Below are 288,358 nucleotides of genomic sequence, written 5' to 3' on the forward strand. Positions count from 1 at the left end.
GATGAAAAGGAAAAACATCTTGAAAAACTAGAAGGTGAAATTGTTGGTCTCAGAAAAGAAATAGAGAAAACAAAAGCTATTAATCTTAAGTTTGTCAAAGGATCTGAAACTTTGGATGAGATTATCAATGTGCAGCGGTCTCCTCTAAACAAGACAGGTTTGGGCTATAATGGAGAAACCTCTCAAGCATCCACCTCAAAAAGTTATCTTGATGCAGCAAGAAGAAATGAGCAGAAGAACAATGAAGATAATCAGGTAAAGCAGGGACGAATTACAAACAGAAACTATCAGGGACAATCCATCTTAAGGGTGAACAAAAGCTACAACCAGCCACAGGTAAAATCTTCTCAGTTTGGTTCAAGAATAGATGAAAATAGAAATTACAATCAGTTGGCTGGTAGATTCAATAACCGCAAAAGCTTCTTCAATGGACAATGCTTTTCTTGCCATAACTTTGGTCACAAAGCAGCTCAATGTGTTGCATATAAAACAATCATGACTAGGGAAGCTCAAAAACAAAGAAGTATGACAGGGATTACAAAAAGGACCTATAACAACTTTTCGGTTCTTGAAAATGAAGTTGAATGTTCTATTTGCAATAATTTTGGTCATGAAGACTCTGAATGTAGGAGCAGGTTTCAGGAGAAAAAGGAACAAGCCACAAGCACCAAAACATGGAGAATAAAGGAACCTCAAACAGAAAGATGTGGGATAGCATTTTATGCAGAAGGACAGGAAAATCTATGGTACATTGACAGTGGATGTTCGAAACATATGACAGGTGATAAAGAAAAACTTGAATCTTATTCTACTTTAGAAAAGGGAAAGAAAGTTTCTTTTGGAAATGATACTCCTGCAACTATAAAAGGAAAAGGTATTGCTCCTTTAAAAGAAAAGGTCAAGGCTGGAAATGTTTTGTATGTTGATGGATTGAAGCATAATCTACTAAGTGTCAGCCAGATGTGTGATCAAAAAACCGAGGTTATTTTCAGATCGAATGGATGTCTTGTTCGTGATCTTGATACAGGTAAAACAGTACTCAAAGGCAAAAGAACTCCAAATAATCTGTACATATTTGAAGAAGGACAACAACAATGCTATCTTAGCAAGGATGAAGAGCACTGGTTATGGCATCGAAGGTTGGGACATCTAAGCTTCTCACAAATAAGGAAAGCATGCAAATATCAGGCAGTTCGCGATCTTCCAGATATCAAAATTCCTGACAACACCATATGCAGATCATGTCAGTTTGGAAAACAAACCAGGACTAACTTTCCAGAGAAAGAGGGATCAGCTAGCATGCCTCTTGAGCTAGTACATACAGATACATGTGGCCCATTCAGGAAAAGAACACCTAGAGGAGAGGAATACTTGATATTATTTATTGACGATTTCTCCAGGTTTGTCTGGTTAGGACTTATGAAGCACAAAGATGAAGCATTCGAAAAATTCAAGACCTTCAAAGCCTTGGTTGAAAATGAATCAGGTCACAAAATTAAGTGCCTCAGATCCGACAGAGGTGGGGAATTTACTTCAAATGAATTTTTCGATTTCTGTGATGAACATGGGATAAGGAGAGAATTCTCTACAGCTAGAACTCCTCAGCAAAATGGAGTTGTTGAAAGAATGAACAGAACAATCCAACAAATGGCTCGTGCTATGCTTGATGAATCAGGAACTCCCGCAACTTTCTGGGGTGAAGCTGCACATGCTGCGATTATTATTCTCAACAAGACAAATGTCCGGGTGAACAGCACTCAAACTCCTCATGAGCTCTGGAGTGGTAAAACTCCTTCGGTAAAGCACTTCAAAATCTTTGGGAGCAAATGCTATATCAAGAATACTGATGAGCAGCTTGGCAAACTTGAACCTAGAGCAGATGAAGGCATTCTTCTTGGCTATTCTCCACACAGCAAAGCATACAAATGCTACAATAAAAGACTTGGAAGAATTGTTGACAGCATTGATGTAGTGGTTGATGAGAAGGGATATATTCCTAGGCAAGTACATCATGAAGATATAGAAGAAGATGAAGGCTACCCTCAAAGACAAAATAATGAAGAAGAAGAACCCCAAGGAGAACTTCAAGAAGAACCAGAGGAGCAGACAAGAATAGAAGAGAAAACTCCATCCAGATATGTTCAGAAGAATCATCCAGAATCTCAGATTGTGGGGCAGAAAGAAGCAGGTGTACAAACAAGAAGAACAGCTGCAGAAGCCTCAAGCTATTTGGCATTACTCTCCTCTACTGAACCACAAAATGTGAAAGAAGCATGCAAAGATGAATGTTGGGTGAAAGCAATGGATGAAGAACTTGAGCAAATCGAAAAGAACAACACTTGGGAGCTGGTTCCTAGACCAAAGGATAAGAATGTTATCGGAACAAAATGGGTCTTCAAAAATAAATTGAATGAAAATGGAGAAGTAATTAGAAACAAAGCCAGACTTGTTTGTAAAGGGTATGCGCAGCAAGAAGGAATAGACTTTGAAGAAACTTTTGCTCCTGTTGCAAGACTTGAGGCCATCCGAATGTTTCTTGCTCTCTCAAGTTTTCAAAACTTCAAAGTATTTCAAATGGACGTGAAATCAACCTTTCTGAATGGAGACTTGGAAGAAGAAGTGTACATTGAACAGCCAGATGGGTTCATTCTTGGAAATGATCCAAATCTTGTATGCCGATTGAAAAAGGCTCTCTATGGTCTCAAACAAGCTCCAAGGGCTTGGTACTACCGGTTGGACAAATATCTTCATCAACAAGGTTTCTCAAAAGGTTCAGCAGATAGCAATCTGTATATAAAAGTTGAAAATGACAAATTGCTAATACTTGTTGTGTATGTAGATGACATTATTTTTGGCAGCAATGAAGAAGCTATGAGTCAAAGCTTTGCCTCGGTCATGCAGAAAGAATTTGAAATGTCCTTGCTAGGAGAACTGACATATTTCCTTGGTTTGCAAATCCAACAAAAGGAAGGAGGAATCTTTTTATCTCAAACCAAGTATCTCAAGCAGATTTTGAAGAAATATGGCATGGAAGATGCAAAACCTGTATGTACACCCATGGTCACAGGATGTAGTCTCAGTGCAAATGATGAATTTGCAGCAGTACATCAACCAACCTACAGATCTATGATTGGAAGTTTACTATATTTGACAGGTACCCGACCAGACATCATGCATGCAGTTGGAATAGTTGGAAGATTTCAGGCAAATCCGAAGGAGACTCATCTTCAGGCAGTAAAGAGAATTTTCAAATATCTTCAAGGGACTCAAAATTATGGCTTATGGTATCCTAGAGATACAGATCTTACTCTTCATGCTTATACAGATGCAGATTGGGCCGGAAGCGTGGATGACAGGAAAAGCACAAGTGGTGGTGCGTTCTTTATGGGTTCCAGACTGGTCTCTTGGTTCAGCAAGAAACAGAGTTCAATTGCCTTGTCTACAACTGAAGCGGAATATGTTGCTGCTGCATCGTGTTGCACTCAACTCCTTTGGATGATGCAGAATTTGCAGGATTTTCAAATCACTTGTACACCACCTATCCCCATCTTATGTGATAACACAAGTGCAATCAGCATCTCAAAGAATCCGGTCATGCATTCAAAAACCAAGCACATACCAATCAAGTACCATTTTCTCCGGGAACAAGTGCTTGAACAGAAAGTCAAGTTGGAGTATGTTCCTTCCAAGGAACAAGTTGCTGATATTCTTACCAAACCATTACCCAGGGACACGTTTCAATACCTCAGGCAAAAGCTGGGGGTTGTTGATGCATCATCTTGTTGAACCTCTTCCTATTGGTGGTACAGGCTCAGGGGGAGCACATAATGCATTGTTGGCATTATGGAGAAGGAGACCTTGGAAATAGCTGCAATATGTCTCTATCTCTTTCATGGTGGTGCGATGCTGCAGATCTGGTTCATATTCAGGGGGAGCATGTGCTTAGGGGGAGCATACCCTTTGCTCTTGATGTCAAAGGGGGAGAATGAAGCTGAAGTTTGTGAGGTTGCCATCAAGTCCAAAGGGGGAGATTGTTGGCATTATGTTTCTGGTATGACTGTATGTTACAGATGTTGTACTTGATGGCAACTCCAGTGGTAAGGCTCTCAGTTTGATGAAAATTAAGAAGGACGCAGGCAATCGGTTCAGAAAGTGCGCCCCCGCAGGTATACCATGCAGAAACCGTGTCCAGGGACGCCAGCCGGCCGTTCAGGGGGTGCGTCCACCCAGTGCACACATTTCAAGGCAGAGAAAAGCACGTGGGGGTTTCTTGTGTGGTATCTAGCCGACGGTTTTGTGTTTCTATGGTGTCGGCTCGTGGTATTGTTCCATGTTTTGGGGAGAAGCTTGCCTATATAAAGCAAAGGAGTTCATTTGGATTGAGCAATTGTCTTGGGTTGAATATCTTATTTGGTGAGATCTAGTCCAGATCTAAAAAGGCGAATCTTCTAATGGAATGTGATCTCTATGGCGCATGAACAGATCGATAGATCTGACTGTTTGGGTTTGTTCTGAAGTCTTCATATCATTTATATCTTAAGGGTTGCAGGTTCAGTGAAGGGAAAGTGCGCCGGGACGCAGGTACTGTAAAGGGCAAGTGCGCCGAGACGCAGTACAGTAGAGAGAGACCTGCGTGGGGACGCAGGGCGTTCAAGGTTCAGGTGCGTCTCTGAAGCAGAAAGACGCGGCGCGATAGTGTTTTCAGGTGCGTCTCTGTAGCGAAAGACGCGGCGCGATAGTATCCTTGGGTGCGTCCCTGAAGCAACAGAACGCAGAGCAGTCAAAGGAACAGTGCGTGGGCACGCAGCGAAGCAGAAGGATATCTGCGGGTGGACGCAGAATAGCAGAAGGTTAACAGCGTCTGGTCGCAGGCCACAGAAAGGAAAACTGTGTCTCTGTTTTAAGATGTTCTGTTGATTAAATTTCTCTATTGATAAGGTGTTCTGGGTTAGTTCTGTTGTTGCTGATCTGATATCTGTAGTGATCTATATCTGTTATGTACTTGTTGTTCATCTGATGCTTTATGAAAAGAAGTAGGGGGTTGTAGCTCCCTTCCAGGAGTAGACTGGAAAACAAGAGAGAGAGAGAGAGTTGCAGCTCTCTGCAGGTTGCAGCCTGCGTACTGGTAAAGGACTGCACCAGTACAAAATCATTGTAAAAGAAGTTTCTAAATTGAAAGAAGATAGAGACATATTGCAGCAGGTGGTTTTCACCCACATTGGGTTTCCACCTTACATCTTGTGTTCTTTGGTGTGACTATCTGTTTTTCATGCTCATTATTTTATGGTACTGACATGCTAAAATAATTCAAAGATCAAATAAGGAAGATTTATTAAATTGCTAGATAATACTGATTCACCCCCCCTCTCAGTATTATTTCCAAGTGTAGAAAAGTGTAGAAAAGTGTGTTACGTGGCTGTGCACAGACAGTATTGAAGAGAACCTTCACAGTGAAGTATAACCGTAAGGTTCTTAAAACCTAAAGGTTTTTGAAGGAAGCGTAAAGGCATGAGTAGAGACTGAGATCAGAAGAAGTGAAGATCGTGAGGCGAAGACAACTACACAGGTAGAAAGCAAACTAATGAGCTATTACACAGTAAGAGACAAAAGAACATAGCAGTGGAGCATAGTCGTTGGATCAATCAGATCAACAAATGAGGTTGTGTGTGATAGGCGGCTAGGGTTAAGTCGCGTAAATTAAAGTGAAGAAGATGAACGACAGAGATTAAGCCAAGTTCTTTAAGTTTCGAATTAAGCACGTGAACAGTTTCCAAAGACGAGAAGTAGTTTCTCGCGTACCCTAAAGGTGTTAAGCGGTCTTGAAAAATTTCACGTGATTAACTTTAGCGGCTGACACGTAGCACACAAAGGAAAAATAAAACCACTTTTCTCACGTGCCTTCATTCTGATATCAGTCGTGCTTAATTTTGCGCTATATTGCGTAATAACCATTGGATCAAGCAGGATTGATCAACGGTGAGGACCAACCAAGTTGGTTGGCGAGCGGGTGACACGACAGCCATTGGATCAGACAAAACAGATCAACGGTGGAGATCATTTGGGATAGTTAATGTCAGGTGATGCAATAACCGTTGGATCGCGGAATGAGATCAACATCGGATATTTAACATGTTAACTAGAGCATCGAAATATGTGCAAAAGGTTGAAGAATGGCAGGAAGGTAAGGTTAAGTGTGTTTATGAGATATTTCTATTATACGAGAATTATAATAGAAAGGAGCAGCATTAATGTTTTATGGGTTAAGTTTGGGTTTTAACCAAAGTCTGAAGACCATGGTATGGTTGACATGTGCAGTTAATAAGAATTAACCAAGGGCTATGAAGGGTTCCATTCAAAGGTTTATTAAAGTCTAAACTTGGGATAGTTAGACAAATATATTTCCACTTAAAGACTTAAACTTTGATAAAGTGGGTTTTCATCAGATGTTGTATTTCCGCATAGAGTTTAATTAAGGAGCCTTAACCTTGATTAATTGAAGGTATTACTAAGTATGGAATATTTGGAATTCCTTGGATACACAGTGTGACATGCAATTTATTTGCATATTGTGGGTATATGCAGCTTAGGCTGCATCATTATGGTGTTTGCAGCTTAGGCTGACATCATTTGGTATCAGAGCAGAATAAGGAAATTCTTGTATAAGAATTCTTTGAGAGAACTTTGTTCTAAGAGTTATGTTTTAAAGATGTGTATGCAGGCAAGAGGAGATCATATTTTTAATCTAATAAACAATAGGCACACAGAGATAAAGTGTAGCATAATTGCAGATGTAAAGGAAACAGAGAACAATCTATTCAAAGTGTAGGTGAATGGTAGAGCAAGATCATGCAGATGTCTTGAATATAACAAGTGAGAAGATTGCAGCAACCTAGAGCAAGGAGTGCTCAATTGGTTCCAGAAGAAAGAACAAGAGAGATGCCAAAAGACTGAGCTCAGAGGAGAGAAGCTTAGTGAGGCATGTGTAGAAAGAAGGAGACTTGTTACTGCAGAGGTTTTGTTGCAACTCACAGAAAGATCATAAAGGCAATTCCACAAGAGGATGTGGGTAGAATTGCTAAGGAATGAAGAAAGCTGGTAAGAATTTCTGAGTGAAAGAAGAGGTGGTCAGAACCTAGTATTTCATTGTGATTGAAATACAAGAGGACAATTGTGTTCTTAAAAGGTGCAAATGAATTGAAGCCTAGAAGGAGCAGAGAGAAGTGCTCAAAGAGGTTCAAGAGAATAGAGAACCAAGTGCTTTCCAAAAGACCAAGTACAGAGGAAAGCTTGGTGAGGTGAGTGGCAGCAGGGAGGACTTGCTATTGCAGAGGCTTTAATGCGGCTCATAGTAAGTGAGTGAGGAACTCATGAAGATAGAGAAGATGACTACTAATAGTCATAACAATGATAACAGAGGTTCTGAGGAAGACCACGGCAGAAGAAAATTGAATGCCAAGGAAAATGGCAAGAGAATGAGTTAAGAGGAGCGTGACAAGGAGATTGCAGAGTTAAAAGAACAACTCAAAGTATTAAGGATGATACTAGAGGAAGACCAAAGACAAGGTTGGGTCTTGAGGAAAAAGCTAGTGAAGTGGTCTAAGTTATAGAGAAGACTACAATAGAGGCAAGTAAAGTGGCTGGTGGAAAAACTCAGAAAAGCTGAGTTGGAAATGGAAGTTTCCATTTGTGAATCAGAACAGGGTGAAGTTCTGGGTGAAGATGAAGACAGGAGATCTGTGGAAGATCTTATGAATCATATGAAGAATTCAAGACAGCAAGAAGATATGATGACTGAAGCATCAAGTGAGACCACAAGGTATTATGTTTTTAAAACTGATAATTTGTCTGTGAATGCAGGTATGGTACTAAATAAGGAATTTGTTGCTATAGAGGCAGCTAATGACCATTTTTATGATCAAGCAGTATTTTGTGAACCTGAAGAAAATTGGGATGATTGTTTTTCATTCCATGAAGTTGAATTTGCAGCTCAATTGGAGAAAGATTCAATGGATGAGTTACTCAATGAGAGAAGACAGTCATTTGAAGTTGTCATAGAGATGGAAGATCGGGATCTTATTCTCATGAAGAATGAAGGAATATTGTCTCAGAGAGGTAATCTAATGAATTTGATTAATGTTATTGATGAAGAACAAATGCAGGAGAATATTAATGCAAATGATGGGGCAAGGATAGCTCTTGAAGAAGGTTTACAGAGAGACAGAAAGACAAAGTGTATTGAAGAAGGAAAGGAAGATTTGTCTCAAGACAAAGAAAAGACAATCACAGAATTGAAGAAAGAAGAAGACTATGCAAAAGATTTAGCAAAGGGAGAAAGGACATCTGATGATTGGTCAATAACAAAAGAAGGTATGGAAAATTTTGTGAAATTTCCAAATTCTACTCCAATTGAAATATTGAGTTATATGGAAAATTAGACTTTCAAGGAAGGAAGTTGGAAAAGCAGAGGATGTATACTCAGAATAAATTGCTGGAAAAGGAAGACAAAGAAATTGTCGTGAAAGACAATCATAAGGAAAAGAGGATGGTAATAAAAGTTCAGAAAATTGACATTACAGAAGAAGGAGTTCATTATTGTGAACGAGAGTAGAGAGATATCATTGAAGCAAATGATATGAAGGAGAGTTTAAATCAACATATTGATGTGTTGACAAAAGAATTGAAGGAAAACTCAGAGCAGCATACTGAGGTGTTGCTAGAGAAGGAAAAGGTAATGAGGCCTTATATTTTTAATTCTGATAATTCTTTTATGATTACAGGATTTGATGAAAATGAGACAGACATGTTTCAAGTTTAAGAGTCAGTTTTAGAACTGAAGAAGACTGGAAGTTGTCAGGCCAGACATACTGATGAGGAAGATGAAAAGCATGAAGATACTATGCTTGAAGAAGTTAAATTGATTGTCAAAATCAGTCAAGAAAGTGAAGGACAATTACTAAGGATTGTCAAGGAAGAAGGAAAATATACTAGAACCAATGAAAAACATAGTGATGTATTTGAGAGGAATCGGGTACAAAGGGAATTGGAGGACAATTTACTTTTTGAAAGTAAATTTACAGATATCGAACAGAGGTTGTTTAGACAGCAACAAGAGGGTAAGGATGAAAGGGCGGCAATAAGGATCCAACAACTTCAAAGAGAAGATAGCAGACAGCAGTTTGAAGATGAGTGGACAGAGTACAACAACAAATGGCAAAGTAATTATCAGTCAAAAGATAAATTGGACATAGAGATTGAAAGAATAATAAGATTGATGATAAAGGTGCCTCGGAAGAAAACAGAAGTAAGAATGTGTTAAGCTATGGTATGTTCTATGCTTATAACAATTTACTTCTTTTTCTTATTATATTCCACTGATTAGAAATCACATATACATAAAGTAAAGTGTAGATAGAACATTAAACGATCGACAGAAAACAAGCCAAGACAAGAGACACAAGATGTGGCGGCTAGCCAGGGACAAACCCCACAATGTGTGGGGAAACCCTTTGATCAAATATTCTTTTATCTTCAATAATTCAGCAGAGAGAAATAGTACAATAAATCTGATTTATATCAGCAGTAGCAAACCCTAGATCAGCAGCATCAGCATTAACAGCTTCCTCATCAAACTACGGCAGACGATATCTCACAAACCGACCGTCGGATCGGCTTGATTCCACCACCAAACGTTGCGGATTTCAGAGGAGGTTCAGATGAACCTATAGCACAGTTCAGATGAGGAGATCTTCTAGTCCACGCAGGTCAAACTTCACTTCTGCAGTTGTAGCTTTAGTTTCAGCAGCTTCCTTCAAACTAGGGCAGTCAATATCTTGCAAACCGTCCATCGGATTGACTTGATTCCACCACCAAAAGTTGCGGCTTCCAGAGAAGGTTCAGATGAACCTACAACACAATTCAGATGAGGAGATCTTCTAGTTCACGCAGGGTAAACTTCACTTCTGCAGTTGCAGCTTCAGTTTCAGCAGCTTCCTTCAAACTAGGGCAGTCGATATCTTGCAAACCGTCTGTCAGATTGACTTGATTCCACCACCAAAAGTTGCGGCTTTCAAAGGAGGTTTAGATGAACCTATAGCACAGTTCAAATGAGGAGATATTCTATTCCACACAGGTCAAACTTTACTTCTGCAGTTGCAGCTTCAGTTTCAGCAGCTTCCGGCTTCACATGTGTGACGGAGAGACCCTTTTCTGCGCAGTATAGAAGGGACTCTTTTCTACGCAGTAGAGAGAGAGAGAGAGAGATGTGATGAGTTGAGTGAGTGAAAATGAGGAAAATTAATCTTGTATTTATACACAAATGATGATGTTTGAATAGATGTGACTGTTGGGCTTCTGAGCCTACATGAGTTGTAGGTCAGCTTGATAATAATTCCATAAATTCATATCTCCATGAATACTTATCGGAATCGGATGATCTTTAAATCAATCCTACACCTCTCAACGAGAGGAATCTAATAAAAATATTATCATCCATGAATAAGATGACCCACATGAATTTTTTCCCTAGTTTCCAATTTTAACACTCCCTCTCAACTAGGGATAACTTCATCTGCAATCTGTCTATCGGTCGTTACTATTCATCCATAAAATGCACTGCCCTGTATAGCCTGACCCTTGTCCTGCTCTCCTCTATTCTGCCTGTTCTACTTTGTCTTGTTCTGCCATATACTGATCTGTAAGGCTCTGCTCTGTTATGCGTTACTCTGCTTTGTTTTGTTCTGCTCTGCTTTTGTCCGAATTATGAATAAGAAGAAATGATCGAGGATGTATCATACTGACTCAAAGTCAGTCTCAGAGTATGTACCACTGGTCGTAGACCAATCTCAACCAACCCGAAGTCAGTTTCATAGTGAGTACAACTCCACTGGTCCCAAACCAGTATCATCCTCCACTGACTCAAAGTCAGTCTCAGAGTGCGTACCATTGGTCCCAAACCAGTCTCAACCGACCCGAATTCAGCGTCATAGTATGTACCACTCTCACTGGTCCCATACCAGTACTGTACTGACACGAAGTTAGTCTTAGAGTATGTACCATTGGTCCCAGACCAGTCTCAACCAACCCAATGTCAGTGTCATAGTATGGTACAACTCCTACCATTGGTCCCAGACCAGTATCATTGATCCCAGATCAATGGAGGTCATCCTAGCGTAGGGAGTACGGTAGATACAACGATGTGTCCATCGGTACTACTATGGTCCCTAACTTCATTTCCCTGCTCATTGATCAGATGAGAGGTACTTCCCATGAGTCCCAGACTGCATGGGTAGGATGCCTCGACAGGAGAACTAATCAATCATGTCCTCACAGGAGAACACATCAATCCTGCTACAATCTCCATGGAGAACACATCAATCCAGGCCGCCATGGAGAAAACATCAGTCCATGCCTCACAGGAGAACACATCAATCCTGCTAGAATTACCATGGAGAACACATCAATCTAGGCCTCACAGGAGAACACATCAATCCTACTACAATCACCATGGAGAACACATCAATCCAAGCCTCACAGAAGAACACATCAATCCTGCTACAATCGCCATGGGGAACACATCAATCCAGGCCTCACAAGAGAACACATCAATCCTGCTGCAATCGCCATGGAGAACACATCAATCCAGGCCTCACAGGAGAACTAATCATCCTGCTACACAAGAGGACAAATCATCCTGTTCCAAAAGAGAGCGAATCATCTTGTCCCACAAGAGAGCGAATCATCTTGTTCCAGTGCGCACCACCAGGGGAAGGTGAGTCACCCTGTGGTCGCATGTTGCTCCAGTAAGAACCGCAAGCCCTCAGAGCTCCCAGAGCTCAATGTATGCAACATGCAAGACCCTTATACAAGGGTTTCTTGACGACTCCAAGTCGTTTGGGAAAATCACAAATTAGATCTTTCCTCGGGGCTTTGACAAGGTGTATCGACCTGCACATCATATTAATGCGATGGAGCCTCCTTGCTCATTGACTTACCATATCCCAGATGATGTCTATCTACTGTATCAATGGATGAATATAGGATTTCTCAGTAATCGAATCCCACCTCTAGTTGTTACAGAGAATTACAGTGGTATGTGTTCAAACAGCTCACTGAAGAGCTTTCCCAACCAGGCAGCTTCATACGAGATCATACTCATAGATATGTATCTGGACTCGGCGATGATTATGGCAACTAACTTTTGCTTCCTTCTCATCCATTATATCGAAGTAGAATCCAAAGAGAAACAGCACTAAAAGTGCTCCAGTGATCCTCCACACTTCCTACCTAATCAGCGTTCAAATAATCATGCAGTTTCATATTTTCGGCAGTGTATCTCAATCCATAAGTGATAGTGCCACGAAGATGTCTCAACAGATTCTTGGCACCAATCCAATGTATGTGGTGAGGTTCAACCATATGTTGACTCAACGTGTTGACTACGAAGCATATATCTGGACGAGAGTTCACTAAGAACATTAATGCTCTGACGAGTTGTCAATACTCGGTAGCATTTCGTAAAACAGGTCCGGCAGCACTACCGCTTAACTTCTTGAAGTCAAGCTCCATCGGGGTAGTTACAGGCTTACAGTCCACCATACCAAATCTTTCCAATATCTTCACCACATATTTTCCTTGAGATAGGAAAGTTTCATCAGGCTTCTGCCACAATTCAAGTCCTAGGAAATAGTGCATCAGTCCTAGGTCCTTCATTTCAAATTCAGAAGCCAACTCCCTCTTACATTTGAGAATGAGAGGGTCTGCAGCTATTAGAAATAGGTCATCCACATACAACACCAGTATGAGAGGTTTATCATCTTCAACCTTAAAGTAAAGGTTAGGATCGGCTTCACTCCTAGTGAATCCCAGCTTCATCAAGTAGTTGTCAATCCTCTCATACCATGCTCATGGTGCTTGCTTCAGCCCATAGAGAGCCTTCTTCAATCTCCATACACGAGATTTTCGATCATAAATCTCAAATCCTTCGGGTTGTTCCACGTAGACCTCTTCTTTGATTGAGCCGTGCAAGAACGCAGTCTTGACATCCATCTGATGTAGGTTCCATCCTTGTGAAGTGGGAAGGGCTATGATTGAGCGAATGGTCGTATATTTGGCAACAGGTGCAAATATATCATCAAAGTCTATACCTTCCTTCTGGGAGAACCACGAGCAACAAAACGAGCCTTATACTTTTCTGTACTTCCATCTGCTGCATGTTTTATCTTGTAAAGCCATTTGGAAGTAACAACTGTCTTGTCCTGGGGTCTGGGAACTACTTCCCAGACATCATTTTTCATAATAGACTCATATTATTTGGTCATAGCATCCTTCCATACTTGATGCTTGACGGCATCTGAGAATGATGAAGGCTCATTTTGTATGATCGTGCTCATGATGGTCAGGTATCCCTAATACCTATTAGGTTTCTTACTTTCACGAATGGTTCCTCGGGGTGCAGCATGTCCTTCAGCATCATCAAGTAGCCCCCTAAGCCATGAAGGCCTCTTCCTAGAAGAGGAAGGATCATGTGGAGGAGGATCAATTGGATCCATGGGTTCTTCTACATCAGGCATTGATTCATCATCCTTTTCTTCCGGTTCCCTGGTGTCAGCTTCTTGAGAGCTCCTCAAAGTCAGAAGTTTGTCCACCTTGCTGAAAGCCATATCTTCGTCAAAGGTGACATCATGACTAATCACGACTTCCCTTTGACTGGCTACATATATTCTATAGCCTTTAGTATTTTCACCATAGCCCATGAAAATTCCCTTGTTTCCAGATGCACCCAATTTATTTCTTTTCTCTTTCGGCACATGAAAAGGGCTTCCAAAAATTCTAAAATGAGAAACATCAGGTTTCTTACCGGTGAACTTTTCTTCAGGGGTCTTGGAACCCAATGCTTGATGAGGGCATCGATTTTGTACATATACGGCGGTGTTTGCAGCTTCAGCCCATAGAAACTTCAGAAGTATTCGATCATGTAGCATGACCTGAACAGCTTCCATAATCATGCGGTTCTTCCTTTCCGCCACACCATTCTGTTCAGGAGTATATGGTGTAGTAGTCTCCCTCTTGATGCCAGCCTCTTTACAAAATTCATGGAACTCGGGCATCCCTGTTACCATCTGTCTTACATCGGGTAGAGCTTTGTAATGAAGGTGGGTAAACCTTCGATGCCAAAGTTCGGACTAAAGAGTTGTGTCACAAGACATGACACCTAGTGGACTTCCACCAACCTAATATAAAGAATCAACTCGAAACCCAAGATTGAAAGCATCTTTAACATTATTTTTCCATATAAGTACCTTGCCATCGCTGAAGGTTACCTTGTAGCCTTTGTCTTCCATAAGATGGACACCAAGTTCTTTCATAGGTCAGGTTCATTTAATACATCCTGGAATTTCTAGCCTTCTTGAATGGTTGTCCTCTTCCTTGATTCCCAACTCTCCTCTTACCATCAGAGGGATTTTTATCATTGTCCCAGTGTGAGTCCTTTCTATCAGGGCACTCCCTTGCATAGTGACCTGCTTTATCGCAGATGTAACATGGTCCTTTTATTCCACCCTCAGGTCCAGCCTTTGTTGGAAATACTGAGAGGGGGGGTGAATCAGTATTTCTTATTTTTTGTTCTAGTGATTGTCAAAAGCATATATAGATATGTATATGTATACATAGAACACATAAATCGACAGCTGGAATAAATGCTTTTATTAAGACTCAAGACAGTGCAATGAAATAAATACAATATAAGTATATCTGACTATGAATAGTTTCCAAGCTCCAACTTGGACTTCAGTGAAGCTCCAACCTCCAGAGCACCAACTCTGTTTTGCCAAGACACCAATCTTGGAATTTAGGAGCACCAACTCCCAAGGACTTCAATCTTGTTCAGTTCTGAGGCTCCAACCTCTTGGGCTCCAACCCAACCTTGATATAAACTGGTTCTGCTACTTCTGCCTCTACTGCTTCTGCTGCCTCTACAGTCTCTGCTGCTTCTGTTGCCTCTGCACCCTCCGCTGGTTCTGTTGCCTCTTCTCTGGTTTTTTTCACCACAACAACAACAACCAATCCTCTGTTTTTGCAGTTTTTATACATTACTGCGCCTCTGTCCATTCATTTCCTCTTTCTCACTGGCTCTTTGGCTTCCTCCTCGCCTCCTTCAGCTTCCTCTGTCTAATCGTTTTCTTCTTCAGCTTCCCACTTTCGGTTTCATCTGTCTATCGAACGTTCCAATATTCACAGGACACGTACAAAAGGAAGAGAGGCCGCATACACCAAGTTGTCATAGCTTAACGGACAACCACGTCCCAATCGCAATCATTATCTCCAGAGTTAGTCTCCTGAACTATCGGGATCATTATCGTATGCATTTTTGCCTCAGAGGCGCGCGCAGGCCAAATATCAAATTACACAGAAAATATATGAAAAAGCAGGCGATAGTGCTAAAGGGCGGACTTCAAGAATCATAGCACCCGTATCTATAATGTATCGGGTCTGTAGCATTCATCGCAATCGGCGATCGGAAAGGGCCGATGGCCGATGGGCCAATCCACTTGTGGATGCGATATTGTATTGAGCACTATTTTATATGCCCGTCGGGTCCGTTCCTTTCATCGCTATCGGCGATCGCAACATAACTACAGTCACCAATGGCCGATGGCCGATGCGATGGACCGGATGCGATATATTATTCAACAAAACTTCGATATGCCATCGGGTCCGCATATAGTGTCGCAATCGGAGGCAGGGCCTTTACCACTCCCGATACCCACTCCGAAATTCCGGATGCGATATATTATAGATTGTTTTTAATAAGTCCATCAAGTCCATGCCTTTATCGCAATCAACAGATTATAGCGCTATCCCTTATGACTTGTGATCACTACGGATGCGATATGATATTAAGGCAGTTTACAATGGAGCCGCGGGTCCGTGTTATTATATCGCATCTATATATATATATATATATATATATATATATATATATATACTCCTTAGTACTCCTAATAGTTCTTTCTTTGGCATTATTGCGCCGATAGTGTATATAGCCCTGTCTATATATAAGTTTTATGAGTTTTGGCCTCCGATATATGAGTTTATGGCATACATGGCTCCCAATAGCTCCCGATAGCTATTATGTGCATGTTTATATGATTTTTGGCCGCCGATAGTGTTAAGGCATATGAAAATGGGTTTTCTCCTCCGATGGCTCCCGATAGTGTTAAACACATATATGCATGGTTTATATGGTTTTTAACCACCGATAACATTAAAGCATGCATTCATGGGTTCTACAAGCCCGATAAACGTAACTAGATATATCTATATGAGTTCTGCTTCCGATGGCTCCTGATATGTTGTGTATGCTCCCGATAGGCTCCCGATAAGCTCCTCTGGCTTGTTGAAATATTAATTTCACCTGCGCATTTATTTTTACAAAACAGCTGAAGAAAAACCACCAAGCTCATCGGACCGCTTTTGCTGTGAAAGTGGTATTCCGTAAATCTCACCCAATGCAATAAAAATTTGCCACGCGTCAACTATACTTTTCACAAAACCACTTTCTATCAGGATGTAACATTCGTTCTATTTGGGCGAGCGATGATCGTTGGATTAGTATGAAGACTGTTCGCCGTCGGATCGAAGTCAAAGCTGGGTACGGTCAGAAAAATTTCCAACATGGCTTGGTCTGTTCCTATGTGGCTCCTCTTGCTCCTCTTGGCTCCGTCTGCTCCTCTGATGGCTCTGTCTCCTCCTCTTGAATATTGCCATATTGACATCAATGACAATCTGTGTCCAACAATCTCCCCCTTTGTTATTGATGGCAATATTCTTCTGCTCTCTCCCCCTTTGACATCAATGGCAAAGGAATGCATACGAACTCCCCCTGTCAAACTGCTCCCCCTGTCCTGCTGCGTCTTTATGAATGAACTTGAGTGATGATAACGAAATAACCCCCATCTTTTGACGCAGATGTTCGAATGCTTCCCGAGGAATAGGTTTTGTGAAAATATCGGCTATCTGCTCCTTAGTACTAATATATTCCAGAGCGATGTTTTGTTCAGCTACTTGCTCACGGAGGAAATGATACTTGATTGGTATGTGTTTGGTTCTCGAGTGCATCACTGGATTTTTGCTGAGACTAATAGCGTTGGTGTTGTCACAATAGACGATAATTGGTTGATCTATACATATGTCGAGATCTATTAGAGCTTCCTTCATCCATAGTATCTGAGAGCAACAGTCTGCTGCGGCAATATACTCAGCTTTGGTTGTGGATAATGATATGGATGACTGTTTTTTGTTGAGCCAGGATACTAAACAGTCTCCTAGGAAGAATGCATTTCCACTAGTACTTTTCCAATCATCTATGCTTCCAGCCCAATCAGCATCGGTGTATGCAGTTACGGTCAGTTTTGAGTCCTTTGGGTACCAAAGACAAAAATCAGAAGTTCCCTTCAAATATCTGAGAATTCTTTTTACAGCTAATAAATGAGATTGTTTGGGAGCAGATTGAAATCTTCCCACCATTCCTACTGCGTGCATTATGTCTGGTCGTGTAGCTGTTAAGTATAGAAGGGCTCCAAACATTGACCTGTAATGAGTTGCATCTACTAGAGGGGAGTCATCATCTTTGCTCAGTTTGCAGTTTGTGGTCATAGGTGTACTCACGGGTGCACAGTCCTCCATTCCATATTTTTTGAGCATGTCTTTTAGATATTTGGCTTGAGATATACACAATCCTTTTCTGGTTTGAGATATTTGAAGTCCAAGGAAGTGGGACAGCTCTCCTATCATTGACATCTCAAACTCTTTTGCCAAGCTTTGAGAGAATTCATGGCTCATTTCATCATTATTACTAGCAAAAATCATATCATCGACATAAACAAGAGCAACTAGTAACTTACCTTGATCTGTCTTTATGTATAGATTGCTTCCAGCCACTCCCTTTTTGAAGCCTTGTTGTTGGAGATAGTTATCCAGTCTTGCATACCAAGCTCTAGGAGCTTGTTTCAACCCATATAAAGCCTTTTTCAATTTACAGACTAAGTCCTTTCCTGCTGTTAGATCAAAACCTTCTGGCTGCTCCATGTAGACTTCCTCCTTGAGTTCCCCATTTAGAAATGTTGATTTCACGTCCATTTGATAGATTTTGAATCCTTTTGAGCAAGCAAATGCTAAGAACATCCTGATAGCTTCCATACGGGCCACTGGTGCAAATGTCTCTTCAAAGTCAACTCCTTCAATTTGTGAATAGCCTTTGCAGACAAGTCTTGCCTTGTTTCTGATAACATGTCCTTCCTCATTCATTTTATTTTTGAACACCCATTTGGTTCCTATTATGTTTTTGTCCTTTGGACGAGGTACCAGCGCCCATGTCTTTTTCTTCTCAATTTGGGACATTTCTTCTTCCATTGCTTTTACCCAATGAGGATCCTTACTTGCTTCTGCAAATGTTTCTGGTTCTATCATAGATAGGAGGGCAATGACTTTTCTCTTGGGTGTGACTGATATTCTTCTTCGGTTCTGCACACCTTCATCTTTATTGCCAATGATCTGCTCTTCTGGATGATGTTTTTGGAAATATTTCAACTTTGAAGGGGTATTAGGTGGTTCTCTTTCCTCTTCTTCTTCTTCTTCTTCTTCTTTCTCATCTATTTCTTCTTTTGTAGGTTCTTCTTCTTCAATGAGAAAGTCATCTTCATGTTCTTCAATTTCCTTTTCTGGAAGATCTTCATCAATGCTTTCCACTATTTTCTTAAGTCGATAATTGTAGCACTTGTAAGCCTTGCTCCGTGTAGAGTATCCAAGAAATATCCCTTCATCAACCCGAGAATCAAACTTTCCAGGTGAGCCATCATTTATTTTTATGAAGCACTTGCTTCCAAAGATCTTGAAGTACTTCACCGAAGCAGGTCTTCCTTTCCATAGCTCATAAGGAGTTTTATCACAATTTGGTCTCAATTGAGTCCGATTCAGTGTATAGACAGTTGTCCCTACTGCTTCTCTCCAGAATCTAGGTTGTAAGTCTGCTGCTAATAGCACGGTTCTTGCCATCTCTTGGACTGTTCGGTTTCGTCTTTCAACTACCCCATTTTTCTGAGGTGTTTTGGCAGCCGAGAATTCCCTTTTAATTCCATGAATATTACAGAATTTACTGAACTCGTTTGAGGTGAATTCTCCTCCTCTGTCTGTTCTGAGGCACTTAATTTTTGAGTCTTTTTCATTTTCTACAAGGGCTTTGAAATTCTTAAAACACTCAAAAGTTTCAGATTTATACTTTATGAAATATATCCACATCATTCTAGTATAATCATTAACAAATAACACAAAGTACCTTTCTCCTTGGAGTGCTTGATTTGTAGTTGGCCCACATACATCAGCATGGATGATCTCCAAGGGCTTCGATGTACAATGTTCCTTTGTCTTGTGGTTGGTTCTGGTCTGCTTTCCATGTTGACATGGACCACATACTGCTTGATTTGGTTTGAACAGTCTTGGGATATCTTGTACAACTTTGATCTTGCTGATATTGATCAGATTTTCGAAGCTTGTATGTCCAAGTCGCTTGTGCCACAACCAACTCTCATCTATCTTACTCAAGTAGCATTTATTTTCCTGAATCTTGTTCAGAATGTAAATATTGTCTGGTGTTCTCACCCCTTTTGCCACAAGTTTCCCTGAGGCAGAGTTCCTCATTTCACAGTATTTGGTGCTGAAAACAACCTTATGTCCTTGATCACAGATTTGGCTGACACTCAGAAGATTGTGTTTGAGTCCGTCAACCAGCAGAGCATCTTGAGCTTTTCCTTTTCCATTTATCAGAGTAACTGTTCCTTTTCCTGCAATTCTTCCATATCTTCTTCCAAAAGACACATTCCCTTCCTTTTTGCTCAGTGAGACAAACTTCCCTCTGTCCCATGTCATGTGTCTGGAGCACCCACTGTCTACAAACCACTGGTTTCCATTATTTTGAGCACATAGAGCCAGGTCGGATTTGTCCATGCTGGAGTTCTTGCTACTCGTCTTTCTTCCTTTGAGTGGGAAGTCTTGTTCATAGTGTCCATTATTGTAGCAAAAAGATCAAATCAGATCAAATTTGGTAAAGAGATCAAATGAATTGAAGGTTTTGATTTGTCCCTGTCTTTTGGGGGCATATGAGTTGACTACTCGGTCCTTTTGCGTTGTCTTTTCACTTCTGTGAGCCATACAGTGTCTAGCTTGGTGACCGAAGTTTTTACAGTGAAAGCAGTGTCCAAGAAAGATGGTTTTGAAGCAACCACGGTTTGAGTCGATTTCCTTCCTGGGAATTACTCCTCCCTCGTTCTTTGGATTTTTGATGGGCCCTTGGTGGAGTACAGGTTTGTATTTGCTGTAGTGTCCATGATTCGACTCCACATTCTTCTTTGGAGTAATTCTTTCTTCATTCTTGGAATCTGGGATGCACTTTTAATAACATACTTTTTCATCTTCTTGATTGCATGAAAGTGCATCGGCATAGCTTTTCGCACTATTCTTAGTGCTTGAGGATTCTCCTTTGAAACCTATTCCAGACTTGTCATGTTGAGGTTTTTTATTTTTCAGAATAGTCTCAAGTATTTGAGAGCTTTTACAGCCCTTTTTAATTTGCTCCAACTCCTTTCTCAGAGACACTATTTCAGCCTCGCGTTCCTCACAAGTCTATTCTTTTTCTTTAAGCTTTGCTACCAAGAGATCTTCTCTCCTTCTTATTTCCTCGTTTTCCACTTTGATAGAAATGATTTTGTTCCGTAGTTTCTCATTTTCTTCAATGGCGCTTATTAACAGTTCATCTACATTTCCTTCCAGTCCTGAGTCATCATCATCTGTGAGTGCCATGAATAATGCTTCTTGGCTTTCATCGTGATCACTTTCCTCATCTGATTTCTTTTTGATGACCATAAACTCATCCTCATCAGACTCATCTTGCTTGGAGAAGAAGTTTTTCTTATTGAACCCTTTCTTTTTATGTGCCATTCTTTTATAATTTCCTTCATCATCACTGTCATGTTTATGAGGACATTTTGCTGCATAATGACCTATTTTACCACATTTAAAACAGATAAGAGGATACTTGCCTTTAAGCTTAGATCCTCTCTTCAGCTTTCGTACATATTGAGCCAATTCGGATTCCACATCTGACTCATCACTACTGTCATTCCTTTCTTTCACTTCCTTTGACTTTGAGGCCTTGAATGCTACATCTTTGGAGCTAGGTCCACCTTTCCTCATTTCATAGGCAGTGAGAATTCCATGGAGTTCATCCATTTTGAGGGTATCTAAATCCTTTGCTTCTTCTATAGCACTTATTTTGGAATCAAATCTGTCTGGAAGAGACCTTAATACCTTTTGAACAATGGTACTTTCTTCCACCTTTTCGTCCAATCCTTTCAGGGAATTTACTACTTCAACTACTCGAAGGAGGTATGCAGCAATATCTTCTTCATCTTCCATCTTCAAACTTTCAAATTGTCTTCAGTGAGTATGAAGCTTTTCCTTTTTTACTTTTGAGTCTCCATCGTACAAACCAACTAACTTCTCCCACATTTCTTTGGCAGAGGTACAATGCATGATTTTTGTAAACTCGGAATCAGTGATTCCACTAGTGATAGAGTTCATGGCCTTTGCATTTGCAATGTAGGCTTTCCTCTCGTCTTGGTCTGTTGGAAGAGTGGAAGTCGCTTGGTATTCAGTTTGACAAAAATGCCAGACTTCAGGTCCAAGGGACATTAAGTAGTAAGTCATCCTTTTCTTCCAGAAACCAAAGTTAGTGCCATCGAACAGAGGAGGTTTTCCTGATGATTCATGATTTCTCATCATGGCTGTGGATCCTTCTTCAAGCTGTTAGGCTAGTATGAAGAACTTGGCTCTGATACCAATTGTTGGAAATACTGAGAGGGGGGGTGAATCAGTATTTCTTATTTTTTTTTCTAGTGATTGTCAAAAGCATATATAGATATGTATATGTATACATAGAACACAGAAATTGACAGCTGGAATAAATGCTTTTATTAAGACTCAAGACAGTGCAATGAAATAAATACAATATAAGTATATTTGACTGTGAATAGTTTCCAAGCTCCAACTTGGACTTCAGTGAAGCTCCAACCTCCAGAGCACCAACTCTATTTTGCCAAGACACCAATCTTGGACTTTAGGAGCACCAACTCCCAAGGACTTCAATCTTGTTCAGTTCTGAGGCTCCAACCCAACCTTGATATAAACTGGTTCTGCTACTTCTTCCTCTGCTGCCTCTACAGTCTCTGCTGCTTCTGCTGCCTCTACAGTCTCTGCTGCTTCTGTTGCCTCTGCACCCTCCGCCGGTTCTGTTGCCTCTTCTCTGGTTTTTTTCACCACAACAACAACAACCAATCCTCTATTTTTGCAATTTTTATACATTCCTGCGCCTCTATCCATTCATTTCCTCTTTCTCGCTGGCTCTTTGGCTTCCTCCTCGCCTCCTTCAGCTTCCTCTGTCTAATCGTTTTCTTCTTCAGCTTCCCACTTTCGGTTTCATCTGTCTATCGAACGTTCCAATATTCACAGGACACGTACAAAAGGAAGAGAGGCTGCATACACCAAGTTGTCATAGATTAACGGATAGCCACGTCCCAATCATAACCATTATCGCCAGAGTCAGTCTCCTGAACTATCGGGAGCATTATCATATGCATTTTTGCCTCAGAGGCACGCGTAGGCCAAATATCAAATTACACAGGAAATATATGAAAAAATAGGCGATAGTGCTAAAGGGCGGACTTCAAGAATCATAGCACCCGTATCTATAATGTATCGGGTCCGCAGCATTCATCGCAATCAGCGATCGCAAAGGGCCGATGGCTGATGGGCCAATCCACTTGTGGATGCGATATTGCATTGAACCCTGTTTTATATGCCCGTCGGGTCCGTTCCTTTCATCACTATCGGCGATCGCAACATAACTGCAGTCACCAATGGCCGATGGCCGATGCGATGGACTGGATGTGATATATTATTCAATCAAACTTTGATATGCCATCTGGTCTGCGTATAGTGTCGCAATCGGAGGCAGGGCCTTTACCACTCCCGATACTCGCTCCGAAATGCCGGATGCGATATATTATAGAATGTTTTTAATAATTCCATCGGGTCCATGCCTCTATCGCAATCGACAGATTATAGCGCTATCCCTCAGTACTCCCGATAGTTCTTTCTTTGGCATTGTTGCGTCGATAGTGTATATAGCCCTGTCTATATATGAGTTTTATGAGTTTTGGCCTCCTATATATGAGTTTATGGCATATATGGCTCCCAATAGCTCCCGATAGCTGTTATGTGCATGTTTATATGATTTCTGGCCGCCGATAGTGTTAAGGCATATGAATATGGGTTTTCTCCTCTGATGGCTCCCGATAGTGTTAAACACATATATGCATAGTTTATATGGTTTTTAACCGTCGATAACGTTAAAGCATGCATTCATGGGTTTTACAAGCCCGATAAACGTAACTGGATATATCTATATGATTTCTGCTTCCGATGGCTCCTGATATGTTGTGTATGCTCCCAATAGGCTCCTCTGGCTTGTTGAAATATTAATTTCACCTGCGCATTTATTTTTACAAAACAGCTGAAGAAAAACCACCAAGCTCATCGGACCGCTTTTGTTGTGAAAGTGGTATTCCGTAAATCTCACCCGATGCAATAAAATTTTGCCATGCGTCAACTATACTTTTCACAAAACTACTTTCTATCGGGATGTAACATTCGTTCTGTTTGGGCAAGCAATGATCGTTGCATTAGTATGAAGACTGTTCGCCGTTGGATCGAAGTCAAAGCTGGGTACGATCAGAAAAATTTCCAACATGGCTTGGTCTGTTCCTATGTGGCTCCTCTTGCTCCTCTTGGCTCTGTCTGCTCCTTTGATGGCTCTGTCTCCTCCTCTTGAATATTGCCATATTGACATCAATGACAATCTGTGTCCAGCAGCCTTTCCTTTTGATTTAGTCCCAAAATTATTTCTTTTCTTAGCATGAGAAGAAAAGGCAGCAGGAGGACCTTTAGGCATGGGCATTTCTTGCTCTTCTACCCTTGTTTCTTCTTGAATGCATCTAGCCATTAATTCCTCAAAACCAGGAATTATATTATTGTTTAGAAGAGTAGTCTTGAACACGTACCATTCAGATGGTAATCCTCCAAGAGTCATGAGTGCCATTTCTCTGTCAGTAATAGTCTCCCCAATAGATAGGAGATCGTTCTTGATCTCGGTGATTCTTAAGAAGTATGCTTGCATACTCTCATTTTTACCCTTCTTGATTTTCCTCAATTTATTTCTAAGAAACAAAACTTGATTTGCATCATTAACTTTAAATAAACTCACTAGTCTATCGTAGATTTCCTTGGAGGTGTCCAGTTCAGAGATGTAGGCCACCAAGTGCTTGTTGATAGAGTCCCGGATGATCTTCTTTGTTTTTCCATTTGTTCTAGGAAGCAGCGGATGCATTTGATGGAGGCTTAACAATATTTCCTCTTACATGGTCCAGGACTCCTTGATCTTCTAGGGTTAGATCGATAAACATCTTCCATCTGTGATATTCAGCTTTCTCACGGAGCTTGTCTTCGGCAAGAAAGAGTGTTGAGGACCCCATAGTTCTTTTAGGATAGCTTTGCCAATCTTCTCTTCGGTGATTGCTCTTGCTCTTGCTCGGGCTTTGTCTTCACCTCAGCTCTGATACCATGTTAAGTTATGGTATGTTATATGCTTATAACAGTTTACTTCTTTTTCTTATCATATTCCACTAATTAGAAATCACATGGACATAAAGTAAAGTGTAGATAGAACATTAAATGATCGACAGAAAACAAGCCAAGACAAGAGACACAAGATGTGGCGGCTAGCCAGGGACAAAACCCACAATGTGTGGGGAAACCCTTTGATCAAATCTTCTTTTATCTTCAATAATTCAGCAGAGAGAAATAGTACAACAAATCTGATTTATATCAGCAGTAGCAAACCCTAGATCAACAGCATCAGCATTAGCGACTTCATCATCAAACTAGGGCAAACGATATCTCACAAACCGAGCGTCGGATCGGCTTGATTCCACCACCAAAAGTTGTGGCTTTCAGAGGAGGTTTAGATGAACCTACAGCACAGTTCAGATGAGGATATCTTCTAGTCCACGCAGGTAAAACTTCACTTCTGCAGTTGTAGCTTCAGTTTTAGCAGCTTCCTTCAAACTAGGGCAGTCGATATCTTGCAAACCGTCTGTCGGATTGACTTGATTCCACCACCAAAAGTTGCGGCTTCCAGAGGAGGTTCAAATGAACCTACAACATAGTTCATATGAGGAGATATTCTAGTCCACGCAGGTCAACTTCACTTCTACAATTGCAGCTTCAGTTTCAGCAGCTTCCTTCAAACTAGGGCAATCGATATCTTGCAAACCGTCCATTGGATTGACTTGATTCCACCACCAAAAGTTGCGGCTTTCAGAGGACGTTTAAATGAACCTACAGTGCATTTCAGATGAGGAGATATTCTAGTCCACACAGGTCAAACTTTACTTCTGCAGTTGCATCTTCAGTTTCAACAGCTTCCGGCTTCACATGTGTGAGGGAGAGACCCTTTTCTGTGCAGTAGAGAAGAGACTCTTTTCTGCGCAGTAGAGAGAGAGAGATGTGATGAGTTGAGTGAGTGCAAATGAGGAAAATTCCTCTTGTATTTATACACAAATGATGATGTTTGAATAGATGCGACTGTTGGGCTTCTGAGCCTACATGAGTTGTAGGTTGGCTTGATAATAATTCCATAAATTCATATCTCCATGAATACTTATCGGAATCCGATGATCTTTATATCAATCCTACACCTCTCAACGAGAGGAATCTAATAAAAATATTATCAGCCATGAATAAGATGACCCACATGAAGTTTTTCCATACTCTCCAATTTTAACAGAAGGCTAAGGAGAAGCAGAAAGAGAAAGACAACAACAGACTATGAAAGCATAGCTAGTGGAGCAAAGAAACATAAAGTGTGGAAACCTAGAGAACAGCAACAAACAACAGCAGCAACCAAAGCCAAATTACAGAACAAAGTATGGGATCCAAGGAGACAAAGGAAAGAAGCACATGATCAAGAGATCATGATAATTTTAACCTTGGGAGTCTGATGCAGAAGCATACAGCTCAGCAATTTCATTATGTTTCAGTTGACTTAGGGGGTCTTGTGTTTTCAAGGAAGTTGGATTCCTATGTATGTAATCATTAATGTTTTGAGTGATTAGAATAGGAATTAATTAGATTTTGTGAGGATATTTTTAAATTCTCTCGAATGTAGGAGAACATGAGTGATTAGTGGGAATTGAGAGAGTTGGAAATCAATTATAACTCTTATTGGTCTCATGATTCGAGGAACTAGAGAGGATTATTAGGGATTAACTGGAGTTAAAAGTGGACTTAAAGAATATTCAAGATTTAGTTCAACAGATTAATGATCTAAACCAGAATTAGTTCAACAAAACCTTTTGTTTAAATGTAAGCCTAAAAGGCATAGAGATTCAGTACTTAGAGAAGTAGTTACTGAGTCGGGTAGTCAGTCAGTCAGATTGTAAGCCTACGGGCAGGAGAAGAAAGGCCATTGATATAAAAGATCAGGCCAAGAAGGAATTCACTTTGTAAATATTTGTTTATTAATACAAATAACTCGATTCTGAGTTCATGTGATGTGTATTGAATAAGTGAATTATAATTGTGTGTGACTAGATTAATTATGCGTAACATAGGTTGCAGGTGTGCAGAACCAGAGAAGAAGTGCAGAAAAGTGTGTTACATGGTTGCACACAGATAGCATTGAAGAGAACCTTCGTATTGAAGTATAAACTTAAGGTTCTTAAAACCTAAAGGTTTATGAAGGAAGTGTAAAGGCACGAGTAGAGATCGAGATCAGAAGAAGTGAAGATCGTGAGGTGAAGACAAATACACAAGTATAAATCGAACGAATGATCTATTACACAGTAAGAGACAAAAGAACGTAGTAGTGGAGCATAGTCATTGGATCAATCAGATCAATGAACGAGGTTGTGTGCGATAGGCGGTTAGGATTAAGTCGCGTAAAGTAAAGTGAATAAGATTAACGGCGGAAATTAAGCCGAGTTCTTTAAGTTTCAAATTAAGCACGTGGGTAGTTTCCAAAGACGAGAAATAGTTTCTCGCGCACCCTAAAGGTGGTAAGCGGTCTTGAAAAAATTCACACCATTACCTTTAGCAGCTAACACGTAGCACATGGAGGAAAGAGAAAACCATTTTTCTCGTGTGCCTTCATTTTGATATCGGTCGTGCTTAATTTTGCGTGAGATTGCATGATAACTGCTAAATCAAGCGGGATTGATCAACGGTGAATATCAGCCAAGCTGGTTGGCGATCGGGTGACGCAACAGCCGTTGGATCGAACAGATCATATCAACAGTGGAGATCGTCCGGGATAGTTAATGTCAGGTGACGCGATAATCATCTGATCGAGGAATGAGATCGACGGTGGAGATTTAACATGTTAAGGAGAGCATCGAAATATGTGCAAAAGGTTGAAGAATGGTGGAAAGGTAAGGTTAAGTGTGTTTATGAGATATTTCTATTATACGAGAATTATAATAGAAATGAGCGGCATTAATTTTTTATGGGTTAAGTTTGGGTTTTAACCAAAGTCTGAAGATCATGGTATGGTTGACATGCACGGTTAATAAGAATTAACCAAGGGTTATGAAGGGTTCTGCTCAAAGGTTTATTAAAGTCTAAACTTGGAATAGTTAGACGAATATATTTCCGCTTCAAGACTTAAAATTTGATAAAGTGGGTTTTCATCAGATATTGTATTTCCACATAGAGTGTAATTAACGAGCCTTAACCTTGATTAATAAGTATGGAATCTTTGGAATTCCTGGGATACACATAGTGTGACATGCAATTTATTTGCATATTGTGGGTATATGCGGCTTAGGATGCATCATTATGGGGTTTGCAGCTTAGGCTAGCATCATTTTTGCAGCAAGCCAATGACCCTCACAAGGCTTTTGCATAAACCTGGAGAGGATTCCAACAACAAATAAAATGTTTGGTCTGGTAGTAGTCAGGTAGTTTAGACTTCCTACGAGTTGTTTATACTTTGTTGCATCCTCAAATTCTTTTCATTCAATGGATGTGAGCTTTAAGTTCTGTTCCATTGGAGTAGTAAAAGGATTGCACTCAGTTATGCCAAACCTACTCAACAGATCTCCAATGTACTTCTTCTGAGAGAGGAGTATAAACTTCAGATGTTGATTTACTTCAATACCAAGATAGTAGTGAACATAGCCCAAATCTCTCATTTCAAAACCCTTTCTCAATTCTTTCTTTATGGATGCAATGTAATTCTCATTGTTCCCTGTGTTGAAAAGTGTGCAACAAGAAATGCGTGTTGAGAATGCAACAAGATGATGGAGCTTAGTGGAAAGGAGTCACCTTCACTAAGTGGGCCGACAGGAAAATTATGGTGCAAAGTCTATTTTTGGATCACAGCAGGAGTGATCAGAGTCTATTTTTAGACTGCTAGTCAAAAATAGAAAAGTCAAATATTATTGTCTCATAATAATATTTAGACTATAAACTTTATCTTATCCTCTTGGAGCACTTCAGTTTGAGCTACAGATGTGGCACATGCAGCTATCAGAAGGAAATACGCTTTCTTTATGAGTAAGTTGAGCTATTGCATGCAGGACATCAGTTAGAACTCATGTGGTTGAGTTCTGTGGAGTTGGATGAGTAGTTAATGGAGTTGTGTTCAGTTTGACTTAGTTGAACTAGTTGTATTTAGTCTAACTGATCAATAGATTAAGTGATGAGTTTTGTGAATTAGTTATTAATTAATTCACTAATTATTAACTCATAATGAAACTAAAGAATACATCAGCTAACTCAGTGCATGTACAGTTCAGTGGAGACAGGTGTTAGAGGTTGAGATTGCTATCAGTTGTGCATGAGATTGTGCACATGCATGGGATTGAGTTATGCCAATGATCTCTGCGTAGTGTGGGCCAATACCAAGTGAAATATAGCTTGTGCTCACGTGATTTACAGTGTGGATGATTTTCACAAGGTAAATAGGAGTTTGGATCAGCGATTCTTATTCATTCTCAGCAGGTATTGTGCAGTGGAGGCAGGCAAGCAGCGGAGGAGATTTGGAGATCAGATCTGAGCTGTATTGTGTGTAACAGGTGGAGATAGTGTTGGATACTTGTGAGGAGTATTGTACTATGTATTGTTACATGTTCTCAATCAATATAATATACAGATAGTTGGGGTTTTTAGCGAGATGCTTTCCCCGGGAAAATACGGTATTGATATGTGTGATTGATGCTTCTATGTGCGCATGTTATTGTTTCTGCTTCTGTAAATTGATGATCAGCGTAGAGGAGGTTATGTATTATGCATGTTTTCCGCAATAGTGTATAATCAGGATAATCTCTGTTGAATAAGTGTCATATTATTCAAAATTTCTACATGGTATCGGAGCTAGTTGATTTGTAGAAAAAGTTCTACAAGATATCAAAGCGGGATTGATCATCAGATCTATTATTCAAAAAGTGTTTACATTTTATTTCTTCAGGCAGAGTCTGTAATCGGGCCAGGTAGCCTCTAGATTCATCCTTCTTTTGGAAGGTGAGATATCCGGTGAATTCCTATACAGTTGATCTCTGTACAAGAAATACTTTGTTCTCATGAATTCTAGATCAGAAGCGGTTGAGTTTGGAGCTGGTGGAATTCGAATTTGCAGCAGTGTTTTCTTGGTATCAACGTGGCAATGTCTTTCAACGGATTGCGATTGGAGTATGCTCTTGAGGGCAGCTCGAACTATACTACATGGAAGGACAGGATGGAGGCGGTGTTAGATGACAATGGGCTGAAGGAGTTCATAGAGAATGATGTCCCAAAGCCTACTGATGTTGCTCAAGTTGATGATTGGCAAAAGAAGACAGCAAAGTGTCGAAGGATTCTGTTGGAGGGCGTGATGGATCACATTGTGTCCAGCCTCCATGGAAAGGCTTCTCCATATTTGATGTGGAAAACGTTGATAGAATTATTCCAAAGCAAGAGCGACCAGAGGAAGTTGGCGCTCAAGGATAAACTCAGAAACATTAGGTGTGAGAATGGAGACAGTATGCCCCAGCATCTCACGAAGTTCACCCAATGCCAGGATGAGCTGGGAAGTGTGGGGGTAACTATTGAGGATGAGGATATGGTGAGTCTAGCACTCCTTGGCCTTCCTAAGAGTTGGCATAGCTACCAGGACCCGGTGAATGGAAGGGAGAAATTGCCAGGATGGGAGAGACTTTGGTCGGATCTTGTGCAAGAGGATATTAGACGGCGCACCAGAGACAGTTCTTCATCTATGCATGATGAGGAGAATTGTGCCTTAGCGAGTAAGGCGAAGAAGGGGAAGGGGAAGGTTTCTCTTTCCGAATCTAGTTCTTCCAATGATGGGAATAAGGTTGACAAGTCAAAGGTGAGATGCTTTCGTTGTCATGAGTTGGGCCATTATGCTACTAATTGCCCAAAGAAGAAGTCCAAGAAGGGATCCGGGGAAGGATCTGAAGGTGAGGCAGCCTCACTTGCTTCACAGTTTGAGTTGGACTTCACACTCTTCGCATGCATGGTTTCATCCATGGTGGGAAGTGGTTGGTTTCTTGACAGTGGAGCTTCTTTCCACATGACCGGTGACAAAAGTTTGTTCAGTACTTTGGAGGAGAAAGATCTCCAAATACTCATAGGGATGGGTAATGATGAGAAGTATAGTGTCTCAGGTGTAGGCACGGTTATTTTTCAGAGGGAGCATGGAGCTCTCCTTACCTTGACCTATGTCAAGTATGTACCAGGACTGAAGAGAAACTTGGTGTCGATCGCGATGCTGGAAGACAGAGGCTATGATGTAGTCTTCTGTAAGGGAAAGGTTTTCCTTAGACACATCATCACTAGACAGGTGAAGCAGATTGGTTCACGGGTCAAGAACCTGTATGCTCTTGAGGTTCAAGATGCATGCAAAGCCTTAAGCAGCGAGGCAACTAATGGAGACTTGGTGGTTGAGAGGGAGCATATATTACCTCTCAACATGCAGAGCCAGAAGAAGTCTCAGACAAATGTGGAGGAGCCACGATTGGTGCAGCAGCTTCAGGAGGTTGTGGAGCAGCTACAACAAGGGAAGTTGAGAGGAGATCGAGTAGAGACATCTACTCATGCAGAGACCTCCAGTAGGGGGAAACTTGGAGCCAGGTGGGCTGAGGGATCGCACGCAGCCATACCTCCAGGTAGGAGGTGGGGTGATGTGGATTGATCGTCCCAAGGAGGAGGGGCGGGATCCTTGAGGTACCCAACCTCTTGGATGAGACCTTGCTACGAGAGCCCCAATGTGTAGTAGCAGGAACTGACTGATTGGGTAGAGACAGATGCGGATGGAGCGGCAGAGAGAGCGACAGTGTAGGGAATCCCAGGACAGCGCATAGCATGCAGGCTACAACAATGCGAGAGGCACAAGTGTTTTTCACAGTGCTAGGTGGCACAGAGAGGTGTGCAATGGTGCGAGATGCATGGAGATGTTGCAGTAGCGCAGATGTCAGAGAGGGAGCACTTGTCAGTAGCAGGTAGAGCTTCAGCATCAGAGTATGTTCCTAGCCCAACAGAGTGGTCAGTTGGGAGTGTTTTTGTTCCAAGTGTTGTTGGAGAAAAGTGGACCAGGCAGATGTGTTGAATGCAGAACATTCCAGAGTTACAGGATCGGGTTTGAGAGGAAGCCTTTCTTGTTGAGAGGGAGTGTTGAAAAGTGTGCAACAAGAAATGCTTGTTGAGAATGCAACAAGATGATGGAGCTTAGTGGAAAGGAGTCGCCTTCACTAAGTGGGCCCATAGGAAAATTATGGCGCAAAGTCTATTTTTGGATCACAGCAGGAATGATCACAGTCTATTTTTAGACTACTAGTCAAAAATAGAAAAGTCAAATATTATTGTCTCATAATAATATTTAGACTATAAACTTTATCTTATCCTCTTGGAGCACTTCAGTTTGAGCTACAGATGTGGCACATGAAGCTGTTAGAAGGAAATACGCTTTCTTTATGAGTCAGTTGAGCTATTGCATGCAGGACATTAGTTAGAACTCATGTGGTTGAGTTCTGTGGAGTTGGATGAGCAGTTAATGGAGTTGTGTTCAATTTGAATTAGTTGAACTATTTGTATTTAGTCTAACTGATCAATAGACTAAGTAATGAGTTGTGTGAATTAGTTATTAATCAATTCACTAATTATTAACTCATAATGCAACTGAAGAATACATCAGTTAACTCAGTGCATGTACAGTTCAGTGGAGGCAGGTGTTAGAGGTTGAGATTGCTATCAGTTGTGCATGAGATTGTGCACATGCATGGGATTGAGTTATGCCAATGATCTCTGCGTAGTGTGGGCCAATACCAAGTGAAATATAGCTTGTGCTCACGTGATTTACAGTGTGGGTGATTTTCACAAGGTAAATAGGAGTTTGGATCAGCCATTCTTATTTGTTCTCAGCAGGTATTGTGCAGTGGAGGCAGGCAAGCAGCGGAGGAGATTTGGAGATCAGATCTGAGCTGTATTGTGTGTAACTGGTGGAGATAGTGCTGGATACTTGTCAGGAGTATTGTACTATGTATTGTTACATGTTCTCAATCAATATAATACACAGATATTTGGGGTTTTTAGCGAGATTCTTTCCCCGGGAAAATACTGTGTTGATATGTGTGATTGATGCTTCTATGTGCGCATGTTATTGTTTCTGCTTCTGTAAATTGATGATCAACGTAGAGGAGGTTATGTATTATGCATGTTTTCCACAATAGTGTATAATCGGGATAATCTCTGTTGAATAAGTGTCATATTATTCAAAATTTCTACACCCTGTTATCAAAAGATCATCTACATATACCAAAAGATACACAACTATTTTTCCAACTTTCATGACAAACAAAGTTGCATCATCAAGATCATAATGTTTGAAATTTAGTTTCAGAAGATGCTCAGTCAATTTCTCATACCAGGCTCGTGGTGCTTGCTTGGGACCAAACAAGTATTTTACAAGCTTCATACTTTGTGTTCCTAACCCTTCACAACAAATCCTTTCGGTTGGGACATAAAAAAATTGTCTTTCAAAAAAAGCAGTTTTTACATCCATTTGATGGACTTTCCAACCATTCTGAGCTACCAAGGCAAAGAGTGTCTGGATGGTAGCCCATTTTTTGTGGGGCAAAAAGTCTCCTCATAATCAACCCCTTCCTTTTGTGCAAAACCTTTTGCCACAAGCCTGACTTTGTGCTTGTCAAGTGAGTCATTTGCTTTATACTTGTTCATGAAGACCCACTTGCAACCTATTGGTTTGGTTCCCAGTTGAGGATCAACTAGCTTCTAGGTGCCATTCTTTATCAAAGCATCATATTATTTCTGCATCACTTCTTTCTATTCATTATGAGAAGTGACTTCTTTGAAGTAATTTTTTTTGAAATATGAAGACAAATTTAGTTCACAATCATAAGAAACATCCATATCAATTGGTGAATCAGGATTGTCTACATCACCTCCATTCTGTCTGGTTGAGCTTCTTGTTCCTTTCTTTCCAACCTCATCAGAATGAACACTTTTAATTGTCTTTGTCAGCCATTTTGGAGGATCTTTCTAAGATGGCCAAGGATACTTAGCTGATTGAGATGGGGTTGAATCAAGATTTAGTCTCCCAATTCTATAAATCACATCACTCAAAGTCTCATCAGTGGCTGGAGCTTCATGTTGAGTAGAGAGTGCTTCAGAAGAAGATTCGACAGATTGATCCAGTATAGGGATCTCCCCTTCAAGATGTGGAATCTCATTATCGAACTCTTGAAAATACTTTGCATGTTCGAATATATCCAAGCGATCAAGCTCCTGATCAACAACATTGCTATTCTTGAACAATTCAAGAAAGATCACATCTCTAGATATTATAAACTTCTTATTCACTTCATTATAGAGACGGTATGCTTTGGAGGTATTTGAATACCCCACGAAGATACATTTTTGACTCCTTGAACCGAGTTTGTTTCCTTGTTCCTTGAGTATCAAGGCATAACAGGTGGAACCAAAAACCCTGATATGCCTCACCAAAGGAATGTGGCCATACCACATTTCATAGGGAGTCTTATTTTTTATAACATTAGATGGACACCTATTATTTTTATACACAGCACATAGAACTACATCGGCCCAAAACATCAGTTTAACATTCTTGAAAAACATCATGGAACGTACCATATTTAAGATTGTCCTATTCAATCTTTCAGCTACTCTATTTTGTTGGGGATTATAGGGCACAATTGTTTGATGTTTGATCCCATGCTAGCAAAGATAGTTTTCAAATTCATTTGAAGTGTATTATTTTCCATTATTAGTACGAATAAAGTCAATATGAGATGTAATCCATGCATGAAAGTTCTTGAATGTTTCAAAATCTTTATATTTGATCTTCAATAAATAAACCCAACACATTCTAGTGTAATCATCAATAAATGTCTTCATATATTTATGAACATTTGCAGAAGGAACAAACATTGGGCCACACAAATCATAATGGATGAGTTCAATCTTTCTATGTGCTCTAGAATGAGAATCATGAAAACACTATTTCTTATGCTTTCCTAATATACAAGCATCACATTGCTTAAGTTTCCTAGGAATTGTAGGCAAACCAGTAACACCATTTTTCTTCAGCAGACGAAGGCTATCATAGTTTAGCTATCCAAATCTAGCATGCCATAAAAGACATGATGGAAGTGTACCTTCATCATAGTGAAAATCGTATGAAACATTTTGTGCACGAACAAAGGTTCCTTGTAGCTTCAGAAGTCTTTCTTCTTCTACCCAGTAATGACAAGTGAGTGACTTGATGCTTTTCTGACCTAAACCTTGCCATCAAATATGTTAATAGAGTGTCCTTGCTTGTGGATGTGGACCAAAGACAACAAGTTTTTCCTCAACTCCAAGAGGTATATAACATCATGTATAATAAAGTCTGGAAGTTTGGGAAATTTGAGCCATAGTTTTAAAAACCGTTTTTAAAAACCGGTTACCGGTCTAACCGGCCGGTTAGCAAACCTGCCGGTCTAAACCGGCCAAAAAACCTAGTTTGAATGCCCATTTCTCCATTTTTTTGCCCTAACCGATGAAAACCGTCCGGTTTAGGACAAAACCGGCCGGTTTGTATCAAACTAGCCGGTTTCGCCCTAAACCGGCTGGTTTTAGGCACGCCCACCGTACAGTTAAAAAAGCATATTTTTTACTGTGTTTTAGGGGTTTTGGGGGGAAACTAAGGGTGTTTCAACCCTAACAATGTTGGCAATTAATGGTAATGTTAAATTCTTAAAGTAAAAGTGACATTTCCTTTCATTTTCATTTTCATCCTTTTACTTAAATTTTTAACATTACCATGAAATGACTCAGGATGTTTGAGAGTGGTTTCGACCTCATTGGATTTCATATGGAGAAACTAGAATTTTAGATTTCACTCAAAATTCAGCAGACTTAATGGTTTTCAGGATTTCATGGTTTGGGGGTAAACAATAAATGCAATCGGAGCTCCAAATGATGAGCAAAACTCCTGATCTAGATCCCATTGTGTTGGACGATATTGATCCAACAGCAGAATGGGTGGAGGAGACTGAAGAACCTGTGTTTGAGGCTGATTTTGATATCGACATGGCTTTAGCGGGGGATGACGCAGATTATGTGGTGGCATTAGAACTAGGATCAGTAGCGGCATCAGGGAAAGGAAAAGAACCAATGGAAGGCACTAGTCATGCAGGTCGACAAACTTGTGCTTCCATTAGGTCCACTTCTATTGTCATCGGTGGCATTGATATTGAGGTTGCAGATCAGGCTGAGGCATCCTCAGACTTTGAACCAGATGATGTCTATGTAGCTCCTGATGATGATCCTGTGTCTAGTAGTGGTGATGAACTTGACGATTGATCATGTGTACATTGTAGACTTGTAGTAGGCCAATGGCCTCATAGCTTGCAGCATTGTTTTGGACTTTATAGGCCATTTAGAGCCTCATTTCTTATGTATTTTGCTATTTTGTCGATGATATGTATTGCACTTGGTGCCATTTTGATATATTCAACTTTACATGGTATATAAATGAGCAAAACTTGCATATTTTGTCTCTATTGGCTTGGAATCATGGTTTTACATCTTAAAAATAATTTTGTTTCATTAAAAAATTAATTATTTAATGTATTTTTTTTAAACCGGTTCGTTTAGACCAAACCAGTCCCGGTTAGACCGGTTCCGATCGGTAAACCAGTTCATTAAGTGGATCGGTCTGGTCACCGGTTCCGGTTTTAAAAACTATAATTTGAGCCTGATGGTGCCAAGCCTTAATGGCTTGAGTTTTGACTTGTCTACAAAGTATATTTCTCTATCCACATTATCATTGAATTCTTCAAAGAAATATCTTCTAAAAGTCATGTGGAAATTTGCTCCTGAATCAAGCAACCAAGAAACTTTCCATGAAGCAAGTGAAGCATTGAATAAGTCTTCAATTACTCCATTGTTGTAATGTGCCACAACAAAATGAGCAGATTCAGGTGCTTTACCTTTCCCTTTGTCCAGTGTTTTACCTTTTCCATCATTTCTTTCTTGCTTGATTATGTCCCAAGGTAGCTTACATGTGGAAAAATCATGTCCATCTCTATTGCATCATATGCAATGAACATCAAACCTTTCTCCATGGAAATGTCTGGCCCCTCTGCCTCTAAAATTATTCCTTCCTCTTCCTCTTCGGCCACCTCTTCCTCTAGAAGAATCTTGTGTATGATTCTTCTCTTTATGTGCAAGGCACACAACTTCTTCAGAAGAATGAGGAGTTTTTTTTTTCCCAAAAGTATTCTCTCTTTCAACAAACTTCTTCTCAAGGGGGTCAAAGGAAATCTCCTTAAGTTTGCCACTTGCTTGCAATGACTCAAGATAATGTGAATAGGTGGGATATAGTGCCTTGACATAGGTTGTGAGAGGAACATCTATTTCAACATCGGTGGCTTTTATGTCATGCATAATGGATCTTATTTAATATGCTAAGGCGAGAGGGTCATTTCAACTCAAGATTGAACAACTTAGTAATCAATTGAACGACTTCAAGTTCAGAATGTGAGTCATATAATTCCTTGAACTTATTTAAGGCTTCAAAATCATTTGAAAATGGAGAAATATGACAACTCACCTATTCATTTAGAGATGATGCAATCAAGGAATAGGCCTTGTTGTCTATTTTTCCCAAATGACAAGCTCCTTGTCTGAAGTGGGCTTTTCCGGTGCATTATCTCTTTCTCCTTCACAAACCCCTTTCCACAAGTCATTGAAAATCAAGGTGTTTTTTATCTTTCGGGACCACTCATGATAGTTATCTTTGCCAATGATAACTACTCCCACAATGGAGATTAGTGAATGCATCATCAAAAAAGATTATACGCTTTTGATTTCCACAATAATTGCAAGCTTACTTTCTGCCTTCTTACGAAACTGATTTAAAAAACTTCACTCTTCACTATACAGAATAATACTTTAATGTAAACCTATAAACCTCCACTCATCAAATATATTATATGGTGGTTCCAACATATGACTTATATGATGGTTATATACCTTCCATACCATATGATATATAACCAAAAAAAAAATCTCAACTAATTTCATATGTCTCAAAAAATACCACCATCCAAAAATCTCATTATATAACCATTATATATCACCATCCAAAAAACAAAAAACAACGAACTTTAAATACACTACCACAGTCTTTAAGGGAACTCAATGCACATGAGTGATGGCTTTAAAAAGGAGTTTCCACATATATATATACCATATGTCTATTATAACCTATATACATGTTGATAAATTTAGGGTATAGAGATTAATTGATTTCTCTTTGATTAGTAACTGCTTGTGAATGCTTTTTACTTTCTTAGATTAGGATCTTCCTTTACTTAGATTATTAGTGTTCTTTTTTTATCAAATAGCTACCAATGCATAAACTAGAAAGAGACAAGAGACACAAAATATTGATTATAAGCCAAGGCCAAAACCTCTCCTTATTGAGAGGAAAACCCGAACAAATTCTTCTTCTTATAGAGATTCCAATTGACGAATACCAAGACCCTTGACCTATTTTCCACTCCAAGACCAAGACACAAATTCCCTTGATGAGATCCTTAGTCAATGATAGTCAACCTTCTGCTCCTTCCTTCCTCTCCGCTCCTCTTCAGCTTCGGCTTCCTTCTGCTTCAGACTTTCAGTCTCCTTGACTTAGGTCTACAGTTGTTGACCCTAATTCAGAAACCCTAACTCATTCATTAGACCTTCCATTTATGACTTGATTCCCTTCACTTTAGAGGGAGTTCCTTTCCTTGGTAACTCGGTTAGAGATACACCCTTGTCTTCTCTTGATTTGTCCTCAAATCTGACTGTTAGACTTCAGCTTCTTTCTACAATTTTGGCAGCAGAGATTCCTTGCTTGTATGGATAATTTCAACCCTCAATATCAGACCGAAAACAATGCTAGTTTACTTCGATCTTTCTTCCCTTCTTTTTATTGATCTTCGCACTACTTACTGACTTCAGAAATTGACCGAAATTTCTACTATGAAATGTGGACGTGCTACCCTATTTATAGTTGTAGCCTCATAATAAGTTGACTTGAAGAAGATACTTTTTCTTGGTCTTAGAGGGCTTTCTAACTTATTTAAGGACTTATATAAATATGTAACATGTCCAAGAAGGGTCCTTCATACATGACATAGACTCAAAATGGCTTTTATGATTAGATGACAAATCCTAAAGGCTCACAATGGGAGCCATCACTAAAATAAAATTCCTTTCTCATGAAACCCATGAGACAAGCATTACAATAATAATTTTATTTTTCTTTTTTTCATCAATTACATAAAATCATAATTACACATGTCATTATGAAGACCGGACCTAGTTACACTTTTCAACACTCCCTCTTAACTAGGGAGGTATTCATAATGGTACTTGGTCATTCTCAATTTGAGGAATTTCTCATAAGAACAATCAGATTGGTAACCCATCTGTATAGGATCATATCAACTAGAATTGTCACATAGCAAGGCCTTGACTAACAAATATATCTCTCCATGAGATCTAAGCACAATACTTACAAGACCAATGATGTATAGACACCCTCATCATTGTCTCTCTCAGAACATACCCCACCCAAGTTCTCAAGGTGTGTTCCACCAGGACTATTCTTATCTTGGATTCCCAGTCCTCAAATAACATCGGTCCTCTACAACTACTCTTATCTTGGATGCCCTAACTCATCCTCAAAGAGCATCGAATGCCAATTGTTTACCCAATCCTCCATTATGTCTTCCCAAGTGAAGACAAGAATGATGCGTCTATCTCTACCTCTTTAATTAGGAGGACATATCTATTCCAATAAAGGAATGTACTCATTCCTATGGAAGGAATGTACCTAAGCTCCCTCTTGGCTTAGAAATTTTTGCTTCCATGTTTCTTCCAAGTAAGAAAAATTGTTTCTAGCCTCCTTAATTAGGGACCTATAGTAGCTCCTCAAGTGGCGATGATGGGACAATCAACTGCTTGAATAAATCCTCCTCACAATTTCATGAAATTATTTTCGTTACTTAGGAGCCTTTGTGTTTTGGGACTTCTTCATAGGGCACAAACCATCCATCACTTTCATCCATGCGTCAATCATGTCATCATCAGAAAGTGATCCATCTTTTCATATATGGTTTTCCTTCATGTCATGTTTCCTAAAGAATCTTTCATCCTACTACAAGGGCATTGGTGGTGGAAGATATCCATAGATCTTCCCTTGGTATCCCTCCATTAACCCATCCAAATATTTGTTAAAAACTAAAGGATGAACATAAAAATCAAAATTATGTTTATGATGTTCTTTCATCATGACATCTTCTAGTTTGTATCAGTGTCCTGCATACATATCGACACATCTCCCAAAGATATATATGTTATCAAGGGTCTCATTTTTTTTTGGATTCCATTAGAATCTTCATATCTTTCATGGAGATATCCTAGTCAGATATTCTTGGTCTATGGATACTGATTTCCTTTTTCCATGGTTTCATATCCACAATCTCTTTCTTCCTTTCTTCACTTATTTCATTCTCAGGAACTTCCAATCAAAGTTCCTCCAATTAATTTCAACCACCTCATACTTCATATGAGCACATATTATTTTCATTTAATCTAGTGAATGTGTGACCATGCATTCCTGCATTCCTTCAAGAGAGGGGATCATTCCTTTTGATTATGATATCAAGATAGAGCATTGATACATGTTACCTGCAACCATATGACATGACTCTTTAATATTTAATATACGCATACATACCTCACTTTCCTTTGGGTCATCCAAACTTCCTATAGCATCTTCCTCTATCTTGGACTTCTTCTTTTCGGCTTCCTCCACTTCTTCGGTGATATGAGCTTCTTCTCTTCCTCTTTTTTTATTCTCCTTATTGATCTTAGGACAATCTCTTTTGTAGTGTCCATATTCTTGACACCCATAGCATTGAATCTTAGACATGTCCCTTTTCTTTTTCCAAGAACCAAACTTTCCAAATTTTCCTTTTTCTTCTTGTCATTGAAGAATAAGCTTGATTTTTCTCGCCTTTTCCCACATCAGATTTGGACTTTAGTCTAGATTCTTCAATCTTGCACAGTAACCATAGATATTGGAATGGAGTAGCTTCTTTCTTCCCATAAATTCTTGAAGTAAAGTTACCCCACTCCCCTGGTAGTGCATTTAGTACAGCTATATTCATTTCTCTGTTAGACATGACTTCTCCCAGATCCTTTAGTCGATCTCAGATTTCATATATCCTCATAAAATATGAGGCTATTCCATCTTCCTTTGACATCTTCAACCTGTAGAGTTCTTTCCTTAATGAGATGACTTCTCCAGCAGTGCTTACAGAATACAACTCTACCAGTTTGTCATAGATTTATTTTGAAGTTTCGAGTTTGGATACATATGGGATGAGGGGATCCTTAATGGATTCTATGAGAATCATTTAAGCCCTAACTTCCCCTTTAATATACTTTGCAAGAGCTTGATCATATTCCTTTCTTGGTTTAGTGATAAATCTTTTGACATGTTCCATAACCTCATCTTCAATGAGATTAAGATATGTACTTTTCTTCCATGCAAGATAGTTTGAAGCCCCAACCAATTTGTTTCTTTCCTTGCAAAAAGACATTTTGATGGATTCAGATGTGGACATAAATATACTACTTGATAAGATGCTCCTTCTTTATGCTTCCTTGATGTTGATGACGATATAGAGGATACAAAACTTCTCCTTTATGAAGGTAATTTTCTTCAAGATATGACGCCGACTTTTGATATAGCTTCCTTTGGATGAATAGTCTTCAAAAGACTTTAACTTGATTCGTAGATTTCTTCAAATTGAGTAGATGTAGGGTTTTGGCCTTCTTTTCTTGAAGATGATCCCAATACTTCTTTGATCTAAGGTTATGATAATTCCCTTGACTTCAAGAAGATACTTTTGCTTGGTCTTGGAGGGCTTTCTAACTTATTTAAGTACTTATATAAATATGTAACATGCCCAAAAAGGGTCCTTCATACATGACATCGACTCAAATTGACTTTTATGACTAGATGACAAATCCTAAAGGCTCACAATGGGAGCCATCACTAAAAAAAAATTCCTTTCTCATAAAACCCATGAAACAAGCATTACAATAATAATTTTATTTTTCTTCTTTTCATCAATTACATAAAATCACAATTACACATGTCATTATGAAGACTGAACCTAGTTAGACTTTTCAATAATAAAACCAACGGAAATATAATTTTTGTACAGTTTCAAGATATAAATAACACCATCAAATGGTTTCCAACAAAAGAAATGCATACCATTTTCAACGAACAACCCCCAGCAGAGGGTTCGGCACCATATGGTATCCCGTCATGCACACGAATCATCAATGAACATCATTCCAACACCATTTTTTGAATACACAATAGCATGCACAATTCGACCAACATTCACCAACAACTCAATATCACAAATCCACTTTCAATGCCCACTTTCAGTCCAGGTTTCGATGGAAATAGTCATTCCACGAACAAATCAAACATGATGGCCTTCAACAACATGTGTATCCTTTCATCATGTCTCCATTCGTCAAAGTATCACCACGCAGAAAAAGTTAATAAAAACAAGGCAATGACTCATCATTGCCAACAGAAAGCAGAAACTCCCTATTTTCACAGTGAGTTACAGCCATTTCAATGTGCAAAGTTTGAATCTTCAACGCATTCAATGCACAAGTTTTAAGAGAGGCTTTGCACGCAAAGATTTAGCGCACCATAATTTTTCACAACATGTCAAAGTAGGTAATCAAAGAGATATTTTTTATCAAGGGAGAGAGGAGTTACAACACAGAAAAGGCTAATTTGGGGGTTGGCTTTGATACCATGTCAAACCAAGAGGGTAACTACACGAATAATTTGTTTATTTCATTAGCAAAATCATGAATATATACATGAGTGGAGAGACTCTTGGGATTCCAATTCCAAGGTCTCTTGGTTTTCTCTAATGCATAACTAAAACTATTTACAATAATATCAATCCTTTCAAATTAGGTGTTAACATCCATGGTCTATAGTTAGAGGCTCCATGAAGCTTGTTCTCAGACTTCATTGATGAGGCCATAGGTGTGATTTTGCTAAAAACTAGATATCTTTGCAACCTTAAATTACCTTTTAAAATGTACTTCTCTTCTCCTTATGATCTTCCTTGAAAACTTCTATTGAAAACTTCCTTGAGATAATGAGAGCTTGTATTGAAATCCTTTAGGGCATCTTACTAGGGTTTTTATCGATTTTATTTCTCTTCCCTTGACACTTTCTTGTGATTTGTTATTACTTCTTCTTATTTGTTATTATATATTCATCATTAAGACAATTACCAAAATTATGAAGATCACAAAGACAACAAAAGAACACAAGATGTAAGCACTCAGCCAAGGAAAACCACTCGTCTAGGGGAAAACCCAAAAACTTTTTCTCTTCTTCAAGAAACAAATCAAGTGAGACAACCTAGACCTTTTACCAAGGCATAGTTCTCCTCCAATCCACCAAGTCAACCTTTATTCAAACTTCATAAATCAACTTCATAAATTCTTTCAGATTAGGTGTTAACATCCATGGTCTATAGTTAGAGGCTCCATGAAGCTTGTTCTCAGACTTCATTGATGAGGCCATAAGTGTATTTTTGCTAAAAACTAGATATCTTTGCAACCTTCAATTACCTTTTAAAATGTACTTCTCTTCTCCTTATGATCTTCCTTGAAAACTTCCTTGAGATGATGAGAGCTTGTAGTGAAATCCTTTAGGGCATCTTACTAGGGTTTTTATCGATTTTATTTCTCTTCCTTTGACACTTTCTTGTGATTTGTTATTACTTCTTCTTATTTGTTATTATATATTCATCATTAAGACAATTACCAAAATTATGAAGATCACAAAGACAACAAAAGAACACAAGATGTAAGCACTCAGCCAAGGAAAACCACTCGTCTAGGGGAAAACCCAAAAACTTTTTCTCTTCTTCAAGAAAAAGATCAAGTGAGACAACCTAGACCTTTTACCAAGGCATAGTTCTCCTCCAATCCACCAAGTCAACCTTTAGTCAAACTTCATAAATCAACTCAGGTCAGATTCTCCAAATGTCAACACAAGGTAGCTCTGAAATTTTGATTTGTACTTCAAGCCCTGCAACATCACACTTCAACTGCAATTCTCCTCGCATGTGTGAAAGCAAGTGAGAAGAATCCGGTTCTTTTCTTCTTTAATTATGCTTCTCTTTCTCACAAGGATGAGGCCTTTTCTTTCACTTCCTTCACACTCCTTTCTTCACTAAGAATTTCATATCTAGTACTTGATGCTCCATCCTCTAATAGGTCGAGTGCCCTTGCTAATGTATATAGTCTTTAAGTGGGACAACATTCCTTCATTGAGACCAACTTTAGTAGGAGGTTAGCCCAACTTGATGGAGGAGGGACAAGACACAATTTTAACATAAAAATACTTTTCTTTTTTGACATAAATAGCCCATGAAGTGTCCAAAATATATTGACTTAGACTTTCACTCAAGACACAAACCCTAGAGCACTCAATGGGTGCTTTTGACCTATATTAAAAATAAATGAAGCATGAAACCCATGCTTATAAATAATTTTTCTTTCACAAAAAATTTTATTTTATCTCTTTTTGACAAATACATTACATTATGACTAAAATACAATTATGAAGACCGATACTAGTTATATTTCTCAACAACTCCTTCCAGTTGTAGCTAGAGAATCTTGAAAGTTAGATTTTTCCATTGATGTAATCATGAAAAGACATGTATTAAGAAGCGTTTGGTGGTTTTTCTCCGGGAAGGGATTCCACCTAAAAATTTGGTGTCTATTGTCTTTGATATTGTGCATTGTTGAATGGTGTTGATTTATGTATTGATCTAGTGCTTATGATAATTAATGCTCTGAAAAGTAAAATTAATTAATTGAAGAAAAATATTGATTCACCCACCTCTCAATATTTCTAAAAATCAATTGTTATTAACCATTGAAGGGGAGGGCCTTCGTTGATGGCTTGGCCACCATAAAGAGTAAAGGACCCCATATCGCATATAATATGAATGAATGAATGAGATCTTAATGTCTACATGGGACCACCTACCTCCATGCATTTCACCTTTCACAATTCAATCCTTTTCTTATTCAAATTGATGATGAGTTGGCTCATCCTTCTAACAATCCCCTCACTGAAAAGATAATGCCAAGAAACCATTGCTAACATATTACCATAATTCTCCTTGATGTCCCTAAAAGCATCACATTCCAAAATGAAATGATTTTACGATTCTACTACCCCAAAAGTGAAAAAAATACACACTCGTTCTTCCTAAGTTTCTTTAGGTATTTTCCATCGCCTCGTTTCACACCGAAGTTGATGCGAGTTAGTTCTTAATTGGGAAATAAGAATATTTTCACTCCACGGAATGTTAGCTCCAATGTACTCTTTTTGTTGTAGATCACAAGTAAGGTTGAACTTGTCAACTTAGTACTTCTTCTTTCTACCAAACTCTTTTCCCCATATATGTTTGTGAAACTTCTTCATAACAAAATTCTTTAACTCCTTGCTATTTGTGGGACATGCATTGAGGTAGATATTCCATTTTTGCATCCATTTTTTGTTTTGTCTCATCCATGTTTTCTTTCTTTCACACATGCCTTCGTTGAAGACAACTTTAGGCCATCTACCTACTCCCATTTGCTCAATTCTTTTAAGATATCTTATGAGACACACTAAAGCAATTGCTTCAATGGGAGTTGCCCCTGTTTCACTCAACATTATCTCATAAGGAACTGAACTTTTTATTTTGAACTTGCTCATGATCAAATGTTTCTGGATTTTCTCAATTTGTTTCCATTTTGAAACAGAGGTGTTGCTAGCCCATAATTCATGCCCAAAGAGCATATAATGCTTTCCACCCTCCCAAAATCCTCTTCTTCTACAGTCCTCCCAATTAAGATTTTTGTTGAAATCAACCTCGAGGTACTTGTACTCATTTACTTCTTAAAGAGTATTTCCTTCGAAGAAGAACATATGTTGACTCTGCTTCCTTTTATTAGAGAAAATCATTATTTTGGTCTTGTTGTTATTGACTTGCATCCCCACTACTCTACAAAAATACTCAAGGGCATACAAGTGCATCTGCAATCTATGGGTCGATTTGCAATCAACACAAGGTCGTCAACATATAAAATAATCATTATCACAAACTCCCCCAAACTGACACCATCTCCACCTTGGAAATTTAGCCACTATTCCAGTTTGTCAATATAAAAAACCAAAAAGAGTAGGAGATAAAGGCCAACCTTGCTTGACTCTAATGTCACTTCTAAAGCTTTCTGAAATGCCTATTGAAGTTCTAATTTTGACTTTCACCTCTTCATAGAGCCTATGGATATAAACTCTTTAATGAAAAGGAATTTCAAGTTCTTCCATGTTAAATTTCCATTGTTCTATGATGTAACAATTACTTTAGCCCAATTCTTTTTTCTCCAGTTCGCAATCTTTTCCAAACAATTTAATCTTCCAATGGTCAAGAGCAATCGTACACAGAAAAGTAAATGTAATGAACAGAAAGAGACAATCAAGAGAAGTAAGAGACATAAGGATTTGGTCAAAGACTAGGTAAAACCCCACAATAGGGAAGACCCTTTCAAATTTTTCTCATTAGATTGTCATAAAAATGTTCAACAAAGAGTACAATGTTCCAAATTCATCAACCAATAGTGAAAGTCAAATCTTTGACTATCCAACAAAGTCAACCAACCAATATCAAATGATGAGCTAATAGTCAAATCTACCCCAAGTCAAATTTGGTCAAAATCAAAGTCTGCAAATCTGTCAAAGTCCATAGCAGTGAAATGTGCCTTAACTAGTCCAACATGTGAAAATTCCACAACTAGAATACCTACTACAACAACTGATAATGTTTCTTCTATTTGTTAAATTAATCAACCAAATTATTTGCAGTTTCCTACGGAAAATATAGAAACATATACACTGCAACCTTCACTTAATTAAATATTATGCAGAGACAAGAGACTGAGCAAGAAATAAAATACAACACAAATGACATCGTTGTTTTTGGACAAATGTCCCCAGAAAAAACCAATGCGAGAAAACCGGTGCAGCAGTTCTGAGGGTTTATTATTATTAAGCAGTAGCAAATTCTGAATACCTTAAGGGTTATTCAGTTACAGAGAGAGAAATATTGGCAGAAAGATTTGTGAGATTACCTCACACAACCACTGAGAAAAATCTTGGCTAATTTGAACACTAGATGACGTGCCTCTGGTAGGCCATGTGTTGCCTCTGTGCAGTCCTCACACAATCCCTACATCAACCCCTTTAGGCAATGCGTCAACCAACTAGATGATCGATTTGTTGCCCAGAGTCACTGCTCTCAGCCTCACGGTCTCACACACTGACTCCCGACTTCTGAAACTGACTCTGCTGGAAAATTTCAGACTCTCTCTCACCCTCTGTGTTGCCTCTACGTGGCCCTGCGTTAGCCTCTGCATGAGAGTTGTTGGATCACTCTCTGCCTCTCTTTGTTGATGATTCTCCTGCTGTGAAAAATCTCTCTCACTCCGGGTGTTATCCCTGCCCCTCAACTGCAAGAAATCTACTCGATCAAAATTTCCTCTGAAGAACTTCTCATTTCATAAATTCAATCTCTTGATCTCTTGGTGTGTCTTTCCAAATGACCCTCAAGCCTCCTTAAATAATCTCCTCGTTAACATTCAACGGCCCAAATTGGAAGCTAATCAATGGCTAAGATCATTTCTGCTTGATCCTCGTCTTCTTCTAGAAGTTACACCAACAGTTAGATTAATACCCATTAATTATTTTACTTTCCTAAGTTTAGACTTAGGGCCCCATTAAAAATTATTAATTATTTTAATAAAATTATTTTTAGGTGGAATTTCCCAAAACGCTTTATGAGTTCTTTGGAATACATGTGCCCAAGACTCCCTACAAAATTTGAGGCCTAGAGCACATCCAAGGCTACCCCAAATCAACACAACAGTCAACGGTCAAACTACCCTCCAAGAGCTCAGTCGACAGTCAATAAACTTGGCCTTTAATGTTGGTCAAATCTCAGTCAAAATAGCTCCAAAAATCTCAGTCAAACCTAGTCAACGGATAGAGCAGATTTGCGGTCAAACCTAGTCAACGGATAGAGCATATTTGCGGTCAAACCTATAGTTAAATTCAATCAACATGCCTAGAAAACCTCAATCTTTGTGCCCAAAAATTTGGCCTCCAAAACAGTCCCAAAAATTCAAGTCAAACAAGGCCCAAACTCCAAAATTCAATGTTGGTCGAAGTGTTAGTCAAAGGCAAATTTTGGCCTCCTGTAATTTACTATCTCTCCTCTTCACACGTGTGTATTTTTAGATGTATCGAACCTCAAGGAGAAGAAGAATGTGTGATGTGATGTGTCCAAATGAGAGTGACTTTACTTGTATTTATAGGTGTTGGAGGAAGGCTAATTTCTATTCTATGTCGACCTTGACTTTTGTGCCACTATGGGTTTTTACTTTAAAAATACATTTTTCCTTAACCAAAATAAATTATTCCAAGGGAAATTTGGGGCTACTCTGGATGAGGAAGAGAGTCAAATGGAGAGAATTCGTCCCTGAGCTACCAAATTAACACCCCCTCTCAGCTAGGGAGAAATTTCTGACTGCAATACATGTCCCATCTCAAATATCTCATAATCGTCAAGTCAATTGTTGTCTCTTCTCATATGTTGAATACTCTCGAACCTAATAGAAGAAGAATTTGACATCAAAGAGGAGCTCAAGCTACCACCCTCCATCCAAGGAAAATAGGCAGGATACGACTTACCATGGTAGGTAAGCATCACAACTATATTACTGTTTGTTGATCTTCCCATCAAGACCCTAAAGAATCAACTGGTAGAACACCTGCATCCACTGCCTTAGGAGGAGATACACATTTACCATGGATGGTAAGGATCAGACACAACCCAAGGCAATTGGGGGAGATACACACTTACCCTGCAAGGTAAGGATCAGACACACCCAAGTCACCTCTCAACCCATTGGCCAAATGGGGAGGAACAATCCCAACAAGCCCAACTTGTGGGTAGGATGCAAGTTGGGGTATACTTGATAGGGGGAGATACACACTTACCATGAGGTAAGGATTAGACACACCTATTGTCCACAAGTTCCCTCAACCCCAGGACCTCTCCGCCTCAATTCCTCACCATAGGAGCTCAGACAGGGGGGAAGAGCATTTCTTAGTGTTCTCGTTCAGCTGGATACCTTACCTAGGAGGGTCACATTTATCAGTCCAAGTTGCTCTCTAAAGACCAAGAACTTCCCTTTTAGCAAAGCCTTGGTGAGTATGTATGTAATTTGCTCATCAATCGAAATATGATGGAGTCTCACAGCTCCTCTCTGCACCATGTCACGTATGTAGTGATATATGATCTCAATATGCTTGGACTTGTCATGAAACACGAGATTCTCTACCAATCAGATCCCACTCTTGTTGTTACAATATATCACTATCATATCTAGGACCTGCTCAAACAACTCTCCAAAGAGGTTCCTCAACCAAACTACCTCACAGTTATCAATGCTAGCAGCAATATACTCTTCCTTTGTCGTACTCAAAGCCACGGACTTTTGTTTCTTTCTCATCAAGGATATCATGGCAGATCCCAAGCTAAATCAGCACCCGGATTTGATGTTCCTGTCAAAAACGTTTACAACCCAATCAGCATCGATGTATCCATACAGTCTCACATCTTTGGCAGTATATCTCAGACCAAGATTAATTGTCCCATGCAAATATCTCAACACATGCTTGACAGCAACCCAGTGTGCATGAGGTGGCTCGGTCATGAATTGACTCAAGGTGTTCACTACAAAATATATGTCTGGATGGGTGTTCACAGGAAATAGCAATGCTCCAATCAATTGACGATACTCGAAAGGGTTAGCCAAGTCGGGTCTAGTCATCTCTACATAACTTCTTCATTAGAGAATTTTGAGGTGTAAAATGGGCCTCTTAAGGAATATTATAAAATAATAGTGGAAATAAAAAAAATAATATTAGATTACCTCATCAAGTTTTGGAGGGAAAAAAAAAAAAAAAACTACTTTTTCAACCTGTATTTTCAATGTATCTCCCCATGATTTTACTCAAATTGTGAGTGGGATCACTATTTGGATTTTGCATTTAATTTTTCATCCAAGGAGTACCCATGTTGCATACTTTTGATGGACCATACTACACGAAAAATGTGAAATACATGAAAAAACATGATTGCAATCACATTTTTCATGTAGTATGGTCCATCGAAAGTATGCAACATGGGTACTCCTTGTATGCAAAATTAAATTTTGCATCCAACTAGTGCTCCTGCTCAAAACCTGAGTAAAATCGTAGGGAGATAAGTTGAAAAAGTAGTTTTTTATTTTTTATCCTTTTTATCTTTTTTATCTTTTTACCTTTTTACTACAAAAATGGTGAATCATCCCCCATGGTTAACATCATCATATTGAATCCTATTGATTCTTATAAAGTTGATTTCTTTTGTAAATTTTTGTTTTGAAGCCCATTTTTTACCTCAAAATTTCTCTAATGGAACTTCATTTCCATCGGGTTGGTTAAGGATTTGCACTCTGTCATTCCAAATCTCTCCAATAGCTTCATGACTATCTTCCTTAAGAAAAGGAAAATCTCTCTAGGTTGTTTCCAAACCTCTCATCCCAGGAAGTAATTCATCACACCAAGATCCTTCATCTCGAACTCAGAGGCTAGCTCCCTCTTACACTCAATCATCAAAGGCTCACTACCTATCAAGAATAGATCGTCAAGATATAAAACCAAAATTAAGGGTATACCTTGTACCACTTTGAAGTAGAGGTTAGAGTCAACATGACTTCTCATTAATCCAAGCTTGAATAAGTAACTATCAATGCGAGCATACCAGGCTCTAGGGCTTGTTTCAAACCATATAATGCCTTCTTCAACCTGCAAAAATAAGTCTTCCCATCTTTTAATTCAAATCCCTAAGGCTACTCAACATATACCTCTTCCAATAGCATGCCATGAAGAAATGTCGTCTTTACATCCATTTGGTGAAGGGTCCATCCTTGACTAGCAGTAAAGGCAACAATCGATCTAATGGTGGTGTAGTGGGCAACTAGTGAAAAGATATCATAACCTTCTCCCTATATCCGAGAGAATCCTCTAGCCAAGAACCTTCCCTTGTACTTCTCAATGCTTCCATCAACTCCATGTTTAATCTTGTACAACCATTTCGAGGTTATGACGGACTTTGCTTTAAGTCCTGGAACAACATCCCATACATCATTCTTTATAATGGATTCATATTATTTGGCCATAACATCCTTCCAAACTTGTTCTTTTACTGTCTCTTCAAATGTTGGAGGTTCAGCCTAAATGATGTTGCTCATAGCTACAACGTACCCTTGGTACCTACATGACTTCTTGCTTTCTCTAAAGGTCCCTTTGACAGGAACATGTCTCTCAGCATCCTATAATGTATCTCAAAGCCACAATGGTCTCTTCCTAGTTGGGGGATCACTTGGAGTAGGATCCAAAGGATCCAAACTCCATGGGATCATCAACAATGTCATTTTCAGATTCCACCAAAAAAGGTCCTTCTAGTAGATCCATATCATCATCCTTCTTCTCAGGAGGAGGTGGTGGAAGGTCCCTTGTTTTTCACCGAGCAGCATCTTTGATGCAGGATCATCTAGACTTAGCTAGAAATGTGATGATTTGTTCACGTGTTGTGGCTAAATGAGTTGAATTTCATTGACCTGAGTGGTCAAAATTCAGTTTTGGTAGAGAGGGTTGGATTTGTCGAAGATGAGCTTTACTTCATTATTGTAATAATTAGGAAATTGTATTATTTTAGACTAAGGGATAAGTTGTTAGCATAAGTGTGTAATAGAGCTTAAGAATAGAGATTTGATTGTTAGATTGATTAAAATAGAGGTCGAGTTGTTAGTGCAGTTAGAATAGGATTTGACTCATAAAAAAGGAAACAAATGTAATGGAAAAGGATTAGTTGATATGATTTAGAATTGAGTGAGAGGCGAGAGTTTGAGTGATAGATATGGGTTTGAGATTGAGACAGAGGTCAAATAAATTGTTGTAATTGAGCCAAGAGGGCCAAGACTCTGTAACCGCTATTATATTGAATAAATTTATTTAGCATGCATCTATGTGTTAATCCTGGTGTAGACTCTTGTTTACCTCTGTGTATCCGCGTTCTGAACATAACCGGGTATTTTCTCTGTTTTCACACTTTAACGGTAAATCTCAGTGTTTATGTGTTTTTCATTAAGTCGCGGTCATTTAGTGTTAATGGGTAATCTTGGAGTTAAACGCTAAAACCATTTATTAGGCGCTAAAACACTTATTAAGCACTTTATTTAAGTTTGCTTTAATGCACATGGTTATATTGGAAAAGCGGGTTTTAAACAGCGAAGGTGGTTATCGGGCGAAGGAAAAGTTGTAAGTGGTAATTCGGGGTGGTCACCCGATTCCATTAACCAAGCGACACGTAGCACTCGGGTGGAGAGAGAAAACCACTTTATCAAGCAGGTAATCCCCGAGCAAGTGGCTCACCCGATATCGTCGTGAACTGTTGGATAAAATGCGCGTTGATCAACGGTGGAGGATCAACGGATTGTTTTGTTGATCGGGGTGAATGATGACCGTTAGATCTGGAGAGAGGAGATCAATGGCGTAGAGTGATCCCGAAGTGTTTTGTTGATCGAGTTGAGTGTTGACCGTTAGATCTGGAGAGAGGAGATCAATGGCGCAGAATGAATCGCTTGTTAAAAAGGGAAAGTAAACATGGGACCGACGTTTTTTAGAAGAAAAGCGGGACCCTCAGTGTAAAGTAAGCCACGAACAGAATCCGCTTGAACGCATCTGATTGGTTATAAAGTAACCAATAGTCTAGTTTTAAGACTACCACCTTGTTTTCATCAGCCTCCTGCGTCATTTTGGTATCAGAGCACAAAGATTGAGTTTGACTACAGTAAACATGCCGCTGAGGAGAGGAGCTGGCATAGGTCAAGGAAGACCTGAAGCAAATGCAATTTTGCTGGAAGAGATCCAGAGTCTGTGTACAAGGATGGACACAATTGAGACTCCTCAGAGGAGAACACCTGATGAAGGAGTTGACAGTGCTGCAGAAGAATCTTCTGAGGAAGAAGAAGAGGAGGAAAATGAAACTACCAAAGTTATCAAGATGTTGTTTAAATTAGGTGGAAATTCCTGCGTATGAAGAGAGTCTCAATGCAGAAAAGCTAATGGGTTGGATCAATTCATTAGACAAATATTTTGACTATGAGGAAGTTGATGACAAAAAGAAGGTGAAATTTGCAGTTACCAGATTGAAGAGTCATGCAGCTATTTGGTGGGATGAACTACAAACATCCAGAACAAGAAAAGGAAAGTCCAAGATCAAGCAATGGGACAAAATGGTGAGTAAAATGAAAGCTAAATTTGTGCCAAAAGATTATCAGTTAAATATTTTCAAACAATTACAGAATTTAAGGCAAAAAGGAATGTTTGTTAAAGAATATACATAAGAGTTTTATAGATTGAGTATTAGAGCAGGACATGCAGAGGATGATATGGAGAAGGTAGCCAGATATATCAATGGCTTAAGATATGACATACAAGATGAGATCATCTTGTTGAGTCTAAAGACCATTGAAGATGCCTATCAAGCAGGTTTGAAGGCAAAAGAGAAAATGTTGAGGAAACAAAATCAGAGGAATAAAGGGAAAAGTTCAGTAAGAGGTAGAGGAACTACCAGACCAAGGGTTCAACAACATCATAATGAAGCAGGAAGTTCAAGTAGTAGACCACCATAGAGGGGATATTTTAATAGAGGAAGATTTGCACCCAGAGGAGGAGGTCGAGGAAGAGATATTCGGTGTTACAGATGTGGAGAATGGGAACATGGATCATGGGACTGTCCTCATAATAGAACAAAAAAATAGAGGAATGTGAATGTGGCTGAGGCAAAGGAAGAAAAACCTCAAATTACAGACAAGGAAGAATCTCGTGAAGTAGGATAATCCTTGTTGTTGAAAAGAGCATTACTTAAGGTAGAGAAAGAGACTAGAGAACCAGCTTAGAGAAAGAGTTTATTCAGAACTACATGCAAATCCAAAGGTAAATGTTTTAAAGTGATAATTGACAGTGGAAGCATTGATAACCTTGTCTCTACAGAGGTGGTGGACAAGCTAGAATTAGTGAAGACATTACACCCTACTCCTTACAAAGTGTTATGGTTGCATAAAGGACATCAGATTATTGTGACATAACAATGCAAGGTAGATATATAGATTGGTACTTATAAAGATGTGATATTTTGTGATGTAATGCCAATGGATGTATACCATATATTGTTGGGAAGACCTTGGCAGTTTGATCGGAAAGCTAATCATGATGGAAGAAAAAATACTTATACTCTGGAGAAGGATGGAAATAAACATACACTACTGCCATTAAAAGATGAAGCTGACAAAGGAGCACCTGGAAACAATGTTACGTTGATGAGTGGAAAGGAGTTGTTACAAGAGGTTGGAAAAGGTGAAGAAATGCATTTTGTTGTCATAGGGAGACCTAAGGTAATTTTGACTTCCACAAACTTAGATGATTTACCTGAAGAAATCAAAACTCTGTAGAATGATTTTGTTGATATTATTGTGGATGAGTTTCCAAATGCATTGCCACCAATTAGGAGTATTAGTCATCATATTGATCTAATACTAGGAGCAAGTTTGCCAAACAAAGAAACATACAGATTAACTCCTCAAGAGAATGTAGAAGTTGGAAGACAAGTGCAAGAACAAATGGATAAGGGTCTAATCAGAGAGAGTTCTAGTCCATGTGTTGTACCAACAGTACTCAATCCAAAGAAAGGAGGTGAATGGCGAATGTGTACAGATTCCAGAGCCATAAACAAGATCACTATCAGGTATAGGTTTCCTTTACCATGCATGGATGATTTGATGGATTGTTTGAGTGGGTCAAAGTATTTTACTAAAATAGATCTGAAGAGTGGATATCATCATATAAGAATTAGAGAAGGAGATGAATGGAAGACTGAATTTAAAACAAACAGTGGGTTGTATGAGTGGTTACTGATGCCTTTTGGACTCACTAATGCACCTAGCACATTCATGAGATTGAAGAATGAAGTATTGAAGGAATATGCAGGAAAGTTTGTTATTGTTTATCTTGATGATATTCTAGTATTTTGTAGAAGTAAATAAGAACATCTAGAGCATCTTAAGTTGGTTTTAAGAACTCTGCAGAAAGAGAAACTATGGATAAATCTGGAGAAATGTAGTTTCATGAAAGAAGAATTAATTTACTTGGGATTTGTAGTTTCTAAAGAAGGGTTGAAAATGGATCCAGAGAAAGTCCAAGCAATTTGTATCTGGCTTATTCTAAGGAATATATTTGAGGTAAGAAGTTTTCATGGTATTGCAAGTTTTTATAGGAAATTATCAGAGGTTTTAGTCAGATTTGTGCACAAATTCTTGAAACAATCAAGGAGACTAATTAGCCATTCAAGTGGAAAAAAGCAGCAGACATAAATTTTAAATTGTTGAAGAGGAAAATCACAGAGAAACCAGTTTTGGCTTTACCTGACTTTGAAAAGGTATTTCAAGTTGAAACAAATACTAGTGGAGTTGCAATTGGAGCAGTTTTGAGTCAGGGACAGAGACGAATAACATACTTCAGTGAGAAATTAAATGAAGCTAAGAAGAAGTATTCTTCTTATGATAAATAATTTTATGCTATTATACAAGCCTTAAAAAATGGAGACGTTATTTGCTACCAAAGGAGTTTATATTGTATTCTGACAATCATGCATTACAATTCATAAACAACTAGCCAAAATTGAACGAGAAACATGCCAAGTGGGTAGAGTTTTTGCAGAGCTTTACTTTTGTGATAAAACGCACAAGTGGTAAGTTGAACAAAGTTGTTGATGCTTTAAGCAGGGTAAGTTTCATTGTGCGAAAATTAAAAGTTGGTGTTATAGGACTTCAAGAAATGGTTGAAATGTACAAAGATGATGTAGATTTCAAAGATATTTATATAGCAGTTCAAAATCCAATAGTTCATAACAGAAGTCAGTGGTTAGATTATCTTATCCAAGGAGGTTTATTCTTTAAAAGAAACAAGTTGTGCATTCCCAAATGTTCTATGAGGGAAAACATAATAAAGGAGAAACATAGTGGAGGATTATCTGGTCACTTTGGACAAGAAAAAACATTTGCTCAGGTAAATTCTTTTTACTATTGGCCAAAGATGAAGATTGATGTTAACAAATTTGTTGAGAAGTGCAGGATATGTCAACATGCTAAAGGGAGAAGCCAGAATACAGGATTGTACCGGCCATTGCCAATACCAGATCAACCATGGGATGCAATTAGCATGGATTTTGTTTTGGGGTTACCTAAAACTCAAAGGGGGAATGATTCTATTTATGTTGTGGTAGATATATTTTCCAAGATGGCACATTTCATTGCATGTAAGAAAACTAGTGATGCAACACATATTGCTAATCTATTTTTTTCAGAAATTGTAAGATTACATGGATTGCCTATAAGTATTGTGTCTGATAGAGATACAAAGTTTGTAGGGCATTTCTGGAGAAATCTTTGCAAGAAACTAGGAGCTAACCTCAATTTCAGTTCAGCATACCATCCTCAAACAGATGGACAGACCGAAGTGGTAAATAGAAGAGAGAAAGAATTTCAAGTGGGATTTAGCACTAGTGTATCAAAATCCTAAGCAGTGGGATTTAGCACTAGCTCAGGCTAAGTTTGCTTATAATGACACTCCAAATCAAAGTACTGGAATGATTCCATTTCAGATTATTTTTGGGATGAGTCCAAGAGGTTTGTATGAGCTCAGAAATTTGGGTAAACAAGAGACAAAAAGTGCAAAAGCTGAAGAGTTTGCAGAGCAGATGCAAAGAATACAAGAAGATGTCAAAGGCAGATTGCAGGAAAGCAGTGGAAAATACAAACAAAGAGCTGATATGAAAAGAAGAGAGAAAGAATTTCAAGTGGGAGATTTAGTGATGGTGTATTTGAGAAAAGAAAGATTTCCTGCTAAGACTTACAATAAACTAAAAATGAAAAAGATATGACCATGTAGAATTGTAAGAAAGTTTTCAACTAATGCTTATGAAATTGAATTGCCAGAAGGAAATGTAATATCACCTATCTTCAATGTTGCAGATTTGTATCCATACAAAGAGACAGAGATAGGGCTATAGGAGGAAACTACATAAGATGAAGTTCAAACATTGAACTGGGAATAAAAAATGCCAAAGACAGTTATGAAAGAGGTGGAAGCTGTTTTGGAGAAAAGAGTATCCAAAAGAACCATAGGACAGGTTTATTTTCAATATCTAGTCAAATGGAAAGGACATCCAGTGGAGGATGCTAGTTGGTTGACAACAGTAGAGTTGCAGAAGTATGGAGTAAACCCTGAAAATATGAGGGATGATTATTTTCTTCCCCGGGAGTCTGATGCAGGAGCATTTGGACTTAGCCAGCAATGTGATGGTCTGTTCACATGTTGTGGCTAAATGAGTTGAATTTCATTGACCTGAGTGGTCAAAAGTCAATTTTGGTAGAGAGGGTTGGATCTCTCGAAAATGAGCTTTACTTCATTATTGTAATAATTAGGAAATTGTATTATTTTAGACTAAGAGATAAGTTGTTAGCATAGGTGTGTAATAGAGCTTAAGAATAGAGATTTTATTGTTAGATTGATTAAAATAGAGATCGAGTTGTTAGTGCAGTTAGAATAGGATTTGACTCATAAAAGAGGAAAAAAAATGTAATGGAAAAGGATTAGCTTAGATGATTGAGAATTGAGTGAGAGGCGAGAGTTTGAGTGATAGATAGGGGTTTGAGATTGAGACAGAGATCAAATAAATCATTGTAATTGAGCTGAGAGAGCCAAGACTCTGTAACCGCTATTATATTGAATAAATTGATTCAGCGTGCATCTGTGTGTTAATCCTGGTGTAGACTCTCATTTACCTCTGTGTATCCACGTTCTGAACATAACAGAGTATTTTCTTTGTTTTCACACTTTAACGGTAAATCTCAGTGTTTATGTTTTTTTCATTAAGTCGCGGTCATTTAGCATTAATGGGCAATCTTGGAGTTAAACACTAAAACCATTTATTAGGTGCTAAAACACTTGTTAAGCACTATTTTCTTTAATGCACGTGGTTATATTGGAAAAGCGGGTTTTAAACAACGAAGGTGGTTATCAGGAGAATGAAAAGATGTAAGTGGTAATTCAGGGTAGTCACCCGATTCCATTAACCAATTGACACGTAGCACTCGGGTGGAGAGAGAAAACCGCTTTATCGGGCGGGTAGTCCCCCAGCAAGTGGCTCACCCAATATCGTCGTGAACCATTGGATCAAATGCGCGTTGATCAATGGTGGAGGATCAACGGATTGTTTTGTTGATCGGGGTGAATGATGACCATTAGATCTGGAGAGAGGAGATCAACAGCATAGAGTGATCCCGAAGTGTTTTGTTGATCGGTTTGACTATTGACCGTTAGATCTGGAGAGAGGAAATCAACGGTGCAGATTGAAGCGCTTGTTAAAAAGGGAAAGTCAACGTGGGACCGACGTTTTGTAGAAGAAAAGCAGGACCCTCAATGTAAAGTAAGCCATGAACATAATCCACTTGAACGCATATGATTGGTTATAAAGTAACCAATAGTCTAGTTTTAAGACTAACACCTTGTTTTCATCAGCCTCCTACGTCAATCTTCTTCAAAGGTTACATCCCTGCTAAACTCGATCTTCCTTTGGTTATATATATATATATATATATATATATATTCTAAATGTAGTGGAATTTTCACAATACCCAACGAACATATTTCTTTCTGGTGGATTCCAGCTTGTTCCTCTTATCCTTCGGCACTTGAAATCATATAAGGAAACCAAATATCTTGAGATGTCCAATGTCGGGCTTCACACCTGTGAACATTTCTTCGGGAGTCTTGTTATCCAAGGCTTGATGAAGAACCTTGTTTTGAACATATACCATTGTATATGTTGCTTCTCTCCAAAGTGTGAAAATTTCTTAATCTAACAATTCAGAAATCCTACCGCATTAAACTGATTTGCATTACCTACTTGTGTTCTTCATTTTAACAAGTTATCTTTAGAATTATTTAGAAAATATTAATGCAAATACACTACAGCGTACACCAATATACAGATCAAGTACTGAAAAACAAATGAGACAACCACACAAAGGACACACTTATTTTTGGACTAAACGTCCTCAGAAAAACCCAATGTGGGAAAATCAATGCAGTAAATATGAGGGTTTTATTATTATGTAGAATTTTGAATACAACTAGGGTGCCAAACCTGGCTCACCCAACAGAGAATAAACCCGACAGAAGTACCTCTCTCCGGAGATAGATATTTTGGCAGATCCAACGACTGGATGAACAAACCCCACAGGTGACTGTGTTGTCCCCAGTGTTGTGCAATGATGGCTGCTCCCAGCGCTGCCTTGGGACTATGTCACCTCCTCTAGGAGCTATTTCACCCTCCTAGTGAGCCTTCCCGACTCATAAATAGATCTGCTGAATTGATGGCCAATCTACCTCACAGAACCCCAGCGCTGCCTCTATGTGACTATATCAACCCTCCAGCCTCTGCATCACCCTCTTGGAGTTGCATTGTCTCTCCCTGGTGATGTGCTACCTCTCTGCTATGTATTCTCGGCCTTAGAGGAAAGTCCCACTATCGAACTACTGCTCTCTGCAATAGAAGCTCACTCTGAAATTCTCAACAAACCACGCCCCAGAATTTTGATCTATCTCAAGTTTTTCTCTCTCTGTGTGTGTTCTCCAACTGACCCTAAGCCTTCCTTTATACTTTCCATGTTGAGAAATCAACGGTCGTGATCTAATCTCTAAACAATGGCTAAGATTATAATCAGACTTGATCCTCATGACTTCGAAGCTTCTCACCCATATTTAAATTAACTCACTTTAATTATTTCAATTTCCTAAGTTTTAACTTAGGCACCATTAAAAATAATTAATTACTTGAATAACATGTACTGCAGGTAGAATTTCTCCAAACGATTTTTGGGTCTTGGATATCTCATGTGTTCTAGCCCCTCCACAAAATTTTGGAGCTAGAGCACATCCGATGCCACCCAAAAATCAGCACTCCATATTAGCAAGGAATGTGCTCTAGAAATACTTCTCAGCAAAAGTATCACATTGATCCACGACATCGGTCCTCCACGCTACTAATGCTCGGTTTGCTGCCCTTCATCCACTACATTGTTGCAATCTGTACTACTACCCATGACACTGGCACTGTCACTACTGCATCTATACTGCAACTCCCTCTCAGTATGTTGCATCATATTGCCCATAGCACTGCCACTGCTAACTGTTGCACTACAACTCAGTGGCTGAGAAGTAAGCAACTGAAAAGCCACCCAAAAGCTAACATGTTGGTCAGTCTGGATGCCTCTTGACGTTGAAGCTACCTATACCGCTAATATGTGCTGACCCTTTGATACTACGTTGTTTTTGTAACTGCTCTATGCCTTCCACACTGTTGCAACACTCCATTGCACTGCTTCAGACTTTGGCGCTCTAGCTCTGCCACAATTTCTCCATCATCCCTTGCACCAACTAACTCTCATCATTCTGCTACTGTCATTAAGGGCTCTTGTAGCCGTATGTGATCCAAGAGTTTGGGCAACTCAAGGATCCTTCCCCAACTCTGTAGCTCCAACTACAGTTCTATATTGCCCCACTTCTTTTCTAGAGGTGCATGAGCACTCATAGAGCAATAATCATCATCCTCTTTGTCAGTTTGCACTAGAGCAGCGTTTGAGTCAGACTTCTCTTCTTTTCCCTTATTCTGCTAAGGGCACTGCGTGGCGAAATGACCCATTTCTCCAGATCTAAAGCGTCTGACTATGGATATGTCCTTCTTCTTTCGTTTATCTTGCCCTTGTTGTCTCGTTGATTGCGAGAGTCGCACCCTCCTCTTCCTCCTTCTTGATTCTAATCCCTTTGTTGTTGCTTCCCGCCTTGGTCCATCGTCTGATCTCTTCCTGTCGAAGAGCAACCCACATCTCCTCCAAACAAGAAGAGAAGCCTTGCCCAAGATGCTTTGGACAAAGGTTTCCCAGTGTTCAATGATTGTATTCAGTGCAGTCCTGACCATAAATTTAGCATCTAGTGTAGCCCCTATGGAAGCCAGCTGGTGACCGATCCTTTGCAACCTGAGAAGGTAGGAATCGATTTCTTTTCCCTTCTGCATCTGAAACTGTCTCAGCTGAATCTCAAGCAACATCTTCCGCTGAACGGAAGTTCCCTCGTACAATGTGGTCAAGGCCTCCCAGATTTCCCTTGCTATGTCCTTCTCAACAATATGTGGGATCACATGATCCTTGACCCCGTCCAAGATCATGCACTTTGCTTTTGCTTGAGCCTCCTTGTACTTTTTGAGAGGATCAGCATCAACCGAAACAACAACTGCCTTCAAGGCATAATCCTTGATGCAATGTTTATCCAACACTTCTAGGATCATGGCCTTCAGTTTGTTAACATCCATCTCTACTCAAATGAATGTCGAACTGGTTCTCTTCTCCCTCTTTCGTTGTTGCCCCAGCAAAACTCGAATATGGATTTCTTTGGCGCTAGAAACCCTCTAAGGAACAAGCTCCCTTTGAATTTCGATTTCCTTCACGGAAATCCTTCTGCGAACCAATGTCGAACCACCCCTCTGATCTCTCTTTGTTGCTACTCAGCACTAGATCTAGATTTCTTGGTAAGAAATCTTCTAAGGAACAGATTCCCTCTACTTTGCTTCTATCCCACTAGGTATCGTTTTGCAACAACAGAATCAACACCCCACCAGGAACTCCAGATAAAATCCGCGCTACACCCCTAGCCACAACAACTGGAAAAACCTAGACTCAACAGTCTCTATGCTGGCCCAGTAACCATTGTAGTGCCCTCTGTAGCAACAACGTCACCCAATTAGGCTTACGCAGGCTCTGCGTGAGCCTTCCTTAATGACTGTGTCACCTCTCCTCTGCTCTCTTGGCCTGAAATTGCGCTATCTATCGAGACAGTTGTCTTCATGCACAGATTTTTCCTCTGTCCTTTCGATGATGGGTTCAGTCCTCCTTGATCTACAATCGTTTTGATACCATGTGAAAAATTCTGAATCTAACAATTCAGAAATTGTTGGGCCTTGAATATACCCATACAAAACCGCCATTTATAACCTAAATTCTGACACCAGTATACTTATTTCACTTCAAAATTCCATCATTTATCGCCAAATCACATCCTATGCCTCGTGGTTGATTATCATTAGTTTTATTAGCTTTTCGATGATTAGAGATGATTTAGTCGTGATTTACTAATGATGGTTTCACCAAGTTCATTTGTTGAAGCATTCTATTGCCAGAAGTCTCCACAAGTAAATTTTAACTAGTTGCTGGGTAGTTGAGTACGAAATTGTTGTAGGTTAAAAAATGAATTTTGTGATCAAATGGGGAAAAATCTTGAAATTCCGAGACACGGGTTTTGTTCAAAGCACCATGTTTCATATAACCCAAAAACTGTTCGGCAAAATTCATCACCAAAAGGAAGTTAAGGTCAAAACAATTCTTAAGTACAGATCTTAAGTAAAGAATCGCTGAACGTGAACGGTTTCCGTTCTGAACTGTTTTTGAACGAGTCAGCCATGTGGAGGACCACGATTTTCCTAATTTAGTTTAGGATACTTCACGAAGATACATGCAGGGGATCCAGTATTGAATTCATGAGCCCGTGATAGCCATTAGTTAATAAATTTGTTATGTTAAGATCTTGGTTAGTTTAGTTTTGTTTCGTCAGATGTCTTCTTAAAGACCCGATGAGCTGAGATTAAGGGAGCCGAGTAATTGAGTAATGATACTACTGTAATTGTTGTAATGCTTCAGAATTGTTGATTACAAACTTATGTTATTCCAGAATTTGTATGCCGTCATTTTGATTTAATACAAGTTCCATCACTCGTTCCACTGTGAGTTATTTATGATTGTGTTTTAGATTTCATTTCATTGAGTTAGTTCACCTTGCTCCAGGTATGGCAAGGGCCCACCACTTCTGGAACCAGGTTCATTGCTAGTTTAGATTCAAATTTAGTTTATTAAGTTGATTTCTCAGAGTATATAGTGTGGTTGATCAATTTAAATGGTTTGTTTTGATTATGTATTTAAATGTTTCATTTCACTCTTGTAGATCAAATTGTTGAGCGAGTTGTTTGATTGGTTTATGTACATTGTGTAATAGCTTTTAACGATTAATTGCGTGTTCCAAAGGAGCCTCATCTTGTAAGAATTGATCCGGTATGAGTATTTTATGAGGATTATGACCTTTACACCTTGGTATGAGTATTTTATGAGGATTATGACCTTTACACCTTGCAATTCTTGAGTTTGACAGTGCACATGAATGATCTAGTAGTATGAGTTTTGATTGGTTAATGAATTCCAAGTTGTTTGAATTAGAGTCATGCACAGGATTGTGATATTTCTTAACTTCGGTGAGAGTCGTGTTTGATTTCTTAAGTCTTGTATCGTGGATTTAATTTGATGAGATCTGCGTGGATAGCTTCTTAGTTCTTTCAAACCTCATTGTTAAGTACAGGACTTATAAAATGTTGCAAAATCTCATAGGAGTTATAGTTATAATCTAAGAGTGTGCGTGCTTGTCTTTATTCTGTTTTAATTAGATTGTCTGTAGAATGTTCTCATAGATAGGAATTCAATTTCCCTTTTTGAATAAGTAGTTCAAGTTTCTATAATAGAGGTTTTAATTCTAAGGATCAACCACTTTAGTTGGTTCGAAACGTCGACCTAATCTTTGCGATGTGATTAATCCAAAGGACTATCTCTCTTAGGTTTTAATTCATTTAAATCATCATTCAAGATTCTTTCCAGTGTTGAATAGGATGGTTAATTTAACAATAGATCTCAGATTCTTTGAGCAGATTGTTTAAGAATTATTTTTAGAAGTTTATATGTTTAAGTAATTCGATTTAATGTCTTTCTTGGGTTGGATTGAATTAGAAACTTCAGATCTTAGTTTAGATTTCATATTCATTAGTTTAAATTAGATTTCATATTTGTGAGCTTAGCATAGATTTAGTGTTCATGTTCTTTGAATAGAATGCTCTGTTTTGATTAGCTTTAGAGTGATTGAATGAATGCTTTCATTGAACATAGGTTGAATTCACAAGATAGCTTATGAGTATTTTGTAGTTAATGCATCAGTGTGGTTTCATTGTAGTTAATTTTTGCTTGCATTGAAATTAAGTTTGATTGATTTAGATTGAGATTAAAATTATTTATTTACATTTTGTACTTAATTCAGAAATAGGAATTTGATATTGATTTAGGTTAGATTCTCTGATCCTACGTTACCTACGGTTGTGCCTCGAAGATTACGAGCCCCGGATTGATAATTAGTTAGAATTGAGGAAATCTTATGTCCTAGTAACTACCCAGTAACTAGTTAAAATTTACTTGTGGAGACTTCTGCCAATAGAATACTTCGACAAATGAACTTGGTGAAACCATCATTAGTAAATCACAACTAAATCATCTCTAATCATTGAAAAGCCTTCTCGGTTCTGAAATCGATCTATGCCCAATCTACCTCACAAAACCCCGGTGCTGCCTCTGTGACTGCGTCAACCCTCCAGCCTCTGTGTCACCTCCTGGAGCTGCGTTGTCTCTCCTTGGTGTTGTGTTGCCTCTCTGTTATGTATTCTCGGCCTTGGACAAAAGTCCTGTGAAAATTTCTGAATCTACACATCAAAAATCCTACTGCAATCACTAGTTTATCATCTCCTACTTGTTTTTACATTCAACAAGTTATTTAATTATTAAATAGAAATGAAAACACTATTGCAGACTACACATACATACAGATCATGAACTGAAAATAGAATGAGACAAATACAGAAGGGACACTGTTATTTTTCGTCAAACATCCCCGAAAAAACCTAATGCGGGAAACTCAGTGCAGCAACTCTGAGGGTTTTCTATTATTAAGTAGTAGTTATGAATACAACTCTAGATGCCATCTCAGCTATCCAGTTATAGAGATAAAAATATACTAACAGAAACCTAGTGAGATTACCTCACTTCACTCAGAAAAATCTCACTGTTCCGACAACTGGACTGACTGTCCCGAGCTACAACTGTGTTTCCCCTTAGCAGTAGTTGCATGGGCCTGGATGGAGCACATTGGGACACTGCGCCATCACTGTGCTGCCTCCTCTACCTCCTGGAGCTCTAACATCAACCTTCTCAGCTGATCCTGCTACTCCCCGGTTAATACTTTTGCTGGAGGGTGGCTCTACCAGAGTGTTGTAAATGTGTGGGCCCTTCATGGCCTAACGTCAGTCTCCCTGGGTCTGCGTTGCCTCCTCTGGCGTCTCTCTGCCTCTCTCTGTTGTGTATTCGAGGTCCTGGAGAAGATCCTCCAACCTCAACTATCCCTGGCCCTTTGCTGCAGCAGATCACCTATTTGGTTTTCTCACAAACCTCGCCCCATAAAAATCAAATTGACTGATCTCTCAAGTGTATCTCCAATTGACCCTCAAGCCTCCTCTTATACTTTTCCTGTTGATGAATCAACGACCGAGATTAAATCCCTAATCAACGGCCAATATTAAAACAAACTTGATCCTTGTCACTTAGAAGTTTCTCACCCATATTCTTATTAGGAGTTATTAAATTAATTAATAACTCCGTTTGAGTCAAACTTCTCTTCTTTTCCCTTATTCTAGCATAGGTGTGTAATAGAGCTTAAGAATAGAGATTTTATTGTTAGATTGATTAAAATAGAGATTGAGTTGTTAGTGCAGTTAGAATAGGATTTGACTCATAAAAGAGGAAAAAAAATGTAATGGAAAAGGATTAGGTTAGATGATTGAGAATTGAGTGAGAGGCGAGAGTTTGAGTGATAGATAGGGGTTTGAGATTGAGACAGAGATCAAATAAATCATTGTAATTGAGCTGAGAGAGCCAAGACTCTGTAACTGCTATTATATTGAATAAATTGATTTAGCGTGCATCTGTGTGTTAATCCTGGTGTAGACTCTCGTTTACCTCTGTGTATCCACGTTCTGAACATAACAGAGTATTTTCTCTGTTTTCACACTTTAACGGTAAATCTCAGTGTTTATGTTTTTTTCATTAAGTCGCGGTCATTTAGCATTAATGGGCAATCTTGGAGTTAAACACTAAAACCATTTATTAGGTGCTAAAACACTTGTTAAGCACTGTTTGCTTTAATGCACGTGGTTATATTGGAAAAGCGGGTTTTAAACAACGAAGGTGGTTATCAGGTGAATGAAAAGATGTAAGTCGTAATTCAGGGTAGTCACCCGATTCCATTAACCAAGTGACACGTAGCACTCGGGTGGAGAGAGAAAACCGCTTTATCGGGCGGGTAGTCCCCCAGCAAGTGGCTCACCCAATATCGTCGTGAACCGTTGGATCAAATGCGCGTTGATCAATGGTGGAGGATCAACGGATTGTTTTGTTGATCAGGGTGAATGATGACCATTAGATCTGGAGAGAGGAGATCAACAGCATAGAGTGATCCCGAAGTGTTTTGTTGATCGGTTTGACTGTTGACCGTTAGGTCTGGAGAGAGGAAATCAACGGTGCAGATTGAAGCGCTTGTTAAAAAGGGAAAGTCAACGTGGGACCGACGTTTTTTAGAAGAAAAGCAGGACCCTCAATGTAAAGTAAGCCATGAACAGAATCCACTTGAACACATATGATTGGTTATAAAGTAACCAATAGTCTAGTTTTAAGACTAACACCTTGTTTTCATCAGCCTCCTACGTCAATCTTCTTCAAAGGTTGCATCCCTGCTAAACTCGATCTTCCATTGGTTATATATATATATATATATATTCTAAATGTAGTGGAATTTTCACAATACCCAACGAACATATTTCTTTCTGGTGGATTCCAGCTTGTTCCTCTTAACCTTCGGCACTTGAAATCATATAAGGAAACCAAATATCTTGAGATTTCCAATGTCGGGCTTCACACCTGTGAACATTTCTTCGGGAGTCTTGTTATCCAAGGCTTGATGAAGAACCTTGTTTTGAACATATACCATTGTATATGTTGCTTCTCTCCAAAGTGTGAAAATTTCTTAATCTAACAATTCAGAAATCCTACCGCGTTAAATTGATTTGCATTACCTACTTGTGTTCTTCATTTTAACAAGTTATCTTTAGAATTATTTAGAAAATATTAATGCAAATACACTACAGCGTACACCAATATACAGATCAAGTACTGAAAAACAAATGAGACAACCACACAAAGGACACACTTATTTTTGGACTAAACGTCCTCAGAAAAACCCAATGTGGGAAAATCAGTGCAGTAAATATGAGGGTTTTATTATTATGCAGATTTTTGAATACAACTAGGGTGCCAAACCTGGCTCACCCAACAGAGAATAAACCCGACAGAAGTACCTCTCTCCGGAGATAGATATTTTGGCAGATCCAACGACTGGATGAACAAACCCCACAGGTGACTGTGTTGTCCCCAGTGTTGTGCAATGATGGCTTCTCCCAGCGCTGCCTTGGGACTATGTCACTTCCTCTAGGAGCTATTTCACCCTCCTAGTGAGCCTTCCCGACTCATAAATAGATCTGCTGAATTGATGGCCAATCTACCTCACAGAAACCCCAGCGCTGCCTCTATGTGACTATGTCAACCCTCCAGCCTCTGCATCACCCTCTTGGAGTTGCATTGTCTCTCCCTGGTGATGTGCTACCTCTCTGCTATGTATTCTCGGCCTTATAGGAAAGTCCCACTATCGAACTACTACTCTCTGCAATAGAAGCTCACTCTGAAATTCTCAACAAACCACGCCCGAGAATTTTGATCTATCTCAAGTTTTTCTCTCTCTGTGTGTGTTCTCCAACTGACCCTAAGCCTTCCTTTATACTTTCCATGTTGAGAAATCAACGGTCGTGATCTAATCTCTAAACAACGGCTAAGATTATAATTAGACTTGATCCTCGTGACTTCGAAGCTTCTCACCCATATTTAAATTAACTCACTTTAATTATTTCAATTTCCTAAGTTTTAACTTAGGCACCATTAAAAATAATTAATTACTTGAATAACATGTACTTCAGGTAGAATTTCTCCAAACGGTTTTTGGGTCTTGGATATCTCATGTGTTCTAGCCCCTCCACAAAATTTTGGAGCTAGAGCACATCCGATGCCACCCAAAAATCAGCACTCCATATTAGCAAGGAATGTGCTCTAGAAATACTTCTCAGCAGAAGTATCACATTGATCCACGACATCGGTCCTCCACGCTACTAATGCTCGGTTTGCTGCCCTTCATCCACTACATTGTTGCAATCTGTACTACTACCCATGACACTGGCACTGTCACTACTGCATCTATACTGCAACTCCCTCTCAATATGTTGCATCATATTGCCCATAGCACTGCCACTGCTAACTGTTGCACTACAACTCAGTGGCTGAGAAGTAAGCAACTGAAAAGCCACCCAAAAGCTAACATGTTGGTCAGTCTGGATGCCTCTTGACGTTGAAGCTACCTATGCCGCTAATATGTGCTGACCCTTTGATACTACGTTGTTTTTGTAACTGCTCTATGCCTTCCACACTGTTGCAACACTCCATTGCACTGCTTCAGACTTTGGCGCTCTAGCTCTGCCACAATTTCTCCATCATCCCTTGCACCAACTAACTCTCGTCATTCTGCTACTGTCATTAAGGGCTCTTGTAGCCGTATGTGATCCAAGAGTTTGGGCAACTCAAGGATCCTTCCCCAACTCTGTAGCTCCAACTACAGTTCTATATTGCCCCACTTCTTTTCTAGAGGTGCATGAGCACTCATAGAGCAATAATCATCATCCTCTTTGTCAGTTTGCACTAGAGCAGCGTTTGAGTCAGACTTCTCTTCTTTTCCCTTATTCTGCTAAGGGCACTGTGTGGCGAAATGACCCATTTCTCCAGATCTAAAGTGTCTGACTTTGGATATGTCCTTCTTCTTTCGTTTATCTTGCCCTTGTTGTCTCGTTGATTGCGAGAGTCGCACCCTCCTCTTCCTCCTTCTTAATTCTAATCCCTTTGTTGTTGCTTCCCGCCTTGGTCCATCGTCTGATCTCTTCCTGTCGAAGAGCAGCCCACATCTCCTCCAAACAAGAAGAGAAGCCCTGCCCAAGATGCTTTGGACAAAGGTTTCCCAGTGTTCAATGATTGTATTCAGTGCAGTCCTGACCATAAATTTAGCATCTGGTGTAGCCCCTATGGAAGCCAGCTGGTGACGGATCCTTTGCAATCTGAGAAGGTAGGAATCGATTTCTTTTCCCTGTAGAAATTTTGAATAATATGACACATATTCAACAGAGATTATCCTGATCATACAATTTAAGCGGAACATGTATAATACATAATCTCCTCTACGTTGATCATCAAATTACAGAAGCAGAAACATCCACAGGCACACATAGAAGCATCAATCAAACTCATAAACACAGTATGTATCCCGGGGAAAGCATCTCGCTAAAAACCCCACACTATCTGTATATTATATTGATTGAATCATGTAACATTACAAAGCATAATACTTCTCACAAGTATCTCCACCTGTTACACACAATACAGCTCAGATTTGATCTCCAAATCTCTCCCGCTGCTTGCCTGCCTCCACTGCTCAAACCTGCTCGAGAACTGATGAGAATAGCTTCCCAAACTCGATTTTACACTGCAAAATAGTCACCCACACTATGTTGGACGTGAGCAACAGCTATAATATCATGAAGATACGTGAGCAAACTCATTGGCATACTCAATCCTTTGATTGTGCAAATCATCATGCACAACTATAGTCACAACTGATAGCAATCTGATCCTCTAACACCTGTCCCTGCTGAACTGAACATGCACTGACATGCAACTGAGTTAACTGATGTATTCTATAGTTGCATTATGAGTTAATAACTTGTGAATTAATTAATAACTAATTCACCCAACTCATCTTTAGTCTATTGATCAGTTAGACTAAATACAACCAGTTTAACAAAGCTAAACTGAACACAACTCCATCAACTGTACCTCCAGTCCACTAAACTCAACTCACTTGAGTTCTAACTGAAGTCATGCATGCAACAACTCAACTGACTCATAAGAAAAACGAATTTCCTTCTGACAGTTGCATGTGCCACTTCCGTAGCTCAAACTGAAGTGCTCCAAGAGAATAAGATTAAGTTTATAGTCCAAATATTATTGTGAGATAATAATATTTGACTTTTCTATTTTTGACTTTGATCACTCACACTGTGATCACTCACACTGTAATCACTCACACTGTGATCACTTACACTTTCATCAAAAATAGAAGTCCATCTATTTTTCCCAACTTGATCAATCATCCATAGACATGATCCATATGTCTAAAAATAGACATAGTCTAAAAATAGACTTGCGCCAAAAATAGCCTGCGGGCCCACTTAGTGAAGGCGACTCTTTTCACTAAGCTCCATCATCTTGTTGCACTCTCAACAAGCATTTCTTGTTGCACACTTTTCAACACTCCCTCTCAACAAGAAAGGCTTCCTCTCAAACCCGATCCTGTAACTCTGGAATGTTCTCCATGCAACACATCTGGCTGGTCCACTTGCTCTGTCATCAAAGTCTCTGACTGCTATTGCCTCTGTCAACTGAAACTCTGCATCTCTGTGCTCTTCAGTATCTGACTACTCTAGCCTCTGTCACTTTGATCTCTGACTGCATCCGTGCTGCTGCTGGTTCTATCTCCCAGCATTGCATCCGCACTGCACCTCCCAACTGACCTCCCTGTTGGGATGGAAACATCCTCTGATGCTGAAGCTCTACCTGCAGCTGACAAGTGCTCCCTCTCTGACATCTGCGCTACTACAACATCTCCATGCATCTCGCACCATTGCACACCTCTCTGTGCCACCTAGCACTATGCAAAACACTTGTGCCTCTCGCATTGCTACAGCCTGCTAGCTATGCGCTGTCCTGGGATTCCCTGCACTGTCGCTCTCTCTGCCGCTCCATCCGCATCTGTCTCTACCCAATCAGTCAGTTCCTGCTACTACACATCGGGGCTCCCGTAGCAAGGTCTCATCCAAGAGGTTGGGTACCTCAAGGATCTTGCCCCTCCTCCTTGGGATGATCAATCCACATCACCCCACCTCCTACCTGGAGGTATCGATGCATGCGATCCCTCAGCCCACCTGGCTTGAAGTTTCCCCCTACTGGAGGTCTCTGGATGAGTAGATGTCTCTACTTGATCTCCTCTCAGCTTCCCCTGTTGTGGCTCCTCCACAATCTCCTGAAGCTGCTGCACCAATCGTGGCTCCTCCACAATCGTCTGAGACTTCTTCTGGCTCTGCATGTTGAGAGGTAATATACGCTCCCTCTCAACCACCAAGTCTCCATCAGTTGCCTCGCTGCTCAAGGCTTTGCATGCATCTTGAACCTCAAGAGCATACAGGTTCTTGACCCGTGAACCCTCCTCATGACAACGAAAGCATCTCACCTTCGACTTGTCAACCTTCTTCCCATCACTGGAAGAACTGGATTCGGAAAGAGAAACCTTCCCCTTCCCCTTCTTCGCCTTACTCGCTAAGGCACAGTTCTCCTCATCCTGCATGGATGAAGAACCGTCTTTGGTGCTCCGTCTAATCTCCTCCTGCATCAAATCCGACCATAGTCGTTCCCAATTTGGCAGTTTCTCCCTTCCATTCACCGAGTCCTGGTAGCTATGCCAACTCTTAGGAAGGTCAAGGAGTCCTAGACTCACCATCCTCATCCTGACAGTCACCCCCACACTTCCCAGCTCATCCCGGCATTGGATGAACTTCGTGAGTTACCTGGGCATACTATCTCCATTCTCGAACTGAATGTTTCTGAGTTTTATCTCTTACTTTGGAATTAAATTCGAATTCCACCAGCTCAAAACTCAACCGCTTCCGATCTAGAATTCGTGACTGAATAGTAGATCTGATGATCAATCCTCGCTTGATATCCTGTAAAAATCTCTTCTACAAATCAAGCAGCTCTGATACCATGTAGAAACTTTTTCTACAATTATCTAGCTCCGATACCATGTAGAAATTTTGAATAATATGACACATATTCAACAGAGATTATCCTGATCATACAATTTAAGCGAAACATGTATAATACATAATCTCCTCTACGTTGATCATCAAATTACAGAAGCAGAAACATCCACAGGCACACATAGAAGCATCAATCAAACTCATAAACACAGTATGTATCCCGGGGAAAGCATCTCGCTAAAAACCCCACACTATCTGTATATTATATTGATTGAATCATGTAACATTACAAAGCATAATACTTCTCACAAGTATCTCCACCTGTTACACACAATACAGCTCAGATTTGATCTCCAAATCTCTCCCGCTGCTTGCCTGCCTCCACTGCTCAAACCTGCTCGAGAACTGGTGAGAATAGCTTCCCAAACTCGATTTTACACTGCAAAATAGTCACCCACACTATGTTGGACGTGAGCAACAACTATAATATCATGAAGATACGTGAGCAAACTCATTGGCATACTCAATCCTTTGATTGTGCAAATCATCATGCACAACTATAGTCACAACTGATAGCAATCTGATCCTCTAACACCTGTCCCTGCTGAACTGAACATGCACTGACATGCAACTGAGTTAACTGATGTATTCTATAGTTGCATTATGAGTTAATAACTTGTGAATTAATTAATAACTAATTCACCCAACTCATCTTTAGTCTATTGATCAGTTAGACTAAATACAACCAGTTTAACAAAGCTAAACTGAACACAACTCCATCAACTGTACCTCCAGTCCACTAAACTCAACTCACTTGAGTTCTAACTGAAGTCATGCATGCAACAACTCAACTGACTCATAAGAAAAACGAATTTCCTTCTGACAGCTGCATGCGCCACTTCCGTAGCTCAAACTGAAGTGCTCCAAGAGAATAAGATTAAGTTTATAGTCCAAATATTATTGTGAGATAATAATATTTGACTTTTCTATTTTTGACTTTGATCACTCACACTGTGATCACTCACACTGTAATCACTCACACTGTGATCACTCACACTTTCATCAAAAATAGAAGTCCATCTATTTTTCCCAACTTGATCAATCATCCATAGACATGATCCATATGTCTAAAAATAGACATAGTCTAAAAATAGACTTGTGCCAAAAATAGCCTGCGGGCCCACTTAGTGAAGGCGACTCTTTTCACTAAGCTCCATCATCTTGTTGCACTCTCAACAAGCATTTCTTGTTGCACACTTTTCAACATTCCCTTCTGCATCTGAAACCGTCTCAGCTGAATCTCAAGCAACATCTTCCGCTGAACGGAAGTTCCCTCGTACAATGTGGTCAAGGCCTCCCAGATTTCCCTTGCTATGTCCTTCTCAACAATATGTGGGATCACATGATCCTTGACCCCGTCCAAGATCATGCACTTTGCTTTTGCTTGAGCCTCCTTGTACTTTTTGAGAGGATCAGCATCAACCGAAACAACAACTGCCTTCAAGGCATAATCCTTGATGCGATGTTTATCCAACACTTCCAGGATCATGGCCTTCAGTTCGTTAACAGCCATCTCTGCTCAAATGAATGTCGAACTGGTTCTCTTCTCCCTCTTTCGTTGTTGCCCCAGCAAAACTCGAGTCTGGATTTCTTTGTGCTAGAAACCCTCTAAGGAACAAGCTCCCTTTGAATTTCGATTTCCTTCACGGAAATCCTTCTGCGAACCAATGTCGAACCACCCCTCTGATCTCTCTTTGTTGCTACTCAGCACTAGATCTAGATTTCTTGGTAAGAAATCTTCTAAGGAACTGATTCCCTCTACTTTGCTTCTATCCCACTAGGTATCGTTTTGCAACAACAGAATCAGCACCCCACCAGGAACTCCAGATAAAATCCGCGCTACACCCCTAGCCACAACAACTGGAAAACCTAGACTCAACAGTCTCTGTGCTGGCCCAGTAACCATTGCAGTGCCCTCTGTAGCAACAACGTCACCCAATTAGGCTTACGCAGGCTCTGCGTGAGCCTTCCTTAATGACTGTGTCACCTCTCCTCTGCTCTCTTGGCCTGAAATTGCGCTATCTATCGAAACAGTTGTCTTCATGCACAGATTTTTCCTCTGTCCTTTCGATGATGGGTTCAGTCCTCCTTGATCTACAATCGTTTTGATACCATGTGAAAAATTCTGAATCTAACAATTCAGAAATTGTTGGGCCTCGAATATGCCCATACAAAACCGCCATTTATAACCTAAATTCTGACACCAGTATACTTATTTCACTTCAAAATTCCATCATTTATCGCCAAATCACATCCTATGCCTCTTGGTTGATTATCATTGGTTTTATTAGCTTTTCGATGATTAGAGATTATTTAGTCGTGATTTACTAATGATGGTTTCACCAAGTTCATTTGTTGAAGCATTCTATTGCCAGAAGTCTCCACAAGTAAATTTTAACTAGTTTCTGGGTAGTTGAGTATGAAATTGTTGTAGGTTAAAAAATGAATTTTGTGATCAAATCGGGGAAAATCTTGAAATTCCGAGACATGGGTTTTGTTCAAAGTGCCATGTTTCATATAACCCAAAAATTGTTCGGCAAAATTCATCACCAAAAGGAAGTTAAGGTCAAAACAATTCTTAAGTACAGGTCTTAAGTAAAGAATCGCTGAACGTGAACGGTTTCGGTTCTGAACTGTTTTTGAACGGGTCAGCCATGTGGAGGACCACGATTTGCCTAATTTAGTTTAGGATACTTCACGAAGATACATGCAGGGGATCCAGTATTGAATTCATGAGCCCGTGATAGCCATTATTTAATCAATTTGTTATGTTAAGATCTTGGTTAGTTTAGCTTTGTTTCGTCAAATGTCTTCTTAAAGACCCGATGAGCTGAGATTAAGGGAGCCGAGTAATTGAGTAATGATACTGCTGTAATTGTTGTAATGCTCCAGAATTGTTGATTACGAACTTATGTTATTCCAGAATTTGTATGCCATCATTTTGATTTAATACAAGTTCCAACACTCGTTCCACTATGAGTTATTTATGATTGTGTTTTAGATTTCATTTCACTGAGTTAGTTCACCTTGCTCCAGGTGTGGCAAGGGCCCACCACTTCTGGAACCAGGTTCATTGCTAGTTTAGATTCAGATTTAGTTTATTGAGTTGATTTCTCAGAGTATATCGTGTGGTTGATCAATTTAAATGGTTTGTTTTGATTCTGTATTTAAATGTTTCATTTCATTCCTGTAGATCAAATTGTTGAGCGAGTTGTTTGATTGGTTTATGTACATTGTGTAATAGTTTTTAACGATTAATTGCATGTTCCAAAGGAGCCTCATCTTGTAAGAATTGATCTGGTATGAGTATTTTATGAGGATTATGATCTTTACATCTTGTAATTCTTGAGTTCGACAGTGCACATGAATGATCTAGTAGTATGAGTTTTGATTGGTTAATGAAATCCAAGTTGTTTGAATTAGATTCATGCACAGGATTGTGATATTTCTTAACTTCTATGACAGTCGTGTTTAGTTTCTTAAGTCTTGTATCGTAGATTTAATTTGATGAGATCTGCGTGGATAGTTTCTTAGTTCTTTCAAACCTCATTGTTAAGTACAGGACTTATAAAATGTTGCAAAATCTCATAGGAGTTATAGTTATAATCTAAGAGTGTGTGTGCTTGTCTTTATTTTGTTTTAATTAGATTGTCTGTAGAATGTTCTCATAGATAGGAATTCAATTTCCCTTTTTGAATAAGTAGTTCAAGTTTCTGTAATAGAGGTTTTAATTCTAAGGATCAACCACTTTAGTTGGTTCGAAACGTCGACCTAATATTTGCGATGTGATTAATCCAAAGGACTATCTCTCTTAGGTTTTAATTCATTTAAATCATCATTCAAGATTCTTTCCAGTGTTGAATAGGATGGTTAATTTAACAATAGATCTCAGATTCTTTGAGCAGATTGTTTAAGAATTATTTTTAGAAGTTTATATGTTTAAGTAATTCGATTTAATGTCTTTCTCGGGTTGGATTGAATTAGAAACTTCAGATCTTAGTTTAGATTTCATATTCATTAGTTTAAATTAGATTTCATATTTGTGAGCTTAGCATAGATTTAGTGTTCATGTTCTTTGAATAGAATGCTCTGTTTTGATTAGCTTTAGAGTGATTGAATGAATGCTTTCATTGAACATAGGTTGAATTCACAAGATAGCTTATGAGTATTTTGTAGTTAATGCATCAGTGTGGTTTCATGGTAGTTAATTTTTGCTTGCATTGAAATTAAGTTTGATTGATTTAAATTGAGATTAAAATTGTTTATTTACATTTTGTACTTAATTCAGAAATAGGAATTTGATATTAATTTAGGTTAGATTCTCTGATCCTACGTTACCTACGCTTGTGCCTCGAAGATTACGAGCCCCGGATTGATAATTAGTTAGAATTGAGGAAAGCTTATGTCCTAGTAACTACCCAGTAACTAGTTAAAATTTACTTGTGGAGACTTCTGCCAATAGAATGCTTCGACAAATGAACTTGGTGAAACCATCATTAGTAAATCACAACTAAATCATCTCTAATCATCGAAAAGCCTTCTCGGTTCTGAAATCGATCTATGCCCAATCTACCTCACAAAACCCCGGTGCTGCCTCTGTGACTGCGTCAACCCTCCAGCCTCTGCATCACCTCCTGGAGCTGCGTTGTCTCTCCTTGGTGTTGTGTTGCCTCTCTGTTATGTATTCTCGGCCTTGGACAGAAGTCCTGTGAAAATTTCTGAATCTACACATCAAAAATCCTACTGCAATCACTAGTTTATCATCTCCTACTTGTTTTTACATTCAACAAGTTATTTAATTATTAAATAGAAATGAAAACACTATTGCAGACTTCACATACATACAGATCATGAACTGAAAATAGAATGAGACAAATACACAAGGGACACTGTTATTTTTCGTCAAACATCCCTGAAAAAACCTAATGCGGGAAACTCGGTGCAGCAACTCTGAGGGTTTTCTATTATTAAGCAGTAGTTATGAATACAACTCTAGATGCCATCTCATCTATCCAGTTACAGAGATAAAAATATACTAGCAGAAACCTAGTGAGATTACCTCACTTCACTCGGAAAAATCTCACCGTTCCGACAACTGGACTGACTGTCCCGAGCTACAACTGCGTTTCCCCTTAGCAGTAGTTGCATGGGCCTGGATGGAGCACATTGGGACACTGCGCCATCACTGTGATGCCTCCTCTACCTCCTGGAGCTCTAACGTCAACCTTCTCAGCTGATCCTGCTACTCCCCGGTTAAATTCGTACTTTTGCTGGAGGGTGGCTCTACCAAAGTGTTGTAAATGTGTGGGCCCTTCATGGCCTAACGTCAGTCTCCCTGGGTATGCGTTGCCTCCTCTGGCGTCTCTCTGCCTCTCTCTGTTGTGTATTCGAGGTCCTGGAGAAGATCCTCCAACCTCAACTATCCCTGGCCCTTTGCTGCAACAGATCACCTATTTGGATTTCTCACAAACCTCGCCCCATAAAAATCAAATTGACTGATCTCTCAAGTGTATCTCCAATTGACCCTCAAGCGTCCTCTTATACTTTTCCTGTTGATGAATCAACGACCGAGATTAAATCCCTAATCAACGGCCAAGATTAAAAAAAACTTGATCCTTGTCACTTAGAAGTTTCTCACCCATATTCTTATTAGGAGTTATTAAATTAATTAATAACTCCGTTTGAGTTAGACTTCTCTTCTTTTCCCTTATTCTAGCATAGGTGTGTAATAGAGCTTAAGAATAGTGATTTTATTGTTAGATTGATTAAAATAGAGATCGAGTTGTTAGTGCAGTTAGAATAGGATTTGACTCATAAAAGAGGAAAAAAAATGTAATGGAAAAGGATTAGCTTAGATGATTGAGAATTGAGTGAGAGGCGAGAGTTTGAGTGATAGATAGGGGTTTGAGATTGAGACAGAGATCAAATAAATCATTGTAATTGAGCTGAGAGAGCCAAGACTCTGTAACCGCTATTATATTGAATAAATTGATTTAGCGTGCATCTGTGTGTTAATCCTGGTGTAGACTCTCGTTTACCTCTGTGTATCCACGTTCTGAACATAACAGAGTATTTTCTCTGTTTTCACACTTTAACGGTAAATCTCAGTGTTTATGTTTTTTTCATTAAGTCGCGGTCATTTAGCATTAATGGGAAATCTTGGAGTTAAACACTAAAACCATTTATTAGGTGCTAAAACACTTGTTAAGCACTGTTTGCTTTAATGCACGTGGTTATATTGGAAAAGCGGGTTTTAAACAACGAAGGTGGTTATCAGGTGAATGAAAAGATGTAAGTGGTAATTCAGGGTAGTCACCCGATTCCATTAACCAAGTGACACGTAGCACTCGGGTGGAGAGAGAAAACCGCTTTATCGGGCGGGTAGTCCCCCAACAAGTGGCTCACCCAATATCGTCGTGAACCGTTGGATCAAATGCGCGTTGATCAATGGTGGAGGATCAACGGATTGTTTTGTTGATCGGGGTGAATGATGACCATTAGATCTGGAGAGAGGAGATCAACAGCATAGAGTGATCCCGAAGTGTTTTGTTGATCGGTTTGACTGTTGACCGTTAGGTCTGGAGAGAGGAAATCGACGGTGCAGATTGAAGCGCTTGTTAAAAAGGGAAGTCAACGTGGGACCGACGTTTTTTAGAAGAAAAGCAGGACCCTCAATGTAAAGTAAGCCATGAACAAAATCCACTTGAACGCATATGATTGGTTATAAAGTAACCAATAGTCTAGTTTTAAGACTAACACCTTGTTTTCATCAGCCTCCTACGTCAATCTTCTTCAAAGGTTACATCCCTACTAAACTCGATCTTCCTTTGGTTATATATATATATATATATATATTCTAAATGTAGTGGAATTTTCACAATACCCAACGAACATATTTCTTTCCGGTGGATTCCAGCTTGTTCCTCTTAACCATCGGCACTTGAAATCATATAAGGAAACCAAATATCTTGAGAATTCCAATGTCGGGCTTCACACCTGTGAACATTTCTTCGGGAGTCTTGTTATCCAAGGCTTGATGAAGAACCTTGTTTTGAACATATACCATTGTATATGTTGCTTCTCTCCAAAGTGTGAAAATTTCTTAATCTAACAATTCAGAAATCCTACCGCATTAAACTGATTTGCATTACCTACTTGTGTTCTTCATTTTAACAAGTTATCTTTAGAATTATTTAGAAAATATTAATGCAAATACACTACAGCGTACACCAATATACAGATCAAGTACTGAAAAACAAATGAGACAACCATACAAAGGACACACTTATTTTTGGACTAAACGTCCTCAGAAAAACCCAATGTGGGAAAATCAGTGCAGTAAATATGAGGGTTTTATTATTATGCAGATTTTTGAATACAACTAGGGTGCCAAACCTGGCTCACCCAACAGAGAATAAACCCGACAGAAGTACCTCTCTCCGGAGATAGATATTTTGGCAGATCCAACGACTGGATGAACAAACCCCACAGGTCACTGTGTTGTCCCCAGTGTTGTGCAATGATGGCTGCTCTCAGCGCTGCCTTGGGACTATGTCACCTCCTCTAGGAGCTATTTCACCCTCCTAGTGAGCCTTCCCGACTCATAAATAGATCTGCTTAATTGATGGCCAATCTACCTCACAGAACCCCAGCGCTGCCTCTATGTGACTATGTCAACCCTCCAGCCTCTGCATCACCCTCTTGGAGTTGCATTGTCTCTCCCTGGTGATGTGCTACCTCTCTGCTATGTATTCTCGGCCTTAGAGGAAAGTCCCACTATCGAACTACTGCTCTCTGCAATAGAAGCTCACTCTGAAATTCTCAACAAACCACGCCCCAGAATTTTGATCTATCTCAAGTTTTTCTCTCTCTGTGTGTGTTCTCCAACTGACCCTAAGCCTTCCTTTATACTTTCCATGTTGAGAAATCAACGATCGTGATCTAATCTCTAAACAACGGCTAAGATTATAATTAGACTTGATCCTCGTGACTTCGAAGCTTCTCACCCATATTTAAATTAACTCACTTTAATTATTTCAATTTCCTAAGTTTTAACTTAGGCACCATTAAAAATAATTAATTACTTGAATAACATGTACTTCAGGTAGAATTTCTCCAAACGATTTTTGGGTCTTGGATATCTCATGTGTTCTAGCCCCTCCACAAAATTTTGGAGCTAGAGCACATCCGATGCCACCCAAAAATCAGCACTCCATATTAGCAAGGAATGTGCTCTAGAAATACTTCTCAGCAGAAGTATCACATTGATCCACGACATCGGTCCTCCACGCTACTAATGCTCGGTTTGCTGCCCTTCATCCACTACATTGTTGCAATCTGTACTACTACCCATGACACTGGCACTGTCACTACTGCATCTATACTGCAACTCCCTCTCAATATGTTGCATCATATTGCCCATAGCACTGCCACTGCTAACTGTTGCACTACAACTCAGTGGCTGAGAAGTAAGCAACTGAAAAGCCACCTAAAAGCTAACATGTTGGTCAGTCTGGATGCCTCTTGACGTTGAAGCTACCTATGCCGCTAATATGTGCTGACCCTTTGATACTACGTTGTTTTTGTAACTGCTCTATGCCTTCCACACGGTTGCAACACTCCATTGCCCTGCTTCAGACTTTGGCACTCTAGCTCTGCCACAATTTCTCCATCATCCCTTGCACCAACTAACTCTCGTCATTTTGCTACTGTCATTAAGGGCTCTTGTAGCCGTATGTGATCCAAGAGTTTGGGCAACTCAAGGATCCTTCCCCAACTCTGTAGCTCCAACTACAGTTCTATATTGCCCCACTTCTTTTCTAGAGGTGCATGAGCACTCATAGAGCAATAATCATCATCCTCTTTGTCAGTTTGCACTAGAGCAGCGTTTGAGTCAGACTTCTCTTCTTTTCCCTTATTCTGCTAAGGGCACTGTGTGGCGAAATGACCCATTTCTCCAGATCTAAAGCGTCTGACTTTGGATATGTCCTTCTTCTTTCGTTTATCTTGCCCTTGTTGTCTCGTTGATTGCGAGAGTCGCACCCTCCTCTTCCTCCTTCTTGATTCTAATCCCTTTGTTGTTGCTTCCCGCCTTGGTCCATCGTCTGATCTCTTCCTGTCGAAGAGCAGCCCACATCTCCTCCAAACAAGAAGAGAAGCCCTACCCAAGATGCTTTGGACAAAGGTTTCCCAGTGTTCAATGATTGTATTCAGTGCAGTCCTGACCATAAATTTAGCATCTGGTGTAGCCCCTATGGAAGCCAGCTGGTGACGGATCCTTTGCAATCTGAGAAGGTAGGAATCGATTTCTTTTCCCTTCTGCATCTGAAACTGTCTCAGCTGAATCTCAAGCAACATCTTCCGCTGAACGGAAGTTCCCTCGTACAATGTGGTCAAGGCCTCCCAGATTTCCCTTGCTATGTCCTTCTCAACAATATGTGGGATCACATGATCCTTGACCCCGTCCAAGATCATGCACTTTGCTTTTGCTTGAGCCTCCTTGTACTTTTTGAGAGGATCAGCATCAACCGAAACAACAACTGCCTTCAAGGCATAATCCTTGATGCGATGTTTATCTAACACTTCCAGGATCTTGGCCTTCAGTTCGTTAACAGCCATCTCTGCTCAAATGAATGTCGAACTGGTTCTTTTCTCCCTCTTTCATTGTTGCCCCAGCAAAACTCGAATCTGGATTTCTTTGGCGCTAGAAACCCTCTAAGGAACAAGCTCCCTTTGAATTTCAATTTCCTTCACGGAAATCCTTCTGCGAACCAATGTCGAACCACCCCTCTGATCTCTCTTTGTTGCTACTCAGCACTAGATCTAGATTTCTTGGTAAGAAATCTTCTAAGGAACTGATTCCCTCTACTTTGCTTCTATCCCACTAGGTATCGTTTTGCAACAACAGAATCAGCACCCCACCAGGAACTCCAGATAAAATCCGCGCTACACCCCTAGCCACAACAACTGGAAAACCTAGACTCAACAGTCTCTGTGTTGGCCCAGTAACCATTGCAGTGCCCTCTGTAGCAACAACGTCACCCAATTAGGCTTACGCAGGCTCTGCGTGAGCCTTCCTTAATGACTGTGTCACCTCTCCTCTGCTCTCTTGGCCTGAAATTGCGCTATCTATCGAGACAGTTGTCTTCATGCACAGATTTTTCCTCTGTCCTTTCGATGATGGGTTCAGTCCTCCTTGATCTACAATCGTTTTGATACCATGTGAAAAATTCTGAATCTAACAATTCAGAAATTGTTGGGCCTCGAATATGCCCATACAAAACCGCCATTTATAACCTAAATTCTGACACCAGTATACTTATTTCACTTCAAAATTCCATCATTTATCGCCAAATCACATCCTATGCCTCTTGTTTGATTATCATTGGTTTTATTAGCTTTTCGATGATTAGAGATGATTTAGTCGTGATTTACTATTGATGGTTTCACCAAGTTCATTTGTTGAAGCATTCTATTGCCAGAAGTCTCCACAAGTAAATTTTAACTAGTTTCTGGGTAGTTGAGTACGAAATTGTTGTAGGTTAAAAAATGAATTTTGTGATCAAATGGGGGAAAATCTTGAAATTCCGAGACACGGGTTTTGTTCAAAGCGCCATGTTTCATATAACTCAAAAACTGTTCGGCAAAATTCATCACCAAAAGGAAGTTAAGGTCAAAACAATTCTTAAGTACATGTCTTAAGTAAAGAATCGCTGAACGTGAACGGTTTCGGTTCTGAACTGTTTTTGAACGGGTCAGCCATGTGGAGGACCACGATTTGCCTAATTTAGTTTAGGATACTTCACGAAGATACATGCAGGGGATCCAGTATTGAATTCATGAGCCCGTGATAGCCATTAGTTAATCAATTTGTTATGTTAAGATCTTGGTTAGTTTAGCTTTGTTTCGTCAGATGTCTTCTTAAAGACCCGATGAGCTGAGATTAAGGGAGCCGAGTAATTGAGTAATGATACTGCTGTAATTGTTGTAATGCTCCATAATTGTTGATTACAAACTTATGTTATTCCAGAATTTGTATGCCATCATTTTGATTTAATACAAGTTCCATCACTCGTTCCACTGTGAGTTATTTATGATTGTGTTTTAGATTTCATTTCACTGAGTTAGTTCACCTTGCTCCAGGTATGGAAAGGGCCCACCACTTCTGGAACCATGTTCATTGCTAGTTTAGATTCAAATTTAGTTTATTAAGTTGATTTCTCAGAGTATATAGTGTGGTTGATCAATTTAAATGGTTTGTTTTGATTATGTATTTAAATGTTTCATTTCACTCTTGTAGATCAAATTGTTGAGCGAGTTGTTTGATTGGTTTATGTACATTGTGTAATAGTTTTTAACGATTAATTGCATGTTCCAAAGGAGCCTCATCTTGTAAGAATTGATCCGGTATGAGTATTTTATGAGGATTCTGATCTTTACATCTTGCAATTCTTGAGTTCGACAGTGCACATGAATGATCTAGTAGTATGAGTTTTGATTGGTTAATGAATTCCAAGTTGTTTGAATTAGAGTCATGCACAGGATTGTGATATTTCTTAACTTCTATGACAGTCATGTTTAGTTTTTTAAGTCTTGTATCGTAGATTTAATTTGATGAGATCTGCGTGCATAGTTTCTTAGTTCTTTCAAACCTCAGTGTTAAGTACAGGACTTATAAAATGTTGCAAAATCTCATAGGAGTTATAGTTATAATCTAAGAGTGTGTGTGCTTGTCTTTATTTTGTTTTAATTAGATTGTCTGTAGAATGTTCTCATAGATAGGAATTCAATTTCCCTTTTTGAATAAGTAGTTCAAGTTTCTATAATAGAGGTTTTAATTCTAAGGATCAACCACTTTAGTTGGTTCGAAACGTCGACCTAATCTTTGCGATGTGATTAATCCAAAGGACTATCTCTCTTAGGTTTTAATTCATTTAAATCATCATTCAAGATTCTTTCCAGTGTTGAATAGGATGGTTAATTTAACAATAGATCTCAGATTCTTTGAGCAGATTGTTTAAGAATTATTTTTAGAAGTTTATATGTTTAAGTAATTCGATTTAATGTCTTTCTCGGGTTGGATTGAATTAGAAACTTCAGATCTTAGTTTAGATTTCATATTCATTAGTTTAAATTAGATTTCATATTTGTGAGCTTAGCATAGATTTAGTGTTCATGTTCTTTGAATAGAATGCTCTGTTTTGATTAGCTTTAGAGTGATTGAATGAATGCTTTCATTGAACATAGGTTGAATTCACTAGATAGCTTATGAGTATTTTGTAGTTAATGCATCAGTGTGGTTTCATTGTAGTTAAATTTTGCTTGCATTGAAATTAAGTTTGATTGATTTAGATTGAGATTAAAATTGTTTATTTACATTTTGTACTTAATTCAGAAATAGGAATTTGATATTAATTTAGGTTAGATTCTCTGATCCTACGTTACCTACGCTTGTGCCTCGAAGATTACGAGCCCCGGATTGATAATTAGTTAGAATTGAGGAAAGCTTATGTCCTAGTAACTACCCAGTAACTAGTTAAAATTTACTTGTGGAGACTTCTGCCAATAGAATGCTTCGACAAATGAACTTGGTGAAACCATCATTAGTAAATCACAACTAAATCATCTCTAATCATCGAAAAGCCTTCTCGGTTCTGAAATCGATCTATGCCCAATCTACCTCACAAAACCCCGGTGCTGCCTTTGTGACTGCGTCAACCCTCCAGCCTCTGCGTCACCTCCTGGAGCTGCGTTGTCTCTCCTTGGTGTTGTGTTGCCTCTCTGTTATGTATTCTCGACCTTGGACAGAAGTCCTGTGAAAATTTCTGAATCTACACATCAAAAATCCTACTGCAATCACTAGTTTATCATCTCCTACTTGTTTTTACATTCAACAAGTTATTTAATTATTAAATAGAAATGAAAACACTATTGCAGACTACACATACATACAGATCATGAACTGAAAATAGAATGAGACAAATACACAAGGGACACTATTATTTTTCGTCAAACATCACCGAAAAAACCTAATGCGGGAAACTCGGTGCAGCAACTCTGAGGGTTTTCTATTATTAAGCAGTAGTTATGAATACAACTCTAGATGCCATCTCAGCTATCCAGTTACATAGATAAAAATATACTAGCAGAAACCTAGTGAGATTACCTCACTTCACTCGGAAAAATATCACTGTTCCGACAACTGGACTGACTGTCCCGAGCTACAACTGCGTTTCCCCTTAGCAGTAGTTGCATGGGCCTGGATGGAGCACATTGGGACACTGCGCCATCACTGTGTTGCCTCCTCTACCTCCTGGAGCTCTAACGTCAACCTTCTCAGCTGATCCTGCTACTCCCCGGTTAAATTCGGACTTTTGCTGGAGGGTGGCTCTACCAGAGTGTTGTAAATGTGTGGGCCCTTCATGGCCTAACGTCAGTCTCCCTGGGTCTGCGTTGCCTCCTCTGGAGTCTCTCTGCCTCTCTTTGTTGTGTATTCGAGGTCCTGGAGAAGATCCGCCAACCTCAACTATCCCTGGCCCTTTGCTGCAACAGATCACCTATTTGGTTTTCTCACAAACCTCGCCCCATAAAAATCAAATTGACTGATCTCTCAAGTGTATCTCCAATTGACCCTCAAGCCTCCTCTTATACTTTTCCTGTTGATGAATCAACGACCGAGATTAAATCCCTAATCAACGGCCAAGATTAAAACAAACTTGATCCTTGTCACTTAGAAGTTTCTCACCCATATTCTTATTAATACCCATTAATATTTTTATTTTCCTAAGTTTAGACTTAGGAACCCCTTAAAAATATTAATTAATTTAATAACTCCTCATCCAAGTGGAATTCCTCCAAACGATTTCTAGGTTCTGGAGATCTCATGTGTTCTAGCCCCTCCACAAAATTTTGGAGCTAAAGCACATTCGATGCTACGCAAAATCAACAAGTCCCACTGTCGAATAGCCCCTCTCTGCCCTAGAAGCTCACTCCAAAATTCTCAGCGAACCACACCCCAGAATTTCGATCTAGCTAAAGTGTTGCTCTGTGTGCGTGTGTTCTCCAAGTAACCCCAAGCCTTCCTTTATCCTTTTCCTGTTGAGAAATCAACAGTCGTGATCTAATCTCTAATCAATGGCTAAGATTAAATTAGACATGATTCTCGTCACTTAGAAGCTTCTCACCCATATTTACATTAATTCACTTTAATTATTTTAATTTCCTAAGTTTTAACTTAGGCACCATTAAAAATAATTAATTATTTGAATAACATGTACTCAAGGTGGAATTTCTCGAAACGATTTATGGGTCTTAGAGATCTTATGTGTTCTAGCCCCTCCACAAAATTTCGGAGCTAGAGCACATCTGGTGCCAGCCAAAAATCAACACTCCCTCTTAGCGAGGAATGTGCTCTAGCAATACTTCCCGGTAGAAGTATCACACTGATCCACGACATCGGTACTCTACACTGCTGATGCTCGGCCTACTACCCTTCATCCACTACATTGTTGTAATCTGTACTCCTACCCATGAAACTACCACTATCACTGTTGCATCTGTACTACAACTCCCTCTCAATATGCTACATCATGTTACCCACAGCACTTCCACTGCTAACCGCTGCACTGCAACTCAGTTGCTGAGAAGTAAGCAAATGAAAAGCCACCCAAAAGCTAACATGTTGGTCAGTTTGGATGCCTCTTGACGCTAAAGCTACCTCTGACACTAATCTGTGTTGACCCTCTGATGCTACTGCGCTGTTGTTGTAACTGCTCTATGCCTTCCACACTGTTGCAACACTCCACTACGCTGCTTCAGACTTTAGCGCTCTAGCTCTGCCACTGTTGCTCCATCATCCCTTGCACCAACTGACTCCCGTCATTCTGCTACTGTCATTAAGGGCTCTCGTAGTCGTATGTGATCCAAGAGTTTGGGCACCTCAAGGATCCTTCCCCAGCTCTGTAGCTCCAACTAGAGTTCTATATCACCCCACTTTTTTTCTAGAGGTGCATGAGCACTCGTGGCGCAATCATCATCGTCCTCTTTGTTAGCTTGCATTGGAGTAGCCTTTGAGTCAGACTTCTCTTCTTTGCCCTTCTTCTGTTGAGGGCACTGCGTGGCGAAATGACCCATTTCTCCACATCTAAAGCATCTGACTTTGGATATGTCCTCCTTTCGTTTATGTTTCCCTTGTTGTCCCGTTGATGCGAGAGCCACATCCTCCTCTTCCTCCTCCTTGATTATGATTCCTTTGTTGTTGCTTCCCGCTTTGGTCCATTGTCTGATCTCTTCCTGTCGAAGTGTTGCCCACATCTCCTCCCAACTGGAAAGAGAAGCCCTGCCAAAAATGTTTGGACAAAGGTTTCCCAGTCTTCAGTGACTATATTCATGGCAGTCCTGACCATAAATTCAGCATCTGGTGTAGCCCCTACAGATGCTAGCTAGTCACATATCCTTTGCAACCTGAGAAGGAAGGGATCAATTTCTTCTCCCTTCTGCATCTAAAACTGTCTCAGCTGACTCTCAAACAATATCTTCCACTGAACGGAAGTTCCCTCATACAATGTGGTCAAGACCTCCCACATTTCCCTTGTTTTGTCCTTCTCAGCAATATGTGGGATCACGTGATCCTTGACCCCTTCCAAGATCATGCACTTTGCTTTTGCCTGAGCCTCCTCGTACTTTTTTAGAGGATCAGCATCAATCGGAACAATAACCATCTTCAAGGCATAATCCTTGATGCGATGTTTATCCAAAATTGCCAAGATCCTGGCCTTCCAGATGACGAAGTTGGATGCTCCATCCAACCTGTCCTGATCCCTCAGTTCGTTAATGACCATCTCTGCTCAAATGAATGTCAAACTGGTTCTCTTCTCCTCCTTTCGATGTTGCCCCTGCAAAACTGAGATCTTGATTTCTTTGGCACTCGAAATCCTCTAAGGAACAAGCTCCCTCTGAATTTCGATTTCCTTCATGAAAATCCTTCTACCAACCACTGTCAAACCACCCCTCTTTGATCTCTCTTTGCTGCTACTCAGCACTGGATCTAGATTTCTTGGCAAGAAATCTTCTGAGGCCTGATTCCCTCTACTATGCTTCTGCCCCACTAGGTATCATTCTACACCAACATAATTAGCACCCCACCAGCAACTCCAAATAAAATCCGCTCTACACCCCTAGCCACAGCAACTGGAAAATCGAGACTCAACGGTCTCTGCGCTGGCTCAGTAACCACTGCGCTGCCCTCTGCAACAAGGTCACCCAATCAGGCTAGTGTAGGCTCTACGTGAGCCTTCCTTGGTGACTGCGTCACCTCTCCTCTGCTCTCTTGGCCTAAAACTGCATTGTCTCTCAGGATAGTTGTCTTCAGGCACAGATTTTTCCTATGTCCTTTCGTTGATGGCTTCAGTCCTCCTTCATCTGCAATTGTTCTGACAACATGTGAAAATTTCTGGATCTAACAATTCAGAAATCCTACTGCAGTAAACTGATTTTCATTTCCTACTTGTGTTCTTCATTTTAACAAGTTATTTTCATAATTATTGAGAAAGTATTAATGCAAATACATTGTAGCCTACACCAATATACAGATCAAGTATTGAAAAATAAATGAGACAACCACACAAAGGACGCACTTATTTTTGGACTAAATGTCCTCGGAAAAACCCAATGTGGGAAAATCGATGCAGCAGATATGACGGTTTTATTATTATGCAGATTTCTGAATACAATTAGGGTGTCAAATCCGGCTCACCCAACAGAAGTACCTTATCCGGAGGCAGATATTTTGGTGGATCCAACAACTGGATGAACAAACCCCACAGGTGATTGTGTTGTCCCCAGTGTTGTGCAGCGATGGCTACTCCCAACTTTGCGCTAGGACTGTGTCACCTCCTCTAGGAGATGCGTCACCCTCCCAATGAGCCTCCCAGGCTCAGAAATCAATTTGTTGAATCCATGCCCAATCTGCCTCACAAAACCCTAGTGTTGCCTCTGTATGACTACATCAGCGCTCCAGCCTCTATGTCACCCTCCTGGAGTTGCGTTGTCTCTCCCTAGTGTTGTGTTGCCTCTCTGCCATGTATTATTGGCCATGGACGAAAGTCCCACTGCCGAATTGCCCCTCTCCGCATTAGAATCTCACTCTGAAATTCTCAGCAAACCACGCCCCAGAAGTTTGATCTAGCTCAAGTGTTGCTCTCTCTGTGTGTTCTCCAACTGACTCCAAGCCTTCATTTATACTTTTCCTATTGAGAAATCAACAATCATGATCTAATCTCTAATCAATGACTAAGATTAAATTAGACTTGATCCTCATCACTTAGAAGCTTCTCACCCATATTTACATACATTCACTTTATTTTAATTTCCTAAGTTTTAACTTAGGCACCATTAAAAATAATTAATTATTTGAATAACATGTAGTCCGGGTGGAATTTCTCCAATCGATTTTTGGGTCTTGGAGATCTCATGTGTTCTAGCCTCTCCACAGAATTTTGGAGCTAGAGCACGTCCGATGCTACCCAAAAATCAACATAAAGAAACTTCAGTAATTTTTTATCATGTAGCATGGCTCGGGCAACTTCCACAATGGACCTATTCTTTCTTTCAGCCACTCCATTTTGCTCGGGATTGTAGGGTACAATAGTTTCCTTCTTGATACCTTCCTTCTTGTAGAAGTCAATGAACTCATTTGAAATGTACTCTCCACCATTGTCAGACCTAAAGACCTTAATTTTCTTCCTTGTTTGATTCTCTATCAGTGCCTTGATGTCCTTGAACATATCAAAAGTCGCATCATTATGCTTTAAATAGTAAATCCATGATTTCCTGGAGAAGTCATCAATGCATATGACACAATAGAGATGGCCACCAAGAGAGTGCACTGGCATGGGTCCACAAAGATCAGAAAGAATGAGTTGAAGAATTCCATCGGTCTTATTCTTGTTGGATGGGAATGGTCGCCTTCTATTCTTTCCACTAGCGCATCCTGGCCATACTCCATCATGTCTAGCTTGTACATCAAGCATCGTAGAGACTAACTTCTTCAATTTCGGTAGGGCTTCATAATGTAGATGTGCCAACCTGCAGTGCCATAGCTCACTTTGATGATTGGTGTCGTGGCCCATTGCCAGCAAAGGTCTCCCATTGACTCTATAGAGTCCTCCAACTCTAGATCCAAAGGTGAAAGCATCTCCCATACAAGATTCGATTGGCTAGGTGAGGACCTTTCCTCTTATGAAGGATACTCTCATCCCTTTGTCTTCCAAGGCAGATATGGATACCAAGTTCTTCTTTAGACCCGGAACATACATTACTTCATGAAAAACAGAATCCCCGAAGTTCAAATCAAATTTGACAGAACCAAAACCCTTCACTGGATATGTAGAGTTGTCCCCAAGAATGATCTTCAGACGTGTATCCCTCTCAACCAGATTTGAGAGTACTTCCTTATACTTGGAGAAGTGTCTAGATGTTAGGATATTCCGACACATAGGAAATAGTTAAGTATAACTTGGTCTAGTGTAGAGTTAGGTAAAGTGTGTTTCTTTACTATGTACATTTGTAACTTACAATCCAACGATCACGATATGTTCTAGACATGAAGTGATCTGACGGTTAATTTTCTCCTCAGTGTTACCGACACTTGATCCGTGGCTTAACACCCGATTGGTCCATGATCTCTATTTAAAAAGCATGGAGGGTCATTTGTAAGGTGGTCGTTCATGAGAGAAGCTTATGTAAATTTTCTTTCTTTTATTAATAGATTGTCTGAAGTGGTCGTGTTGGCTCAAGCCATGGATTGTTTCCCTCTTTGAGGGTTTTAACCACGTCAAGAATATTGGTGTATTGATCTGTGATCTGTTTGTGAGTGGTGTCCTTTGGTGTTCTATCTGAGCAACTTACCCTGTAAATTCTTACACTAGAATCCCCACTAACTACCAACCATCATATGAATCCGAAGGGGAAGAACTAGAAAGAGCAAAAATAAGAATATATTCAGATTGACTAGCAGTTGCAATATTTTCGTACCAAGAATTTCTTACTCTCTTTTGAGGATGATAGTGTTTTTCTCTATCATCGGGGGTATCTCCTCTTCTTCTACCATCACCTCCTCTTCTACCATCGCTTCGTCTTCGATCATTGCTTCTTCTCCTATCATTATACTTGTTGTTGTTGTTGCCTCGATTGGATCTTGGAGCATCTCTCTTTCTCAGACAGTCTCGGGCATAGTGACTAGAGTTGTGGCAGTTGAAGCATTCAACTTGAGGCTTGTCTTTTCTCAATCGTCTCTTGGATTCCTTGGATTCATGAGAAGAATTTCTTGGATTGGATGGCCCGCCTCTACCTTTCTTCTTCTTGTCTTGTGTAGCAAATGCAGAGGGCTCTCCTTCTTCATGCTTTTGAATCCTTCTCAGGGCAATCATTGTGGTTTCCTCTTGAGTGCATTGTTCAACAAGTTCATCAAATGTTGGGAGTTTGTTCTTGCTTATAGTGGTAATGAAGGTTTCCCAAATAGGAGGAAGACCTTGAAGAGTGATCATCACCAACTCTCTATCAGATATAGTCTCATCAGGGGTCTGCAATTGAACCCTTAGTTGGCATACCCTCATGATATAGGATTGCACAGATTCTCCCGTGATCATCTTTGATTCCTTGAGCTTATTCTTCAATGAGAGGATATGATTTAAATTGTTGATTTCATAAATCCCAACCAGCTGATCATAAATGTCCTTAGACTTCTTCAAGTTACCAACATAAACAAGTAAATGATCTTGCAAACCATCAATGAGAATTTTCATAGCTTTGAGGTCGCCTTTCTTGTACTTGGACTTGACAACAACAAAAGCATTCTCTGGAGGCTCGCATACATTTCCTTGCACATATTCCAAGACATCATTGTCATCTAGTATAACTTCCAAGCAACAAAGTTAGATGAATCACCCAACTTCTCATTGTCCTTGAAGAAAGAGGTAGACATCTATCTAAATCAAATAGTCTCCTCCAACTTTTTTCAAAGATGATTACTCGTCTCTTGTCTCCTTGGGCTTTGTTCTTCACCTTAGCTTTGATACCATGTTAAATTTCCATTGTTCTATGTTCTAACAATTACTTTAGCCCAATTATTTTCTTCAATTAGCAATATTTTCAAAACAATTTAATCTTCGAATGACCAATAGCAATTGTAAATAAAACAATAAATGCAATGAACAAAAAGAGGCAATCAAGAGCAATAAGAGACACAAGGATTTGGTCAAAGACCAGGAAAAAACCCACGAGGAAAACACTTTCAAATTTTTCTTATTAGATTGTCATAAAATATTCAGCAGAGAGTGCAATGTTCCAAATTCATCAACCAAGACCCAAAGTCAAATCTTTGACTATCCAACAAAGTCAACCAACCAATATCAAATGATGAGCCAATAGTAAAATCTGCCCCAAGTCAAATCTGGTCAAAGTCAAAATTTGCAAATTTGTCAAACTCAACAGCAGTCAAATGTGCCCTAACTAGTCCAACAATCAACAGTGAAACAGCCCTCCAAGAGCTCTGAAAACAGTCAATAAACTCGGCCTTTAATGTTGGTCAAACCTCAGTCAAAACAGCTCCAAAAATCTCAGTCAAACCTGGTCAACAGAGAGAGAGGGTCTGCAGTCAAAGTCTGAGGCCAACCTCAATCAACATGCTCAGAAAACCTCGGTCTTTGTGCCCACAAATTTGGCCTCCAAAACAGTCCCAAAAAATCAAGTCAAACAAGGCCCAAACTACAAAAGTCAATGCTGGTCAAAGTGCAGATTTCAGCCTCCTGCAATTTACTCTCTCCACTTTACACATGTGGATGAAGACCTGCAATTTTCAGATGTATTGAACCTCAAGAAGAATGTGTGATGTGATGTGTCCAAATGAGAGTGACTTGACTTGTATTTATAGGCATTGGAGGAGGGCTAATTTCTCTTCTAGGCCGACCTTGACTATTGTGCCACTGTGGGTTCTCACTTTAAAAATACATTTTTTCCTTAACCAAATTAAATTTTTCCAAGGGCAATTTGGGCCTACTTAGGATGAGGAAGATAGTCAAATGGAGGGAATTTGTCTCTGTGCTGCAAAATTAACATTCCATTTTAAGCCACAACTTATCTCTAGGGACTGTCAAATGCCTTTTTGAAGTCGACAATGCAACAAAATACTCCTCTTAGTGTGATACCATGATCCACCGTAGAATGTTTTGACCTAAAACCTGCTTGCCTTTTGCCCTCTTTTTTTTTACTTCTGCCCACTTAATATCACATAGCTTTAGAATTGCATCAGTTTGCATCACATTGATACTGTAATTCATCTCTCGAGTGCCAGTTTGTAAGACATCAAACTGGCAATCTTATCCAAAATTCGAAATGCTGAAGATAATGTAACAGCCGTTTGAGCTGCAAGTAAGTATAATCAACATACAGCAGTTTGGATAAGAGTCTCTTGTCTATTAACCTATCGATTTATTTCATTTCTTTCTTTTATAAAATAGCAGAAAAAATAAGATTGTCAATCTCCGATCTGCAACTGAAAAAAATTACTCAGTGGCAATGGTTACTGCATCCATATGCATATAATGCCAATGGAAGTGGTATAAGCATCTCTTATTTTCTGAAATATATAGGTAGAAATAGCTATACTAAAATATTTTAGTAAATAAATTAATAAAACCCACATCGAAGCATTGCGGGAAGATAATATGAACCACGGTTACAATTCCAGTTTAAACAGAAACTGCTAGTCTATTTTATTTATAAATCATTTGTCAGGGGTACAAGCATCCGACTTACACCTAAAAAATCTTCAGCAAATTCATCGTCACCCTTGGACAGCATAGTTTTCAAGTCAACCTGGATTTTGCGATTTTGCAAGATTCGAAATCTACGTTTGATCTTTTTCTCTAAAGAGTAGCTAAAATATCTAGGGTATGTGACTGCTTCTTTTATTGATTTACCCATATCATTGACCAGATATTCTATCTTTGGTCTAAAGACTTCTTCAACGCTGTACCCTAATAGTGGTGGAAAGCCGCATATCATGAATGCCACGTTTTCCTTTGAAAAACCTGCATGCTCCAAATATTCGATTCTGTACAACAAACATAAGTAGATTTGGTTAATATTCAAATTAAAGAAAATTACAAGGAACTAACACTAAACCTAGAAAAGATACAGAATTTAATGTTACCGTGGCTTCAATGTTTGATCCACATCCATTACTAAAAATTCGGGATATTTCTGCAAAACACGTTGGAGACACAGATCGTGAATTCCCAATTCAATGAGGAATTCAACCTTCCTCCTGAGGGTAAACTCAATATTGGATGCATAGATTTCTGGACATCGATCCAAAATTTTCCCCATGCTCTTTGTATTTAACCCCAAATCTTCCATGAAGGATACAACCTGAAATAATCAATTAAAGACAAACAAGACTTGTTTAGTTGCCTTGGTGGTGTTTGTCATATATGTATTCTTAGATAAGATGGATCATATCATTAATGAATTAAAGAATTTAAAAGCATCATTAGAACAACATGATGAAAAGTAATATAGAATTTGTGTTCCCCAATTCATTTAATAGCAAGTTTACACAATTCATGTGGGCAGACAGGAATCAACATAACCATTAAGGGTATGGTAGTCGTCCTAAATTTAGGAATCACTAGTGCCACAAAATACATTTCTATATAAAAAAAAAAAAATTATGCCAAAAAACTCATAAAATTGAAGAACAATTGAATGTAAGTTTAAAATTCTACTTTCTAAACATTTGGATGTGAAATATCATCATATGATATATACGATGTCATGTAAAACCATAAGATCAATTATAAACAGAGCCATCTAATCCTGTACCAAACTTTCCTCAAGTTGATGGAATCTGGAAATATGGGGGTATCATTCTACCATGCACAAGGTGGAACTCTGCTTGTGCAAAATTTCTGCCACATTCTTATTGAATTTGTGACTAAAAACAGGGTCCTGTTGCTCTAAAATTTGCTTACTCCAATTGACTTGTAATTTTACAAAACAACAATGGGAATATGGGAATATAATATTTCAGAATATCAAAATATCAAAATCACAAAACGTCGATGTATTATCAGGAAAGTGTAGAAAAATAGGGTGCACAAATGTTGGAGACAAAACAAAAGAAATATTACATTCATAATGTTGCAAAGTTACATTGGCCATTTGAATATCAATGTTTGTTGCTTCTCATGAGTTTGATGGACCATCTCTCATTTGAATATTGTTGTGGGTTCGTGTTGTTCCTCTTACCCACCAAAATGGGTAACCCTAAAGGAGAAAACTTTAATCCTAACTCGGAGAGCCTGCAAGCCAGCAGCCCTACACATTTCTCAGTGATGATGATATGCCACATTCTTCCATGATTTGCACAGGTCATTCACCTCCCACCATTCAGCATTCCTCTTGAATGAACGTGGGCTACAACTCGGCAGATACTTTAACCATTTTGCAATTAATTTCTTTTACTTAATGTTTAGGGCATTCTAACATGGATAAACGAGTGATCTGGATGATTGACCGACCTTGACTATAAACATGTTCTCTCCGCTTACCACGTGGGTTAGTCTTTAGACCTAGTCCAATGAGACCTCCTCTAAGGCATTACGGTTATAGGAAGGGCACTACTTGGGAACAATGTTGAACGAAGCGAGGACGTTTTTTGGAAGTGAAGAGTCAGAAGCGTCATTTTCCAAAAATCTAGGAAGCAAAGCGTCTTGGAAGCATCTATTATATATATATTTGCATTTATATTCAAAAAAACATCCAAAAAGTCAAATTAATTGTAGAGGATATGAAAATATGCATATTTGTACATAAATCAAGATACATATGGCATCCATTGTACATCAATGATTAGTTATCCAAGCATCAACCATCTAGATTCTAGCAATTACAAACATACATCAAATTTTTAAGCATATCATAAACATAAAACATTTAGAAGATAAAATCATAAAACATTCAAATAACTTATCTAGCAAGTGACCAATTGTCAACATGAGTCATGTCCAAAATTCAAATAATAATATTTACAAAATAGGCCATCTAGCCACCACCGAGTACACATTGAACTAGGAAGTGTAAGACAGAAGTAAACTTTGAATATATCTACTAATCTCTCCTTCCACCATGGACACTATGTGAGCCTCCACGTGGTGGCAGTGAAGAAGATGGTGGCTCAGGCTGTGGAAGTTGTGGAACTAATTGAAGATGAAGCCCCTAATGTTGGTGTTGAAGAATGAGGGAGTTTGGGGTTTGCACTTACCTCTTTAGCTCCTGTAGATGCCAATCCTTCTTCACTCCTCCAAGTTCCTCTTAGCTCCTCCTCCTTCACTCCTCCAAGCCCTCCTCAAGCCTCTCTTCTCAAGGCTCTCCAAAGATGCAAGAATGAGGAAAAGAGAGGGGGAAATGCTTTTTAGCCCCTTCTATCATTTCCCTAACTCACCTTAAACCCACCCCCAATCCAAGTTGAATAAAGGAAAAAATAAAAATAAATAAATAAATAAAAGTGGGCATCCCGTTGAACTGCCCACCACCCTCAGGAATCATTTGGGATCTGCCTGAATCTATGCCCTATCCTCCACAAATCAGAAGTGGATCCCTTTCTAGATCCGCTGATCGGAAATCTGGAACAGTGAATCGGGCTCGCGGGGTTCCATATTTCCAGGAATCACTCCAAATCAACGAAACCACAGATCCAATTTTCAGATCCACGGTTCCGTCGGAGGATCGGTCAAGGACCTGTATGGGGCGCAGTTCCGACCATGGATCCTTGGGAGGGTTGTTGAAAAATGTAACTAGTTTCGGTCTTCATAATTGTTGTACTCATTTCAATATGTATCCTATGTAACAAACAAGAAAAGAAGAAAGAAAATTATTATTATTAAAGCATGGGTTTCATGCTCATTATTGATGGTCTTCTAGGTAAAAGCATGTTCTTCGTGCTTCTAGGGTTTGTTAGGTCTTAGGATTTATTGTCATGAGTCAATGGAGTCAACATCATGTTTATAAGACCCTTCCAGGAAATTTGTAATTGTAAAAAGAATTATTTTTTAGTCTAGAAAGTCCTGGAATCTCCAAGAGTACAAGTCGGCCCTAGGATCATCAAGTCAACCTAAAGGAGGGAATTCGACCCCTTGAGAAGGCTATATAAAAGCGCAGTTTGACTTCATTTGGGGCACACTCACTAGCAAGTTCGATCTACAAGAAAAAGTTCAATCTATAGTTGGGTAGTTGCAAAAAGGAGAGCGAAATTCAAGGAGAAGGAAGAAGGATGAAATTTCTTGGTTTTTGGGCTCTATCTCTCTCACACGTGCGAAATTCTAGGGTTTTTGGGCTGCAAAAAGAAGTCGAAGTTGCAGGACCGAATTGCAGTAGGATGAAAGGCAGCATCTTGTAGCTGGGAGGAAGGAAACTTTGTTTAGACCTTGCTGACCTTAGAAAGAGTTGTATTGCTCTTGGAAGGTCCTAGGAGGAGGCTGATCTAGGGTTTCTTCAGGAGCTACAAGGCCGAAATTATAAGGTCGAAGTTGCAGATTGAATAGCAGTATTGTAGCTGGCAGGTCAAAGTTGCAAGTGTTTAGCAGTTTGGCAGCATCTAGCTCATAATCACTTAAGGACCCATGTCTACACCCACGATCACCAACTGGAAGAAGATAGATGCATCAGATGACAAGGATGTTGACCCCACCTTGTATAAAAAGCTCATCTATTCACTCATGTATCTAGTCAACACTAGGCCAGATATCTACTTCGCAATCAATACCCTCGGTTAGTTTATGGTGGAACCGAAGAGGGTACACTGAACAGCAGTGAGGTACATTTTGAGGTATGTTCATGGCACAATCGAGTATGGGTTCAAAGATACTCAAAGGGATGACATCAGACTATGTGGGTTCACAAATGCAGGTTGGGCAGGTAGTTCGGTAGACAAGAAATGTACCTCGGGTACTACTTCAGCGTTGGATCAATGATGTTTCTTGGTGTAGCAGGAAGCAGAATTCAGTAGCACTGAGCTCTATAGAAGCAGAGTACATGGCAGCTAACACAACTACGTGCAAAGCTATATGGCTTCAAAAGTTGTTGGTAAGCTTGTTCAAGCAGAGGATGGAGGCGACCAGTATCTACTATGATAACCAGTGTTGTATCAAGCTCTCTGAGAATCTATTGTTTCATGATAGGTCGCCATACTCGATTGTGCCACGTACATACCTCAAAATGTGGGTTTAGATATACTCGAAGGGATGACGTCAGACTAAGTGGGTTCACAAATGCAGATTGGGCAAGAAGTTCGGTAGACAGGAAATGTACCTCTGGATACTACTTTAGCATTGCATCAATGATGTTTCTTGGTGTAGCAGGAAACACAAGTCAGTAGCACTGAGCTCTGCAGAAGCAGAGTACATGGCAACTAACACAGCTACGTGCGAATCTATATGGCTTCAGAAGTTGTTGGTAAGCTTGTTCAAGCAGAGGATGGAGGTGTTGTATCAAGCTCTTTGAGAATCTAGTGTTTCATGATAGGTTGAAACACATAGATATTCGGTGTCATTTCATCAGAGGTTGTGTGCAGCGTGGAGCAGTCCAACTACAATATGTTCCCACAGATGAGCAACTTGCAGATATACTCACAAAAGATCTAGGGAGAGTTAAGTTTGTCTACTTCAGAGAATAGATGGGTATGGTGGAGAATCCATTTCAGTGGCAGGGGGAGAATATTTAGGACGCTTCTCAGTTGCAACAAGAACAAATGAGAGGGAGTTGCAGTGCAGATGCAGAGTTGGCAGTAGCGTTGCAGTGTTAGCAGCAGCACAGATGCAGCATCAGACTTGTGCAGTAGTTGTTGGGCAATGGCAGGTTGTCACAGTGGCCAAACATCAGCAGCGTACAAAGGGTGATACAAAGACAACCTGTTGTAGCAGTAGTGCAACACTAGAACACCTTCCTTGCTAAGAGGGAGTGTTAGTATTTGTAGCATCGGAGGTGTTCTAGTCTTGAAACTTTGTGGAGAGGCTAAAACACAGACGTTCACCATAACCTAGAAATCATTTCTGGAAATTCTACCTAGAAGTGTCTCAATTAGCTTATTAGACCATTTTTAAATATTTCGTAAGTCTAAACTTAGGAAAAGTGGTTAATTAGTCAGTATTAATTGAGAAAGGTGTGAATCATCTAGAAACTCACACAGATCGATCCAGATATGATCTCAACCATCGATTATGTTTTAATCTTGGTTGTTGGAGTCCCAATTGGAGATAATAAGAGGAGGTCGATGGGTAGATGGAAAACACACCAGTGCAAATACTCAGTTGCCTAGATATTTCGATTTTCTCTATAGTAGAGATCCAGCAAGAGAAGATTGAACCAAAGAGTGAGTAGTAGGTGGCAAATGACGTCACCAGCATTTCCGAAGGAAGTCTTCCAGTCTCCAAAGAGGTAGTGAGAGGGAGAGCAAAATTCCTAGAGGATCTGCGCAAGGATTTCGCAAGCATACCAACAGAACAGTTCGATTTAGCTAGAAGAACTAGTAATTCAACAGCGGGAGGCCAGGATTTTTGGTCAGATGAACCAGTGAGTCAGTTCCAAAGTCAGGGAGAGACAGAGTTGTTAGTTTTAGAGTTTTCTGGAGGCAGCTACAGCAGAGCCTATGCAAGCTCTGTGTAGAGGTTGACGCAGAAGGGTTCGCGTGTGACTGGGGAGGTAGTTCCAGGGACAAAATTCAACTGTGGGGTGAGGAAAAATCCTCACAATAATTTTGTCAGTATTTCTCCCAAACTGGATTGCCAATAAAGCGTCCAAATTATGGTACTCATATTTTTTTGTTGTTGCATAATAAAATAAACCCTCGTACTGTTGCATCGATTTTCCGACATTAGGTTTTTCTAGGGACTTTTGTGCAAAAATTACAATGTCAATTTCATGTGTGTGCTAGCATATTTCTCAGTTCCTATTTTTGCTTCCGCAATATTTTACTTGGTGAAGAAATTGCAGTGTGAATATTTTGTTATCTTGTCGTAAACAAAATAAACTGCATAATTAATTTTTTCAGTGAGGAGAAATATTTCAAGTTGCTGCATTTCAAGGAATTTTCACACAGAACACATTGTTCATGCAAGACTGAAACGTGGTTGGTGTGTTGGTTAGCCCGAAGGGCATCACCAAGAACTTGAAGTGTCTGTAGTGGTAGCGAAAGGCAGTCTTTGAGATGTCCTTCTCCCTTACCTAGATTTGGTGGCACCCCGAGCGCAAGTCTATCTTAGAGAAGTACTTGGATCTTCTAAGCTCATCCATCAACTCATCAATGCGCGAAATTGGATACCCGTTCTTCAACGTCTTTTTCTTGAGGGCTAAATAATCTATACACATGTTGAAATTTCTAAGTCTATCCGTTAGAAATTTAATCTGTATTCTTCTGGTTTATTTCTTCTACTTGTTGATTCTGAAAAAGTTATTTAAAACATATAATAACGAAATAAACACAATACAGTCTCAACATCTACAGATCAACAGCTGAAAGAAAACAAACACACAAGTGACACCGTTATTTTTGGACAATCGTCCTCAGAAAAACCCAATGCAAGAAAACCGATGCAGTTATTATGAGGGTTTATTATTATGCAGTATTTCCTTGAGTACAACTAGATGCCAAACTGGCTCACTCGACAAAGAAAAACAACCGGCAGTAATACCTCTCTATTCGGAAACAAGTATTCAAAAAACCTGTCCTACGAAACCCTCTCCAGCAACTTTGAAGCACTGCGTTAGCCTCCTATTGCTCTGCATCAGCCTTAGAACCCTCTGTGTCAGCGCTCTGAGGCACTGCGCAGCCTCTAGGACCCTTTGCGTCACTCCTGTTACCCTCTGCGTGGATGACGCAGGCCCTCTGGCCTCTACGCTGTCTCTGTTGGGCTCTTCGTGGCATGCTCTGGTTGCTACTTCTCACTCTCTGCCTTTGCGTTGGTCTCTCGGCACTATCTCTGCCTCTCTGTCCAGTACTCACTGCCCCTCGTTGTTGATCACTAGCTCGACTTTGCTTAGCAACCCCGCTCTAGCAAATCAAATGACTGATCACTCTGGTGTATTCTCCAACTGACCCTCAAGCCTCCTCTTATACTTTTCCTATTGGTCCTTCAACGGCCGAGATTACATCTCTAATCAATGGCTAAAATTAGATTTGGCTTGATCCATATCCTTTAGAACCTTCTAACCCAGTTTTATATTAATACCTATTAATATTTTATTTTTCCGAAGTTTAGACTTAGGAACTCCATTAAAAATATTAATTATTTTAATATCTCCCAAACCGGGTACAATATGTCCAAACCATTTCTGGGTCTTGGAGATCTCATGTGCTTTAGCCTCTCCACCAATTTTCATGGCTAGAGCACATCCGATGCTACCCCAAATCAACACTCCCTCTTAGCGAGGATTGTGCTCTAGTAATACTCCACACTGAGCATTACCTTGATTATATGGCACCGGTACCTGTGTTGATGCTAGGCCTCCCTGCCCAACATCCTCTGCACTACTACATCCTGTACTACTACCCATGGCTCTGCCACTGCCACTGCTGCATCTGTATGGCAGCTCCCTCTGCATCTGTGTTGTTGCTGGTCATTTCTCCCAACACTACATCTACACTGCAACCCCCTCTCATCATGTTGCATCGTGCTACTGCACTGCAACTCAGTTACTATGAAGTAAGTAACTGATCCACCCAACTACTGACATCCCTATCAGGCTAGAAATACTCCTGATGTTGAAGCTCTCTCTGTCGCTAACACGTGCTCCCTCTACTGACCTCTGTGTTGCTGCAACAACTCCCTGCATCTCGCATCATTGCAAACCTCTCTGTGCCATCCTGCACCGTTCAACACTCTCCCTGCCTCTCGCACTGCTGCAGCTTGCTAGTCTCGTGCTACCAAGGGACTTCTGCACTGTAGCACTTTGTCACTTCATCCGCATCCGTCTCTATCGACATCTACCAGTCCTGCTACTCTCTCTTCAAGGCTCCCATAGCAAGGTATAATCCAAGAGGTTAGGTACCTCAAGGATCCTGCCCCTCATCGCCTATAGTCCTCCTGACTACAACTCGATGTCTCCCCACCTCTTCTGTAGAGGTACATGAGCACTCATGGCACAATCGTCATCCTCCTCGACCTCCTTCTCTGCCTTCGTTGGCACTGCCTTAGAGTCAGACGCCTCTCCCTTACTCTTCTTCTTCGAACACTGGTTCGCATAATGCACTAGTTCCCCACAATTGAAGCATTTGACCTTGGAGAGGTCCTTTTTCTTTCTCTTCTCCTGCTTTCCCGCAGAAGCCAGAGTTACATCCTCTTCCTCTTCCTTCTTGATCCGGACTCCTTTGTTGCTACTCCCCATCTTGCTCAGCCATCTAATCTCTTCTTAACGAAGAGCCGCCCACAATTCTTCCCAATTTGGAAGATTCGCCCTGCCTAGTATGCGCTAGACAAATGTCTCCCACTCCTTGGAGACTGCGTTTAGTGCGGTCCTCACCATCAACTCCTGATCTAACGTGGCCCCTATGGAAGTCAGTTGGTCCCAAATCTCCTTCAACCGACCGAGAAAGTGATTTATCTGCTCCCCCTTCTGCATCTCGTATGATCTCAGTTGATTCTCAAGTAACATCTTCCTCTGCACGGAAGTATGCTGGTACAACGTCTTCAAGGTGTCCCACATTTCCTTTGTCGTATCCTTCTCGGCAATATGTTGACTGCATGATCCTTGACCCCATCAAGGATGATGCATTTCGCCTTGGCCATTGCATCCTCGTATTTCTCATTATCAGCCAAATCAACTGGGATCGTCATTGTTCTCAAGGCAAAGGCCTTGATGCGATGTCTATCTAGAATGGACAGGATCCTAGCCTTCCAGACCACAAAGTTGGACGCCCCGTCCAGCCTGTCCTGATCCCTCAGCCCATTCATGGCCATCTCTCTGCTCTTCTGTCGACTCCTCCGAGTCTCTCTACTTCCCTCCAGAAGTTCTCTCTTCGACTCCTGCTGAGTCTCTCTACTTCCCGCCTGGAAGTTCTCTGCTAGACTCCCTCTGAGTCTCGATTTCCCTTCTGGAAATCCTCCTGCCAATCGTCAAGTTGCACCTCTCCGATCTTCTATGCACCTGCAACACTGATCTGGATTCCTTGGCTAGAAATCCGCCTCGTAGCAACTCCCTCTACCTTGGTTTTGCCCTGTTAGGTATTGTTCTGCCCACAGTACCCCACCAGCTTCGCTCCCGCAAACTGCCCACAGCTTCCTATGCCCCAGCAACTGAAGGACTGAGCCTCTAGGCTCTACACAATCCCGGCACTGGCAAAACAGCTCCCTCAGCCAACTGCGTCAACCCTCCTGGTCTCTGTGTGGCTCTACATGAGCCTCTTTCTTCCCTCCTCAGGCTCTGCGTTGGCCTCTCTCTGGCCCGGACTGACGACACAGTTCCTCTGCGTCAACCCTTCTTCTGTCGCTCTCTGCAAGAATCAGCTTTTGTCACTTGGGACAGCTGATTCTGCTGCAAATGCTCTACTTAGTTGATGCCTTCAACTTTCCTGTGATCTGCAACCACACTCTGTTACCATGTTGAAATTTCTAAGTCTATTCGTTAGAAATTTAATCTGTATTCTTCTCGTTTATTTCTTCTATTTGTTGATTCTGAAAAAGTTATTTAAAACATATAAATAACAAAATAAACATAATACGGTCTCAACATCTACAGATCAACAGCTGAAAGAAAACAAACACACAAGTGACGCCATTATTTTTGGACAATCGTCCTCGAAAAAACCCAATCCTGGAAAACCGATGCAGCTATTCTGAGGGTTTATTATTATGCAGTATTTCCTCGAGTACAACTAGGTGCCAAACTGGCTTCACTAGACAGAGAAAAACAACCGGCAGTAATACCTCTCTATTCGGAAACAGGTATTCAGAAAACCTGTCCCACGAAACCCTCTCCAGCAACTCTGAAGCACTGCTTCAACCCCCTGCTACTCTGAGTCAACCTCAGAACCCTCTGAGGCACTGCGCAACCTCTGGGACCCTTTGCGTCACTCCTGTTGCCCTCTGCGTGGATGACGCAGGCCCTCTGGCCTCTACGCTGTCTCTACAGGGCTCTACGTGGCCTACTCTGGCTGTTGCTTCTCGCTCTCTGCCTTTACGCTGGTCTCTCGGCACTAGCTCTGCCTCTCTGTCCAATACTCACTACCCCTTGTTGCTGATCACTGATTCGACTTTGCTTAGCAACCCCGCTCTAGCAAATCGAATCACTGATCACTCTGGTGTATTCTCCAATTGACCCTCAAGCCTCCTCTTATACTTTTCCTGTTGGTCCTTCAACGACCAAGATTACATCTCTAATCAATGGCTAAGATTAGATTTGGCTTGATCCATGTCCTTTAGAAACTTCTAACCCAGTTTTATATTAATACCCATTAATATTTTATTTTTCCTAAGTTTAGACTTAGGAACTCCATTAATATTATTAATTATTTTAATATCTCCCAAATCAGGTACAATCTGTCCAAACCATTTCTGGCTCTTGGAGATCTCATGTGCTTTAGCCTCTCCACCAATTTTCATGGCTAGAGCACATCCGATGCTACCCCAAATCAACAACACATACGAAGGGTCCCATGCTTCTTCTTCACCAGTACAATTGAAGAGGCAAAGAAACTCGAACTGAGCCTAATGTGCCCCAACCTCAGTAGCTCTTGTAGTTCCCTCTCAATTGTATCCCGATATGCCTTGGGATGCCTGTAGGTAGTGGTAATGACTGCATGCACCCCCTCCTCCAGCTCAATAGTGTGCTCAAATCCTCTGTCTGGTGGCTTGCCAGGTGGAATCTCTCCAAATACTTCCTGATGCTTCTCCAAGAGTGCCAATATGCCCGAATGTGTTTACTGCGTTGGTCCCCCTATCTCTGAAATCCTCAACTCTACAGCCCAAGTGATGTCACCATGTCTCAAGTCAACCTCCATCCTATGCATTGACATTGTCTAGGGTGGATATGAGTGCATCCCTCTCAACAATACCATCTTCCCATCTAGACCCATGAACTCCATCTCTAACTTCTTCCAATCGATAGTGACTCGCCCAAGAGAATACAACCACTAAACACCCATCACCACATTCGTGTTGAGAACGTCAACTACAAACAAGTGATCTGTCATAGAGTAGTTCCCCATGGTCACGGTCAAATTGTGAACATATCTGGTGCACTGCATGGTCTGGTCTCCTGGCATCAAAATTGAAAACCCTTCAAAGGACTCTGCCTGAATGGCCCTGCGCTCAACCAACTGCGCAGCTATGAAATTGTGGGTAGCCCCACTGTCCACCAATACTTACACGCATTGCCCTTGGATCGTCCCCCTGATCAATAATGTCAAGTACTTCAGAACTCCCCGAAGTGAAGCAATAACCCTGCCGGTGGGCAAGAATGCCCCTCCACCAGGTCAAGGTGGTGGTCCACCTCCTCCAGTACCCTGATGTCCATAATATCTCGTTTCTGGCTCCTACTCTATCCCCTTCTCCTCTGGCTCACTGTCTAAAAACACCTGTATATAGTGGACCTTGCCCTTGGTACATCGGTGCCCTGGTGCCCATGGCTCTTAGCAAGTGAAGCATAGCTTCCTCCTCATAAGGCCCTTCTAGTCTCATAATCCAATTGTCCGCTCCCTGTCCACTCCTCCTGAGGAGGTCTATTATCCTTCCCTTTTTGAGGGAAAGTGGGTCTAGTAGGTGTGAGGGCCCTCATCTTTGGAACAACGTCTAGCATGTCGCGTGCTCGGTTAATGGCATCCTGCAATGACACCAGCTTGTATGCTTGCACCCATCATCTTAGTGGCTCATCCAGCCCCTCAACAAAAAGCATGATCAATCTAACCTTGGAAATGTCAGAGACCATCACCGCGAGTCTCTGGAACTCAGCTATATAATCCTTTGCGCTACCTGTCTGCTTCAGGTTAGCCAACTCCCTGACATGCAACTCTGGGTCTTTCCTATCAAATCTCTCCACCAACCTATGAGTGAACTCAATATAAGAAGTAATGGATGCATGCCCTAATGTGATCAACGCACGATACCACCACTCTTGGGCATCTCCCTCCAAGGGTAGTGTGGCAAACCTAATGGCATCAGTCTCCCTCATTGGATTTAGATTTAGATAAGTATCTAATTTTTAAACCCAAGCCCTAGTTAAACTCCTGGCGACCCATCAAAAATAGGCAATGTCAACTTCCCTGCCAGCTTCTGGTTATCCCAACTCTGGTACTCTTGCCTTCCTCTGGATGAAGTTCAAGCCCCCCTTGTACTTGTCTTTCAAATGGCAATAATCTGCAAAAGTGAGAGTCCTCCTAACTTGAGGATCCAACACCTCACACTCATCAATCCCATTAGTGAAGGATCTAATCAGCTCAGTGAAGGGATCAACCCCTCTCATGCTCTGGCTCAATGAAGCGTGGCATGATGGGTTTGCTGGTCTGGCCATATGTGTGAGTGGGATGTTGGTTTGTGAATTGATGTATGTGGCTCCCCTCTATTGTGTGAGAGCCTCCTTATCCATCATTGGCTCCTCCTTGTGGCCCTCCATGCATGTTCTAAAGCTGCAAGTCTACCGTCTCATCATCCCCATCAATTGTTGGTTCAACCTCACTAGCTCCCCCTGTTGACCACTAGGATGACACCTGATGAATATATGAAAGACTCCATGCCCAAGGACGATCCAGAGGACACTTGTACCATCAGATATCATCAGTCAACAGAGTTTTTTAACTCTGCTTCTATCTTCTCATCATATTTCTTATACCCAGATTCCACACCCTGCGGGGAATTGTAATAAGTGATACTAGTAATGATGAATTTTTGAGTCTGTAACAAGCCTAGGCTGTTGGGACTTGATCAGCAAACGAGTACACCTTGGTGTGTTTTTTATCTGGTTAATTATCCCTTTTTTCAGAGGCGGATAATTTTCTGGGGTTTTTCACTCACTTTTTACCTCAAAGTCGGGGTGACGGTTTGAAGGTTGAAACCCTAACACATCTTAGTGTCTAGAGTTGATGTATATTACCATACTAAATCACACAGAAAATTTCGTGGAATTTGGTTAGGTCTAGGTGGTCATTTTTTAATTTTTTAGATTTCCTGCAGGTCAAAAATTGCAAATAAAATTGTATTCAAATTGTAATGAGTGTAGTCTAGAAAAGTTGTATGGGGTATGAGTAATCAAAATTACACCTCACCCTCAACTTTCTACTATCACACACTTTGAGGGGTTAATAATGTGTTTGGGACCCTCAAAACCCACATTTCCTAAGTTTAGTGGAAATTGTGGCATTTAATTAGGCTAGAATTAAATAAAATAGAGAAAAGTAAATTATTCCATGTGACAGAATGATGTAGAAATGACTTGGAAATTATCCTAAGTCAAAGAGTTGAGTCAACGGACATGTGGAAGATGATTGAGCACACTGCATCATAAATACACCAATATTTCATAAAATCGAACTTCCCAGAGATAAAGCAGTAGTTGCACATGTGGAAAATCAAATTTATTAGAGGAACTCATGCATTGAAGGAGTATTCTATGGTATATTTAGACTGAAGATTAGGTGGGGCCTCATCTCGCAGGTTCTTCTACTCTTAGCACTCCACTCTTGAGGATTAAGAGTTTCACTTGGCCAGACTACGAGTTGCACATGGAGGAATCACGCAGTTCCTGGGGACCTACGCAGAGCTATCTGGGGATCAACTACATATGTGGCATCACTTTGTTCGAGTTTGCAATTGTTGACTAGAGTTATCACGGTACTTGGATTCACTCATGGATGAGTTTACTATGCCATATATAGAATTCAATTTCCCTTGATGTGCACATATCAAATTCGATTTTGCTCTGATGTTTCTATCTTCTGCACATCGAACTTGACTTATCTTTCCTTGGGATTTGCTCCAGGTTCAGTTTTCACATGCATTCTTCCTTGGGATTTGCTCCCAAATCTCTATATAATGAGGCTATATGCTCTCATATTGTATCATGTAATAAGCTATTGGGCTTAAGGAAACTCTGTCATTTTGTACTTGCATACTTTTTTAATACAATCAAGACTTTAGGGCTATCCGGCTGGTGTTCTCTTGGCATTATGAGGTGATGTCCTTTCAGGGTACTGTTATTGTGTTTAATTTTTTTCACATATTGAATTAATATTAGTTTATACTTGCCATCTTGCTTGGATTGATGTGTGCAAGCTATCTTGCACATATCATTGATTTAGAGTAGTATCCTAAGGATAAGCTTGCCAATTCATTTTAGGAGAAATGTTTGGTATATCTTATTCATTATATTGTTGTAATCTTTGGCAAACTAATACGTGTTCAACTTTGTAGGAAAAGTCTTTTGTATTGTGTGCAAGAATACATCTGGAAGTGGGAGAAATCTCAATTAGATCAACTCACTCTTAGAGTCACAGTGATCCAAGACTCCACTATTTTTTCGCTTCAAGTTTTCCATCCAACAAAGAGCAAAAGGGAGTTTTCTTACTCTATAGATACTTGATCATCCATTTAAAATTTAAAACACTTCTTTGATTCTAGTTCTTTCAAAGTTATATCTCCTATTTAAGAGTCATTTCTAAAGCTATGCAAGTATGGGGGTTCACTCCTATTACTTGAGCTAGTACTTTGTAAATTAAATTCTAAGTTTAGTTTTGGTTTCTTTTTCCTAATTTCACACTAACAATTGGTATTTTTTGTGTTTTGCAGCCCATAGGCTTCAACATTAGGCAGCAAGGAGTTTGAGGAGAAGCTTTGGAAAACTACTCACTCGTGTGTATGCAAGACCCCCTCACACTATCCAAACACTGATTTCTAGGGAGGCCATAAGCACTTGGGAGAGAGTTGCAAACTCAGCTAGGTCGTGGGCCTTTTGAGCCTTGTGAATCTCTTTTGGAAAGTTTTTTCCATCTTCAAGTTTGTTGTTGTTATATTTTTTGGGAGAGAGTCTAGCTTTGTTAAAGTCTCATCTTTGTAAAGATCTCTCTCGTATTGTGGATTGCCCTCTTAGAGGCATTTTTATCCACTTTAAGCGCTAATAAACGATAAAAAAATTGTTGGAGGGAGCTTGGGATTTTTCCCATGGCATCCCCCTTCCTCATTTAGAGGAGGGATTCTAGTGGGTGGCCTAATCTTGCTTCTAGTTTTTTCTTAGCTTTCTAGTTTTTAATTTCATATTGTGCATGCTCAAAATCAACACATTTCACTCCACATGCAAATTTTTACTAATCTTGTATTTAAATTCTCACATGCATACGCTTCCAAATTGTAAACTTGAGAAAATCTCATCTTATGTGTAAACACTTCATACTTTGGCAAGTTTTAATTGTTTCATAATTTCTTCAAGTATATGCTTCACTACTTGGTCAATTTATGCTATATGTCATGAAAACTATTGGAGCACTATCATTTATTTGAAACAATTGTAGCTTAAAGAAATCTATTCCATTTTACTTGCTTATTTTCCATTCAATGGTGCAAACACATATGAGCTTATTTACATTCTAGCCTCTCAAGTTTTGCAAACTATTTCTCTTTGAAGCATTTGCATGAAGCATTAGTTTAATTTGGGGAATTAACACAATTTGCACTTCATCTAGGCATTTTAGTATAGAAAGGCCCCAAGCCTCACTAAAACTTACCTCCAACTTAAATTGGTTGAATAAACTTTTAGGGACCCTCTACCTCTATTGACTCTTCATTGTGAGATCCAAATATTTGGGCGAGGATGAGGTCTGAGGACTAGAGTTCAATTGTAACTTTGTCTTAGCACTAATCAAATAAAATGAACCAAGAACAACATTCCATCACATTTGCTTTGGTTTAAAGTCTCACATGCAAATCTTATTTCAATAGGCACTTTGGATGCAAGCATTGTAATCTCTTTTAATTTTGCAACAAGTTTAATTTTCTTGTACTTGGAAATTGACTCATCTTTTGGTGTAATTGCATATTGTCATGAATGCTTGATTTCACCTTCAAGTACTATTATTTTGGGTTGCAAACTTAATTGCATGTTGTCATTTTGGTCTAGCATTTGAGTTCTTTTTGTATCCTTTTGAACAAGATAGTTTCTATGCTTTGATTTGTAGACTTATTCATCTTGAAAGCATTTATAATATCTTGTGCTAGTAATTTATTGTTTCACTTTTCAAGATTATTTTGGCTTTCCATTTCAAAGCATTTCACTTCATTTTAAGAAAATAAAATTTCATTTCTTAAAGAGCAAAACTTTGAAGGCACTGGTTATTTATGTATTTCATGCTTATCTTATGTATGATGGTTATTGCTCATATCAGTTTTTACTTATAAATCTTAGTGAAATAATATGTTTAACTCTAACAATTCTCCTAGAAACTCGCATCTTTTTAACTTAACTTTTCATTAGGGACCACCCCCCTTAGCAAACCTAGGAGATAGCTCAAACGGAGAGAGTCGGGATTAGTTTGACAGCCCCTTCTGTGAGTTCTCTGCCACCAACCACATCTTGTGGGGTTGAAGGCTTTTCTCACTGACTGGTAGGTAGGTGTAGGCAGCAGGGTCAACACCTCCAATAATGGATCATGTGCCCCTTGTCTTGGTTTCTCATCCATGTTGTTATCCCCCATGAAATCTTTGGTGTTCTCAAACTCTGTGTCTGAAAAGTGCTCGAGCTCGTCCTCTCTACCACTGCCCCTTCCTCTACCTTGTTGAAAGGTGTAACTAGGTTCAGTCTTCATAATGACATGTAATTGTGACTTTTATGAAGTAATAAAGGAAATAAAATTATTTTTGTATGCCTTGCTTCATGGGTTTCATGAGCAAGAGTTTTTATTTGTTAGTGGCTCCCATTGAGAGCTTTAGGATTTATCATTAAGTCAAAGAGTCAATGTCATGTATGAAGAGCTCTTCTTGAGCATGAGTCTATGAATATGTCTAGATAGCCCTCCAACGACAAGCACTTGCCATCCTCTTCAAAGTCGGCCTCCAAACTGTGTGGAAGATCTCATGTCGGCTTACATCAATAGACACATCCATTCGTACTATCATGTCGGCTTAAATATATGGGACAAACTACTATATATACCCAGCTAGGATCTTCGCATAATGACAACACAGAACTCGGATACCTCTACAATTTCGGTGGGTAATCACAGTGAACAGAACTTCGCATATCTGAGATTTTCACATAGCAATTACAGTGAAAAGTTCAGGATATTTTGGTCGGGTAGCAAAAGAACAAAATTCGAATTTTCTCTGAAATTTCAGTGATCAAGTACAAAACAGTTCGATGTATCTCTCTAAGTTTTTCAGTAGACAGAAAGGAGTTCGGATGATGGCACAGAAGGAAGTTCGGATGGGTATCTCTATGATTTCGGAAGAACAGTGGCAACAAGTAGTTTGGACTACCTTCAAGATCTGTGTGACTATTCCAGTGCCCTAAGCACAGTCACAAAGTTTGAGTGAAGGTTACATAAGTGAGTTTTGTTCATCTATGTAATTCAGAGTACAAAGACAATGACAAGTAAAGGAGCGGTAAAGTAGATGAGAAAACTCATAGTGCACCACAATCATATATTTCAGTACTGTGGTGGTCATGACAACAAGAAAGAAGATCTTGAAGACAGTGATAAGAAGATCTTTTTAAGATAGTGATATGAGGACAATGTCTTGATGCAAAGAAGGTCGAACTGAAGGAAGAATCTCGGAGAATAAAAGACAATAAAGAGAAGCAGTGTCTTGGTCTTGGAGTGGCTAATAGGTCAAGGGTCTTAGTCTTGGCATTCGTCAATTGAAATCTCTATAAGAAGAATTTGTGTGGGTTTTCCTCTCAAAAAGTGAGAGGTTTTGGCCCTAGCTTATAGCCTACATGATGTGTCTCTTGTCTATTTCTGTTCATGCATTGGTTATTGTTTGATGAAGAAGAACACAAAGAATCTAACGTAAAGAAGATCCTAATCTAAATAAGTAAAAAAAATTCACAAGCAGTCACTAACGGAAGAGAAATCAACTAAAACTAATGCCCTGGATTTCTCAACATGGTATCAAAGCTAAGGTGTTGAAGTCAAAGGAAGGGCATATAATCAAAGAGACATTCAAGGATCAAGTTTCAAGGAAGGCATCAAAGCAAGTTGAAGGTTATCAAATCAAAAGATCAAGATCTACATTGAAGAATCAAACCCTAGATCAAAGAAGCAGTCTACAACAGCAAGAAGCTTTTGTTTTTATCATCAAAAGGCCACAAAGACCCTCATCAAGTTGTCTACAAGGCAAGATAGCTCGAAGGACTTTAAAGATGAAGATCACATCATCTTGGAGAAAGTCGAAACCCTAGAAGCATTTCTGATCTACACTACAAGAGAAGTCAAAGTATATTGAAGAGAAGGCATTGTCACCATTTTCAAGGTTATAAAGCAAGCAAGGATCCTCTCCTTACCCTAGAAGAAGATCATCCGAGGAAGCAGCAAATCATCCTCATCAAAAGGAGCAACCTTTTCTATTGAAGAAAGGCTTTTTCATTTGGAAGAAGATCATCCAAGAGGGAGCTCTAATACATCTTCTTCAACCATTAACAAAGTGATCAAGGTGAAGATTTCATCTTCACTTGTGAAGTAGGTAACTTTCATTCTTTAATCAATTTGGTAAAATGACTTTGTGTTAGCAAGGAGATCTATAAATTGGATGGGTCAACAAAATTCCTTGCATGAAGGAGGAGGATAGACATAGTCCTCTAAGAGGTTGAAGTCATTGAACATATCAAAAGGTCTCCTCTGAATTCATAGAAAGGGATACTTATGAAAGATCCCCTCATATAGCAATATTGGAGACATCAAATAAATGCATATGATAAAATCATTCTGTGAAGGTACGATAAAGGTGGTCACATGAATTAGATCTGATCTACACAAAAGTAAAGATATCAAAGGATGAAGGATATCTTCATAAGATCTCATCTTTAAGATCTAGGAAAGAAGATAATCATCATTGATCTATAATGCACTAACTGATAATCAAGGTAACAAATATCCATGGGATAAGAAAGTTACCTCATTCAACAACTTGTGATTTCTATGCAAGATAGAAGATGACAAATTGAAGGCAAAAGTGTTGAAGGTTAAGGACTCAAACATTTGCTGGAAGGAAAGGAAGTTTGGAAAATTCTGAAAGAAGAGCATAGCTGAGATTCAATGCTATGAATGAAAAGACTATGAACATTACAAGAAAGATTGTCCTTAGCTTAAGAAGGACAATAGAGAAGAAGTCCATTTCACCAAAGAAATGGAGGAAGCTGAAAGAAGGAAGTCCAAGGAAGAGAAGCATTAGAAGCAAGAACTCGGTAGTCAACTTTGAAGGATATAGCTCTTGGTGGCCTCATTGGAAGATCAAAGGAAGAAGTCATCCAGGACAAGTCTCATCATACATCAGTTTAAAAGGAAAACATTTGCTGAATAATGATATGCGAGATGGAATTCTCATTGGAGGATTCACCGATCTAAAGAGTAAGCAAGTGTTTCATCAGGACCTCCAACTTGTGGAGTTCATGGGATGATGGTATGATGACATGAGAGATGAAGCAGATCAAGGGGTTGAAGATCTTTTCAATCAAGGAAGCTACTGAAAGAAACCTAGATGACCTAAAGGTAAAATGAGGTATGTATGCTTGTATATAATATTATAAAGTCATGTTGTATGATTGTAGGTAACAAGGATCACTACTTCTATTTTGAGAAGCATGATCAAAGGAAAGGAATCTCCTCCTATGAAAGAATGTTGGAAGGCATGAGTCACACTAGATGAAATCAACATAATATGTCCTCATATGAAGTATGAGGTGGTTGACTACGATTGAGGAACTCTGATTGGACGCCCTTGGAAATGAATTATGTGAAAAGGTAGGAAGAAATCGTGATAATATGCAACGAAGGTAGAAGGCATTCAACATCCAAAGTCCAAGAAGATTTGACTAGAAGATCTCCTGGAAGGATGTGAAGACTAATGAAAGTCAGAAAAAGATAGAGACACTTGAAACTAAACATTTGTGGAAGATGTGTCAATCTGCATGCAGGATGCTGATACTTACAGGAAAATGTCATGGTGAAAGATCATCACAAAGGTAAATATGATTTGAAGTGTTCAGTGATTATTTTTTAACTAACATCTGGTTGGGCTTATGTAGGACTGTCAAAGGGAAGATCTATGAATGACTTCCAAGCAGACCATATAGAAGGATGTAATGTCCTTCCGAGAAATATGGCATGAAAGCAAAATGACATGAAGCAAAGCCAGATGGAAAATTTGATGGACCACTTTCTGATGAGTTAGGGACATGACTAACTCATGGATAAAAGTGATGGATGATCTGTGCCCTATATATAGAAGTTCCCAAAAGTTGAAGACTCCTTAAAGAAATTCATGACATCGAAGAAAGGAGCTCTTCATGCAGCTGATTGTTTTAGGATCTCCACATGAAGAGCTACTATAGGTCCCTAGTTAAGAAGGAGCTTGAGAAGAAGTTTCTTACTTGGAAGAAACTCGGAAATTCCTAAGTCGGAAGCTTAGCTACATTCCTCTGTGATAGGAATGAGTACATCACTTTAACAGAGGAGGACCTCCTGTTATAAGGAGCAATAGACATGTTGTTTTGTGCTTCACCTGAGAAGATAGAATGGAGGATTGTGTAATCATTTGCCATCTGATGCTCTTGTGGGATGAGATAGAGCATCATGAAAGAGTGGTCATGGAATATTCCTCATGGAGCATATCCTAAGAGAACCCAGGTGGGGTATGTTTTGAGAGAGACAAGGATGATGAGGGTGTCTATAAATCATCGGGTCTCGCCAGCATTTGGCTCAATATCTTGTGGAGAGATGGAGTTGTTAGTCAAGGCCTTGTTATATAACAATGTTGGTCGGTATGATGCTATACAAATGAATTACAAAACCGAATTCTTCTTATGAGAAATTCTTCAAATTGAGAATGACCAAGTACCATTATGAATACCTCCCTAGTTAAGAGGGAGTGTTGAAAGGTGTAACTAGATTCAGTCTTCATAATGACATGTAATTGTGACTTTTATTATGTAATAAAGGAAATAAAATAAATTTTGTATGCCTTGCTTCATGGGTTTCATGAGCAAGAGTTTTTATTTGTCAGTGGCTCCCATTGAAAGCTTTAGGATTTATCATTAAGTCAAAGATTCAATGTCATGTATGAAGAGCTCTTCTTGAGCATGAATCAATGTATATGAGTCTATGAATATGTCTAGATAGCCCTCCAATGACAAGCACTTGCCATCCTCTTCAAAGTCGGCCTCCAAACTGTGTGGAAGATCTCATGTCAGCTTACATCAATAGACACATCCATTCGTGCTATCATGTCGGCTTAAATATATGGGACAGACTACTATATATACCTAGTTAGGATCTTCGCATAATGACAGCACAAAACTCGGGTACCTCTACAATTTTGGTGGGTAATTATAGTGACTAGAACTTCGCATATCTGAGATTTTCGCATAGCAATTACAGTGAAAAGTTTAGGAGATTTCGGTTGGGTAGCAAAGGAACAAAATTCAAATTTTCTATGAAAGTTCAGTGGTCAAGTATAGAACAATTCGATGTATCTCTCTAAGTTTTTCAGTAGACATAAAGGAGTTCGGATGATGGCACAAAAAGAAGTTCAGATGGGTATCTCTATGATTTCGAAAGAACAGTGTTATGTAAAAATTATTTAATTTTAGGTTAATTAGACGAAAGGGCACGATCATAAGATCATGTCCTTTCCCCAAAGGGTGCCCATGGCGGTATATAAGCCAGGGACCCTCACTGTAAACAATCATCATTCAATTATTAATAATATTATCTAGTTATTTCTGTTTAATACCGAAGTATTCTACTTCATCTGGTATCGGAGCAAGTTCGTTCCTCGGGACTTTGTTGCTGCTCGATCCGCTGCCATCATTTTCCTTTCACTGTCGCTATCCATACACTCTCATGTTAGACCGTCGTGCTCCCTGTCATATTCGTTGCTACCTGTTCCGCTGCCTTTCATCTTCCTCGCACTTACCGCAAACCCCAACTTCTGCTTGACCGCCATACCCCTGCTACACATCACCTGCACGTTGTCATCCATCAACGGACATACTTCGGACCGATTCCTTGCATTCCTCCGCTCTGTCGCTACAGTACCCCGTGTCCCCGCTCCACTGCACCAATCCTGAACCGTCACTCCGCCACCACCGTCCGTTGTTTTCTTCCCTGTCAAGCGTATTCCTTCCTAACCCGTTGCTACCATCGAACTCCACCCACGATACGCCTGTGAATTTCCGCCAACGCTTCCATTCATTATCCCTACACCCACGACCACGCTGCGTCCACACTCATCTGCTGCAACCGGTTGACAGCCAAACCCCGCACTGCTGTAGCCGCACAGTAGTCCTTCCCCCATACTTAAGTGGGTCAAACGTCATGACCATATTGAAGAGCTGTGGAAAACTATATTATATAATTTTAAATATAGTTATATCAACCATATTATTTATTTAGAATATATATATATATATATATATAAATTATAAAGTTAATAACTATAAATTATAATTATTATAATTTATAATTAAATAAATATATATATATATATAAGCTGGCAGATAAATATACGCCCCCACAAACTCGCTCAATGTCGACAATGTCAATGGCCGATTTCAATAAAAGATTGATTGAAGTGGAGAATAAGATGACTAACAACTCCGATGATGTCAATACGAGATTAATCGATCTCGAGGGTAAGTTTAGTAGGCAGTCTGATGATATCAAGAGGCTTCAGGATACGACAAATCGAATAGAACAACAGATGGATCAGAATAAGAGCCAGTCCGAATTGAACCAAAAACAGGCCTTGGCAATGTTGAATCTCTTGTGTAGAAAGCATTATATTACACCCGAACAACTACTCCAAGAAGATGAAGAAAATCAAGAGCACCATTCATCAAACTCAACAAAATCAACAGATTTTCATAAAGCTGAATCTCCAAAAAAATCAGCGACGCCCCACCAAGAAAATAGTAAAGCGACTTTTTCAAATAAGCAACTCAGGGATACATTTACCAATCAACATCCTTTTTTCACTCAACCATTATCGACATATCAAAAAAGGGCAAAAGTCAAGATGCCTAAATTCGATGGAAACGAAAAATACAGTGTTGCATGGATAAATAAAGCAGAAGAATACTTCGAGATTTATGACATCAATGATGATGACGAAAGGCTTAGGCACGCATCCATGAAAATGGAAGGGGAAGCATATAATTGGTATATGTGGTGGAAAAAGACGACACACGCCATTAGTTGGAGGAAATTTAAGGATGCATTCTTTAAAAGATTCCAAGGTGTAAAGGAAGAAGAGTTCTTTTCAACACTCATCAAATTATGACAAAAAGGAAGTGTGGACGAATACACTCAAGAATGGGAGACCTTAGTAACACGAGTACCTAGATTATCAGAGTCTCGTCTAATTCAATCATACGTCTCCGAACTTAAAACCCATTTACAAGTAGAACTTGAGATGCATGACATTACATCAATAGAAGTAGCAAGACAAAAAACAAAAACGGCCGAAAAGAAATTCGAACAGATACTATGGTCAAAACCAGAAAAAGTATATTCAAGACGAAGAATACCCCAGTCCGTGGATTCAAATAATACAAGGTATGTCCCACCACATCGTCGTGAAGGTGAAAAGTCTAATGTGGAAATACAAAGGATAAAAGAAGGCAAATGCAAACGCTGTGGTGAGAAGTGGGACCCCAAACATAGGTGTGCTAAAGGAAAAGAACTAAAAAACCTATATAATTGTGAAGCAACAAATGACTCAAATAGTGAAGATTTTGACATAGAAGAAACAGAAGCTGCCCCAGAATTCTCACCAGAATTAGATGACGGAAGTATTCCACAAGTGTCACTATTAGCTATGACAGGCATATCACAACCTCAGACTTTAAAGTTGAAAGGACATATAAAGAAGAACAACGTAGTGGTTCTCATTGATTCTGGTAGCACACATAATTTTCTAGATGCGACCATAGCAAAGAGACTCAACATCTTTTCATTTCCCTTACCAAACATGAAGGTGATGGTAGCTGATGGTAAGAAGATTGAAAAGGTAGGGAAATGCCATAAGATCAAATTGCATATTCAAGACTTTAATTTAGAATCTTCATTCTTCACTGTACCATTAGGAGGCATAGATGTGGTCTTAGGTATCCAATGGCTACGAACTTTAGGTACTTATGCCGCCAAACATCAAATACAATTCATAAAATTCAAATGGGGAGGTCAAAAGTACAAATTACACGGATTCCAAGCACCAGAAAATCAAATTGTATCATCATCTCAGATGATGAAGATGATTCAAAAAGGAGCACCTGCTTATGTAGTACAATGTCACCAATTGGAAATGTTAGTTGCAAATATGACCAGCGAAGAGTCACCAGAGATACAAGATCTAATTCAGAAGCATGAAAAAGTATTTCAAGACCTACCTATGAAAATGCCTCCTAACAGGGAAATTGAGCACACAATAGAAATCAACGCAGGGTCAAACCTTGTCAACATCAAGCCATACCGATATTAACATCACCAAAAGACGGAAATTGAGAGATTAATCCAAGACCTTTTAAAGTGTGGGATCATCTCGAAAAAGTAAAAGTCCATATGCTGCTCCAGTGGTATTGGTAAGGAAGAAGGATGGCTCATTCAGGCTATGCATTGATTATAGAGGATTAAACAAGATAACAATTAAAAACAAATTCCCAATTCCCTTTATTGACGAAATGTTGGATGAGCTACATGGCGCAAAATACTTCTCAAAACTGGACCTAAGGTCAGGCTATTATCAAATCAGAATCAGGTTGGAAGACATACCAAAAACGACATTCCGAACACACGAAGGTCACTATGAATTTAAAGTAATGTCGTTTGGGTTAACCAATGCACCAGCAACGTTTCAAGCCACTATGAACGAATTATTCCGTCTGTATCTCAGGAAGTTTGTATTAGTATTCTTTGACGATATTTTAATTTTCAGTGAAACTTGGAAGGAACACTTACAACATTTGGATAAAGTTCTTACACTACTAAAAGAGCATCAGTTCTATGCAAAAAAATCCAAATGTACCTTCGGAAAGGAAGAAGTAGAATACCTTGGACACATTATATCCCATGAAGGCGTAAAAGTGGACCGTAATAAAATCAAAGCTATAAAGGAATGGACCAAACCAGCTAATGTATCCAAGATAAGAGGGTTCTTAGGTTTGACTGGGTACTACCGAAGGTTTATTAAAAACTATGCACATATAACTGCACCTCTAACAAACCTTTTAAAGAAGAATTCATTTCTATGGGATGAGGAAGCAGGGAGGTGTTTTGAAAAATTAAAAGAAGTTATGTCTAATGCCCCGGTTTTGGCAACACCAAATTTTTCTAAACCATTTATCATCGAGTGTGATGCTTCCGAATTCAATATAGGTGTAGTATTAATGCAAAAAGGGCATCCAATAGCTTTTGAAAGCAGGAAGCTCAATAAAAGAGAATGCCTCAAGTCCACATATAACAAAGAAATGCTCGCTATCATGCACGCACTAGCTAAGTGGAGGCAAAACCTTTTGGGAAGTAAGTTCTCCATTCGAACAGATCGTAACAGTCTCCAACACCTACTTCAACAAAAAACACTTTCCGAAGAACAACAAAAATGGATTGAAAAAATTGCCACCTTTGACATCGAAATACTACATAAAAAAGGAAAAGATAATGTAGTAGCAGATGCCCTATCCAGGAAAGACGAAGAACCAACACTACTTGCAATCTCGGTTGTTGTTCCTGAATGGCTTAACAAGATTCGAAGTGAGTATGCCAAAGATCCAGAAATGACAGCGATAATCAATAATCTTCCCAACAACTCAAAATTTGAGTGGAAGAATGATATTCTATGGTACAAGGGAAGAATCTATCTAAATGCAAATTCCAAGTTTAAATTTAAGATACTTAACGAGTCACATGATTCACCGTCAGCCGGTCATGTGGGATTCTTTAAGACTTACTACAATGCACGTCAATCCTTCTTTTGGAAAGGAATGAGTCGCGATATTTAGAAGTATGTAGCAGAGTGTGACACATGTCAAAGGAATAAAAGCGAAAATATTACGACACCGGGATTACTTCACCCTTTAAACATTCCAAACCAGAAATGGGAAGATATTTCGATGGACTTTATCGAAGGATTACCAATATCTGAAGGCAAGGACAAGATTTTCGTAGTGGTCGACAGACTCACCAAATATGCTCACTTTATGGCAATAAAGAAATCATACTCAACGAAAGAAATCGCTGAAATATTTTGCAAAAATATATATAAGTTACACGGTTTTCCGAAAGTCATTGTGAGTGATAGAGATGCCAAATTCAAGGGTAATTTCTGGAAGGAGTTGTTCAACCACATAGGAACCTACCTAAATATGAGTTCCGCTTATCATCCTCAAACAGATGGACAAACAGAGGTTGTCAATAAATGTTTGGAGGCCTACCTACGTTGCTACGCTACAGAAAAACAAAATAAGTGGGCTCAATGGTTACATCTCGCTGAGTGGTGGTATAATTCTACTTATCATACGTCAGCAAAAATGACGCCATTTCAAGCTTTGTATGGATATGAACCCCCAAAATGGAAGGATCTAGCTATTGTCTAGACAAATCTACCTACTGTTAAAAATCAACTAGAAGAAACCCAAAAAATCATCCAAATACTGAAAGAAAACTTGAATAATGCGAGGAATCGTATGAAGCAACAAGCAGACCGAAATAGAACCAAAAGAGAGTTTGAAGTCGGAGAATGGGTGTTTTTCAAGCTCCAACCATACAAACAACTGTCCTTAAAACAGAAAGGAAAAAACAAATTGGCACCAAAGTTCTACGGACCTTATCAGATCAACAAAAAGATCAGCCAAGTTGCGTATGGTTTAAGCCTTCCAGAGAAAAGTCGTGTTCACAACGTCTTCCATGTCTCCTGCCTTAAAAGGGCACTAGGCGACAATCAATCAGCGCAAACAACGCTTCCATCCCTGGATGATGAGGGAAGGGTCATTCTAGAACCAGAAGGTATTTTATCTACTAGAGAAAGAAAGCTTCGACATTGTACAATCAAGGAATATTTGATCTAGTGGAAGGACTTAACCAAAGAAGAAGCTTCTTGGGAGAATAAATCATTTTGTCAACAACATCCATCGTTACATATGCTTTGAGGACAAAGCATTCTTTCGAGAGGAAGGCAATGTTATATAAAAATTATTTAATTTTAGGTTTATTATTTAATTTTAGGTTAATTAGACGAAAGGGCACGATCATAAGATCATGCCCTTTCCGCAAAGGGTGCCCATGGCGGTATATAAGCCAGGGACCCTCATTGTAAACAATCATCATTCAATTATTAATAATATTATCTACTTATTTCTGTTTATTACCGAAGTATTCTACTTCAAACAGTAATAGCAAGTAGTTCGGACTACCTTCAAGACCTGTGTGACTATTCCAATGCCCTAAGCATAGTCACAAAGTTTGAGTGAAGGATGCATAGGTGAGTTATGTTCATCTATGTAATTCAGAGGACAGAGACAATGACAAGTAAAGGAGCAGTGAAGTAGATGAGAAAATTCATAGTGCACCATAGTCATATAGTTCAGTAGTATGATGGTCATGACAACAAGAAAGAAGAACGTGAAGACAGTGATAAGAAGATCAGTGATATGAAGACAATGTCTTGATGCAAAGAAGGTCAAAATGAAGGAAGAATCTCGAAGAAGAAAAGACAATCAAGAGAAGCAGTGTCTTGGTCTTGGAGTGGCTAATAGGTTAACGGCTTGGTCTTGGCATTTGTCAATTGGAATCTCTATAAGAAGAATTTGTGCGGGTTTTACTCTAAAAGAGTGAGAAGTTTTGGCCCTGGCTTATAGCCTACATGATGTGTCTCTTGTCTATTTATGTTCATGCATTGGTTATTGTTTGATGAAGAAGAACACTAAGAATCTAACATAAAGAAGATCCTAATCTACATAAGTAAAAAGCATTCACAAGCAGTCACTAATGGAAGAGAAATCAACTAAAACTAATGCCCTAGATTTCTCAACATACCTCTGCCTCTGCCTCTAGGGCGATAAACTACTCCACCAAATGGTCCTGCCATCACCTGCTCTTAAGCCCGCAGTTGGCCAAGAACATGCTCTAATGCCACTGTAATATTCTACTAGAGAAAATACAATGAATATCCAAAACATGAACTAGCTATAGCAAGAAGTGAAGCATACAAATCTGAAACCACGCATGCAATTTAAAATTAAACACCCATAGAGCAGAAACAAGTTAGGTGAGCCATTTTATTAGATTTCAAGGAACAAAGTGAGGTGGAATGAGTGCACCTGGGCTTGATACTGCAAGCACGCAATACCCAGGTGAAAATATGTGGGATTCCCCTTATAAAATTGTTGAATTTGGCTATGTGTTCTGCTCTAGAAGTTTCTACAACTGTTGTTGGAGGCAAAATGTGATTTGTGCCCTCAAAACCAATGTTGCACGAAGCGGAAGCGAAACGGAAGCGTTTTTTGGAAGCGGGGACGCCGAAGCGTCATTTTCCAAAAATCTAGGAAGTGAAGCATCCGCAGAAGCGTCTGCTATATATATATATATATATATATATATATATATATATATATATATATATATATATATATATATATATATATATATTATTTTTTTGCATTTATACTCAAAACAAACATCCCAAATACCAAATTAATTGTAGAAGACATGAAAACATGCATATTTTTGCATAAATCAAGATAGATATAACATCCATTGTACATTAATGATCTAGAATCTAGATTCTTCTCCTCTTGTCTAGCCTTTGCCTCTACCTCGATTGTCTAGGGATATTAGTCAACATTGCCCAATTTTGATCAAACTACCTAATTCAAGACTTAAAATATGGTAGAAAAAGCTTAACATGTTTGATCGATGATTTTGACTTGATTGAAAGGTAATTTTTTGCTAAGGGCGTGCCGCGTGACAAAGGAGTTCAACAATTAACACCACCAACACTAGGGTACATATAGGGCTTGGTGCTCTTGATTAAATGCTAATCGCATACCTTCATACTTGATATAATCTAATGAAATGCCACAATCCCATTGATCCTGAATTCCTGAAAACTGTTAAGTCTGCTGAATTTTGAATAGGATATGAAATTCTATTTTCTCCATATGAAGTCCAATGAGGCTGGAACCACTCTCAAACATCCTGAGTCATTTCATGGTAATGTTAAAAATTTAAGTAAAAGGATGAAAATGAAAAATAAAGGAGAATGTCACTTTTACTTTAAGAATTTAACATTACCATGAGGGAGCATCTGCTATATTTATATTTTTTTTTGCCTTCATTCGTCACCCTAACCCAAGGTGGACCCACCCCCAACAAGCAAACTCACCTAAAATTAAAAAAAAAATTGAAAAAAAAAACGATTTTCTAAACGCTTTTCCGGAAGCTTTTCTGGAAGCGTACGCTTCCTCCTCCGAAGCGCCGTACGAAGCGCGCTTCAGCGCTTCGGAAGCGGTGCTTCCGTACAGCGCTTCCAAATTTCCAGGAAGCGGCTAAAAAAGCCGAAGCGGCGTTTCCGAATTCGGAAGCGCCGCTTCCGGCCAAGCTTCCTAGGCGCTTCCGTACGGGATGCGCTTCGGGGCTTGGAACCGTTGGGGGGGGGGGCGCTTCGTGCAACACTGCTCAAAACACCTCCAAATATTCTGAAAAATTAGGGCTAAGCTCCTCAACACCAGACCAGCAAACCCATAAATATTTTGGGCTAATTCCGGCCTCTGGGAATTACCTAAAATTAGTGTGTTCTCATCCAACAGATGGCCCAACACCCAGATCAAAATCTGCAGAGAAATCTCTGCTCCAAACCCCTCAAACTAGTTGGAAATTCCTGCAATATTTCTTCCAGAAAGGTGGTGATACTCCAGCCCTCAAAATCCCTCCAACACCAAGCGATTTCTCTACTGCAAACCGAGCCCAGAAAATGTTTGCGCAAGCCCTAGGAAGACAAATCCGTCCTACACTGAAGCAAGGGTCTAAAGCCTTGAAAATCACACCAGAACTTAAGCCTCCACAAAATTAATTTGAGCCTCCAAACCTTTTCTCCTAAGTCAATTTTAATAATTATCAAAATTGTGAAATTGAGAATTCACCTTAGCAGAATTTATTTGTTGCGGACATGACACTATTGCTACTGGAGGTGAGCTGTAAAATAACCCCTCAAAACTGCTCCAAAAATTTTGAAAAATTAGGTGAAGGCTCCTCACACCCAGTCCAACAAAACCGAGTTAAATCCACAAGTGACTGGAACCCCAAAACCTTAGTGGAGCTTTTCCCAGTCTGCCAGTGAGCTACAGAATTTGAACCACTGCAAAATATACAAGCTCTCCCAAGCAAAGCTCCTCCAAACACCAGTGAAATTTCTCCCTCCAACTCCCCACAATTCTCAACACCAATAATCCTCATATCACCTATACTCATCCTTTGTGCAGGAACAACCAATAAACCCCAGCAAAGGTCCAAGAAAGAGAAAATTTGGTCGTCCAATCTTCAGTGCTTTCAGCACGTAAAACTCCCAAAAGAAACTTGTCCCCATCCAAGGGAATTTCCTACAAAATTTCTAGCCCGAAGACCACCAAATGCTAGCTCCTCAAAGCACCCCAAATTCTTCAACTAAGTCCTCTAGAAATTCACACTAGCTAAAGATTCTCTGCAAACAACCCACAAAAATGCCAAATCCTGCTCACAATTTCTCTTTTAGAGTGACACTCGAAGTTCACTGAAGAAGAGTTGGAATTCCCACTTGGAAATTCCTTGTGCTAAACAGCACTAGTTGGATTTGCTAAGTAGCTCAAGCAAACTCTCCAAATCTGAAAATGAAATGACAAAAGATGCAAAAATGAGGCTCTTCCCTTCCTTTTATAATTGTTGTTCACCCTTCCCTTGTGGGCTCCACCTATTCTGTTAGCTTTTGTAGCATCAGATGTGTTCTAGTCACAAAACTTTGTGGAGAGGCTAGAATACATGAGATCTCCATAGCCCAAAAATCGTTTCTGGAAATTCCGCCAAGAGATGGCTTAATTAGATTATTAACCTATTATTTAATGTTTCCTAAGTGTAAACTTAGGAAAATTGGTTTATTAATCACAATTAATTAAGCCAAGATAAGAATTCTCTAGAAACTCACACAGATCGACGGGGAATTAATCTGAGTCATTGATTAAGTTATGATATTGGTCGTTGGTGCTCCAACAAAGGATTATAAGAAGAAGTCGATGGGTAGATGGAAAATGCACCAATGTAGATACTCAGTGATCTAGATAGTTCAATTTTCTAGTGCAGGTGATTCAGCAGGAGAAATCGAGTCAAAGGTCAAGTTGCAAGTGGCAGAGGGGCAGAGTAGCAAATTTCTAGAGGAGTCTCGAATTTCGAAAGAGTTAGAAGAGAAGACCAAAAATACTCAGGAGGCAACGCTGGGACTGCGCAGTGCCTCAAGATAGGCAATTCGATTCAGCCAAAAGGAGGCTCAATTCAGTTTCCAGGGGCCGAGAAAATTTCCAGTAAGCCAGAATAATCACTTCCAGTGACAGCAAGAGGCTAGACGTCACATCAGAGGCAGTTTTTGGGCAGTACGTGTAGGGCCTGCGTAGAAACAACGCAGAGGGTTCCAAAACCACATTTGAGGCTCAGTGTGTTGCGGGATTGCGTGAGGAGTGTTGTAACTTTTTCTGACACCCGGAAAGTTACAATATTTTTTTTGAATTTTAGCCAGTTTACCTTTCAGCTAAATCTTTGGGCATATATAAAATTTCATGGCAACATGGTTGCTCGGCTAATTTTGAATATTTTAAATACTTAATTTTATTAAAAATATAAAATTATATTTTTATTAGAATTATTTTTATTTAAAATTAAAAATTATTTGAAAAGGAAAATGTTGGGCTTGTCACCCAATCTTTAAGTTTGACATCAAAGTTAAGCCCATCAAACACCGAAGTCAAGTCCACTACCAACCAAACGCAAGCCAAGAAGTCACGACACTAATCAAAGCACGGGAGGAGCCCACAAGGGCATGTATTTCATTCAACCACGCCTTTACAAATATTGAAATACAATGGTGTATATAAACACCATTTATATTCCTCACCTTGTACATATGGGATAAATATGGAGTAGTTTTTAATGGTTTATAGGCTATAGCTTTATATTAGTGCTTGAAGATCAATGATGTATATTCAATTTCAGACCCTCAGGCTTTTCGACATTTAATGGAGGAGGGGGGTCCGAAATAAGTCGTTTTTCGAAACCACCTGTGATTACGTGGCATCAATGGGTAAATTTCAGTACCCCCTGCAGCAAAACTACTTACCATTATCAACCCCCGCTCCCCTGAAATCCACTTATGGTTTCAGTACAGCAGGGAATATGTTAATTGCTCTCATCTGCTTTTCAACAAGCTGCAGCTCATGGTCTGACTGTTGCTCGTACATTGGTTTTCAACGGTGGAAATACATCTAGAGCATTACAAATTTCTCCTGGTGTCTACAATGAACAAGCCTTTCAGGCCTTCGACTTCGTGGTCTGGAAAGCCAAAAAGCATTGAGTCATACTGAGCTTGGTAAACAACTTCAACGGTTTTGGAGGAAGGCAACAATACGTTCAATGGGGACACAAAGCAGGGTTATGTGCTTTGCCTTGTTCGTGATTGGACAGGTGATGTTCACCATACTGGCAGTCACATATCAGCTGGAGGATCCATTTTCTCCAGCCATCAAAAAGCATAACAGCATACTTGACCTCCACTTCCAATGCCACTTTTACTGAGGATGAATCAGTGGTCCGCACAGGCAATGATTTCATTGTCAAAGCACAGAAGGTTTTCATTGACTGCAGAAGTTTTTGGAGGACTGGAAAGTAAGGTCTGCAAACTAAATGCTTGCTTGTGTTTTCTCAGAGCGGAGAATTAGATCGCCCATTGTTGAATTGCATTTCTCTAAAAACTATTTCTCAGGATTGAAGCCTTTTGTATTATGAAGCAAAATGACATGGACAAATCTTTATTCAGAGGGTATTAATAATTTTTTGCAAAACACAACACAAGCCAGTGCCAGAGCCAAGATTAAGCGCTAAGCCAACCGAAAGAAGGAGCCGGGTTTGTTCTTGGAAATTATTTGGGAAATCATTTGCAGGTGAAGATTTTCATGTACAAATCGCAGGTTTATATGCATGTTCCCAAGTGCCATTGTAAATGTAGAAAATCGAATCTAGTTCTGCGATGAGTTTCATGAATGCCAAATGGAGAGTCCAAAAACTGCCATGGGTTCTGTATACAAACCCTAACTCACAACTGTCAAGTGGAAGGGCCTGTAAATGTGCTCATCCTAAGATGTTAAGTGCAATTAAATACACACCTGTCAAACGCCAAGTGTTCAGAGATTCGACACATTGTTAATTTCCTATACCCAGATGAGTTCAATTGATTGAGCACAAGTATGGATTGAGGACAGCGAAATGGTATGGGTTGAGGCGGAAGTGATTGAAATTGTTAATGGGCAGATTAAAGTTGTCACAGGAAAAGGAAATACGTTATGTACTTCCAGTTTCAAAGTTCACCCTACAGATCCAGATGCAAAGCATGGAGGATGGACGACATGACTAAGCTGGCCTATTTAAATGAACCGGAAGTTTTATACAACCTTGCAAGAAGCCACAGGGGGTTCTGCTGACATTAATGAAGCTGTGCTCTTTAAAATGGTTGCAGCAGACTCTAGGAATGCCACTGATTCACAGAAGTCAGTGGACCAGTTTTTTCATAATGATGCATCCAAAGTATTCAGGCACCCTAGATCAGATACTATCTATAATGCCACAGCACCCTCAAATTTACCAGGCATTAACATCAACACAATCCGTCTCAGAAGTGATAGTTTAAGGAGGTGTGGGATCCTGTATAATGAATTCGAGGTACCTGTAGGCATTGTGGTGAAACCATATGTGAAAAGGCTAGTCATTGTTTATCAGAACTTTATGAATTGGTCTTCTGTTTATTACAACAGGCCAGGGCTTAATTTAATGGCACCAGTTTTTAGGTCTCCTTGCATATGATGCCTCCAATCTTAGTGCCACTAAATTGCAAGAGCTTAGTATTTATATGGCAAATTCAGGGGACCTCATAACTTATTTATCATGCTCAAATCAAGTGCACACAAATTATTTGCTGGAACAAAAAGGTTATGCTTCAAGTCCCAGCATATCTGAATGGAATGGGACAACTCACTCTTCAGAATTTGAAGAAGTTGAATCAAGGGATGATGTTGTTGTGGCTCTATCGGTTGAAGCTGGATCCTTTTCAGCAGAACAAGGATCTAGTCGACAACATCTGAATAGAAAGGAGGATTTGGTCGTAGACTCTAGAGTTTACGAACCTCAGTCATATTTGAAGGCACCTACAAATTTGTTAGCAGAATATAATATGAGTTACAGTCTCTTCAATGTAAATGAAGTTGCCCTTGGACAGTATTCATTCCTTGGATTAGAACAATCAGAACAAAGAAACTTTTCTGAGCATATTGATGAAAGTCAATTGGATATAACTTTTCAAGATATACATGACTACAGCAATGGAGAAAACCTAAACTTAATACACAACCAAAGTTTGTCAGGATGCAACTATTCAGGCATGGAAACCAAGAATGTGGATATTGGGGCCAATGAAGTTGATAATGGGCTATGACTTTTAGCATTTTATAGATTATTCTATTATTGATCTGTGGTCTCAGGTTCTGTTAATCAAATTGGAAGGATGTTAGCGATAACAGTTGGAGCATCTTCAAAATCCAAACACGCGTTTCGTGACAGGCTTGCTATTCTATGTTGCACATTTGGCACCCATAGTGGAACCTTGAAGGATTATTATGATGAAATTATGGGCCATTCATATTCCTTACTACAGCATGAATAGAACTGGAGTGAAAAGATTGAGATTCTGTCATTTGTACAACAAGAAAGTGCAGAGTAAAATATTGTCTAGGAAGGTTTTGCTGCTTTTATGCTTTACATCTAGTTAATCCTGAATATGCTTGGATTGGTTTTAAATCACTATGTTCTGTTCAAATGGATTGACTCCTACAGTTAGAGGCACAGTGTGAGTTAAGATCTAGCTTGACAATGTTGAAATTTCTAAGTCTGGCATGTTAAAATCCCTACTGCATTATTTGGTTTAATTTCTCCTACTTGTTCATTCCATTAACAAGTTATTTATAAATATAAATACTGAAATAAACACAAATGCAGCGTTAACTCATATACAGATCAGCAACTGAAATAACTGAGACAAACACACAAGGGGCACCGTTACTTTTGCACAATTGTCCCCGGAAAAACCCAATGCGGTAAAACCGGTGCAGCAAATATGACGGTTTTATTGTTATGCAGTTTATGAATACAACTAGGGTGCCAAAAATGGCTCACCCAACAGAGAATTCCCTCGGCAGTAGTACCTCTCCTCGGAGACAAATATTTTGGCTGATCAAACACTGGATGAACGATCCCATAGCAACAATGGCAGCTCCTTAGCTAGACAGCGTAAGCTGTTCCAAGCTTCTTTGTTGCTCTACGTCACTCTGCAGGGACTGCGTCACCCTTCCCGGCTCACCAGGACTCAGTCTGCCCCACAAAAATTCTTTTGGCACTGCCTCTTGGCCCTGTGTCGGCTCTGCTAGCCTCCGCATCAGCGCTCAAACCCTCTGCATCACCCACACTGGCCTCTTCTGCCTCTGCGTAGCTCCCAGTTGCCTCTGCATCAACCTCTCCAGGCTCTGCACTGTCTCTCTGGCACTATCTTTGCCTCTTTGCTATGTATTCTAGGCCTCGTGCCGAACTGCCCCTCACTGCAACAAATCACTAGCTCGATTCTCTCAACAAAACCCTGCTCTAGAAAATCGAACTGACCGATCAATATGGTGTATCTCCAACTGACCCTCAAGCGTCCTCTTATACTTTTCCTGTTGAGTCTTCAATGGCCGAGATTAAGTCCCTAATCAATGGCTAAGATTAGATTTGGCTTGATCCATGTCACTTAGAACATTCTCACCCAGTTTTATATTAATACCCATTAATATTTTAATTTTTCTAAGTTTAGACTTAGGAACCCCATTAAAAATATTAATTATTTTAATATCTCTCTAACCGGGTGGAATTTCCCCAAACCATTTATGGGTCTTGGAGATCTTATGTGCCTTAGCCTCTCCACTAATTAATGGCTAGAGCACATCTAATGCTACCACAAATCAACACTCACTCTTAACGAGGAATGTGCTCTAGTAATGTTTCACCATGGAAACATCACATTGATCCTCCGCACCGGTACCTGTGTTGATGCTTAGCCTACTGCCTTACATCATCTGCACTACTGCTTCTTGTATTGTTGCCCATGACACTACCACTGCCACTGCTACATCTGTACTGCATCTCCCTCCCAATATGATGCCCATGCAGCCTCTAGCACTGCCACTGCTAACTGCACCTCAGTTACCGAGAAGTAGGTAACTAACTTCTCCCAAATACTGACATCCCAGTCAGTCTGGAAGCCACGTGAAACTGAAGTTGTCTTTGCTGCTATCCTGTGCTCCCTCTGTTGCCATTGCGTTGCTGTATACAGCTCTATGTCTCTTGCACTGTTGCACCCTCCACTGCGCTGCCTCAGATTTCTGCACCCAAGCACTGCCTTGTTGCTCCACTACACTTTACTCCACCCGACATTTGTCATTCTGCTATTGTCATTAAGGGCTCCCATAGCCAGATATGATCCTAGAGTTTGGGCAACTCAAGGATCCTGCCCCTAGTTTGTAGTCCTCATGACTACAACTCGATATCTCCCCACCTCCTTCTCTAGAGGTGCATGAGCATTCATGGCACAGTCGTCATCAGTCTCGACCTCTTCCTTCACCTTAGCTAGAGTTGCCTTGGATTTGGAAGCCTCTCCCTTGTTTTTCTTCCTTGGACACTAGGATGCATAATGTCCCAGCTCCCGACAATGGAAGCACTTCACCTTGGAGATTTCCTTCTTCTTCCTCTTCTCTTGTTGTCCCCCATATGCTAGAGCCGCATCCTCCTCCTCCTCTTTCTTGATTCGACCTCCCTTGCCACTACTCCTCGCCGTGGTCAACCTCCTGCTCTCTTCTTGGTGAAGAGTTGCCCACATCTCCTCCCATCCTTGAAGAGTAGCTCTGCCCAAAATACCTTGGAAAAATGTCTCCCACTCCTCGGAGACTACATTCAGGGCGGTCCTCACCATGAACTCCGGATCCGGTGTAGACCCTATGGAAGTAAGTTGGTCATGAATCTCCTGCAATCTGAGGAGGAACGGATCTATTTGCTCTCCCTTCTACATCTAATACAACCACAGTTGACTCTCCAATAGTATCTTCCGCTGCACGGAAGTGCCCTGATACAAGGTCGTCAAAGTATCCCACATTTCCTTTGTTGTGTTCTTTTCAGCAATATGTGGTACGACATGATCTTTGACCCTGTCAAGGATCATGCACTTCGCCCTCGCCATTACATCCTCATACTTCTCATTTTCGGCTGGGTCAACCAGGATAGCCATGGTTCTCAAGGCAAAGTCCTTGACGCGATGTCGATCCAGGACTGCCAATATCCTGGCCTCCTAGATGACAAAGTTGGAAGCCCCGTCCAACCTGTCCTAATCCCTCAGTCCGTTCACTGCCATTTCAACTCCTCATCTGGACTCCCTCTGAGTTTCGACTTCCCTTCGAGTTTTGACTTCCCTCCTGGAAATCTCCCTCTAAGTCTTGATTTCCCTACTGGAAATCCTCCCGCCAAATGTTGAACCGCTCCTCTCCAATTCTTCTTGCAACTGCAACTCGGATCAAGATTTCTTGGCTAGAAATCCATTAAGGTAGCGACTCCCTCTACCTTGGTTCTGTCCCCTTACGTATTGTTTTGCACCAAAAAAAACAGCACCCCACCAGCTTCTCAATCACAATTTGCCCACAGCTCCCCAAGCCCCAGCAACTGAAGAAACTGAGCCTTTCAGGCTCTGCGCAATCTCAGCAATGGCAGAATTTGCTCCTCCTGGCCACAGCGTTAATCCTTCTTGGCTAAGAAAGATGATTGGGCACTGCGTATGTCTGATCTGACCCTCTCTACCTCTACACTGACTCTCCTCCTGGCTCGAAATGATGACAGAGGCCCTCCGCGTCACTTCTTCTCTGTTGCTTCTGCTCTGGAACAACGTTGTCTCTCGGTGCAGTTGCTACTGTTGCAAATTCTCCAGATTATTGTTGATGCCTTCAGTTCTCCTGTGATCTACAATTCTCTGATACCATGTTGAAATTTCTAAGTCTGACACGTTAGAAATCCCTATTGCATTATCTAGTTTAATTTCTCTTACTTGCTCATTCCATTAACAAGTTATTTATAAATATAAATACTGAAATAAACACAAATGCAGCCTTAACTCATATACAGATCAACAACCGAAATAACTAAGACAAACACACAAGGGACACCGTTATTTTTGGACCATTGTCCCCAGAAAAACCCAATGCGGGAAAACCGATGCAGCACATATGAGGGTTTTATTATTATGCAGTTTCTAAATACAACTAGGGTGCCAAATATGGCTCACCCAACACAGAATGCCCTCAGCAATAGTACCTCTCCTCGAAGACAGATATTCCAATTGTTCAAACATCGGATGAACGATCCCACAGCAACAATGGCAGCTCCTTAGCTGGACAACAAAAGCTGCTCCAAGCTTCTCTGCTGCTCTGCGTCACTCTGCAGGGATTGCATCACCCTTCCCGGCTCACCAGCACTTAGTCTACCCCACGAAAATTCTTCTGGCACAACCTCTTAGCCCTGCATTAGCTCTGCTAGCCTCTACGCAGCTACTGAAGCCTCTGCATCAACTCTCAGATCCTCTGCGTCACCCACGCTGGCATCTTCAGCCTTTGGGTAGCTCTCAATTGTCTCTGCGTCAGCCTCTCCAGGCTCTGCGTTGTCTCTCTGGCACTATCTCTGCCTCTCTGCTATGTATTCTCGGCCTCGTGCCGAACTGCCTCTCACTGCAACAAATCACTAGCTCACTTCTCTCAGCAAAACCCCACTCCAGAAAATCGAACTGACCGACCAATATGGTGTATCTCCAACTGACCCTCAAACCTCCTCTTATATTTTTCCTATTGAGTCTTCAATGCACGAGATTAAGTCCCTAATCAACAGCTAAGATTAGATTTGGCTTGATCCATGTCACTTAGAACATTCTCACCAGTTTTATATTAATACCCATTAATATTTTAATTTTCCTAAGTTTAGACTTATGAACCCCATTAAAAATATTAATTATTTTAATATCTCTCTAACCGGGTGGAATTTCCCCAAACCATTTCTGGGTCTTGGAGATCTTATGTGCCTTAGCCACTCCACCAATTTTCATGGCTAGAGCACATCCGATGCTACCACAAATCAACAGACAATGCATACAGGTAGGTTGATTCCAACATCAATTGTAAACAGTCTTGCTTGACCAGATTTTTAACATTTCAAGGAACCAATATCAGACCATCAAAACATATTAATGCTTTTAGCAGTTCCTTCATGCATTACTACTAAATGTCTCACTCCTAATATTTTCCAGTGACGGGTATAAAGCATCTGGAATTAAAAGTGCATATGATTGTGACTGGTCCTCAAAAGGATTTTATATAACACCATGGAATGAACAACTTTTCAATTCTTCTCACATGGGTAAAAACAAAATTACGGATATCCTACAATTGAAGATCAAATCCAGATGTTCAAGTAGGATGACAAAGCATCTACATTAGTTTCAAATACCAGAAAAATTTGAACATTCAAGAAATATATCCCAGATTTTTAGAGAAAAGATCAGTGAAAGCAATTTGTTCCAAACTTGCAGAGATTGGATAAGGGTTGCATTTAGTATTTTTAAGCAATACTTGGCAGTAAAAAGGTCAACATATGGCAGCAGTTTAGCATATTCGTGTTGGACACAGATTGTCACTGATGTCAATATGGCAATATTCGAGGAGCAAACGGAGCCACGAGGAGCCAAGAGGAGCCACAAGGAGCAAACGGGGTCAAGAGGAGCATATATCAAACATATGTGTTTTTAACACTATCAGAGGCGCAGATTTATATATATATATATATATATATATATATATATATATGCTATCGGGCCCGTAAAACCCATGAATGCATGTTTATATATATATATATATATATATATATATATATATATAGATAGATATGCTATCGGGCCCGTAAAACCCATGAATGCATGTTTTTACACTATCGGCGGACAGAAAGCTCATATACATAAGCAAATACACTATCGGATCCAGAAAACGGACTTGAAAATATATGCACGGGAGTTTTGGGATCCTATCGGGTCCAGCACCTCATATCGCATCGGCACGTCGGGATTATATATTGCAAGTGGTTAAGGCCCTGCCACACTAAAACCTCTGATTGCGATAAAGTATGTGGACCCGCCACGACAGTGTAATATGACTTAATGCATTATCGCGTCCGTCGCTATATCGCAAGCCATAAAGCCTTGCCACATGAAAGCGCCAATTGCGATAAGGCTGCGGACCCAACGGGCATATTAACTATGGTTTAATACCATATCGCATCCGCCCATCGCAATGCTACATAGAGGGTTGTCCGACTACAAGCGCCGATTGCGATAAAGCATGTGGACCCGATTAAACATTATAACATGGCTTAATATAATATCGCGTCCAGTGGAGGATCGGCCGTCGGCCATCGGTGATGCCATGGTCTTGATGTATAAAGGACCTCCGGAAGTCTAAAGCGCCGATTGCGATATGGACCAGACCCGATACAGGAATAGGTGCAATTGTAATATTTCCTCAAGTCCGCCTTTTAGTCTGTTTGACTGTTTTTCTCATATTCTCTGTGTAATGGAATTTTTGGCTTGCGCAGGGTGTTTTTAAGCCGAAAGGCTTATGATGGCTGTTTCGATGGTTCAGAAGGTTGAACGTCAGTTGAAAGGGGTGAATCATGGCGATTATGATTGCGACCGGGACAAAACATCTCCGTTTAACTGAAAGAACTCTGTGTATGCCCGCAATCATTGCCTAAAGGAGCACTGTTACAGTAAACCGGGAAGATGTGTTCTCTGTGGATCGTTTGGACCTGTATAATGAATTTACGTGTCCCCAGAAAGTCAGTAAACTTGCACAGCGCAGAGGAAGCCGCAGTGACCGAGGAGGAAGCCTAAGAGGCAGTGTAAGCGGAAACGAATGGACAGAGGCATGGGAATGAATAAAACAATAAAAACAAAGAACTGTGGTTGCTATTGTTGTGGTGAAGAACTAGAGTGTGAGGTAGCAGAAGCGAGGCAGTAGAGGCAGCAGAAGCAGCAGAGGCAGGAGAGTAGGAGTGAAGGAGAACCTCAGCTGAACAGAGATTAGCAGCATACCACTTTATACCAAGGTGGGTGATCCAGGTGGATATTGGTGGCCACCCGCTAATTCCACTTGGATCCCCTCTAGTGCTTCTTACAGTTTGTTTCAGTTTCCTTAATTATAGCACAGTTTACTATTTTTAGCAGTTTTTCGGGTCCTAAACTTCCAGAGCCGTTTTGAGGCCCTAAACGACGTTTTTTGGAAAATCTACCACCAGCGATTTTTTTGATAAAAATCGTCTTTTCCGTCGTAGTCCACGGAGAGATCTTTCCAACGGGCTATCATGCACGTCAAACGGAGATAGTACGACCAATTCGCGACCCCGGGAAGTTGATGTACCAACTTACCCAAAAACGGGGCCCATAATTAGCGTTTCATCTTCTAGGGTTAGGTTTTGGAATGTGAAGGGTTTTCCATTGTTTCTCAACAATAAATAGGCCTCCGAGCCTCATTGTAAGACAGTTCAGAGGCATGTAGCCACCACATCTCTTCTCAGAGATAAGCTACCATCGCCCTAGCTGGTTTATTTCCATTTCTGTTTGTACGCATATTTCAATATTTTACAGTAATGAATTGAGGTATTATTTCCGCTGCATATCTGTCTTTATGGTTATCTCTGTATTTTATTGCGTTCCTGTTTAAATCCGGATCAGTGGGTTGGAGCCTTAGAACCGAACAGGACTGAAGTCCTTAGGGGTACGTGCTCCTAAGTGCAGAACCACCGCAAAACAGAGTTAGTGCTCTGGAGGTTGGAGCCTCACTGAAGTCCAAGTTGGAGCTTGACAACTAATCACAATTAGATATATTCTTATATTGTATTTATTTCATTGCATTGTGTTGTGTTTAATAAAAGCATTAATTCCAGTTGTTGATTTCTGTGTTATATATATATATATATGCTTTTGGAAATAACTAGAACAATTAAAAAGAAATACTGATTCACCCCCCCTCTCAGTATTTCCAACAATTCTAGGCATCAAATTCACCAGATCCTAAATTCCAGCATTGGAGGTTCAAAGCCCCTAGCAGCAAAAGATCAGCAGATTGAGGATCATTTTACAGATTTCCAGCAGTCAATGAACCAATTTCATATCACAATGCATAATACTTGCAAACAGTTCAAAGTTTCCAGCAAATAAATTAGAGAGATTGCTTTATTTTAGTATATATTATTCAGGGTTTTATTCCAGAATTATTGTAACAGTTTAGGAGAGATCTAGTCTATATATTGTTTCATTTGTAATGTAAAATGGTTGGTTTTTTATGCCAAAACCTTTCAACTTTCTAAAAATTTGATTACAGAATTCTTAATTGAAGCCTCCCGGTTCCAGTTCATGACATAACTTATGTTTCCTATAGGTTTTTCTAGTGTTTTCATATCTTATTTCTGCACATGTTCAAAGTAACATAGCAGATTCTGGGTAAGAATAGATTCAGTATCAATCTCTCTGAAATCCCCTGCAAAGTTATAATCATTTAAAAGAGATTAGTTTATTCTACAGATTGTCTGAGATAGCTCCTCTACATTTTTAAATTGTTGCTTCTTGTCATCTCTTGAGTGTGTCTTGTTTGGCTGTAGAAGTCTTCTACACGCATCCAAATTTGCCTAGTTGATTAAGTATTCAGTATGATTGCTTAATTATCAGGAATTTCCTTATATTCTTCTGTCAAATTCTTTTAAAAAATCATGTTATTTTGTTAGGCTGGAAGCTGACACTTTGAGCAAGGACTCTGCAAGAGAGGGATTTATTCATGAACCGGGATTGTGCAATCATTAGTGACCACCCAAACTAAATCATAAATCTGGCCCTTGTGCTTCATAAGCTATTGTTTAGTGACAGCGAACAGCGTTAAACAAGGCCTCATTACTATTGAAGAAGCCCCCTCTGGTTCAAGGGCTAGCTTTGTTGATTTTGGGTAGCATTAGATATGCTCTAGCTCCGAAATTTTGTGGAGGGGCTAAAATACATGAGATCTCCAGAACCCAGAAATCGTTTGGAGAAATTCCACCCGAATGAGGAGTTATTAAAATAATTAATATTTTATATGAGTTCCTAGGTCCAAACTTAGGAAAATAGAAATATTAATGGGTATTAATAAGAATATGGGTGAGAAACTTCTAAGTGACGAAGATCAAGTATGTTTTAATCTTAGTCATTGATTAGGGAATTAATCTCGATCGTTGATTCATCAACAGGAAAAGTATAAGAGGAGGCTTGAGGACCAGTTGGAGATACACTTGAGAGATCAGTCAGTTCGATTTTTCTGGGGCGTGGTTTGCTGAGAAAATTGAATAGGTCATCTAAGTTGCAGTGATAGGGGCAATTCGGCAGAGGGACTTCAGTCCAAGGCTGATAATACATAGCAGAGAGGCAGAGCAGCACCAAGAGAGACAGCACAGAAGGAGAGCTCGTACGCAGCGTCACAGTGATGCAGTGACGCAGAGGGAGAGCTCTGACGCAGTGACACAGTGGAGGCTAAGGGGTCTCAGTGACACAGTGACACAACTCCTAGAGGAGGTGACACAGTTCCAGCACAAAGCTTGGAGCAGCCATCGTTGCCCAGCACTGGGAACAGCGCAGTCACCTGTGGGGTTTGTTCATCTCTCTCTGGATAGAGGTACTTTTTTCAAGTTGATTCTCTGTTGGGTGAGTCGGATTTGCCACCCTAGTTGTATTCACAAATCTGCTTAATAATACAAACCCTCTATATGTTGCACCGGTTTTCCCGAATTGGGTTTTTCAGGGGACGATTGTCCAAAAATAACGGTGTCCCTTGTGTATTTGTCTCGTTCTATTTCAGTTCATGATCTGTATGTATGTGTAGTCTGAAATAATGTTTTCATCGCTTATTAAATAATTAAATAACTTGTTGAATGTAAAAACAAGTAGGAGATGATAAACTAGTGATTGCAGTAGGATTTCTAATGTGTAGATTTAAAAATTTTCACAAACTTGAACCTAAAGATTGGTCAAGTTGGTTTCTCAGAGTAGTTTTTGCAGCCAAGAATTGCCTACGAGAAACAGTTACAACAAGGAGGGTGAATTGCCTCAGATATTTTTGTCAGTATTTTTCTCAGATAGAAATGCCAGTTTGGCATTATTTTATTGTACTCAAAATTTTGTTGTTGCATAAATAATAAAACCCTCAACTTCTGCACCAGCATTCCCACATTGGGTTTTTCTAGGGACGTTTGTCCAAAAATAACGGTGTCACAATTTTTATGTGTTAGAATTTCTCAGTTTCCAGTATTTTATTTTCCGCAGTAGTTTTATGGTGAAAATTGTTGTTGTGATTTTATTCATTGTTTGTCGTAGCAAATAAACTACATAATCAAATTTACAATTAGGAGAATAATTTCCAGTTATTGCAATAGATGAAATTTTCACATGGTATCAGAACATTAATGATTAGTCGAGAAGCTCAAACACTGACGAGAGAATTTCGTTGTTCAGAGGGAGCAGCAAGCCGAAATTCTGAGAGGTTCCGCAGTACTCTGACAGGTAGATCGAATTGTTGGGCAGGAGTTCGATTTTTCAGTGCAGGATGGCAGAAAAATTCGACTTTCCAGATTCAATGATTCCAGCGATCAAAGGGAGCAGCAACAACTTGGATTTTTCACTGAGAAGACTTCTGGTTGGACGCAAAAGGTTTTGCAGCAGCAGAATCAACGTAGAGTAAAATAGAAATAACACACAAATTGTCTTTTCTATGACCATGGACAGAATTGACATTCAGGAAGCTTCAAATTTGTCTTCCAGGTTGGAGGACGAATTTTCTTGCTTGTCAGGATCAACTTCACAGGGTGCCTAGTATATAGACAGTGGAGCATCAGCTCATATGAAAGGGGTTAGAGAATATTTCTCTAGCTCCAAGGAGGAGTAGATGGACTTCCAGATTACGATAAGAAACAAAATGAAGTGCACTCCAACAGGGAGAGGTACCATTGACTTTCAGAGGGAGTCAAGAGCAAGCACCAGCGCTATAGATGTATTCCATGTGCCAAGATTGGGTATGAACATGATTTCAGTATCCTAGTTACAAGATAAAGGATATGATATCTACTTCGTAGGGAAAAAAGTGTTTGTTAGACGCTCAAGTTGGAAAAGGGTAAGACAAATTGGAGTTCGAAGCAACAGATTGTACAGGGTGTAGCTCGACTCTCCAATGGCACTAATAGGCAGTGACAGTAGCAGTGGGAAGGAACTGAATGAGTTATGGCATAGGAGAATGGGACATCTACACCATGGAGCACTGAAGATGCTCAGGGAAACAGTAACAGGGGTTCCAGAACTTGGCATGGAACACAATGATGTGTGCAGAGGATGCATACTTGGGAAGTATGTTAAGGCAGCATTTCCGAGAAGCGATAGCAGAGCAAATGGCGTGTTAGGACTTATATACTCAAATATTTGTGGCCCGATGTCCACTAGAGCTCTCAGTGGTGCCGAATAGTTCGTCACCTTTATTGATGACCATTCTAGGAAAACCTGGATCTATTTATTGAAGACAAAAGATGAGGCCTTCAATCATTTCAGAGAGTTTAAGGCCCTCGTGGAAAATGCGATAGGGAAGAAGATCAAGGTGCTTCGCTCAGATAATGGTGGAGAATATATTGATAAAGACTTCATAATTTTTTGTGCGAAGGAAGGTATCATAAGAGAATCTACAGCTCCGTATAATCCACAGCAGAATGGGGTAGCAAAGCAAAAAAATAAAACCATAGTTGAGGCTCCAAAAGCAATATTATATGACCAGGATTTGCCCAAATTTCTATGGGCAAAGGCATGTAACACGACCGTGTATATTCAGAACAGGACTCCTCGTAGAGCATTGGAGATGAAAACGCCAAAAGGGCTCTTCATAGGGAAGAAGCCAGAAGTTAGTCACTTCAAGATCTTTCACAGTATTGCTTATTGCCACGTGCCATATGAGAAGCGCGCCAAATTGGATTAGAGTTTATCTTTGGGTATAGCAAGACCTCCAAGGCATACAAGATCTACATTCCTAGCAATAGAAAGATTGTAGTGACATGGGAGGTAAAGTTCATGGAAGATCGAGCTTTCAAGAGATCTCGTGAGATGCCTGCAGGTGATCACAATCAACCAATTGAAGCTCCATTGGTCCAGCAACAGGGGCATCTAGTGGGGCAGTCACAGGGATCCAGTACAGTAACTAGTACTAGCATTGCCTCAGGAGAAGGGAATCCAGTGAGATCTTAGGAAACAGAGCAGCAGGGGCAGGATGAAGAGGAGCTAATAAAACATCCCACTACTAGTGGTCGAGCCAGCGAAGAGGTTCTTCAGACATTGAGAGATGCAAAGGAGTTTGTTGGAGCTCTTAGGACGAACAAGAGAGAGCAAAGGCAACCTAACAGATATCAAGCATTGGTAGCTCAAGTTGCATAACCTTCCAGCTTTCAGGAAGTTGCACAACATCAGGTGCGAGTAGATGTCGTGGTAGAAGAATACATCTCTATCATGACAAATGATTTTTGGGAGGTGGTGTCGAGGCCTGAGGATAGGTTAGTTGTAGGTTCTCGATGGATCTACAAGATCAAGTATATTGCAGATGGCAACGTGGAAAAGTACAAGGCTAGTTCGTGGCAGAGGGGTATGCAAGGTGAGAAGGGATAGATTATGAGACCTTCGCCCCAGTTGCCAGATACACCTCTATTTGGTCTTATATCCCTAACAACTTAGATGGGATGGCAGATTCACCAGATGGGCGTCTAGACAACATTCTTGAACGAGATGATAGAGGAAGAGGTGTACATTGAACAGCCAGAGGGCTTCGAGACTAATGAGAGGTGCACTCATGTGTGCAGATTGAGGAAAGCTCTATACGAGCTCAAATAGGCTCCCAGGGCATGATATGGTTTGAATGACAGCTACTTGCAGCAGATGGGATTCGTCAAGAGTGGCACAAATCCCAACCTTTACTATTTGATGGTAGAGGATGAGTCACTCATACTAGTATTGTATGTGGATGATCTATTCTTGACAGGATCATCAAGGCTCATAGAGGACTGCAAGAGGAACCTAGCAGCAGAGTTTGATATGAAGGATTTGGGGTTGAAGCACCATTTCCTAGGATTGGAAGTTTGGCAGAAGGATGGGGAGATTTTTCTTGGGCAAGGAAGATACACTACAGATATTCTGAAGAGGTTCAAAATGCATGATTGTAGACCCATGTTTATGCCCATGATCACCAACTTGAAAAAGATAGATGCATCATATGACAAGGATGTTGACCCCACCTTGTATAGACAACTTATCAATTCTCTCATGTATTTGGTTAACACTAGACCAAATATTTGCTTTGCATTCAATACCCTCAGTCAGTTTATGTTAGAACCGAAGAGGGTACATTGGGCATATCTTGAGGTACGTGTGAGGCATATCTTGAGGTACGTGCATGGCATAGTCGAGTATGGGTTGAAATATACCAGAGGGGATGACATCAGACTATGTGGGTTCACAGATGCAAATTGGGCAAGCAGTTTAGTGGACAGGAAAAGTAACTCTGGGTATTGCTTTAGCGTGGGATTAGGGATGGTTTCCTGGTGTAGAAGGATGCAGAAGTCAATAGCACTGAGCTCTGCAGAAGCTAAGTCTATGGCGGCAAGCACAACTACGTGCAAAGCTATATGGCTTCGGAGGGTGCTAGTAAGCTTGTTCAGGCAGAGAATGGAGGTGACCAGTGTCCACGTTGAAACACATAAATATTCGGTGTCATTTGATCAAAGATTGTGTATAGCATGGAGCAGTCCAGGTATAGTATGTTCCCATAGAAAAGCAGGTTGCAGATATACTCACAAAAGCTCTAGGGAGAGATAAGTTTGTCTATTTCAGAGAACAAACGGGTATGGTGGAGAACTCATTTTAGTAGCAAGGACAAATTATTTTGGATGCTTCTCAATTCTAGTAGTTGCAGTTGCAGCAGCCACAGATGAGAGGGAGTTGTAGTGCAGATGCAGTGTTGGCAACAGTATAGCAGGGTCAGCAGTAGAACGAATACAGCATCAAAGTTGTGCAGTGGTTAGCGGACAGTGTGGCCAGACATTAGTGTTGATTTGGGGTAGCATCAGATGTGCTCTAGGCCTCAAATTTTGTAGGAAGGCTTGGGCACATGTATTCCAAAGAACCCAAAAAGCATTTTGGGGAATTCCCCCCCCAGAAACAGTTTTATTAAAATAATTAATTATTTTATATGGGACCCCAAGTCTAAACTTAGGAAAATAAACTAATTAATGGGTATTAATCTAACTGTGGGTGTAACTTCTAGAAGAAGAGGAGGATCAAGCAGAAATGATCTTAGCAATTGATTAGCTTCTAATTTGGGTCACTGAATGTCAACGAGGAGATTATTTAAGGAGGCTTGAGGGTCATTTGGAAAGACACACAGAGAGAGTTCAGAGAACCGATTTTCTGAAGCAAAACAACTGCCGGGAGATTTTCGATAGTGAGCTTTTGCAGTGAGGGGCAAGGATAGTTGGGTTGGAGTATCTGCTCCATGACCCAGGATTAGCAGCAGAGAGGTAGAGAGGCACTAGGAGAAGGCAGTGCAAACCTAGGAGGGGTTGACGCTAGGCCAGAAGGGCCCACGCAGAGCTGAAGCGGAGCTAGAAGGGCTCACGCAGAAGCAGTGCAGTCTTCTAGTGTAGAAATCCGAAATCTATCGGGGAGCTGAGATTTCTTAGTTGGGAGGGCTGCGAACTGCTCCAGAGGGCAAACGTTTCCCAGTTGGGCTAACGCAGAGCCTGTTGAGACTGACGCATGGCCTACGCAGGGCCATCGCAGAGATAGTCGGGGACAATTGGTTCAGCTGCCAGAACAGCGGGAATTGCAGAGTAGAGTGAGGTAATCTCACTAAGTTTTTCTGCCAATTTATTTTCTCTGTAACTGGATTGTCGGAAGGGCAACCAGAGTTGTATTCAGAAACTACTGCATAATAATATAAACCCTCAGAACTGTTGCATCGGTTTTCCCGCATTGGGTTTTTCCGAGGACATTTGTCCAAAAATAACTATGTCATTTATGTTGTATTTTCTTTCTTGCTCAGTCTCTTGCTTCTGCATATAATTTAATTAAGTGAAGGTTACTGTGTATGTATTACAATATTTTCCATAGGAAACTGCAAGTAATTTGTTTAAAGAAATTTAACAAATAGGAGTAATATCATCAATTGTTGCAATAGGGATTCCGGCGTTGGAATTTTCACAATCAGCAGCGTGACAGAGGATGATACAGAGACAGAGTGTTGTAGCAGGGGTGTGCAACACTAGAACACATTCCTCGCTAAGAGGTACTGTTAGTTTTGTAACATTGGATGTGTTCTAGTCACGAAACTTGGTGGAGAGGCGAGAATACATGAGATCTCTATAACCCAGAAATCATTTCTAGAAATTCCAGCTATAGATGGCTTAATTAGATTATTAACCTATTTTTTTGTTTTCTAAGTCTAAATTTAGGAAAATTGGTTAATTAATCATAATTAATTAAGTCAAGGTGAAAATTCTCTAGAAATTCACACAGATCGACAGGGAATTAATCTGGGCCCTTGATTACGTTCTAATCTTGGTTGTTGGTGCTCCAGCAAAGGATTATAAGAAGTCGATAGGTAGATGGAGAATGCACCAGTGTAGATACTTAGAGATCTAGACAATTCGATTTTCTAGTACAAGTGATTCAGCGGGAGAAATCGAGTCAGAGGTTGAGTTGGAGGTGGCAGAGGGTCAGAGTAGCAGATTTCTGGAGGAGTCTCTAGTTCCGGAAGAGTCAGAAGAGAAGGCCGAATATATTCCTCGGGAGGCAGTGTTGGGACTGCGCAGTACCTCATGATAGGCAGTTTAATTCAGCCAGAAGGAGGCTCAATTCAGCTTCCAAAGGCCAGTAATTTTCTAGCAAGCCGGAAGAATCACTTCCGGTGGAAGCAATAGGCTAGACGTCACATCAGAGGCAGTTTCCTGGCAGTATGTGTAGGGCATGCGCAGAAGTAGAGCAAAACGCTGACACAGAGGGTTCCAGAGCCAGTTCTGAGGCTCAATTTGTTGCGGGATTGCATGAGGGCAAATTCCCTCAGATATTTTGGACAATATTTTTCTCATATAGAAACGTCAATTTGGCATTATTTTATTGTACTTAGAATTTCTGACGCTGCATAAATAATAAAACTCTCAACTGTTACACCGGTTTTCCCACATTGGGCTTTTCGGAGGACAATTGTCCAAAAATAACGGTGTCACAATTCTTGTGTGTGCTAGAATTTCTCAGTTTCCAGTATTTTATTTTCCACAGTGTTTTTATGGTGAAAATTGCAGTTGTGATTTTATTCATTGTTTGTCGTAGCAAATAAACTACGTAATTAAATTTACAGTTAGGAGAATAATTTCCAGATACTGCAATAGATGAAATTTTCACAAATTCGACCCCCTTTCGTATTCCTATTTTCCTTGTGGTTTGATTTTCCTAGGGAGTTCGATTTCCCCTTTCTTAAGTGACCCCCACAACTTAATACCACTATTTTTCTTTTCTTTTTTCTAATTTGAGCCTTCCTTTTTCTCCAAAAATTAAATTAAGCCTCCACAAGCCATTTTTCCTAAGTCTCTATGCCAAAATTATTTATTAATCACCAAAATTGCAAAATTGGGTATTTCCCTTAGCAAAATTTTAATTGGGGACATGACAGCTCATATGGCATGGCCAAAAAGTTCTGCAGTAACCCTGCTGAAAGAGGGTTAACACTTCCAAATCATTTTATAGGAGCTGTCTTGGTGGTTCTCCTTTGCATTGACATCATTGTAATTTGTACCTAGCAATCCCATTGACTTATTTTAGTGATCATTTCCTGGATATTAATACAATTATTTTATCTTGTCTTATACCATATTATTTGTAGTTTCTACTATAATTGCATAATATTGCAAAACAGATGTCAAAGATACTAACCTTAATAAAGTCTTGTGACCTTCTCAACAACAATTGAGGACTGAAAGCAGTAATACGAGCCAATGTCTTGCTCTCAATACCAAGACCATTTATCTGGTTCAACACCGATTTTAGTTTGTCAGGTGAATAACCTAACAGTTGGGGACATCTTGTTATTCCTCGAACTACATTTTTCTTTGGCACCTGCTGAAGACAATTAAGAGCTGATAGATATCAGTCAATGAACTCAAAAATCTACCAATCTGTAAAACATTAAAAACAAGCTTCCATATATTACCAGCAGTTGTAGAATTTCTACCAGTTCAAAAAAAGAACACCAATCAACAGAGAAACCAAAAGGGGCAATAAAGGTCGCATTTTAATCAACCAAAACAGATAATGACGTAGTAAAACTAGTTCAATTTCAGTTCGTTATGAAATACAATAATACATTAATAATTGAATGTAGCAAACAGGATGACAGAAAAGATATTAATAAATTGATGATAGTAAAAAGGACCAGAGATACTTAATTGGGCAGTTGATGGACATGGTATACGGAAATTGTTACAAACCAACCCATATTTATACTCAACAGCCAGGGATAATAACAAAGGAGAATCACTATAAATTACATTCATGCACATTGAATAAATACAAACAGAGGAGAAACTCAAAGGTAAATGTTAGAATAGTTCCAGCATCATCTTACCCAGAAACACTTTACACTTAGAACATAAAAAGAAATTTACAATCTTGAAATACAGAGAGGGCTGTGCCAATACAGGTATGGAAATGCAAGTTCTCGCAGAAAAAAAATTCCAAGTCATGACATGCTAGGCAGCAGGTGCATGAAAATTTGGCAGCTATGCTGGGTTTCCAAAGGATGTTCCAATTTTGTAACAAATAGCCATATTTGTGTGCTATATTTTCTATTACAATTAAACTATCTAGTCATCAAAAATCTCTCACAAATTTATAGCTTTTGTGTCACCATACCATACAAATACAGTTAAACGCTGTTTGGAGTGAAAGCAACGTGGGAGCAGCAACTGTTAATTTTCAAAAGTGTAATGTCCCTTCCTAAATATTTTGCTAAGGAAAATCACAATTTTGCCATTTTTGTCAATTTTGGGGCCTAAGGCAATTTTGGGGAAAGAACTTAGGACAAGGGGGTCGAAATTATTTCCTTAGTGGAATGTGGGGGCCACTTCCCCATGAAATACGTGCCCCCTTGATGGAGAAATTCGAATGGCTAAGGAAGGGGCTCGAATTGCTTAGTGAAGTGGCCCACATGAAGGAAGGGAGCAGCAAGTATAAATAAGAGGAAGGCAGCATTATTTGGGGCTTTTGATCATTTGACATCTAATTGTTACTCTAGATGTTTAGTTGAGTTACATAGTGCTGCTGAGCGTTTCCCAAGGAGGAATCTCAACCCCTCTTTGGTGAACTTCGAGTGCCAACCTAGGAAGGCAACTTCATCCATCTTTGGAAGCTTGGGAGAGATACCATGCAGATATCATGAATTTCTGGCTCAGTTGGGACGCAGGGAAGGAGCCACGCAGTTCATGGTGAAGTGTGGTGCTAGAGTGAGAAGCCATACTATTGCTGGGTAATTTCTTGACCAAATTTCAGGTAAAGGGAGAGGATTTTCAGGTGCAGAGGGTGCCTTTCACAACATTACGGATTTTTGTGGTTAGGTATGCATCATCTTACCCCAGGACTGCGCAGTCATGTGCAGAGCTGATTGTGGGGAGGCTTGAGAGAAGGATTGAGGAGCTGAGTTTGTTTGGAATCTAATTGGAGGGAATTTATGGAGATTTCCTAGCCCTTTTGAGTAGCAGCAAACACAATATCTATTACAGGTGACATTTTCTGGCAGTGGAGAAGGGCCAAGCATGTGGGGGTCAATTTTGGAGTATCAAAACTAGGGAGTATCAAAACTAGGGCAAACCCTTTCTAGATTTTTCTGGGTTTGGGGTGAGGAGTTCGGGATTAATTTGGTGGAATTATTTGGGCAGTTTTGGAGGCACAAACAGGGGTTCCATTCAGCCAGCAGTGCACTTCTTCAAGGACCTGTGCAGACTTTTGATGGGAGACCTTCTACATCACTTGGGCAGCTAATATTCACTCACCTAGGGCTTGTAGCTTTCTTTAAGCAAACCCAGGTGCACTCCTTCCAATCTATTCTGTACTCCCATAGTTATTTATAAATAAAATTGACCCATTTGGTGTGTTTTGGAGCAAATCTGGTTATCTGATTTTTGGGTGTGAAATTTTTATGTTGAATGTGTTGTGTTACCGCTCAAACTAGCAGCGGACCTAAGGGGAAATGCTAGGCCAAGGGCAACAAATGGAGTATTAGCCAGTGTTATCAGAACCGAACCGGAACCGGTGAAACTGGCCGGTCCGGCCATTTTTGGCCTGAAACCGGGCCTCCGAACAGGCCGGTTCAGTACCGGTTTTTTCCCTGTGTCCCTTCCCAGGTCAGCGTAAAAAAATTGTCTTTTTTTAATTTATTTTTATTTTTTCAATTGGTTGGTTTAATTCTAATTCTCCCCGAGGCCAGCCTAATATTCAAGCCTATGGTCCTATTATTGCTATGTAAAAGTGACATTCTCCTTAATCTTTAATTTCCATCATTTTATTTAAATTTTTAACATTACCATGAAATGACTCAGGATGTTTGAGAATGGTTCCAACCTCATTGGATTTCATACGGAGAAAGTAGAATTTTAGATTCCACTGAAAATCTAGTAGACTTAACAATTTTTCAGGATATCTGGATTGCGGGGATTGCAACATTTCTATTGGATTTTGTCATGTACGAGGTTAAGGAACTAGTATTTAATAAAGAGCAACAAACCCTCTATGTACTTTGATGTTAGTGGCAATGGTTGTCAAACTCCTCTATCATGGCTACTAAAAATGTACCCATCACTAAAACAAAATCTTGACTTGACATGCTACGCTTTTTCTATCTTATTTTAACGCTTAGAGGTTATATTGACGATAAAGATCCCACTATAGGCAATTATTGCAAACTTGGATGCTACTCATTCTTCAAATGAGGATGAAGAGGATGATCGAGATGATGATTTTGATGATAACATTGACAATTAGCACTTGTAGGTTGTAGTTGTAGTATTGTAGATTGTACTATCATACTATCATATTAATTTGGACTAGAAAGGCCTTTTAGAGCCTGTTGCTTGATGTTTTTTGGTTCAACGATGTTTTGCACTAGGTGTTATTTTGGTTATATGCACTATTACTTGCTATATAAAAGAGAACTTTTGCATATTTGTGTATAAATGGTTTGGATTCATATGGATGCACATGAATATATATGTTTTTCTTTAAAATATAAGTATTTTATGTGTTTTTGGTAAACCTTTTTTTTTTTGGTTTTTTACCGGTTCCAGTCCAGTTCCAACCGGTTCCCGATCCACAAGGTTTTTCGGTTCGATCACTGGTTTGGTTCTGATAACATTGGTCTTAGCCCACTGCCACCTCAGCTAAGGCTCCCTTCTATTTACGGACTTTCAGCGATGGGAGGAGACCTGATATGTGTGGAGTCACTAAATGAAAGATGAGTCAATGGATATGAGTGACCTGAATAACCCTTTCCCAAAATTTGAAGGATAGAGATTGTTTGCTTTGTAAGCAAGGTATTAGGTAATCTAGGGAAAGGAAGAGGGGATTTGAGGGTCAAGTTTATAGGATAAGATGTGTGAAGGAGTTTCCCAATCCCTAAAATCCTTGTTAGATTTGGTATTCCGGATGGTTCTTAAAGAATGGTTTCCCAAAGGAGTGGGACCACACGGGACCAAGTGGACCCAGTTGAGTATGAGGAAGGAATGTAGCAACAAATAATATTCTTACCCTAGACCAGTTTTACAGGGTTCGCTGAACTTGAACCTTGAGGTTCGAAATTCGGCGAAACTCAAAAAAAAATTCAGGTTCGGGTCAAGTTCGATAAATTTCGATTCATGTTCGATTTTTTTGCGTGTCTTATTTGACGTGTTAAGTTCGATAAATTTATGTGCATGTTCGATTTTTTGCTTGCCTTGTTTAGCATTGCAGGGTCCGTCGTATTTCAACTTTGGAGTTCCAATCTCTTCGTGTTACAGGGTTTGCTCGACATATAAGAAAAGGCCAGCCGTCGTTTAGGAAAATCTTGTTTCACTATTTCTAGGGTTTGACGTCATTCATTGTTACTTCAAATTCACGGTTTAAAACCATATAATAAAACGTTGGCCGCCGTTTGGGAATACTGCATTTTATATAAAGTAGTTTTAGGGTTTGACATCATTCATGATTATCTCAAACTCACGGTTTTGATAAGCGGACTTCGATGCATATTGATAGCCTCGCTATATGCAGGCTTGGCCCTGTCACATAACGCATCAATAAAAAATCACTGATATTTAATTGTGTTGTCGTGTCTGGTATGTACACTATCTTGGAATCTTTAAAATATCATATTAATATGATCCATCTGCATAAAAATTATACAGAAACATTATTTATAAAATTATATATATATATATATATATTCGAATTTCATGGCGAACCTCATTCGAACTTTATCTGAAAATTCGAATTCGAATCGAACTTAATCATTGTCGAACTCGAATTCGAACCCGAACTATGTGACATTGCCCTAGACAAGGTGGAGAGAGGATCAAAGAAAATATAATTAGTCAAAGATGTTGGTTTGACCCTGAGAAGTGCTAGCCTTGGGGATGGCAGGGCAATTTTTGGTCTTGGAGCTAGGGCTTGGCTTTTCTGAGTTCTCCCAACTCCATTGTCGGAATGTCTTCAAATTTGGAGGAAGGCTAGAGGAAGGGCTAGCGCAGGAGACCCTAGGAGATCGAAATTTTTTAGTGGCTAGCTTGTCAGGAAATTGATGCCGTAGGCACCCCAATGTGGCTAGACTTGGGAGAAGGTGAAAGAATAAGAGTTTTCGTCACCACCCTTGGCGGATCAGTGCCTTAATCCTTGGGAGAATGGAGTCTATGTTGATTATGTGTAAGATTTCTTGGTTCCCAGTCAAGGAGGCCTCAAAATTACTTCACAAACCCTCTAGGTCAAGTGAAAGCAATCTTGCAACTTTTATACTTCAAATGCACAAGAGGAATGGCTTATCAAGGTCAAATTTTACCCCTAGGAGATTTCGCTCACACTACATGGCCCATACATGGAGAGAACGTTATAATAGAGACAATCCCACAATATTAAGCAATAATTTGCATGCAGCAATTAGCCCTAAAACAACGAAAATCCCAATCCAGCATATATGACAAAAGTAACAAGAATAACATCAAAATTTCGTACCTACAGAGTATATCCAACCATTCACAAATAACAATAGAGAAGCTCCAAGAGAAGATAAACCAATAGCCATACATCAAACTTCATCCATAAATGCTCAAATTCATCCTCCAGAAAAAAGTGTGAAATTCTCTAAAGAAGAGAGAGATCCAATCCAAAGTGATGATGAGAAATGAACTCATCTCACTCCTAGTTATAGTATATACACAACTTAGGAGTTTGAATTAGCCTCCTTGGCCTACATAAGCCCCAAAAATAAAATAATGTCCTAATAATACAACTTTTGGTGATAAGCCCACCAAACTAGCTCATAAATGAAAAAGCAAGCCTCTCAAGAGGTCAAATAATAATCTATGCATGTAATAGGGCCCTCTAAGAGGACTAATGAGGTTCATAGGTGCCACAATGAAGAATAGGACCTTCAAAAGCAATGGGCAAGGGGTTGGCCCCTTGTAATAACTGGTGATGCTCCAAATGGCATGTGGGGGGCACACAAGTGTTCTCTTGGGTATCCAAACAAATCGAAGATGCTTGTAGATCGCCTGCAAGGGCTAGGATGATGGTGTAGGTGATGTCGCATCATCGTGTAAGTCCTAGATCATCTGCCAAGTGTATGGTTTAGATTTGGGGCCAGCGAAGCATAATGAATCAAGTGCATCCTCCTCATCCAATAAGTGAACCACGAGCAATCTCTAAATGGTTGTGGGGATCCATGGAGTGCAATCTACTACTGTGGAGGCCCATGGCTCTCAACGCTCACCATCCATGTGCCAATGTAGCCCTCTGGAGGATTAGGACTCTGTATAGGGAGACCAAACCCCAAATGGAAACCACCTGCAATCCTGCATAAGATCCAATGTGTCCCCTAGCCTTCCAGTACAACAAGTCATTAGAAAATTTGAGTAAATGAGCTTACCTAATCATGGACCATAGGTGGGGACTTCATAATGGCTTGCCCTTCCATAATGGGCTTTGAGATGTGCCAATGTCTCCTAAACTCCAAATGGAGTTAACTAAGCACCCCTATTAGGTGGTTTCTACTTCTAAAGGGGACAATATTTCAAGGTACATCCTTCAAAAGGTGGTGGCATGTGACAGATATGGTGAATGAAATAGGGGATGAAAAGGGGTAGACTTGAGTCACATGTCGGGGTACAAGGGTAGCTAATAAGAGGGAAGCCCACACTTGGGTTTATAATGTATAGGAGGGAGCAATCGTGGTACATGAGGTGTCGTGGCCTTGATTTTTCCTCCCTTCTTTTATGCCTTTTTCCTTTTTATGATTTTCTTTGATTAACTGCTCGGGGCTCAAGGGGTTAGGGGTCCCACTAGCTAGTGACCTCATTGGGATCATTGCATCAAAATCAAAAAAAATCCCTCCTTTGATCCTTTCACCTCCTCAATTAGGTCAAGTAATACCTTTCACTGATCAATTCCATCCCCTTGACCTAATTTTGGGTCCACTTGGTCTCGTGTGGTCCCACTTCTTATCAAAGCCAATTCTTCAAAGACCATTTAGAAACCAAGTCTCTGCAAGGATTCTAAGGTCTAGGAATCTCCTTTACAAGTCATATCTTCAAATCCTAGCCCTTAAAATCCTCCTAGCCCTTCCTAAAGAGTCTTTCACCTTAATTTCTAAGCAAGCAAGCCATATATTTGAGCCTCTCTTGTGAATAGGTTTTTTGGATCGCCTTTCATTATATATCATTGTTACATTCATTATCGTGATGCTTATTATATCAAGTCTCCTCCCATCGGTGAAAGTCCGTAAAGAGCAGGGAGCCTTACTTGAGCTAACAGTGGGCTATCACTCCATTGTTGCCCTCGACCTAGTAGTTGCACTATAGGATCCTCTCTTAGGACCCCTGCTAGTTTGAGCGGTAATAGACCCCGTTGGAATAAATTGGTATGTCAACTTCCCAAAGTTGTAACTTTGGCATACGATCAATGTTTGACGCGTGCAATGCCTCGTTAGAAAGATCTATCTAAGGACTATAACTTTCAACTGCAAATCCTTGTCGCAAGCTACGAGTTTGCCCATTTTCCAAAAAAACGTCGTTTAGGGCCTTAAAACAACTCTAGAATTTTAGGACTCGAAAAACTGCCAAAAATAGTAAATTGTGCTACAATTAAGGAAAATGAAAGAAACAATGGTGGGGGTCTAAAAGGAATAAACGAGTGGCCACCAATATCCACCTGGATCAATCCTCCCCCCTTAGGAAGCAATGGTCCCCATTGTGTTGAGTGCCTCCATGAGATAGGGGAACTTTTGCAAAACTTGGTCCCTAGTGAGCCACTTCCCTTGGTACAGGAGTTGGCCAACTTTAACAACCTAATATAGTTGGATCTTCTGTTGGTGAGTGTTCTTGATCTACGTGTCCATGATCCGATCAATTGTGGCTTGTTCCATGCAGTCTGGGTTTATCTCTGTTGGTGTGAGTTGTTCTACAATGTCTAATGTGTCCAGTAATGGTGGAAAGTATGGCCAAAGGCAGTCCACATTGAACACTGGGTGCAAGCCAAGGAATGGGGTAATGTTGAGCTCAAAAGCATTGTCTCCCATAGCCTTGGTGACAGTGTAAGGCCCATATCAGAGTGGTTTGAGGTTCTGATGAGCCCTAGTAAGGTGTTCTTTCTACAAATGCAACCAAACTTTGTTGCCCACCTAAAACTTGTGTGGCACCCAATGTTGATCATGTTGCAGCTTGTACTTGGCATTGGACTTATCAAAGATGTCATGCACCTGTTGGCGGATGTGTTGGATGCATTCAATAAACCGGGTTGCTTTATCAGCCTCAGACTGTACATGTGTGGATTTTGTCTGTGTAGTCGCATGAGGCATGGCAACATCAATTGAACACAATGGTTGAAACCCCAGACCCACTTGAAAAGGACTTTGGCCAGTCGAGCTATGGAGAGCTATGTTATAATTGTGTTGCACATAAGGAAGGCTCTCATCCCAGGTTCGTGGATGCTTGGAGTTGTACATACGTAGGATGTGCACTACCATCCTGTTGACAACCTCTATCTTGCCATCAGTCTGGGGATGGAATGCAGTCGACTTGGTGAGCTTAGTGGTTAATAATGTCCAGAGGCTCGACCAGAATGTGCTCAAGAACTTGCTATTCCGATCTGATATATTGTTCTGCGGGATTCCAAAATGTACCCATACTCGTTCAAAGAAGAGTTTGGAAGTGTCCTCTGCTGTGATGTTCTTCTTGCAAGCCAACAGTATGGCCATCTTAGAAAAATTGTCCACAACCACAAATACACAGCCATTACCATGCTTGGTAGAAGGGAGGCTCAACAGATAGTCCATGGAGATGGATTCCTAAGGCTATCTAGGAGCAGGCAAAGAATTGTACAGGCCTTGCTTCTTGATGGTTGGCTTGGCGATGGCATAGGTAGTGCAGGATCTGATATATTTTCCAATGTCTTGTCGGAGTTTTGGCCAATAAAAATGCTTTTGTAGTACGGCCATAGTTTTCTCCACATCGAAGTGTCCTGCGACCTGACTGTAGTGCGCCTCCCAAATCAATTTGGCACGTTCACTTGAAGGAACACATAGGTGGCCCAAGTAGCATAATAATGTGTCCTGGAGGTGGAAATATGGAACTGGCTTGCCATCCACTAACATCTGGTAAGTAGTGGCGAACTCTGAATCTTTCTTCTACAATTGTAACCATTCAGAGGTCTTGTGGCCACAAGAGTTGAGAACAGTAACTAATGCTACAACTGGGGGCCGACTGAGGCAATTTGCAACATGATTGGTGCTACCCTTCTTGTACTTAATGTTCAAATGGAATTGTTGCAGATATGTAGACCACTTCTAATGGCGATCATTCTACAACTTCACTTGTTTTTGTATGAACTAAAGAGGTTGGTGATTTGTGTGGATGATTGTTTCCTTCCCTAGAATGTAATGTTTCCATTACCTGCAAGCCTGCACGATAGAATACATTTCTTTATCATAGGTGGGGCACCTCTAAATTGTATAGGAAAGTGTCTCAATGTGATAGACCACTAGACGCCCTTACTAGGTGAGAACTACACCAATAGCATAGTCAAAGGCGTCTGTCTCGATTTCAAATGGTTATCGCAGGTCTGGCAACGTGAGTACAGGCGCAGAGAAGAGGCGGTGCTTCATCTCAACGAATGCCTTCTGTTGGGACTCGGACCAGAAAAAATTTACTTTCGCTCCGCCCTTGGTAACCTAACTCAAAGGCCAAGTGATATGGGAGAATCCCAACACGAACCTCCAATAAAACTTGGCAAGGCCCAAAAAGTTGTGAAGCTCTATGAAAGTGGTCGGGGCTAGCCAATCCTGAATGATTTGGATCTTAGCCGAATCCACATGCACACCTTGCTCATCTATGATGTAACCTCAGATATTGGACCTGGCCCATGCCAAAGGTACATTTCTCTAGGTTGGCACATAGTTTGTGTTGTCGCAAGGTTTGAAGGACCTATCGAATGTGTTTCAAGTGCTCTTCCCAACTCTTGTTGAAGATAAGAATGTCGTCTAGATATACAACCACAAACGAGTTGGTGAAGGGCCATAAGATGTCATCCATCAACCTCATAAAAGTAGCAGGGGCATTTGTCAACTTGAAAGGCATGACCAACCATTCAAAAAGGCCCTCCTTGGATTTGAAGGCAGTCTTCCATACATCTGTGGGCTCTATTGGAACCTGGTAATAGCCAGACTTCATATCGATCTTGTTGAAATACTTGGCCCGCTTAAGCAGGTCAAGAAGGTCAACAACCCACGAGATTGGATACCTGTTCCTAACAGTGATTTTGTTCAGTGAATGATAATCAATGCAAAGCATCCAAGCCCTATCCTTCTTCTATACAAGTATAATCAGGCTCCCACAAGTTGAGGAACTTGGTCGGATGTGCCCTTTTTGCAGCAGCTCTTGGATTTTCCACTCGATCTCTTTATTTTCCAGAATGGAGCAGCGATATATTGGCCCATTGGGTAGAGGTGCTCCAGGGGTCGGATCGATCAAATGTTTGACCTGACAGTGTAAGGGCACCCCTGTGGGTGAGGAGAAAATGTCCCTGTATTCTTCCATGACCTTATCCACCTCCTTCTGCTGCGTGGAGGAACCTTTCCTGGAGGCAATGGATCTGGCCACGATCTTCCCCTTACTCTAAGAGCGAATCAAAAAGAAAACAAATTTCTCGGTCTGGGAGATAATCTTACTGCATTTCTTAGCAAAGATCAAAGAGATGGCGTTAGGTGGGGCTCCTCTGGTATCCTATATAACTTATTGCCCAAAGTAATAATAACAGTGCGAGGCCTAGACTCATACACAGCATGACGCTTCCACAAGTATGGTTGGCCTAATAATACATCACAAACTTTAAGAGGAGTAACATCATATAGTACCTCATTCATGAAGGGCTTGATGTTGTAGGCAAGGCAGCACTGTTGGATGATGCAGATATCTCATCCTTGGTGAGCCCACCAGAAGGTGTACGGTTGCAGGTGTGGTGTGGTCAGTAGGCCCAACTGCGTCACGACCTCTGTTGAAATGAGGTTCTTTTGGCTCTGTTGTTGACAATGAACTCCAACGGCGAACCCTTCACCCACATCTATGAGTGGAAGAGACGCTCCCCCTCCTCTGGATCTTCGAGCTCAATCTTCTAGACCTTGGTGATGGCAACAGTGGCACTGGGTTTGGCGTCAATAATCAGCTTCCCCTTGTCATGTTCCAGCTCAGAATCAGAACATGCATCAAACTCTGAAGCTTTCAACTTGGCCACCAGTACTTGAGCACCAGATGTCGCTCAAAGTCTTTGATACTGTTCCTTGACAGCCTCTCGGAAAGAGTTCCAAGAGGGGGCGGTTGTAAACAAAGAGGGATCCTCTACCCTTTTCTCACAGTAAGTTTCCAACCAATCCTTGATATGGGGGACAGCCTTGAGTAGTGCAAAATTAATTTTCTCCCTATCAGAGAAACTATGGACCTAAAAATAACCTTCTAGGAGATTCAACCATTTATCTACAACATCTGCATCTATTTGACCTTCGAATATAGGGATATCGAAGTTCTCTTGTGTAAGAAAATCAAAAAGGCAGAAAGATTTTCTTATACTTGATAATTACTTGTGATGTTCTTGATTTTTTATTAGGTTTCTTTATAGCTTCTTTCTTTTAGTTCATCAAGCAATTACCAAAGCAATAGAACATAAATCAATGGACACCAGATATAGGCACACAGCTATGGCAAAACCCCTCTCTAGGGGAAAACCTAGACAGTAATTCTTCCTTCAATTGTTTTCCTGATATATTCCAAGACTCTAGACCTTGACTTGGTGCGGAGGCAACACATTTCATTTTTTACTCGATACTAAATCTTTTTACATGATTCAAAAGCCCAAGAAGGGTCTCTTTAAAAGTACAATGATTCTATTAATTCAGAATAAATCCTAGAAGTCTTCAATGGGGACTTTGACCTAAAACATGATGACCCACGCATGAAACCCATGCTTTAATAAGTCATAATAATAATAATAATAATAATTCTTTTCTTTATTCTTTTGACGAGTACATTGCATGATGACTCAAATACATTTAATGAAGACCGAACCTAGTTACATTTTCCAACACTCCCTCTTAACTAGGGAAGTATTCATCATATATAAATACAAGGAAGATCTCAACTATATGAACCATGAAGAACTTTAGACACCGTAATGCCATGGACTAGATTCTTGACCAGGGCAATCTATCCATTGGTCTCTCAATAATTTAGGCACCACAATGCCATGGGTTAGATTCCTAACCAGGGCAATCTATCCAAGTGGGACTAAGATGGACTCAAGCTTTCAGCCTCTCTGGGTACCATCAGGCTTACTTGCTCCAGGGATCCAGGTGTGTGTCAAAGCTCAATGACCAATGCCATCTTACCAACTTCGGGACCTAGACATCAATACAAGGTGTCGGCCAGATGTCCTCCCAGGCAATGCTTCACTCACAAAGCCTCAACTTCGCTTGATCCAGCAGATCAAGAACAACAAATCTCTCCCGATCAAACTGATCAGTATCCAGCATGCTATTGAAACCTTCGAGAGATTTACCTGTACAAACACAATCCCAATCAACAATGTACTTTCACATAATCAAATACAAACCTTCGGGGTCTTTCAGACAACAGATATTGCTTCTCAACATGGTAGGAATATCAACCAAATCTTTGATAGAAGATTCCTCAATGATACACTTTCCTTTCCTACTTCATATGCAGCAACATATCCTTCAAAATTCATTCTCCAATCAATACTATGATATGTTCTCCCTCTTAACCAAAGAGCTTTCCTCTATCCAGGCTCCCTCTCAATCTCAAGGAGATCTCTTCTTCTTTTCAACATTGGAGAATCTTTCATGGCTTCCAACCATCTCATCGGAGTTATCATTACCATCACTATCCACATCATGCTTATCATATCAACGAACCTCTTCACCATCTTGAAGATTGTGTACCTAACAACTTAGATAGAAAGTACAACCAATTCTATGGAAGCATGAAGTTAGCCATATTAGAATCACGGAAGCATTTCAACTTTATATTTATCAGATACTCAAACAAGACACACATCCTCTTCTTCATCTTGCTAGGGACTTCGTTATAAACCCTAGTCTACTTCATCAAGGCTTATATAACAGCGTTCATTACATCTAGGGTTTCAATGTTTCATCCAATGGTATGACATACCATACTACAACATATAGCAAACCCTAGAAACAATTCAAACAAATATAGATCTACAAAGCAACTTTTAGAATTCATATGTTAGACTATCCACTAGGATTTCATGTAAACCCTAGATTTCATGATCTATGATCAAAATCAATTATAGCCTAACAACATGAATAGCTTCTAATAGGGTATGTTGCAAACCCTAGATTTTCTCAATCAAACATCAATCATAACAATCTCATTAAAATCATCAGATTGTCATCATACATCAGAGATTTTTCACTTCTACTAGGGCTTAACTCCAAAACCCTAGAATTCACAAATACCATCATCCTAGAGAAACAAACTTTGACTAGGGCTTAGTTCCAAACCCTAGGACTCATGACCATCGACAATTAGGTTAACTTACTATCTAGGATTCCATCATCATGCACAAACATACAACATGTGTTAGTCAAAGCCAACTACAAATATCAATAAGAGTTAGACATATAACAGACTTGATCATACTAAGGTTTGATCATACAAACACACACATCCCAAGGAAATCATTTCTAAGACTTTATAAGGGTCTTGCTTATACATTCTACCAACCCTAATGATTTAGGGTTTCAACAAAATATAGAAAACCCTAATTTATCAATACTTCAAAGGTTCAAGATTTCAGTTATTACCATTCAACCCTAACAAGTTAGGGTTTCCATGACCATACTAAAGTCTCAAACAAGACATCATCCAAGCATCAGTCAGTTACTTTAGACTTCATCAAAACATCAGACATTTTCTTTCAACAATAACCCCAAGCAGATAAAGATTTCACACAATCATTGACATACCCTTAGGTTAGGGTTTTTCAATGAACTTGTCTAGGGTTCTATAAAATCAATTAAGAATATGAGGGTAGATTTATCAAGTGATGAATCACCCAAAATAAGAATCATTATGTCTCAGAGATGCTTATGTGATTCATGATATAATGATTAAGATCTTCCGGAAAATCACATGAAGGATTATTGGTCGGCGCGTTTCGAACCTCAATCTAGGTTCATCATCAAGACCAAGCTGAGGAGCAAGATCAACAGATTCCTAAAATATATCTTAGAGATGCAACGGTCAGTATCCAACGTTCAAAAGAATAATTAATGACAAGGAGTGTTAAGGGATAAAAATTGATTTAGTCAATAGTTATATTTGACTTTTGGAAATTAATTAATTATTTTATTTTTATTTTTATTAATATCACTATTTGTTTAAATGTGATAAAAAGAATTTCTACAAATAAACTATATTAGTTTTAAATTTAATTTAAAATTAATCTATAATAAAATAAAAAATAATATATATATATATATATATATATATTACCATTTACTTAATTGTGATATGAATTAATCAAAGACTTATTATTTTATTAATGAGTATTATACAATACATCTATTAATGAGTATTAGCCAAAAAAAACACAGGACATAATAACCAACAGAGGTAGGGGCACAGGGTTACGAACAAAGGGAAGGAACCCACGAACTACTTAACTTCCATCCATTGTCCATGTTAAGAGTCTTATTCCTCTTTTCAATTTCAATGGCTTCTCTTAATTTCTGGTGATGGAAATGGTCAACCCTCGCAAGGACCTTAGATTCCTCTAAGCAAATATGTTGCTTCGTTAATTCAGCGTGTTCTGCTAGAGTAGAGGACCAGGTCCTACAGTGCCTAAGGTCCGCTGCGTGCTCTTGAATCCTTTGTGAAATGGAAAGTCATGTCTCTCCAATGTAGGGGGTTCTACAAGAACAAGGAATTAAATAAACACCTTTCATGCATTTTGGATCAATAGGGTCTTTGACAGATCTTAAAGAGCTACGAATGGTTTTTAAAGGTCTAAAGGCAGAGTCAATCAATTGTTTCCTCAAAATCCTAGCAATCTTGTCAATTGTCCCTTGGATAAAGGGACGCTGGACACTAAGGGCTATCTTAACTTCTTTCTTAGTTCTAGGTCCTTGACTAGCTTTTAAAAAGGCCCGGAGACCTTGGAACTTATTATAACCATTCTTCTTGAAGACATTTAAGAGATGGGCCTTTTCATCCATCAAATGTTCTTCATCAGAAACCCTTAAAGCCCTAGTAGATAGAGTGCTGAGAACACCTAGTTTCTGGGTTGGAAAATGATGAGATTTAGCATGAAGATACTACTCACTATGGGTATTCTTACGAAATACCTGGTGGGAGAAAGAACCATCGTGTTTTTTAGAGATAAGAACATCAAGGAAGGGTAAACTACCATTAATCTCACATTCCATGGTAAATTTAATGGAATCAAATTGACTATTAAGATGATCAAAAAAGGAAGCCAATTTCTTCTGACATCTGTGCTACTGTTGGTCCTTCCTCCCAACACTACATCTGCACTGCAACATCATACCCATTTCTGTTACTGAAATGGATTCTTTATCATCCCCATCTTCTCCCTAACATATGCAAACTTTGTTCTTACAAGAGCCTTTGTAAGGATGTTTGCCACCTGTTCTCCTGTAGAAGTGTAGCTCAATTGTCCAGCTCCTCGTTGGACACAGTCTCTGACAAAGTGACACCGAATATCAATGTACTTTGGTCGATCATGAAATACTGGATTCTCAGAGAGCTTGATGCAACTCTGATTATCACACATGATCCTGGTCGCTTCCATCCTTCTTCTGAATAGGTTCACAAGCAGTTTTCTAAGCCATATGGCTTCGCACGAAGCTGTGCTAGCGCCATATATTCTGCTTCAGTTGGGCTCAGAGCCACGGATTTTTGTTTCCTACTGCACCAGGAGGTCATTCCCAATCCAATGTTGAAACAGAACAGGAGGTACTTTTCCGATCCACCGAACTTCCAGCCCAATCTGCATCAGTAAATCCACTCAATTTGATATCCTTACACCTAGTGTACAAGAGGCCATAATCGACTGTTCCCTGTATATATCTGAGAACATGTTTGGTTGCTGCCAAGTGCGCCCTCTTCGGTTCCACCATGAACTGACTGAGGGTGTTGACAGCGTAACAAATGTCTAGCCTGGTATTGACCAGATGCATCAGGGACCCTACGAATTGCCTGTATAAGGTGGGATCAACATCCTTGTCATATGATGCATCAATTTTCTTCCAGTTGGTGATCATTGGAGTAGCCATAGGCCTACAGTCCTGCATCCTAAATCTCTTCAGAATTTTTGTATCATATCTCCCTTGTCCAAGGAAGATCTCCCCATTCAGCTGTCAAACTTCCAACCCCACAAAATAATGCATTTGTCCCAAATCCTTCATGTCGAATTTTGTGGCTAGATTCTTCTTGCAATCCTGGATGAGCCTGGATGATCCTATCAAGAAGAGATCATCCACATAATACTAGGATTAGAGGCTCATTCTCTACAACCAGATAGTAGAGATTTGGATTTGCATCACTCTTGACAAACCCCATCTTCTGCAAGTAACCATCAATTCGCCCATACCACGCTCTAGGTGCCTGTTTGAGCCCATACAAGGCTTTCTTCAATCTGCATACATGAGACTTCTTCTCATGTGTCTCAAAGCTTTTTGGTTGTTCAAGGTATACTTCCTCTTCTATTACCCCGTTCAAGAATGTCGTTTGTCATCCATCTGATGAATCCCATATGTGTTGCAAGAGATATCACGGTTCTAATAGATGTATACTTGGCTACTGGGGCGAAGATCTCTTCGTAGTCAATTCCTTCCTTCTGAGCATACCGCTTAGCCACAAATCTGGCTTTGTATTTTTCCACACTGTCGTTTGCAGCGTATTTAATCTTGTAGATCCAACTCGAACCTACCACCGATCTGTTTTAAGGCCTAGGCACTACTTCCTAGACATCGTTCATCATTATAGAGTTGTATTCCTATACCATCGCATCCATCCAAACTTGATGTTGAGCAGCCTCCTGAAAACTAGAAGGCTCTCCATCCTGAGCTACTAATGCCTGATATCTATCTGGCTGATTTCGCTCCCTTTTATTATTTCTCAGTGCATCGATGAAATCTTTTGCATCCCGCAGAATTTGTCGAAGTTCCCAGCTGGTTCTCCCTCTGGTAGCAGGTGCATCTGTTATCTCCTCCTCTTCCTGTGATTCTTCCTGTTCTAAGGGAGAATTCTTGGCTTCCACTGGTTGAAGTGGTTTGACCAACGACTCATCTTTTGATTGCTCCTCGAGTGTCGTTTCTCGAGATTTTCTTAAGGCCCTATCTTCCATGAACTTCGCATCTCGTCGAACTACTACCTTCCTGTTCCCTGGAAGATAGATTCTATATGCTTTAGTGTTCCCGCTATATCCCACTAGATATCCTTTCTCTGCAGTTTGATCTAACTTCTTCCTTTTCTCCTCCGGTATACGGCAATATGCTAAACTCCCAAATATCCTGAAATGGCTAACTTCAAGTGTCTTCCCGGTGAAGACTTTCTCTGGAGTAACCTTGCCCAATGCCCTATGAAGGTTCTATTATGGACATAGATTGTCATGTTGCATGTTTCTGCCCACAGGAATTTTGGCATACCCTAATCATACATCATGGCCCTAGCTGCTTCCACAATAGTCTTGTTCATCCTTTCTGCCACTCATTTTTGCTACGGATTGTAAGCAGTGGTCCACTCTCTTCTGATGCCCTCCCTAGCACAAAAATCAGTGAAGTCCTTTATCGACATATTCTCCACCATTGTTTGTGCGTAAAACTTTTATTTTCTTCCCTGTTAGATTCTCCACTAGAACCTTGAATTCTTTGAATCGACAGAAAACCTCGTTCTTGGTTTTCCGAAAATAAATCCAAGTTTTCCTGGAGTGGCCATCATTGAAGGTGATGAAGTATTCGGCACCACTAAGAGCTTTCGTGGACATCGGTCCGCAGATATCTGAGTGTATCAATCCCAGTACACTCTTGGCCTTGTTTTTACTTCTAGGAAATGTTGCTTTGGCATACTTGCCCAAAGCACATCCCCTACGTACATCATCTCGTTCTGTACTAAGATCTGGAACTCCTATTATAGTTTTCCTGAGAATTCTCAGAGCCCCACAGTGTAAATGTCTCATTCTTATGTGCCATAGTTCATTCAAATCCTTGTCTCCATTACTGCCTATTTGTGCCATTGGTGATTCCAGTTGTAACCTGTACAACCTGTTACTCCTAATTCTGATCTGCACTTTCTTTTTCCAACTCGGGTGTTTGACGTATATTTTCTCCTTAATAAAGAAAATGTCATAGTCCTTGCTTTGAAGTTGTGATACAGAAAGTAAAGTTCATCCCCAATCCTGGCACATGCAACATATTGGTAGCATGGAACCGCTCTCCCGTTTTTGTTTGAAAAATGTAAAAATTTCTCATTTCCCACCCCGGTTTTCAGTTTCACCTTATTTCTCCAAAATAGTTAAATGCCCTTTCCCATATCCATACATTCAACAACAGGAAAATAAATTTTGCTGAAAACACAAATTCTGGAAATATAACAGAATGCTGGAAAATGCAGAAATAGATATCAGCACATACAAACAGCCATTTAAAACATTTAAACACAACGATTTTTTGTCAAGGTGACCCTGGAAAAACCCCCTACAACTCTTGGGGAAAACCAGTTAGAAAGCTCTTTCTTATTTCTGGAAAATGCTTTTACAGTGAGAGAAATATTCAGCAAAAATCAACAAGCAAACTTTTATAACTTATCTCATTTTCCGTGCCTCACAGTCAACTGGAAACAGCTGTACGGCCTCCTCCAAAACTGTTGTACGACCGCCTCCAAATTGTTGTACGCTTGCTGTAAAACTGTTGTACAACCTGCTGTAAAACTGTTGTACTGCCTCCTTCAAAAATGTTGTACAAACTGATGTACGGCCTCCTTCAAAACGTTGTACGGATTGTTGTACGGCCTCCTCCAAAACTGTTGTACTACCGCCTCCAAACTGCTGTACGGACTGCTGTAAAACTGCCTTGGAATGTGTGCCAAGCTGCTACCTCCTTCTCCTCACTGTCCAGAAATCTTCCTTGCTCTCTTGCTCTACTTCTCTCAATCTGCTCATGAAAGAATGAATGACATTTTTCTCCTTTCCCTCCTTTAATCTAACCCTAAGTGACTTTTGGGGAATCCCTAAATCCAATGGCTGAAATAGATTGAGATCTAGGGTTGAGATTAAATGCTCATTTAAATCTCACTTTCTATTTTTTAATTCACCCCACTTTTTTTTTTGTAAGCTGGGGTGAGACTCTCCGATTTACATGTCCATTATGTACCCCTCTACGGGGGAGGGGTAGCCCAAGATTTGAACCCAAGACTTCCGGTTCGGTGAGACTTCATTTACACGGCCCTTGCCGGTTGAGCTACCCCATGTGGACTAATTCATCCCACTTTAATAAAAACCCACTTAGTCATTTATTTCCAAAGTCACTTTTCCTTTCTAATTTTACATTGAATTTATTAAAGTCACTTTAAAATTAGACTTTAGTAACTTTATCACTTAAAGTCACTTTTAAATTAGATTTGACTTTATAAAAATTATAAAGTCACTTTAAGAGAAAAAATTAAATTCTTTTGGACACTTTTCCCTAGGGCCAAAGATCAAAGCCTTAGGGAACCACCTGTCCTCCAGTACCAAATTTCAACACTCCCTCTTACCGAGAAAGGTGTTCCTCACCACACCCATCTTGTCTCTGAAGTAGTCATGCTTGCCCCGTGGTAAGGCTTTGGTAAGAATATCTGCAACCTACTCATCAGTGGGAATATACTCAAGCTTCACAGCACCCTTCTGAACACAGTCTCTAATGAAATGATATTTGATCCCGATATGCTTTGACCTGTCATGAAATACTGGATTCTCCGTGAGTTTAATGCAACTCTGATTATCACAGTAAATCACTGAAAGGTCTCAACGGCTGACCAAATAAGCCAAACAACATCTTGCAAAGCCAGATGGCCTCACAACTAGCTAGATTGGCTGCCATATACTCTGCTTCCGCTGAACTCAATGCTACTGACTGTCGCTTCCGGCTGAACCATGACACTATTGCCGAACCCAACCCAAAACAGCACCCTGAAGTGCTCTTCCTATCAGAAACATAACCTGCCCAATCAGAATCAGTATAACCTGCCAATCTCACTCCATCTCTCTGCCTGTAGTTCAGACCATAATCCACTGCCCCCTGCAAGTACCGCAAAATGTGTTTTGCAGCCACCCAGTGAACCTTCCTAGGCTTACACATAAACTGACTCATCGTGTTGACTGCAAAACAAATATCTGGTCTAGTGTTGACCAAATACATAAAGGAACCAATCAGCTGCCTGTACAATGTAGGATCCACCAACTCGGAATCTGAAGCATGAAGCTTCTTCCAGTTGGTGATCATCGGTGTCGACTTGGGTCTACAATCCTCCATGTGGAATCTGCTAAGGATGTCCACAATATACTTCCCCTGCCCCAGGAAGAAATGCCCCTCCTCCTGCCACACCTCCAAACCCAAAAAGTAATGCATCAAGCCGATGTCCTTCATCTCAAACTCTGCCGCAAGATCTCTCTTGCAGTGCTCTATGAGTCTCTCTGCACCTGTAATGACCAAGTCATCCACATACAGCACCAGAATGAGAGGCTCCTCACCTATCACAATAAAGTAATGGTTCGGATCTGCCTCACTCTTTGTGAAACCCATCCCCTGCAAGTATGTATCTATCCTGGAGTACCAAGCTCTGGGAGCTTGCTTCAGGCCATAAAGGGCCTTCTTCAGTCTGCACACATGGGACTCCTTCCCATGCACCTCAAAGCCCTGTGGCTGCTCAATGTACACCTCCTCCTGTATGAAGCCATTGAGAAATGCAGTCTTCACATCCATCTGGTCGATCTTCCAACCCATCTCTGCTGCTATCGATATAATGGAGCGGATCGAAGTATATCGAGCCATAGGAGCGAAGGTCTCCTCATAATCAACTCCCTCTACCTAGGAGAACCCTCTAGTCACAAACCTTGCTTTGAATTTCCCAATGCTGCCATCTGCAGTATGCTTTACCTTGTAAAGCCATCTGGAAGTAACCACGAATTTTCCCTCAGGCCTTGGGACCACCTCCCAAACATCATTCTTCATGATAGAAGAATACTCCTCTTGCATGGCCTCTCTCCAGACCTACTGGCTAGCTGCCTCCTCATAGCTAGAAGGCTCAAAGTCAAGGATGTCGGTAGCCATTGCCATAAAGCTACAAAACCTCTCAGGTGGTCTACTCTCTCTGACCGGCCTCTTGGCTCAGCAACAGATGTGGCATCTCTCAAGGTGTCCTAAAGCCACTTGGGCTTCCTTTTCCCTGAGCGTACTTCTCCCATTGGAGAATGAAACTCCTCCTCCTCATCATCATCAGGAGCCTGAACTCCTGACTATCTGTCTGCTGTCCTCCTGCCTGCACCTGAACCTGTAGAAGCTGAGGTACCGTGTGAACTGTCCATCAGTGGACTCCCTAGTGAACTGCTCTGTGAACTGCTCTACATGCTGCCCGGAGCACCACCCCTCTGGCTCAGCGAGCCACTACTCAATGACGGACTTGACATCCTCATAGATGTACCTCCGGATCCTCTTGATCCTTGCCCACTAGATCCCTGCGACTGACTCAACTGCTGCTGAGGGTCTAGCTGATCCAGATACTCTAACTCCCGTGATCTCCTAAAGGCCCTTTCCTCCTCGAACTTCACATCCCGCCTGACAACAACTTTCCTCTGTGCAGGAATGTAAATCCAAAAGGCCTTTGAGGTCTCACGGTAGCCCACAAAGATACCCTTCTCTACGGTGGTCTCTAGTTTGGTCCTCTTCTCCTTGGGTATGTAGGAGTATGTAATGCACCCAAAGATACGAAGATGACCAATATCAGGCTTCTTCCTAGAAAAAGCCTCCTCTGGAGTCATGTGCCCCAAGGCAAGATGCAGACTCCTGTTCTACAAATAAACAGCTGTGTTGCAGGCCTCTGCCCCACAAGAACAATGGCAACCCCTGATCATGTAACATGGCTTTGGCAGCCCCTCCGATGGATCTGTTCTTCCTCTCCGCAACCCTGTTCTGTTGGGGTTGTAAGGAACAGTGAACTCCCTCCTAATGCCTGCCTCCGCACAATAGTCAACAAACTCTCCAAGGGTGTACTCTCCCCCATTGTCCGACCTCAGGGCCTTGATCTTCCGACCTGTCTGTGTCTCCACAAGAGTTCTGAACTCCTGAAACCGCTTTAAGACCTTACTCTTGGTCTTCAAGAAATAAATCCAGGTCCTCCTGGAGTGATCATCAATGAATAAAACATAGTACTCATATCCACTCAAAGAAACATAAGACATCCGACCGCTCACATCGGAATGAATCAAATCAAGAATCCCAGTCGCTCTGTTGTCACTGCTGGGAAAAGGGGATTTGGAAAACTTGCCCATCGCACATCCTCTGCAAGTATCAAAGTGATCAATACTGAAATCTGGCACACCTGTAGTGATCTCCCGCAAGGTCCTCAAGGCTCCATGATACATATGCCCCATCCTGCGGTGCCAAATCTCACACAGCTCAGAACTACTAGCTCTGCTGTCAGTACTACTGCTCAATGCCAAAAGGGGCTGGAATGCAAACTTGTACACCTTTGCATGGCATACACCTATCACTCTAACTGAATCAGCTGGAGTGCCCCTGTGATACCTCAACACCTGTCCTCCCCTGAACAGTACCTCATATCCTCTGTCCTCCAACGCTGATACGGATATGAGGTTCTTCCTCATCCCTGGCACATAAAGAACATCTGACACCTTCAAGGGAGGTTTGGACTCCCTCTGAAATGTCAGTGTCCCCACACCGACTGCTCTAACAACTCTGTCATCACCGAGTACTTCCTCTATATCAGTGCCACTCTCTGAAAGCTCTAAGAAGTACTCACGGACTCCTGTCATGTGCCGTGAAGCCCCATTGTCCACATACCAGATACCCGAAGATGCTCCGCTAATCAAGGGAAAAGCATGCTCCCTCTGAACCTGTGTGGCAGGTGATCCTACACTAGAGGAGTTACACGCAGTGAACGCAAACTCCCAGTCAAAACGATCTGAAAATTCCTCAACCTCTGCTGAAGCTGCCATGCTCTGGTTCTTCCCCTTCTTCTCCGGACACACAACTGCATAGTGTCCCATCTTTTGACAATTCCAACACTTCACCTTGGAATAGTCCTTTTGTCTGTTACCCTGTTTACCTTTACCTTTGCCTTTGCCCCCACCATTGCTTATGGAAACCTGCTTCTTCCCTTTGCCTTTTTTGCCTCCTGCCAACAGTGCTACATCCTCATCCTGCTCAACTGGCTTGGCTGCCCCAAGCTGACCTTTCATGATCTCTGTCTGAATGCAATCATCCCAAAACCTCTCCCATGTGGGAAGAGTCTCACGTGCACAAACCCATCAGCAAAGTTCATCCATGAACGGGGGAGGCCATTCACCGCAATCCGCACCAACTCAGGGGGTGGAATGACCTCTCCAACTGCTGCCAACTCATCTCTCACATTAATAATCTTTGTGAGATATCCAGCTGCACTATCATTGCCCATCTTAATGGTCTTCAACTTCTCCTTCAGGACCATTTTCCGGTTCTCATTGGTACTCTGGTAGAGATTGGACAATGTTGTCCACATCTCATGGGCATTCCTCTTTCCTCTCACACGAGGAATGCAATGGTCTTTGACTCCGTCTAGAATCAGTTTCTTACCCTTGTTGTTCTTTCTAATATAAGCAGCCAACTGAGTAGCATCAGTAGGCACAACAACAGGGTTCTATGTGGTATGCACCATGATGTCCCAGACTTCTGCCTCCTCAAAGATACTCTCCATTCTCTCCTTCCAAACGCTGTAATTGGAATGCCCATCCAACCTATTCTCCACCCTCAATCCCAATGACATCCTGCTGTCTTAAAACTGAAAAATAGCACTGTTGTAGTAAGGATAAAACTGTTGTTTGTGGGATTCACGGAGCGCGCGGAGCTGGATCGCGGGAGCGCTGAAGACTTGTGAGCAGCTGCAGCTTCGTCGCCTCGGCCTGGGCCGCGAGGCCTGCCTTTTGGGGCCTGGCCACCGCCATGGCCCATTCAGATCCATCTTCTGGGGATGCAGAGAAAGCTTTCTCTGATCTGGTAAAGTCTCTGCCCCCCGCCCGACCGAAACCAGCAACTTCAAAATTTGTCAAGAAACTGGATATTCTCCAAGAAGTTCAGCTACCTCCATCTCTCCCTCGAATGGCAGCTTTATCTTTAGCAGAAAAAGGGCTCATAGGGCAGTTTACAGGCTTATGGCCTTCACCAAAGACAGTCCAGAGATGGGTGGAAAGGAATTGGTCTGATAAAACACAAGGAAAGATTTCGATTCGATTCTGTGGTAAAGGCTATTATACCTTTCATTTTGAAACCAAGGCAGACAAGGATCTGATATTCAGGAACGGGCCCTATTTTATGGACTCCCGAGGGTTATATCTGAACAAGTGGACTCCTGACTTCGACCCTGAACTAGATATTCCTAATGCGGTTCCGGTTTGGGTCCGTCTTCCCCATCTCCCCCTGCATTGTTGGGGAGATGATTCGGTCAAAGCAATAGGGAATGCAGTAGGTAAATACATTGACAGAAGCGAGCCTAAAGATAACATGCAAGCCTGTGCAAGGATTTGCGTAGAAGTGGACCTCGGGAAAGGCCTGCCAGAAGCCATCAAGCTGAAGGTGGATGACTGGAGCTACATACAGCAGCTGGACTACGAGCAAATACCCTTTAAATGTAAGGTATGTCACGAATACGGCCACTTTGCTAATAGATGCACTAAAATAACTAATCTTGAATCTGAGGATCAAGGAGGACAATGGGAAACTGTGAAAAAAAAGAAAGCAGCACCTCAGTCAAAACAAGATCCACCTTCTGAACAACCGGGCTCTTCCTCCCCCTGCCCCACCTCTCCTCCTTTCAATCCTCCTGGACCTTCCCATGAATCCTCTTTCCCCTCATCCTCCAACCCTTTCCTTATTTTATCCTCTGATGATCCTCAGACTGATCAGCCCTCTCCGGATCTGACCGATCCTCCCTTGATTTCTTCGATTCCCTCTCAGCCCCTCATTGATCCTCCCCCCCTCAGAACCACCAGAAGCTCTTCAAAAGACATTGGCGCCTCCAGCGATATCCACAAGAAGCCGGGACCAGGAAGAAAGTCAGCCAAGCAGCATCGGGAAGAAAGCACGCAAAAGGACATAGCCCTAGGGATCCAAACCCCTATGGACTCCTTCATTACAGGATCTCAAGAAAAAGAAACAGCAGGTAAAGACCATGAGAGGCGAGCACCTCCTCGCTCGAACGCCTCATGATGAAGCTTTTATCTTGGAACAGTAGGGGTATGGGGCACCCCTCTAAATCAGCTGCCCTACGAGATCTTCTTCAAACAGAAAGACCTGAAATTGTTCTGATACAGGAAACCAAGCAAAGTCAGAGCGAAATGCAAATAATTATAGATGCCCAAAAAAACTTTTCAGGGGCCAGTAGCAACTCCAGAGGAGCCTCTGGAGGAATCACAACCATGTGGAACAAGCAGTACTGGGACTGCAAATCTTCTGTCCTCAATCAAAATTGGGTAAGGACCAACCTTAGTAACAAGGAAGAGAGCTGTGACTTCATCATTTATAATGTCTATATCCCCAATCATTACCGGGAAAAGGAACAGTGCTGGAAGGAACTGAAGGAAGACATAGACAACGAGCAGAACTCAAATGTTATTCTAGCTGGAGACTTCAATTTAATCCTCCATGCGAACGAGAAAAGAGGGGGCAACTTCACCTCCGATCCCTTCAGAAGACAGATGGAAGTGATAATGTCCGAACATGAACTGATGGATATCATCCCAAAAAATAGAAAATATACCTGGAATAATAGAAGGTTGGGGCCAGGCAATATTATGGAAAGACTGGACAGAATTTTGGTTAATGTCTCCCTCCTTTCTTCCTTTGCTGCAGGCCACACCAAAATTCTCAGTGTCACAGCTTCAGACCACTTTCCCATTCTCTTAACGCTGGACTCCCATTCTCAATTGGGACCAATCCCGTTCAGGTACAATCCTTTGTGGAGAGACAACGTTGAGGCCGAAGCTATCATAGAAGCAACCTGGAAGCACCATGTTGAAGGCTCTCCAAGCCATATTTGGGAAACAAAACTTAGAAACACAAGGAGAGCTCTCAAGGACTGGGCAAAAGTCAGCTATCAAGAGCCAGAAAAAATAAGAAAAAAAATACAGCAGGACTTGGAAGAAATCCATAAACAAATAGAGGACCATGGATTCACCCACCAGCTGAAAAGTAAAGAATGGGAAGCTCAAGGGCAGCTAATACAAATCAAGAGAGCGGAAGAAATCAAGTGGAGAATCAAATCGAGACAATTATGGCTGAAAGAAGGTGATAAAAATACGGCTTACTTCCATAAGCAAGCCACTGCCAGAAAAACAAGGAACAATGTAAACACTATAATTGATAGCCAAGGCAGTCAGCATAACGACCAAGAATCCATCAAAAGAGCTGCCTTCCTTCATTATAAAAACCTCCTCACGGAAAATCAAGGAGATGCCGACTATTCGGCGCTTCTACAGCATCTACCGGAAAGAATCTCTCCAGAGGAGAATGACAGTCTAAATCGTGAAATAACAGAGGAGGAAATCAGAAAAGCTATCTGGACTTTACAACCAGACAAGTCACCAGGTCCAGACGGGTTCCCAATAAATTTTTACAGGGATCATTGGCATTTGATAAAAAAAGACCTTGCAAAAATGATGAAGGGAATCCAAAGAAAAAGGAAAATGGGGGGCTTCACAAACTCAACGTTCCTCGCCCTCATTCCTAAAGAAAATCGCCCCACTTCCTTCTCCAGGTTTCGACCTATTTCATTGTGTAACACCTCTTATAAGATCTTTACAAAAATTATAGCTGCTAGACTCCAACCCCTTCTCCCTTCCCTTATATCCGAAAATCAAGGAGGCTTCATGTCAAACAGGCAAATTCATGACACCATCACCTTGGTCCAAGAAGCTATTCATTCCAGCACATCAAGGCAGGAGAAAGGTTTCGTTCTTAAGCTTGACTTAGCCAATGCTTTTGATCGAGTAAGACACTCCTTCTTGTTTGCTGTCTTGAGGAAAATGGGATTCAATTCTGCCTTCATCAGCACCATTGCTGCTTGCATCTCAGGTCCCTGGATTTCGCCTCTCATAAATGGGCGCCCTTGCGAAGCATTTCAATCCTCAAGAGGGTTAAGGCAAGGTTGCCCTCTTTCCCCTTATCTTTTCATCATTATGGCTGAATCATTTAGCAGCACTTTAGATCACAACAGAAGAGTTGGCCTCATCTCTGGTATCAAGTTTGGAAACGGAGTGAAGAATATCAATCACTCACAATTTGCTGACGACACTCTGCTCATTGGAGGGGCTTCCACTACTATTGCAAGGCGCTTCAAGATCCTTCTCGATCAATTCATGGAGTACTCAGGGGGAGAGGTCAACTTTCAAAAAAGCTGCATCTATGGATGGAATATCTCCAATCAAACAGCTCACAGCATAGCTAACATTTTTGGAGTTGCCTACAAAGCAAACTGGGACCACTTCACCTACCTTGGGATGCCGGTCACCATGGGCTCTCTAAAAGCCACTACCTGGAATGAAATAATAGACAAAGTCAAAAGGAAGGTCCAGCAATGGGGAACTCAATGGCTTAACCCAGCAGGCAGATTAATTTTGCTCAAATCAGGTATCTCCTCCTTACCTCTATATCGATTCACTCTTTACCAAGCTCCTGCCACTTTTTACTATAAGCTGGAAACTGCCCTCCGCAACTTCTTATGGCAAGGAGGGAAAAAAGAAAAAAATAGATTCAATTTGGTCAGTTGGAAAAGCGTAATCCAATCACAAGATAGAGGTGGACTGGGAATTAGAGCCCCTAAAATTCTAAATCTCGCTTTTGGGATCAAAATGGCTTGGAGGTTAATTAATGAACCAAAAGCCTGGTGGAAACAGGTCATTGAAAGCAAATACCTCTCCGACAAAAGGCAAAGACTTCTTGAAATTGATATTCCCAGTAGAGATTCTACTAAAATTTGGCACCTCTGTAAGAAAGCAATTCCCATCCTCAATCAAAACATCTCAAAGATCCCTGGGGGAGGGAACAGTATCAATTATGCCACTGATAAGATAATGGGTCTCCAACCTCTAAACACAGTCGAAGAAGCCATTCCCTTCATCCTCCATCTTAATAGCAAAGGCATTCAGAGGCTTGATCAAATATCAAAATGGGATGCTGATACAGGAGCCTGGATTAGTTGGGAATTTCCAGTTATCCCCTCAAATCTAGAATCAAGCTTCCAAGCCCTTCAAAAAAACCTCCAGAACAGAGCACCCATTAAAAAAGGAGCAGCAGATGGATTTCGATGGGATCCCACGGGCTCAAGCTACACCATCAAGTCCGGCTATCAATTTATCTGCAACAGCACCTATCAGACTCCTATCTGGAATCAATGGAGAACAATATGGAAATCTGAGGCCATTCCCAAGGTTAAATTTTTCATATGGCTGTTGTTAAAAGGCAAAGTCCTCACTTCTGAAAATTTAAGAAAGAGAGGGATACATGGACCTTCAATTTGCCCCAATTGCTGCTCAGCAGAGGAAACCATCCACCACCTATTCCTCGATTGTCCCTTCGCGAAGAGATGCTGGATCAACTTGTCCAACTTGGGCAATATAACATGGCAACCTCATCAGAACATTGCAGAGGCAATTCAAGAATGGAGAAGGAACTGCCCATGGAAAGATAAAAGGAGCAAGATTGTCAAAAGAACTTGGGATATCATACCTCACAATCTTCTATGGAAAATTTGGCTCACAAGAAATAAAAAAATCTTCCAAAGCAAAGAGAGTAATGTTCGGATGACATGCAACAAGGCCCACATCTTGGCGCAGGAGACAATTGCAGCAAAACACACAGGGAAAATCAAAGCAGCAGATTACTCAGTTGAGGAGAGGTCAATTATCAGGCATATTCTAGGCCATCCAGGACATCAACAGGATACTCAGAGAACTGATAGACAGCATCAGGATCAGACCAGGGAGTGGGAAATCAGACTTCCAACCCAGGACTATAAGAGGTGGATCCAGAGTAGCAATTGTCCAATTTTATACTTTGATGGTGCCTCAAAGTCCAACCCAGGACCAGCAGGCGCGGGAGGAGTTATTCTAAATGAATCAGGAGAAGAAATCTGCAGCTATGAATGGAGCCTGGGAAAAAAAACAAACAACAACGCAGAGGCCTTAGCTCTCTATCAAGGTTTGTTGCAATTAAAAAACCTGGGTATTAGAAAAGCATTAGTATTTGGAGACTCTTCTATAATTATTGGCCTCATGAATCATAACCAGAGATCACCGAACAGCAGCCTTCAGCAACATATTCGACGCATTAAACTCCTCCTCAAATACTTTGAAAACATCAGACTCTACCATATCCTTCGCACGCTCAACGTGGAAGCTGATAAGCATGCGAATAACGCAGTTGGAAAACAGGAAGGTGCGTTGAGGCACAACAACAGAGATACCTTCCAACCTCTGCCATGACACAGGCAAATCCTGACATTGCCCAGATTCGCAGGTCCATCAAGCGTGCGAAGGGCATGGCTTCAACAGCATCAGGACATTTTGCAGAGAGCACGAAATGCACAAGCAGTCTTATCCAAGCATCGATTCAAAGAATAATCTACTACCCAAGGAAAGCCAATCAACTCAGTGCCGGCCGGAAGATCGAAAACACTGCATCAGTAGATCGCCAAAGAGATCTCGGAAAATATCTCATCACTACCGAGGGTCCGGCTCCTGCTAGGCACCCAGGCTATCGGTGGATTCACTCCATAAATATGGGCAGAGGCAAGCCAAGATTTGTCATTCACTGCTATGCGAAAGAGCAGCTACACTGGCTTGATGAAGGCGCTCTCGTTCAGAGTCGAAGAAAAAACCAGTCTCTGGTATTGTCTCTTCCTGCTCTGTTTAACTTTCCTCTAATTTCTGTCGTGGTGTTTTTCAGGAGTAGTCTCTGCGGGGCGGCTAGTCTAGCTGTTCCACCCTCTCTTCACTCTTTGCTTTCTTCTCATCGCCTCTGCCAGCCGCCTTCCATCTTCCCCTCTTGCCCCTTCAGCAAGTTTTCCTCTGTTCCATCCTCCCTCTTCTTCGTCGTTCTTCCTTCTGGCTTGCGCGCCTTCGCCCCGCCCCTTCTATCCTCCTCCCTTGTCGCTCAGAAAGCGGGATCTGCTATCTCCCCTGACAGCGTCTTCAATTTCCGTCTGCAAGATATCATCTCCAAAATCTCCCTAATCTCTCCCGCCTTCTGGACTCTTTTCCCATTTTGCATCCTCCTTTCCATGGCGCGCAGTGAGGATTGTCTGCACTGTGCTGACCTTCAATTTGAGCTGGAAGAAATAAGGACTCAGCAGTCACTGATAGAGGAAAAACAGGGTCTGCTTGCTGCAAGGTTAGAAGAGCATGACAGGCGTCTTGATGAGCACAGTAGGAGACTTTATGAACAGGACCGCATCAACACGGAGAAGTATAAAGCAGAAATCCAGCTTTTCATGCACAGGGTGTCCTCTCTCCGAGAGCAATTTGAGCAGCTCTCAAATCGCTGTGGCCATGTCGAGGAATCGCTCGCCATTCTGAAATCCTGGCTGGAAAAGAACACCATCGTCACCAGCTCCTCCAGCGCAAATCATGGAGCCAAAGATGAGAATCCAGAAGAATCAACAGCAAGACACATTCAACACATAATGATTGACTGAATGAAAATCAAATGTATCTTTTTGTTATCCTCCTTTATTAGAATCTATACTAGTGCCATCTCTAGCAGTAGTAGGGAAAAAAGTAGTCTAAGGATCAAGGGGGCAGCCTCATTTTGTAAACCCCTTGCCTCCTCTCAATCTGCGAACTCTATGTACAAAGAGGAATTTAGACCCTCGTTTTTTTTTTTCAGAATATAATACATAGCAACCGACTTTTTCAAAAAAAAAAAAAAAAAACTGTTGTTTGTGAAAAATCAGCTTGCTGGAATTTTCTGAGTGAAAAATCAGCAGGCGGTAATTTTCCTCCTTGCTGTCCCAAACTGCACTTCAGCACTCAAGCTCTGATACCATGTAAAAATTTCTCATTTCCCACCCCGGTTTTCAGTTTCACCTTATTTCTCCAAAATAGTTAAATGCCATTTCCCATATCCATACATTCAACAACAGGAAAATATATTTTGATGAAAACACAAATTCTGGAAATATAACAGAATGTTGGAAAATGCAGAAATAGATATCAAAACATACAAACAGCGATTTAACACATTTAAACACAGTGATTTTTTGTCAAGGTGACCCTGGAAAAACCCCCTACAACTCTTGGGAAAACCAGTTCGAAAACTCTTTCTTATTTCTGGAAAATGCTATTACAGTGAGAAATATTAAGCAAAAATCAACAAGCAAACTTTTACAACTTATCTCATTTTCCATGCCTCACAGTCAACTGGAAACCGCTGTACGACCTCCTCCAAAACTGTTGTACGGCCTCCTCCAAATTGCTGTAAAACTATTATACGGCCTGCTGTAAAACTGTTGTACTGCCTCCTTCAAAACTGTTGTACGAATTGTTGTACGGCCTCCTTCAAAACGCTATACGGACCGTTGTACGGCCTCCTTCAAAACGTTGTACGGACTGCTGTACTGCCTCCTTCAAAACTGTTGTACGGCCTCCTCCAAACTGCTGTACGGACTGCTGTAAAACTGCCTTGGAATGTGTGCCAAGCTGGTGCCTCCTTCTCCTCACTGTCCAGAAATCTCCATTGCTCTCTTGCTCTCCTTCTCTCAATCTGCTCATGAAAGAATGAATGACCTTTTCCTCCTTTCCCTCTTTTAATCTAACCCTAAGTGACTTTTGTTAGGATATTCCGACACATAGGATATAGTTAAGTTCAACTTGGTCTAGTATAGAGTTAGGTATAGAGTTAGGTAAAGTGTCTTTCTTTACCGTTGTACATTTTGTAACTTACAATCCGACGGTCACGATATGTAGTGATCTGACGGTTCACTCTCACCTCGGTATTACCGACACTTGATCCGTGTCTTGACACCCGATTGGTCCATGAGTTCTATTTAAAGCGCATGGAGGGTCATTGTTCGGGTAATCCGTGCATGAGAGAAGCTTATGTAAATTTTCATTCTTTGATTAATAAATTGCCTGTAGTACCCACGTTGGGACAGGCCGTGGACTGTTTCCCTCCTTGCACTTTGAGGGTTTTAACCACGTCAAAAATACTGGTGTATTGATTTGAGATCTGGTTGTGAGTGATGTCCTTTTGGTGTTCTTTCTGAGGAACTTACCCTGTAAATTCCTACATGGTATCAGAGCTATTTGAGGGCCGCGTCCGTTGGTGATCCAAATCTGAAGCCGGTAGAACTGCATGCGGTTGTCGTTTCCTAGATCTGTTGTTTCTGACTGCTTTCGGGCCGAGAGGACTGCTCTATTGCGTTCGGAGCATCTGTTCCAGTGAGGAACCCCTTTCGTTTCACGCGAAAAGGTTTCCGGTAGCCCTAGCTGCGTCATTTTCCAGATCGGGAGGTATACAGTGTTTTTTGCAGTTTACTGTTATTTTCTCTCTGCTTATTTCGGTTTCGGTTTATTTAGCCTTTTTTTTAAACCAGATCTATACCTTTCATTTCTGCGTATGCTCTTTGCCCTGCGACTCTGTGCGATCTGGGCAACTCAGAAACAGAAAGGAAGGATTTTTCTCATGCGTATGCTCTTTTCCCTGCACCTTAGTGTGATCTCGGAAAATCAGAAACATAGAGAAAAATATTTAGTTTTTCGGCTAAAGCTAACTTTGAGATTTTTTTAAAAAATTTCTAGTTTTTTGGCTAAAGCTAACTTCGAGCCGCAAGGTTCGTTTTTCTTTGCATATTTGTGTTGGGTTTTGTGTTTTGTAGGGAAAAAGAGCTTTCTCAAGGCAAGCACGCAAACCAAGGCGCCCCCCTTCTCTTTCTCTCTCTCTCTCTCTCTCTCAAATTTTTTGTATAGATCAATTGGTTCAAAGCTATTTTAAGAGAGTAGAGGTCTTGGGTTCAAGTCTCCATTTTGTGGGGGCGGATTTTTTTCATTCCCGCACATTCGCGCACTTTGCCGGCAACGTCAACAATTTTTTTTCAAAAAGCCATAACTTCTTCATCCGGAAGCCTTTTTCAGAGCCGTTTTTTTTTAAACCGCCTATTTTTTCGAGATCTATCCATTGGAACACTTACTTTCAGCATCTTCAACTTCAGTTTTTTTTTAAAAATGGAAAGTCCATGCCAAGTCATTCTTGACAGCACTAACTACTTCCAATGGGTAGCCTACATGGAAGATTTACTTAGAAGTAAAGGTCTCTTCAGAATAGCCACAGACCAAGAGAAGAAACCAAAAGATGAAGACAAGGCTGCAAAATGGGAAAATAGACAAGATCAAGCACGTGGTTTGATAGGGATGTCTATTTCTCCTGATCTTAGATTCCACATTGCAGAACTTGAGACTCCTCATGAAGCATTAGAAAAACTCGCTAAAGTTTTTGGGATTAAAAATGAAATTAGAGCCCATCAACTTGAAAATGAGTTGCTTACTTTGGATCCTAATAATTTTTCTTGCATTGAAGATTTCTTGTCCAAATTCAAGACCCTTAGATATCTCTTGGAAGGTGTTAAAGTTAAGAAAGAAGATGGTAACCTTATTTATTCCATCCTTACTAAGTTGGGACCAGCCTACTCTGTATTTGTTTCCACTTTCCATTCTACAAGGGAAGCTTTCATTTGTCAAGGAAAAGACTACAAGGCCCCTTCCTTTGACTCCTTTTGTGATTCCTTAATAAGAGAACAAGAAAAACTCTTACACCTTGGTCTTCTTAATCTTGGAAACTCTTCCACGAAAGCGTTAGCCGCCCAGCAGCAACCAAATTCAAAGAATCCTAAGAAGTCATATCCTCAAAAGAATGGTCCTAAACCAACTCAGCCTCAAAATGAAAGATCATTTCAGCAAAATGATAAGACCAATAAAAACAAATGGAAGAAGACTGATAGACATTGTAACTTTTGTAATCGAGATGGCCACTTAGAATCTAAATGCTTTAAGAAGATGGAAGCCTTGGAAGCCGCAATGAAGAAACATAACATCCATGTGGAGCCTACTTCAACTTCAACTTCCGGAATGGCACTTTCTGCATGTCGTTGTCAATCATCTCAGTCTGGTTATGCATTAAATGTATCTTCTTCTTCTTCTCATTCTCATGAGTGGCTCATTGATTCTGGAGCCTCTTATCACATGGCCAAAAACCAAGCCATGTTTTCTTCTTTAAATGATTGTAACACCAAAAATATATATGTTGGTGATGATAGATCTCTTAATGTTGTAGGGACTGGAACTGTTCATCTAGACAATGGTCAGTTCAATGATGTATTATGTGTTCCAACCTTATCCTGCAACCTTCTATCTGTCTATCAGATAACTCATTCAGGTGAAGGTAAAATTGTTGAATTTTCACCTCATGATGTTGTAATCAAGGATCTAAAAGATCCTAAACAGATTCTAGCTACTGGTCTTGCTGATGATTCCACAAGGTTGTATAAGTTTCACAACTTTGGGTCATCAAATCTTCCCTCAGTATTTGTTGCTCATAATGATGAAGTGAGCAAACTTTGGCATGAGCGATTTGGTCACTTAAACTATCGCTCCCTTCAGCATCTATGTAAAGAAAATATGGTGACAGGTCTTCCTATGGTATCTTGCAGAGATGGTGTTTGTTCCGGATGTGTACTCGGAAAACATCATCGGGACAGTTTTGACAAACGTGCCTCTTGGCACGCCTCAGCCCCTTTACAGCTTGTGCACAGTGATTTATGTGGTCCTCTTCCTGTTGCTTCATTCTCTGGCTGCAAGTACTTCTTAACTTTCATTGATGATTTCTCCAGACGCACTTGGGTATACTTCTTAAAACTCAAGAGCGAAGTATTTAACACATTTTTGGCCTTCAAAGCCTTTGTTGAAAAACAATCTGGACATCAAATTCTTAAGCTAAGAACTGATAATGGTGGAGAATATGTTAAAAACACATTCATCAACTTTTGCACCGAAAATGGAATTCAAATGCAACATACTGTTCCATACACTCCACAACAAAATGGTGTAGCTGAAAGGAAAAATCGCACCTTAAAGGAAATGGCTAATTGTATGCTGCAATCTAAAGGACTCAGTCTTAGTTTTTGGGCCGAAGCAATTAATTGTGCAAATTATATAATCAATCGCACTCCTACTAAGGTTCTAGAGAATATCACTCCAGAAGAAGCTTGGAGTTCCATTAAACCAGATGTAAGTCACTTTCGTGTGTTTGGAAGTGAAGCATGGGCCCATATTCCAGATGAAAAGCATAAAGCTTTAGAACCTAAGAGTGAGAAATGTACTTTTGTTGGATATTCTGAAGATGTAAAAGGTTATAGACTTATTCCATTTAAGTCCAAAAATGTTATCATTAGAAGAGATGTAAAATTTGATGAAAATAAATCGGCCTGCGAGCCTAGTCCGGCGGATGTGCCACCTCTTCCTATCTCTTCTACTTTTGAAAACATTTCTTCTTCAGATGATGAAAGCGAGGATGATAATCCTCCCCCACCTTCTCAGGATCCTCAACTTCCAAGATGGGTCCGTGCTACTCGGGATGCAGCAGGTGATCTTGCCGGTGATCCTACAGATCAGCGACGTACACGTTCTCAGTTTGAAAGAGCCTCTTCTTTACTGGCTCAAGCTCCAGTAAATCATGATCCTGACACTTTTGCAGAAGCTTCAGGCCATCCACATTGGGAAGCAGCTATGAATGAAGAATATCATTCATTGATGACAAATGATACATGGGATCTTGTTCCTCTACCAAAGGGACGCAAACTTGTTAGATGTAAATGGGTTTACAGAACCAAGTATGGACCAGATGGGAAAGTTGATAAACATAAAGCTCGTCTCATTGCTAAGGGCTTTTCACAGGTTGAAGGCATTGACTACACTGAAACCTTCTCCCCTGTTGCCAAAATGAACTCTATCCGCCTTGTTCTTTCCCTTGCTGCCTCTTTAAAATGGGAAGTCCATCAGATGGATGTTAAATCTGCCTTCTTGCATGGGACTTGCAGGAAGAAATCTATATGGAACAACCCATTGGCTTCATACAAACAGACTCCAGCCTTTTTGTCGACTTAAGAAATCCCTTTATGGCCTCAAGCAAGCTCCTCGGGCTTGGTATGCCAAAATGGATAGCTTTCTTTTAGAATCTGGCTTTTCTAGGTGTCATTCTGACAATACTGTCTACACCAAGAAAGTGGGCAACTCTCTTATCATCCTTGTTCTTTATGTTGATGATCTTATTCTTACTGGTAGTGATCCCAACCTTATAAACCATGTGAAGTCCAGCCTTAAAAAGAAATTTGAAATGACAGACTTAGGACACTTACACTATTTTCTCGGTCTTCAAGTCTTGCAATCCAAGGAGGGTATTTTCCTTTCCCAGTCCAAGTATGCTTGTGATATTCTTCGTCATTTTCACATGGAAGACTGTAAGCCAGCCCCTTCTCCCTTTCAGTCTGGAGTCAAACTTTCAGTCTCTTGTACTTCTCCTGAAGTTGATGCTACCTTATACCGTCAACTTGTAAGAAAACTCTTGTATTTAACCCATACTCGTCCTGATCTTTCCTTTGTTGTTGGCCTTGTTGCTCGTTTTATGCAAAACCCCCGTGAAAGTCATTGGAAAGCAGCTAAAAGAATACTTCGTTATGTTCGAAGTACGGTACAGTTTGGGATTCATTACAGTGCCAAAGCAGCTCCTCTGTTAGTTGGTTTCACTGATTCTGATTGGGCTGGTGACCCTGATGATCAGAAGTCTACTGCCGGTTATGTCTTCACTCTTGGTTCAGAGCCTATTACATGGGCTTGTAAGAAACAGGCTGCCATTTCTCTTTCGTCAGCAGAAGCAGAGTATCGTGGTGCCGTGGAAGCTAGTAAGGAAGCCTTGTGGCTTCGTCAGATCCTATCAGAGTTTGGCTTTGAGCAGCAGCATCCAACCACACTTTGGTGTGATAATCAAAGTGCCATTCAGCTATGCAAAGATCCAGTCCAGCATCAGCGCAGCAAACACATTGAACTACACATGCACTTCATCAGAAAGCTCATTCATGACCATGTTCTTGAAGTGCAATATTGTCCAACAGATGATCAAGTTGCAGACATCTTCACCAAGGCTCTCACAGAGGCGAAGTTCACTAAACTTCGATATATGCTTGGAGTTCAGGAAGTTGTCACTAAGGGGGGATAGGCTCTAGTGCCTCCTTCCTTCTCCTATTGTGTCATATTTGTAAATCCTTCAATCCTATCCCAAGTTGTTCTTAAGGGGGGATGTTAGGATATTCCGACACATAGGATATAGTTAAGTTCAACTTGGTCTAGTATAGAGTTAGGTATATAGTTAGGTAAAGTGTCTTTCTTTACCGTTGTACATTTTGTAACTTACAATCCGACGGTCACGATATGTAGTGATCCGACGGTTCACTCTCACCTCGGTATTACCGACACTTGATCCGTGGCTTGACACCCGATTGGTCCATGAGTTCTATTTAAAGCGCATGGAGGGTCATTGTTCGGGTAATCCGTGCATGAGAGAAGCTTATGTAAATTTTCATTCTTTGATTAATAAATTGCCTGTAGTACCCACGTTGGGACAGGCCGTGGACTGTTTCCCTCCTTGCACTTTGAAGGTTTTAACCACGTCAAAAATACTGGTGTATTGATTTGAGATCTGGTTGTGAGCGGTGTCCTTTTGGTGTTCTTTCTGAGGAACTTACCCTGTAAATTCCTACAACTTTTGGGGAATCCCTAAATCCAATGGCTGAAATAGATTGAGATCTAGGGCTGAGGTTAAATTCTCATTTAAATCTCACTTTCTATTTTTTAATTCACCCCATTTTAATAAAGACCCACTTAGTCATTTATTTCCAAAGTCACTTTTCCTTTCTAATTTTACATTGACTTTATTAAAGTCACTTTAAAATTAGACTTTAGTAACTGTTGAAATTTGGTACCGGAGGATAGGTGGTTCCTTAAGGCTTTGATCTTTGGCCTAAGGAAAAGTGTCCAAAAGATTTTTTTTTTCTCCTAAAGTGACTTTATAATTTTTATAAAATCAAATCTAATTTAAAAGTGACTTTAAGTGATAAAGTTACTAAAGTCTAATTTTAAAGTGACTTTAATAAAGTCAATGTAAAATTAGAAAAGAAAAGTGACTTTGGATATAAATGACTAAGTGGGTCTTTATTAAAGCGGGGTGAATTAAAAAATAGAAAGTGCGATTTAAATGAGCATTTAATTTCAGCCCTAGATCTCAATCTATTTCGGCCATTGGATTTAGGGATCACCCAAAAGTCACTTAGGGTTAGATTAAAGGAGGAAAAGGTCATTCATTCTTTCATGAGCAGATTGGGAGAAGGAGAGCAAGAGAGCAAGGGAGATTTCTGGACAGAGAGGAGAAGGAGGCAGCGTCTTAGCACACATTCCAAGGCAGCATTTTAGCAAATCCGTACAGCTGAGTGAGCACACAGTGAAAGGCAGATATTGGGCACGATTTTCTAGAAATTCGTACAGCAAGTACACAGAAATCGAGGAGCAGAAATCCGTACAAGTGGCTATACCTTGGCACGCAAATCGAGGCAAATCCGTACAGCTGGATTGCTATTTTTTTCTGCACGCAAATCGAGGAAATCCGTACAGCGTATTTAATGGAAGCTTGCACGCTTTTCTAGGAGGTCATACAACATTTATTGCTGTTCTGTTTGTTGTTGGCAAGTTTTCCAGTTGGCTGTGAGGCACGGAAAACTAGATAAGTTGTAAAATTTGCTTGCTGATTTTTGCTGAATATTTCTCACTGTAAAAAGCATTTTCCAGAAATAAGAAAGAGCTCTCGAACTGGTTTTCCCCAAGAGTTGTAGGCGGTTTTTCCAGGGTCACCTTGACCAAAAATTACTGTGTTTAAATGTGTTAAATGGCTATTTGTACCTGCTGATTTTTTATTTCTGCATTTTCCAGCGTTCTGTAAAATTTCCAGAATTTGTGTTTTCAGCAAAATTTATTTTTCAGTTTTTGAATGTATGGATATGGGAAAGAGCATTTAACTATTTTGGAGAAATAAGATGAAACTGAAAACCGGGGTGGGAAATGAGAAATTTTTACATGGTATCAGAGGTTGAGTGCTGAAGTGCAGTTTGGGACAACAAGGAGGAAAATTACAGCCTGTTGATTTTTCACTCAGAAAATTCCAGCAAGCTAATTTTCACAAACAGCGGTTTTATCTTTACTACAACAGTGCTATTTTTTCAGTTTTAGGACAGTAGGATGTCATTGGGATTGAGGGTTGAGGATAGGCTGGATTGGCATACAAATTACAGCGTTTGGAAGGAGAGAATGTAGAGTATCTTTGAAGAGGCAGAACTCTGGGACATCATGGTGCATACCACATAGAAACCTGTTGTTGTGCCTACTGATGCTACTCAGTTGGTTGAGTATAATAAAAAGAACAACAAGGGTAAGACACTGATTCTAGACGGAGTCAAAGACCATTGCATTCCTCATGTGAGAGGAAAGAGAAATGCCCATGAGATGTGGACATCATTGTCCAATCTCTACCAGAGTACCAATGGGAACCGGAAAATGGTCCTGAAGGAGAAGCTGAAGACCATTAAGATGGGCAATGATAGTGCAGCTGGATATTTCACAAAGATTACTAATGTGAGAGATGAGTTGGCAGCAGTTGGAGAGGACATTCCACCCACTAAGTTGGTGCAGATTGCAATGAATGGCCTCCCCCGTTCATGGATGAACTTTGCTGATGGGGTTTGTGCACGTGAGACCCTTCCCACATGGGAGAGGTTTTGGGATGATTGCATTCAAACAAAGATCAGGAAAGGCCAGCTTGGGGCAGCCAAGCCAGTTGAGCAGGATGAGGATGTAGCACTGTCGGCAGGAGGCAAGAAAGGCAAAGGGAAGAAGCAGGCTTCCACAAGTAATGGTGGGCGCAAAGGCAAAGGTAAAGGTAAACAGGGTAACACACAGAAGGACTATTCCAAGGTGACGTGTTGGAATTGTCAAAAGATGGGACACTATGCAGTTGTGTGTCCGGAGAAGAAGAAGAAGAAGGGGAAGAACCAGAGCGTGGCAGCTTCAGCAGAGGTTGAAGACTTTGCAGTTCGTTTTGACCGGGAGTTTGGGTTCACTGCGTATGATTCCTCTAGTGCAAGATCACCTACCACACAGGTTCAGAAGGAGCATGCTTTTCCCTCGATTAGCAAAGCATCTTCGGGTATCTGGTATGTGGACAGTGGGGCTTCACGTCACATGACAGGAGTCTGTGAGTACTTCTCAGAGCTTTCAGAGAGTGGCATTGATATAGAGGTAGTACTCGGTGATGACAGAGTTGTTAGAGCAGTCGGTGTGGGGACACTGACATTTCAGAGGAAGTCCAAACCTCCCTTGAAGGTGTCAGATGTTCTTTATGTGCCAGGGATGAGGAAGAACCTCATATCCGTCTCAGCTTTGGAGGACAGAGGATATGAGGTATTGTTCAGGGGAAGACAAGTGTTGATGTATCCCAGGGGCACTCCAACTGATTCAGCTAGAGTGATAGGTGTACGCCATGCAAAGGTGTATAAGTTTGCATTCCAGTCCCTTTTGGCATTGAGTAGTAGTACCGACAGCAGAGCTAGCAATTCTGAGCTGTGTGAGATTTGGCACCGCAGGATGGGACATATGTATCATGGAGCCTTGAGGACCTTGCGGGAGATCACTACAGGTGTGCCAGATTTCAGTACTGATCACTTTGATACTTGCAGAGGATGTGCGATGGGCAAGTTTTCCAAATCCCCTTTTCCCAGCAGTGACAGCAGAGCGACTGGGATACTTGATTTGATTCATTCCGATGTGAGCGGTCGGATGTCTCATGTTTCCTTGAGTGGATATGAGTACTATGTTTTATTCATTGATGATCACTCTAGGAGGACCTGGATTTATTTCTTGAAGACCAAGAGTGAGGTCTTCAAGCGGTTTCAAGAGTTTAGAGCTCTTGTGGAGACACAGACAAGTCGAAAGATCAAGTCCCTGAGGTCAGACAATGGGGGAGAGTACACCCTTGGAGAGTTTGTTGACTATTGTGCGGAGGCAAGCATTAGGAGGGAGTTCACTATTCCTTACAAACCCCAGTAGAACGGGGTTGCGGAGAGGAAGAACAGATCCATCCTAGGGGATGCCAAAGCCATGTTACATGATCAGGGGTTGCCATTGTTCTTGTGGGCAGAGGCCTGCAACACAGCTGTTTATTTGCAGAACAAGAGTCTGCATCGTGCCTTGGGGCACATGACTCCAGAGGAGGCTTTTTCTGGGAAGAAGCCTGATATTGGTCATCTTCGTATCTTTGGATGCATTACATACTCCTACATACCCAAGGAGAAGAGGACCAAACTAGAGCCCACCACAGAGAAGGGTATCTTTGTGGGCTACAGTGAGACCTCAAAGGCCTTTCGGATTTACATTTCTGCACAGAGGAAAGTTGTTGTCAGGCGGGATGTGAAGTTCGAGGAGGACAGGGCCTTTAAGAGGTCACGGGAGTTAGAGTATCTGGATCAGCCAGACCCTCAACAGCAGTTGAGTCAGTCGCAGGGATCCAGTGAGCCGGGATCAGGAGGATCAGGAGGTACATCTATGAGGATGTCAGGTCCGTCAGTGAACAGTGGCTCGCCGACCCAGGGGGGTGGTGCTCCGAGCAGCATGTAGAGCAGTTCACAAAGCAGTTCACTAGGGAGTCCACTGATGGACAGTTCACACGGTACCTCAGCTTCTACAGGTTCAAGTGCATGCAGGAGGACAGCAGACAGACAGTCAGGAGTTCAAGCTCCTGATGATGATGAGGAGGAGGAGTTTCATTCTCCAATTGGAGAAGTGTGCTCAGGGAAGAGGAAGCCCAAGTGGCTTCAAGACACCTTGAGAGATGCCACATCTGTTGCTGAGCCTAAGAGGCCGTTCAGAGAGAGTAGACCACCTGAGAGGTTTTGTAGCTATATGGCAATGGTTACCAGCATCCTTGACTCTGAGCCTTCTAGCTATGAGGAGGCAGCTAGCCAGCAGGTGTGGAGAGAGGCCATGCAGAAGGAGTATTCTTCTATCATGAAGAATGATGTTTGGGAGGTGGTGCCGAGGCCTGAGGGCAAATCCGTGGTTACTTCTAGATGGCTTTACAAGGTAAAGCATGCTGCAGATGGCAGCATTGAGAAATTCAAAGCGAGGTTTGTGGCTAGAGGGTTCTCCCAGGTAGAGGGAGTTGATTATGAGGAGACCTTCGCTCCCGTGGCTCGATATACTTCGATCCGCTCCATTATATTGATAGCAGCAGAGATGGGTTGGAAGATCCACCAGATGGATGTGAAGACTACATTTCTCAATGGCTTCATACAGGAGGAGGTGTACATTGAGCAGCCACAGGGCTTTGAGGTGCATGGGAAGAAGTCCCATGTGTGCAGACTGAAGAAGGCCCTTTATGGCCTGAAGCAAGCTCCCAGAGCTTGGTACTCTAGGATAGATACATATTTGCAGGGGATGGGTTTCACAAAGAGTGAGGCAGATCCGAACCTTTACTTTATTGTGATAGGTGAGGAGCCTCTCATTCTGGTGTTGTATGTGGATGACTTGGTCATTACAGGTGCAGAGAGACTCATAGAGCACTGCAAGAGAGATCTTGCGGCGGAGTTTGAGATGAAGGACATCGGCTTGATGCATTACTTTTTGGGTTTGGAGGTGTGGCAGGAGGAGGGGCATTTCTTCCTGGGGCATGGGAAGTATATTGTGGACATCCTTAGCAGATTCCACATGGAGGATTGTAGACCCAAGTCGACACCGATGATCACCAACTAGAAGAAGCTTCATGCTTCGGATTCCGAGTTGGTGGATCCCACATTGTACAGGCAGCTGATTGGTTCCTTGATATATTTGGTCAACACTAGACCAGATATTTGTTTTGCAGTCAACACGATGAGTCAGTTTATGTGTAAGCCTAGCAAGGTTCACTGGGTGGCTGCAAAACACATTTTGCGGTACTTGCAGGGGGCAGCGGATTATGGTCTGAATTACAGGCAGAGAGATGGAGCGAGATTGGCAGGTTATACTGATCCTGATTGGGCAGGTTGTGCTTCTGATAGGAAGAGCACTTCAGGGTGCTGTTTTGGGTTGGGTTCAGCAGTAGTGTCATGGTTCAGCCGGAAGCAGCAGTCAGTAGCATTGAGTTCAGCGAAAGCAGAGTATATGGCAGCCAGTCTAGCTAGTTGTGAGGCCATCGAGCTTCGCAAGATGTTGTTTGGCTTATTTGGTCAGCCGTTGAGACCTTCAGTGATTTACTGTGATAATCAGAGTTGCATTAAACTCACGAAGAATTCAGTATTTCATGACAGGTCAAAGCATATCGGGATCAAATATCATTTCATCAGAGACTGTGTTCAGAAGGACACTGTGAAGCTTGAGTATATTCCCACTGATGAGCAGGTTGCAGATATTCTTACCAAAGCCTTACCACGGGGCAAGCATGACTACTTCAGAGACAAGATGGGTGTGGTGGGGAACACCTTCCTCGGTAAGAGGGAGTGTTGAAATTTGGTACCGGAGGACAGGTGGTTCCCTAAGGCTTTGATCTTTGGCCTAGGGAAAAGTGTCCAAAAGAATTTAATTTTTCTCCTAAAGTGACTATAATTTTTATAAAGTCAAATCTAATTTAAAAGTGACTTTAAGTAATAAAGTTACTAAAGTCTAATTTTAAAGTGACTTTAATAAAGTCAATGTAAAATTAGAAAGGAAAAGTGACTTTGGAAATAAATGACTAAGTGGGTCTTTATTAAAGTGGGGTGAATTAAAAAATAGAAAGTGAGATTTAAATGAGCATTTAATCTCAGCCCTAGATCTCAATCTATTTCAGCCATTAGATTTAGGGATCACCGAAAAGTCACTTAGGATTAGATTACAGGAAGAAAAGGTCATTCATTCTTTCATGAGTAGATTGGGAGAAGGAGAGCAAGAGAGCAAGGGAGATTTCTGGACAGGGAGGAGAAGGAGGCAGCAGCTTGGCACACATTCCAAGGCAGCATTTTAGCAAATCCGTACAGCTGAGTGAGCACACAGTGAAAGGCAGATATTGGGCACGATTTTCTAGAAATCCGTACAGCAAGTGCACAGAAATCGAGGAGCAGAAATCCATACAGCAAGTGGTTGTACCTTGGCACGCAAATCGAGGCAAATCCGTACAACTGGATTGCTGGTTTTTTTCTGCACGCAAATCGAGGAAATCTATACAGCGTATTTAATGGCAGCTTGCACGCTTTTCTAGGAGGCCGTACAACATTTATTGTTGTTCTGTTTTGCTGTTGGCAAGTTTTCCAGTTGGCTGTGAGGCATGGAAAACGAGATAAGTTGTAAAATTTGCTTGCTGATTTTTGCTGAATATTTCTCACTGTAAAAAGCATTTTCCAGAAATAAGAAAGAGCTCTCGAACTGGTTTTCCCCAAGAGTTGTAGGGGGTTTTTCCAGGGTCACCTTGACCAAAAATTACTATGTTTAAATGTGTTAAATCGCTGTTTGTACCTGCTGATTTTTTATTTCTGCATTTTCCAGCATTCTGTAAAATTTCCAGAATTTGTGTTTTCAGCAAAATTTATTTTTCAGTTGTTGAATGTATGGATATGGGAAAGGGCATTTAACTATTTTGGAGAAATAAGGTGAAACTGAAAACCGGGGTGGTAAATGAGAAATTTTTACAGGAACTTTATCACTTAAAGTCACTTTTAAATTAGATTTGACTTTATAAAAATTATAAAGTTACTTTAGGAGAAAAAATTAAATTCTTTTGGACACTTTTCCCTAGGGCCAAAAATCAAAGCCTTAGGGAACCACCTGTCCTCCGGTACCAAATTTCAACAAAAAACTATGGTACCCTTCCCTACTTGAGTACACTTTGCCTTATTCCCCATGGTGATATCAAAATTCATCCTTTCCTCCTGATAATCTGAGAAACATTCCCGGATTCCTGTCATATGCCAAGAGGCTCCACTTGTCTATATACCATACCTCTGATGATGCAGAGCTTGTCACACAAGCAACTTCTTCTTCGAATCTAGAAGCCAGCATAGAGAAATCGAAATTATTATCTCTTGTGCAATTTTCTGAAAATCTGCATGAGTCTCCTGATGTAGATGCCTCTACATCATGATCTCGACCCATAATTGATTTTCCCTTCCTGTCTCTGATTCCTTCCTCTGATACCATGTGAAAATTCTATTACTGCAGCAGCTGATTTATTTTACCTACTTATTCTTCAATAAGTTATTTACGAAATCCCTTCAGTAAATATTAAAACAAATTCTACTGCAGACATCACATCATTATATAAAGACAAATACATGCACAAGAATCAAACACATCAACACAGTTATTTTGGACAATTGTCCCCGGAAAAACCCAATGTGGGAAAACCGGAGCAGCAGAGGAGGATTTTATTAATCAACTTTTCTTGAGTAAAACTAGGGTGCCAAACTGGCTCATCCAAAAGAGATAAATTCTTCGGCGCCTCCCCTAGGCTCAGCATCAGTCCAACTAGCCTCTGCGCAACTCCCAGACCCTCTGTGTCAGCACTCTGCGTCACTGCATCAGCACTTGGCCTCTCTGCGTCACCCACGCAGGCCCTCTAATGACTGTGCAGTCCTGCTGCCTCTATGTCTTCCTGAGTGGCTCTCCGTCTGCCTCTCTGATCTCTACGCTGGTCCTCCGACACTGTCCCTGCCTCTCTGTTACGTACTCGCTACCTCTTGCTGCAATCCAGTCTTCTAATTCAAATTTCTCAACAAGCCCCGCTCTAGAAATCGAACTGACTGGTCTCCCTCAGTGCGTCTCCAACTGACCCTCAAACCTTCTCTTATACTTTTCCTATTGATGAATCAACGGCCGAGATTAAGTCCCTAATCAACGGCTAAGATTAAAATAGACTTGATCTTTGTCTCTTACAAGCTTCTCATCCTTATCTTTATTAATACCCATTGATATTTTTATTTTCCTAAGTTTAAACTTAGGAACTCATTAAAAATATTAATTATTTTAATAGCTCTTCATCTGGAAGGAATTTTCCAAAGCGATTTATCGGTCTGGGAGATCTCATGTGCTTTAGCCTCTCCACCAATTTTCATGGCTAGAACAAATCCGATGCTACCCCAAATCAACACTTAGTCAAGGTCAAACTTGACGGAAGCAGCAGCAGTAGGTCGAAACCCAAGGAGGAGGAGGATAATGCAACACTTGCATCAAGGGAAACACGAGCAGCGAAGACGTATGAAGGACATCTCGAAGATCAAGAGTTTCAGGTGTGGTGAGATGGGTCACTACGCTACACAGTGTCCTCTCAGGAAGAAGGACAAGGATGAGAAACATGATCCGAAGGCTACTCCCACAAAGATCAAAGAGGAGGAATTCGTCATGACAGCCGAGATACCTCTAGGAGAGAAATGGGCTGATTTGGAGTTATAGTTCGAAAGAACTACAAATGGGCAAGATCCTTAAGGAGTCCACCTCTAGGATCATTTCCTTGCTACAGGAGCCCAGATCAGAAGTAGTAGGTTGGACTAGTGTCAGATGGTGCTGAGGAGTGTCGGGGAGATAATTGTAGTGGCTAGGAGCGCCAGAGACTGAACAGCGCAGAGCAAAGTTGGCAGTAGTGCAGATGGCATAGAGCAAAGGTCAGCAGCAACGCAGTAGATTCAGAGGGCTAGTGCAGAGATTAGTAGCAGTCAGCCTCCAGCATTCACGTGGTATCATACTGAACACAATTAGTTCAGTGTTTTTGGATGTTTTTCCATTGTTGATAGAGTAGCACCAACAGTGTGCAGTGCAGTGGTAGTTGGCAGTGGTAGTGCTATCAGCAACACATGAGAGGGAGCTATAGTACGGATGTAGTGTTGAAAATGGCAGTGTCAGCAGTAGTACAGTTGCAGCAGCGCAGTAGTTGGTGGACAACATCTCAGACATCAGCAGCGCATAGGACGATGCTTCAAAGTCAAAGCAGTATGTAGCAGCTTATAATGCTAGAGCACATTCCTCACTAAGAGGGAATGTTGATTTGGGGTAGCATCGGATGTGCTCTAGGACTGAAATTTTGCAGGGAGGCTTGGGCACATGTATTTTCTTTCTTGCTCAGTCTCTTGTTTCTGCATAATATTTAATTAAGTGAAGGCTGCAGTGTATAGGTTTCGATATTTGTCGTAGGAAACTACAAATAATTTGGTTGATTAATTTAACAAATAGAAAAAATATTATCAATTGTTGTAGTAGGGATTCCGGTTGTGGAATTTTCACACAGGTGTGGGCGTTGTGAGCTATGGGGTTGGCTTATAACCTCTTATCTTGATGAACATTCAAAATTAAACTTTTTATAGAGCTTCTAGGCTAATTTTAGTTACTGATAGACCACAGATATATAGAGGATCACTCTCTTGACATTTATCATCATCACACTCAAGTTTTGGCCTCTTTTATAGAGCTCGACTTAGCCTTTATGTAACTCCCTACTTGTGGTGGTGTGAACTTTTGGAGCTTTTTTTATTGGGGATTGGCTTATGTATTAGATATCTCTTTTGGATTGAAAGAAGGTATTTTCATGGAAGAATTGTAAGTTTATTGCAGAATTTTCATTGTTTTACATGTAATTAAATTATTTCTAAGGTTTTCCTATGAAACCCTTCTAAATGCAAATTGATTATGGAGAGTCTTGGTGAATTTTTGTGTTATGAAACCAGCTCACAAAAAGATAGAAAAGATAGTTGAACGCCTTAGAATCCAGCGTCTTTGAGGGGGCAACCTCCTTTACATTACACAAATGAACAATTCTTGGATGATTCAAATGACAAAACCTCATTTCTATATATAGGAGTCTAAGGGGTCACAATATAACCAAGCCGACCTAACAATAATAATATAAAAGCACAAAAATAACAATAAAGAGATTCTATGGGGCACAGTAATAACAATATGGGGACCATAGGGGCACAACAATATTAATAAGGGATACAACTACAATATTAATGGGGGCATCACTAGTATTATAGGGACCTAACATGCCCCTCTCCTTCAAAAAAGTGTTGTCCTCAACGCTTGAGTAGTTCTGGATGCTTCTATATAAAATTTTCATCCTCCCATGTGGAATCTTCAGCAGATAAGTTCTTCCACTTGATGAGATACTCTGAAATGGATCGATTTCGTAGTTGTTGAGTTCTTGTTTCTATGACAGCTTCCGGTTCCAATATGATTTTTCCTTCCTCGTCAAGTTATGGCAATATTGTTTGAACTGGGAGCTTGTCGCCTATAACCTTCTTTAAACATGTAACATGGAAAACTGGGTGCACTCGAGAAGCTGCAGGAAGCTCCAATTTGTATGTCATAGTACCAATCTTTTGCAACACCTTGTACAGACCATAATACTTTGGTGACAATTTGTTATCCTTCTTAGCTTGCTTGAGGGACATTTGTTTATATGGTTGTAGCCATAGGAATACCCAATCACCTACATCAAAAATTCTTTCACTACGATGTTGATCTGCCTGTTGTTTCATTCTATTCTGCGCCAACACGAGGTTATCCTTTAAGAGTTGGAGAATTTGTTGTTAATGCTCGATGTGATGTTCCACTGCTTGAACCTTAGAATTTTCTCTTAAATATGATGTGATCGATGGTGGCTGATATCCATAAAGTGCCATAAATGGGGTCATTTTTGTTGCAGTATGGAAAGAAGTGTTATACCACCATTCAGCCAGAGGCAACCGTTTGACCCATTGTGTCTGTTTATCAGATACAAAGCAATGAAGATATCCTTCCCAACATTTGTTTACTATCTCCGTTTGCCCATTAGATTGAGGATGATAAGATGAGCTATGAGCTAACTGAGTACCTAGACAAGAAAATAATTATGTCCAAAAATTTCCTGTAAAAATGGGATCTCTGTCACTTACAATAATCTTTGGGTTTCCATGTAGCTTTTGAATTGTTTCCATAAATGCCGTAGAAACTGTACTGGCTTTAAATGGATGTGATAATGCACATAAGTGTGCATACTTGGTAAGTCTATCAACTACCACCATGATGACACTCTTTCCCTCAAACTTGGGTAAACCTGTGATAAAATCCATTGAAACCTCCTCCCAACGTTGGCTTGGAATGGATAAAGGTTGTAATAGACCTGGTGTCTTAATTGTTTCAGCTATTTTGTTGGCATACCAAACATTCCGCCACAAACTTTTGAATATCCGATTTAAGGCCATCCCAAAAAAATTCCTTCTTAACCCTGTGGTAAGTTTTTAAAAATCCTGAATGCCCTCCTAAGGGAGAAGCGTGCAATTGCAGAAGAATCTTTTGTTTGAGTTGGGAATTCTTACAGAGGTATAAGCGATCTTCGTACTATAACGACTCATTTTTCTAGTTAAATATATCAGATGTACTGGAATCTTATTGTAACTTTCGAATAAGTTCCCACACTTCTTCGTCATTCTTCCATTCCTCCCTTGCTTCGTTTATCCAATCTGGTTGGATAATAGCAATGGCGCACAACAATGCTTCCACATCCTCATCCTTTCTTGAGAGTGCATCTACCACAACATTTTGCTTCCCTTTTTGTATATGATTTCAAAGTCATAACTCAACATCTTTGTGACCCATTTTTGTTGTTCTTCAAAGGATAATCTTTGTTCTAAAAAGATTTTAAGGCTATCATGATCCGTTTTTACCTTGAAGTGTCTTCCCATTAGGTAGGGTCGCCATTTATTAAGTGCATGTAGTATTGCCTCGAAAGCAATGGGTCTTTCATCTTGCATTAAAACAGCACCAATTCCATTTCCGGAAGCATCACATTCCACAATAAAGGTTTTTGTGAAGTCTGGTGTAGCTAAGACCGGTGCTTGGCACATTGCCTCTTTAAGATATTCGAAGGCCTTTATTGCTTCTGAGTCCATGAAAATGCATCTTTCTTCAACAATGTTGTTAGAGGTGCTGCTATTTTCCCATAATTCTTAACAAACTTGCGATAATACCTTGTCAACCCGAGAAATCCTCGCAAATGCTTTATGGATGTGCGGATTTCCCATTCCTTAATGGCTTTAATTTTGCTAGGGTCTACCTTAACTCCTCCATGAGATACAGTATGACCCAAATATTCCACCTCTTGTACTCCAAAGAAACATTTGGATCTTTTTGCATATAATTGTTTCTCCTCCAATAGCTGTAGCACCCTGTCAACGTGTTCAACATGACCCTTCCAAGACTTGCTGTAGATTAGTATATCATCAAAAAATACTAACACAAATTTTCTAAGGGTGGGTTTGAAAATGGAATTCATCAAACCTTGAAATGTAGAAGGTGCATTGATAAGGCCAAAAGGCATGACCAAAAACTCATAGTGACCCTCATGAGTTCTAAACGTTGTTTTTGAAATGTCTTGAGTCTTCATTCTGATTTGATAATATCCTGAACGAAGATCTAACTTGGTGAAGTAAATTGATCCATGCAATTCATCCAATAATTCATCAATAACAGGAATGGGAAACTTATCTTTAATAGTGAGCTTGTTGAGCTCCCTATAATCCGGACACATGCGCCATGATCCATCCTTCTTGTGCACCAATACTACTGGAGCAGAGAAAAAACTTTGGCTAGGTTGAATTATACCAGCCTCAAGCATTTCTGCAGCCATACGTTCAATTTCACTCTTTTGGGCATAGGGATATCTGTACGGCCTGATATTTGGAGGAATAGTTCCTGGAATCAAATGAATGGCATGATCATGATCACGAATAGGTGGGAGACCTTTGGGAATCTCAAATACCTTGGAATGATTGTCCAAGACTTGTTGGAGATCTGGAGAAATAGATGATTTCGATATGGAAACATCTAGCGAACATAATTGTGCAATTACACCTCGTTGTTCCTTTTTTAGAAGCTTTGTCATACCGTTAGAGCTTATTATCTTTCCCGATTTCCCTGCAATACCCCTTAATTCAACTTCCTTTCTTTCCGCATAAAATTTCATGAAAAGTTCTTGAAAGTTAAAAGCTATTGTACCCAAGGATTGTAGCCATTGGACTCCTAGTACAACATCAGCACCTTCCATTGGAATGGAAAGCATTGGGCTTTTCAATACATATTCTCCCATGGATAGCTTGATATTATGGCACTTTCCAGAGCAATTTATCGTTCCTCCATTTGCAACCATCACTTGACACTCTGGTGCTGGATATAAGAAGCAATTCAATTCTTTTGCTATCTTACAATGAATAAAATTGTGGGTACTTCCTGAATCAATCAACACTATTACCTTTTTCTTCTTGATTTGTCCTTCTATCTTGATGGTTTGAGGAGTGGTAATTCCAGCCAATGCATTACAAGATATGGTCGGATTCATTTCTTCTTTATCTAAGCTTTGTTCCTGGAGTATATCCTCTTCTTTTGAACTTTCTTGCTCCTTTTCTTCTTCCTCTTCACAATATATGTAGAATAATTTCTTCTCAACACACTTATGACCTTTAGTGTATTTTCTATCACAACTGTAACAAATCCCTTTTGCTCTTTTTTCTTCCAATTGTTGTGGTGTCAACCTTATAAGTTGTGGAAGCTAGGGGCAACAACACTTTCATCTTTATAGTTGTGAGTGGCATGCTTCCTGGTTGCCATAATTTTGCTTTCCATTTTTCTTGCTAACCTGAATGCCTTCTCTAATGAATCAGGTTCCCAAAGGCGAACATCATGTTGGATATTATCCTTTAAAGTCCCTATGAACACATCAATCCTATGCTCCTCTGGAATATTTTTTACCCTTATGTTCAATTTTTGGAACTCCTCAATGTGCTCCATTATTGAACCCTTTTGTTTGAGACTTATCAATTGGCTAAAAAAAGTGTTGCTTTTTGTATCCTCATAATGTGCTGTCAATTCTTCCGTAAAAATTGCCCAAGTGATAATTTGTTTACGAGAGCAAAGCCATTGATACCATACAAACTGATTTGGTTCCAAATACAAAGTTGCAATACGTACCTTTTGTGTGTTTTGCACATTATTGAGATCGAAAAATTGCTCCATCTGTAATATCCATGTTGCGGGATCCTTGCCATCAAACTTCCTCATATCGATTTTTGGAATATGGTGGGTCTTCGATCCAACATTAGAGTCTATGGAATCATGACTAACATTTCTTTTGTTCTCATCATGAGTTTCCTTTGCTACCCTTTCACCATTAGTGACCATTTCTTGTAGCAACTTATTCAAATTTATCTTCAATTCTTCCATCTTATCATCCATGCCATCCATTTTAGCGTCCATGCCATTCATTTGAGCTTCCATGCCATCCATCTTAGCTTCTACGCCTTTCTTTAAACAATCCATCTTAGCTTCTACACCTTTCTTTAAACCATCCATCTTAGATTCTGTTACTTTTTGTGCAAGTGACACTTGTTGCACTTGGTCTCATAATTTTGATATATCATGTTGCATTTCTTCCTCTTCTTCATGAGTCATGCTAGAACTTTCAGGTTGCTTACTAGGTGTTTGCATTTTCTTTCCTCGGGGCATCAATTACCGATAATAATGCTTTATTATGCCCTTTGAATTCCTTCAAACTAATTTTTCAAACCAAACTTATGCAAAAATTTAAAAAAAACTACACACCTTTTTTCACTTTGTAGGAGCTTGATATTGAATTTGATGTATCTCTGTAATTTCGGATCATCCAGTTATGAAACTGCGACCTGCAGTAGCCCTCTACATCCTCTTTCCAATGCCACCAGTCTAATCCAAATTGGATTCTCAAAGGAAGAGTTATGCACAATCTCCCAAGATGACCTGATTATAGACCTTTCCAGAAGAGCGAACTTGTATGAAGTGCCACGTGTCACTGTTTCGACCTTTGGCTCTGAAAAATATACACAAGAAACCACAGTCCGTCCTCTTCTTGTACTTTCTTACAAAATTTCAATCTGATGCTCAGAGAGAAAGTTATGACGATTTTCCCCAAGTCACCTGTTTCGAATGTAATTCAGGAGTCTGCAAAAAGGCCAACTTCCTCAGATCATATCTCCGCAAATATAGCGCGAAAAGCTCTGAAATTCAGACTAGAGGTTCAGTGTGATTTCGTCTCACATGGGTTTTTTTTTTTGCTTATGAAACGTCGCAGAAAAAAGTTATAGCGAAAATGCCACGATGACCTATTTGGAGCAGCGAAACCCTAGAATCCAAAGCTCTGATACCAAATGTTATGAAACCAGCTCACAAAAAGATAGAAAAGATAGTTGAACGCCTTAGAATCTAGCCTCTTCGAGGGGGCAACCTCCTTTACATTACACAAATGAACAATTCTTGGATGATTCAAATGACAAAACCTCCTTTCTATATATAGGAGTCTAAGGGGTCACAACATAACCAAGCCGACCTAACAATAATAATATAAAGGCACAAAAATAACAATAGAAGGATTCTATGGGGGACAGTAATAACAATATGGGGACCATAGGGGCAGAACAATATTAATAAGGAATACAACTACAATATTATTGGGGGCATCACTAGACGAGCGATGAAGGAAAAACGCTCTGCAACCTAGGGTTACTGTAATACCCTGCAACGGCACTGTATAACCATCTCTGTCGCCGCCCTCCGTTTGCCCTCCACTCTGCAACAAAAGACAGACAGCAAAGCCAATCCGGCAATGGATCACCAACGGGGGGGGCTTCAAAGCCCTCCCCGACGCCTGGAATGGAACCGCCACCAGCGAACACGACAAAGCCAAGAGTTCCTGTTGAAGACTCTAATGATAAAGATACCCCTATGCAAGAGACGACAAACACCCCTGCAGAACAGTCAGACAAAGGCAGTGCAGAACCAGAAGAACAGCAAAGGCAACAGATACCGCCCAATGTCACTTCAGCGACATGCAAGCCCATAGCGGCTGAAAGACCCAAAATAGAACTTCCTAGCCATAGAATCAATGAACGCATCCAGTACATGCGCGACCATGCGCTCATTGGAAAGTTTATTGGGTTTTGGCCAACGGAAAAAGCACTGCAAGGATGGATCTCTGCCAAGTGGAAACCCAAGGGACACGTTTCCCTACAGCTAGGACCAAAAGGGTTCTTCACTGCAATATTCTTCTGCATCGAAGATCAGAACAGGATCATGGATGAAGGTCCCTATTTCTTCAACTCCGCTAGTCTGTACTTAAGGTCTTGGGTAGAAAGATTCAACCCTGACAAGGAGGACCTCAGCTGGGCACCTGTATGGATCAGGATGTACTCGTTACCATCAGAATACTGGGACGAAGAATCACTAAGAGAAATCGGCAAGGGGCTGGGGGAGTTTGTAAAAATAGCTGAAGAAATGAAGCTGAGTAGATACACATCATATGCACGGATCTGTGTCTTCATGCGCCTGGATCAAGCCCTCCCGGACTCGGTAAGTCTCTTCCACGATGACTATGAATGGATACAGCCTTTGGATTATGAACATGTTCCCTTCCGCTGTCGCAAATGTCATGCTCACGGGCATTTGTTCCAAGATTGCCCTCTAAATGTCAAGCCCCAAGCAGCTGACCCCTCAGACAAAATGGCCCAGGATGGATTCACCAAAGTTATACAACGCAAGAGATCGCACAAAAAACCCTCCATTGGAAAGAAACCCATGCTGAACGAAACCTCCATCCCCTCTACAAGCAACAGCTTTGAGGTTCTAGCCAAAACTCCTGAAGATAATCCCCAGATCTCTCAGCAAAACCTCCAGTTGATCATCCCATCCTCATCCCTTCCACCGTCGAGTTCCTCGCCCAAAACCAGGCCTCGAAAAGAAACATCCAAAATTCCTGAAACAACCAGCAAGGGGTCTGATCGAAAGCTTATTGAGATGGACGTTGATGGACTCCCCAGCCAACTCCCGCCCCTAACCCTCACTTCCGCAGAAGGCGATCAGACACAACACATGGATGAAGAGCCAGAAAGCATAGATCTACGAGGACTTGACATCTTCGAGCTTGAGCAAGCATGTAAAAAGAAAGATTATGACAAGATACAAGAGCACCAGATCAGTAAACTGGAAGTCATCATCTCAAGGGCTTACCAGCAACATCAACTAGGCATACAGCCAGGCAGTCAGTGGGATGGAAGCTTCCTTCCTAAAGACTCCAAAAAGCGAGGAAGAAAGACGGACCTTCAAAGAACTATAGCAATAGGGAAAATCCTGGTAGACTCAGGCAGATATGCTAAGCTGACCAAGTACTACAAATCCACTACCAATAGTGAACCATGAAGCTCACCTCATGGAACATAAGAGGGCTCAATAGCCCCGGGAAACTCAGGATGATCAAAAACATGATAAAACAGGAGCAACCCCAAATTTTCTTCTTATAGGAAACGAAATGCAACAGCAACACTCTGGGCAACATTCTTTCCAAAGCTTGGCCGGGCTGTCAATCAGTAGCGGTGGATGCCTCAGGGGCATCCGAAGGACTAGCTATAGCTTGGAACACACAAGCTATCACGCTCTCAGATTTACATGCTTCCCATCATTTCATTCAGGCGACTTTCCATATAATCGGCACCAACATTCACGGTCATATGACAAATGTTTACTTCCCACAGGAGACAGGGAAAAAAATGGCTCTTCTAGATACAATACAAGCGTTAAATCTCAATAGACACCATCCACTGTGGATCATGGGAGGCGACTATAACATGATCACCAAATTGGAGGAAAAGCGGGGAGGACGCGCCAAGCTGGACCTGGAAAATCAACACTTTAAAGATTTCATCCAAAATAACCTGCTAATCGATCTTCAATTTTGCAATGGAATGCATACATGGAGCAATCGCAGGGCGGGCAAGCACCACATTGCTTCCAAACTTGACAGATTTCTCATCTCCGACAACGCTGTACACCTGGGGGGCGACATCACGACTTCGATTCTTCCATTCGCAGGCTTTGATCACTGGCCCATCGCCATTCAATGGCAAAGACCTGGAAGTTCAATCAGGCGTCCATTCAGATTCGAGGCGTTTTGGCTTTCACACCCTGCTTTCAAAGACTTCATCAATTCAACTTGGAACAATTTCCAGGCGCCTGATGGTTCCAAAATGTTCCAGTTTCAACAAAAACTCAAATTCCTGAAATCTCGAATCAAACAATGGAATCAAGAGATTTTCGGCAACATTTTCCAGGCTCAACAAGATCTAAACAAAGCTATGAAAGATCTACAGCAACAAATTATAATAGAGGGATATAAGGATGGGTTCTTGGAGCAAGAGCAGCACATTCACAATCAATTGGAGGAGAGAAGACGGCAGGAAGAAACCCTATGGAAGCAAAAGTCCAGGATAAGATGGTTGAAGGAAGGCGAAAGGAACACCAAGTACTTCCACAGAACAACAATTCAAAGAAGAATGCACAATACAATCTCTTTCATTCAAAAACCAGGAGGGAAAAGAGTGGAAAACCATGCAGAGATCGAACAGGAGTTCATCAATCACTTCCGGGAAGTCCATCAGGAACCCCAGATCGATAGACTCCCTGCTATAGCAAGGATCACCCAAAATGTGCCGAAAATAGTTACTGAAGAACACAACCAACTCCTTCTACGACCAGTCTCGACTCAGGAGGTGGATATGGCAATGAAACAACTCAAGGAGGGCAAAGCCCCTGGTCCGGATGGATTTACCACTACTTTCTTCCACACCTTCTGGGACCTCATAAAAGAAGAAGTATGGCAAGTGGTGGAAGAATCAAGGTCCTTTCATTGGCTTTTGCCCTCCCTAAACTCAACTTTCATCGCCCTCATACCGAAGGGAGAGAATAATAGCACCCCGGATAAATTTCGACCAATTGCGCTTTGCAACGTCATCTACAAGGTGATATCCAAAGTCATTGCCAACAGGTTGAAGCCGCTCCTGCCCCTGCTCATATCGCCTGAACAAGCTGGATACGTAGAAGGAAGGCAAATTTTGGATGGCATCATCCTGTCGCATGAAATCATACACTCCCTCAAGCACTCCAAACAAGCAGGGTATGATTCTTAAGATTGATCTTTCCAAAGCCTTTGATAAGCTGAGTTGGTCATACATGCATGAAATGCTAATAGCCTTTGGTTTCTCCCCTACTTGGATTCGTTGGGTTCTAAGTCTTATCTCATCTACTTTCTTCTCCATCCTCATTAATGGCATCCCCTCTCAACCTTTCAGTCCCTCCAGAGGTATAAGACAGGGGGACCCCCTCTCCCCTTTTCTTTTTGTTTTAATGGCAGAAGCTTTGGGACGCCATATCAAGCAAGCCCTCATCTCCCATCGCCTCAAAGGTTTATCTATCCACAACTCCTCAGCTATCACTCATCAACAATTCGTTGATGACAATATTCTTTTTGGATACCCCTCTGTTCAAGAAGCCTCCCTTTACAAATCTCTTCTAAATGACTTCTCTGAAGCTTCAGGCATGAATGTTAACACGTCCAAATCACAAATCTTCTTCTATCATACACCCCCTGTTACTCAATTTGCCATTGCTCAAATCCTGGGCTTCTCTATAGCCTCTCTTCCTTCCAAATACCTTGGAGCCCCCCTCACAGATTCCGCCATCAAGCATGCCTCATGGCGCTCGCTCCTTGAAAAGCTGGAATCTCGCCTCTCCTTATGGACGCACAGGACCCTGAACATTGCCAGCAGATTAGTGCTAATCAAAGCAGTGCTTCAGGCAATGCCTCTCTACCTCTTCTCGATTTTGGCAGCGCCTAAATGCATCCTCAAAAAAATCAAAGCTCTCCAACGCAACTTTCTCTGGGGCGCAACAGGCACAAATCGCAAGTGGGCCTTAGTAAAATGGACCATTGTTTGCAAACCAAAAGAACAGGGAGGCATTGGGCTGCGAGACCCCAGTCAAAGCAACGCAATCATGGGCGCAAAAGTCTGGTGGCAATGGCTCTCCAATCCCACCAAGCCATGGGCAGTAATATGGACAGCGAAATATGCTAACCACGGACCTCCAGAGGAGCTCATCAGATTCATTCCGCATAACAAAGGCTCACTAATATGGAACGTCGTGAAACAACATTATCAGCTGATCCAACATCATAGCTTCTGGGAAATAAAAAATGGCAGCACAGCCAGATTCTGGACAGATGCATGGAATCAACTTCCAAAGCTCAGTAGCCTCCTCAATCAACCTCCGGGCCAAGAGTGGGAAGAGCAGCAAAAGGCAACCGTCAAGCAACAATGGATCCTGGAGACAGAGCAGGGATACAGACAGTGGAAGAGGACTGACAGTTTAATCAGGAACGTAGATGACCAGACTAAAGAGAACTTGGAAAGGGAGTTACTAAAAAGACGCATCAGATTTTCAGAAGGCAGAGACATATTAAGATGGGGATACACCCCCAAAGGCGCGTTCACCACCAAAGAGGCCTACAACATTGTGAGCAAAGACACAGCGCCTTCAAATCCGATCTGGGACAGAATATGGACACAGGGTACATGGCACAAAGTCTCTCTCTTTCTCTGGCAAGTTGGGCACAGGAAAATACTGACATGGGACAATCTTAGAAAAAAAAACTTTCATGGGCCCTCTAGATGTCCCAACTGTAATTCTCAGGAGGAAACGCTACAACATCTCCTGGACTCCTGCACTATTGCCAATCAAATGTGGGAGAAAGCCAGCTTCCGATGCCAAAAACGATGCAGAGGATCCGAAGACATCATCCATTCTATTCGTCAGTGGCCTCAGCATCCATATAAAAGCAAGCTTCTAAACCACCTATGGAATCTGATTCCCGACCTCCTTTTATGGACAACTTGGAAGGAACGGAATAAACGCATATTCAAAGATCAAAGTACTCCTTCAGAAATCCTTTAGAGTAACTTCTGCATCAACCTAAAAGAAACCCTGGCGCTCCAAATCTGGACCTCGGAGGACTTCCCTTCCAATGCAAAAGAGAAAGCCATATGGGAAAACTGGAGCATTCAACTCCCACAAAGCACTCACAATCTCAGGCAGCCAGAAGGCAAGGGCAAAACTAAGCACCCATGGACCCCCCCTCCAAAGCACTCCTTCAAACTCAACTTTGACGGGGCCTCAAAGGGCAACCCTAGGAAAGCTGGATTTGGAGGTATTCTCAGAGATCATCAGGGCTCGCCCCTCCTAATTTACTATGGAAACATTGGTTGGGACACCAACAATTCGGCTGAACTGGAGGGACTCTGGCAGGGCCTCCTCCTTTCTCAACAACATGGCTTTCAACCATTGGAAATCGAAGGTGACTCTCTATTACTCATCACCATGGTCAATCAACTTCTCAACGGGGCTCATGCGCAGAAAATAGCCAACAGCTGGAGACTCGAAGACAGATTGAATGCAATCGAACAAATGTTCCACACTCATCGAGCCATCACCTGCAGCCATGTGAAACGGGACGGCAACAAGGTCGCTGATCTACTAGCCAACCTAGGGGTGGAAAATGGATACACTCCGATCACTGGAAATCTGGACATAATCCAACAACATGATCAAAAACAGGAATGCAAAACTCTGGTCCAACAGGATGCAAACACCCCGGATGCGGGTGCTTAGACAGATTACAGTGGGGATGGGACAGAGGTGGTGCCAGGCGGCTCATCACATGCACACGCGGCCCAGCACCACCAACAAGCAATTTAATGAAGGGTATTGGAAAATGGTTAACACAGAGCTCATTTGTTCGAAGTACATCGGCTCTGTAATACCACCCCTGTCCTGCTCCATGGACCATGTGCGCGCACGCGCTGGCTCGCTCCACACCCTGGCAACATTCACTGCGGCATTCAATTGGGATGATTCTCGAGACATGCAGGAGATCAAGGTTTTAAAGTTCAATTGCGAACTGGCGGGGGTGCAATTCCTGGTGGTTCAGTCGCAGAACGCTCCAAAAAAGTGTTGGAACTCTGAATTTGACAAAGGCTATGAGAGTCTCATCCTCCAGAAGGATAATGGTAGCTTAAGTATATGGGCGACGCTGTTTCCAAGCTCAGAAAGCTCGACAGGGCAGCCTCCGCCCTCATTCTGGTTGATTTCTCGGGCACCAAGCCTACGAATTGCTGGGGACCAGTTTTCAGATAGCTTAGTTCTGGTGGTCACGCGCGCGGCAAACTCAAACTGCATCGCCTCTCCACCTCGCTCACTCACCACTGTTTTGGACAACACGATGCCTCGGCGACACCATCGTATGAGGTCCCGTCGGGGACAGCACAGGAGGGTGCCTTCCAGCCCATCCTCGGAGTCGACCTCCCCCTCTAGCGACTTTTCTGTTGGGCATTACCCAAGCACGCGAAGCAGAAGAGGGCGTCCCACTTATGGCTCGGCGATCTTTACATTCTGCAGCAGGCTTAATCGACCCAGGATTACAGCGCATATTTCAGTGGTTTTTTAGGAAGAAGCCCAAGAGGGCGAACCAAGTGCTCCTCAGGAAGGCGCGGTACCTGTTTCTACTCGGGCAGCGAATATCCAGTTGGAGATTGGCAGAGAGCCTCTGCAGGCTCCTGAAGCCCCTGAGGCTACGGCAAGCAACGTTCAGAACGCGGACATGGCAATGGATGACCCTGGACCATCCAACGCTGTAGCGGCTCCTGAAGGAAACATTTATGATACAGGTTGGTGCCGGATTACTGAAGAATCCCCTGATGTTTAGCTTGTTTTTTCATGTTATGACAGTTCGACAGGCAGCCCATACTATTGGGCATGGTTTTGTTCAGATGGAGAATAGCAGTTCAGCTCTTTTTGTTTTTTGTAATCCCAGAAAAAGGTGCAAGACTGAGCTCCCTATGCTGGAGCAGTCTCATTCCATGCATATCTTGACACCTATGCCTCTATGGAGGGCAATGTTTCAGACTACGGTCGTGATGTAATTTTATCTCCTTTGTTAATAGATTAATCATACTTAGAAAAAAAAAAATGGGGGCATCACTAGTATTATAGGGACCTAACATTTTGCATGTGGAATAGTTCTTCCTTAAAATCCATAGGAGAACAACTACTGTGCATCTACTATTTAATGTCTCCCCTCACAAAAAAGATAGTTAAGAGTTTTAGTAAGTGGAAAAAATAGTGTTTCCCCCCTTACTCCAATAATTTGTCATGTCCCTCTCAAATTTCCCTAAGACTCCATCACCCAAGTAGGGTTAGGCACTAGCAAATTTTGTGTTGATAAAAAATGTTGCGTAATGTTCCCGCTTGAAAAATGACCCAAAATAACACTACATTTTTCAAAGTTATAGAGTTTTCTCGGTGAGATGTTTCGTTAAACAGTTTAAGGACATACTGCTACAGGTGCTTTATTCATAATTTGCTCAATAGAATATATATGCAATGCTAGACAACATTCGTTAAAAAACTTTTAAATCAATTACACACCACACAGAAATTATAGAGACCATATGCAAACACAGTGATATATCTAAGACTTTATTAGTTGGTCTGAAGTCTGTACACTGTGATTCACTTGCCAAATAATGCTTCAAATCAACAGAGACGGATATAAGATGAACTTAGAAATACCCATAATGCTGACACAATTTTTGTGAAGAAAGGAACATGAGCATGAACAGCCTTCCTAATAATTTTATATGATAACACAGTGAGTGACAAGAACCAAGAAAACTGGTACACAACTCAGTGAAGCAATCTTCAGTATTACGTCCAGCCTCTATTGTGATTTCAGGAGTGAAATCCTCGGGTGCACAGCCCCAACAGTTATGAGTAATTGTCTTCTGCTATAGCCATACAATAAGTCCCAGAAACATGTCCAGCTGATCGGAAATTCGTGTGGTTTCAAAACTGATATGCATAGACCCTTCTCACGTGCCTCTCAAGTCTCAGCCCACAGGGACCTCTGCCAAATAAAATAACCTCAGAAAATAGGAAGCTCGACCTCTGATAAGAGAAAGGTTAAACCCCTGGAAATTGCATGCAAAATATGACTGAATTTGTGAGAGAATTCCAGCCTCCCTCAAGGTGGAACTCGGCCCTTTGTCAGCTGATGAAAACCTGTTTGAAAGACAATTAAACAAGTGTTCAATCCGCCCTTACTTCATGCATCAGATCTGGAGCATTATATCAGAACCTGGGCTAAGCAAATAATCTGAACAATTCAGCCTTGTTTCAAATGATTTTCGGCCCTCCAATGGATCCCACGAACTCCTCCGAAAAATTAGCAATTTGGCCCTTGCAGACAAGGGATTTTGGCGTCCTTAATCACTGGAGCACAAACAATTTGGCCTTGACCAAACTCGTCCTCCTTGGCACAGGGAATTCGGCCCTTTCAACTTAGTTGGCAAGATAAATGATTCGCCCTTACTGCTGGAGGAAGAATTCGGCCCTCTTGATGGGGCTTGATCTCCTGAAAAACAAATCGAAATTCTTCCAAACTTCTCCAAAGATTAGCAATAAATCCCTCAAAGAAATTTCCAACTAGGGTGGCAAGAGTAAGTCCACAGAAATTGAGTGATGTCTAGCTAGGGTGGCAACAAAATCCACCGAAACTAGTGCGAGGATTTCACTTGAAACCCTCGATCTGAAACTCGCTTGAGTTTCTCTTCAATGACAATGAGAAACGATCAGATAGGATAGAATAGCCAAAATGATCCCCAACCTCCTTTTATAAAATGTCAAGGAAGTCTCTGCAAGCTTCTAGACTCCTCATTAATATTATTTTATTGGTAGGGGCATTTTCCACTAAGTGACATTTTGCTGCCTTTTCCTAAGAAATCAATATTTGCCACCCCTTTCTAATAGAATAATATTTGCTTCTTTTTATTAATAGCATCAGAATTGTGCATAACTCCTTAGCAATTTCTGCACTTACAAAATCAGGGATATTACACCTTGAAAAACTAATTTTTTCCTCATTTTTATTTTCCTAGGCTTTTTAAGGTAAGCCGCTAGGGCCTTTTCCTAGGGCCAAATTGATCTAGGGCATGGTAGATGAGTGTTTGATCTAGGGCATGGCAGATTAGTGTTTAATCTTTGTAATCCTTTTAAATGCAAAATCTAGTCTTTTCATAGTAAAACTTCTCCTGGGATGACATCATCCTTCTCTAGTCAATTGTGTGCCTTGGAAACCCTAACCCTACACTAGCTTCAACTTGAGGCTTATCTTGAGGGTTTGCTCCATTTTTTTTTACCTTATCTTTTAGTAAACCCTTTATTTGACTCCTATGTGTCTAGGTACTCCTTTGTGTTGCATATCAAGAAACCCTAGATCATTCAAGTCTTTTACCTAGTCTAGGTGCATGATAAGTTGTTCCTCATTGAAAAGTATTGAGCCTTTGTCTATCATTGAGTGTCTTCACGTAGCTTATACCTTCATCACCTTGAACCCTATAACTTGAATATCCTCATAGGTGATCACTGGGAAGCCTGCCTTGTGTTGAAACTCCACTAAAGAGCAGGAGGAAGATTGTCAAGGTGATAGTGGCAATCACCCTTATTGTTGCAACAGGGTCTGGCCCTTGCATTGTGAGTCCACTCGCAAAGCCTGCTACACTTTGAGGCAACAAGACCTACAACGGTGTTTAAAATGCTGCAATAGATATGTAAGTGCCCCTGCTGAAAGAGGGGTAGCAGGGGGGTAACACCCCCGTCCTGCTAAATATCCCTAAAATTTTGGGGTGCTTCCACACATCCCCCATCTGTGTCTCCCTGCTCCCATGCTCCCCCATCCTGGAAACTTGATAGAACATTGTTTTTTACCCATTTCCTAAACAGATCGACTTGCAATACAAATGATTTCAGTGTTGAATTTGGACAAATTTCCAATTTGTGCCTCAAAGTTTATGCAAGGTTGTATTTCAACCTGCTGATTTCCCCTATCAATTCCTTCCCTCGCAACTTTCAAGACAGCTTTTGCCGATTATTAGGTACTGTGGGCTCACCATATTTCTACAGTTAGATCGAAATCCCTTCAACATTTTTATATAACACAGTTTAAACATAGAGCAAAGTTCAAACAATGAAATCAAAATCAACACACAAGATTGTTACAAATTTAATTACATTAAAAAAAAATAACAGACCTAAATAAACAGTGGATCTCCAATTAAAAACCAGGAAGAAGAAGGATTACGAATGGAGATTGCAAAACCTATTCAAATCCATGAAAAACAAACAAAAACCTTCAGAAATTGTTACACATACCAGCAAAGATGGTTACAGTTAATGGCAAACAATCCCCACTCCACAATAAACAGTTGATGGCAAATGAAAACACTCTATTTCCACTCCTTAGCTCAATAGAAAATGGAGGATACCTCTTTCGCTCTCAATCCCCTTCAGTATGTTTTAAAAATGAGTTAAAAAACGTGAAATTTTGGCTCTGGAACCAACCTGTGCATGGGGGGTAATTTTTTACCGCAGCATCCCTTTCACAAAATATCACATTTTTCTAATATGTCATAGTAATATTGCTGGAGAAAAAAATCATAATCTTTTCTGGCAAGATTATCAATGCCTTCAGAATGTCACAACATATCACCAATGTTTGCAACAATGATATACACGTGTTTGTATTGCATTTGCCATTCCAACCATATCATATCCATCCTTTCCTGAAAATTAGTCATTTTCGCTTCTAATACCATATCAATATCTATTCCATATCCATTTCAGTGGAACTTAATTTGATATTGATAACAACATATAATATACTACTTGACAAGTTGACATCACAATTACTACACACAAGAGACAGGATCATTATACAACTTGAGCTAAAAATAGTTCTTAAGATAATGTAAGCCCTCTTGATCCATGCTTACAACTAGAGTATTACGCACAGGAGGAAATAGAGATTTATAAAGGGTGGAGAACTCCACCTAATGTAATGCATGTCTGCTACAGCATCCCTATTTGTTGCTGTTTGAATAGTCAAGGATATCATTTCTGAAGCTCCCCAACGTCAAAAGGGTACAATTAAAATTTGCCATCCCCAAGCAACTTCAAACAATGATAATTTTTTTGAGACTTGCAAAGCTACAGTGAGATAATTTGCCATTAGCTGGTCAGGTGTAAGAGAAAGACATCCATAATGAATATTCCATATATCTGGATGTATAAACACCTCTTCAAAATTCAAATATAGTGCAAGAACAAGGTTAACAGCACCAGCAACAGCAAACACAAAAAATTGTTCAGAAATGTATGAAGCCAAAAGAAAAACCAAAATGCAGAATTAGACTCTGGGACATAACTTGAGGTTTGCAGTGGCAGAAATATTACTTTCAAGTCCTAATTGTAGAATAGAACAAAGAAAGAATGATTAGATTCTAGAATATTACCTTTTCTGCAGCGAAATATAGAGTAATATTATCAACATTATCCACAATGCATTTGCTCAGTAGCCACGGATACCTCAATAACATCTTCCCAACATCCTTTGAACAAATGCCAGCCTGGAAAAAGTATCAGACATGTTAACTGTGAAAAAAGACTAATCTGTAAAATCATAAGAAGTATAAAACCAGAATCTTCATGTTTCCTGTTTTAAGTAGCTAAATAGACTTCAATTGTGATAACTATGCCAAAAATATAGTTGGGGAACATTACTGAACCAAAATCCCTGTCAATACACTGCCTCCAAGACACAAAAACACTCTAATGACTTGTAAGTTCTCTTTCCATTGCTTCTTTTAGTGACCACATGGTCCTCCTACCTTTTTCTCCTGAGGGCTTACAAAGGCATACCCTAGCCTGCTTTTGTAACCATCAGTATATTGCGGCTAACCCTAGCAAGACTAAGGTTATGTTCCTTCCCACTTCTAAAGATGATCCATCCCCTCCTGGTACTTACAGCCTATTTCACAATTATCTTCAAAATTATAATTCATAGCTAACTCCCTACAATGTGTAGGGTTTTCTTCTTGTTCATATATATTTAGGATTCTCTACTAATCATCATGCCACTTGTGCTCTATGGGATCGAAATTTGAAATCTAACTTGCTGCCTTCTAATTAGGCTCACATTTAGAAATTGCAGTCCCTCCTGTTGTAATCGATCTGTTGACCATGTACATGTCAACAGTCCAAGAAGCAGAGCATACAACAGTGGGATAAAATTTTTGAGCCAATGTCATCATTGTAATCCCAAACTCTGCTTTTATAATGTAAAAATGATTATAAAATGAAAAAAAATGAAAAATGAAAAAAAAAAAATGATTATAATATGAATACTAAGCCATATAACAACACCTAGGTAAAATAAAAAAATCGATGAACGAGACAGGGTACGGCTCTGCAATGACCATCAAGGGATCTGCATGAACGGGGTTTACAGGCCGGAAACGGCCCTGTAGCCCCCCGTCACATTTTCCTTTTCTCGCCATACCTTGTGCTGGGGCGCGTCCTTTTCATTTCGGCCTCCTCCTTTGGTTTTTACGCCTCCCCTTTACCCCGCGCTCCGGTCTTTTACCCTATTTGGTTTTTTACCTCGTCACGGGTTTACCTGATCGATCGAGGCTAGGGTTACCTTCTGTATAGCCGACAGCATACGACAGGGACCCTGCCTGGGCGATCTGGTGGTGCTCCAATCCCTCCAGCTCTGCCTAAGCTAACGGTTTCCCTAACGGCCGGTGTCGACCCTGGGCGGTTTACCTGTTTTCGAGGTCTTCCTAAGGGGCTAGCGACATGGACATCGACGAAGTGGATTTTTCGGACTCCCCGCTGGCTGAAAGCTCCATCTGGCGCTCCACGTTCTCGTCTTCTGGAGGTATGTACAGTGAAAACCTCTCTACCAGCTTTGAGAACCCATCTCTATCGACAGATCTGTCCATTCCTGCTTCTCTGCACCCTGGCGAGCCCTCCTCCTGGACCACATTATCAGCGCCTTCCCCGGCTACCCTTGGTTTCCTTGAAGCCTGTCTACATCCCTCCCCTCCCGTCGCTGGTCCCCCACTACAGTCGGGCCTCCCTGACATTCACCCTCCGCTCTCTGGCCCTCAGGAGGTTTCCGTCCCCGTCGACCCTAACCCTCCCCCTCCCCCTCCGGTCTCATCCGGGAGCTACCACGCCATCCCACCTCTCCCGGAAGCTTTTCCCCCCCCGGCTCGAACCCTACCCCTCCTCCCACCGGTCCCCCGCAGACATCTCCCAGGGCCTCTAAAAACCCTAGACGCATGTCCACCCGCCCCCTGAAGAAACAGCGCTGCTTCAAATCAAGATCGGAGGACGTCTTCCTTAGACTTGAAGAAGACATCCAGTGGGGAGACGCTATGGATCTAGCGGACAGAGTCCTCGTAGGCCGCATTCGGGGTCGACACACTTCAGCAGAAAAATTGAAGGCATGGGCCTCGGAGATCTGGGGCCAATATCTGGTGGAAACCCCCTCCGTACAGACTTTCGTGCGAGGCTGGTTTGCTCTGAGATTCGCAAGGGAGGATCACACCAGTTGGGTACTGTCTTCGTTCTAGCACTTTGAAAAAGCCCCAGTACTCCTCAAAAGTTGGACGCCTCTTTTTGACCCGGAGTCTGAACAGATTGGGATTGGGCCAGTATGGGTTAGACTCCCGGGCCTGCCTCCACAGTATTGGTCTGAGGATATATTCAGAAGAATCGGGAACTCACTGGGTACCTTCATGGAGTCGAACAAGTCCTATATACAGACGGGGATGATGGCATATGCCTGGATTCTTGTCCATCTTGATACGAGAGGAGGCCTGCCTGAACACATTAATATACAGTGGAAATCTTCCTCAAGGAAGCAGAAACTAGACTACGAGGGCATACCATATCGCTGCAGAAGATGCCATCAAGTGGGGCATCTCTACAAAGACTGCCCTCTCCTACAAACAGCACAGCAGCCTCCCACTCCTCAGAATCCTCCTGCATCTGAAGGTTTACCTGACCCACCGGCAGCGGCAGCTCCCAGAGCAGAGCATAATATTACATCAGACACGGTGGAAGCGCTGGCAGCACCAAGGCAAAGGAAACAAGGAGCGAACCCGATCCGGCAACCATCTCCTCCTCTGACGCGCTCTAAGGCTGCAAAAGGAGCTGTGTTCTCTTCGGGTACGTCTTTTTCTTTAAATGTCTCTAATTCGTTTCTAAATTCTTTGAATTTTTCACTCCCCTTCCCTGCTCTTCACCCGATCAAGATCCCCCCCCTCTCATCCCCCTCTGCCCTTGATCTGGTCAAGGCCTCTCGCCCGCCTCATCCCCCTTCCCGTTCGATCTACCCGACCTACCCCATCCCCCAACCCTCGGGTATACCTTCACCCTGCTCCTTCCCTTCCGTTCCCCCCCTCCCCTCCTCCTCGCCCTCCCCCTCGGTAAACTCCACACCGAGGTACGCCACCCGCTCGTCCTCTAAGCTCCTTGCAGCGGACGCCATTAGGCTACCTGCGGAGCCCCTCATCCTCTCGCCCAAACACGGTAGAGGCAGACCCCCCAATATAAACAAGGCTATGGTTCAAGCCGGGGTTGATGTCATCCAGGGCAAACAACAAACCATCGACAGGGCACTTAGAGTAAAGGTCGCTTCTAAATTCTTTGAATTTTTCACTCCCCTTCCCTGCTCTTCACCCGATCAAGATCCCCCCCTCTCATCCCCCTCTGCCCTTGATCTGGTCAAGGCCTCCCGCCCGCCTCATCCCCCTTCCCGTTCGCTCTACCCGACCTGCCCCATCCCCCAACCCTCGGGTATACCTTCACCCTGCTCCTTCCCTTCCGTTCCCCCCCTCCCCTCCTCCTCGCCCTCCCCCTCGGTAAACTCCACACTGAGGTACACCACCCGCTCGTCCTCTAAGCTCCTTGCAGCGGACGCCATTGGGCTGCCTGCGGAGCCCCTCATCCTCTCGCCCAAACACGGTAGAGGCAGACCCCACAATATAAACAAGGCTATGGTTCAAGCCGGGGTTGATGTCATCCAGGGCAAACAACAAACCATCGACAGGGCACTTAGAGCAAAGGTCACCCTCCCCCATCCCCCCCATGAAAAATTTATCTTTCAACTGCAGAGGGCTGGCCAACCCTTAGAAAAAACTGGCCCTGAAGCGACTCTTTTTTTCTGAACCGGTTGATATTATTTTTCTACAAGAAACTTTATGCAAAGCATATTTGGCCACATCCATCCTGGGCTCTTGGCTGCCAGGTTGGTCTTTCTTCGCCTTAGATGTCTCTGGGCGATCTGGGGCATAGCTATCGGTTTCAAGTCTACTACCATCAATCTGAAGAATATCTAGGGTGGATGGGGTTTTCTGGGGGCAGATGTCTACTCTATGGATCTGGAGGAGGATCTTCGAATCCTCAACGTCTATGGACCCTGCCTTAACAGGGAACAATACTGGAGAAAGCTATTCACCTCCCCTCTCCTTCAAGCCGAGAACACAATACTAGGGGGAGACCTGAACTTCTCATTGGGTCACGCTGAATCCTGGGGGCACTCGGCGCAGATTGACCCGCTCTCGGATTTTTTCGAGCAGCAGCTGGAGGATCACCACTGGATAGATATTCCCTCGGCAAAGATCCAACACACTTGGAAGAATAATCGAATTGGTGACCACAGCCTTGCCAGAAGGTTGGACCGTTTTATTATTAAGGAGGTATTCCACTGTAATCATCCCCGATCCAGGCAATGGGTTGGAAGTGGAGGGATATCGGACCACAGGCCGATATATCTTGAAGTTGGAGCAAGGCAACAGGAACATAAGGCCCCCTTTAAGTTTAACTCCACCTGGCTCCGGGACCCCGGCTATATGAACCTTGTAACAGGGTATTGGAAAACACATCCTATACCAGAAGATGCAGACCCGGTCCCCTGCTTTGTAAGGAACCTTACTGAAATCAAGGCTCTATCTAGGAAATGGGCGCATCAGAAGAGGCTACAAGAAGATCAAACGATTTCCCTTGCGGAACAAGCAATTGCTGACCTTGAGTCCCAATCGGTGGGTACCTATATTTTCCCGGAGCAAAAATCTAGGTATGAAAGCCTCATCAATCAGAGAACACAAGTCCTAAAAGATCGAGAAGCAAGCTGGAGACTACGAAGCAGAGCAATCTGGCTAAAGGAGGGGGATGAGAATACAAAGTTTTTTCACCGATTCGCGAATGGTCGGAAAGCGATCAATACCATCTGGGAACTGCAAGATGAACAGGGCCAATGGATCCACAAATCCAGAGAACTTGCTTCCTTAGCCTCCTCACACTTCAAGAACATATATAAAGCCCCAAGAGAAGCAAATTTGCTAGAAATCATGAGAGTAGCTGAGCTCTTTCCCAGATTTGTGGAAGAAGAGGATGCAGCCGAACTCACTAAAGATATTACTATGGCGGAGCTGGAAGCTACAATGAGGGGGTTTCAAAGGGATAAAAGTCCGGGACCTGATGGCTGGCCCATTGAGTTCTACTTGGCTTTCTTCGAGCAAATCGGCCCGAACCTCCTCAGAGTGATCAAACACTGCAGCTCTTTCGGCATCCCCTCTACCATTAAAGCCACTTTCATTGCCCTCATTCCCAAATCTGATAAGCCTGCTTCTTATGATGATTTTCGGCCAATCTCGCTCTGTAACTGCCTCTACAAGATCATGGCCAAAATTCTTGCAAACAGACTTAAACCCATCCTATCCGCCCATATATCCCCTGAACAATTCGCTTTTCTACACAGCCGCCAGATCCATGAAGCTATCGGCACTGCACAAGAACTTCTCCACTCGATGCATTGCAAGCGCTTGAAAGGCATGATCCTCAAGGTAGACCTCTCCAAAGCTTTCGATCGGGTAAATCTGCTCTACATCTGCATGCTTCTCACCCACCTGGGGTTCCCCTACATATTTACAAAATGGATAATGAGCTGCATATCAGATGTGTCATACAGTGTCCTCCTAAATGGGATCCCCACACCCTTCTTCACTGCTGAAAGAAGTCTGCGACAAGGGTGTCCCCTATCTCCCCTACTTTTTCTTCTCATCATGGAAGGGCTCAGCAGGTTGATCGCATCAGAACACAGTAGGGGTAGGATAAAAGGGATCAAAATCACCGAGAACTGCTCTCTCACTCATCTGTTGTTTGTGGATGATGTGCTCATCTTCTTAAATGGAGGCCTGGCCGACACCTCTGCCTTACGTTATGTCTTTGATCTATTCCAGAAGGCCACAGGTATGATTGTAAATATCCATAAATCCACTCTTACTGCTGTGGGTTGCTCAGACAATGAAATCATCTTCATGGAAAACCAGTTCCCTTTCCAAAGACACCTGATGGAGGATGGACTGAAATATCTGGGCTTCCGTATGAAACATGGGGGATACAAAATTGCAGATTGGACCTGGCTTATTGCAAAGGTGGAGAAAAGACTACATGTATGGTATAACAGATACCTCACCAGGGCTGGGAGACTTACCCTCATAAAAGCTGTTCTGGAAGCTACACCGGTATACTGGATGTCACTGGCGTGGATACCTAGAGGAATATTAAACAGACTCCAAAAGATATGCTGCAGCTTTCTATGGAAGGGGAACAAACAAGGAAACCTCTATGCATGGGTCAAATGGGATACTATAGCAAGGCCTAAGAAATGGGGAGGATGGGGCATAAAAAGACTAGATCTATTTGCAAAAGCTCTGGCAGCAAAGCTAGGATGGCAACTGCTCACATCTAACAGTCTTTGGAAAAGGGTTGTAGTGGATAAATATATAGCCCCGGAATGTATTTTCAGCTGGATCCGCAGGGAACACAGGGACCATGGAAGACACTCAAACATTTGGAAAGCGGTCATCTCATCCCTCCCCCTCATCCGGGAAGGTTTAACCTAGAGAATTCGTCAGGGGAACGCAGTCCGCATAGGGATCGACCCTTGGATTGGATGTGGCAATGCCCACCAACTTCCAGTGCAGGTTACAGAATACCTTAGGGACCAGTGTATCACTCACATTGCACATATTGCAGACAATCAAAACTCCAGTTTTCTCCAACAAGCCTGGAAGACAGCACTAGACTTACACATCCCGGAACAGTGGTGGACAGAATGGGAGAACTACACTGACGGCCTTAACCAAGCTCATATCAGGATATTGGAGGAAGAAGATGAATTGGTATGGGCACATGCAAAACATGGTTCCTATACTCCAAAGGAAGGGTATCTACAACTCATACAACAATTCCAGCCTGAAAATGTACAGCAGTGGTGGAAGGCTATTTGGCAACTAAAAGCAGCCCCCAGAACGCGCATGTTAATGTGGGCCATCCTCTTCAACAAAATTCCCACAGGATCAAATTTGAAAAAAAGGTCTTTCCATGGACCTTTTTGGTGCCATTTATGTAGGAGTAATGAGGAAGATACCGAGCACCTATTCCTGAACTGTCCTGTAGTCATAGAACAATGGACCCTTCTCACCTCCCATCTCCCCTCCCCTCACAAATGGCAAGGACAGACTATCATAGAAGCCTGGCTGCATTGGCTGGAGCACTACTCAGGCAAAGATAGGAGCATCCCCCTCCTCATGAGCTGGTCTATCTGGATGGTGAGAAAACGCTCCATTTTTTACCATAAATCCCCATCCTGGCCATCCATTAGAGCACATATCATCGCAGACTATGCTCTCCTCCCTGATGACCCCCCACCGGCCCCGCCTCGAACCATTACCCAAGAGCACATTGACAAATCCTACCCTTGGGCCTATTTTGATGGTTCAGCTCAAGCAGAGGGATGTGGGGGGGGCGCCCTTCTTTTCCTTCGGGAGGCACACTGCTTCAAACTTCAAATGCACCTGGGAAGGGGCACAAACAATTTTGCGGAGCTCTCTACAGCCATGAACCTGATCCTTTTTGCACTTGAGAAACATTGCACAAAATTACAATTATTTGGAGACTCTCAACTAGCTTGTAATTGGCTTAACAGAAAATCAAACTGCAATGTATATTCTTTGAGACATATACTGGAGGAGACACATAGGCTAACAGCAGTTTTTGAAAAATTTGATTGTAATCATATTTACAGAGAGCGCAACACAAGGGTAGACCTTCTGTCCAAGCAAGCAGCGCAGAGGCAAGAGGAAGACTGGCTAATCAAGGAAGAAGTGGATGGAACCTTCCATCGCCATTATCATAGGCCTTTTATAGACCTACGAGCTCAAAGGGAAAATCAGCTGTAGAGAAGGCTCCATCCCACACATACAGTTTTTTGCTTTCGGATTGTTATTATTTTGCTGCAAACATGGTCGTTATAATTATGCCTTACAGACTTTTATATGGTCGCCACAGGCCAGTATATGTTAGATTTCCGTTTTCTTTTTTGGATCCACACTCCCTACGCGGAGCTTTAAACAAAGTATACTACAGGTATTATAAATGTCACGGAGATCTGGAAACTCCCTGCGTGGAGGTAAATGTTATTGATTTTGCTGAATATACATGGTTGAAAAACTGTGTATAATTATGCTACTGTTCCGAGAGGTAGTTAGCCTCACTATGCATATGTTATAAACATCTACAGAATGTAACTTTCTATTGATCAATGGAAATTACGACTTTTTCTACCGGAAAAAAAACAACACCTAGGTAAGCTTATGATTCTTCTCAAAGGGTTTCACTCTAGGGAGTTTTCTAACCTCACCAAATTATCTATGTTTGTAAACACGGATAATTGGCAGAGTTTTTCTCCCATATATACCCCAAAGCCAAGGTGGAACTCATTGACAAGGCCTTAGGTAAGTCCTAGTGTTAATTGAGTCTATGTATTTTTATCATACTAGATCATGTGTCTTGTCACAGAATTTGGTTGAGTCTCAAGAGTCTGTGTTTACATGTATTTCCCCTTCTAAGGGTTGAATTTGTAATGTCTTGATGTAAAAGTGTTATCTAGGAATACTTTTGGTGAATGGTTCTTCATAATTGGAACACCATTACCAAAATATTTTTAGATACACTTAGAGAGTAGAAAATTATTTAATCCCATCTTGAGTCTAATAATTAAATTTCTGGCAAAAGTAGAATTAAAATTAGCTAGAAATTGTCAAAAAATAAAATGAAGAGAAAATTTAATTACCGTCCAAGTGGAAAATTCATCAAAAATTTATTTGAGGCTATTTTCAAAGGAAAATATTCAAGTCAAAAATAAAAGCCTCATTTCCAAGGCAGAGGGACTTGTTACCCACCACCTTGTGGGTGATATCCCCAAGAGGAAATTTTCTCCATGATAAGCCTCAACCGGCAATCAGCAGCCCCTTGATGCCTCCTACTAGCTCGTTGTGCCATTTCTCTGCCACCTAAGCCAGCCATGTGGTCCCTCACCCACCTGTATTGATCGTATGTTTGAAGGTGGGCCTCCCAAATCTAAAGGTATGTCCTGTCATTTGGTAATTGAGTATTGGGTTTACTTATCATAGATACTTCTGGGTATGGATTGATGGGGGGATTTGGCAGAAAGAGTGGGCTTAGTTTGTGCTCCTATCCCCTTGATCTCTTTTGGTTGATACCCTTGGATCTTAGTCCCATGGGATCTCCCTTATTGACCATTTGGTTCTAGGGTGGTACTACTTGGGAAACCTTGATTTTGGGTGCGTGGTCCCATTCCTTTATCTGCACATATCACTCATTTTCCACTTACTATACCCCCATTCATTTTTTCTCCCACCTAGGTCCACATTCCCATTTTGGGTCCACATAGGACTAGCCTCCCTACCCCCTTGCCCCCACCTTGGGTTAGGGCTAAAATGATGCCCCGGAGGTTAAAGCAATTAAAAGAAAAAGTGAAAAGCATAAATGGCCACATTTATGCAGGAAATTGTACCACAAAATGCAAAAGATGGTCGGGACAAAAATAGTTAGCATGTGGGCAAAAACTGACACATGAGCTCTACCCCATCCATGGCCATCACCCTAGTTCCGTAGGCCCCAGATGAGCCTCCTCTATCATTCAAAAACAACCCATGATTGTCCCTACCCCTGGAGGGCAATGAACCACCCTACCTCAAAAGGGGTAATCACTGTTGTATTACACACATCATGCTCTTTTCCTTTGAGCCCCGAGCAGTTAATTGAAGAAAATTCATAAAAGGCAAAAGGCACATAAAGAAGGGTGGAAAAATCAAGGTCGGGGCACCTCATATACCACGACTTCTCCCTCCTATACATTATATACCCATGTAGGAATTTACAGGGTAAGTTCCACAGAAAGAATACCAAAAGGACACCGCTCACAACCAGATCTCAAATCAATACACCAGTATTTTTGACGTGGTTAAAACCCTCAGAGTGCAAGGAGGGAAACAGTCCACGGCCTGTCCCAACGTGGGTACTACAGGCAATTTATTAATCAAAGAATGAAAATTTACATAAGCTTCTCTCATGCACGGATTACCCGAACAATGACCCTCCATGCGCTTTAAATAGAACTCATGGACCAATCGGGTGTCAAGCCACGGATCAAGTGTCGGTAATACCGAGGTGAGAGTGAACCGTCGGATCACTACATATCGTGACCGTCGGATTGTAAGTTACAAAATGTACAACGGTAAAGAAACACACTTTACCTAACTCTAACCTAACTCTATACTAGACCAAGTTGAACTTAACTATATCCTATGTGTCGGAATATCCTAACATCCCCCCTTAAGAACAACTTGGGATAGGATTGAAGGATTTACAAATATGACACAATAGGAGAAGGAAGGAGGCACTAGAGCCTATCCCCCCTTAGTGACAACTTCCTGAACTCCAAGCATATATCGAAGTTTAGTGAACTTCGCCTCTGTGAGAGCCTTTGTGAAGATGTCTGCAACCTGATCATCTGTTGGACAATATTGCACTTCAAGAACATGGTCATGAATGAGCTTTCTGATGAAGTGCATGTGTAGTTCAATGTGTTTGCTGCGCTGATGCTGGACTGGATCTTTGCATAGCTGAATGGCACTTTGATTATCACACCAAAGTGTGGTTGGATGCTGCTGCTCAAAGCCAAACTCTGATAGGATCTGACGAAGCCACAAGGCTTCCTTACTAGCTTCCACGGCACCACGATACTCTGCTTCTGCTGACGAAAGAGAAATGGCAGCCTGTTTCTTACAAGCCCATGTAATAGGTCCTGAACCAAGAGTGAAGACATAACCGGCAGTAGACTTCCGATCATCAGGGTCACCAGCCCAATCAGAATCAGTGAAACCAACTAACAGAGGAGCTGCTTTGGCACTGTAATGAATCCCAAACTGTACTGTACCTCGAACATAACGAAGTATTCTTTTAGCTGCTTTCCAATGACTTTCACGGGGGTTTTGCATAAAACGAGCAACAAGGCCAACAGCAAAGGAAAGATCAGGACGAGTATGGGTTAAATACAAGAGTTTTCCGACAAGTTGACGGTATAAGGTAGCATCAACTTCAGGAGAAGTACAAGAGACTGAAAGTTTGACTCCAGACTGAAAGGGAGAAGGGGCTGGCTTACAGTCTTCCATGTGAAAATGACGAAGAATATCACAAGCATACTTGGACTGGGAAAGGAAAATACCCTCTTGGGATTGCAAGACTTGAAGACCGAGAAAATAGTGTAAGTGTCCTAAGTCTGTCATTTCAAATTTCTTTTAAGGCTTGACTTCACATGGTTTATAAGGTTGGGATCACTACCAGTAAGAATAAGATCATCAACATAAAGAACAAGGATGATAAGAGAGTTGCCCACTTTCTTGGTGTAGACAGTATTGTCAGAATGACACCTAGAAAAGCCAGATTCTAAAAGAAAGCTATCCATTTTGGCATACCAAGCCCGAGGAGCTTGCTTGAGGCCATAAAGGGATTTCTTAAGTCGACAAACAAGGCTGGAGTCTGTTTGTATGAAGCCAATGGGTTGTTCCATATAGATTTCTTCCTGCAAGTCCCCATGCAAGAAGGCAGATTTAACATCCATCTGATGGACTTCCCATTTTAAAGAGGCAGCAAGGGAAAGAACAAGGCGGATAGAGTTCATTTTGGCAACAGGGGAGAAGGTTTCAGTGTAGTCAATGCCTTCAACCTGTGAAAAGCCCTTAGCAACGAGACGAGCTTTATGTTTATCAACTTTCCCATCTGGTCCATACTTGGTTCTGTAAACCCATTTACATCTAACAAGTTTGCGTCCCTTTGGTAGAGGAACAAGATCCCATGTATCATTTGTCATCAATGAATGATATTCTTCATTCATAGCTGCTTCCCAATGTGGATGGCCTGAAGCTTCTGCAAAAGTGTCAGGATCATGATTTACTGGAGCTTGAGCCAGTAAAGAAGAGGCTCTTTCAAACTGAGAACGTGTACGTCGCTGATCTGTAGGATCACCGGCAAGATCACCTGCTGCATCCCGAGTAGCACGGACCCATCTTGGAAGTTGAGGATCCTGAGAAGGTGGGGGAGGATTATCATCCTCGCTTTCATCATCTGAAGAAGAAATGTTTTCAAAAGTAGAAGAGATAGGAAGAGGTGGCACATCCGCCGGACTAGGCTCGCAGGCCGATTTATTTTCATCAAATTTTACATCTCTTCTAATGATAACATTTTTGGACTTAAATGGAATAAGTCTATAACCTTTTACATCTTCAGAATATCCAACAAAAGTACATTTCTCACTCTTAGGTTCTAAAGCTTTATGCTTTTCATCTGGAATATGGGCCCATGCTTCACTTCCAAACACACGAAAGTGACTTACATCTGGTTTAATGGAACTCCAAGCTTCTTCTGGAGTGATATTCTCTAGAACCTTAGTAGGAGTGCGATTGATTATATAATTTGCACAATTAATTGCTTCGGCCCAAAAACTAAGACTGAGTCCTTTAGATTGCAGCATACAATTAGCCATTTCCTTTAAGGTGCGATTTTTCCTTTCAGCTACACCATTTTGTTGTGGAGTGTATGGAACAGTATGTTGCATTTGAATTCCATTTTCGGTGCAAAAGTTGATGAATGTGTTTTTAACATATTCTCCACCATTATCAGTTCTTAGCTTAAGAATTTGATGTCCAGATTGTTTTTCAACAAAGGCTTTGAAGGCCAAAAAAGTGTTAAATACTTCGCTCTTGAGTTTTAAGAAGTATACCCAAGTGCGTCTGGAGAAATCATCAATGAAAGTTAAGAAGTACTTGCAGCCAGAGAATGAAGCAACAGGAAGAGGACCACATAAATCACTGTGCACAAGCTGTAAAGGGGCTGAGGCGTGCCAAGAGGCACGTTTGTCAAAACTGTCCCGATGATGTTTTCCGAGTACACATCCGGAACAAACACCATCTCTGCAAGATACCATAGGAAGACCTGTCACCATATTTTCTTTACATAGATGCTGAAGGGAGCGATAGTTTAAGTGACCAAATCGCTCATGCCAAAGTTTGCTCACTTCATCATTATGAGCAACAAATACTGAGGGAAGATTGGATGACCCAAAGTTGTGAAACTTATACAACCTTTTGGAATCATCAGCAAGACCAGTAGCTAGAATCTGTTTAGGATCTTTTAGATCCTTGATTACAACATCATGAGGTGAAAATTCAACAATTTTACCTTCACCTGAATGAGTTATCTGATAGACAGATAGAAGGTTGCAGGATAAGGTTGGAACACATAATACATCATTAAACTGACCATTGTCTAGATGAACAGTTCCAGTCCCTACAACATTAAGAGATCTATCATCACCAATATATATATTTTTGGTGTTACAATCATTTAAAGAAGAAAACATGGCTTGGTTTTTGGCCATGTGACAAGAGGCTCCAGAATCAATGAGCCACTCATGAGAATGAGAAGAAGAAGAAGATACATTTAATGCATAACCAGACTGAGATGATTGACAATGACATGCAGAAAGTGCCATTCCGGAAGTTGAAGTTGAAGTAGGCTCCACATGGATGTTATGTTTCTTCATTGCGGCTTCCAAGGCTTCCATCTTCTTAAAGCATTTAGATTCTAAGTGGCCATCTCGATTACAAAAGTTACAATGTCTATCAGTCTTCTTCCATTTGTTTTTATTGGTCTTATCATTTTGCTGAAATGATCTTTCATTTTGAGGCTGAGATGGTTTAGGACCATTCTTTTGAGGATATGACTTCTTAGGATTCTTTGAATTTGGTTGCTGCTGGGCGGCTAACGCTTTCGTGGAAGAGTTTCCAAGATTAAGAAGACCAAGGTGTAAGAGTTTTTCTTGTTCTCTTATTAAGGAATCACAAAAGGAGTCAAAGGAAGGGGCCTTGTAGTCTTGTCCTTGACAAATGAAAGCTTCCCTTGTAGAATGGAAAGTGGAAACAAATACAGAGTAGGCTGGTCCCAACTTAGTAAGGATGGAATAAATAAGGTTACCATCTTCTTTCTTAACTTTAACACCTTCCAAGAGATATCTAAGGGTCTTGAATTTGGACAAGAAATCTTCAATGCAAGAAAAATTATTAGGATCCAAAGTAAGCAGCTCATTTTCAAGTTGATGGGCTCTAATTTCATTTTTAATCCCAAAAACTTTAGCAAGTTTTTCTAATGCTTCATGAGGAGTCTCAAGTTCTGCAATGTGGAATCTAAGATCAGGAGAAACAGACATCCCTATCAAACCACGTGCTTGATCTTGTCTATTTTCCCATTTTGCCGCCTTGTCTTCATCTTTTGGTTTCTTCTCTTGGTCTGTGGCTATTCTGTAGAGACCTTTACTTCTAAGTAAATCTCCCATGTAGGCTACCCATTGGAAGTAGTTAGTGCTGTCAAGAATGACTTGGCATGGACTTTCCATTTTAAAAAAAAACTGAAGCTGAAGATGCTGAAAGTAAGTGTTCCAATGGATAGATCTCGAAAAAATAGGCGGTTTTAAAAAAAACGGCTCTGAAAAAGGCTTCCGGATGAAGAAGTTATGGCTTTTTGAAAAAAAATGTTGACGTTGCCGGCAAAGTGCGCGAATGTGCGGGAATGAAAAAATCCGCCCCCACAAAATGGAGACTTGAACCCAAGACCTCTACTCTCTTAAAATAGCTTTGAACCAATTGATCTATACAAAAAATTTGAGAGAGAGAGAGAGAGAGAGAGAGAGAGGGGGGGGGGCCTTGGTTTGCGTGCTTGCCTTGAGAAAGCTCTTTTTCCCTACAAAACACAAAACACAAAACCCAACACGAATATGCAAAGAAAAACGAACCTTACGGCTCGAAGTTAGCTTTAGCCAAAAAAACTAGAAATTTAAAAAAAATCTCAAAGTTAGCTTTAGCCGAAAAACTAAATATTTTTCTCAATGTTTCTGATTTTCCGAGATCACACTAAGGTGCAGGGAAAAGAGCATACGCATGAGAAAAATCCTTCCTTTCTGTTTCTGATTTGCCCAGATCGCACAGAGTCGCAGGGCAAAGAGCATACGCAGAAATGAAAGGTATAGATCCGGTTAAAAAAAAGGCTAAATAAACTGAGACCGAAATAAGCAGAGAGAAAATAACAGTAAACTGCAAAAAAAACACTGTATACCTCCCGATCTGAAAAATGACGCAGCTAGGGCTACCGGAAACCTTTTCGCGTGAAACGAAAGGGGTTCCTCACTGGAACAGATGCTCCGAACGCAACAGAGCAGTCCTCTCGGCCCGAAAGCAATCAGAAACAGCAGATCTAGGAAACGACAGCCGCATGCAGTTCTACCGGCTTCAGATTTGGATCACCAACGGACGCGGCCCTCAAATAGCTCCGATACCATGTAGGAATTTACAGGGTAAGTTCCACAGAAAGAATACCAAAAGGACACCGCTCACAACCAGATCTCAAATCAATACACCAGTATTTTTGACGTGGTTAAAACCCTCAGAGTGCAAGGAGGGAAACAGTCCACGGCCTGTCCCAACGTGGGTACTACAGGCAATTTATTAATCAAAGAATGAAAATTTACATAAGCTTCTCTCATGCACGGATTACCCGAACAATGACCCTCCATGCGCTTTAAATAGAACTCATGGACCAATCGGGTGTCAAGCCACGGATCAAGTGTCGGTAATACCGAGGTGAGAGTGAACCGTCGGATCACTACATATCGTGACCGTCGAATTGTAAGTTACAAAATGTACAACGGTAAAGAAACACACTTTACCTAACTCTAACCTAACTCTATACTAGACCAAGTTGAACTTAACTATATCCTATGTGTCGGAATATCCTAACCCCAGGTATGAGCTTCCCCTTATCTAGCTACCCCTATGCCCCATTATGGGCTTCCTCTCACTGTCTCGTCAGTTATTGTCTCGGAAACTAATACTCTTTGCCTCTGAACCCTCTACCCAGCTTCTGGCTCAGAATTTCTCCTTCTCCCCAGCAAAATGGAAATCTCCCCAAGACGGCTTTGCACTGCCTCTCTGCAATGCACTCGCCGGAACTGGAAAGGCCCTTCGGCCTCACTATCTCTACCCCTCTCTCACTGCTTCGATCTCACTGAATCACCTCCAGCAACTGAATGTTGCTACTTTGGAGATCGATTTCCCAGCAAAATCGAATGCTCAACTAATTTGGTGTATTTTTCTCCACGCCCCATCGACCTCTTCTTATAATCCTTCGTTGAGACTTCAACGGCCACAATTAAATCTTAATTGATGGCAAAGATTAACTTGAAGTCGATCCCTGTGAGTTTCTAGAACATTCACACCTTAACTTTATTAATTCTGATTAATTAGTCATATTCCCTAAGTTTAGACTTAGGAAATATTTAAAAACTGACTAATAATTTAATTAAGTCATTTCTAGGTGTAATTTCCATAAACAATTTATGGGTTTTGGATATCTCACGCATTCTAGCCTCTCCACAAAATTTCAAGGCTAGAACACATCCGATGCTACAAAAACTATCATTCTATTGTGCATTTGATTTATTGTTCTATCTACAATTGTTTATTGTTGCTGGAAGATTGAATTATATTGGAAATTGATTGCTAATTGAAGAATTATTGTAATAAGTGATTGTGTTAAGCATAGAACACTGGAAATTTAACAATATGCCCCAAAATATTAAGTAAAAACATATGATTAAAAAAACAGTTAAAGTATTTGATGTTGAATGACCCACTTTCCTTCAAGGAGGGCAAAACTTTCTCCTATGGGTTATCCACTTTTTGGTGGGTAAGGGGTACTTCACAATAGATGACCCACATTCATTGTATGAGTAGGCGAGATCAAAGAATCCACTGACCAGAAAATGGATGAGATGAATTTGAAGCTGACTATCTTTGGATCATGGTAGGGCTGCTGGATGGCAAGCTGAAACACAGGGAAAATTTTCCTCCTAGGGTGACCCATGTATATGGATGAGTAACAAGTTTCATTGGCCTAATTTGGTTATTGGTGGACATCAGCAGAAATTTTCAATCTTTCTTCTTTTTAATTATTTATCTGCAGGCTGAAGCAGCAGCAAACTAGGGTAAATATGTTTTAGGTTTTCATACAATAATGCAATCTATGCCCATTTCTCTATAGCTGTAAATTTCAGATCTTAGGAACCCTGGATGAGCTTTCAATTGGCTATTAGCAAGACCATCATGATGGAGAAACTTATCATATTCATGCCTTCACATTACTGAATACAGATCTTTTGTGTTGATCCTATATCTCGCTGATCTGGAGCCTAGTCTGTTTTAGCTTATGAAAAATTTTACCAATTCCTTTCGAGTATCAAGAAGACTCACATAGTGGAAGTTCTAATGAGACATTTGAGAAAGAGATACCACTTTCTTTTACTTTTTTATCTTTCCAAATGGTATGAGTGAATGCATATATATTAATTCGTTCAAAATGCACATTGATTAATGATTCAACTTATAGCTTCATCCCATTATGAAATTTGGGTTGTTTAACACATATCAATGGAACCAATATAGTACACATAGAACACTAAAGAAAACTTAATAGCATATAAAGCATTTGTGAATATTTCTTATTAGGTCATTCTTTCCTTCTTATTTAAATTGTGTGTTACAAAAGCAAAGAGTTAATATTAATAAAAAAACAAATTTATTATTAGAAAAATATATATCCCCTTCCTCACATTTCTTCTGTTTAAAACAAAGAACAGGGCCTACTTAAATAAGATAGTTATTTCAGAATGACTGCACTTTGTCACCCTACTAGAATCTAACTATCAGAAAATGACACCTTAGCAGCCCCCATTGTTTGGCAGGCTTATAGTCCAAAGATGTTTTTATAAGAAGCTTAAAACAATTGCCCGAAATCCTCTTGCGACGAGAATATATTTACCAGCTAAATTCCCGTCAACTGTCATGGTAAAAAAACCTAGAAAAAGATAAGTACCCTTTTTTCCTAGACCGAAGTTCATCATTCCCATGTTTTTCCCATGTCCAGCACTGCCACGATCACCAATATTGATAAATCCTTGCTAAAGCATCTAAGCATATTTATAATTCAACAAAATACAACTACCACAAGCAGTTTTTAAAAACTTGCGATCATTACAGTGATTTGCAAACTCTCAAATCAGTAACTATATTAGCTCAAAGCTCTCAAATAGTTATTTTACAAAAAACGCCCAACTATTACTTACTCTAGGTAAACATTAAAAGTTGACACACACACGCAGGTCAGTAATCAATTGACCAATAAACAAATGTTGCATGTCAGTAATCAATTGACCAATAAACAAATGTTGCATGTCAGTAATCAATCAACACACCTTTTTCAAAGTCCTAATCATAGGCTGAATATCTGCTCCGATATCATATAAAATAGCTGGAGGAAAGCATAGTAATACCATTCCAACAAAACCTTTGGGCACCCCAGTAGATTCTAAGAAATCTACTGTGGGCTTCAAATTCTTATCCATACTTTGAAGAAGAATTTTTGGAAATGATTCTATAAGACGTGCTAAAATGCCATCTCCAGAATCCAACACAGTTAACCCTCCACGCTTAGCCTCCATCTATGAAAATCAGAAACAATGCATAAGCAACATCTTCAAAATTGAGAGAATTCAGCATCATCACAACAAACACATGGAATACTCTTGGTTATGTGTTGTACAGCAGAATGTTTAATTGATATAGAATGTCGCTTAATGTATGCATGATAAGGACTATAATATAGACTTTGTGATTGACAATAGACAATAAAATGCACCATGTTAGCATAAAACACGAAGAAGGCTAAATCAATGAACGATGGAAGGAAAAAGACAAGAACCTTTTCAAAAAATGATAATGATTGTTGAAGATTGTCATCAGCAGAAACTGATAACTGCATCATCATATGCCGAATCATGTAACTGATATTCCTCCCTTCAAAATTGGCAGGAGAAAAAAGTTCCTTGAAAAAATCAATCTGTCAATTCCAGATAAAAGTAGAGATCAAAATGTATAACAGTTGGAAAAAAACTAACCAGAGATGTTCATCCTAGAATGTATAACAACGTGCAAAATCAATGAAACTAACCATAAGACAAGTGAAACCCAACATACCGTATAATTTCAGGGAAAATACCTAATTAAAGTAGGAAATTATATCAATATCCACAAATGACCAGATTAGGTCAATGGGATTAAAAAGTACAAGCAACAATGGCAATGCAAGAGCACTTTAAGGAATCTCCTAAAAAGGAAAGACAAAAAGCAAGAATTTAGAATCGTAAAAGGACAACTAACAAAATAATGAAATGGAGGAATGAACCCAAATATGTAGAGATAAGTCAATGAACCAGAAACCAATCCTAGGAAAGAAGACAGGAAGAACAAGCACTACTATAACAACAAAGGCTGGATGGATCACGAGCAAGTGATCATGGCAATGCAAGAGAATCTTAAGGCATCTCCAAAAATAAACGACAAAAAGCAAAGATTTAGACTAGTAAAAGGACAACAAACAAAATACGAAATAGAGAAATGAACTTGTTGCGACTATTAGAAATACTAAAAGGGGTTTGTAATATTCCTAATTGAATGTTACAGCAAATACGGAGACATGTACAAAGAAGCAGCAACAATAAAACAAATTTCAAGCATGCACATCAAAATACACAAGAAACTGCGCCAAACAACTAAGCCAATAGAGAAATCTGAGTATATAAATGGCAATGAATGATAGAACCTGGGCCTCCTATGCAATTAAATTTTACTACCTCTGTACTATGAGTGAGCATTAAATTTTACTACCTATGTACTATGAGTGAGCTTTAAGTCAGCCTTAATATGTTGAAGCCCTGAAAGTGAAGTAACACTTGGTAAAATGGATTAGAAGTTAACCAATTCTCGCTTTCTCTGTTTCTTCAATATTATAGACGAACCTTTTGAATGAGGCAGGTCAAAGGCTCTGCAGACAAATAACGAGAGATGTGCCGTGTTGACAACGGATTCACACCTATACTTTCCAAGAATGGAAAAATCCCCATATCACGCTTTGTTCTTGCTATCTGCAATATTTTATTTCTGAATGTGTCGTGTTCGATTGCACTCCCTCCGCTCTCTCCTTGCCAAGAACTCCAAAGATGGGCATCATCCAACTCATGTACAGCATCCACGAGCTCACGAATATAAACTGGAGCCTTACTTGATATTCCCACTGCATCTTCCTTTGAGACACCCAATTCTTGCAACAATTGTGCTACAGCTCCCTGAGCATCCTACAGCCACCGAAAAAGAAAATATTCAGCCATATGTTTAAGAGCTCGAATATTCACAAAGCATCTATTTGAACCTCCAAAAAAAAGCATAATGCTTTGAAATAGATTAATTTTCCCAAGATTATAAAATTCGTGATGGTCTCATTTGCTTTGGCATTTGAAAATAAAAGTTGAAATATAGAATAAAAATTTCGAACATGCATATCGTCCGCTGGGGAATCGTGCATCGCATGTTCCCCTAGGCAATGCCATTTTCTGCTGTGAGAATAAGGTTTTACTGATAATTTTAAAGCATTGAAGTTCAGGGACAAATTAGCAACATCTCCAAAACTGAAAAGGCGGCAAATCTTTGCCCCTGTCTGTTGAGGTTTCTGCTCCGCTTTGACTGTACACCAGCCCGTTGCCACAAAATATCTTATAAATTGCCCATCACGCCCCTGAAAGCGCAGTAAGCTGCCAGTAAGCATCCTCCCTGAAGTTGCCATAGCACGAATGGCGAAGAGCCGATGGTTTTAATCGGTGGCTAACTGTCACTCGGGTCCATAAAGTTTTCGTATTCGCCTTGAAGTTGTTAGATATGCAGAGCAAGAATAAAGAGAGATAAAACCTCGGACCATCCACCTGTTTTACCCTCACCTGCCCAACAGCCTCTTGTTTACAGACATCCAGAGAGATTGAGAGAGGGGATTGGAAATTTCAGAATTCATACGTTGGATAAATATGATGAGGAACGCTATGGATGGGACGGGTTGAAATTTGACGGGCATTTTGCCCGTCATAAGTCATTTTGAACGTATTTTACGTTTAACGAACGTTTTTTGTGATGGGTTTTGAAATGTACAGAACGTTTTTTTGACGGGTTAATTTTTTGGGAAAACGTTATTACTACAGCGAAAAAGGCACTAACACTTTTCATATATGTGAATCCACAATTGAATAGCGAAAAGGCACTCACACTTTTCATATGGGTGAATCACAATTTATCAAGGTTCTGTGCACCAATATGGGTGACTTACAATTTCTCACGTTTCGTTCGTTAGTTCGTTTGTCTTTTATTATAGGCAGGTGTGTCACAAGCCTCCACAAATTTTATTATATAATTTTCAATTTTATATATTTTAAATATGTAAGAATAGTGAGTTTAGAAATGAGGATGTCCCTATGGCCGCACCTTTGCCCTAGAGACATGTTAGGTAGGTAAAGAAGAGGAGGACATTAAATTGGAAAGGATGACCTTTGTTGCAAAGGAGCGTTGAGTGCAGTGGCTTCGCCTTTTTACTATTTTGTGGCTTGTTTACTTGTTCATTTATGTGTATATTTTTTATTTTGTTTTTTTTTTGAAAAAAAGGATTGGTATATGATTATTTTATTATGTATTTATTTATACAATTTATCTACATGTTTAGACACTGTTCATAGTTTAATAATATACATTTTTATGTTGTTGTTTGGTTTATTTACTTGTTTTGACAGTTTTTATAGTTTCATAATATTTATGTGTATATCTTTTACTTTATTTTCTCGTTGGAAAAAAAAATTGGTATATGATTAATTTATAATGTATTTATCTATACAACTTATCTACATATTTGGAAAATTTTCATAGTTTAATAATATACATTTTTATGTTGTTGTTTTGTTTATCTACTTGTTTTTGACAATTTTCATGGTTCGGGTGGATAAGAATATTTTTATGTGATTTTCTCCGAAAATGTTGTTAATAATTTTCATGGTTTAATAATATACATTTTTATGTTGTTGTTTTGTTTATCTACATGTTTTTGTAAGTTTTTATAGTTTAATAATATACATTTTTATGTTGTTGTTTTGTTTATTTGAAATTTTAGTGAGATTTTTATATTAATTTAATAGGTTTTGGGAAGATTTTAGGGCATAGATTGCAGTGCAATATAATAGGGTGGAGTGTGTTTCGACCTTGATAATGTGTAGGTCCATGTCTTCTACACCTTCAACAATTATTGCATTAACAATTGGATGTTACGTGGCACTTATGACTTTGGTTGGAGTGCAACCTTTGCTACCTTTAATCCATGTAGGTATTATTTTTTAAGTATTTTACCGTTTCAAAATAGGTTTATCAGTGTAAATGTTTTAAATATATTTAAATATTTTATTTTTAAGAATATGTTTATCACTCTAAAAATGTGTTTGTTATTTGTTATTAGTAATTTAGTATTGCAAGGATCTATTTTAAGTCGTGAGTTTTGGAAAACCATTTTCCTCTTATTCAAACTCCCACAACTTATTTTTATAAGTTTGTTTTGAGTTTTGTTTTTCTCAAAAAGCCTTTTCCCTACAAATTTTTCATGAGTATTAACCAACTTAACTTGCTTCCATGGACAATTTTTTTAATTAACATTTATAATAATTTATAATTTGAGAAATAATAGGAACAATGACTAGATAAAATTCATCTGATCTAACTATCAATAAGTTCTAAGTTTAGAGAGTTATTAAGCTTCAATTTAGAGGGTTATTAAACCAAAAGTTTTGTGAGACAATTCTAAAATGAATGCAAAGGAGAAAGAGAGTTGCCATTAGTTTAACATTCTAAGTTGAAGAGTAAGAATTTTGCAAGTGAAATATTAACAATTGTTAAATTTTCATTTATTTTTTCAATTCTACAAAATCAACATTATATTTACATTTTTCACAAAATCTGGACTATAACATGTGGCTTTTGCAATTTTTGACTTTTGCACCAAGAACTTCTATTCGCTATTTTAATGCATGGATAGAAGAGTACACCTCGGTACTTGTTCACTTGGGAACAAAGCCAAAATTCCTACAATTGAAAATGTCTGCAAAATTCCTAAAAAATTACCACCATCAATGAAGTAAACATATCTAAGACATGACGTCTATCAACCATATTTTAAAATTTTGAAGATGATTGACGTCTATCAAGCATATTTTAAAATTTTGAGGATGGTTGTGAACCCAATCGCATAAAAACATGCTTAAAAATGGTATTTGATTATTTGTGACTAACCACCTATAAGGCCCCAAAAAATAAAAATTGTCATGTGAAAGATATACACAAGGCATTTATTGTCTTGTTGTTTCTCACTAATAATAAGTAAAATAAATAGTGTGGATTATAGTTGAGTTGGTTATACATGTCTGATGGAGTAATTGTTTTTAATGTGTTGAGGATATGTTACGAGCAAACACTCATCTATGAAACTTTCTGAAATATTAAAACACTTTTAATACAATATGTTGGTTTTATTACAAACCCATACCCCACTTGATTTCATGTAATTATGATGGGGAGAGGAAGCGGAGCCTAGAGGATAGCCTCATGTAAAATCTACAGTCCTTCAGATGGAAATTTCCTCTCGGATAACTTTTATGTTCACATTGGTGGAAAAAATCCATTTGTTTTCATTGAAATTGCAACATTTAACAGTGTAATCAAAACCCAAATGGAAAATTGAAAATACTGCAATATGAACACATTGATTATAATAATCGCAGGTCTGATGTGAGTGGAATAGATTTCCATATTTGCACATAATTGTAATATCTTGTGTTTTGGAGAAGAAATTATATCGTATCAAAAACTGAGTAAAACAAACTTTAGGGTTTAACAAGTCATTAGTTTGTTTTGGTCATGTTTTTTTTCTTATGATAAATATGTGAAAAGATTTAACATAAGTGTGTCATTGAAGGGTAATTTTTTAATTAAAGTTTTATTGGTGAGAAGTTAATTTATTATCAAAACATTGCAGTTGAAGAGCGAAATTTTAAACATAACATTTCTTGAAGGGAAACATAAAGACCCAAAACCTAAAACATTAAATTATTTAACGAGTAAAAAAAATCCAAATTCCAACCCTAGATGGGAGTGCAGGTTTGGTAGAGCAACGCCGAAAACCATTCATTAACCATCAATGAATGGCAATAACAGAGCGGATTGCCTTGAATAATTGATGTTATTGCCAAATTTAGTGTCGAAGTAGCTTAGGCTTTCATTCATTACAGTATGTCGTGGAAAAATCAGTAGCGAAATCTCTAATTAGTATTTTAAACCAATTGATCGACTTGATTGATAGTTGGGTTGTGGTTTAGAGGTTTTATAATCATGGATATATCGACGAGAATAATAGCTGGGTTATTGTTTTGTCCATATTGAAATAATGGATTTAAGTTTGATTTTAGTGACAAAATACTGCAGATTATAATCTTATCAAATTTAACAACTAGATGATTCCATTACTTAGTAACTATAACATCTTTATGACATTTATAAAGTAGGTAAGGATATTAAAATTTTAGAAAATTAATAAGGTAGAAGTAGTTGTAATGAAAAATTATCGTTTAGTTATGATAAATTATAATGAAGAATAAAAGTGGTAGGATAATCGGAAATAATAGTATTTATAAAATTATATATAATTTAGTTAAATGTTATAAGTTAGGTGAGTTTTAATGTAAAAATATGATATATTGTTTTTTTTAATTATAATGTGGAAATAATAAGAATAAATATGATAGAATATTTTTTATTATTATTATAATATGAAAATATTTAAATTTTTATGAAAATTCATAAAGCTATATTGGAGATGTGGAAAAGAATAATATTACAAGGAAGATTGTAGATCTAAAATTGCTATATAAAAAAGGAATTTGATGATGCTCTTTCTATATAATCAAAAACCTTTTCAAATAAACGATGAGATGTGTGTTTGGCTTATTCAAATACACAAGTAGATCATGAGCCATGGTTGGTCGACTCAAGGGCATCCTTTCATATGACTCCTTATAGGGAGTGGTTTTGCAAGTATAAAAGATATGATGGCAATTATGTCTTCCTAAAAGGTGACTCATCAACTAGAATCATGGGATGAGGAAAATTCAAGTTGAATCTCATGGTGAAAGGATTAGAACACTCACTCATGTCATGTACATTTTGGGATAGGCCAAAAATTTATTTTTTGTAAGCAAGATGAGTGATGTAGGTGTAAAAACAATATTTGAAAAATGATACATGTAGGATGGTTTGAGGAGTAACAATATTGCCAATTGAAGTTCATATTGGAACTCTATAAAAGCTATTTGGAAGCACTATTAGTGATGGGTGCAACAATTTCGTTATTCCTAAGAGTGGAGCTAAAGAAGAAGAAAAAACTCCTATAATCTCTAAAGAAAACGCTATGTCATGGCACCAAAGAATGAGGCATATTGGAGAGAATGCTCCCTAAATTGTTGTGGATATTCCACTAGGTAGTTTGTCACAACATATCTGATAAAATAATATTTAAAAATTTGAAATCTACACTATTATAAATTTATTTCCCTTTAGATTTTTGAATTTGTAGTTTATTGTTAATAGTGTATACATGTGAATTAAAATTATGCAAAAAATAGAGAACAACAAAAATAAAATCTCTTATACACATTTGACACGGGATATGACCTGGGAAACTCTTTCGGGAGAAAAACCTAGCTGGAAGGTGAGGTCACTCTACTCTCTTTCTCTGAATAGAAAATTTCTGTGAGTACAAAGAAGTATGTTTTGTGGCATGTGGGCTACTACAGTGCACAAATCCTCTCTGTGTGCTCTATCTCCTATCCCTCACTACTATTTTTCTTAGTATGGAACCAATGCACTTGAAATAATTAAACGCCTTTTCCTCATAGTGGCTTGGTTATAACACAACCTAATAGCCTACTAGTGGTTAGGTTTGACTACCTTAACTCTTAACCAGAGTTACAACATAGACTCTTATAGAGTTTTCTTCATTATAATCATGGGGCTAGCCCCCTTTCCATAAATAATGGGAGCTAACATGGCATCCTCCAGAATTATGTTGGTGAAAATAGGAAGGTCAAATCCTGAGTGGCCAAACTTTTGAATATAAGTTGTGGGTGACGTAATTCTTACGCCATAAAGATCTGCAAAATAGGAAGAAAAAAACTATTACGCTAAAGCAGCGAATTTTTACCCCCCAAAAAACAACTTTGATGCCTCAAAATGCTCCCAGAAGGTTTAAGACCCCAGTTTTACCAAACTGGGTCATGCCGATAAAAATGGTCTTGAAACCTAATTCCTCCACTTTTTCCACTGTGAAAGCATCGAGATGGATGACAAACAATATAATGATCCAATGTGGATCACACCTCCCCATTTTAGGAGGATTTTGGTCCCCAAAAGATTATACTAAATGAGGTGAGGAAATTTTTCCTCCACCTTCTCTCTGGTGTACCATCTAGCTTTGCCTGGAAGTTGTCCTTTCAACCCAATTTTCCAAAGGTCACGCTGCCCTTATCTTGTAGTTCTGGACATCTTATACAAAATTGTATATTCTATCAACTTTGCCTAAGTGTTTAGTGCCAAATCATCCACAAAAGGTAGGACATGTTCCTCTTCCTGATCTAGCATGGAAGGCTCATAGCGTTTTAGATTCTCTACATTCACAACTAAGTAAATGTGCATGTATGGTGGTAAAATGAGACGATAAGCATATCACCCACCTTTTCCAGTATCTTGAAGGGACCATACCTCATAGCCTTGATTTTCTTACCAAGCCCCTGTAACCTATCCTTATTCAATTGTAGTCATACTTTATCTCCCTCCTTGAATGATTTCTTTGTTCTATGTTGATCATGCTTAGCCTTATATTTCTCTTGTGACTTCTGGAGTGTCTCTTATACTTGTATATGGATATGCCTTATCTTCTCTATAATTTTTTCAACCCTCAAGGCGTCTCCTATAAGATCTTCCCTCACTCTTCCTTGTTGCCCATATGCAATGTCTAAAGGAGAAGGCAGAAAATATCCAAAACAAGTTTTAAATGGGGACTTTCCTATAAAAGTGTGGACTGTTTCATTGTAAGAATGTTGTATATATACCATATTTTCATCCCATGTCTTCATATGCTTCTAGTTGTATCCCCTCAAAAGTTGCACCAAAATCTTGTTGACTGCTTCTATCTGCCCATCTGTCTATGGATGGAATGTTATAGATCTCTTCAAATTTGTGTTTGTCTTCTCTCATAATGTGGTCCAGTTACACTGAGAAATCTTGTATCCTTGTCTAAAATGATGCTCCTTGGTATCCCAAAGTGCACCCATACCTATCCAAAAAACAAGTTTGTTGCTTCTTGCCCATTGATGGTCTTTTTATCGAGCATTAGAATACACATCTTGTTTAACCTATCAACTACAATGAACAGGTAGTCATGTCCCTTGTTAGTTGATGGTAAACCTCCCACAAAGTCCACGGAAACGTCTGAAGGACAAATGGGTACAAGTAAGGGATGATATAGACCATGTTTCATGTTGCTAGGCTCGTTGGTACAACAAAGTATGCATCCTCTTATGAACCTAGCTACCTACTCTTACATCTTGGGCCAATACATACACCTCTGCAAGTTGGCCACGGTCTTCCCTACACCAAAGTGCCTTGCAATCTTGGAGGTGTGAGCCTCTCTAATCAACTGCAATCACTTACCTTTAAGAACTATCCAAATTATAGAGTAACTAGTCCTAGACAAGGTAGTCAACAGTGTTGTCACCATTGTGCACATGACTTTGACTCTACAACTATTGAAACACCTCTTTGATGTCCTCATCCTTTGAATATGCATCTATGTATGCATTATGCATTAATGGCTCTATGGGCATAAGAGTCCCCAAAGTTGTGATCTTTGATGTGGGTGGCCTTGAGAGCATGTCATCCAACTTGTTTGTGTTTCCCTTCTTATACTTGATCACTGAATGAAACTATTGTAGAAACCCCATCGACTTGTAATGCATAGTTTGTTGTAGCTTACTCTAGGTCTACAGGTATTGTAATGGATGGTGATTTGTGTGGATTATTGTCTCCTTTCCCATGAGATAGTGCTTCCACTTCTTCATAGTTTACACCATGGAATAAAGCTCCTTGTGGTAGGTAGGGTATTGAAATACTTCATAATGGTAGCATATAGACCTTCCTCCCTGCATCAAAACTGCTCCCATAACATACACACTTGCATCTGTTTCCACTTGAAAGGATTGTTGCAAGTTTGTTAATGCCATAGCTGGTTCTTGACTTATCTTCTTTTTTAGCTCCTTGAGGGCCCTCTATTGACTCTTTCCCCACTATAAACTCTTGCCACTTGCTATTATGGCATGGAGTGGCACTACTACCACTGAAAATGAGGCTATGAAATTCCTCAGGTACTGTGTTGCCCCCAAGAAACTCCTGACCTTAGAAACATTAGTAGGCATCAACCACTTCATGATGGTTTCCATCTTGGTAAGATTTATCTTCAACTCTCCTCCACCTATCATATACTCCAGAAACACCAAATATATTATGCAAACTCACACTTCTTGAGATTTGCTAGTAGTTGGTGCTTCTTTAATATCTTTGGCAGCTATGTCAAATGTGAGATGTGCTCCTCCCGGGAAGAATTTTGTACCACTACATCATCCAATAGACAATAACAAATGAAACTATAAAAGGGCTTAGTACATTAATGATTAATCTCATAAACATAGTTGTTGTATTACATAGGCCAAATGGCATGACTAACCACTCGTACAAACTTAGGCTGGTTTTGAAGGAAGTCTTTCTGATATCTTCTTCTTTAACTCGAACCTAGTGATATCTAGACTTTAAGACTAGCTTGGTGAAGTATTTTTCTTGTTGCAACTGATCCAGTATACCATCAATTATAGGCAGGGGGTACTTGTTCTTGAGCATGATTTTGTTCAATGCCCTGTAATCTATACGCATATGTCAAGTCACATCCTTCTTTGGCACAATTATGGTGGGTGACCTACATGGTAATGAACTCGGCCAAATGACACTTTATTGTAGTAGTTGTTGCAGTTGTTTCTTCACCTCACTTGTTTCTATAAAAAAATTGTATGTACAACCCATTGTTTGGCAATGGGGAGTCTGGCAGTAGTTGGATCTCATGCTCCACTTCCCTCTTAGGTGGTAACCCTTTAGGATATCGAAACACATCCCTATATGCTTGTGGAAACTCTTCCAGATGTTATTTATGTTTCTTAGTACACCCCTCCTGGGATTCCTTGCCTCTTACTGACTCTTATACAAACTAATTTTCTCTTTAAAATAATAAAACATAGTTCTTGTTGGAACTGATCTATTTCTTGGCTTGGTTGGTACTTACCAGCGAAAATTTTGACTTGCCTTTGAGCGCATTGATGGTGAATGATTTTCCATCCTTGACGGGTTGATATTGGTTGGATCTTTGCATGAATATTGCATATCACATGTACATGTAGGGACTCCGAAACACGACTCTGCATACATCAATGGAAACCACATCTAGTTTTACTTCATCAATAAAATCAACACCAATGGAAAATCTAATTTTGCATTGTTTTGTTAACTTCAACTCTATATCCTTGTTTACCCATCCCAGTGGATATGGGCTTGGATGTTCATGAAATTCCAATCCCAATTTCTTGACCAACATTGCTGCAATGATATTTCCCAACGATCCTGAGTCAAACAGAGCATCAATCTTGGTCTTCTTGACCTGTATCTTTATATGGAAGAGTTTGTTCATTTCTTTTTCTTCATGTTGCTAAAGACTACTCAAATTCACCTCCTTCTACATTAACGTACATACAATTTTCTCATCCAAGTTCAAGTTGCTTTCAACTTGGTTGCTCGAATCAATGGCCATGAAATTCTTCTTCTTATTGTCTTTCTTTTTATTCTTTGGGTTAAGCTCTATATGCAACTTCCAACACTTCTCCTATGTATGGTCGTCAATGTTGTATTAGTTGTTGGGTTCTTTCCACTGATGTACCATGGCTGCCATATTTTTTGTATTTTACCCCTCTCCACTTCCTCTTCCTCTCCTTAGAAACATCATGATGCTCCTTCTGCTTCGATCCACTCGATTGCCCTTTTTTCAAACCTATGTTTTCTAGGTAATGTGCCTGTACACAAATTGTTTCCATCAATCTGACCTTTAACAACATCACTTGCTCCTGCAGATGGCGATGTAGACCCCTCAAATACCCTACAATATGCCCATCTCTCTTAACTATGTGTTGAACTCTTGCACACTTTGCCCTAGATTTTTTCTGAAGTTGTGCCATTGAATCCATTGGTCCTCTACATACCTAATAGGGTAAAAACATGACTTAATCGGTGTTTTAAAGTCCTCCCACTTAGTTAGTGGAGGCTCTCCCTCCAAAATCAGGGTCCCCGTGTGGCTTTCCCACCAAGTCAGGGAAGGGCCCTTTAATTTTAGTTGTACAAATGAAACCTTTTGTTCTTCCTCAATATGATGGACACTGCAATACACTTCCAGTTCCAACAACTAGTGATTTAGCTTCATAGCATTGATCTCGCCATGGTACGACTTAATATCGACCTTCGCCTCCATTTTGAATAAGGAGTGTGATTGATTCACGACACTCGAACTGGGTTGATATTTTTCAGGGATTTTCTTCCACTAGTCTTTGTTTCTTCTTGATCTCCTGATCCCCCTTATGATTTTTCCTATGCATCAGAACCCCCATATTCCCCGAATATCCCAAGATTATTGCTCAAGGTCGCCATGGGGATATTTGCATTAAGATATATATCCAATACTTGTTGTTCTAGCCACAAAAATCTCCCCTCTACAAGATCACAAGGGTTATTCACAGATTCATTAGATGTAATTAGGATTTTATGACTTTTGTCCTAGATGATCTAGATCCATTGGAAATCTCCACAATATACCCAAATAAACCTAGTTTGATACCAATATGATTTGTAAAATGTCATGGACATTCCACTGGACAGTTCGTCACAATAGATTCGATAAAATAATTTTTAAAATCTGAAATCTACACTATTACAACTCTATTTCCCTTTATGTTTATGGATTTGCAAATTAATTTTAATAATGTACGCATGTGAATTAAAATTATGCAAAAAATAGAGAACGAAATAAAATCTCTCACACACATTTCACACAATATATGACTCGGGAGACCCCTTCGGGAGAAAAACCTAGCTAGAAGGTGAGGCCGCTCTATTGTCTTTCTTTGAATAAAAAATGTTTGCGAGTACAAAGAAGTATGGCATGTGGCCTGTGGGCTGCTACAATGCACAAATCCTCTTTGTGTGTTCTATCTCTTATCCTTCTTAGCTATTTTACTCAGTTATGGAACAAATACACTTGAAAAAATTGAACCCCTTTTCCTTTTAGTGGCCCGATTATAGCACAAACCAATAACCTACTAATGGTTAGGTTTGACTACCACAATTCTTAACCAAAGCTACAATATAGACTCTTATAGAGTCTTCTACATAATAATCACATGGCTATCCCCTTTTCATGAATACTGGGCCTGACGTAGCATCCTCTTGAATTATAGTGGTGAAAACAGGAAGGTCAACTCTTGAGAGGAATAACTTTTAGATATAGACTTTGACTGACACGATTGTTGTGTTGTTGGAAAGGTCTATGTGTGTAGAATATGAAAAAAAGGTTCTACGCTAAAGCATCAAAGTTTTAACCCCCCCCCGCTTCCAAAAAAATAAAATTTCATTTGATGTCTTAAAATGCTCCTGGAAGGTTTTTAGACCCCAATTTGCCAAACTAGGTCCCGTTGGTAAAAATGGTCTTGAGAGCTAATTCCTCCATGTTTTCCACTTTGAAAGCATCCATATGGATGACAAACAATATAATGATCCTCTGGATTAGAGAAGGGCCTTTGAGTACTACATGGTTGTTAGAAAATCATAAAGGCAAAAAGATTCTCTTTTATATTGATAATTACTTATGATATTCTTATGTTTTCTTATATTTCTCTTTTATCTTTAGTTCATCTAGCAATTACCAAAACAATAGCAGAAATATCACAGACACGAGATAGGCAAGGAAAAACCCTTATCTAGGGGAAAACCCAGTCAACAACTCTTCATTATTAATTTCATGAGATGACCCAAGACTTCTTGACCTAGATACAAACTTCCTCCACACCAAGTCAACCCTTTCCTTCTTCTGGAGATGATAACTTTCCAACAACAAATTTGACCTAGATGCAACGACATAACTTTAACCTAGCAATAGCCAAGCAAAAATATTCGGTCTAGCAGCAACCCAGAAAAATCTTCTACCCAACAATATCTTTGTCCTTATAGAAAATAGACCAATACATCCACACGAGTGAGAGAGAAACAAACTCAAAAACTTTGATCTTCCTTCTTCCAGCAATTCTCCTCCTTCTACAACTTCACACTTTTTCTTCTATTCTTCTTGGATATCAAACTTGTGTGAGTGTGTCCTTCAAATGGATCGAACTGATCCAATATATAGTCTTCTGGTGAGGCCAAATTACCTAGTTTGAGGTCGACTTGGTGTGGAGGTGACAAATAACTTATTTTACTCAATATTAATTCTTTTTACATGATTCAAAAGCCCAAGAAGGGTCTCTTTAAATGGACAATGACTTTAATGACTCAAGACAAAACCTAGAAGTCTTCAATGGGGACACTGACCTAAAATATGATGACCCAAGCATGAAACCCATGCTTTAATAAGTCATAATAATAATAATAATTTATTTTTCTTTCTTTTGATAAATACATTTCATTATGACTCAAATACAATTTATGAAGATCGAACCTATTTACATTCTTCAACACTCCCTCTTAACTAGGGAGGTATTCATACTTACATATACAAGTACATGCAAGATCTCAAAACACATGAACCTTGAAGATTTTAGGAACTTATGGTGCCACATACTAGATTCCTGACCAGGTCAATCTATCCGGGTGGGACTAAGATGGACTAAAGCTTTCAACCTCTCTAGGTACCATTATGTTTACTTGCTAACCATCAACCTAGGGAACTAGGTGCGTAATGCAAGGTCAGATCTCTATGACCAACGCCACACCCCCCCAACTACTTTGAGAACTAGACATCAACACATATGTCGCCCAGATGTCCTCCTAGGCATTTTTCACACATAATACCTCAACACTTCAAAAACTTTGAGAGATTTACTTGAACAATCACAATCCCAATTAGTAACAACCTTTCAAATACTCGTGAGTAAACACAAACCTTCGGGGTCTTCAAACATCATGATGCTCCTTCACAATTTATCACAGTAGGACTTAAAGGCTTCCCAAACAAATCTTGATAGAAGATTCCTAAATAATACAAATTTCATTTCCTACTTCTCATGCAACAACATTTTCTACAATGGAATCTTATTTTCCTTCTTTCAATAACACCTCAATATACATTCTACAATTTCTTCAAGGTATCCATCATGACTATAATATGCCATCCCTCTACATTGGGGAGATATCCTTCTTTCTTTTATCTAGGCTCCCTATTAACTTAGGGATATCAACTTCTTTCTATGATATCAAAGAATATTTTGTGGCTTCCATCCTTCAAAGTCATCTTGATCATCATCATATAACTTCCTTCATCACGTTTATTAATCAAATCAATTGTATTTATGAACATCTTTATCATCTTGAAGATTATGTACCTGCACAACTTAGACAACAAGTGCAACCAAATGCATATATAGAAGCATGTTGTTAACTATATCATAATAATATAATAGTGGAAGCATTAGAATTTACACATCAAATACCCAAACTTAGTTAGGTTGATAATCAACAAGAGATACATACTTTTATACTTCAACTTCTTGCTATGGTTTTGTCATAAACCCTAGACTTTAGCATCGAGACTTTTGAGCAACTTAATCGGGATAACAATCTTCATTATATCTAGGGTCTAATTATTTATTCTAAAGATATGACATAATCTACTATAATATATTGCAAACCCTATAACCCATTCAAACAAGCACACTTACAAAGCATCTAATAACTATATAATTCATATGTTAGACACTAGGATTTAATGCAAACCCTATAACCCATTCAAACAAGCACACTTACAATGCATCTAATAACTATATAATTCATATGTTAGACTTCTACTAGGATTTAATGCAAACCCTAGATTCCATCTTTGAGATACTAAGTCTTAGATGTCAACAGACAATACCAATCACAATCTAAGGTTTCAACTAAATGACCAACTTCTACTAGGGTTTGTTGTAAACCCTAGATTTTTATCATCATAATGGAAACACTATCACCATATCCTAGAATATACAAACTTCTACTAGGGCTTAGTTACAAGCCCTAGAACTTTATGAACATCAACAATTTTGGTTAGCACGTATATCTAGGATTTCATAATCACGCACAAGCATATCACAACAATATCCATTAGGTAAGCCCATATTTTTAAAAACCAAAACCAGTGACCGGACTGGTCCACCTATTGAACTGGGTTTCAAACCGAAACCAGGACTAGTCAGATGTCAATGAATCGATCTTTAAAATAATGCATGAAATAATTAGTTTTTAATGAAAAAACAATTTTTAATATTTAAAACCATGATTCCAAACCAATAGAGATAAAATATGCAAGGTTTTCTCATTTATATACCAAGTAAAGGTGAATATATCAAATTGGAACCAAGTGTAATACATATCGACAACAAAATACATAATCAATGAGGCTCTAAATGGCCTCTAGGGCCCAAAAACAATGTTATAAGCTATGGGGTCATTGGCCTGCTACAAGTCCACATATTAGTGATCAACATGATAAAACTCATCACCACTACTAGACAAGGGATCATCAACATGAGCTACATAAATAATCTGGCAAAGTGTTTGAGCACTCCTAAAACTCCTTTGCAATCTTAGCAGTAGTGGTAGTAGTAACAACAGAAATCGACATCAAAACTACAAATCACTCATCAAAATGATAACTCATGAAACTCATCATTGATTCAATGCTACTAAATAGTAAAAATGGGATCATCAACAAGAGATACATAAGCATCATCTCGCTCATAGTCTTCAGACTTGGATTGCTCAACCTTATAATATGATAGAAGTTGAAAAAGTTTAACCTGCCTAACTAGTGATTTTGGTTTGAGTGAAGGGTTCATCTCCTCACCCTTATAATGTGGTATAAAAAGCTTAGCATCCCTAACCAATTATTTTCCTTTGAGTGAAGGGCACATTCTTGTTTAGGCATGGTAGAGGAGTTCAACAATCAATACCACTAACATCAACAAAGTTCAAAAATCAATGCCACAAACATCAAGGTTCTTAAAGGGCTTCATGCTCTTAATCAAATTCCAATCTCAAACCCTCATGCATGATAGAATCAAATGGAAACATTGCAAATCCCAAAACCATGAAATCCTGAAAACCATTAAGTTTGTTGAATTTTGAGTGAACACTAAAATTGTAGTTTCTCCATATGAAATCCAATGAGGTAAAAACCACTCTCAAACTTCCCGAGTCATTTCATGGTAATGTTACAAATTTAAGTAAAATGAAATGTCACTTTTACTTTAAGAATTTAACATTACCATTGATTTCTAGTGTTGCTAGGGTTGATATGTGTGAGGCAAATGAGAGGGGAGGCATGTTGTTCTTTGAGTGGTTGTTTTTTGAGGGAAACAACCCCAAATTTCCCTCGAATCGACATCAAAACTCACAAAACTACATTATGTGGGGTTCGTAGCTAGTTTGGCAATAAACCAAATGGTTTATGAAGGAACTAGTCAGTTTATGGGAAAATCAGTTGGTTCCTTCATAAACCGATCGGTTTATGGCTGGTTAGACCAAAAAACCGGTGCGTCGCTAAAAAAACCGGGTTTTTCAATCGTTTGATGGAAAGGGCTAATGAATCGGCTGGTTTGATGGCCAGGGTTAATGAACCGACTGATTTGACCATTTCCGGTTCAGACCGGTCGAGTTTGAAAACTATGGGTAAACCCAAGACACAAATATCAATACATTTAGATTTAAACATATACCAATCTATATTAGGTTAGGGTTCTAATCAGACAGACAAACATACACCTAAGGTTTCATTCCTAGGATCTTACTCTCGATACACAAGGGTTTTACTCATAAACACTAGTCTACCAAAACCTCAAGGTCTAGGAATACATTACCATCCAACCCTAAAGGACTAGGGTTTTCATAATAATACTAAAGCTCCAAACATGACATTACCATCAAAACCCCAAACATCAAAAGACTAGTATTTTATAGGTTTCATCAATAACCTAAGTAGATTAGGGTTTTCATATTAGCATAGCCTTAGGTTAGGGTTTTACAAAGAATCTTTTTGGGTTCTGCAAACATGATGTTTTTAACGAGGGTAGATTCAATGTAATGATTAATAATCCAAACAATCTCTATGATTCAAAGGTCATAGACATAACACTTGTTAGTAATGTAAAGTAGATTTCTTAGAATGAATGAATATACCTTTATCACGAATAGAAACAAAACTTATGATCGAAAACATACCTTTGAGTTTTCTTCTAGACAAACCTTATTGGACATCAATTCCAATAGAACTTCTATGAATTGCCTTGTGATGTCTTCTTCATAGCCCTTGAGCATATCAATAAGCTTTTCCTAAACAAGGAAAATATAAAAGAAATGTTATTAGCATCTAGTGTAAACACATCTAGATAAGAAAAGGAAAACCAAATATAAAAGATAATACAAGGAGTAAGATACTTGAGGGATGCCTATAACTTTAACAAAACAATTCAACAATGTTTTTCCAACACATGTTAAACCTATAAGTACTAAAAATCAAAATACAAAACAATTCAAAAACTTAGAGTAGAAGGATAGAGTCCCTTAGAGTCCCTAGAAAATAAGTGTCTGACTTCGGATTATTCCTTCTTTTTCTTCTTTAGTGGTCCTTCATCAACAACATTTACATATTCCCTTTCTCTCTTCTTATTTCTAGGATTTTATGGACCATTGCTTCTATAGTGACGCATATTGTGATACTTGTAGCATTTGATTATGGATAGGTCTATCTTCTTTCTAGGCCCTTTAGACTTATTGAATGATCCTTTGTTATTATGATGAGCAGAATAGGCATTTGAAACTTTCTCCTCTTCATTCCCTTTGTTGCTTGCTAGAGAAATTCTGACTTATTCCTAACTCCATGCATTCCATAGTTGTTCGAATGTAGGAGTTTCCTTCCAACTGTTGAGACCTGATGATAAGGCACTCCAATATGTTGGTAATCCTAGAAATGCAGTGATTACAAGCTTTCTTTTCAGGTGCTATCTTATCAATTTCCTGGAGTTCATCTCTTATTCTAGCTTTACAAAGAAGGATGACATAATGTCTTCTTTTTTCATCTTTATAGATCTCAGTTCATTCTTAAGGATTGATGTTTGACCAAGATTTATTATTGTGAATAATTTGGATAGTGCCTCATACATCTCTTGAGCAAAATCTATGTTGGATATATAGGGGATGAGGTTAGCCTTTATTCCATCCACCATTAGTGTCATGGGAAATATTTTTGTTTCTCTGAACTTTGCCATTTCTGCATCACTAGACTCATTAGTAGGTTCTTTACTTTTCATTTGACTAGATCCAAGACTTTATTCTTTTCAAGGATGAGGTCTATCCTCTTTTTCCATGCCCTCTAGTTAGAAGCTCCTTCTAGTTTTTTTCTCCCTTTATTGAGTTAGACATTGTTGTTGAAGATATTGAACCTTTTCCTTGATGACCCTTTATTCAAGCTTCTTAAAACTCCTTATTCTCCTTTCAATAAATCTTCAAGCTGCCTTTTTTCTTCTTCTTTACCTTAGCTCTAATACCATGTTAAAAAATCAGAAAAGAAAAATGATTTTCTTTTATATTGATAATTACTTGTGATATTCTTATGTTTTCTTATATTCCTTTTTTATCTTTAGTTCATCAAGCAATTACAAAAGCAATAACAGAAGGATCACATACACCAGATGTAGGTAGACAGCCAGAGCAAAATCCTTATCTAGGGGAAAACCCAGTCAATAATTCTTCCTTATTAATTTAACGAGATGATCCAATACTTCTTGACCTAGACACAGACTTCCTCCACATCAAATCAATCATTTCTTTCTTCTGCAGATGATAAATGTCCAACAACAACTTCGACCTAGATGCAACAACAGAACTTCGACTCAGCAATAGCCCAACAAAATTTTTCGACCTAGCAGTAGCCCAGCAAAATCTTCAACCCAACAATATCTTCGTCCTTCCAAAAAATAGGCCAGTAAATCCACACAAGTGAGAGAGAAACAAACTCAAAAACTTCGATCTTCCTTGTTCCAACAATTCTCCTCCTTCTTCTACAACTTCACACTTTTTCTGCTCTTCTTCTTGGATATCGAACTTGTGTGAGTGAGTCTTTCAAATGAATTGAACTGCTCTAATATATATAATCTTTTGGTGAGGTCGAATTACCCTGTTTGAGGGTGACTTGGTGTGGAGGTGACAAATAACTTATTTTACTCAATATTAATTATTTTTACATGGTTCAAAAGCCCAAGAAGGGTCTCTTTAAATGGAAAATCACTCTAATGACTCAAGAAAAAACCTAGAAGTCCTTAACGGGGACTTTGACCTAAAACATGATGACCTAAGCATGAAACCCATGCTTTAATAAGTCATAATAATAATAATAATAATAACAATTTATTTTTCTTTCTTTTGATAAATACATATCATTATGACTCAAAACAATTTATGAAGACCAAACCTAGTTACATTCTTCAACAATGGTAATGGTATGGTAGTTTCACCTCTCAAATTGGTAGTGTTGACAATGTTCAACTAAGACTGTTATATGGTAAGCATTATTAGAAGTATTTCCAATGTCACTTCAGTGTATTCCTCTCATTTTAGGCCAACTCCCTATTGGAAATACTGAGAGGGGGTGTGGATCAATATTTAACCATTTTTTAACCATAAACAAATCACAACATTAATCATCCGATATTGAACCTTCTTTCAACCTTTGCCTGTGGTCTCTTGGGGTTTCACACTCTCTTTACATTTTTAGGGTTTCCATGGGACTTACAAAAATCTACCCTAGAAGGCTTGAACTTAGGTTTTTCTCCTAGTCGCTAGTCACATTGGTAAGGTTCAAGTTAAGCCCTAAAATAGTGATATGTGAGATTTCTCTATGTCTCTATTTTTCAAGTCGCTAAGTCACATTTTATAACCAATGCGCAACTGTCTTGTTTAGTTCACGTTGTGACTTGCGACCTCTAGTATGTCAATCACATGGGAACCTTGGTATCACACACCAGTGAACCTTGCAAGTCACAAAGTCATAGTTTTCTTACTCATGCTTTGTGCAATCAATATATACAATGCGACCTTTCTTAAGCTAGTTGTATGCGATAATTTTCTTTGCGCAAATTCGCCTTACGACTTCCATCCATGACTGGTCACATACAACTAGTTCTTATCACACTTCTTTTTGCGATCTACACCATCGTACGTGTGGCCTATTGTATAAAATACTAAGCCCCGTCAATTATTTTATTCCTCTCCTCAGCACCGGTAATAGCACAAGCTCCCCACCGACGACGACCTGCGACTTACATGTAATCGAATCTACACCTCCTCCCCTGTAATCATTATGTTTGTTGAATTGACACTTATCCACTTCCTTGATGCTCACTGGCTTTGTGAATTCCCAAAACCTCTATTTCCTTCAATCTCCTTGAATGGAAAGAAACCCTCACCCTCCTCGTCGCCTTAGTTTCCCATCACACAACCACACATTTGGAATTCTGCTCTTTAACAATCAAATCCAGCTCTTGTGGCCTTGTGTTTCTTGGCAGACATCACTTCTTCCCAAGACCCTGTTTTGGAATCTCTGATCACAACACTGAATTTTGAAAATGTTAGTGCTTGCGACCCTTTCATGATCGCAAATGATTTACCTCTAGGTTATGGTGAGTTCCTCTTTTGTGCTTTGTCAGCTCACTAGATAACCATGCCTTGCAATAAGACTCTGATTCGAAAATGGTGACCCACCATCAACCCTAGGTATTGATCGCAGGGTCACGATTGTGAAAATTCCTTGAAATGCAATAACATTAAATTATTCTTCTAACTTGTTAATGATTAAGAAGTTACTTGCTACTGCAAACAATGAATAATTCACGGTGCAATTTATTCACAATAAAAATGTTGCGGAAAATAACAAATTTTGGAAACTAAGAAATCCTAGCACACACATAAAATATGACACCGTTATTTTTGGACAATTGTCTCCGAAAAAAACTAATATGAGAAAAAAGAGGCAATTGTTGAGGGTTTTATTATTATTCTGAAACAACAAATTTGAGTATAAAAATTTGGATCTCAAATTGGAAATCTTATGTGAGAGAATCATTGACAAAATTCTTGTGAGAAATTTTCCTCACCCACAACTAATCTCAACACCCAAAATTGTGCCCTCAACAATTCACACTTCCTTCTACGTTAGCCTCTGTCCAGAACTTGCGCGGGCCTTGTTGTTGTTGTTAGCACTCCTTAATGTCCCAAGGCTGAGAAAGGAGACCGACAGTAACCTCAAACCAACTTTGGATCTGGTAGCTAGCCCTACCAAATCAGAGAGGGATCTCACAGGAATCTCACAACCAATGAAGTGATTGGAGAGGAAACCAGATGTTAGGCTAGATATTAAGCTCAATGGTGTATGAATTTAGGGTTTGTTGAATGAAACTCAAAGGTCTAGGAACTAGGCTAGGGTTTCAAATGATCAAATGCAGAGATATAATGGGGCAAGGTAGGTATGCTAAGTTATGGAAGTAGCTTGTCATGGGGGTACAGGGATGAAAATATAGAGGATTAGAATGAGCATGTAACCATGAATTCACTCATCAAAAGAATGAACACTAGCATGTAAATCTCATCCAAACATAACATATAACTTATGAATTATGTTTAAACACCTATGAGATGATTGCAAGGAAAACATAGAGATGATAGGAAAGAGAAATATATATTCAATTTAATGATAAGCAAAGAAAAATACTATCACAGAAACATACCACAAGAATCCCAAGATAATAACTGCAATTTCCTGTTATATTATTGTAAAAAAGTGCACACTAGCTCCAAGCTATGATTCTCAAACATCCAACCCTCTCCATGACTTAGATCAAGCTACATATAGATCAAAAACCACTTTCCCCCTCTCGGGGGTCAAATCCACCATCATAGGAACTGTTTACAACAATATCTCCAACCATACCTAAGACTAGGGAAGTTAAGAACCAACTCCCTATTTAGACCTAACTGATTCACTTTGACTTTGCAAGCTTAACTGAGCATGAATCTACATGAAATTAACATTAACCAGCTCTTTTACATTTGATTACATCATACGAATACCATAGAGGAGTAATTATATCTCAAAATGTTGACTTTGACCAAAGAAAATCGAAATTTGCACTTGTTGACAGAAGCGCAACAAATTTTACAAAAGCGCGACAAATTGTTTGAGGGCTTTTTTGAGTGATTTTTCCTGATCCATTTTCTGATATGGAGATAGATTTAGAAATCTAAGGATGTCTAGTTGTCTTTAGATTCATAAATCATGCAAAATGACCTCTCCAAGGCTAAGAAAAATGAGTTTTCCGAAGGCTGCCCCAAATGCGAAGTGAGGGGGTCAAAACAGTGGCAAAAACCCATTTTTTAGCATGTTTTTGGTCTTTTTCTCTGAAACTGGAGGCTGACATGGCTCACATGTGGAATATATGACATGTGTAAGTGATAATATATCCAATCGTATATGATTTTTTTCATTTTGGGGCCTAGCGAAAAAGCGCAGCAAATTTTCGCTGCACTTTTGGCAGTGTGTCAAAAATTTAGGGTTTTCTGCGAAAATAAGCCTCACATATGGAGAAATATATTTCTAACCATAAACCTTTTGGGAAAATTGAGAGAGGTTTTTGGTCTTACGTATATTATTAACAAAAACCTCCTCCATTTTTCAAAAAATAATTTCATTTTGTCGTAATCTGTGCCACAAAATCATGTCTAAAACATGCAATTAAAATGGAAAATTTTGATTTTCTGCAATAGGCCTCCAAGAAAGTTTAATATAACACAATATATGATACTTGTGTATAAAATGAAGGTGGTTTTTGTTATATTTTCTATTATTTACAAAAACCTCTTTCACTTTTGTAAAATTCATCTGCATTATTTCAGAAACTGATTTTGAAGTAAGATTGTCCATGTGTGCAGCAAATGACCTCTTGATGAGTTTGTGAGGCATTGATCTCTTTTATGTTTGATGGATCAACCCTTGAAACGTGTCCTCCATTATTTTACTTCTTCTTTTCAGTGTGTGTGGTCTCTGCTTCCATGGTAAAACCCTAGCTCGCTAGGAGGAGAAATTAGGGTTTGGTTTTAGGAAAACAGGGGATTTGGGGTTGTCTTGTAGAGGGAGGGGAATGAAGGGGTTAGATGTTGTCTAAATTCTTGGGTAAATTTTTTGGGGGTAGGGATAGGTCTTAGGGAGTGTAGGGATGTGGGAATTTGGGAAATGAGTGAGGGGAAAAAGGTAGAAACTTGAAAACACAGTCCTAGTCTAGGAAAGTGTAGTATAGGCTAGGGTTTGTACGGAAGTGAGGGGAATGGGCCTGGGAATGGTCAAAGGAGATAGATGGAGTATGAGGGAAGGGTTTTGAGCATAAAATTTAGGGTTTTACCACAACAAATGAAGCAAAATGACTAGGAGACCAACGTAGAAAAACCCTAGGAGAGGGTGATTTACTGAGCTATATGATGACACTGAATGGCTGGATGGTGGAGAGATGCTCAATGAAAGTGAAGTGAGCAATTAAAGTGCTTGGATGGTCTTTTTATAGGATGGAGGTCTATTTTTTGCATTGGATCATGATGTGACACCACTTGTCTTTTTGAAAACTGAAATGATAGGAGAGTGTACTTTAGCTTTAATATTTTAGTATGCATAGTTACATCTTCATAAGGAACAAAATGTACCATAGGAATCATTAGAACACTTTTTTCCCTAATTACTAACTCCCATAATGGTGACCTAGTGATGGGCCTTTAAATTAGACATAAATTAAGGGCCATGTCTCTGAATTAAACATAAATTAAGGCCCATCTGACTATTCTTCAACACATTAAACCTCTCTTTTTGCATTAGATAATGTATTTTTAACTTTAATATGTTCATTAGGAAGGTTTATGAATAATTGCATATTTGTGCCTAATATTATTTATTTTTGTGGAATATTATGAGAATATTGAGTAGATTATGAAGATTTGGAGGAGGAGATAATTTAGGGACTTGCTCCCTACCACAGGTGGATCAATATTAAATAATAAATCAACAAGATATTATGGAATTATGGCATAGATTGTGGAACTCCAATGATTGAAAAAATCTAGGAATGTGGTCCTTGTCATTTAATGTAGATTCCTAGTATTGGGAACAAGATCCACTAATCAAGGGATTTTGGTGGGGAAGGCTTCCTCCTTTAATGGGGAATGATTCCTAATCATTTTATACAAGTACCAAGTTGAATTTGCCTCTAGGGATAGATTTTGATTAGTCTTCTTGTGGAGAGAACTCGTATTTTTGCAGCTCCATTGTATTTTCTTGCAGGGATGTAATTGTATTGATGAAAATAATGAAGATTGGTGTCATGTTCAGCTTCTAAATCTTGTTCTCCTCCATAGGTATCTGAGTTTCCTTGGGCTTGGCTATCCCAAGAGCCTCAATGTCCTTTTGTATCATTTTCTTTCCTTCTTTTCACTTCTTATTCACATGCATGTCTTGTTCTTATTTCTTTCCATTTCTACATTTAGTATTAATGATTTATTGTTGTAGGATTAGGTTAAATGGTTGATGTAAGTTCTTTTGTAGGATCACAAGCATCATTTCATCCTTGTAAAAGCTTTGGAAGTTCATAGTAATCATTGATCTACTTGGATTAGTCTTCTTATTCCCAAATCTAGATTTATGTAACTCCTTTTTAGCAAAGAACAATAAATTTCTACAATTTTGTAGAGCACGCTAATGAGCTTCAATCGAGTTGGTTCCACTTGCATTAGATCACAAAAACATTATATTTAATAACAAAATTTACCCCATTGCATTTTCACTTGATTAGGTTAGGCATTTGATAGATTTCTTAACTCACTAGTTCTCGAATTTCTGATTTTTAGACTAACTGATTTTCCGTTATTTAATAAATCTTTCCCATGTATAGATGAATTTGTGGATATATGCAAACAATAATGTGTGTTGTTGCAGGATCCTCTACATTGCAGGGAGACCTCATCTCGTTCGCCTCATCCAAGCCTCATCCACCCATGTCACCAAAGCAAAAACTGCCATTTCCATTGACCAAATCTACCCATCTTGAAGCCCTTGCTTGACTTATGGGTAGTGTCCACCACCTCCATGCTTTATTCTTCTATTATCCACCTTTCCCAAGCTCCATTCCACCTTCTAGACCACTTCCTAAGCTTTCAGCGTACTTTTTGTAATAAAACAGGGGATCTTGTAGGAATTAGTACTTCCTGTAGACATCATGTAGGAAAACCTGTAGTGGCCTGTTTTGAGCTCCAATTGAGAAAAACCATCACTAGAAGCCAGGATTAGGCCCCTACTTGCCCTCCAAGCAATCTAAACCATTGTTTTCCTTTTCCTCCACACCTATCTCTCCTGCCAAAGAACCAAGCAAGATTTGGCATTTACATTTTTCAAGCAAAAAGATAAAAAGGAAAAAGTTATTTTATATTTATTCATGCACACATTAGTTAGCACTCTCTAGATCAGATTCCATGCTCAATTAGTTTAAATCATTACTTGTGATAAATAGGGTTAAGTTAGGTTTCTTTTACATTTAGGTCATGATCTTTATGCAATTAGAACATGTTTCTTTCCTTGTACTTTATTTCTTGAATAGGTTAGGGTCTCCATTTCAGTTCAATTTCTACAATTAGTTCAGGGTTTGAAGTTAATACATGCACTCCATTACATCATGACAGCAAAGGAAGGACACATTGTATGCCGCACATATAGTGTCGATACCTCTTAAGTTTGTACGAACCCCGGGTTGATAATTAAAGTCGGTAGCCTTGGGAGTTGCAACATTCTTGTTACAATACTGAGGCTTATCACCTAGGTGATGACATGACTCTTAATGACCCCCTTTTGATGACTTGACCTAATGATGACATCAAATGCATTGATAAACTGAGGATTTGGACCTTTGAACCTTGCAGTGTGCATAATGATGATTTTGATGACCAAATGGTGACTAAGACACTTCATTAATGACCCATCACAAGGAGTGATGACATGACCAAAATGGAAATTTGTGACCATGAATTTGATGGGAGCAATAATATACCTAGACATACTAAACAATGACCGTTGAAAACCTATTGAAACTATAAAAATTTGGCCTAGGACCCTAACAAAAAACTTTGAAACAGTACATTTGATCACTGGTGATTGATAGGATTGGCAGACATTAACATTGGTTCCAATTGGGGATGACAACTCCTTTAGGAGGTGTCAAGAACACCATAGACCAAGTAGCCTCATCCATTCGGCAATGGAGTCAAAATAAAACACTAGACACTCAAATGATTAACTGAAATAAAAGCTGACTTTGTTATGCTCTTAACCTGCAAAATGATACCCAAATACAGAATATGCGAAGAAAAGATACCCAGAACACAGAATAGAAAGGATTTTATTATTCAGAGAGTAATGTTCACTTGCCTCTTCAAGGGGGCAACCTCCAATAGAGTAGAGCTCGACTACAAAATAAGACACGATGCTCCTCGCAGGGAGTCTCTATCCTTTATATATGACTCATACATGCAATACCACGGGCCAATACCGTGGGTTTTATTAATACCATCTATCTAATACTACGGCCCATTTGTAACTAACTGTGGTTCCGTTATTAATTGTGGATTAACCACTTACAATTATTAATATGGGCTTTATTGACTCTTGACTATGACGTGATCCCATTACATAAATAAGGGGGTTAGGGTGGGACCCTAACATGCCCTCCCCCTTAAGACGAGCCTTGTCCTCAAGGCTGAAGCTGCGGAAACTGCTGAAGAATAGTGGCTGGTTCCCAAGTTGCATCTTCCGGAGAGGTGTCTTTCCATTTGATGAGGACTTCCTTAATCATGCGGCCGCGTAGTTGCTTGTCTCGTGTGTCTAGGACCTGTTCGGGTTGAAGCCAGATGGACCCTTCTTCCTCCAATTCAGGTAGACTGGTCTGAATTCTACAATTGTTCCCAATCACTTTCTTTAGGCATGATACATGGAAAACTGGATGGATTTTTGCAGTAGGTGGCAAGGCCAACTTGTAGGCCACTTCTCCAATGCGCTGAAGTACTTGATATGGTCCGTAGAATTTGGGAGAGAGTTTCTAACACCCCTTGTCCTTGAGTGATGTTTGCTTATATGGTTGTAGCCGTAAAAAGACCTGATCCCCTTCTTGAAATTGGCGCTCTGAGCGATGTTGGTCTACCTGTTGCTTCATGCGGTTCTGAGCTTGATGAAGATTCTCTCGAAGATGGGCGAGCATGGTTGCGCAGTGTTGTAGGAGTTGATCCACTGCTTGTACTTTTGAGCATCCCTTGAGATACGAAGTAGGTGAAGGTGGGAGTTGACCATATACTGCTTCATAGGGAGTCATTTTGGTGGTGGCATGATAGTTGGTGTTATACCACCATTCAGCCAGAGGTAACCACTATAGCCAAAGGTGTTGCTTTTCTGAAGTGAAACACCTAAGGTAGGTTTCTAGACATTTGTTGACTGCTTCGGTTTGACCATCTGTTTGCGGATGATAGGAAGTACTGATTTTGAGTTGAGTGCCTTGTATTCTGAAGAGTTCTTGCCAAAAATTACTGGTGAAGATCGGGTCGCGGTCAGACACAATAGAAGTGGGCATGCCATGCAATTTGAAGATCTGATCCATGAAAGATTGAGCAACCAAAGTTGGTGTAAACGGGTGGGGTAGGGCGCAGAAATGAGCATACTTCGACAGTCGGTCCACAACCACCATGATGACTGACTTGTTCCCTGACTTTGGAAGACCTGTAATGAAATCCATAGAAACCTCCATCCAAATTGATGCCGGAATGGGCAATGGTTGTAATGTGCCTGATGTGTTGACAGTTTCCCCTTTGTGGCGTTGACAGACATCACATTCTGCTACGAAAGTAAGGATGTCCTTTTTCATGCCTGTCCAAAAAAATGATCTTCTGGTGCGAGCATACGTCTTCTGAAAGCCCGAATGTCCTGCAATGGGAGATGAGTGCAATTCTGCCAAAATAAGGCTTTTGAGGGTGGATGTTGGTGATATTACGACTCTGTCCTTGTAGCGAAGAATATCATCCTGCCACGAGTAGCCCTTGGTGGAATTTGGATCTATCTGCAATTGAGAAATGAGTTGGGAGAGCCCGGGGTGTGAAAACCATTCCCTGCGAGCCTCTTCAATCCATTCTGGAATGGGGAGGGAAATTGCTAGCAGAGTACTTTCCTCCTCAAATTGGCGAGATAATGCATCTGCTACACTATTGTCTTTCCCTTTCTTGTAAATGATCTCATAATCATATCCCAACATTTTGGCTAGCCATTTATTTTGTTGTGGGGAGGATAGGCGTTGCTCCAAAAAATATTTAAGACTGTGATGATCTGTGCGGATTTGGAAACGTCGCCCCAATAAGTAAGGTCGCCAGGTCTCGACTGCATGTAAGATGGCCATCATTTCCTTCTCATAGGTAGATTGGCCCAGATTCCTCCCACTGAGTTGTTGGCTTGTGAAGGCCAACGGTCGCCCTTCCTGCATTAAGACTGCCCCAATACTTGTACCCGAAGCATCACATTCAATGACAAAAGATTCGGTGAAGTCAGGGAGTGCTAAGACTGGAGTGGAACACATGGCATTTTTTAGAGTTGTAAAGGCCTACTGTGCTTCCTCATTCCAGAAGAATGAATTTTTCTTTAGGAGTTGGGTGAGGGGCTTCGCTATGCGACCATAGTTGCGGACAAATTTACGATAATAGCCTGTGAGATCCAAAAATCCTCTCAAGCTCTTCAAGGTCTTAGGTTGAGGCCATTCCTGCATTGCCTGGATCTTTTTGGGGTCCACCTTGACACCTTCACGCCCCACAATGTGGCCCAAATACTCTACTTCTGCCATGCCAAACGAACACTTGGACATCTTGACAAATAATTTATGCTTGCGGAGCAGTTGCAAGAGTAGATCTACATGTTGAAGATGTGCGGCCCAAGTGCAACTATAGATGAGGATGTCATCGAAGAAGACAAGGACAAATTTCCTGAGATATGGTTTGAGAATGTGGTTCATAAGGCTCTGAAAAGTAGAGGGGGCATTACAAAGACCAAATGGCATGACCAGGAATTCATAATGGCCTTCATGAGTTCTGAAAGCAGTCTTGGGGATGTCGACTTCCTTCATGCGAATTTGGTGGTAGCCTGAGCGAAGATCCAGCTTAGTGAAGAATTGAGCCCCATTGAGTTCATCCAACAAATCATCAACCACCGGGATGGGAAATTTATCTTTGACTGTCAACTTATTGAGGGCCCTGAAGTCGGGACACATCCGCCACTCCCCATCTTTCTTGAGCACCATGACCGCTGGGGATGAATAAGGACTAATGTTGGGATGAATGACACCTGCTTCCAAAAGTTCCTTGATGATTTTTTCTATTTCATTCTTTTGGGTGAACGGATATCTGTATGGGCGCACATTTGGGGGTTGGGCCCCTGGAACCAAGGTGATGCTATGATCATGTTCCCCTCGCGAGGGTGGAAGCTCATGAGGCTTGTCAAAGACCGGCAGATGGTTATTTAAAATCTGTTGCATCTCAGGATGAATTGGCAGAGGCTTTGTTTCGACTGCCTGGATGGCATTAAATTGAGCTACAACTCCATGATTGCCCTTTTTTAACAATTTTTCCATCCTATGCGAGCTGATGATAGAGGGGGCTCCCGCCTGGAGTCCACGGAGGGTATGTGTGTAGTTGTTCTGCTTAAAAATCATATATAATTCCTGGAAATCCATTGTGATTGGCCCAAGAGTGCAGAGCCATTCAGCGCCGAGGACAATGTCGCAACCCCCCATGTGTATGGCAAACATGTGGGTTTTCAACTAATAATCCCACATTTGAAGTTTGACATTTTCACAGCGGCCTTCACATTTCATTGTGCCTCCATCCGCAATTTGAACTTGGAAGTTAGAAACTGCGCGTACAAAACAATGCACTGCTTCTGCGACTTTTTGATGGATGTAATTGTGTACTTCCACTATCAATCAAAACTACTACTGGGCGATGTTTAATAAAACCTCTGATTTTGAGAGTTTGAGGGGAAGAAATCCCTGCCAACGCATGCAGCGAAATAACTGGTTCGTTAGGGACATTGTCCTGTTGGTTGTCTTCTTCTAGCGCCTCATGGTCCTCAAGTGGTGGATCTTCCTCTGTTGAGCTGTAGTCAGTGGCATCTATTTGAAAAAATTTGGGCTCCTTGCATTTATGACCTGGGGAGTATTTTTCATCACAGTAGTAACATAGTCCTTGCTTTCTTCTTTCGGCCATTTCCGCAGGTGACACCTTTTGGACCTTAAGTGTTTGAGTCGTGTTGTGAGCCTGTGGGGGGCGACCTTTAGTGGAGAAATTTGGGCGACTGTATTGGGTTGCTAATGCACGTTCCACGTTACGAGTTACCTTGCAAGCCTCCGTCCATGTGGGAGGGTGGTGCAGTAGGACTTGAGCTTTGATGGCTTCTTTAAGACCGCTGATAAAACATTCCGTGTAGAACGCATCTGAGAGACCCCAAGTGCGGAAGGCTAAGGCTTCAAAAGATGTAATATATTCATCCATTGTACCAGTTCGTCGGAGCTTAGTAAGACGACCCAAAAAAGAGTCCTCCTGTTCAAAGTGGCCTTGAAGAGCTTTTGTAAATTGGGTCCAAGTCCTAAAAGGTCCATTGCAACGTTGATGCCATTCCCACCATTGCCACCTTTCATTGTCCAAGTACATGCTCCCCAACGTAAGTTGAGTCGCATCATCTAAGATACGATTTAGTTTGAAATACTGGTCCATTTGTACTATCCATGCCGACGGGTGAGAACCATCAAATTTATGCATATCCAACTTGGGAGGTCGTTGACTGGGTGGTTGGTGGGTGTGCCAGACGTGAGGAGAGTGGCTAGACTCACCCTCATTGTATCCATTGCCATTATACACCTCCTCGTGGGCTTGCTCCTTGTCCTTCGGGATGAGTTTCACGACCTGGCTACTTAGTCCGTTAAGCTGAAGGCTGAGGGTGTGCATGGATTCTTCAAGTTTGTCCAGCCTTTCATTGACCATCGCTTGAGCTCTAGTTTCTACCATACACCAACCTGATGAAAATTTGGGACCGCCTAAAAATTTTCACTAATAATTGAATGGTACCACCGTGCTCAGCTCGTCGTCCTGATTCTGATGGGCTAGATCACCAATAAGCGCCCCAGAAGATCTCAGACCTTTTTTTTTTTTTTTTGTCTGAAAATTCCTAACGGAGTTTTACTCCTTCCTTATCAATACTGCAGTGGCCAAATCCTCAAAATGTCAATGCGGCCAAAAGTCCTGCGAAAATTGTACCCTAGTATAGGAACCCTTCACAACGACTCCAATCTGGTGGATCTGAGAGATCTGAATGGCGGATCTGATGGCGGAACAGACTGCTTCTGCGGATCTGATGGATCTAATAGATCTGAATGGCTGATCTGGGAACTCGAGACTGCGGGACTGATGTCTGTTGCTGCTGCACCCCTTTGCACAAGCGGGTCTGGAAGAGATGCGGTGTGATCCCCTGATAGAAAAAGGGAACTATGGTCTTGAGGAGTGTCAGGTGCTACAGATTGCAATATACATAAGGGTCTGGCAGTAGTACTCGACCCAATGTTTCAGGGCTCTAACTAAGGAGGATCGACCGTACCCTTAGCCGTACAACCCGACTACCCTATCGTACGGGCGAGTAATCTCCCCGAGTGCTGTTCTCGGTGTGCTGTAGTCGCAAGACGGCCGACGGTTTATCTATGGCGAGGTTTCAAGGGAGCCTAGGGGGCTTCCAATATACCTAGAGGGTACGTGGAAGACAATCCGTGCGCGGTTCTGTCTAATGCGCTACTACTCAAAGGGGTACCCACAGGGGTTACAAGGGAGTCCAACAAACGTGACCACCTCTTGTATTTCCTGCGTGCATGCCTCCCCAAATCAGCAGGTTTATGCGCTCAACGACAGATCCCGTGGTTTAAAGACGCCGGAACACGTCTCTAGCCAAAAAAAAATTTGCTAAGAAATGGAGATCCCACTGGCCCTGGAAAGTGCTCTGATACCACTTGTTATGCTCTTAACCTGCAAAATGATACCCAAATACAGAATATGCGAAGAAAAGATACCCAGAACATAGAATAGAAAGGATTTTATTATTTAGAGAGTAATGTTCACTTGCCTCTTCGAGGGGGCAACCTCCAATAGAGCAGAGCTCGACTACAAAATAAGACACGATGCTCCTCGCAGGGAGTCTCTATCCTTTATATATGACTCATACATGCAATACCATGGGCCAATACCCTGGGTTTTATTAATACCATCTATCTAATACTACGGCCCATTTGCAACTAACTGTGGTTCCGTTATTAATTGCGGATTAACCACTTACAATTATTAATATGGGCTTTATTGACTCTTGACTATGACGTGATCCCATTACATAAATAAGGGGGTTAGGGTGGGACCCTAACAGACTTTGACTCAAAAACCAACTGCTGACTAAACTTACTTATGGAAACAAACCATCAAGATCCTAGGGCCTTCGCCTCAGGCTTCAAATCCTGACGATAACCACCCACCTACTGAAGATATATATACAATCATGCGATATGATCCCTCGAGTGTAACTTGCTATCACTCCTCCGGATCTCCAAGGCTGAGGAAGAGTCCGACTGAGGTACTAGAAACCAGTCTTTTAGCTTGGTAGCTAGCCTAATCAAGCCGGAGAGGGCTCTCTCTAAAGGATCACAACCAGGAGGGTTGGATAGATGATGGTTTTAAGCTAGATGTAAAGTGCAGGGGGTTGTTTGATTTGATTTTGGTTGGGTAGTCACAAGGATGTGTGTTTTAGGTCAGAGGGACTAGGTCAGGGTGAATAAGATATGATTGCAGACATTCAAAGGGGCAAGGTAGGCATAAAGATTAACACTTAAAAGGTGATTTGATGAGATGGTTTAAGACCGATGAGGAGTTAGGAAGACCATAAAAGATGTATTCTTCCTAAACTGAGGAAAAATGGACAAAGTATGATAAATTACCCAAAATAGAGCATGAGAAAACATGTATTCTACCTATCAACTTGTAAATTACCATATAACAGACATGGAATGGTTTATGAACTGATAAAACATTCATACAAATGATCACAAAGAAGAAACAATGCTAAAAATTCATACCACATGTATCCCAGAAAAATAGTTGCAACTCATCTATTGAAAATTGCCAAAATATGATACAATAGTCTTTGATCACTAGTATAGCATCCCTACTGAATCCAACCTGTAAAATGACTAAGAAAATACATAATATAGGCCAACAACCAACTCATCCTAGGCTCACAGGTCGAGTCCATGAGTGGAGGAGCAATTTCAAGAAAGGCTAAACTGATAGCTGGAGTGTAGGGTGGTCAAAGTGACTCATCCCTCACTCTGGCAAACTGATTCATTACATGCCACATAGGCCATCTAACTAATGTATCTACCCTAGATAAAAGTAAAAACATAATAATTACATCATTTGGATCAATTACATAGGTAAAACATGCATTTCTCATGGGTAAAATTCAACTTGGAATGAAATAGTGAAAATTGTGGAAAATTGTCAAATGCGCAGCGACCTGGTTAAACGTGCAATGACCCTGGTCAAACGCGCAACATCCTCTTCAAACTAAATTTTGACTACCTTCCCGATGTCCAAATATAGCCCAGGATAGCTCATTGGAAAGATTATCCTGTCTGATTTCCAAAACTGCCCTTGGTTTTCAAAATGAGCTTGATTTTCCCCTCTAAAATTCCAATCTCTCAAGACTGCTCAAACGTGTAGTGACCATGCCAAAAAAGAGGCAGAAAGGTGATTTTTTGGTAGTTTTTGACCCTTTTGACTGACTAGTTTTGCTCCAAATTATCAGCAAAAGTACAGGGTGTATGTCTTCATCATTATGAATCCAAAAATGCTGACCATTTTCTCGTTGGATGCTCCAAAAAAAAAATGCAACGTCCTAGGTGTTGCACGTTTGACCATGCTGATTGTGCCAAAATTTCTTCAAAAAACACAACAAAACATATCTTGCCAAAATTGTTAAAAAATGTCCAGAATTGGTGGGCTAATAACTGGCTATGTGTTTGAGGCATGGAGTGATGCCTCAGCACGGATATCCAACCTCTTTTTCTCCTCTTGCTTGGTCAAGGCCTCAATTTTTTCATGAGCTCTTTCGAGTTTGGCCCTTGCAATTTTGTCTCTCATAGAATAGTGCTTTGCCATCCTTCTTTGAATATCATTGTCCTTCTTGGCCTTGTCTAGGAGGTTCTCTAGATGATCATTTCCCTTCTCGAGCCAATATTCTCAGTTTTCATTTATCATCTTGGCAAATTGCTCATTCAAGGTGAGACGATTAGCTAGTTCTTCCTCCCTTTTCCTTTCTTTCTCCAAGGCTCTCTTTAGGCCTCTAGTCCTTGGCCTTCTTGATGGAACCTGTTCATTAAGTGGCTCACCATACTGCCCATATGCCTCATCAAGTAAGGCCTTTGCCTTTTCAACCTCTCTCTTTGCCTTTCTAAGCTGAATCTCCATGAGTTCATTTTTGACCTCAAACTACCTATTTTCATGCTCATAGTAGGAAATGATCCATTTGGCCCTTTTCAAGCTGACCTTGAGCTCACCTATAAGTGCATTCTTCTCCTTGATGACAATAGTTGTGCTTTTACTATCATCATGCTCATCTGAGTCAACTAACTGAAAATCATGCTCTATCTCATGGAAGTCTTCCTCCTGTTGCTGGATCTCTGCCTCTACAACTTTTTCCTTAACCTTTTGTACCTACTTTATCGATGAAGAAGGCAAGGCCCCTCCCACAATCAATGGGGAAAACACTTTTCTGTGCCCTCTCTGATAGGTATATGCCAAGGTACCTGAACCAGCACTTTTGGGCTTACTGTTCTCACCATGTTGAATATGCTCCTGCTTAGTGCCTTCATCTCTGCTAGGTGAATGAATAGGCTCATGAAATGGTGATGATGGAGGTGATGGTGTGGCTGAATCATCATATGAAGATGAATGATGTATGGACTGAGGTGGAGGAATGGAGGTGGATGGAATAGAGGATGAAGGTGCCTCTTGGCTATGCTGAATAGGTGGGACCGTGAAAATCTCATTGGATATGAAAGTGTCCCATGCAATGTTAAGCTGATTAAGGCGATGTAGGACTTTCTTTTTGATGAGAGAATGGTGAAATATGCTCTGCATTTGATGATCATGATCTTTCCTTCGGGAAATGTATGACATCTTGTCGATATCCCGGTAAAGATAGTAGGGCAGATTGAGCATTCTAACTCTTGTAAAATGCATGAGTAACCGAATATGATAGGAATAGAGCCTAGAAAACCTACCCTCACATGTGAAGTACTTCATGATGATTTTCATCACAGGAACATATCTGTCTAGGAGGTAAGAGAAAGGAAAAATCCTACTTCTTTCATTCTTATGGCTGGGTTTAAGATATGGCTCATAGTAGCAATAACCCAAATCTTCCTGTTTAAACCACTTTTCCCCAACATCTGGGATTCCAGTAGCAGCTGATATGATAACAGAAGATATGGTAAAGGTGACACTGGCAAAGGTTGCTTGATTGCCATGGAGTTTGATAATGAACTGTCTGATCAATTCAAAATGATGTTGTGTCCTTTCCACCTTCCCACAAAACTCAAAACAACCCATATGTTTAAAGATTGGGACAGTGATGGGAGATTCCATGAGCTCTCTTGTGTTGGTTGGTTCATATCTAATGATTTTCCCTCATTTTTTATATTTCCTCCTTTGTTGTTGTTCTCCATCACTCTGACTTGTGTGTTCTTCTTCTGCCATGATTTGTTGCTTTTAAAACCCTAGGGGAATGATAGAATGGACTGTGGGTATTGGAAATGTGGAATGATGTGAGCAGAGATGATGAGGAGGAGATGGGGATATGTGAAATGAGGGAGATGATATGGAATGGTTGTTAAGAGAGGGAGGAATAGTAATGAAAACTAGGAAATGTGATTTGAGATGGTGGGGATGTATGGCTAGGGTTTGCTCCTAGGAAAAAGAGCAAACAACTTAAAACCCTGTGTAGGAAAACAAAGGAGGGAAGGAGTGAGTAATTCTTCCACTAGCCTGATTTGATGGAATGAATGATGATTAACTTGGAAACTTGGTGGCGATGGAGGGTTTTTAGAACATTTGGCTCCTTACAGGTGAATGCGCAACAACCTGGGCAAAGGCGCAACAACCTGGTCGAACGAGTAGCGACCTCTACAGGAGCGCGACGTTATTATAAATTAGACTGTGATCTCTTGCAAACACGCAACAACCTCTACAAGAGCGCAGCGACCAGGCTAAACGCGCATCGACCCTGTTGAATGCGTCCTCTTGCTCTGTTTTGCCCAATTTCGCCTTAAAATCACCAATTTTCTTTTGCTAAAGAGTTGTGAGAGTACTAGAGTGTAAATGAGGCTTTCATGAATGTCTTGAGAGGCTTTATACTTGAATGGACTTTAATTTATGATTTTGCATACCCACTTTCTAATGTTTTTTGTCATTTCCAAATTCTCATATTAATGCCTTTTGGACTTTTTGACTCTTTTTTCTCTTGACAGGTGGATGATGCTTTCGCAATCCTAATTTTGACTTTTTTCTTGGGATGCTTTTGGCAATAGACTTGAGTATGCAGATAAAAGTAACTTATTACATATAATAGACATAAAATTACATAAACAAAAATAAAAATTATTACATCTTTTTACAGTTCTAATTTACAAACTTGGGATAAAATCCCTTCTTGAAATCAAATTTAGGGCTTTCAGTAACTATGATTACATGATTTGGAAAGTTTTATTTAACTGAAAAAGACATTATTTTCTTGACTCTCATATTTTGCTGGCCTTATGCAGTAAGATGGTGATTTATTGGACCTTGAAAAAATAAAACCTAGGTGACCTAATGGAACCTCAAATGGCTGAATTTCAGGTGGATTTGATTGATATACAATGTGATGAAATGAGCCTTCATGTTCAATGGTAACCTGGAAGACACATGAAGGAGGGCCAACAAACACAAACTTTTGAGAGGGAAAAGTGATTTTGGACTTTGGACTACCATCAGTGAACAAATTTTTTCATGATGACCTAAGTGGAATGTAAAAAATTTCAAACGGGACTCTAATATGATATAAAAGAGAAATTTTGATCACTAGTGGCAGTATGCAAATATTGACTCTAACATTGGCCTTATTTGTTTATGGCATCTCCTTGGAGGTTCCAAGAACACCGTAGACCAAGTAGCCTTACCATATGGGCCAATACGGTTAAAAAAAAAAACTCAAAACTGACTCAAAACTGACTCGAAACTAACTCAAAACTGACTTAAATGACTAAGGACTGAATTTTCAAAATAGCAGAAAATCAGTGAAGCTCCATGGCCTTCACTTCGAGCTTCGAACTCCAGTGATCTTCAGCTTCACACTTGCATAAAATTTAAAATGTATGTACAATGAAACCAAGGAAAATTTAGGAAAGATAATGTTTCAGGAGCCTACCATTGATTGGTCCTCCTAAGCATGGTTCCCCATTCATTTCTTCCAACAATAAAGCATTTTTTCCCTAGAAAGCTGAAATCTGATACGGGCCTTTCCATAAATTCTCGAATTTACCATGCTTTCCCTTGTCCTCATTTCTAACATCCCAATGAAGTACCACATCTCCGATTTTGAAATCATCTTCCTTTGTTTTCCGGTCATAGATCCTTTTTATCTTCTCATGTAGCTTGGAGGTGTTCTGAAATACCTCTTCCCGTGTCTGCGCTAAGTGGATCATTTGATTGATCCAACGCTGCATATCATTCTCTTCACTTCCCGTTTCTTGTAATAGTTTGATGACCGGGATTGCCAATGATGTAGGGAGAATAGTGTCTACTCCATACATAATCTAAAAAAGGTGAAAGCCCAAGAGATTTATTACTACTCACCCGATCTTCCCACAGTGCAATGATAAGCTTTGTATGCCAATTATTTTAGTTGGCCTCCAATAGTTTCTTGATGATGTTAATTAAAGACTTATTGGAGGACTCTGCCAAGCCATTACCTTGCGGATAGTATGCCGTAGAATTTCCCAACTTGATGTTGTACTTGTCACAAGATTTAGTCATGTTTTTGGACTTAAATGTTGCCGCGTTGTCTGTGATTATCTTATGAAGACAACCGAAATGGGACAAGATATTAGTTTCTAAAAACTGAATGATAACTGAATCAGTTGCTTGCCTGGTTGGGATTGCTTCGATCCACTTTGTGAAGTAGTCTGTAGCTGTCAATATCCACTTATGTTGTGCAGATGATGATGGATTGATCTCACCTATGAAATCTAGGCCCCACTGCTGAAAAGGTGCATTCACTGATATTGGTTGTAGAGGTAAGGGAAGAAGCTTTCTTTTACCTTGAAAAACTTGACACTCGTGACAACTCATCACTGCCTTGTAGATATCTGCAAAAAGCATAGGCCAATAGTAACCCACTCTTAGTACTTTGTTGGTTGTAGTTTTCCAATACAAATGACCCCCACAATCTCCTTTGTGGAAGTCATTTATTACTTCTTTGGACTCATCTTCAGTTAAACAGTTCAGTAATACACCTCCTGGATCTTTCCAATATAGCGCATTGTTCATGATACAATATTTAGAGGCTTTCAACTTCAAAGACCTAGTCTTAGCCTTAGACATGCCTGGAGGGGGATTCAGATGCTGAAGTACATAAATGATATCAGAATATCACGGAGATGAGAGAAATATTTCAGATACCTGAATGAGATCCACTTCTTCTTGATTATCCGATAATGCTGCCACAAGGTTGATGTCTAGAGCATGAAGGTTTGACTCAGCCATGAGTTTGGCTAAGCCTTGACCCTTGATCAGCTTTGTAGGCTTGATCTCAAGATCATACTCTAATAGTGTTGCTATCCATCTACCTCTTCTACCTTCTGGGTCATTCTACACAAGGACTTCTTTTACTGCTACATTAGGCACATAAGCAAAAATATGCGAATGTAAGATGTAAACTTTGAAATCTTTGATCGCCTTTACCAGAGCCAAGGCCCGTTTCTCAATGATATTGTACTTGAGAGCTGCATCCTTGATGTTACGACTGAAACACGCAATTGGTAGCTCGGTTTTATCACTTTTTTGCATTAGTACCGCTGCCATAGTATGCTTAGAAGCAAAAGAAAATATGATAAAATCATCGGTGTAATCAGGACTAATCAAGACAGGGGCAGTGGTTAAGGCAAGCTTGACCGCATGAAAAGACTTACGGGCTTCCTCAGACCATTTTACCTCATTATCTTTTTTCAACATATTGGTCATTTCTCTAAGATGTTCAACCAAATTAGGAATAAATCTTCGTAAGAAGTTCATCTTACCATTGAAAGCTTGGATCTCCTTTTTGCTGCGAGGAAAATCAATTTGCTAAATGGCTTCTACTCTTGAAGGGTTGATCCGGATGCCATCTTTCGAAATGATGTGGCCAAGGAGTTTGCCTTCCTCCATGGCAAACACACTTTTCTTTGGATTGAGAGAGATTATGAACTTTCTACACTTCTGAAAAATAATTCTTAAATGACGCAAATGTTCATCATCTTAATGTGAATATACGGTTACATCATCTAAGTATACAACTAGGAAAACAACTTTTTCGTTTGAAAATGCTATTTCCATGGCACGTTGAAAAGTGGCCCCTGCATTTTTGAGACCAAATGGAATCTTGGCATATTTTAATGTGCCCCAAGGTATGATGAATGCCGTCTTAGCCTGATCATCTTCATGCAATAAAACTTGATTGTAACCGGAATAGCCATCCAAAAGTGAAAGCCGAGAAGCGCCAACAACTCTTTGAAGAATATGGTTCATTTTTGGAAGGGGGTAATTGTCTTTCAGTGACACTTTGTTCAAGTTTCTGTAGTCTATGCAAAGTCTTATCTCCCCAGTCTTCTTTCTCACCAGAACTAGATTTGATATCTAGTCGAAAAATCTGATGGGAACAAGAATGCCTACCTTGTAAAGTCTATTAAATTCATTTTCTATGGATGGCAACAATCTCAGATTGATCCTTTGTAACATTTTCCTAAAGGGCTTTTGATCGGGAATGATTGATATTGCGTGTTGAATTATCTTCTTATCATATTCCTTCAAATATGCATAGTCCCAAGCAAAGACATCAGAAAACTCAGGTAGTAAATGAATGTATTTTTCCTTTGCTTCGGGGGATAATGATTTGGACAGCTTGATCATTTTTGGTTTGTCTGTTGTCCTAATGTTCACATCTTCGACACCTTTCTCTGTAGGAACCAATGTAGGCATCATCATGATCAAACAAGTCTTCCAAAGGTATGAGACCTTTCGGAATATTGTTATCTTTCAGCTGTAGTATATCAACCTGAGCTGCCTTGATGACTTGATCATCTTCATCATAGACTTCGTCCATAGAACAATTTTCAAACTCTCCTTCACTGTGAAGGAAGTTATTCACCAGTTTGTCATACCAAAATACTTTCAAGTATCACAAGTTATCGGGAACTGAGGGCCGATGCTTGACATGAATCTCGTACCTCTTGTTAGAATAAATTGGAATTTTAAAATTATTAGCGGCTGTAGCTAATGAATCCGCCATAAGATTTTGAGTCCTTGGTATAACTGAAAGTGTATATTTGGGAAACATTCTAAAACTATCTAAAACGACATTTATATATTGTTTCATTCGTGGATGGTGAGCTTGATATTCACCTTTAACTTGCTTAATTACAAGTTCTGAATCACCATACACGAAAATATTGCGGTCACCTATCCTCTTCAAGATCTTCAAACCTGTGATGAGTGCTTCATACTCCGCCTCATTGTTAGTGCAATCAAAAGCTAACTTGTATGAGCACAATATAACATGCGGAGGGAGATTACCTTGTTGATGATGATGTGGACTCCTAATCCAAATGCCAATACCTGCTCCATCTTTCCCAAGGGCACCGTTAAAATCCATTGGTCCAAAGGTCATTTTCCTCTTCCAAGAGTTGTTCATATTTTTGCTATTTTGGGTTCATTTTTTGAACTTTGATTAGACTCTTCAGAAGTTTCCATTAGCTTTTCTGACGACTGATCTAAACCATTTTCTGCCTTGTCTGACGGCTTTTCGGATGAGTGTAGCAGCCCACCTGTTTCTTGGTCTGAAAGTGTCCTTATTATATTGAAAATATCCTATACATATTTAATCTCTACAAGATGACTATTTACATCATTCAATCCACTATCGTTATACAAAATAAATGACTCTAAATTTGTATATACAACATTTATGGGATGATTGTTGGGTTTATCCTTGCTATTTATCATAAACTTCATTTTGTTTTCACGGTACAACTTTCTCAATTGCTCGAAAACTGGGATAGTGGCATAGGAAAAATCTAACGTAACAGTAAAAAATAAATTAATTTCTTAATTAAAAAAAATATGCTGACAAATAATTTTATATCTATATTACATGTGACCAAGGTTTGCAAGATGACAACAAGGTTTTGGGGACGACTCTCCACCCAACCGTAGGCCCAATTGTGCAAGGATTCTGCTACAACTGGCCACCCCCGAGCTCTCAATCAACGTACTACTGCCAGTGACTCCTAAGTCTTAGTATACCATTCTCCCAAGATAATGAAAGATAGAATCTCGGAATGATAGAATACCTCCCATCCTCCTCACCATCTATTAAATAGAACAAACATTGGAAGGGGAACCACATGCACACACTCCATGTGTCTGCATGCAACTTTTTTTGTTGTTGTTTTATTTCTTTACTTTTCTTTTGATTTTTAGCTTTCTTGTTTTATTTCCTTCTTTTTGATAGTTTTCTTGTTTTATTTCTATTTATTCTTATTTAGAGCTTTAATATGGTTATTACTATTTTTTTTATTTTTTATTTATTTCTTTGTATATATTTTTAATATCATTTATTATTTCTATTATTTATTATTAAGTGATTTATTTATTATTATTCATTATTTTTATTATTAATTATTATTTATTATTTATTACTTATTATTTATTATTGATTATTAAGGGGAGGGATATTACATCTAATTGCAGTGTGCCTCTTAATTTTTCTCCCCAAGATCTCGACAATAGCATGCCAAACTGACGCAGTATATCAGCTACCACCACATCCATTAAAACATTCTTAGCAGTGATTTGATCTCGAGATACTACCAAGTCTTTGATTAGACCCAGACAAAAGACTTTTTCGGAATCAAAAGAATACAAGTCATGATACTCACGAGTTATATCTAGACCTAGTCTCTCCATGATGGCCTTTGGAATTAAATTATGAGAGGCTCCGAAATCAAGCATGGAGTTGTAAAGAATGAATTGGTGAATTCTTAAACTAAGATAAAACGGAGGAACATCACTATCACCTGACTGACCATCTATGGCTGGAACAAAAATCAATTCAGGTTGGTCATCTTCAATATTAACCTTGTGAGACGTAGGATCAACTTTAAGCATTTTAACTATGTCAGACTTATAATGGCTATTTTTGACAAGTTTAGTAAGAGGGATTGAGACTTTTAACTTCGAAATTTTAGTTTCTATATTGAAAGAACTAGTTTTATCTACCTCTTTTTGAACATTGTCTCTCAGTAGTTGATATTTTATTTGGCTGTCATGATCCTTGTTCGGAATGCTTGTAGATGGCTGCTTTGTTCTGCTTTAATCATTTACTGCCAGCTCTTTACCTTTGCTTTGACCTCCTTGAGGAGTTGATTTCTGTTGGACGTCTTTATGCTGTGATGTCCTTTTTTGTGTGATCGGGACATCTCTATTCCTCAAAGAATATTGATTCTGCTGAGAATTGAGAGCATTCAGATATCCTCTTTGATAATCATTGGTTTGGGTTTCCAATGCATTATCACTTGTCAGTATGTATTCCTCATCTTTAGGTTCCTCCACTTTCTGATCTGAATTTGAAACTACTTGAAATTTGTTTGCAAGGTATTCAATTCAGAATTAAACATGTTTAAAAGACTTCCATGTCTTGCAGAAAGAAAACACATGAAATTTTCAGCTGTTCATGACCCATTTAAGCATAGCGAAGTTATTTCCTTTTACTGTTTAACACATTAAAACGAATTTGATCTGCAAAATAAATCAACCACAAATGCAAAAGAAGTTGATAAAGCAGTTCACCCCCTCCAGGGCTACGTCTGCTGGGTCCAAAGCTCCCAACCGGGCTTGTCCTTGTTTTTATTTAATGCTCAAATTAAAAATACAGATGAATAGAAGCATCTACAGGAGAAATAGATGGTAAAAATGGATTCAGAACACTTGAATCCTTTAGGATTGACTATTGGATCACCTCCAATGGGTACCTGCAACCCTATACAGTCTTCACAAAACTGGGCCTTGGTGGCTCCTAGAACTTTAACGGCTCCAAAACCTCTGAAAATGACCTCAGATAGCTGTAATACCTGCACCAATCGCTTCAGAAGGTCGAAAATACCCAAAATAAAAAAAAAAATCGTCCAAAACCGACTTTCCTAGCCAAAGTTATGGCCATTTAAAGTTTCTCCAATTTTCCCCTAGAAAAACTCCAGCTAACTTTAGTTAACTCCAGTTAGCTCCGCCAATTATGGCGGGTCTGCCAAATTTGGCGCTCCTGCCAAAATTCCGCCAACTTAACTGCAGTTACATTTAATGTTTGGTGTTTGCCTCAGATTTCGTGCCAGGCGGAATATTCCTTTTTTAATTTTTTTTTTGAAAAATTAAAATTTCTAATGTTATGGACAAATTCTTCTTTTTGCCATAACTTCCTCATACGGCTACCGTTTTTCGAACCGTTTGCGGCGCCAGAATCGGGAAGACGAGCAATTTCCAGTCATTCAACTTTGAACCAGTTCTAATCACTTTAAATTTTGAGCATTTTACGACACTTAGGACATGAGCACCTGATCACTTTCTCAACATACTTCTCATCTTCAGTCAAGAAAATGGGATGGTGATCTTCCCTAAAGAAGTGATTTTCCTCAACAATTGGTTATGTTTCATCATCATATTCGCCTTGGGCATAGTTTTGTTGCAAAGGAGTCCAAATAGGCTGCTGAGGTGTCGATGCCTAGGAAGCCTTAGGCTCTCTTTGTTTTATCCTGTACTGAGGTTGCTGTTGATTTCTGAAGTTAGGATTTCTGACTTGTGGCTCTGAAGATCTAGTTGAATTTATCATCAGGTCGGCCATTCTGTCCATGGTTTTGATTAACGCATCAAGTTTGAGATTGGTATAAGTGGAAGGTTCTTCTTTGATGGTCACTCTCTTTCCGGTTTCTCATGTTTCAATTGAGATTTCTTGATCATCAAGTTTGCTTCCACACTTACCGCATTGTTTTGCATATTTTTGAGAGTTTTGGGATCCCTTTCCCTCAATTGGTAGGCCATTTCTGGATCAAAAGCATCTGGGTAATGCTGAAGTGCCAAATTCGGTGGAGGTTTCATATTGTCCGGAATAGAATTGTACACTTGATTGAATCTTATGGTGAATTATTGAATCATCTCATTATGATTCCTCTTCAAGGTGTTGTATTTCGCCAAGATCTGAAACAGATTCTTTTTTTCCTACCATCTAGCTAAAAACAACTCATTGAGCCTAGATGAAGAATTAATAGAGCCTGCTGCCAAACCATGGAACCGTTTCTTCACTTCTCCCGAAAAACTTTGAGCTATCAACCTCATTTTAGCATCATCTTCATCGACTTCCTCTAAGTCAATGAAAAAATCCATCTTATCAATATGCTGCTAGTTTGTCACTCCTGGGCTGCCATCAAACAAAGGAAACCTCTAACCATAGGTCTGAGGTAATGCTGCCAACTGACCCGGTAACGCCAAAGGTGCAAATCTCACCATAACTCCCGGAGAATGGTGGATGGGAACTGCAATGGGTTGAGTTGGTTGTGAGGAAGATGAAGGGAATGAAGTGGATGCTTTCAGAGATGAAGTAGAGGGTATGGCAGAAGATAAGAGCTCAAGTTGATATTGGATATAAGCCTTTTTAGCAGTGATCTGTAACTGATCCGCTAGGCTTTGAAGTTTGTCAAAATTTGACCAAACCTCGTGCTCAAGTTTTAAAGATTGAGAAGTAGCAGAAGGTCGGTTAAACAATGACTTTGAGTCAGAAAGATATGAGTAAAACTTTATAGGATCAAAAACTTCTTCAGTAAGACTAGACTCAGATTTTGATCGAAACAAGGATAACTCAAAATTAATGTCAAAAGGTATATCCTCGATACTATGCAGTTTATCTCACAAGGAAGTGGTCCTTTCGAATTTAGGGGTTTCGATCTTGGGGATAAGGACTTTAGGCTTTCTCAACAACCTCTCAGGGTTATCAACCGGAGAAGGGGGATTAGGGTTAGGGTTTGACCTGGTGTATCTTTTAGAAGCCAGTATCTTAACAAGGCCAGACTCAATAGGATCAGATCGAAGACTTTGAGCTAAACTTAGATTATTTATAAAGGAAAGTCTTCAATAGTGAAATCTAAACTCGGTAATGATTAAGAGCTTACCAATAGGAGGAAGTCTGATCGAACTTATGATACGTATTCGTCTTTGCTTTTGAACAAGCTCTGATTGCCTTCAACTGAATCAATTGGACTAGGATGCAAAATTTGTCTCGTTGTCTCCTTCAGGCCAGCTTCTACAATCTATACACTGCAATTTCCGAATCAGCCTTTGTAAAGCTTAGTCCCATCATCCAAAGGACTAAACTTCAATGAGAATTAGTCGTACACCAAGGAAAATGAACCTTTCGTTCCCTGGCACCAATGCCAATATGTTATCACTCCTCTGGATCTCCAAGGCTGAGGAAGAGTCCGATTGAGGTAACCACAAACTAGTCTTTTAGCTTGTTAGCTAGCCCTACCAAGCTAGAGAGGGCTCTCTCCAAAGGATCACAGCTAGGAGGGCTGGATAGTTTAGGGTTTTAGGCTAGATGTAAAGTGCAAGGGGTTGTTTGATTTTCTTTTGGTTCGGTAGTCACAAGGATGTGTTTTTTAGGTGAGAGGGAATAGGTCAGGGCGAATAAGATATGATCACAGACATTCAAAGGGGCAAGGTAGGCATAAAGCTTAACACTTAAAAGGTGATTTGATGAGATGGTTGAATCCAACCTGTAAAATGACTAAGAAAATCCATAATAGAGGTCAACAACCAACTCATCCTAGGCTCAAGGCTCGAATCCATGAGTGGAGGAGTAGTTGCAACTAAGGCTGAACTGATAGCTGGAGTGTAGGGTGGTCAAAGTGACTCATCCCTCACTCTAGCAAATTGATTCATTACATGCCACATAGGCCATCTAACTGATGTATCTACCCTAGATAAAAGTAAAAACATAATAATTACATCAACTGGATCAATTACATAGGTAAAACTTGCATTTCTCATGGGTAAAAGTAAACTTGGAATGAAACATTGAAAATTGTCAAATGCACAGCGAACTGGTTAAACGCACAACGACCCTGGTCAAACGCGCAACGTACTCTTCAAGCTGACTTTTGATTGCCTTCCCGATGTCCAAATCTAGTTTAGAATAGCTCATTGGAAAGCTTATCATGTCTAGTTTCCAAAACTACCCTTGGTTTTTAAAATGGGCTTGATTTGCCCCTCCAAAATTGAATTATCCCAAGACTTCTCAAATGTGCAGCAACTAGGCGAAAAAAGAGGCAGAAAGGTGATTTTTTGGTAGTTTTTGATCCTTTTGGCTGACTAGTTTTGCTCCAAATTCTTAGAAAACGTACAGAGTGCATGTCCTCATCATTATGAATCCAAAAATGCTGACCATTTTCTCGTTGGAAGCTCCAAACAAAAGCATAACGTCCTAGGTGCTGCGCGTTTGACCATGCCAACTGTGCCAAAATTTCTTCAACAAACACAACAAAACATATGTTGCCAAAATTGTTCAAAAATCGCCAAAATTGGTGAGCTAACAACTGGCTATGTGTTTGAGGCATGGAGTGATGCCTCGGAAAGGATATCCAACCACTTTTTCTCCTCTTGCTTGGTCAAGGCCTCAATTTTTGCATGAGCTCTTTTGAGCTTGGCCCTTGCAATTTTGTCTCTCATAGCATAGTGCTTTGCCATCCTTCTTTGAATATCATTTTCCTTCTTGGCCTTGTCTAGGAGGTTCTCCAGATGATCATTTACCTTCTCAAGCCAATATTCTCGGTTTTCATTTACCATCTTGGCAAATTGCTCATTCAAGGTGAGCTGATTGGCTAGTTCTTCCTCCCTTTTCCTTTCTTGCTCCAAGGCTCTCTTTAGGCCTCTAGTCCTTGGCCTTCTTCTTGGAACCTGTTCATCAAGTGGCTCACCATACTGCCCATATGCCTCATCAAGTAAGGTTTTTTCCTTTTCAACCTCTCTCTTTGCCTTTCTGAGTTGAATCCCCATGAGTTCATTTTTGACCTCAAACTGCCTATTTTCATGTTCTTAGTAGGAAATGATCCATTTGGCCCTTTGCGAGCTGACCTCGAGCTTACCTATAAGTGCATTCTTCTCCTTGATGAAAATAGCTGTGCTTTTACTATCATCATGCTCTTCTGAATCAACTAACTGAAAATCATGCTCTATCTCATGGAGGTCTTCCTCCTGTTGTTGGATCTCTGCCTCTACAACTTTTTCCTTACCCTTCTGTATCTGTTTTGTTTATGAAGAAGGCAAGGCCCCTCTTACAATCAGTGGGGAAAACACTTGCCTGTGCCCTCTCTGATAGGTATATGCCAAGGTACTTGAACCAACCCTTTTGGGCTTGCTGCTCTCACCATGCTCAATATGCTCCTACTTAGTGCCTTCATCTCTGTTAGGTGAATGAATAGGCTCATGAAATGGTGATGATGGAGGTGATGGTGTGGCTGACTCATCAGATGAAGATGAATGATGTATGGACTAAGGTGGAGGAATGGAGGTGGATGGATGAGAGGATGAAGGTGCCTCTTGGCTATGCTGAATAGGTGGGATTGTGAAAATCTCACTGGATGTGAAGGTGTTGCATGCAATGTTAAGCTGATCAAGGCAGTGTAGGACTATCATTTTGATGAGAGAATAGTGAAATATGCTCTGCATTTGATGATCATGATCTTTCCTGCGGGTAATGTATGATATCTTGTCGATATCCCAATAAAGATAGTAGGGTGGATTGAGCATTCTGACTCTTGTAAAATGCATGAGTAACCGAATATGATAGGAATAGAGACTAGAAAACCTGCCCTCACATGTGAAGTACTTCATGATGATTTTCGTCACAGGAACATATCTATCTAAGAGGTAAGATAAAGGAAAAATCCTCCGTCTTTCATTCTTATGGCTAGGTTTAAGATATGGCTCATAGTAGCAATAATCCAAATCTTCCTGTTTAAACCACTTTTCCCCAACATCTGGGATCCTAGTAGCGGTTGATATGATAGCAAAAGATATGGTAAAGGTGACACCTGAGAAGGTTGCTTGATTGTCATGGAGGTTGATAATGAACTGTCTGGTCAATTCAGAATGATGCTGTGTCCTTTCCACCTTCTCACAAAACTCAAAACAACCCATATGTTTAAAGCTTGTGACAGTGATGGGAGATGCCATGAGCTCTCTAGTGTTGGTTGGTTCATATCTAATGATTTTCCCTCCTTTTTTATATTTCCTCCTCTGTTGTTTTTCTCCATCACTCTGACTTGTGTGTTCTTCTTCTGCCATGATTTGTTGCTTTTAAAACCCTAGGGGAATGATAGAATGGACTGTGGGTATTGGAAATGTGGAATGATGTGAGGAGAGATGATGAGGAGGATATGGGGATATGTGGAATGAGGGAGATGATAGGGAATAGTTGTTAAGTGAGGGAGGAATAGTGATGAAAACTAGGAAATGTGATTTGAGATGGTGGGAATGTATGACTAGGGTTTTCTCTTAGGAAAAACAACAAACAACTTAAAATCCTATGTAGGAAAACAAAGGAGGAAGGAGTGAGTAATTATTCCACCAACCTGATTTGCTGGAGTGAATGATGATTAACTTGGAAACTTGGTGGCAATGGAGGGTTTTTAGAATGTTTGGCTCCTTCCAGGTGAACGCGCAACGACCTGGGCAAAGGCTCAACGACCTGGTCGAATGCGCAATGACCTCTACAGGAGCACAACGCCGTTATAAATTACACTGCGATCTCTGGAAAACACACAACGACCAGGCTAAACACACAATGACCCTGCTAAACGCATCCTCTTGCTATGTTTTGCCCAATTTTGCCTTAAAATCGCCAATTTTCTTTTGCTAAAGAGTTGTGAGAGTGCTAGAGTGCAAATGAGGATTTCATGAATGTCTTGAGAGGATTTATACTTGAATGGACTTTAATTTATGATTTTGCATACCCACTTTGTAATGTTTCTTGTCATTTCCAAATTCTCATATTAATGCCCTTTTTACTTTTTGACCCTTTTTTCTCTTGACAGGTGGATGATGCTTTGGCAATCCTGATTTTGTATTTTTGCTTGGGATGCTTTTGGCAATAGACTTGAGTATGCAGCTAAAAGTAACTTATTACATATAATAGACATAAAATTACATAAACAAAAATAAAAATTATTACATTTGTTTACAGTTCTAATTTACAAACTTGGGATAAAATCCCTTCTTGTCATCAAATTTAGGGCTTTCAGTAACTATGGTTACATGCTTTGGAAAGCTTTATTTAAATGAAAAAGGCATTATTTTCTTGAATCTCATATTTTTCTCACCTTATGCAGTGAGATGGTGATTTATTGGACCTTGAAAAAATAAAACCTAGGTGACCTAGTGGAACCTCAAATGACTGAATTTCAGGTGGATTTGACTGATATAAAATGTGATGAAATGAGCCTTCATGTTCAATGGTAACCCGGAAGACACATGAAGGAGGGCCAACAAACACAAAATTTTGAGAGGGAAAAGTGATTTTGGACTTTGGACTAGCATTAGTGAACAAATTTTTTCATGATGACCTGAGTGGAATGCAAAAATTTTCAAATGGGACTCTAATATGATATAAAAGATCAATTTTGATCATTGGTGGCAATATGCAAATAATGACTCTAGCATAACTAATCCAACAAATGGCTACTTACTTGAATCATGCTCGTACTTTCCTTGAGAAGACAGAAAAAACAAAAGATAGGCAACTCAAAGTGTCCACTGAACATGTGCTCATGATCTATAAATACAAGAAGATTCATCTCCCTTGATGACTATAAAAAAATTGGCAAAAGGATCTTCAAACAAATGTGCATTGAGGTTTAGTGCTTCCAACAGATTGTAATTTTGCTCTAGGTGGTCTTTATACCATGAATATAAACTTTCATTTTCATCCTTACTCTTGTGCAATTCTAATTTTAATTGTCTTGATATGACTGTACATTTTCAGATGAGCTTTGTAATGAGACCCATATTGAACAAGATAATGAAGCCAGTTGTTTGATCAAGTTTTTATCATCTGTGTTTTTAAGCTCATAGTTATCTAATGGAGAAGGAATTTTACTACAGCTATCATCCAAAACATCAGCTATTGGATCATGGAGAACCTGAGAAGTCTGTTGCAACTTGTTATACATTGGTTCCAATGAGACTACATGATTTTCTATAGGCTTGTCATTCTTTGCTTCAGAGATAATATCAAAAAAATTCTTCAAAAACTGAAATGAATCGAAACTTAATGGTATAGAATTATCCCGCATCAATTGATAATATGTTTCAGGTTCTAATCTTTCATTTGTGGTTTGAAACTCAATGTAACTCAGTGGTTGTGATTCTAGAGCGAAAGAAGCTTCCATATCACAAGTGATATCCTCAACCGATTCATGAGAATGTTTCCCATTTATACTGTTGACAACTCGCTTATATGTTTGCTTATAACTTTCTCTTATTTTTGCAAATAAGGAGAAACACAAGTTTAAGGAGTCTCGATCAGGAAGTTTATTGTCTTCTCCATGCTCAATATGAAAACTGAAAGGCTGTTGGTTTTTAATTTCAGGAAAGTTTTCTCTTAGAAATTGAAATGAAGTGAAACATAAGGGAAAAGACCTTTCACCTGCTTTAAAATTTTCTGCATTGTTGTCATGATTGATATGCATATGATGAGTGCTATATTTGAGTTGTTGTAATTGAGCTTCCTCCTCCCAAAAACATGCCATTGATTGCATTGAAGGGTCTGCCTCTATCTCGACATCATAATCATCATCATATTGATCATACTTGGGTAACTCATCAATATAAGGAATGACATCAAACATACACATTAGATTAGTAGATTGCTTCTCCATATGTTGATCTACAAGTCCATTTTCATGACTATCCATAAATGAATACAAAAAATAATCATTTTCTAATCTATGGTAACAAGGATTAGCAGCAAAATGGTTAGGGTCAGCAACCTCTTCTTCTTCTGCAATAAGTAGGACATGGTATTTTTGAACAACAATGTAATCTCTCATGATGATCTTTTGCATCGTTTCTTCCATTGTGCTTACCAAAATGTCAAGTTTCATTTATGAATATGGCAGGTACTCCTTCTCTATGCTCTACTTCTCTTTTGCCTTTAACTTTGACCTTTTGACCAACATATTAGCTTCCACATATATTGCATTGTCCTGCATTTCTTCGAGTCTTGTAGTTTTCCTTTCTCTCAATTGAAACTCTATTTCCAGATCAAAGGAATCTGGGTAGTGTAAGAGAGTTAAACCAAGAGGCGGTTTTATATCAGCAGGGATTGAATAGTATACTTGATTGAACCTGGCTGAAAAGTGTTGCACTGTTTCTCCTAGCTACATTTTCAAATGATTAGATTCTTCTAAAATCAGAAAATTATTTTTCTTGATTACCCATTTATCAAGGAAGACTTTCACAAATTGATGGAAATCGAAAATGCTTGTAGCTAGCAAGTTTTTGAACCATTTCTTGGATTCGCCTTGCAAAGTTAGAGAAAAAATCCTGATATTGACATCATCTTCTTCAACCTCAAAAAGGTCAAGAAAATTTTCAAAACTCTGAATGTGTGTTTCAACAGTGATGTTACCATATTCTCCATCAAGCCTAGGGGATATTTGTAATAATTTTCAGGTAAATCGTGGAGTATAGGAGGTAAGATGAGTGGCTTGTATCTATCCGGAATTTTAAAAGGTATAAGAGTATGTATAGAAGTTGTAGGACTATTATTCATCTCTTGAGGCTCATCAAGATGAAGATGTTCATCATAAGATTCAGAAGAAGGGTCTTGATCAAGATCAAAAGTGTAAGGAGAATTTGTATTTACAATATTCAAAGGAAAGGAATCAAATTCAGGTATGGGATCTTTTCTTAAATACAATATACTTTGGAAAACCTTCTTCACATTCTCAGGAAAAGAGAAGAAATAATTTATGACAAAGAACATGAAGTCTTGGATGAAATTCCAAGTTGAATACATGACCTTCCCATATTGTCTTTTCATGTTTCTGTTGGTAAGGTTCATCCTCCAGTGGAGTATTGAAATCAGGTTTAAAGTTGTTTGGAGTCATCGGGTGAATGGTTCAGCCTTCATATGTGTCTGATTGTTGTCCTCCATCAGCAAATCAGATCTAAACTTTGATGATCTTTCCCCAGGAATATGAAATTTTTCTCTTTCCCCAGTATGGTCACCAAAAATGGTAGCACTCCTTAGTGTCCCAAGGCTGAGAAAGGAGACTGACAGAGGTAACCTCAAACCAACTTTGGATATGGTAGCTAGCCCTACCAAATCAAAGAAAGATTTCTCAGGAATCTCACAACCAATGAAGTGACTGGAGAGGAAATCAGATGTTAGTCTAGATATTAAGCTCAATGGTGTTTGAATTTAGGGTTTGCTGGATGAAGCTCAAAAGTCTAGGAACTAGTCTAGGGTTTAAAATGATAAATTGCAGAGATATAATGGGGAAAGGTAGGTATGCTCAGTGACAGAAGTAGGTTGTCATGGTGGTGCAGGGATGAAAAGATAGAGGATCAGAATGAGCATGTAACCATGAATTCACTCATCAAAAGAAAGAACACTAGCATGAAAATCTCATCAAAATAGAGCATAAAACTTATGAATTATGTTTAAACATCTATGAGATGATCACAAGAAAATAATAGAGATGATAGGAAAGAGAAATATATATTCAATTTAATTATAAACAGAGAAAGACATGGTCACATAAACATACCACAAGAATCCCAAGATAATAGCTGCAATTGCTTGTTATATTACTGCAAAAAAGTGTACACTAGCTCCAAGCTATGATTCTCAAACATCCAACCCTCTCTATGACTTAGATCAGGCTACATATAGATCAAAAACCACTTTCCCCCTCTCAGGGGTCGAATCCACCATCATAAGAAATGTTTACAAGAATATCTCCAACCATACTTAAGACTAGGGAAATTAAGGACCAACTCCCTATTTAGACCTAATTGATTCACTTTGACTTTGCAAGCTTAACTGAGCATGAATCTACATGAAATTAACATTAACCAACTCTTTTACATTTTATTGCATCATATAAATACGCTAGAGGATTAATTATATCTCAAAATGTTGACTTTGACCAAAGAAAATCGAAATTTGCACTTGTTAACAGAAGCGTAGCAAATTCCCTCAGAATCGCAGCAAATTTTATAGAAGCACAACAAATTGTTTGAGGGCAGTTTTGAGTGACTTTTATTGATCCAATTTATGGTATGGATGTAGATTTGGAAATCTGAGGATGTATAGTTTTCTTTAGATTCATCAAGAATTCAAAATGGCCTCTCCAAGGCTAAGAAAAATGAGTTTTCTGAAGGCTGCTCCAAAAGCGCATCGAGGGGGTCAAAACAATGGCAAAAACTCATTTTTAACATGTTTTTGGCCTTTTTCTGTGAAACTGGAGGCTAACATGGATCAAAAGTGGCATATCTGACATCTGTAAGTGATAATCTATCCAACCATATATGATTTTTGTCATTTGGGGACCTAGGGAAAAAGTGCAACAAATTTTCGTTGCGCTTTTGGCAGTGTGTCCAAATTTATGGGTTTTCTGCGAAACTAGGCCTCAAATATGGAGAAATTTCTCTCTAACCATAAAACCTTTCGCAAAACGGAGAGAGGTTTTTGTTTTTAGGTATGTTATTAACAAAAACATCCTCCAATTTTCAAAAAATCATTTTCATTTTCTCGTAATCCGTGCCTCCAAATAATGGCTAAAACATGCAATTAAATTGGAAAATTTTGATTTTCTGCAATAAGCCTCCAAGAAAGTTTAATATCTCACAATATATGATACCTGTGTATAAAATGAAGGAGGTTTTTGTTTTTTGGTCTATTATTTACAAAAAAATATTTCACTTTTGTACAATTCATCTTCATTATTTCAGAAACTGGTTTCTAAGTAAGATTGTCCTTGTGTGCAGCAAATGACCTCTTGATGTGTTTAAGAGGCATTGATCTCTTTGACGTTATATGGCTAAACTATTGAGACATGTCCTCCATTATTGTACTTATTCTTGTTAGAGTGTGTGGTCTCTGCTTCCTTAGTAAAACCATGGCTCACTAGGAGGAGAAATTAGGGTTTGGTTTTAGGAAAACAGGGGATTTGGGGCTGTCTCTTAGAGGGAGGGGAATGAAGGGGTTAGCAGCTGTCTAAATTCTTGGGGGAAATTTTTGGGGGTAGGGATAGGTGTTAGGGAGTGTAGGGAGGTGGGAATATGGGAAATGAGGGAGGGGAAAAGGGTAAGAATTTGGAAACACAGTCCTAGCCTAGGAAAGTGTAGTATAGGCTAGGGTTTGTAGGGAAGCAAGGGGAATGGGCATGGGAATGGTCAAAGGAGATAGATGGAGTATGAGGGAATGTGTTTGAGCATAAAATTTAGGGTTTTACCACAAAAAATGAAGCAAAATGACTAGGATACAAAAAACATAGCGAAACCCTAGGAGAGGGTGATTTACTGAGCTATATGATGAAAGTGAATGGTAGGATGGTGGATAGATGCTCAATGAAAGTGAAGTGAGCAATTAAAGTGCTTGGATGGTATTTTTATAGGCTGGAGGTTGATTTTTTGCATTGGGTCATGATGTGACACCACTTGTCTTTTTGAAAACTGAAATGATAGGAGAGTGTACTGCAACTTTAATACTTTAGTATGCATAGTTTTTTTTTTTTTTGTAAGGTTCAGCGAGGCTTTATATTAATAAAATACAAATAGAATACATGATGCAGAGTGGGAGTCGATGGGACCTCCCTGTGTCTGCCTTTGAAAAGCTAGCAGGTCTAGTCTCTGCTTTCATTCTCTCCTCTTTTTTTTTTTTTTGTGTGGATCTCTTACAGCTTAGATAGATGTCAGTGAAAGGATATTTGGAAGAATCCACGTAACCTGGCTTTCGCTAAGCTTGCTGGTCTGCCTTGTTTATGGTATAGCATTTCTCTCTGAGTTCCCCCTCCTTCAGGTCTTGCCAGAGGATATGATAGTCTTCACCGTTGGACTGAACGCCCGCATTGGCTATGGTGTCGGCCAACTTGTTTGCAGTTCTTCTGACTGCTTGAAAGGTGATGCCTTGAATGTTGGTGAGATGGACTTGCAGATCCTTCAGAATTGCCGAGAGCCTCCAGCTGGGTGTGATCTTGTCCACCTGCGTGCCATTTTGAAGTTTCCTCATCATCTTGATGATTATCTCCGAGTCTCCTTCCACTATCAGGGGTAGGAATTTGTAGTGGTCAGCCAGGGTGATGCCTTTGATGAGAGCAATCAGTTCTGCAACGTTATTGGTGTTATTTCCCAGATTTCCATGGTAGATGAGCTGGATGTTCCCTAGATGGTCCTTGATTGCTCCGCCGTACCCGGCTTAAATGGTGGTGTTCCCCATTTATCCCGCTTCATCGCTTGCGTGGTCTGGTTCCTGCCTGTGTGATTAGTCCGGGCTTGGAGTTTGAGGAGTTGGATAATCCTATGGTCCTTTGGAGACAGGTTCCCCTCTTGCTGCGTTATGTCCATGGCGTGGATTGTTTCTGTTATTAACTGCCTTGATTTTTCCATTAGCCTGTCCACTGTCATCGCAGAGTTTTTAAATATTCGAGCATTGCGCTCTTTCCAGAGGATCCAGACCACAGCTCCCGGAATAAGGTTCCATGCTCTGTTGATCAGATTATTGTTGGACATGGTTATTCGCCAATTGCTCAAGGTAAGACCGATCGAGTCTCTATTTCTGTCGGTTTGCCTGAAGACAAAAGCCATATCATCCCACAGCGCGCAGGCTATGGGGCATGTATTGAGAATGTGGTTGAGCGTTTCATTTTCATTCTCGCAAAGGGCGCATCTGGAGGGTCCGATGAAGCCCCGTCGCTGTAGATTGTTCCATGTGAGCGCTCTGTTGTGCATGACGAGCCAGGAGAACAGAGTTATTTTGGGCCAATTGCCTCTGGTCCATAGGGCGTGCCATCTGGGGTCCGGTTGCCAGTCTGGTGAAGCAGCGCTAATTCTATATGCTTCCTTTAGATTGAAAGTTCCTTTTGAATTGAATTGAATTGATTCCCGTCTGACAATGATGGCCGCCCGGGACGACATCTCAGATCTTCGTGCCAGCGTTCGCTTTTGGCTATTCCTAAATGGCACGTGTGGATACATGGTTCAAGAAATGCACCGTGCAAGATGACGAGATTCTATTTGCGAGATGACGAGATTCTATTTGGTTGGCGATATCTCCGCCATTCTCTACGTCATTGTCGCTCTTCTTAGATCTACACGTCATTTCGACACTTTCTCGAGTAGACACAATGCATATATTATATATGTAATTACGCTATCGAATTCATTATTCGATCGAGAGAGCGTGAATGCATATATTATATATGTAATTATGCCATGAATGATAGATCGATTTCTTCCCCTCAATTCAGAAGGCTGGTCCTAAGACGGTCAAGGAGGACGAAAGCGAACGGGAAGGCTGGTCCTAAGCTACGGGGGTGGGTCGAGAGAAGCACAAACTGCTAATCATTGGTAGGGTGGGTCGAGAGGAGCACAGCCGGCCCATCGTTGGGTTGAAACGAAAGTTGCATAGCCCAGTTCTGTTCCCCATGAAATACCGTTCCCCATGAAGCGGAGAAGCCAGCCCATGAAGCCACGAATCACAAACCATCAATTAGTATCCCCAACCCATATCGACTCGCCCCATGAAGCCTTCCATATCGTGGACCTATATCGTGGACCTCTAACTCCCATATCGTGTTCAGTCACCCATAAGGTCAGTCACTCGGCAGGTGGAAGGTCCTCTCCTTATCAGTCGAGCCTGCTTACGCATCCTCAGTTGAAGGCCCAATAATCCCCGTGTCAAGGAAGGTCATCAGTTGAAGGCCCAATAATCGCCGTGTCAAGGAAGGTCATCAGTTGAAGGCCCGGTTACCTTTCCAACCACGTCTACTTTGTTCTTTCCCCACAGCTAGAGCTTACTTTAAGCGAACACCAGAGGGATGGATGGATGGAGGAACTTCCCTTCCAAACACCGCATACTGCCCCTTACCGCTTCTAACCTTTC

General features: G+C 40.2%; 1 protein-coding gene across 7 annotated transcripts; it reads right to left on the minus strand.

Moving 5' to 3' along the window:
* Nucleotides 1–93,726: 93,726 nt before the first annotated feature.
* Nucleotides 93,727–232,337, minus strand: LOC149173929 (uncharacterized). 7 transcript variants are annotated; one of them, XM_089424801.1, is made up of 8 exons: nt 231,782–232,337; nt 231,168–231,503; nt 230,072–230,209; nt 229,566–229,811; nt 211,279–211,392; nt 145,742–145,927; nt 94,291–94,508; nt 93,727–94,191 (listed from the first exon to the last, which is right to left on the minus strand). In XM_089424801.1, the coding sequence occupies exons 1-8, from the start codon at nt 231,986–231,988 to the stop codon at nt 93,855–93,857; spliced, it is 1,782 nt and encodes a 593-aa protein (XP_089280927.1). In that variant the 5' UTR covers nt 231,989–232,337; the 3' UTR covers nt 93,727–93,854. The 7 variants fall into 7 exon arrangements, with proteins under 7 accessions (XP_089280927.1, XP_089280928.1, XP_089280925.1 ...); XM_089424802.1 differs by having other exon boundaries at nt 231,824–232,336; XM_089424799.1 differs by having other exon boundaries at nt 231,701–232,326.
* Between the last annotated feature and the right edge of the window lie 56,021 nt (nt 232,338–288,358).

This window comes from Pinus tabuliformis, chromosome 4_2 (assembly GCF_031772625.1).
Source record: "Pinus tabuliformis cultivar Carrire ecotype Pingquan chromosome 4_2, CPIR1, whole genome shotgun sequence".
Taxonomy (NCBI): Eukaryota; Viridiplantae; Streptophyta; class Pinopsida; order Pinales; family Pinaceae; genus Pinus; species Pinus tabuliformis.

Coding starts and splice junctions, on each gene's coding strand:
- LOC149173929 (XM_089424799.1), bottom strand. CDS start 231,988: ATGGCAACTTCAGGGAGGATGCTTACTGGCAGCTTACTGCGCTTTCAG. Junction 230,210..231,167: donor TGACCTGCCTCATTCAAAAG/GTTCGTCTATAA, acceptor TGGAATTGACAG/ATTGATTTTTTCAAGGAACT. Junction 94,192..94,290: donor GATCAAACATTGAAGCCACG/GTAACATTAAAT, acceptor TTTGTTGTACAG/AATCGAATATTTGGAGCATG.